This window comes from Microcaecilia unicolor, chromosome 11 (assembly GCF_901765095.1).
Source record: "Microcaecilia unicolor chromosome 11, aMicUni1.1, whole genome shotgun sequence".
NCBI classification, from domain to species: Eukaryota; Metazoa; Chordata; class Amphibia; order Gymnophiona; family Siphonopidae; genus Microcaecilia; species Microcaecilia unicolor.
This window is the reverse complement of record NC_044041.1, coordinates 64,462,228-64,750,585: the sequence shown is the minus strand read 5'-3', so window position 1 is coordinate 64,750,585 and position 288,358 is coordinate 64,462,228. Positions and strand designations below refer to the sequence as shown.

The 288,358-nt window shown below is 45.3% G+C and overlaps 6 protein-coding genes across 6 annotated transcripts in view; 3 read left to right on the top strand and 3 right to left on the bottom strand.

Moving 5' to 3' along the window:
* The window catches only part of MSI1 (musashi RNA binding protein 1), a 91,314-nt gene extending 11,068 nt beyond the window's left edge, over positions 1 to 80,246 (bottom strand). The window contains exons 1-13 of the mRNA XM_030219842.1: positions 80,171 to 80,246; positions 79,542 to 79,582; positions 75,708 to 75,789; positions 75,287 to 75,371; positions 63,926 to 63,967; positions 59,750 to 59,842; positions 46,239 to 46,287; positions 45,155 to 45,237; positions 43,094 to 43,211; positions 37,050 to 37,130; positions 24,493 to 24,549; positions 24,194 to 24,348; positions 19,197 to 19,253 (exon numbers count right to left, since the gene is read on the bottom strand). Coding sequence (XP_030075702.1) covers positions 19,212 to 19,253; positions 24,194 to 24,348; positions 24,493 to 24,549; positions 37,050 to 37,130; positions 43,094 to 43,211; positions 45,155 to 45,237; positions 46,239 to 46,287; positions 59,750 to 59,842; positions 63,926 to 63,967; positions 75,287 to 75,371; positions 75,708 to 75,789; positions 79,542 to 79,582; positions 80,171 to 80,229 — 987 coding nt within the window. The 5' untranslated portion in view covers positions 80,230 to 80,246 and the 3' untranslated portion in view covers positions 19,197 to 19,211. The remainder of the gene's footprint in view (positions 1 to 19,196; positions 19,254 to 24,193; positions 24,349 to 24,492; positions 24,550 to 37,049; positions 37,131 to 43,093; positions 43,212 to 45,154; positions 45,238 to 46,238; positions 46,288 to 59,749; positions 59,843 to 63,925; positions 63,968 to 75,286; positions 75,372 to 75,707; positions 75,790 to 79,541; positions 79,583 to 80,170) is intronic.
* Positions 80,247 to 93,491: 13,245 nt separating this feature from the next.
* On the top strand, positions 93,492 to 105,942 carry LOC115479969 (cytochrome c oxidase subunit 6A1, mitochondrial). The gene is made up of 3 exons (XM_030218332.1): positions 93,492 to 93,642; positions 94,690 to 94,832; positions 105,696 to 105,942. The coding sequence occupies exons 1-3, from the start codon at positions 93,546 to 93,548 to the stop codon at positions 105,783 to 105,785; spliced, it is 330 nt and encodes a 109-aa protein (XP_030074192.1). The 5' UTR covers positions 93,492 to 93,545; the 3' UTR covers positions 105,786 to 105,942.
* Positions 105,943 to 116,896: 10,954 nt separating this feature from the next.
* TRIAP1 (TP53 regulated inhibitor of apoptosis 1) lies at positions 116,897 to 118,858 on the bottom strand. Its single transcript, XM_030218138.1, has 2 exons — positions 118,638 to 118,858; positions 116,897 to 118,553 (listed from the first exon to the last, which is right to left on the bottom strand). The coding sequence occupies exons 1-2, from the start codon at positions 118,782 to 118,784 to the stop codon at positions 118,470 to 118,472; spliced, it is 231 nt and encodes a 76-aa protein (XP_030073998.1). The 5' UTR covers positions 118,785 to 118,858; the 3' UTR covers positions 116,897 to 118,469.
* Positions 118,859 to 118,860: 2 nt separating this feature from the next.
* Positions 118,861 to 196,131, top strand: GATC (glutamyl-tRNA amidotransferase subunit C). The gene is made up of 5 exons (XM_030218137.1): positions 118,861 to 119,016; positions 131,306 to 131,356; positions 172,327 to 172,496; positions 172,901 to 173,004; positions 195,988 to 196,131. The coding sequence occupies exons 1-5, from the start codon at positions 118,903 to 118,905 to the stop codon at positions 196,029 to 196,031; spliced, it is 483 nt and encodes a 160-aa protein (XP_030073997.1). The 5' UTR covers positions 118,861 to 118,902; the 3' UTR covers positions 196,032 to 196,131.
* Positions 196,132 to 212,751: 16,620 nt separating this feature from the next.
* Positions 212,752 to 233,780, bottom strand: SRSF9 (serine and arginine rich splicing factor 9). Its single transcript, XM_030219909.1, has 4 exons — positions 233,431 to 233,780; positions 226,993 to 227,159; positions 223,131 to 223,303; positions 212,752 to 213,374 (listed from the first exon to the last, which is right to left on the bottom strand). The coding sequence occupies exons 1-4, from the start codon at positions 233,778 to 233,780 to the stop codon at positions 213,231 to 213,233; spliced, it is 834 nt and encodes a 277-aa protein (XP_030075769.1). The 3' UTR covers positions 212,752 to 213,230.
* A 48,359-nt stretch (positions 233,781 to 282,139) lies between these two features.
* DYNLL1 (dynein light chain LC8-type 1) overlaps positions 282,140 to 288,358 on the top strand; it is a 10,011-nt gene continuing 3,792 nt past the window's right edge. The window contains exons 1-2 of the mRNA XM_030219351.1: positions 282,140 to 282,249; positions 285,514 to 285,651. Coding sequence (XP_030075211.1) covers positions 285,520 to 285,651 — 132 coding nt within the window. The 5' untranslated portion in view covers positions 282,140 to 282,249; positions 285,514 to 285,519. The remainder of the gene's footprint in view (positions 282,250 to 285,513; positions 285,652 to 288,358) is intronic.

Genomic DNA, 288,358 nt, shown 5'->3' with positions numbered 1-288,358 from the left:
GCGCAGCTGTGCGGGTTAATGGTATACTGACAAGCCCTTTTCCCCTGCATAGAGGAACGAGACAGGGCTGCGCACTATCGCCCCTATTATTTGCTCTAGTAATGGAGCCACTGGCAATAAAGATACGAGCCCATCATCAAATACGGGGTCTAGTGGGAGGGGGCATTGAGACAAAGATACTGCTTTTTGCAGACGATATTTTGCTTCTTTTGAAGGATCCCCTGACTGCGTTCCCAGTACTGGAGGATGAAATTCAGACATATGGAGAGCTATCGGGCTTCAAGATTAATTTCGAGAAGTCTGAGGCACTTGATATAAATCTATCTAAAACCTCCTTAGATATACTAAAGAAACAATATCCATATAGATGGGCAACCAAGTATGTTAGATACCTCGGGGTCAACATACCACGCCAAATGGAAGAAATATTTGAGTATAATTATCCGAATAAGGTGCGGGAACTTTTCAGGGAACTGGAACGGTGGGAGGGATTAACTATATCCTGGGTAGGAAGAGTGAATGCAATTAAGATGATAATTCTCCCGAAATTGCTCTACCTACTTACGGCCCTCCCAATCGAGATACCGGACTCCTTTTTCAGGGGTCTGCAGGGCAGAATATTCTCATTCATCTGGAAAAAAAGGCCACCCCGAGTAAGGCGGGAAATGATGTACCAACCCCGAGATAGGGGGGGCATGGGGGTTCCATCCTTTCAGGACTATTATAGGGCAGCACACCTACGAATCCTAGCACTTTGGTCCCAAAACACAGGGAAATTATGGACAGATATAGAACAAAGCTGGCTAGAACCATATCCATTGAAAGCTATACCATGGCTACCGAGGCACACTCTGCGAGACCTGATCAAGAGAAGCCCCCCTTTGCTACAGGGGCCACTGAAGACATGGGACAGGGTTAGAGAACAGTTTTTCCCCGAACGCAAATACTTTAAACACACATATCTCAGATATGCACCCCAATTTGGCCCAGGAACTACAAACAGTGTATATAAAGACTGGGAAGAAATGGGACTGTATGCGTTAGGACAGATGTGCGAGGAGGGAGAGGTCCCCTCTTATTCACACTTATGCCAGGAACATGGACTATCCCACATACAGGCCTTCCATTACCATCAAGTGCAGAACTTTATTAAATGTAAAGCGAAAGAAGAACTTGAGCTGACTGAGACACAACTTGAAAAAGGCATGACCAGGGGGGGGAATAAGGGAGGTATATCTAGAATCTACAAAGCACTCATAGCCCGAGAAAATCCGGTAGAGAGGTATACACATAAGTGGGAGATGGCAATAGGTGTTATGTTTGAACCAGCACAATGGAAAAGGGCGATCAAATCCTTACTTAGAGTATCAATCTCTAGCACCATGATTGAAAATGGGCATAAAATATTATATGGCTGGTACCAAACCCCAAGTCGCTTAGTTAAGATGTTTGGGTCAGGCTCCTCCCAATGTTGGAGGGGATGTGGATGTGAGGGCGATATGTATCATGTGTGGTGGTCTTGTGCACATGCACAGAGGTATTGGAGGACTATTGTGGACTACATAAATCTAGTGACGGCCACACACTTTGAACAAAAGGTAGAATATTGCTTGCTTCATTTTAAACCACCAGCGGTCCAGCCACATGTGCATCGGTTTGCTACGCAAGTATTTGTGGCGGGTAAATTGGTACTGGCGGCGGAATGGAAAAAGCCCAGCCTGCCGGACATCTCAAGGGTTCAAGAAAAATTGAAATATATCCACTTGATGTCCAAGCTCACGGCTTTGAATAACGGACGAATGGCCCAACACCACAAGATTTGGGAAGCTTATCTCAGTTGGTCGGAACCACCAGTGAACATGCAAGAGGATAAAGACTGCGGGTAGGGAATGGGAGGGGGAGGGAGAGGGGAGGGGAGGGGAGGAGGGAAATGGGGGATAAGCTTAAGGATGCTTAAAGTGGAAATGATGACACATTGTAATAAGCAATCATCCCAAATGTTATGTACTTTGCAGAAGCAAAAATGTTTAATGTTGATAGTTATGAAAAACCATAAATAAAGAATTAAAAAAAAAAAAAGAAAGAACCCGTTTTATAAAGCGATGAATAAAACTGAACAAATTCGCGCTTAATAGCATCCATCCCGGAATGTGAGACCCCTTTTGCATCCCTAATGCTACTGTGATTTTTTTGCAGTCCTCTGCCTTACCAAAGAAGCAAGCAGCTTGCCAGTCTTGTTGCCCCACTGGTGTAAACGGTACTTATAAAGTTTAGCACTGTAAAGCGCCCTGGCGTCCAATACCGCCTGCAGCTGCTTCCTTGTCTCAAAGTATTCCTTATGGGAGGTTTCAGAAGGAGAAAGAATAAAGAGTCTCCAGACTTCTTTCAACTTAATCATAAGATCCTTGATTTCCTGCTCTCGACGCCACTAGGAGTGGCCTAGTGGTTAGGGTGGTGGACTTTGGTCCTGGGGAACTGAGGAACTGAGTTCAATTCCTACTTCAGGCACAGGCAGCTCCTTGTGACTCTGGGCAAGTCACTTAACCCTTGTAAGGAGGAGGTAGAGGGAAAGCAGAGAAGAGCTGACAGGGGCAGTAAGCCAAGAAAGGAAGAGCACTCTCTGCCGGGAAAAGGGGGTAGGAGACTTGCAAGAAAGGAAGAGAACTACAGAACCCAGCAGCACTTGCAAGGGAGGAGGGAACATGAGAGACAGCACTCCAACTCCCAGCAGGCAGAAAAGTCAGGAGGTGATTGGGAGATGGAAGATAATCAAGTGGAGGAGCAGCACCTGGGAGAGAGGGTGGGGGAAGACTCCATGGAGTGGGAGGAGATTGAGCTCGAGAAGAACAGTGAAAATGTCATGAAGGAGACTGAGCAAGGGCAAATGGAGTTCTTCTGCTCAGGACAAAGGGTAATTACCTGAAGAAGGTCAGTCTGGACATTTTTGTGGGAGGTTGTCAGAGTGTTGGTGTTTGACAAGCGAGGGTGGAGAAAATGCCTCTATCTCCTAGGCAGTAGGAGAAAGTGAGTAGAGGAATTGACTGATTCAAAGGTTTATTTCAAGTTGTTTTGGAGTTCCAAGACTGAACTGTTCGGAACTGTTGGGGAGTGTTGGGTGGGGGAAGAAGGGAAGCAAAGTGCACAGAGACCAGCAGCTGTAGTACAGCGCCCATACTATTTTCCTGCTGGTTGTGCTCTGGAATAAAGTACTCTGCAGAATAATTGTACTGTGAATTACTTTTTGCAAGTGAGCAGGAACAGTTCCGCTTAGGAGATGGATTAGCTCCAATTGTGTGGGCGAAGAAGGACAGCTCGGAGAGGTGCTAAGTTGTGCGCAGACCACACGGAGAGGTGTTGAGCGGAGAGCGGACAGCACGGAGAGGTGTCGAAACAAGAGCGGACAGCACGGAGGGGTGCTTGCTGACACCCTCCATTGCCCCAGGTACAAATAAGTACCTGTATACAGTATGTAAGCCGCCATGAGTGGGAAAGTGCGGGGTACAAATGTAACAAAAATAAATAATCTTACCGCGGAGCAAGGCTTTGGCAGCTTCCCAATAGGTTCTGGCACTTACTGACTGGGCATCGTTCTCAGCTACATAATCAAGCCATCCCTGCCGCAAATGCATGTGGAAAGCTCGGTCCTGATACAAGACAGGGTTCATTCGCCAGCAAAAGGTTCCAGCCCTCTCCCCCCACCTCAAAGTGGCCCATACAGGTGCATGGTCCGAGATGACAGGCTCCCCTATCCCGGTGCGATCAGTCACTTGGGCCAGAGAGTGGGACAAAAGAATATAGTCTAAGTGTGCATGAACATCATGTCAGTGGGGGGGGGGGGGGGGGGGGGGGGGGGGGGGGGGGGGGGGGGGGGGGGGGGGGGGGGGGGGGGAGTGTAATCATGCTCATCTATGTGCTGCAATTCACCCCCCCCCCTTCATGATATTTACCTGGCTGTTTTGGAGATCGACAATCTATCAAAGGGTCACTAGTGATGATAAAATCGCCCCCTAAGATTAATGGATATTCATCAAACGTCACCAGTTTAGCTTCGAAGAGAGTAAAACATTTCTGTGAGTAATTGTTAGGCGCATATATACTGCACAAAACCACCTTGACCCCCTGCAGGAGCCCCGCAACAATCACGTAGCGGCCTTATGGATCTTGATAAAGCCTACGCATCTGAAACACTAATGACTTCTTTATTAATAAAGCCACTCCCCGCTGCCTGCTATTGTAAGTGGCAAAATATAGGTCTCCCACCCAATCCCGCTTTAATTTAAGGTGCTCTTGTAGGAGTGGAACACCGGATAATACCCGAATACTATTGCCTACCAGAACAACCTCATGTTTTGTGCCTATTGATGGACTTATACTTATGTATTCTACCTCTGCTTTTGGCTTTTAGCCATACTTTATCACTGCACTGGACCATTGTGCCTTACTCAGTTTTATTGTTTACTAATGTAAGACAGAATGCAGGGCTATTAGACATATAGCTTGTAACTGTAACTGTAGTAGCAAGGCGTATACGAGATCAGCTTGCACGTAGATGCCCCATGAATAGGTGGCCTTGGAGGGTGCTAACACCCCCGCCCTGCATCTCTGAGCCGACGAGTCTTATCTCCTGTGCTAGAAAGGAGCATTGTGTGTATGTAGAATAAGCTGCTAAGTTTCGTTTCTCTTGCCAGTATCTTTTCAGTATTATGACGTGTGTATGTACTGAGAACTACAATTATGCACTGTATGAACTACAACTGTTTACTGCGCATGCCAATGTGACGTGTAAGGGGCCTAGTGCGCAGGCCCAGTAGGGAAGTATAAATGTAAGTGTCAGGTGATTTGCGACACACAGTGTCCTGAGACTACTCGGTACTGTTCACTTGCTAGCAATAAAGTTGCCTTGTTTGGAACCAAATTTGGCCTTTTGTCTTCTGATTTACTAGCCTGTTTCATTGGCGAGCCAGCCAGGAGTGTTATCAAAAGGGAAATCGGATTATATTCTTCCCCTCCCCCACTGCGGTCGGATCGGGTCATCGATCCCCTTCCGAGAAGGTGGTGAGTGGCCACCGCTGATTTCAGCGTCCATCTCCCGGAAGAGGGCCGATCAACTCCGCCCGACTGTAGAGGGGGCTGTGTGGTTCCGGCAAGGCACCTTTTTCTATTTCAGAGAGAAGCGTACAACGGCGCGGCCTGCGACCCCGGCGGACAGGTGAGTATACTCTACGTAGTGACCGGCCCAGTAAGGACCGAAGAAGAGGCGTGATCACCCTCTTTTAGCCAGTGACTAATACGGACTATTGGTATAAGACTAGGTCCCGAAACTCACTAGGCTCCGACGACGAAACCGAGCGGCGAACGGGAGGGTTTCTTGTGGCGTATGAAAGTGTGTGAATGGGCTTGCAGTTCCAGGCCGGGCGACCGCGATCTGGTCAGGCCGAGTGTTGAACCTTTTGTGTCTGGTGGAACGAGACCCCTTACTCCTCCACCACCCCTTTCCCCCTTTGTCCGTCACCTGTCCTTTGGCACTCAGGTTAGGATGGGCGGGGGTGGGTCCACACCGTTAGATTTAATGACGAAACACTTTAGCGAAGTGTTCGATCAAGATAAATGTAGCAGGGCCGGGATGATACAGCGATGTCAATTTATGTGGCCAGGGCTAGGGATTGCTGAATGGCCCCCGGGAGGGTCATTTGAGTATGAAAAGGTGGCGGCGGTCATGAATATTGTCATAGTTGAAGGGAACCCAGGCTGCCCCGAGGACATTCCATACATCCAAGCGTGGTTGGATGTGGTCCGGGATCCGCCGGCTTGGGCCCAACGGAAGGTAGAGAAAGCCGCCCTTATGGTGGTGAAGCAGAGGAAGGGCCGGAAAACTAAACTTAAAGCCCTGCCGACCTATGCCTTCGCTCTCCAAAGCCCGGCAACCGCTGCCGTTCAGAAGGCCGCAGGGACCGCCCCTATACGGCCGACCGCCCCTAGCGTAGAGGCCACTGAGACCACGCCCCCTGCTACCATTGTTAAGGCAGAAACCACGCCCAGTACTACCAACACACTTTCTAGAATGAAAACCCCGAAGGAAACCCGAGGGAAAGTTCAGGGTCTGCCCAAAAAGAAGCCCAAGCCCCCAAAGGCCCCGATACTTGCTACGACGGAAGCATACGAAGACGATATTGCGCCACCGCCATATGCCCCTATGTACCCCGGCTTCGCGGGCCTAGCAGAGGGCCCGGATAACGCCGGAGCCTCCGGGTCAGAGTCGGAGGCCGAAGAGATTCCTTGACCAGCCTCACCTGAACCAACGGGCCACGCGACTACCCGGAAGAGTACACGGGGGGTGAAGAACATTACCCGGTTTCCCCAATTAAGTCCACAGAAGGCCATCCCTCCCGGCCGTAAAGGGGGGCCCATCAATATATACCCAGTCCGACTATCTACCACTTTTACCCCAAACCCGGCAGAAGAAGGGGGTCAGCCCATTGAATCAACAGTTTATAGCCACGTTCCCTTCTCCAGTGCCGACTTGTACAATTGGAAATTGCATGGGCCATCTTACGACCAGAAGCCCGAGCAGTTGGTAGAATTAGTGGAAGGCATTATATACAGCTATAATCCTACGTGGGGAGACCTTAGACAATTAAGCGCCCATATTCTGACCACGGAAGAACGCCGTCTCTTACAACAGAATATGGAGCAAGCTGTTCGGGATGCAAACCCGACTCATGCTAACTTACAGAATCTAATAGAAACGGAGGCGCCCCTCGCTGCCCCTGCGTGGGATTACCGGACCGTTGAAGGCCAGGCCTTTATCCGCCGGTATCAGCAGGCGTACCTGGCAGCCTTGAAGAAGGGGAAGCAGAAGGTTACCAATATGGGGAAAATCCATAGTGTAGTCCAACTGAAGGAAGAGAGCCCGGGGGACTTCCTTGAACGACTTATGGAGGCATTCAGAAGGCACAGTCCAATAAACCCTGAAGATCCCAAGAACCTCCCAACCGTGGTTATGAGTTTTGTTAGTCAGTCAGCACCAGATATACGAAGAAAGCTGCAGAGAACGGAGGGGTTTGAAGGGATGAGCATCAGCCAACTAAAAGCTATAGCTGATCGCGTATTCGGATATCGCGACCAAGAAGAGAAGACGGAGGCCCGGAAGGAATCGACCAGACGGATGAGGGAGAAGGCGGATGTGTTGGCCACGGTACTGGAAGAGCGCCTGAGGTCTAGACCAAAGGGGAGGGGCAAAAGGACAAGAGGAACACGGTCCCCCATAGGACGTAACCAGTGTGCAAATTGTCGGCAAGAAGGGCACTGGTGGGCTGACTGCCCAGAGGAGATACGGGACCGCCCGAGAGAGGAGGAACTATGGGACCGCCCGAGAGAGGAGGGGACTAACGACCGCACAGGGGGCCCCAGACGAGGCCGGGGCCGAGGAGGTCGAGGAGGGGATGACCAGAGGGAATGGCAGATGGCTGTTGACGCTACCCGGGACAGTACCGCATGAAGAGACCGGGAGGGCAGAGTCCCCACTGACCCTCTGGTGGAAATTCGGGTGGGGACGCAGTTAATGAGAGCTTTACTAGACACGGGGGCCCAACGATCTGTAATCACCACTGCCATAGCCCCGGCCACAAAAGAAACCATACCAATTGTGGGGGCCTCCGGGAAGTCCCTTGCGGCGCCCCTCCTCAAGGAACGCCAAGTTCAGATCGGAGGGACGATGGTGTCTCATCAGTTCATACACATCCCCGGATGCCCAGTCCCCTTGATTGGTCGAGACCTACTCTGTAAGCTCCAGGCCACCTTGAAGTTCAAGACCACGGGGGAGGTGGAAGCTAGCTTTGAAGATCGGCCAGTAACACTTGTCTGCCCAGTGAGAGAAGAATGGAGGCTACACGCCCTCCCAACTGTAGGGGCCGGCGACTGTCGGTATGACCAGAACACCCCTTTTGCCCAGCAGAGGCGGGCCCTAATGGATGAAGTGCCTAATGTATGGGCAGAAGTGAACTCAGGCGGACTGGCCGTAAATGCTATCCCCATATGGATTGAACTCAAACCAAATGCCCAAGTCGTCAACCAAGGACAATACCATATCCCTTATGCAGCCCGGCATAGTATGCAAATTCACTTACACAAACTTCTTCAACAGGGGGTCCTTAAACCGATCAGATCCGCGTGGAACACCCCATTACTGCCCGTTAAGAAGCCAGGCACATCAGAATACAGACCCGTCCAGGACCTGAGGAAAGTCAACAACCAGGTAGCCGACATAGTTGCCCTCGTACCGAACCCTTACTCCATTCTAGCCCAAGTGCCAGCCCACAGCAAGTGGTATAGTGTCATTGATCTGAAGGACGCCTTCTTCTCCATCCCCCTTGCTGCCGACAGCCAGAAGTTGTTTGCCTTCACGTGGGAAGACTTACAGACGGGAAATAAACAGCAACTCACATGGACCCGGCTCCCCCAGGGGTTCAAGAATTCACCCACCCTCTTCGGCGACCAACTCGCTCAGGACCTGAAGACGTATCAGGACGAGTATGGGCCGGTCGTCCAATACGTGGATGACCTGTTGGTGGCCCGTGAAACGTACACGGACTGTGCAGAAGCTACCCTTTACCTCTTGAAAACCCTGGAAGCCCAGGGGTACCGGGCCAGTCGCAAGAAGACACAGATATGCGAGATCGAAGTCGACTATCTGGGGTTTCGCCTCCGAGAAGGAACCCGGAGGCTCGGAACACCCCGTACCCAAGCTATCCGCAACCAACCCACCCCTGCGAATAAGAAGGAATTGCGGGCACTCCTCGGAGCCGCTGGATACTGCCGGCTCTGGGTCATCAACTTCGCTGTCCTGACCCAAGACCTGTACGCCAAACTGAAAGGACCTGAACTCGAGGGCCAAAATCTCCAGTGGGAGAAACACGAACTGAAAGCCCTTCAGGACCTCAAGGAGGCCCTTGTGGCCCCACCAGCGCTCGGACTGCCAGATGTGACTAAGCCGTTCCACTTGTTCATCGACGAAAAGAAGGGATTGGCACTTGGAGTCCTCACCCAACTGGTCGGCACCTGGCAACGCCCTGTAGCATACCTCTCCAAGGGCATGGACAACGTGGCACGAGGATGGCCGGGCTGCCTCCGAAGCATTGCGGCGGCCTGTCTGTTGATACACGAGGCCAATAAACTCACGTTTGGCCAGACACTCTTTGTGACCACACCCCACGCCATCCGCGGCCTACTCGAGAGTCACGGACCCAGATGGATGACCAACTCCCGATTGGTTAAATACCAAGCCCTCCTGTGCGAAAATCCGGAGGTGCGGATCCTGGACACAACTAACCTCAATCCCGCCACTCTCCTTCCGGCCCCTGAACCACCATTCCACGACTGTGAGGAGGTAATGGCCACTGTGCATTCTAGCAGACCTGACCTCAAGGACCAACCCTGGCAAGGGGGCATTACCCTGTTCACCGATGGAAGCAGCCAAGTAATAGAGGGAAGTCGAAGAGCTGGCTATGCTGTTGTATCTGAGGATCACGTGATCGAGGCTATGGCCCTGCCGCCCGGAACGTCAGCCCAGAAGGCGGAGCTGATCGCCCTCACCAAAGCCCTCCTGTGGGCTGAAGGAAAAGTTGTTAATATCTACACCGACTCCAAATACGCCTTCCTCACCCTCCAGGTGCATGGAGCCCTGTATAAGGAGAGGGGATTTCTGACAGCTGAGGGAAAAGGACTCGCAAATGCCACCGAGATTTGCCAACTACTCGAGTCAGTCTGGAAGCCAAAGAAAGTAGCTGTGATGCATTGTAGGGCCCACACCGGCCGGACGGACCCTATCGCCCGTGGTAACCAACGGGCGGATGATGCCGCAAAAAGGGCAAGTCAGCTCCCTTACTCATCTCATCCTTCTGACCCCGTACTCGTCGTCCAGCTCCCCGCAGAGACCCCTATCTACACCCCCCAAGAAACGGAGTGGGCCCGACAAGAGGGCCTGGAGTCACGCAATGGATGGTGGATACTACAGGACGGGCGCATATGGATACCCGAAGCCCTGGCCTGGGCAGTGACCAAAGAGGCTCATGATCGCACCCACCTGGGCAGGGACGCTCTGGGGCGCCTACTTGAGAAGACCTACTACATCAACAAACTGTCTCTGTGGACCAAAAACGCTTCCAGTCAATGTGTAACTTGTGCCCGGAATAACCCCCGAACAGGACCCAGTCCTGCGCCAGGACACGTGCTCCGGGGCACTAGCCCTTTTCACGTTTGCCAGATTGACTTCACGCATATGCCCCCGGCCCGGGGCTACAAAGCCATCCTAGTCGCAGTGTGTACGTACACCGGATGGATTGAAGCCCAGCCCACTAGAACGGAAATGGCTAAAGAAGTCACCTCCCTACTGATTCATCATATCCTACCCAGATACGGTCTCCCCAAGCAGATAAACTCCGACAACGGGCCAGCCTTTGCCAGTGAAGTAACTCAACAGCTCAGTACAAGACTGGGCCTCGATTGGAAGTTGCATTGTGCCTGGAGACCCCAGAGCAGTGGAATAGTGGAGAGAGCTAACCGATCCTTGAAGAACCAGCTAGCCAAGCTATGTCAAGAAGCCAAAGCCAAATGGCCCGACCTGCTTCCACTGGCCTTGCTACATCTCAGGTGTACCCCCAAGGCTACCGGCCTTACCCCTTACGAGATGATGTACGCTAGGCCACCGCCACTACCCTCTTTCCCCGACTCCCTGCAGATACAGGGCGAGAATTCCTTAGTGAGACAGATGAAAGCCTTACACGAGGTAGTGCAGAACATCCAGCAATACACTGAGAGAGTAGCTCCCCTGGTTTTTACCAGTCCTATACACCGGTTCAGGGTAGGCGAGGAGGTGTGGGTGAAAGAGTGGGATGACTCTGACTGTCTGAAACCCAAATGGAAAGGGCCCTCCCTTGTTCTCCTAACGACCCCAACCGCTGTTAAAATTGCAGGAAACCCAGTGTGGATACATTGGACCCGATTGAAGCCTGCTGCTCCTACTAGCAGCGCCCCGAAGCGTTGGACTGCGCATCAACATCCTGACGCTCCACTACGGCTGACTCTAAGAAAGACGTGAACCGACAGATTCATGCCTGCCTCGCAACAGGAGCTCAGCTTTTGGACCCACTGCGTCTTTGGCTCTGTGTTCATTGCAGCCTTCATCGTGGGCCTCATTGTCTTCTTGCTGAGCCTACTCCTCCTCCTTTGCTCAGTCCCGAGCTATCCTACCACCCTGAGCCAGAATTGCACTGAATGCTTGCGCCTGGTGCGCCATCGTATAGAGGGAGGATATCACCTAGTTACCACCCTCATCCACCAGACGCAGCCCCCGGAAGGTAATTGCAAGCTCCTTCCGGCGTGCGCCATCGTCACCCCGGATGGCCTCCAACAGTTCCACAGATGTCTCCAAGGCAACCTCACTGTCTGCCATAGTCCCACCAAGCCAAGATACTACAATGTCACCCTCAGTGTAGGACTCCCTGCGTATGTGGCCGGGCCCCCGGGAGTTGAAGGTGATGGCATTCTGTATTACGTAAATTCCACTCGCATCCTTGCTGGCGGTATCCCAACTGTGGCTACACTCACCTTCGACGTTTGCGCCGCCATGGACAAACACCCTTGGTCCCGTAAGTGTGGAAGCCAAAGTTGGCGTCAGGCATATGTGAACGACCACAAGTATGTCTGCCCCTTCAGTCCAGATATGAGATGCTGCTCCCCTTGGGTTTGGCTCCCCTGTGCCGGCGACACTCGAGCCTCGGGCTGGGAACGAGTATGCGCTTATACGGGAGGAGGATATGCCGGATGCACCGGCCTGGGCGAATTTCGTCGAGGTTCCGGTAACTATGTGTCCCTGGACTGGCCCATCCGAGGCCACGACATGCCCTGGAGAGGAACGTGGGGCCTTGGCATTGACGGCGGAGGGATGGATCCGTTGACGTATATTACCATATACCAAAGCCTTGAAACAAAGCCTCCCACGCACTACCAGACTACTGTCGTTGGGTACCAAGAGGTATTCGATGAAATCGCTCGCGCTGAAGAGGCAGCGACTAAGTTCCCCATCTCCACAGAAGCGCGGAATATGTTCCTCAACCTGGCCGAAAACATCGCCTTCTCCCTGGGAATTACCAACTGTTTCGTCTGTGGAGGCACGGACATGGGTGAGCAATGGCCTTGGGAAGCGAAGGAGGTCCGACAGCAAACATGGGATGCGCTCAACACTACTAACATTACCTTTCCCCAGCGCCCGAAGCCGTACGAATGGGCCCTGAGAACCAATATCATCGGTACCCTCTGCGCTAGTCGAGCGCCATCGAAGCGTTATTCTGTACCCGTGGGAGATTCCGCTTGCACGGGGGTCCTTCAGTTTAACAGCAGTCGACATACCTGGTGGCAGACGGACCGCCTGCCCGCCCCGGAGCCCATCTGGACTGAACCCACCTTGAACGCAACGTGGACACACGGAGGGAATGCCTCCCTTAAATGGGTAGCCCCGGAGGGCTACTACTATATTTGCGGGCGCAGGGCCTATGAACAGCTCCCGGCCCGCTGGTACGGTACCTGTCTCTTAGGCACCGTCCGACCTAGTTTCTTCCTTCTGCCCCTGCGAGTCGGCGAGACGTTAGGCATCCCCCTGTACGTGGAAAAGGGGCCTGATAGCATTGCCAAACGCAAACGGTCTTTTCTAAGCACCAAACCTAAAGTCCAAATTGGAGACTGGAAAGACAACGAGTGGCCGCCTGAACGTATCATTCATTACTATGGACCGGCCACCTGGGCTGAAGATGGCACATACGGGTACCGTACTCCTATCTACATGCTGAATCGCATTATCCGCTTGCAGGCAGTGCTCGAGATCCTTACCAACGATTCGGCACTTGCCCTCAACATTTTAGCCCGACAGAACACTAAGCTCATTACCGCAGTTTACCAAAATCGCTTGGCTCTCGACTACCTCTTAGCCCAGGAAGGCGGGGTGTGTGGCAAGTTTAACCTCAGTAATTGCTGCTTACAGATTGATGACCAAAGCCAAGTCATCAGCGACATAACTGACCGTATGGTCAAATTAGCCCACGTCCCCGTCCAAACCTGGAACAGCGCTTGGGATTGGACTTCCTCCCTTACCAGCTGGTTGCCAACTTCCGGGAGCCTGCAAGGCCTCCTGGTCATGGGTGGCCTATTTCTGCTGTCCTGCTTACTAATTCCTTTGTCTCTTCCCTTAGTTTTCAGGTGTCTCCGCTCCACCATGGAAAGTATCGCTGACCGCCGGGCTGCTGCCCAACTTATGGCTCTCCAGGTGTATTCCCCCATTCCCCAGGCTGACGAAGAAGAACCTTGTGGCTGACGCGGACTTCTGTCCTCCCGAATCAGTTTATGAGCCAATACCCTTGTGCCAGCATAAGACCGGCTACAAAGGGGGGGGGGATTCCACTAGGGGCCCTCCGTCTCAACCCCGGCGAAGTAACCAGCGGCTGCACAAAGGCTTAGGGCTCCTTGTGACCTCCTTGCTAATACTTCTTGTCTCTCCTTTCTGTTTAGGGTTCTGGAAATGATACTCTCCATCAGAATGACTGTCTAGTATCAAAAGGGGGGAATTGTAGGAGTGGAACACCGGATAATACCCGAATACTATTGCCTACCAGAACAACCTCATGTTTTGTGCCTATTGATGGACTTATACTTATGTATTCTACCTCTGCTTTTGGCTTTTAGCCATACTTTATCACTGCACTGGACCATTGTGCCTTACTCAGTTTTATTGTTTACTAATGTAAGACAGAATGCAGGGCTATTAGACATATAGCTTGTAACTGTAACTGTAGTAGCAAGGCGTATACGAGATCAGCTTGCACGTAGATGCCCCATGAATAGGTGGCCTTGGAGGGTGCTAACACCCCCGCCCTGCATCTCTGAGCCGACGAGTCTTATCTCCTGTGCTAGAAAGGAGCATTGTGTGTATGTAGAATAAGCTGCTAAGTTTCGTTTCTCTTGCCAGTATCTTTTCAGTATTATGACGTGTGTACGTACTGAGAACTACAATTATGCACTGTATGAACTACAACTGTTTACTGCGCATGCCAATGTGACGTGTAAGGGGCCTAGTGCGCAGGCCCAGTAGGGAAGTATAAATGTAAGTGTCAGGTGATTTGCGACACACAGTGTCCTGAGACTACTCGGTACTGTTCACTTGCTAGCAATAAAGTTGCCTTGTTTGGAACCAAATTTGGCCTTTTGTCTTCTGATTTACTAGCCTGTTTCACTCTGACTTCCCTAAGTGTGTCTTTTGGAGCATTGCTATATCAGCATGCTGCCTTTTGAGTGCCTGCAACACCCTGGTCCTTTTTATGGGGGAATGGATGCCATCAACACTGAGGGAAACGATCTTGAGGCTAGCCATACGGAAGCAATGATAATAAGGTTCTAAACAAGCTGATTACAGACTTTGAATTGCCCAGAGGGTCTCCCAGCTGGACCCTCCCGACATTGCTATAACTATCAGGGTAGATCAGTAAGAAAAGTGCTAATCCTGACACAGTAAGGTGCAGTTCCCTTTGTGAACAATTTGTATATCCGGACAAGGAGATACTGAACAGTCCCTCCCAACTTCCCCACTCCCTCACTCCCCTCAGAAGAAACATACCACTCATGTTCCTCCTCCCTCCCATTATTAACTATAACAACCTTAAACAGCCCCAGCCACACATACAGCCATATCACAACATTCATCCTCCCTTGCTCACCACCCCACCCCCCAAATCATACATAACACTCCATAAGGAAAATTCCCCACCCCCTATCGCCTCTGCTCCCCCCACATCTGCTTTATAGTATCTAAGTGATAAAACTGTAAATCAAATTTTAAATATTTCCAGACCGACTGGATAGCCACCGATCAACCTAGATCCAACAATGACACTGCTGTAGCAAACAGGCAAAGTTGGTTCTGCAGGGTTGCTTCTGGTCACAAGGTGTAAGTTGTCATGCCTTGCCTCAGAGGCCTCTTGGGAGCTGTTCTTCCTCACCAGCTACTGATTTTAAGGCTTTAGTTCTCCAGAAAGATCTCAGGGTTCGAACACCTCCCCAAGACCTCTAGTCTTCCAAACTCCACGGTGGCAGTAAACTAGCAATGAGTACACAAACTCAGCAACTGGCAAACAAACTAACATTAGGCCGCAGACCATTTGGTAGCATTTACAACTTCCACCAAGGCTGCTCCAGCAACAGTGGGAATATCCGTGGGGCCGCTGTAGTCTATCCACAAAAGCCCCAAGGTCCTTGGGATCAGTAGTGCTTTGTTATCCTGTAGAACTCACACTTTATCTGGATACAACACTGCAAAACGTACTCCTTTATCGAAGAGGTGTTTGCAGTGGCACCCCATCTGCTTTCTTTGGTCTGAGACCAGCGTCGAGTAGTCCTGGAAGAGCAGAATCTTGCTGCCCTCGTATTCCACCTGTTTCTTTCCTCTGAATGCTTGTGATATTTTGTCCTTGTCTGCGTAATTCAGAATCTTGGCCAGCACTGGCCGTGGCCGCGTTTCACCTTCACGCAGCACTCCCACTCTGTGGACTCTTTCAATCCGCAACGCGCTTTCTGGGAACTGCAGGCCTAATTGATCCGGCAGCCACCACTCGACCAGCTGTCAGAGGTCTTTGTCCTTCACTCTTTCCGGGACCCCTATAATTCTAAGGTTATTCCTTCTGCTTTGTTGATCATCGACCTGCTTCATTAACTGTGCACACTTCTGCTCCAATCCCGCGATCCTCACATCCGCCGCTTCCGTTCGGTCTTCCTGGCGCGAGTTGCGGTCCTCAGCCTGCTGCAAGCGCACACCTTGCCTCTCCACTGACTCTCGGATCTGGTCCACTGAAGCCTGGAGCTTAGACAATTTCTCCTCCACTATTGTGGAAATCTGTTGGATCAGCTCCTGGATGGCCTCTGCCGGCAGGCCTGCTGCCCGAGTGCCCTCCTGTGTCGCTGCCATTTTGAATCGTGAGTCCTGTGTGTGGGGCTCCTTGGTGCGCGGAGTCTTCGCGGGCATAACAATCTTCCACAACACTCAAAGCCGCCCAGATTTGGCGGAAAAACCCACGTTCCCCTTGCTTCTCGTTCGTGTGGCTATGGAGTCTCCCCAGGAGTTTTTTGCAGGCAAATTTTAAAGATTTCGGGGGTGGAAGGAGCGGAGCCGGGAATAGAGACGTCCGCTCAGCTACAGAGCATCACGTGACCCCCCCCAAAACATTTATTTTGCATAAACATCTAGGTCCCCATTTTATAATGCCAGGATATGCATGTGAACAATAAACATGCAAGCAAATGGCATGGGAGCATGGTCTGGGTATGTTTTGAGCGGGACTAGGGCATGCCTAGAAGATACCCATTGATTCCTCATTTCAGAAGGGGAATAACTGTTGTCCTAACAGATTGACATCGGGATTTACAACTGTTACCAAGCATATTTAGGTTTTTCAGACTTCTCCAATTGAGCAGTACTCCCCTGGAGGGATAAGAGGAGGCTGCCCCCTTAATCCCCCAGTGGACTCCCCCCTTAACCAAACTAGCAAAAGGCTACTGGTCTCTGTGATAGCATTAGGAACGTACACGTGTATATTTTTTAAATGATAAACATGTATGTGCCGGCAAATACATGTTTATTTTACTATTCTGCAACAACAATGTATGTGATGGCTCATATATGTTTATGTGCTGGTTTTCAAACCATTAATATTTTTGATGTTTATTTTTCTAAAACGGATGTTTATATGCCACATGTACATGCTGCATAAATGTCCATTTTTCTCCTGTATTTCAGAACGGAATCTACATCAGCAGGCTTCTACCTCATTTCTAAAATGGGAGGTATTGACTTATAAGCGCATAGACAATCAGGACAGCTCTGAGGAGCTAGTAGGACATAAAAAACATGGCCATTGTTTGTGATGCAGCAGCACTATGGAAGAATTGAACTGATACCACCTGGTGACTGGTTACAGATTGACAGCCAGAATAAACACCTCTTGTGATTTTGATCATGTTATTTATTTGATACAATACCCTTGCAATAAAATTTATATTGGGAGAACATCGAGGCCAATTAAATTGAGTGAACATATTCAGAATGAGATTGTTATGGCCCCTCTTGTGGCCCACTGGAAAGACAAAAAAACATGGTGGATGATATGTGGTGGCGAGCTCACATTACGATGGGGTGGGAAGGAGGTGACAGGAATGGTCTATTAAATTATAAAGAACAGAGATGGATTTTCAAGTTTAGCCCCACAGCGCCTGAGGGGCTCAACTTGGAAATCGATTGGAGTTCCCCGATTTAATAACCAGATGATAAATAATACATTGATTGGAGGATGGGGTCACGTGATTCAGTACATAGTGGCGTGCCATTTTGACTAAGAATGAGGTGACTGTGCAGCTAGTGATGTAGTCTGAAGGTAAAACATTAATAAAGTTTAATATATATTGGGGATACTATAGATGGTAGCATGAATATTGATTATTATATCTTATTATTGTAGGACCATGCCCTGAAGCAGCATTCAGTGGAGCAAACATGGCCCATGTCGGCAACGGTCCTTTTAAGATAAGTTAACTGAGTTCTTATATATTAGCCCATAGAGGCTCTCAACGAGGGTATTTTGGTAAAAAATAACAATCAATGAAACCAGTGACGATTTTGGTGAACCACAAGGCTGTGATTCCTTGTGTGAAATAAGTCACCTCCTGAGGGTTCTGAAAATTAGGATGTAAATGGAAGCATTTGACTGTACGAGAGAAATTTAAGTGTATTGTGAAATTTGTTGGAAAAGTGTTGGGATATTGATGATACTTTGACATTAACTCCCGTTTGAAAAGTTAGACTTTATTAAATGTTGCATATTAAGAAATACCCAGTAACTACAGGACAGTTAGCTTAGTTTTGGTAAAAATTTGAGGGTCCCTTTTACAAAGGCATGTAGGCACCTACATGCGTCAAATTGGCACTACCGCCTGGCTACCGCATGCCCTGGGCAGTAATTCCATTTTTGGTGCGTGCCCAAAACATGTGGTAGAAAATAATTTTCTATTTTCTACCGTGGAGCAGTAGGCACACACTATGCACTTACCGCCCGGTTAGCGCATGAGACCTTACTGCTAAGTCAATGGCTGGCGTTAAGGTCTCAGGCTGAAAATGGACACGCGCTGGTTTTCATTTTGCCGCACGTCAATTTTCCGGCACATTAAGAAAATCCCCCCTTTTCCAGGCGTACCTTAGTAAAAGGGCCCCTGAGTTACTTTGTTTTGGCTTTTCACGGCAGCGTGGTGCTGAAAATCACTGCTATCCACCCTGATTCTGCTCCCGGACTTACCGGGCAGTATCCGGATAGTACCACTATACATCTTTACAGACCACCGCTGCACTATCTGGATAGTTCCTCTCAATGTCTTTCTCAGCAGCACTTCTCCAGGTAAATGCGTCTGAATATCAACCCCTATATCGCTAAAATATAATTGTGCATACTAAAACAACCAAAAAAAAGAAACAAAGATTTCCTGTAACATATCACCCCAAAAATGCCTGACTCTGTCTGTCTTCAGGCTTCAGCTTTGTTGACTCTTCTAATTATGATGTAGTAACCCCCTTGCTCCAGTTCTGTCTTGTCAAAATTGCAAAATACTAGTTTTGTGCTACTAATATTACAGCTTCCCTATTATATTAACAAATAGAAAATTCAATAAGATCAGAGGGCACTTCAGAGCTGCCTAAATAGTGCAAGTTAAATGCTGCACAAACACATGTGTGCCAGGGCAAGTATATATCTACTTGACAGCATCAGTGCAAGGATACATAGAGGACAGCCAGGGAGTGCTAGGGTGAAAGCAAGAATGAATGAGAGTACAACAGAATATATATGTATACAAGGAGACAGAATGTGCAAGAAATTCTGTGAATGTAAGTATAATCATGCAAAGGTCAATCTACATGAGTGTGAGAGTGACTGTGCAAGCCTGCATGCATGCCAAAGTAAAACATGCACAAGTATGAATATGCAAATGTGTGAGAATGAAAGTAAATGTGAGAAGGTATCCATGTGTAAATTAGAGATGGAGTCTGTGCAAGTGTGTCTCTATGGGGTGAGAGGTTGATTCTGTAAGTGCTTCTGACTTCTCTTTTGAGCACTTACCTCCTGCTCGTGTCTTCAGTGGTAACCATTGGTGAAAGCTGCAGCAATCAAAGGACCCTGAATTATCCAAAACAGAAATTAATCAGAAGCTGCAAGAAAATGGATTTGTATAAATCCTCCTTATGCATAAATCCTCCCTCCTGTGTTCACCTTCTGTACTAAGAGTTGCACAGGGTTAGAAATTTCACCCATTCACACCCATCCCCACTGGAATCTCCTCCATCTCCGCCCGTCCCCTGTATTAAAATAACCCGACTTGTGGCTCTTATGTAATCCGCTAAGAACTTTGTGTTAGGTGGAATAAACATTTTTGAATAAACAAAATAAATAACCCAACAGTAGCCCATGTTGATAACTTCCCCTCTCAATGCTTGTGGGGGATTTCAGTGCTATCATCCATATCTATTCATTTTTTTTTTTTTTAGTACTATTATAATTGTTAAGCTAGCTTAGAAACACAAGGAAAAGATAGGTAGGCTGGCCTGGCACTACACTTCTGCTGGAACCCCGCAGGACTTGCGTCCATTCCCTTGGGATTCCCACGGGAATCCCGTGGACCTCTGTTTTCTGTACTCCAATGTTCCCATTACCTTCCTGTATTCACTCCAGCTACTCCTCCCTCCTGTATTCACTTTCTTTAATCCATTGTAGCCATCACTTTCCAGTGTACATTCTATCTCCTCTACTCTCCTGGATCCTCCCTCCTGTGTTCACCTTTGTACCCCATTGTATCTATTACTTTTTCAGTATTCACTATGGCTCTTCCTCCCTCCTATGCTTGTTCATTACATTCAGCTTCTTAAATCCTTCTCGCAGTGCTGTGCTGCATCCACCTCCTCCTTTTAGTATCCACCTGCCTCCTGAACCTTCCATCTTCCAATACTAACACCATATCCTCATCCTTTTGTGCCCAGCTACATCCACCTTCTTTTTATGCTCATCTGATAACCTCCTCCATCCTATTCTTCACTGCAACCATGTCTTTCCCATGCAGCTGCCACTTCCCCTACTTTCTCCCTACTTGCAGGGAAAGTAGAAGTTGCACTATATCTCTGCTTAGACCGAGAAGACAAAGGGCCTCCTAATCCCCAGGGAAGGATCTTCAACATTCTCTGCCTCTGATAGAAAGTGAGATAGGACAGTGTGTCTGGGAGCTTTTTTACCTGCTGTGATAAAAAGGGCCCTGGTGTGCAGGAAAAACGGCCCCTGCCACTAGTGCAGGGCCATTTTTCCCGCAGCTTGGTAAAAGGACCCCTATGTGCACCATTTTGCACTTTTCCACATTAAATTTTATGTGGATGCCCAGTTTTTCATTCTTGCAAGGTCTTCCTCCAAATCCTCACAATCAAATGCAGTTTAACAATTTTTGAATAATTTTTTTTATCATCTGCAAATTTGATCACTTGTTTGTTCCCATTTCCGGATCATCCTACTATATAAATGAAGAGTGACCGATGTGCCGCACATGCGCGGCATGTCACAGATCTATCCCGAGTCCCGACATTGTTACAGGCAGTAACAGCGGCACGTAGAGGCAGGACCAGCGGATCAACGGCGGTCTGTAACAAACGCCCAACCCGCTGCCCGGTCCGTCATTGCCACCCAGCGATTCTCCTCTCTCCCATGCCCCTCCCTCCAGGCACCCACTGAGTCTCCGTCACTCCTTTGAAAGCCCTCGAAGGGAAGGCTACAGATGGGCAGGTCTTTCAAAGGAGTGACGGAGACTCGGTGGGTGCCTGGAGTGGGGGCAGGGGAGAGAGGAGACTCGCTGGGTGGCTGGAGAGGGGGGGCACACACTCTCTGTCTCTCAACTCACTCTCACACTCTCTTTCACACAGATGCACACACACACACTTTCTCTGTCTCTCACACACTCACACATATACACACTCTCTCTCAACTCACTCTCACACTCTCTCTTTCGCAGACGCACACACTTTCTCTCTCTCACACACATATACACACTCTCACTCTCTCAGTCTCTCTCTCTCACACACTCTCAATCTCTCTCTTAACTCACTCTCACACTCTCTTTCGCAGACGCACACACACACACTTTCTCTGTCTCTCTCACACACGTTCTCTGTCTCTCTCTCTCTCACACACATATATAAATATACACACTTTCACTCTCTCTCTTTACATTTCAGAAATAAAACATATTGCCCATTTGGCTATTTCATTACATTACGCACAACAGAAATGTTGCCCGTTGTAACGGGCTTTAAGGCTTATTGTAAATAAGCTAAAAAGTATCTGTTGCAATACAGATCCCTGGGGCTTACCAGAGTGGCGCTATATGTTAGAAATAATATTAAAGTGTAAGAAAGCAGAAATGGGACACACCCTCCACAGACGTCAAAGAGGAACAACACAGGAGCAGATGCCAACAAACTAACTTCCAGCCTGGTAGGAGATATTCTGAAGTTCTTTATTTGAAAAGCACCAGTGGAATGACCTGTCATTCCACTGGTATCTTTTCTACCTGTTTAGAGCTGATATATGTGCGAACACCTATGGCTGGCGTGTGAGCGCCTAAACATTAGGCATGTCAAATTGGGTTACGCTAGTCAGTGCCGTAGCGAGGGCGGCTGACACCCGTGGCGGGTCGCCGCTGCGCACCCCCCTGGGTGCAGCACGGCGCCCCCCCGAAGCGCCCCCCCCCGAAGCGCATTGTTACTACTAGAAGCAAGGGGCGGGCGGGAGGGCCGATCCGCCCCCGAGTCCACGTCGCTGGGAGTTGCGTCGGCTCCATTGGTTCCTTGCTCTCTCTGCCCCGGAACAGGAAGTAACCTGTTCTGGGGCAGAGGGAGCAAGGAACCAACGGAGATGACACCCCCCCAGTGGCGTGCACCCGGGGCGGACTGCCCCACTGCCCCCCCTTCCTACGCCACTGACGCTAGTATTCTATAACGGAACCTAGATGCCTGGATTCCATTATAGAATAGGCTACCTTAGGGGTCACAAGAAATACTCTATTTATTTATGATATTTATACCCCACATTATCCCAAACTGGCTCCGGTTCAGTGTGGCTTACAAGCAATAAACAGCATTGACTAACAATAAAAGGTTAAGTTAACAGTAAGCAAAGCTTAAGGTCATAACTCATGCTCATAACTGCAAATTAGTGCCAGTTAAGACCAATTATTGACAGTTATCACCAATTAAGTAATTAAATTATGCATGCACCACACAGTTCTTATATATATATTGTTACGGGGGACTTGTAGTGAAATGGGTGTCAGTCCTTAGCAACAGTGCTAGATTCCAGCCTTTTCCTTTTCCATTCAAAAATCCCTGTTGAAACCACAAATGAAGGCAACAATTAGATCAGTGGGGACTGTTTTGGACTTTATCCCCACTGATCTAATTGTTGCCGTCAGTTGTGGTTTCAACAGGAATGTTTGAAAGGAAAAGACTGGAATCCAGCACTGTCAATAAGGACTGACAACTGTTCACTACAAGTCCCTGTGAGAATATTGTTTTGTGATTATATAATCTTCTCTTAGATTTCCCCACTTGGTTCTCCTTTTGAAGAACTGTTATTTCTGAAGTGTTAATTGTTGAGGGTATTTTTTCCTCGATTTATTTTGTTCTTCTGGCTTCTTATGCAAAGATTGTCTTTGTACTACTCACTTAAAATTAATAAATATAAAATTAACAAATTTATGCATGTAAGTTGTTCTATTCTGTAACTTCGGGCGTAACTGTGCAAGCCCTTTATAGAATTTGATAACGTTTTTCCTCTGGGAACCCCAGTGCCTGACTCCATTTTCTCCATAGCTGACTATAATCTCATGGGAGTCCTATTTTATTGAGCTAAGAATTTAAATATTTTGATTTAAATGACTCTTAAGATTATTTTGCTCAGTAGTGACACCTAGAGGGCAGTATTCAAATTGTCCACATTGGTACAAGGTTTCCAGCTTTTTTTTTTTCTACAGATTTTGCACCAGTATTCAAAATCAAACATTCAAGAGCCAATGGCTCACTAACACAATTCTCGTTACAATGAAGAGGCCCCCCCTAGGAACGCCACTGGTGTCATATCTTATCTTAAGGTGGCCAAACAGGTAGATGGACTTTTAGCCTGGATTTGAATAGAGCCAGAAACAGAGCTTGGCATACTGACTCAGGAAGTCTATTCCAGGTGTATGGCGCTGGTGGAGGAGAAGGGTACAAATAAGAGTGACTTACATGATGAAATGCAGTTCCAGGGAAGGATAGGGCGAGATTAGAGTGTTGAGATACTGAGAAGCTGCAGAATGAATGCACAGTAAAAGGAATTTGAACTATATACAGCAGGGGCGTATCTGGACTCTGGCAGTAGGGGGGGCCAGAGCCAGAGGGAGGGGGCACATTTTAGCCCCCCCCCCCCCGGCGCCACCGAGCCCCCCCCCGCCATTTCCGGACCCCCCCGCCACTTCCAGACCCCCCCTCGCCACCAATGACACTCTCCACCCCCTCCCGCCGCCGCCAACCCTCCCCCGCTGCTGTCACTTACCTTTGCTGGCGGGGGACCCCAACCCCCCGCCAGCCGAGGTCCTCTCTTCCATGCAGGCTGCAAGTTGCAATGCTTCCTGTTCTTCTCAGTCTGATGTCCTGCACGTACAACGCGCAGGACGTCAGACTGAGTTCCAAATTCTGAGTCTGACGTCCTGCACGTTGTACGTGCGTGCAGTACATCAGACTCAGAAGAACAGGAAGCGAAGCGTTGCAACTTGCATCCTGCACGGAAGAGAGGACTTCGGCTGGCGGGGGCTTGGGGTCCCCCGCCAGCAAAGATCGGCAACAGGTTGGTGGCGGGCGGGAGGGAGGGGGATAGGGTCGATGGTAGGGGGGTCCAGGGTGAAATCTGTGGGGGCCCAGGCCCCTGTGGCCCCACGCAGATACGCCCCTGATATACAGGAATGGCCAGGGAGCCAATAAAGCAACAGAGGGGTTATGTGAGCACAGACACCATTCCTATAGCACAATACTGATTCTGACACTCACCCCCAAGCTGTGGCCAAACGCAGTGCTCGGAGCTGGACTTGCAGCACTGATGTAACTGCTGACAGCGGAATCCTGATTAGCTGCTCCATAAAGTTCAGCCATTGGCCCTGGACTGCTGGTTCCTAGAAAGCCTCCACTACGAGTCGGAGTGGAACCTAATCAAAGAAGTAGAGTTTAGTAGTAAGAGATACAAACTGCTGTTCCTAAATAAGTGCTGGGTCACTGTGCAGGAGGCAAATATGGACATATCCTACTTCCAGTTTCCAGTGTTCAAGTATCAGCATATTTAGATAACATACCTCGCACTACAGCTGCCGCTGCTGCTGCCATAGGTCCATATGCAGTAAGAGGAATTGCTAAAACAGAACAAACAACATTTCAGATAGCAAAACTGGCAACTAAGGGTACACTTATGCCATAACCAGTTAACAATCCAAGTTGTTATAATTATTTACCAGGGATTAAAACATAAGTTACTCCAGTACTCTGCAGAGCAGTAAGAGCAGCATCACCAGTCTGTAGGATGAGTTTCAGGATCACCAATCTGCAGGGTAATGAAGTTACTTCAGTACTTTGCAGCACAGGGACACCAGTCTGTAGGGTAGAGGAGTCTAAGGTTACTCCAGTACTCTGCAGCACAGGATCACAAGTCTGTAAAGTGGAGTGGCCAAACGGTTAGTGCAGCAGGCTTTGATCCTGGCAACCTGGGTTCAATTCCCACTGCAACTCCTTGTGACCTTGGACAAGTCACTTAACCCTCCATTGCCCCAGGCTACAAAAATGTAGATTGTGAGCCCTCTAGGGATAGAAAAAGTACCTGCATATAATGTGTACAGCACTGCGTAGGTCTAGTAGTGCTATAGAAATGATTACTAGTAGGTACAGGAGTCTGAGGTTACTCCAGTATCCTGCAGCAAAAGGTCACTAGTTTTCAGGGTAAAGAGTGTCTATGGTTACTCCAGTAATTCTGCAGCACAGGGACACTAGTCTGTAAGGTAATAATAGTCTGAGGTTACTCCAGTATTCTGCATCAAAGGGACACAAGTCTGCAGGGTAATGAGTGCCTAAGGTAACTCCAGTACTCTGAAGCACAGGGTCACCAGTCTGCAAGATGATGAGTGTCTCAGATTACTCAGGTACTCTGCAATATGGAATTAACATTTGCAGAATAATGAATGTCTGAAGTTACTCCACTACCCTGCAGCACAGGATCATTAGTCTGCTGGGATTCACCACTGAGGAAAAGGATTTAGGTGTCATCATGGACAATACAATGAAATCTTCTTCTCAGTGTGTGATGGCAGCCAAAATAGCAAACAGAATGATAGGAATGATTCCTTATCATCTGCTCCAGACTAGTGGGTTATATGCTGCCCTACCAGCAGAGTGAGACCGAGAACTACTGACTAGTGACACCTGTTTAAGGGATTGTGCAACCCTGACCTGCTCAGTATTTCTTAGTATCCCAGCAGAGGTAGGTGAGTCTCTTTTTGGATGCGCTGTTTTTGGCCCCATTTAGATTAATGCTAAATTAGTAAAGATTGAATAGCTCCTGGCTCTATTGCGGGTGTTTCTTTTTTTTTTTTTATTTGTATGAAGTCTTTATTAACAAATGATACAGTCTTCCAGCAGATCAAACAAAAGTGTCTTTACAGCCAGAACAGTATGTGATATCAGAAGTCGTAAGTTACATTTTGGGCCTCTCCAAGCATAACTAAAATCTCAATACTCTCGTAGGAAATCCATATCCGTCACCAAGTATTGCGGGTGTTTCTAAGACAAAAAGAAAAACAAGAAGAGCAGAAATCTTAAGGCTCTTGGGTCTCGAGCATTGGCCCTTACGTCGTGTTGGGGGTACACACTCCGGACTCCAGGTTTCACCCCCCTGCCCTCCTCGTTTGGCAAGTGCTGCACCTCGGCCTCCTCCTCCACTTTGCCTGAGAGGAGTTTCTTGAGGAGGCCCGGGAATGGCAGTGAGCACAGTTACAAAAAAAAAAAAAAAAGAAGTTAATAATGACAGAATTGGAGCTGTAAGAAGCAGGGAGTCCAGTAGCACTTTAAACAAAAGGCCATGAGACGGGCGGAAGCGCTGATTAGTACTGTTCATTGCAGCTACCGGATTCCCTGGGGCAGGGGAGTATGTAGGCGGTGGGATGCTTCTAAACGGACACCGCTGAGGCGGCATGACTTCCCATATGCCAAGTTTCATTCCATTCTGTTAATTTTTTGGAATTATTTTGCCCTCAGACAGCTGGGGGGAGGAGGAGGGAAAGAGGGGACATTGTCGGGGGCTATTTATTTTTGATTTAAAAAAAAAGTTATGTAGGCCAGGTACGATATTCAGCCAGGGCCTCATAACTCTTATCCAGCCTCAGCTGAATATCGGCCAGACCTGCATAAGCTCCAGGTGGCCAGGTCACCCAAAATTATCACCGATATTCAGTGCTGGTGTCTGGATATGGCCCGGCACTGAATATCGGGGGATAATTTGGCTGGTGATGATCAGTGTTTAAAAAAGTAGTGACTGCAGCCGGCTGAATATGGGGGGGATTAGGTTCAAAATAAGCCAAATCAGACCATAATTTAAGCTACCCAAAACATAGCTCAATGCATTCATACAGGAGACGTTTGAGCTTCTGCAACATAAAAACTTCCATATAGTGAGACAGAGCAGTTAGGGAATTTCTTCTTTCAAACTGCCTCTCCCAGTCCCCCAAACTACACCCACAACTGCCCCATACACCCATGCAAACTTATTTCACCCCCCCCCCCCAAACTACCTCCAGCAACTGCCCTACCACCCCACAAACTACCCCCACTTCCAAAAACTACCCCAACTGCCTTCAAACTGACCCAACACCTAAAAATCTCCCCCTGGGATTTAAGTTGTTTAGATTATATATATATATATATATATATATATATATATATAATCTAAACAACTTAAATCCCAGGGGGATATGGAGTGGAGGAGTAGCCTAGTGGTTAATGCAGTGGACTTTGAACCTGGGGAACTGGGTTTAACTCCCACTGCAGCTCCTTGTGACTCTGGGCAAGTCACTTAACCCTCCATTACCCCAGGTACAAATAAGTACCTGTATATACTATGTAAACCACTTTGAATGTAGTTGCTAAAATCACAGAAAGGCGATATATCAAGTCCCATTCCCATATATATAATTTCATTTTCTTATTTTATTCTGAATCTTTCTGTATGAATTGTACTGCTTTCTTATTAGCTGGAACTACACACAGTAACTAATATCTGTTACCATGGGCAGAACAAGATTAAGGCACGGGCAAACTAGGGCCCAAAGTTTAGGTAAACCCTATCAGATGTGCTCAGGATCAGGAAAAGACTGGCAACTGCCTAGCTTTTTCAGGATTTTTAATATTGAAAAAACTTTTATTGGTGAAAAACAAAGAAACAGAAACCATACAATATTGAGCACACTTATAGTACAACAAGAAAAACACAATCCAGCCTTTGTAGCGCACACCAACCGGTTAAAGATCAATTAAATCACCAAAACTTTTTATAACAATCCCCCACCCCATCTTCCCCACAAAAAAAAAATCAAAACACCCTCCCCCCATCATTGTACTATCTACAATTCCAAGAGATCTGGTTCTTATAGTCTCCTAGAGGATTAAAAAGACACACGCAAAATACCCCCCTCGCCCAACTCCTCCCAGGCCTCCACAACACCCAGAACCAGAAAGTTGGCCACAATGTTAAACACCCACTTCTTCCATCCCCCGAGATCCCAATTTGTTCAAGAAAAGACTGCAACCGAAAGAATATAAGATATTAAGATAAGAATCCCAAATTTGTAAAAAAAAAAAAAACACTGAGCGCACTTAGGGAAAACTGTGGAATCCCTAGCCTCCCAAATAGCCAATGTGTGCAGCTGATTCCTCCAACTCCAATATGATGGAGAATCCGCAGACACGCAAGCCTGCATAATACATTTAAGACCTACCAGCCTGAACTTCTGAAATAAAAAAATATTTTCCCTCTATTGAAGGGTAGTATACTGAGAAACTAAAACATAAACCTAGTTCTCTGTCATCCTGGATGGATGAGATACAAGTTCCCAGACTCAGTCCAACATCCAACAGTTGCCCCAACTCAGATCTTATAATAACCCAAACGTGTAATCAAAACCCATGAGGCTTCTGGAAAGTAATATAATAACTTACTTCCAACCCAGCTACTCCACTGCTTTTAGGGGTCCTTTTATCAAGCTGCAGGAACAAGGGCCTTGCGCCAGCAGCAGGGACCATTTTTCCTGCATGCCATGGCCCTTTTTACCGCAGAGGGTAAAAAGACCCCAGGCACACATGGTCATGCGCTAAGAGAATTCTTACCGCATGGCCATGCGACAGGGAGCCCTTACCGCCACCCACTGAAGTGGCAATATGGGCTCCCATGCTAACCCGGTGGTAACTGGGCAACACACAGCAATGCCCGATTACCACCAGGTTACCGCCATGCAAGCCATTTCCGGGGGTTTTCTTTTTCTGGAAGAGTGAGCGGTAAGCTCTCGTTGGGCTTACCGCCACTCTGTAAAAAGGCCCCTTAATTCCCTAAGTCATGTTGCCCCGTGGCCTTTGGTGTTCCTAGGTCATGGCTATGGGTTAAGAAACAATGCTGCTGAGAAAACGCTGCTGAGAAAAACTGGGAATGTAGGAGGTTCGAGGTTTTGCCTCCAAACCTGCATCATTCCTACTGGTATTATTGCCGACAGAAGCTGAAATTGCAAGAGCATTCCTGTCCTATTGCATACAATGCCTCATGCTGGTGACAGTGGGACAGCAGAACTGTAATTTCCCCCACACCAGAGCTCCAGCATCATTTTTTATAGTACCTCCTTCTGGAAAAAGTTAGAACTGCAGAACAGCAAGTTCCCTCAAGCCAGTGCTTTTGACTGATTCCCTATAGCACACCTGCTGAAATACTAGGCCTACAAGATCAGTAACTTCTTCTATGCCAGTGTTTTTGAACTAGCCCCTACAATACCTCCTGTTAGGAGAGACTAGGATTCCCCCTCACCCAGTGTTCCTGCACCATTCACAGTCATCTCTTTGATTCTGTGAGGAGACAGGTGGGTCACTGTAGGTCAACTGTGGAAGTCAGTGGGTGAGTGTCTGCAATCAAATTAATGAGGAATATCACTGTGTATATGGATAATGAGTTGAAAAGCAAAACAGCAGCAAATTTAAACTAAAATGTATTGGTTTTCTAAGTCTAAATGGTTCATATCTCCCCCACCCAAACAGACACCTGCTCATGATAAAGCAAGGCAGCTTCTGGCCCCCTCTCCTTCCCAAGAGTTTTGGGGAACTGCTTAGACTGACCTGTCAGCTCGGGGAGGACAGGGGCACTCGCCAAAGGGGTCCGCTCTACACAGAATTCTAAAATGAAATGGAAAAAATGTAGGAACCTTTTACAGCTGCAGTTCTAAGAAATATCTAATTATTCAGCTGGCATTTAAGGCACACAAAATTTCATATCCTTTTTCTTTCTGATCTATATACCACTCCTTCAAAGATAATGAATCCTATTTTTTTGCCTGGCCATTTGCTCAACCAGAACCAGCATTCTTTGAGCTAAAGCACTATCAGCCTTCATTCTTAAGAACCCAGGATTTGTCCCCTATTCCATAACTATCACCTCACCCAGTCATTGCAGTGATGGTTCATGGCCAAAGCTACACATTTGTGCTCTTTCTGAGACACAGGATGTGTGCATTCTGTCTCTAGCCACTAGGTGTCACCATAGCAGAAGGTCTGAGACTCCCTCTATTCACCCAGGGACCGTAAAAAAATATATTGAAGCTGAATATTCTGACAAATCAGACCAGTATAGGCTGCCACTGGTTTGCTGATCCTTTAGGTATGATGACTAAAGCACACAGCTGTGGACCAGACTAAGGGAAAAAGCTGTTTAAACATAGGATGTTTCACTGTTTCAAACTCTAAAGAAAATGTAAAAATGAAAACAAGTTATACTAGACCATAAAAAAATAACCCCCCTAAGAATAAGACTAAAAGAGAAAGCAAAAAAGACAAGAAAAAGACATGCAGGGAAAAGATAGGAACATCTATCAGAGATCCTAAGGGTAGATTAAACAAGCAGAGGTCTCTTTTTTTTTTTTTTTTAATTCAATCCCACTCCTGATCTATATAAACACAGCACTACAGGACACCATCCTTAATATATGCATGGTTCTGCGCATATGCAATCTATTACACACACAGCCTGCATTGCCCACACCAGCCCCATACCCGTTCAGGAGGCAATTTCTATAACAGAGCACCATCATTTAAATGCCAAAACTAACCTAAGTTTGAATCAATGAGCATACATTTAGATGCAGGTACTAACATTTATGACATCTATGGCTGATATAAATCTTAGTGCTTAAATGCGACATTTGCAAGTGTAATTCACTGTACTCTGTAAATTAAGCATGTAAATGTCAGCCCCACCCATGATCCTCCCCATGAATGCCCCCTCACAATTACACACTAAGGGGCCCTTTTACTAAGTGGCGGTAAGCCCACCACAGACTTATCGCGCACCGATCTGGAGCTACTGCTGGCCCAATGTGGTTGCTGGCAGTCGTTCCACCTCAGTGGGTGGCGGTAAGTGGCCCCCCCTCCACATGGCCATGCAGTAAGAGCAATCTTACTGCATGGCCATGTCTTTTTTTCAGCCTTTTTACCCACTGTGGTAAAAAAGGCCTCTGCGTGTGGCAAAAATGGTCCCCACCGCTACAGCGAGGCCCTTTTTACCGCAGCTTAATTAAAAGGGCCCCTAAGCCATTGTAGCATGTAATTATAGAATACTGGTTAGGCGCATTACTACCATTTATGTGCATAAATGGCAGAATTTTATAAATTTAAGTACAAAAATGGCATTTAAATTTAGGCAACCTGATGAAGGGGATACAGTGCCAATCTTCATGCACAGACAGTGTTGTGTAACACTCGCAGTCATGTCCCATGTGCATAGACATTACAATACATTACATTTTACACTTCTATACTGCAATGACTCCTAGCAGTTCTATGTGGAGACAAACACAATATTTATTTCTATTTCTACTTCTGTACTGCTGTCCTCCCAAGAAAAGGGAATCCAAGAGAGTTCGTATCATAAAGCAATAAAAAACATCATAAGAACAAGAACAGTAATATAGTAAACATTAAAAGCCCTAATGCAAACCTGCCCTGTGCCCACTCACACTAGGGAAGGCAACAGACTGCATCTTATAACTAAAAATACTCCCTCCCAAATATCAGAATCACATTGTATACACAAACAAAATAGAACCCATAACAAGAAGAAAATATATAATACAACATATACAGTGCTGTGTGCACACACACTATCTTCCATATGTATACACAGCTCTTAATGCAAACCCTATCTTCCATACACATTCAGCAGTGTGTACACATTCTATACTATACGGAAATGTACATATACAAACTATCCCCATATACACACAGTAGTTGTTTTACAATTACTGTCCTCCATATGCATGCGCACACATACGCACAGCATTGAATGTTCACACACAATTCTCTATAAACACATAGCACTGTCTGCTCACATACCATACTTTATAAACACACAGCACTGCATGCACAAATACACCATCTTCCATAGGTACATACAGCACTGAGGATTTTTTTTTGACAAAGGCACGCTAGTGTTTTTAGCGCGCGTTAAACGCTAGAGACACCCACAGGAATATAAGGGCATCTCTAGTGTTTAGCACATGCTTATTTTTAGCGCGTGCTAAAAACGCTAGTGTGCCTTTGTAAAAAGACTCCTGAGTACACATGGCTAGTGTGTGTACATGGAGGACAGAGTTTGTGCAATCTATCCTCCTTGTATACACACTAGCCATGTGACACTTGCTATCCTCCAAGAACACACATAGCACTGTATACACACAGACCATCTTCACTAGACACATACAGCACTGTGTGTAAACACTATCTTGAAGTGAGGTAGGAGCTTGATGTTAGTAATGCTGCTACAGATTATATCAGTGGTTCTCAACCCAGTCCCTGGGACTCATGTATATTTATTATGCAAAACCTGTCTAGTTGGGGGTGCTCTGAGCAGGGCCGCCGAAGGGGGGCAGAGGGGCAAAATTCCCCAGGCCTGGGCCGGGGTCTCTCTCTCTCTTGCTCCTGATGTGACCCGGGTAATCATGTCCCGACAGGAGCAGGAGAGAGAAAACTCCGGCACCGGGCCCCTCTTGGATGCTCCCCTTGGAGGCTGGACATCGGGCCAGGCCTCTGATTTGGCTGGCAGGGGTCCCCCCCCAGCAGAAGAGGTCCTCCAGTGCTGCTCTTCTTCACTCTTGCCTGCCAAATGGCAGCTTTTCCCCTCAGGCCATGCATGCTCAGTTTTGAAACCAAGCATGTGCGACGACATGTGAGAAAAAGCAGCCACAGGGACAGGCCATGCGGCAGAGTGAAGAACAGCAGTGCTGGAGGAAGAGCTCTTCTGCTGGCGGGGCCTTGGGATCCCCACCAGACAAGGTAGTTGCAGACTGCAGATGCAGGGGGGGGGGGGGGGCGGTGGCAGTGATCCTTGGGGGTGTGGCAGCCCTGCCCTGGGCCTGGCTCAATTTCTTTGTGGCTCTGGCTCTGAGGACTAGATTGAGGACCTCTGGATTATATTAAGGATTTCAGTAATAGTCTGTGTTTTGGGAAATTGACAAGAAGGCAATATGTTTGTGATGTACGGTTCTGTTGGAACATAAAACAACAAGGCAGACCTTGTAAAAAATGCAGTTTTTATTAATAGATTAAAAGTTCCCAGAAATTTAACATATCAGGAGAGATATGATCTGAAAATATAAAAATTAATTTTTCTAAAGGATGGCTTCCAACACAGTGATCCATACCTTGACAGCACCATTTTTGAAGCTATACAGTGCTGTGTGTTGGAAGTCATCCTGTTGAGAAATTAATAAAAGTATTTTCATTGTGAGCAATTGTCTGCATTATTTATCCACAAAGCTTGTTTGATAGCGAAACACTCCATTTTGTTACAACGGATAGATGACCAGCCTCCAATGCTGATGTTATGAGGGAACGGACACCCTTCTTGGACATGTTGACCATGAGAGATCAAACTGCCCTGCTGAACGATTTAGAAGTTTAAGAGGGCAGGATGGGAAATGATGGAAGGGGTGTTGAGAGTTTATATAAAAAATAACTTTGACATTTTGCATTTTGTGCTATTGAATGTTTTATTGATGTTCTTGTGCAATTTTAGCTTGGACGCTACATTATTATTTTTGCTTTAATAAAAAGATATTTCACCTAAAAGTATTTTCATACTTATACACTCTGAAATCTCCCCTGAAGCATAGTTGGCAAAATGAGACTCTCGTCGTACCTTCTGATTAAAAATTAATTTAAGTAAATAATTGTTATTGAATTACAGATTTTAGACTATATTAATAAGGTTTTTTTTTCTGATTCATTATTGAACTAGAGCAGTTAAGACTGTGTGAGCTATCACATGTGAAGTTCTAAGATTTTAAGGAAAAGGATGTAGGCATCATCAAATATGACACTTTAAAATCCTCTGCTCAGTGTGCGGCAGTGGCCAAAAAAGTAAATAGTATGTTAGAAGTTATTAAGAATGGAATAGTCTCTATTTTATTTTCTATCACAGTGCATCTGTATCACTTCATGGTACAACCACACCTTGTGTGCAATTCTGATCATCGACTATCAAAACCAAGACACAGTGGAACTAAAAAAAGGTACAGAGAAGGGAGACCAATATGTGACCATCTTTAGGAAAAGGTGACTAAAGTAGCAGATCCAAAATGTTGAGAATGGCTGATTTTTTCATGTCATGGGTCCATAAACAGTCTGTAAAAGTTACATGTTTGAATTTCTGTAACTTTTTTTCCTTCACATAAAAGAATAGGGTTTGAACAGTTGTGTTACATACTATTTGCTCTAACAGAATTTATTAAAACTTCATTTTTTTTGTTTCTGGAGACTTTAGGTCACCTTTTCCCTGATATGGTCACATATGATAAAGAGGTTGGAATGACTCTCTAAAGACTAAAGAGATCAGGGCTCTTCAGATTGGAGAAGAGATAGCTGGAGGGAGATATGATAGAGGTCTATAAAATCATGAGTAGAATTGAACAGGTAAACATTGTTTACTGAAGTGCAAAAACTATGGGGCACACATGGAAGTTACACAGCAGTATATTTAAAACATGTAGGAGAATTCTTTATTTATTTTATACTCAACGCATAGTTAAACTCTACAATTCATTGTCAGAAAATGTGGTAAAAAGATAAAAGCATAGATGGGTTTAAAAATGGTTGACATGCTCCTAGAGGAAATGTCCATATACCCTTATTAAGGTAGACTTGGGGAAAGCCACTGAGCAGGATGATATCTAGCTACTTTTTGGGATCCTGTCAGGTACTTGCAGTGCATTTTTTTCTATCAAAAAAAGTGCCAGTACTCAAATGCTAGGCCACCCTTTAGGGGTGGGGTGATCACTGAGGGACTCACCCCACAATAGCCAGGCCCCCTGCAACCAGTCACAGAATCTAGGACAAGGCAGAATTGGTGTGTAGAGCCTGAGCTCTTTCATTAAAACTTGGGGTCCATGGGTCAGTTTTAGCAGACAATGGAAAAGGTGCCGGTACTCAGTACCCCCAAGTACCCCCTCAAAAAAAGCCCTGGGTACTTGTGACTTAGCTTAGCCATTGTTGGAAAAGCGGCCTTGATGGAATTTTGATCTGACCCAATATGGCAGTTCTTCTGTTATTATTCCAGTGTTTTGCTGCATGTTTTGAAAAGGAAAAGTCACTGCTGAGTGCCTAAGGGAGCTAATATAGAGAGAACTGGGCTGGGACAACATACACACACACACACATACACTATCCTTCATTTATGTAAACAGCGCTGCATAATCTCACACCATCCTCCATGTATACATAATGCTATGTGAATACACATAGTCCTCCTGAAGGAAATCATAGGTCTATGTTTTCTGTTATTATAAATTGTGCAGTCGGTCAGTGTAACATAAAGAGGCATTTGAAAGAGTGTAGTAGCAAGTATTCAGTGATTCATACTGAAAACCATTGCAGGCATACAGAAGGGGGTCTGTGCAGAAACGAAATGAGATGGTCACGTACAAGTTATTGGGGATGTGTCTTATATAAAATACCTGGCACATAGTATAGCCCTATCATACAGGTATAAACTGGTTTTGGGCAGAATTTGCTTTCTTCAAAAGTGTGTGAAAGGTCAGGTATTGACCTCCTCAAGCTACCCCTTGACCAACTTTTGCAAACTACACATGTCTCGCTGTATCACCTTCTGACAAAATAGGTAGTGCTAAAGAACATCACTTATTAGTGAGAGACAGTTAGCAAGATTAGCAAGTGTTATGTTACCAATCAGTATTATATGTATGCAATAGCTAGTCATATATGTATTATCCTGGGTTGTACTTATGGAAATCACAGTATTGTAACACTATATAAGCTACTGCTCAAAGCTTTGTAGTTCAGAGAACCTGATTGCTGAATCCCTGTCTCTCAGCACTGATACAATAAACACTTTCTTATAATGCTATGAGAACTGGTCATTTAATTCTTTACCAGTCTTGGTGGATGGGAATCTGGAGACTTTGAATTGGACTGTTTCAAGTTGCCCAGAGATACCGGTTACCACCTGGCACCAGGTAAGAAGTTTATCCTTACTGTATACAGTGTTGTCTATGGTTGGGTTTTATCTCTGGTCCCTTCAATGCCTTTTGATCTCTCACTTTTTTTTTTCATCCTGCTAGTACAAAGCCAATATAGCATTATAGGAACTTTAAAGGTGGTTTATTTAACTGAATAATTTGGCCAAATACGTATCTGCTTGCCCTTTTATAATGTCTATCTCACAGCTGGGAATTTCTCTGTTTAATCTCAGGGTTTCACTCTCAGGGTTGGTTTCAGGGATATCATTCTTTCCAGTTTTAGGGATCTATATCCACAGTTTTGCATGCACACACACCATCCTCCATCTATACAGAGTACTGTATGACATGTGCTATGCTCCATACCCACTTACGGCACTGTGTGAACTTAAAGATCATTCACATACACTGTGGTAACGTGAGCAAGGGTAGGGCTGGGAGCCTAGAAAATCACACCCATACAGAGAGTTAAATGTAAAAACACAATGTATTTATATGCAGCAAATTGGATGACCTGTTTCTTTCACAGGTCCAAAGAAAATAAACACCAAGAATCAGTTTTAAGTTCAAAATTTCTCTCCTGTGGTCTGCTCCTGCAGGGCCACAGCATGCAATACTCTGTGTTCAAAAGGCAGCACAACTTATATCTGGCCTGGAGTCGCAGAATTAAAATCCTTTTAGGTTGCAGCACACTTGGGCCAGGCTTGGTCCTGAATTGTAAAGCTACAATTTCCAACAGGGTTCCAGTGCTCTGTGATACACACCGTTCTCCACACACACACAACATCCCCTTCCATCCACAGTACCACATGCACACATCCCTTTCCTGAAAAGACATAGGACGCTTTTGAGAGGAACCTACTCTGTTTCACTTGTGGTATGCCATCCCGTTTTCTACTCCTGTGACACCAGGCTTGAGGTAACAATAAGTTCCAGCTTTCTTGGAAACATCCAGCAGCTTCCTCCAGTTCCTCACTAACCCTCAGCTCCCTACCAACTCAGTTCATACGAGATTCAACAAACACCTTTTGGTCATGTCATATGTCAGTGGTGGAGGCTGGGGGTGAAGGAACTCAGATTAAACTTACCAGGGAACTGATACGTGTAGCCTGGGGCAATGCCAGTGTAATTGCGGCTGGTATAAGTGGTAGCCTGGAAACCCGGGTAACCTGCAAGATACAGTAATAGCACATTTGAGAATTACTTGCACCAACTTCCACTTCAACAAGACAGGACTGAAGGAAGAATCACAGAAACAATGTAAGAATATTTATACATTTGAATTATTATGCATGTCACTAAGTTAACCACTTAGGGGCCCTTTTACCAAGCAACGTAGGTGCCTACGCGCGCCCAATGCGCGTCAATTTTCAGTTACCACCTGGCTACCTCATGGACATTGCGGTAATTTCATTTTTGACATGCGTCCGCTATGCACACCAGAAAATAATTTTTATTTTCTGGCACGCGGCAAAAAACGGGCAGCAATCATCATTCGACGCGCACAGATGATTACTGCGCGAGAGCTCACCACTAAGTCAATGGCTGGTGGTAAGGTCTCTCAGACCCAAAATGGGCGTGCACCAATTTTTATTTTGACACACGTCTATTTTTGGCAAAAATTTAAAAAAGGCCTTTTTTACAGGCACGCTGAAAAATGGATTTGTATGCACCCAGAACACACACCTACACTAGTGCAGCCCATTTTTTGGCGCACCTTAGTAAAAGGGCTCCTTAGATAAGTAATGATACATATTCTATAAATATAATAAATGAAAATGAACACAAGTTCAAAATTCTAACTTCAATCTTATGCTGTAAAGACAGAATCTTTTTATCAATGCCACCTTGGTCTTTTGCATGGCACTAACTCTTGACCATTATCCTGAATTTTAACTTGTTGGTCACTGACCAAACTTTCCATGATGTTTCAGTGTTCTTCCAAGAAACTCAAACCATCTACCACTACGGCAACTCTGGTACTTAGTTTTCTCCAAAGCAACTAGTGTTATCCATATTGACTCCAAGACCATGGCTGGGCTGGGCTGGGCTAGTCTAGTCAAAACAGATAGCATTACAGCAACAGGAGTACTCACAGGACTAGAATGAACAATACCAGCTCTGTCTCACCATGAGTTATTCCCCTCCCTTGCTATAGTTCCCCAAATTGAGGGCTGCCACTACTTCTGAGGACAGGAGATATCCTCATCTGCTAATCCAAGTCTTCCCCTGCAGCATGGTCTTTCCCAGCACAAAAAGGGGCATGTGGCATTTGGGGCTCAATGATGCCACAAGCCAGGACAGAACTCCTCTCTCCTTTCCCAGCAGCAAGATCTGCTCCCAAATTCTCTGTTCCCCTCAGCTTCACTGCAGACTGAGTCAAGGTAGTCTGAGTCACAGCAGGGGGACCTGGGCAGTCTTCTTCTTCTTGACCATCTTTTCAGCCAGGAAACAATAAAGGAACACAAATAAAACCTCCATTTAGAGAAGCTGAAGTTCAGTGTCATACCTAGTGGATGCCATCTTAAATCTCCCCTTCTAGCTTTTCTCTGGTACTTGGTCCATTGTTCCAGCTGGCTTTTTGACCACAGCACCTGTCTCTCCTCCCTTCTCTGGGTTCTCCATACCACGCACTATCCTTAGCTTTCTTGCTCTCCCAAATTTCTCACAACCCTTAGTTACCTTCAGCCATGCTTCTCAGCTCATAGACTACTTGCCAGCACTAATGCTCCCCTCTATTACTCTGCCTACCGGGCCTTATTTTTGAACCACCATGAGTTGCTGTATCAGGGTGACTCTTTATTTTTTATGCTGTTCTTTCTGGCTGCAACTGTCGCTCCTCCAGGCCTACACCACTTGTTCAACATTTACCAGCTATTATTGTCCCTTAGGACACTGCTTTGCTGTCTGCTTTAAGAACTCATTTCACCCAGTTGCAGACACTATCCTGGCCTTGGTTATTTCGTGCCTAGACTACTGTCATTATTTATACAATGGGCTTCCACTCACTACACTAAAACATCTTCAACTCATTCAATCCACAGCACTAAAGCTACTTTACAATGCTCACCATCATGACTACATTTCTCCTTTTCTTCAGTCCAAACACTGGCTTTCAATATTGGCCAAACTGAAATTTAAAATTCTTTGGCCTTTTGCAGACCTGCTTCTCCCTTACAACCATCCACATTCATTATAATCATCTCAACAATCCCTTTCATTTGTTTTACTCCTCCCTCTTTATAGTGTTGTCTCTTTTTTTCCCCACCCATCTTTATCTACTAGCCTTTTAAATAATGTTCACTGTAATTTCTATTTAGGAAACAGGTGAAAACTTGGCTCTTTAACCAGGCCTATAATGGAAGAAGTAACTAACTTGTTAGTTGCACACACACAAGGAATAACAATGGCTGCACATACTGTTGCAGGACATGCATATCCACTCTTACTCTAGCTGAGATTATATTCATGCACCAAACTGACTTCATGTGCAACTTTCTTTAAATTAGTTCCCTTATTTTCTAACTCCTGTTATTCTATCTTATCTATCTATGGGGTCCTTTTACTAAGCTGCGGTAAAAGGGGGCCTGCGCTAGCATCAACGCGTGTTTTTGACACATGTTGAGGAGGCTCCGTTTTACTGCTGGGGTAAAAGACTGTCTTTTTTTTCTCAAAAAGAAATGGCCGTGCAGTAAGTAAACCACTTGCTGTGTGGCCATTTGGGGGGGGGAGGGGAACAGCACTTACCGCCACCGGCGATAAGGGCTCTCACGCTAACCTGGCGGTAACCGGGCAGCACACGGCACTGACTAATTACCACTGGGTAAGCACTGGTGCTACAGAAATAGAAAATATTTATCTCGCGCCGGAAATGGCGCATGCTGGAGGTGGGAACTGCCGCCAGGCTCCTGCGCTAGTTCCATATTGGCGCACGCCAACCCTTTAGTAAAAAGAGCCCCTATATGTTCCATCTTTGCTTACACCCTATGCTGTCTATTAAAATGTTTTACTGCGCATTGTGTTGACATTGTAATGAAGCTTATTATACCATAACTTGTACTGTTTGAATATTTTTACTGCTGTAATTGCCTATTGCCCATGTTTGACTTATTCTTCCTGTACAACCACTTCCATCAATTTCTTCAAAAAGGCAGTAAATAAATTCCAATAATAAATAAAATATTTATTTTCCTTCTTTGTAATTTTTGTATTGTAAACTGCACAGTAATGCCATTCACACAATGGGTGGTATATTAAGCCCCTAGAAATAAATAAAATGCATTTTCTATTCCTCAATTTATAACTTTGGACAAGAAGGATTTGTGGAGTCTCAAAGCAGTGCATCCATCTTTGTCAGCAGCTCTCTAGCACCTGTAACCATTATTTTATACATTTATATATAATTGACATTATTTAGGGGACTATATTCATAATCCCTATGATATGTGCAGTCCTGCAAGCTAATATTCAAAGGAAAATGTCTCACAGAATTTCCTTTGTATTTTTTAGTGCTGGGGGCGTGTTTGGGGGAGGGGGCTGTGCCCAGTGCTAATCAGTTAGCGTAGTTATATTGCCGTACACCAACCGATGAGTGCATGATTAATGCGTGAGCCCTTTCTGCCTAATAAATGAGGGTCAGTAAGGGCTCATGCACTAATGACCACATGCTAATTGGGAAATTAGCGTCTGGCCATTAATAGGAAAAATGGAAATGCTCCATTTTACAGCCGCGCTAAAAGTGGCCTGTCATAGTGCAGGTCACTGTTTAGCGCAGCTTAGTAAAAGGGCCCCACTGGTAGCACTTATTATCAGCACTACCTTCACAAACTAAAAACACACTCTGGGATCACTTCCACCACTGCCTCCTTGTACTTGGCTATATTGGTTTGGGATCTTGCCAGGTACTTGTGTCCTGGATTGGCCACTGTTGGAAACAGGATACTGGGCTTGATGGACCTTCAGTCTGTCCCAGTATGGCAACACTTACGTACTTATGTAGTCTAGACTAGGCCTGGTTTTAAGATTGTAAAGAACTTGGAAGCCAAAAATCAATCAACACTTTTGAAACTGCCATACTAGATGGGCCTCAAGGTCTTTATCTATCATTGATTCTACATAACAGAGCAATATAATAAAATGAAGCACATAAAAACAAAATAGCACGTTAGTTGCCCATCAAGATGTCTAGGTCTGTATTTGCCATTTTGTGAAGGTTACCACCTTCTCTCTCTTTGTGTCACTGTGTTTAGGGTTGTAACGGTCATGCCATGCAGGTAACATAAGAACTTTAAAAAAAAAAACAAGCTGAGTCAGAGAGAGGTCCATCGAGCATAAAACTATATCTCTGACAGTGGCCAATCTAGGTTGCAAATACCTGGCAGATCCCAAAAAAAAAATCTCTTACCCACAGTTAACTTTCAGGGATGAACAATGGCTCTTCCAAGTCTACCTGGCTAATAATTTTTTATGGACTTTTACTCCATAAATTTGTCCAATCCAATTTTGATTCCCACTATGTTAGTCACCTTAACCACGTCCTCCAGCAACACATTCCACAGTTTAATTATACCCTGCATGAAAAACAAAAAACACTTTTTATCATTTGTTTTCTGTCTGTTGGTCTTTAATTTTAATGGTGTGTCCTTTTGTTTCAGTGTTTGAAAGATTAAACTACTGTTCCCTATTTAACCATTCCACACCACTCATAATCTTATAAACTTCCCACATATCTCTTCAGTTGTCTTTTCTCTAAACTGAAGAGCCCTAACCTGTTTAGCCTCTCTTTGTAAGGGAGGCGTTCCATCCCTTTTATCATTTTTGTCACCCTTCTCTGAATCTTTTCTAGTTCCACTACATCTTTTCAAGGTGTGGTCGTACCAGGGACCTATACAGAGGTATAATGATAGGATTGCTTTCCATACCTTTTTGGACAATCCCTATTTGATATATTAGCAGCCACCGCACACTGGGCTGAAATGTCAATGTATTATTCACAATGACTCCATGATCTTTGTCCTGAATGATGACCCTCAGAACCCAGCATCTTGTACCTATAGTATTTTTCCCTATGTGCATTACTGTGCACTTGCCCACGTTAAACTTCATCTGTCATTTAGATGCCCAATTTCCTGATTTCACAAGATTGTTCTACAAGTTCTTATAAGCCACTGCTGTTTTAACAATTTTGAATTTCACACTAATCTTTTTTAGTTAAAAAGGGCTGAAGTTCCTATAACCTATTCTTATCAATAAACTAAGCTGGATGTTACAATTCACTCTACCAGAAAGACATGGAGGTGTATTTTCAAAACACTTAGGCTTACAATACTTAGACTTAAATACCTCAGTGGCGTCAATATACAGGAGGTGAGCCTTTTTCAACTGAAGGAAAACTCTGGAATGAGGGGGCATACGATGAAGTTAAGAGGAAACAGACTTAGGAGGAATCTAAGAAAATACTCTTTCACCGAAAGAATGGTGGATGCGTGGAATGGCCTCCCTGTGGAGGTTGTGGAGACGAGGACTGTGTCAGAATTTAAGAAAGCTTGTGACAGACATGTGGGATCCCTTAGGAAAGGAAGAGTTAGTGGTTCCTGAAGATGGGCAGACTGGATGAGCCATTTGGCCCTTGTCTGCCGTCATGTTCTCTGTTTCTATTCTTGCACTCAAAACAACCCAAACATAGACTGCACACATACACTGCACAAAAACTGGTACACACTGCCATGCAATTACACAACTATTGTGTCATTACAGCACACACCAACCAGCTATAAGTATGCACATGCCACCCACCTATATATAACGATGCAGAGTGGATTTGATAAACTGCCTTTCTGTAGTACAAACAAAGCACATACAATGCCTCCTTCTGACTGCATAAGTGCACTTGGCCATCACTGCACACTGTACACTCACATTCTAGCATAGATCCTGTTCTATTATTTATACATGCATGCAGTGCACCAATCATAAAACATTCTAGTATGTTTTGGGGTGAAGCAGCTTTTGAACTTTGGCTATGTAATCTGATAGCTACAACACAGCACCATGTCAGCATTGCCTTTCAATTGGTGACCTTCAATAGCAGTCAACTTTAAGAAGGCTCTATACAAATATCAGCAATATTCACCCAGCATGCCAATGCCTAGCATGAATGCATCCATCCCATAAGGCATCACTCGTGAACGCCCCTGTGCAGAACCAGTGGGTGACATCACTTCCTTTGGTTGGGCTTTCTTACATTCCACCTGCACAAAGAAACAAAAAAGTTAGCCTGGAGTTTTGCTTCATTTTGCTGCTTCCCAGGGCCGCTGAGAGCCAGAGCCGGGCCCGGGACAAGGCCGCCGCCGGGCCCCCCCACCCACCCCACCCGAGGTCATCGTTGCCACGGGGCCCCCCCTCCACCCGCTACCGGGCCCTGAACTAACCTTAAATGCCTCCTTCCTTTCCTTTCACCACCTTCGGGGCAAGCAGCAGCAGGGCAGACCTCTCCTTCCTTCCGTGCTCCGCCCTCGCGGACGTTACGTCAGGCGAGGGCGGGACACGGAAGGAAGAAGTGGCCTGCCCTGCTGCTGCTTGCCGCAAAGGTGGTGAAAGAAAAGGAAGGAGGCATTTAAGATTAGTTAGTTCGGGAGCGACGGCGGGCGGGCCTGACTGCGGTGGCACCGGGCCCCCTCCGGAGGCCCAGGCCCGGGGACTTTTGTCCCCCCTGTCCCCCCCTCTTGGCAGCCCTGCTGCTTCCCCATTTGTCCTGCCCTCAACCATGTGTCTTTCTTGCAATACACTGACTACTGCAATGACTTTAGGTAGACCCTGTTTTCTTCTCAACCATTTCTCCCATTCACTTTCAGCCAACATCATGAACCTGAGTGTATCCTGTCTGCCTCTTCCTCTGTACCTTGTATATTCCTGCACACAAGTATCCTCAACCCTATACAATATAGACCCAATATAATGTGTTCAAGGGCTGGAATTGGTAATTTTTTGTTGTTGATGTTACTACATATCGTAGTATAAACTCAACATAATGCAGATTCGCCTATAATGCAGCCAAATATCTTAGACCTCAACATCTGCGTAATCCCCCTAATTCTATATATAGAGCTCAAAACTGCGCATACAAATTTAAGTGTGTGCAGAAATTGTGCATACAATTTAATTGCTTAACGAGTCAATTAGCGCCAATAATTGGGCACTAACAATTGGCGCTAATTGGTCATAATTGGAATTTGCGCACAACTTTATAGTCACTATTCTATAAATATGTATGTATAAATTTTTCCACGTAGATCCAAAAAGGGGGGCATGGGTGGGTCAAGGGCATTTCTAGGATTTGAACACAGTGTTATAGAATTCAGGGGATCCACACCAGAGTTCAGTTAGTGTAAATCCTTGTGCCCAAAATTTGGCACAGATTCCAGCGCTAAGGGCCAGATTCTATACATGGCACCTAGAAAATCAGCGTGGAAAACATTTTCTCCTAAGTGTATTCTACAAGCGGCGCTTAGATTTAGGTGTGGTATTTAGAATACACTTAGTTGATATCCCAGCACCTAACACTACGCGCCTCCATTTACACCAATGAAAATGTGGCATAAATCCCGGCACATAGATTTAGGTGCAGAGGGCCATATTCTATAACAATGCGCATAAATTTTGGAATGCCAATGAAACGCCCATTTCCCCACCCATAACCATGCCTGCACACATTTAAGCACAGTGTGTTACAGAATACATGTAGGGAGTTGTGCGCATAAATTCTAATTATTGCCAATTAGTGCTCATTATTGCTTGTTAAGTGCTGTTAATGCTGATTGGCTTGTTAAGCCAATTAAGTTACATGCGTTGTTAAAGAATATGCTTGGATTTTGGTGCAGAATGCTAGGCGTGCTATATAAAATCCTGGGGTAAGTGCTATTCTATAAACAGTGCCCAACTTGGAGCGCCGTTTCTAGAATACCACTTAGTGTGCATTTTTTTGGCACCCAAATTTGGACGCCATTTACAGAACTGAGTCCTATATGCAGTCTGCAGTGTATTTCTAAATTTTTGCGTATCCCTTATCCCTACCTGCCCATCTTCCTTCTCCTGGGCACTTCCAATCCAATCAACGTTTCCCTTTTTCCTTGTTCTATGTGCCTGCCTTCCAACCTATCCTTCTTGTCCACTCTCTTTTTATGTATTAACTTACCATTTTGTTGTTAATTTCATGGAAGTGTATTTCACAGACTTTCTCAACAACATCTTCATTCTCAAATGTCACAAAACCAAACCCTTCAAAAAAATAAAAGTGACAAAATCAAATGCTAAATTTGCAGCCCAGGAAGAAGAGAGGTATAAACTATTGCCAATAAGGAGGAGGGAAAAGGGTGCTAATGCCACCGAAGATGGAGAGAGATGTGGAGCTACTCTCAGCAAGGAATAGAAAGGTATGGGGAATGAGAAGGAGGAGGGAGCTCGTGCCACCAAGGGTGAGGAAAAAGCTGAGCTCCTCTCAATGAGAAAAGAGTAGAAAGGAGATGAGGAGGAGAAGAAAGAGGGAAGATACTCCCAGTGAGGAGGTAGAAGACAGAGCTATGGTCACCAAAACAGCAGAGAAATTACTAACACTGAAGAGAGGAAGGGGAGAAGGATGAGGAACAGCTACCGCTGTGGGATTTTCTGTCAGGGAGGGGTTGGGGAGTGGGATTAGAAATCGATGTTAACATTCCATGGTGACCTGGGGTCATAAGAGTCCACACAACGGGTCACCTTAGTTATAATTCAAAGGTAATGGTTATGGTAAGGTGGGACCAAGACCACAAAAGAGTTTTTGAATATTTTTTTATTTGATATCTTTGCCTAATTATTTATCAGTTTGGCGATCTGATCTTACTTAGAGAGATTACAAAAATCTTGACGTAAGGTAGATATGATGGGTTGGGGGGGAGGTGGGGGGTTTGGGATGGAAATTTAAACTTTTTAAAATTATTGAACAACATGTGTTTTTGTTTGAATTCATGTATCTTTATTAATTTGTTCAATAACAATTGTTTACAGTTAGGGGAATGGGTATGAAAAGGAGCTACTCCATGGAGGAGGGGCCAGGGAGGAGTGATGAGATGCTGTTGCTGCTGAAGAAAGGAGGGCTCAGGTGGTCAGATGGAGCTATTGCCATCAAGGAATAAAGAAATAATAGCACATACATTTGTACTAAAGAGGGGAGTAGCATGAAATCATGGTAAATCGTGGCACGTGTACCCCTAACATTGCAGCCAAACCACAATCCTGCTCACCTCTGTGCCGGTTTGTAGTTTTGTCAAACATTAACATTGTATCATCCACCTGCAATAGAGAAATCAACACATCAAACTAGCACAAAAACCAGAATAATAAACGGCAAAGACACAGAGAGAAAGGGGCATCACAGCTAAGTAAGGATGGGCATTGTGCCCAGAAATAACACAGTAAGGGGTATAGTAATATTGCCTGGTACAAGTGGTCACCAGGCCAAGAATAACATTATAGAGGGGTAGAGTAACACAGTGAGGTGAGGATGGGCACTGCATTCTGTGGCTGCCTCCATATGGGTTTTAAACTGTCAGCCTTCCTACTGATGCTCATTTGCTCTTTTGGAAAAATGCAAGCACAAAGCTGAGCTGCTTTAGCATTGTCTCAGTGTCTGTCATACTGCATGTGTGAAGGACCACAGGAACTCTATCTTCCCATCTGATATTGGCAAGTCTATAGAGGCAGCTTACTACTACTACTTAACATTTCTAAAGCGCTACTAGGGTTACGCAGCGCTGTACTATTTAATATAGAGGGATAGTCCCTGCTCAAAGAGCTTACAATCTAAAAGACAAGTGAATGGTCAGTCCGATAGGGGCAGTCAAATTGGGGCCGTCTGGATTTACTGAACGGTAGGAGTTAAGTGCCGAACGCAGCATTGAAGAGGTGAGTTTTAAGCAAAGACTTGAAGATGGGCAGGGAGGGGGCTTGGCGTATGGGCTCAGGAAGGTTGTTCCAAGTGATCATTTATAGAACGGAGATGAACAGGGATATAAGGGATTGATAATTTTGAGAGATAATTGGATAGTCCAGTACAGACTGCCTTAAATGCTAGCATGAATTATTTTAAACTGAATCCTATGCTTTACTGGGAGCCACTGCAATTTTCAAAAGAGCAGGGTGATATGATCACCTTTTCTAGCATGACATGGTACGAGTACCATGGTGTTTTGGAAGGTTTTAAGCTGTTTGCCTCATTTAGGCATGTGCGCTTACATCTGCCATAGACCTGGAGTAACTGGGCTCCCGAGGAAAAGAAAAAAAAAAAAAAAAAGGGACACAACCAATCAAATTCCAACTCAAGGGTAACTAGATGGAACCGATCAAGAATCAGGATGTGGTAACATTATAAAGTCCAGGATTCAAATCCACAAAGTAGAATGGTGAGGACAATTATTATTATTATTAGCATTTGTATAGCGCTACCAGACATACGCAGCGCTGAACACCTGATACAAAGAGACAATCCCTGCTCAAAAGAGCTTACCAATTGCATGGTAGTCTGCCAGCTTTGTGATCGTTCACACCCCATGCTCATTCTACTGGTGCCATCTCAAGGGTCCAAATGCAAAGCTTGTCTTGGCCAGTTTGGCACTAGGCAACAAGCTGTCAAGACAACAGAACTTGTCAACAGCTGTTAACTGGTGTTTTCCACATGCACTGCTGGTACAGAGGGATTTGAGATTGGAAAGGACTGATGTATAACTTCAGTTATTTGTTTTTGGAGTTGTTTTTTTTTTAAATCTTGTAGTTAATCCAAACTACAAAGAGAATAACAGAACAGTTAAACAGCTGTTGAACACCATGCAGCAACTGTGTTACCAATACACAGTCATCTGTAAAAGGAAGTTCATGGATTGTTGTATGTTTCACTTGCAGCCACCTAAGGTCAAAGATGTTACCATCAGTGCAAAATGAAATAGGAATGCCCAGATTACAATATTTATATTTAAATCTGTTTATTGACAAACTTTTCAAGCAATATACTTGCACACTATTGCCATCATAAAAAAAACAGAAGATGCTAATACATCAAATAACTGCCCATCATCCTTTTGTCTTCAAATAGTTTTCTGCTTTTACCCCCCCCCCCCAGAGTCTAAACAACAAACCATCTTATCTCACAACTGTTGTATCAACAAGAAAAGTTATCATTAGTCCCTTATACCAGTAGCAAAGAGGTGGGAAAATGTGGGATACAAATGCAATAAATTAACCCCCCCCCCCCCCTATCTATTCTTCCCCCCCTCTTCCGTTTCACCCTCCCCCCCCTCAGAGTTCAGGGCTTGGGATCTGGTGCCACTTCTTCAAACGGTTAAAAGGTACCGATTACAATATTTAAAGAAAACAAGCAATATTATTGAAAAATAAATATCGAACAGAAGTACAGACAGGACATGATCCTATTTTGTTCCACTGGACACAAGAAAACATCCTTATCTTTTAACCTCCATTCAAAATATAAGCCCTCATGCCTTCAAGAAAGAAGTGAATAAAATTTGTGTATTTGCTCAGGCAATCAGAGTCTAAGGTCCTCCCAGAATGCATTCCTACTGACAGAATCAAAGACTTTTATTAGATCCATGAACACTACTTAGAAGTCTTGGTGTTTGTCAGGACTTTTGTCCTGTCATTTTCTGACTGTAGGAAATAGGTTGAAAAATCAGGTAAGAAGCATAGGTGGTAAGGGGAAGTGGTGTTGGGATGTGTATGGGTGTTGCATGATTAACTAACCAAAGTGGAATAAACTCAACTAGATAGACTGGATGGGTCAATTTGCTCCTTTTATTATGAGACGTGTTTCCTGTTTGACATTTGGGGAGAATTTTATAAAGTATTCTCCATGTGAAAAGTTGTTTGGGTTTTTATTCCGTTTTTAACATATGGAAATGGATCTTATAAAATTGTATGGACAAATATGCACATATAAGAATGTGCACCAGCAAGATGGTGCATACTTCTGTAATCCCTGGTTAAATTGAGATTACTAAAAGAGTAAACCCTGGTAGAAAGTCACTGGGGGGAGTGACTGGGAGGTCCCTGGGTAGAAGGAGGCCAAGCCCATGGGGAGTGTGTATGGAATAAAATGCAGAAAGATAGTGCCTATGTTGGGGTGAGTGACATTTCTTGGAGGAGATAAAAGAGAAGAAATAGAGTGGGAAAGTGTCTTTTGGTGTACTTTTCTTCTGGTGAGTCCTATAGAATTCTCTCTGAACTCTCTCCGCCAGCTGAAAGGAGAAATTCTCCTCCAGAGAACCTTTCATTCCCTTCTTTTGTTAAGGAAATGGCTGATGCTATTCTTTTTCCATCCTTTGGAACTGGAGGCCAAGCCCAGGGCCAAGATGCTCAAGGTCCTGGATTACACATCTCTTCCTAGGGAGGCTCCCTCTTCATGAGGCACTTCTGGAAGTCCTCGTTAGGAACTGGGAGTCCCCTCTGTCGGTCCCGGTCATGACCAAAAAGATCAATATCCAGTATTGGATCCACAGTGCACCTGGTTTTGATAAGCTTCAATTGCCTCACAATTCCATGGTGGTGGAATCCGCTCTCCACAGAGCCAAGAGTTCCAAGGACTATGCCTTGGTGCCACCAGGTAGAGAAGCTAGAACTCAGGATTCTTTTGGGAGGAAGATGTATCAGGCTTCAATGCTCATCTCCCAAATACAATCATACCAGCTCTTCACAAGCATTCACTTGTGAAATTTGGTGCACAAGTTGTCGGACTTGGCTGAGTCGCTCCCTCTGGAGCAGACTGAGTCACTTCGACAGTTGGTCAAGCACCAGAAGGCATGTCGAAAGTTCTTGGCCAGGGGCACTTACGACACTTTTGATGTGGCATCCAGGATCTCTGCTCAGAGTAGCAATATGCAGACTCTCATGGCTATGTGTTTGACTTGGAACATTCTGTTCAGCAGAGATTGGCAGATGCATATACTCACGATGCGATACTTCCAGCCCATCGGAAGTATCTTCGATTTCAGCTGAAAACACATCACTTTCAGTACTGCTTGTTGCCTTTTGGCCTCGCATCAGCTCCCAGGGTCTTCACCAAATGTCTAGCGGTAGTTGCAGCATTGCTATGCAGACTGGAAGTCCATGTGTTCCCATATCTCGATGACTGGCTGGTGAAGAGCACCTCTTCCAATGGAGCTCAGGAGTCTATGCAAATGACTATTTGGGTGCTCAAGCTACTAGGGTTCGTTTTAAACTACCCCAAGTCCCATCTTCATCCTGTCCAGCGATTGGAACCCTGCTCAATACAAAGAAGTTCCAAGCCTCCCAGAGACGAGAGCGAACACTCTTGTTGCACTCGCTTCCATTATTCGAGCCTCTCATCAGGCCACAGCTTGGCAGATGTTGAGATTTTTGTGTCACACGGCTTCCACAGTATAAGTTACACCCATGACACACCTTCACATGAGATCAGCCCAATGGAACCTGGCTTCTCAGTGGTATCAAGCCACTGGTGTTCCCAGAGCTTGTACGCTCTCTTCAGTGGTGGACCATTCCATCCAATTTGACTCTGGGACTTACATTCCAAATTCTTCAGCCATAAAAAGTGCTGATGATAGATGCATCTCTCCTGGGATGGGGGGCTCATGTAGATGGAGCAGACCAGGCCCCACAGAAAGTCTGTCCAACTTTTTGTTTCTTTTGATCTCAAAAGGACGGGAGTCGCCATCAGAAAACACATCATTTCTAATTGGCTGGCAGATTGCATTTCCTTCACTTATGCCCAAGCTGGGCTGGCCCTAGAGGGTCATGTCATGGCTCACAAATGTCAGAGCCATGGCTGCGTCGGTAGGTAACTTGAGGTCAGCCTCCATTGAAGAAATTTACAAGGCTGCGACGTGGTCTTCAGTCCACATATTCACACTACTGCCTTGAGCAGGATACCCAGTGAGACAGTTGGTTCAGATAGAGAGTGTTGCAGAATCTGTTTGGGATCTAGAATCCAACTCCACTAGGCCCGTTTTATTCTGTTCCAGGCTACACTCTCATTCAGATTGTATATAGTTTCACGTTAATCTGTTTTATGTCCTCACTGTTGCGAGGCCCATTTGACCAATGTTTATGTTGTTTTTGGTGAGCCTGGATGCTAGGGATTCCCCACTTGTGAGAATATATAAGCTTGCTTGTCCTTGGAGAAAGCGAAGATACTTACCTATAGTAGGTATTCTCCGAGGACAGCAGGCTTTATAGTCTCACAGTCCCTCCCACCTCCTCTTGGAGTTGTCTCCTCTATTATTTTTACTGTAGTATTCAACTGAGACTGCGTTTGTGCGGAGGCAGGAAAGCATGCGCACATGCGTAGTGGAGCATGTCTCGCACTCCTCAAAGCTGTACTTATACTTTTTTTTTTTGTTACATTTGTACCCCGCGCTTTCCCACTCATGGCAGGCTCAATGCGGCTTACATATACAGATACTTATTTGTACCTGGGGCAATGGAGGGTTAAGTGACTTGCCCAGAGTCACAAGGAGCTGCCCATGCCTGAAGTGGGAATTGAACAGTTCCCCAGGATCAGAGTCCACCACCCTAACCACTAGGCCACTCCTCCACTTTTTATAAGTCTCAGACTGGGCAATGCAGGTCGGCATCACCCCACTTGTGAGAATATAAAGCTTGCTGTCCTCAGAAAATACCTGCTACAGATAAGTATCTTCGCCTTACTGCAAGATGCAGTTTTTGTGCATATTCTATTGTGAGTAAAATCTAAAAGTAATACCACGTCAGACTGATTGGGCTATTTATACTGACCTTGCTGTTTGATGTATGTGGGAAGCATGAAACTAATTAAAGTCTGACTGCAGCTCCTTGTGACTCTGGGCAAGTCACTTAACCCTCCATTGCCCCTGGTACAAAATAAGTACCTGAATATATGTAAACTGCTTTGAATGTAGTTGCAAAAACCTCAGAAAGGCGGTATATAAAGTCCCATTTCCCTTTGCATGTCAAATAAGAACTGGTAATAAACAAGTACCTATGATGCGCCATTGCAAAAATTGTAATCATCAGTTCAGTGATTTACAGTAGCAAATCACTGAACAAGGTTATGATCGTTTGGCTTGTTTAACATTTTCTGAACAATTCTGGTTTTATATCCTTCAGACAGTGTAACCCAATGGTTTGATTTGGATATTGTGTGGCACACTTTGTTGTGATTGGTTGTTTTGCATTTTTTTTCTGCGCAACGATGTAATCCATTTGCTTGTGTTTAAAAAACCAGAAGAGTGGAGAGAAATTGAAACCTTACGTTCATTCTCTGCAGTTGTTCTATTAAGAACAGTCTAAATATTCATTTTAAGTTGGAGAATATGGAAAATTTACATAAAAACGAGTCTGTGGAAAATTAAGAAATCGTATTGCTTTTGGCAGAAAATTTTACTCAGATGCTACCAATTCATTTATTACAGAAAGATCTCCAGCGTTATAATCAGTTGATCTCTTGTTTTTGTTGGGCATGAAGGAAACTAATATTTGATACGTAATTGGACTCAAAGGGAGTGGGGGGTTTGGGGTTACCCAACTTGAAACTGTATAATTTGGCCTGTTTGTTGCGGCATATTCGAGATTGGCTTTCCTGTCAACATCACTTTACAGCATTCTGGCCGGAGGAGACCTTTTATACGCCCTACCAGATTACCTCCCTGTTACAGAATGGGAGAAGGTTGCTCCTTTCCTATATATGGCGCAGTGTTCTTCTGTGCCCGTTGCGATACACATGGGGTGTGCTCGTGTGCAACTTGGGAGGAGACCCAGCAGTCACTGATTAGTTGTCCATTAGAGGTAATTTAGTGTTTGGGTCAGGTTTAGAGAACCCTATTTTTTTGCAATGGGAGTTGCAGGGCCCCCAGCTGTTGGAGCAGGTTTTGGATGACAGAGGTTGCCTCTTCCCTCTGGAGGTAGTGTGTAAGGAACAGAGCTTTTGGTGGGGTGACGGATTCAGCTACTGCCAATTAAAACATTATGTGCACTCCTTGAATCCTGCCTTGCTGGGTCACCAAACAGAAAAAAAGCTCAGGATCTTCTTTTATAACATTTCTGAGTTCACCACATCCATCTCTGGAATCTGCAAGTCCTTACGCAGGTTGGATGTGGTGGTGGTAAAGCAGAGATGGGAACAGGACCTATGGCAAACATTGGTTCAGTGGGATCTGGTTAGTAATTTTAAGAACCTCCCCAGGTTGACTGCCCATGCAGGTTATAGAGAATGCTATTTTTAGTTCTGCTTCGGGCATATTACACTCAGGTACAATTGCTTAAGGCTCATAGGGTACCATCTGCGCTCTGTGGCAAATACCATCAAGCTGACAACACCTTCTGTCACTCTTTATGGGCTTGTGCTGTGATTCAGCAGTTTTGGAGAAAGGTAATTGCCTACATGCCCTTATTCTGGAGTGTAGGATAGAGGGGTTGCCAGAACAATTGGTCCTAGATAAACCAGGCTCCTTTAGGGGGAACACTAAGGAGGTTACCACACTATTTCATAAATTGTGTCTTTTAGCAAGGAAATGCATTCTGCAATCATGGACTTTGAAGGAACCTCCTGTGTACTGGGTGTAGCAAAAACAATTACACCAGCTGCTAAGTTGGGAGGAATAGGAGGCTCATGGGTGTCAAACGCAAGACTCGTTTTTTAAAGATCTGGACTCTATACTTGCAGTCTCTGCCACAGAGGGGTAGAAGCTTAATTCTGAACACCTTGTGACTGTATATTCTCTGTGCATTCTATTATGTCATATAGGAAGACTTGGGAGTTTGTAGGGTTTGGTTTTTATTTTGATGAGGGGGGGGGCGGGTTCTTTGAGGGGTAGGGGGATGTGGTAAGTCAGGGGGGCATAAGAATCTAGACCTTTTGGTTACTGGTTATCTTTGCACTATTTTCTGGGTGTGAGGGATGTAGGGTGGGAGTGGATCTGGAGAACGAGAATATAATTTTGTTTGTACTTGATGTCTTGTATCATTTCCCCTTTGGGGTTATGTTCTAGTTGAAAACACAATAAAAGCCGTTTCAAGTTATTTCTTTACATTTATAATTGGAAGGGAGAAGCGAGATATCCAGAGGTGTAAGAGTCCAGCCTCTGGATTTCTATTTTACATATAATCTCAGGTGGGAATGGGGGATTTTGGGGGAGGGGTTTCTTCTAAATATAAACTGTAACATTCTCATTCTGTTATATGCAACTTGATATGTCAAATCAGTTATGTTTATTTTGTTTCTTGAGGCTGTTTTTTAATTTGAATAAAATATACTGAAACATAAGATCATAAATTAGGCTCATAATTCTAGGCTAACAAACAGCAGTCCTAAATGTATGAGTATAACTTTTAAGCTCCTAAATAAAGTTGACTTTCAGCTGAAAAGTTATGCTCCTAAATTTGGCTGCAAATAAGGGACAAATTTAGGAGCTCAGCGTTTTTTGAATATTGGGCCCACAGAATGTAATTTTTGTTCTGATTAGTTAAGAGTATAGAAAGAAGTTGTGCATTGTGCAAGATTTTCCTGCACTGTGAGAGCAACTCTTAGCTTCTCCTCCAGCTCCTGTTAGCTGTCTCTGTAAGACCTTCACAGACAGCAGCTCAGTCTCAAATAATTCTGCAGATCCTGTTAGCTATCTCTGTAAGACTTTTACAGACAGCAGCTCTCAACTATGCCTGCAGCTTCTGTTAGCTGTCTCTTGGAGACCCCTCCCCCTCAAAAAGTTTCAATACAACTATGTTTCAACAATAAAACTGAGGTTATTTTTAGTGCCATTTACCCAGGTAATTTTATATATTTAAGTTAAGTTGACCTGACAATCATCCTCCTAAGGTTGGCTAGAAGATTTGCTTGAGGATCACAGCTTGCTACTTTTAGTTGCATTAAAAATGGGATCCCCAGTGAGGGAGCTGTTTAAGTCAAGGGAACTTTCCAGATCTGTGTGTCTATCATCCTCTGTTTCCTGCGCCCACAGTAAAAAGAAGTACAAAACCTAAAGGCACTTTTTTCACCAGATACACACAGAAACAAATAAGAAAACAAACAAACCCCTAAAACAATAAATGTGAATGTTTCTCTTTGAAGACTGCCTGCCAAATACATAGGTACAGAACTCCCCGCACACTTTTTACCCAGCCAGGCAACTTAAAAGTGCATTCTATATTAACAGGATCGTTGCAAAAGTAACCAAACTTGGCAAAACAGAAAAAAAAAAAAAAAAAAAACTAAAATCTGTAAAAATGATGGGAAAAGATTTGTTTTCTATTCAGTTCAGTCTGAGACCAAAAAGACAAAAGTACTGAGGCCTTTCACCATGCCAGACAAGTTCTTGCCTGCAAATTAAAAATGTCCTTCAGAGTTAGTTGTTTCCAGGGAAACCTTTTGGGCATGGCAGGGATTAACAGCAGGTAGTCTGGGGACACTTGCAGCAGCCAAGTGCTAAATCTGACTGACAGCCATTTCAATTGGACTTTTCCCTCCTTTCATTGATTCTTGGGTTCTCTGAAGCATTTCCCTCCTGACTGAGCCCCTACTATGTGTATGTGTCTCTCTCTCTCTTCTGGCCTATTCTTGTGCTCTTTTCTTCACTGGGGCCGCTTCACCATGCCAACGCCAATTTAAACCTGAACAAAAGAGCCTGCCGCTGACTGCTTTTCTTGGTTCCCGCTGTCATGGCAACCCTGGCCCCAGGGGCAGGACGCCTCCAATCCCAGCCACTGCATCAGATTAGTGTGAGCTCTAATGCCCCTCTTAACTGCTAAACACAAAGACATCCTGCTACACTATGAATTCCGTTTTCCCAAGGCTGATACTAAAACCAAGAACTTGAAGTGTTAAACGTACTAAAATTTTTATGGCAATTGTACATCGCTTTGAGCAACCTTTAAATGAAGATCAGGAAAGTAGTTTATAAGTTTCTGAAGAAGTGTTGCCCAACTCTCTATCCAAGCCCTTACCCCTAACAACTACTTTACTGCTGACTCTGCACATCTCACCTCCCCCATTCAATATATGTTCCCAGAGTCTACTATATGTGTTTCATTTATCTTACCCACTACTGCTCCCATGTCTTCCCTAGTCACATGTCTCTTCAGTGCTTCTTCCCCCATGTCTCTTTACCTCCTCTTGTATATCAGCCCTCAATATATAATCCCAGCACATTTATGCGTTTTCTTTTCCTCAGTGAAGAAACTAAATTTGTTTTTATGCTGAATTATTTATGTTTGTTTGGTTTTGATTTGATATACTATACAAAGCGGTATACATAAAATGAATGCAAAAATAATATAAGCTTAGAAACACAAAAATAAGCACACAATAAACAATAAAAATAAGTCAGGAACCATATGACATTCAGTAAGAAGGCTCACCTAACTATGAGACAAATCTTGTGAAAACAACCAGGACTTGCTCCCAAAAGGTAGGCAGAACTGTAATATTAAGGATAGCCTATGGCTATTTATTCCATAACAGGAACAACATAAATAAAAGCAGTCCTCCTGGTGGATGTTAAGTCTAGGTGATGCTACTGAAGGCAGTGCAACAAGTACCTCCTGGGAAAAGCATAACACACAAGTTGGATTATAAGCCAATAACAAATTATACAGGTAGCCTGGACACATTTGGTAGCAATATTTAATGGTCATATCAATTTTAAAATGTTTGTGCCATTCACCCAGAAGCCAAGGACTTCCAGTACTGGACTGATGTGATCAGTTATCTTCACCCTGAAATCAATCTTGCCACAGTATTTTGAAGAAGTTGTGTCTAATACTCCCTTGAAAGAGAGTCCCTGATACAACAAAAGAGGAGGAGTGAGAAAAGGGGTTTTGGATTTAGCTCATGCCTTTTTCAATTGTAACTCAATGTGAGTTACATTCAGAAGCAGTAGGCAGGGCCGTGCTAACACGGTAAGCGAGGTAAGCGCCGCAGGGGGGCGCCTGCCTTCAAGGGCGCCGCGCTTACCCCGCTTACCATGTTAGCACTAGACTCCCGACGAAATCTGCCGCCGCCGCCGCTGCTGTTGACCTATGCTGATCCACTGCTGCCGCCGGCGCCGCTTCTTCCCACAGCCAGCAAAAGAAGAAAAAGAAGCGCGGGGCCCCAGCAGCCTTCAGACATGCGCTGTCGGCTCTGCCGGTTCTCTGCCCCCTGACGTCAATTTCCTGTTTCGGAGCAGAGGATCGGCAGAGCCGACAGCGCATGTCTGAAGGCTGCTGCGGCCCCGCGCTGCTTTTTCTTCTTATGCTAGCGCCTTCCTCTGCCAGGTAGTGCCCCTCTGACACGATTTCCAGAGATTTGGACCAGCTACCGTAAAACACAAGGGTCTGGTGGTGTCAGGTAAATCAGTTTTTGCAGTGTAAAATGTATTGTTTCATTTGTTTAGCATTTAGGTTCCATTAGTGGTAATTCCTAACAGAATCATTGCAATGGACAGCGATTAAAGGAAGGTGGGAGTGGTGACTGATGGATGTTGTAACTGATTTTGAAGGTTTTGAATGAGAACTGCAGTGAAAAAAAATGCTTGCTGCTGGTAATGGATGAGTGGAGCTCAACCTTACAGAAGGATGGAACTGTCAGAAGTCCTTGGGCAGCAGACTGCAGGGCCCTTGCAGGAGAAAGGGAACCAACAGACTAGCTAAGAAAGAGGGCAGGCCCGAAGATTAAGAGAATATTAAGTTTAAAAGAGATCCTATAAGATATTGGGAGCATATGTTCTGAAATCAAAAGAGGGGTAACGTGATCAAATTTCCTACAGGCATGTAGAAGCTTAACTACAGTGTATTGGATTTGCAAAATGCTGGAAGGAGGGGGCAGAATGAGGGAAGATGCTGGTAGGGAGGGAAAGAGGATAGACACTGGAAGGATGGGGTGAGAGAGACATGCTGAATGGAAAAGGGTTAAGATAGAGGGAGACAATGGACGGAAGGATTGGGAGAGGGTAGTGGGTGGAAGGATGGAGAGAGAAAGAGGGATGACACTGGATGGAAGGGTAGGAGAGAAACAGGGACGGTGCTGGACATGGATGGAGGGGAGGGAAGTATATGCACATGGATGGAGGGAAGTGAGGAGAAATGCTGGATATGGATGGAGGGAAAACTGCTGAATTTAAGAGCTGGATCGGGACAATGAAGGATAGGGACAGGGCTACAGATGGTAGGCAGTACGCATAAGGACACAGGAGGATGATGGACATGGTGAGAGAAAAAATATCAAATGGAAAGAAGACACTGCATAAAACAGAAGACACTGGGACCAAAGCGAATAGAAAAACTAAATAATCAGACAACAAAGGTAGAAAAAAGTATTTTATTCAGAATTTATTAATTGGAATATGTCAGCTTTTGGAAATGTGCATCTGTGATATTTTGCATGTAAGTTTCAATTTTTCTAGTATTGCTGCATGCTGAGTCTGTATTTTGCGTTCATATCTGTTGTGTCATGTGTTTTTCATGTGCGATCAAGGTGCAGTATTCTGCTAGCGTGTAGCATTTTCAGCCCTTTTTGGTGTTGGTTTTTTTTTTTTTGTTGTTTCACTAGGTTGTGTACTCGTTTTAGAGCCCGGTGTAATTACAGTTCTGCCTTTTCACGCATAAGGTTGTAGCTCGTCCTATCCTTGGAATTAGTGCTGTTATGGTTTGGTGAGGTTATGAGTGCGTTTTTGCACAAGTTTGTGTATAGTGTTTTGCAGGGGGGCGCCAACTGATAGTCTGCAGGGGGGCGCCAGAGACCCTAGGCACGGCCCTGGCAGTAGGTATTTTCCTGTCCCCAGAGGGCTTCTGATATCAGTTTGTACTTGAGGCAATGGAAGACTGCCCAAGACCAGAAGGAGCAGCAGTGGGATTTGATTATGGCTTTCCTGGTTCTGTAATCATTAACCTACCCCTCACTTCACAAGTTGCAATAATTTAAATGGCTAGTGAATATGGCATGCACAATTGTTCTCAAATCAGCAGATGATATTAATGGCTTCAGCTATCTAATTTGCTGTAAGTAGAAGAATGAAGCCTTAATGCATTTTCACTATCCTTCACAGTTGCTTTGCTCTAGTCAGTGATAGTTGTGTGAATTTATTTCATCTAAGATAACATGGCAAAATTCTACCCGGTCTAAGGTATATGCTATTACTAGCCCATTGGTTTAGAATCAACTTCCACTAAATATTTGTAGTTTAACTGACCTGATGAATTTCCATAAGACTCCACTACCTACTCCAGCTAGTGTTTCTGGGAAAACTTTAATGTTGGTTACTTTAGCTTTGTAGTTTATCAATAGAAATCAAACAAAATAAAACATGGAAAAGAAAATAAGATGATACCTTTTTTATTGGACATAACTTAATACATTTCTTGATTATTGATGTCCAATAAAAAAAGTATCATCTTATTTTCTTTTCCATGTTTTATTTTGTTTGATTTCTATTGATAACCTTTAAGAGTGGACTAACACGGCTACCACACCTCTCTACTTTAGCGTTGTAAGAATTGTGTTTTATGTACATTTATTGTTATATATTGTTTAACAAATTTGCTTGTGGTTTGTTTTATATTGATTTTCTTGTTTTTGATTGTACTCTAGTCAGTGTTGATTAAGGGTTGTCTGGTTATAAGAGAATAAATGAAATTAAGACTCACAGGTGCTCCTTACACTGTCTTTATTTATCCTCACTTAGGTATTCAAATATAGACCATTCCAGAGAATTTGAAAGAATAACATTTTCCTTCACCCAGACTACATTTTAGCAGTTCCTACCTTCCCAAATTGTTCAAAGTATTGCTTCACATCTTCCATGGTTGTGTTTACAGACAAACCACCTACAAATATCTTCTTTGTCCTTGTCACCATCTGAAAATCAAAAAATTATTAAGTTTAGAATTAACATAAAACCGAAGCCTGGAATGTACTCATTCTCAAAGCAGGATGCTTTTCTGTCATCAAAACCCAACATTTCAATTATTTTACATAATTTTGCTCTAGTGATACCAGAATTCAATGTCTATATCCATATATTTGAGTCCCTACAGTGATCCACTTGCTCCAGGTCAAGGAGACTTTGGCAGGGGCAGATGCAATGGAGAATCTAAAACTGGCAACATTCATTCTGCTAAACAGTTCCTCATCTGTATTCCTAAGGAGCACATGTTCTGGATTAGCCTAATGAATGATCACATAATCGGAAACAAGCCCATTTTGAGGAAGGAGCTTGTCTCAAAACTACCACACCATCTATTACTGAACTCCTTTGTGCAATTAACCTCCATACTACCATGTGTTTCTCAGCTGAATGACACTGGCTACTAACATATAGTTGCAAGTCTCTGCTTTCTTGTTTTTTATACTTTGTCCTCCTAGAGTATCACATAAGAATAGTCATACTGGGTTAGACCAATGGTCCAACCAGCCCAGTATCCTGCATCCAACAGTGGCCAATCCAGGTCACAAGCACCTGGCAGAAACCCAAATAATAGTAACATTCCAGGGCAAGCAGTGGCTTCCCCCATGTCTATCTCAATAAGAGACTATGGACTTTTCCTCCAGGAACTTGTCCAAACATTTTTTTTTTTACCAAACAGCAAACCATTGTTACCACATCCTCTGGCAAACAGGTTCTAGAGCTTATTCTATGAGAGAAAATAATATTTCCTCCTACATATTTTAAGTATTTGCATATAATTTCATTGCGTGTCCCCTGGTCTTTGTACTTTTTGGAACAGTGAAAAATCAATTCACTTTTACCCTTTCTACACCACTCAGGATTTTGCAGGCCTCAATCATATCCCCCCTCAGCTGTCTCTTTTCCGAGCTGAAGAGCCCTAATCTCTTTAGTCTTTCCTCATATGAAAGGAGTTCCATCCTCTTTATCATTTTGGTCATATCATTCTTTGCCCTCTCACCTGTTCAGCACTCTATCCTTCCCTTTTCTTTCATGTTAACTGTTCCAGTAACATTTCTCTACTGGAGTCTTTTGGGGAGCAGAGGTCTGACAGTCAGTTTTTTTGTATTTCCTTAGCGAATCATCAGTAATAAATGATAATTAGTTCAGTTGCCCTTTAGTGCAATGTATTTTCCCTCTTTCCCTTTGATGATATGAGATGGACTAACAAGCGAGGCTGGAGTAGAGAGTTCATTGCCAGAATTAATTCTGACTATGTGAGGACACAGATTGTACAACAGAAGTCATGGCTGCAAACGTGACCATATTGAGGTCAGAAAGGAAACTATGGGGGTCTTTTTACAAAGCATCACAAAGCCCCATGTGGGCTTACCAAACGCTAAATCGTGACTACCACTGGCCCTACGCAGCAACCGGTGGTAGTTCCGCCCCGAGCGAGCGCCATTTCCAGGAAAAAAGAAAACTCCCGGAAATGGCTTGTGCGGTGGTAACCTAGCAGTAATCGGTAATGGGTGGAGGTAAGGGCTCCCCACCACATGGCCAAGCTGTAAGAGTTCTCTTACCGCATGGCCATGTTTATCTGGGGGGGGTTTACCCACTATGGTAAAAAGGGCCCTGGCACATGGGAAAACACCCCCCACCCACTAGTACAGGATCCTTTTTCCCACAGCTTGGTAAAAGGACACCTATAAGAGCGGGTTATACATTATGGAGGCAGTCACCAAGCAAATGTATTTATTATTATTTTTTATTTAATTATATTCAGAATTGTCATAGGCACATAGGGTATTACACAAATTCAAATATCAACAGAATACAGAATCAATACAATTAACATAAAAAGGAAAGAGCTGGGAAATGGCAATACGTACTATATTAGTTAACAAGCTGATAGCTTTCATAACAGAGATCATATTCCAAAGGCTTAGGAGATTAAAAGCTCCATAGCCAGATGATAACTGCACCCTCTGCTTTAGAATGCTTCATAAATAAGTATATAAGTATTGCTATACTGGGACAGAACGAAGGTCCATCAAGCCCAGCATCCTGTTTCCAACAGTGGCCAATCCAGGTCACAAGTACCTGGCAAGATCCCAAAACAGTACAATACATTTTATGCTGCTTAACCTAGAAATAAGCAGTGGATTTTCCCCAAGTCCATCCTAATAATGGCTTATGGACTTTTCTTTTAGGAAGCTACCCAAACCTTTTTAAACCCCGTTAAGCTAACTGCTTTTACCATATTCTCTGGCAACAAATTCCAGAGTTTAATTACACATTGAATGAAGAAATATTTTCTCTGATTCGTTTTAAATTTACTACTTTGTAGCTTCATCGCTTGCCCCCTAGTCCTAGTATTTTTGGAAAGAGTAAACAAGTGATTCACGTCTACCCATTCCATTCCACTCATTATTTTATAGACCTCCGTCATATCTCCCCTTAGTAGTCTCTTCTCCAAGCTGAAGAGCCCTAGCCGCTTTAGCCTTTCCTCATAGGGAAGTCGTCCCATCCCCTTTATCATTGCCCTTCTCTGTACCTTTTCTAATTCCACTATATCTTTTTTGAGATGTGGTGACCAGAATTTAACACAATATTTGAGGTGTGTTCACACCATGGAGTGATACAAAGGCATTATAACGTCCTCATTTTGGTTTTCCATTCCTTTCCTAATGATACCTAAAGGTTTTGTGCTGCATGTAAATCTGCAGTAGGTAGGATGGATTGCACCAGATAACATCTGACATTTCTGCCCTTCTGAGGAGCCTAACATATTCCTTGAGTGAAACTGGCCAGTCTTTCCTCTAGTTAAAGCTGCCTTGTTCCTGATGAATTAAGGCACTGATCTACAATGTTCTTCTCCTGGGTATGGGCTATTATACTTATTTCTTTAGAAGTCCTTGTTGCTTAGATTAGTAGTTCTGGGGATAATCTTTGAACAACTTTGCATGATCACCACCTTGAGATAATTTGTAAAATAGCAGAGATAGAAATAAAAATTGGTAAAATAGCAGAGATAGAAATAAAAATTGGATTTAGTTTTTGTCTCTGACTTTTTTTCATCGCCTGCAGTATAAAGCACAGTACAATCTGAAGCAGCAGAAAAAAAAAAAAACAGACTCAAGCAGATCATCCTTTTACGGATACGGGGCTTGACTGGGCAGCTTCTTTCACCAGACCCACCCTATATAAGTAAATGAATCAAATATGCATCTGACCTGTGCTAGAGTAAAATAAGAGAACACAATATACTGACATCCTAAGCACAGAAAAGAACTCCGAAAAGCTGATGTCACCAGAAAAAGGTTACATGGGGTTCATGGATTTTTCAGTATCACCCCTCAAAATCCCTGATCTCTAAACTTATTTTATCAACTTCTTATTTCAAACCTTTAAAGTTTGTAGCTATCAGCAATACTAATTCCTTTTTCAGGGCCAGACTAAGGATATCTGACATCCTAGGTGAGCCTTCAGCCACGTGCCCCTCCCCCACCGAGAAATGGCTCAATGCCCTCCGCCACCATGTCCAGCCATCACCCTTTCCACACATTTCAGCCACTATGTTATCGAAAAGACAAATTGTCACTGAGCTATGGAAATCACTAGCTTTAAAGCTGTAAGAAGTAAATTTAAAAGCAACATCAGGAAATACTTGTTCACAGAAAGGCTGGTAGATGCCTGGTGGAAGTGATGGGTATAAAAATGATGACAGAATTCAAAAAGGTTTGGAATAAATGCAAAGGATCCCTATATAACAAACGGGTGGAATCAAAGCAAAACTTTAATGACTTTCACATTTCAAGAAAAGACATGAAAGAGGTATAACCTACATAAAACAGCAGGTACAATCCTAAACAAATGCACAGAGAGGTATAACCTCCACAGAGCAGTAGGTACAACCTTAAACAAAAGCTTAGAGGGGGTAACCTACATACTCTGCACACTCTGGCTAGTTACAGCTCTAGCCACCTTATTGGGCCATGCTAGTCTTTATCTTCAGCCTGTTACTATGTTAACGGATGCTGGTAGCCACATACCTTGGGCTGTGCTCGCCGAGGAAATGCCACTTTTGGATCAATCTGCAAGAAAAGGCACACAATAGAGAAATCACTGTTAAGATTATAAATTGTGCCTGGCCCTTGAAGATGCAGTCATTTGCACAGATGTCTACAACCCTGTGTGCAAAGCAAAAATGGTAGCCATGCAGATAATATTGTGAATTGCTTTCTTTGCAGGTACAATATCACCCTCCCATTATCCAAGTACTGAGCCAGAGTCAGCAGAATACAACACTGAGGAAGCATTAGCCAGATCCACAATCCACATCTAGCCTAGATGCCTTGAGATATCCCAGAATATTCAGTCAGGACACATCTTCTGGAGGAGTTAGACCTGCATACTACGGCTAATCTGTCCGGCGCTGTTATGTTTTCAAAATGGGAGCCAAGACTTCCCACAGTAGTCTTGTGGGTCTCAACAGTCTTGCAAGACTGCCACAGGGAGTCTCGGCAGCCATTTTGAAAACACGATGGTGCAATGCCAAGCAGAATAGTGGCAGCGGGCAAGAAAGAGTATTGTTCCCCGCACAGGCCACTAGACCATCAGGGCCCTTCAAGTTAGGACCAGGAAGGGCCCACTGATACTCAGGGGACTGTAGTGTGTGGCAACGGTGGGGTAGAGCCTCTACCCTCGGGCACTGTCCGGTTCCCAAGTGGTCAGTTCGCCCCGGCACTGCTCATTAGTTTTATAAGTCTTACATTATGGCCACATGGCCTTTATCTGCTGTTTCAAGGTTTTTGGCTATTTTGGTCATACAATACTGGATTCTCTATAGGTCACCCAAAGTTATGCATGCAAATCTTGGCACAGATCGTCGCATAAACTAATTAGCTAATTTGACGCTAACAATGAAAAATGAGTGTTAAGAAGCACTTACTTGGTAGTAATTAGGACTTATGCCCTACGCCCTATTCTATAACATATGTGCCTAAATTTCATAGTGTGCAATTCCAAAAGGGGTGTGGTCATAGGCGGGACATAAGCAAGAGCAAACCAAGGAGTGGGAATGACCAGAGTGATGAGTCAAGAAAAGCTGATTAGTCTTTATTGTATACATTCACTTGGAGTCAGCACAATCAAAGCAACAGACAAACATTCACTGAAGCGTGGACTCTACGCGGTCTTTGTTTCGGCCTATGCCTTCGTCAGGAGTTCAGGCATATAGCCAAAACTGGGAAAAAGCAGTGAATCTTGGCACAAAGCCAATAAAATTGTAGTGCCGTCCAAGTTTTGAGAACATCTATCTTCCAGGGCACACAGAGTGTTGGCGAAAAAACATGAGCATGAGCCGGTCAGGGGCATTCCCAGAAATTAGGCATGACGTTATAGCATAGGTGCAATTGCATGCCTAACTGCCATCAGAGAGGCGCGACCATGTATACCAGCCTTGGCAGGCGTAAATGCTCATGCCCGAAGGTAGGTGTGAAATGTGTGCTAAATAGTATTCTGTAAAACTAGTTCCGCACAGAGTTCAGAATACTAGCTTAGCAGGCATCATTTCTGCACCTATCTTTGGGTATCAGTTACAGATCTAGCCCTAAAAAGGCTTCTTTTGTATTCTAATCTACTCTTTACCTTTTTTTGTCATTTTTTAATGGGGGTATTATTCAGTCTGTGGCAGTAAGTGACTTGTAAGCTACTCATACCAGCAGGTAGAGAATGGCATGGGGACAGGAAGCCGCAGTACATCTGCGGTAAAACGAAAAAAATTGGCCCGTTTACCGCGGGTGCAGGAGCAAATTTTTTACCGCCCCACAGGAACAGTAAAAAGTTTTGCTTCCATGGTAACAAAAAAAACTGCAGGCGATCTCCACAGGCCTGCTCCGGGGCCTTCTCTGTGTCCAATCCTGCCTTCTAATACAACTTCTTGTTTAGCAAAAACAGGAAGTTGCATCTTGTGACCAATCAGAAGAGGCTGGGCAGGAGGTAGGGGGAAAGTCAAGCTTTTCTTTTTTCTGCTTTCTTCTTCTTTATTTGGAGACGGAGGGTGCTAAACCTGGGAGTGCTGCAGTGTGATGGAGGACGGGCGAGTGCTAGCACAGCCAAGGAGGTTGGCTTGAGCACAGCCTTACAAAAACACAGCATGCAGCTAAGATCCTGAAAGAGACAGAGAAGAAAATGGTGCTGAAGTGCAGTGAGAGCCGTAGCCTACACCTTAAATGTTTGGTTTCATCGCATTTGTACTTCTTTGTAGGTGAGCCCTTATGTGGTTGTGGCAGTTGACAAATTTGTTGGCTGAGAGATGATTGTTGACCAGGAAACTGGTACTTAAGCTTGAAATAATAATAATAAGTTTTCAAAAGGGAGAATAGGGGGTGTTGGGGATTCTGGGGACTGAGGCACTGCGTGAGCTGGAATAATCTTTTTTTTCCCGCCCAAAGACCACTACCAGGCCATGCCTTCTTCAGCTTCCAGCAGGCTTAGGGCTGTCTCTGGCCACGGGGCAGTTGTTCTAGTTGCACTCCCCTAACACCATCCCTGGCGTGTGTGATCTTTATATTTTCCACGATATAGGAGGAAATGCATCTTTCTATTTCTTTGGTGTTGCTCCTTGGGATTTTGGTTTAATTTATATTTAACAATTTTGGTCAGCTGTTATGTATTTGGCATTTGTGTTCTGTGTGTGTGACCGAGGTATTCTATTAGCATAAATTTCCTATGTAGCATTCTGTAGTAATTTGGGTGTTAAATTTTTCTGATAGTGGAGGGGATATTTGTGAGAGGAGACAGGGGTTTGGTTGATCCTTGTTCTGTATTGTTTGTGATTTAGAAAAGAACAGATGTACAGAATATTGGTTATTTTAATATGATTTAAATATAAAATCATAACTGTTCAAGACTTGTGCGTATAGGATCCAACAGAACTCGCAGGGACGAGGACAGAGTTTGCGGGGATGGGGCGGGGACAAACTTTGTACCCGCATCATTCTCTACCTGCAGGCTGAATTAACCCCAACTATTCAATGCTGGAGCACTGAATAGCCAGGTGTGTGTGGGAACCTGGAAGTTAACTGGGCACTTGCCAATATTTAGACCAGTACCCAGTAGCTCAGCGGATAAAGTTTGGTTAGAGCTGTTACTTAGCCTGTTAGCAGTTATTCAGTTCTCCAACCAGCTAAGTTGTCCTAGCTCCACCCCAAACCGTCTCTAACCTAGCCAGTTAGGGAATAGCCGATTAGCAGCGATATTCAATGGCATTACCTGGTTAAGTGCTGCTAAATATCAATGACCAGCCAGTTCAGTGGGGTTTAACACAGTGGTCAATATTTAAAGGGGTTTAACCGGTTAAACTCCTTTGAATACTGGCCCCCATCTTTTGTTTGAAATATGTTAATTGTTTTATTTCTATTCTACTATGTATGGATTTTTTTATGTTCTATGTTTGCTTTGCCAACAAAACAAAACAAAACAAAAAGAGAGAAAGCCAAACAGTCCCTCAATTATCAAAGTGTGAAAAGGAAAGGGTGGGAATGACCAATGCAGTAAGTCAGGTTAACAGGGCTAATCCTTACATATACTAGCATTTGACTGAAGACAGCACATAAAAGAGAAGTATTAAGCTTCACTCAGCAGTGAACTCAACACGGTCTGTATTTCAGCCTATGCCTTCATCAGGAGTCCAAAGCTAGGATCAATGTGAAATTGTGTGAAGAAAAGCAAGCAATGCTAGAGACTAATTCTGGAGTTATCAGCAATGCATGCATTGAGATATGTAGTTACATTGAAGACACGGGAAATGGCTTGCTTGTTTTTCTTCAGCACAATCTCACATTGATCCTAGCTTTGGATTTCTGATGAAGGCATAGGCCGAAACATGGACGGTGCTGAGTCCTCTGACAAGTGAAGCTTGTTGCTTCTCTTTTATGTACTGTCTTCAAGCAAATGCTGATATCTATATAAATAAAACCCACCTCGAACGTTCTGAAGCTCACTCCGTGGCAGTAAAGCACTGAACTCCTGCACTCTTGGTAGGACTCTTGTTAGGCTAGGGTATCAGGAACACTCACCCTTACTCATAGCTCCGCCCTCAGCCACGCCCCATCTGTACATAAAACGCACCCTCAACGTTCTAAGGCACACTTTGTGGCTTCAGGGTTCGTAAGTTCGAAGCTCTGTAACCACTTTTAAAGTGCCCCGCCCTCACGTCAAAACGCGGTGACGTCGTGCCTGCCCACAGTCAGCTTCACAACGTTCAGGTCGTCTCCTACACAGACTACAACGCACTGACGTCTGTCACAGCTGATTCCAAAGGTTTCCCTACTCCTCTTCCTGTCTCGACATCAGCTGTCACTGCACCGGAGCAAGTGTCAGGGAGCCGCCAAACACAGACACACACACCCCCCACTAGCCACATCAACACACCAAACTCCCCACCCTACGAACATCCACATCCCCTGTCCCCTCACGGCCCTGCCACTGACTTCCTGGCTGACACTTGCCTCCATTTTCAAAACCTCCGCCCTGCATGTTACGGCCTCCTGTACCCCCCTTCCGCGACCCTGTCCAACAGTTATCTTCCATAGCCCACCCTGCACCCTGTGCCATACACCTTTCACCTATACCCGTCAATAACGGACAACTCCCCGCCCTCAGCTCCATTCCTGACTCTAAAGATAGCCAATAAGAACGGACCTCTTCAACTCTAGGCCACTCCCCAGTCCTCGCATCAGCCAATAACAGTGCAGCTCCGCCTCAATTTCTTTTATCAGCCAATAACAGTAACGTTTTTAAACACCCCTCTACCTATGTTCCTTTTACATCATTCTAGAACAGAGCCTGCCAGTTCCCTCCCGCTCCGCTATTGAAGTTGTGGAGCGAGGCTTCTCTCTGGCGACGAGGTGGGCGCGTTGCAGCTTTACATGGTGCAGCTCCGGTAAGGGGGTTTGACTGAGCTCTGCACCGGTTGCCACTTATTTTCCTATTGCTTTATGGAAGTCCTTCCGGTTTTGGAGAGGGGGGGGGGAGGCGCGATGGCACCCTGTCGGGGGGGGGGGGGAGAGAGATCAGCGGTTGCGACTTTGGCAGGGGCGTGGCGGTAGGTGTCGGACCTCAGACTACTGAGGTGTAAGGGGTCCTCAGGCCACAGGGGAGGGGGTCCTCACACCACACAGGAGGGGGAAAATAAACATGAGAGGGAGGGGGCATAGGGAGGATGAGGTACAGAACGGGTCTTCATACCACAGATGGGGGGGGAGGGGGTCCTGAGAGCAAAGACGAAGGGCGGATCAAGACACCTGACAGGAGGGGTGGAGGGAGACCTGTGAGGAGGGCGGGAGACACACCACACAGCACGGGGGAGGGGTCCTGCGACCACACAGCGGAAGAGGCAGGGGGAGCGGGTCTACCCAACACAGAGAGGCAGGGGGGAGGTATCTCTGTCACACACACAATCTCACTCACTCACAGTCAGTGTCTCTCTCACTCTCATACACTGTCTACAACACACGCTATGTCTCACACTGTATCACATTCACTCTCTCTGTCACACAGTCACTCTCAAACACTCTCAATCTCATACACTCGATCTCACAGACAGTATGTGTATCGTACACATACTCTCTCACACTCTGTCTCACACACATAGTCTCTCAAACACTGTATCTGTGTGAAACACTCTCTCACACTCACTGTGCCTCACATACGCACTCGCACACACTCTCAATATCACACACACATACTCTGTAACAGACACACTCTCATTCACACAGACACTCTAACACACACTCTATGAAACATACACACTCCCAGGAAAACCTTGCTAGCGCCCGTTTCATTTGTGTCAGAAACGGGCCTTTTTTACTAGTATGTATATATATATATATATATATATATATATATATATATATATATATATATATATATATATATATATATAAAGTCTATTTGAATAAATAAAGATTCAGCAGTGAAATCTTCAACTATCTGCGCATGAGAAAAGCAGGACAGGCTGAGACTGTAGTATTTCAGGCGGTGACTAAAAGTTCTCTATCTTAAAGATAAACTCTCCGCCATCTTCAGGGCACTAGGACATTGTGAATACAGAGCTTTTCAGCCTTAAGATCTTAAACTGGGAGTCTCCCTTTGCGACACTGGATACTGTTCTTTATGCCCAAGGGAGAACCCTAAAGGTGATCTGGAGACCAGTACCTTGCCGTGGGCGGCCAAATCAGTATAATCGAAAGCCGATTTTGGTCGTCTTCAACTGCACTCCGTCGCGAGAATGAATAAAGTTGACGGGGGGGGGGGGGGGTCGGAGGCGTGGTGAAGGCGGGACTGGGGCGTGGTTATCGGCCGAGCAGAGATGGGCGCGCTCGGCCGATAATGGAAAAAAGAAAGGCGTTTTTAGCGAGAATTTAGGACAATTTTTTTGGAACCCTTTTTTCTCACGAACAGGTCCTAAAAAGTGCCCTAAATGACCAGATGACCACCGGAGGGAATCAGGAATCACCTCCCCTGACTCCCCCAGTGGTCACTAACCCCCTCCCACCAAAAAAAACCCACTTGCAAACACCTTATTTACCAGCCTCTATGCCACCCTCAAATTCCGTACCCACCTCCATGACAGCAGAATGTGTTCGATCCTCTCACAGCCTTTCCCTGGGTCAGATGTGGCTCTCGGGTGCACTGCAGGGTCACATCAGCATTGCATTATGGTGGGTGTAGGGTATTGGGCTCTGTGATTTCACTAGCTTGTGTTACAGTCTCACGATGTTGTTAGTTGGTAGGCTCTTCTCCCATGGTGCTTTTCCATCTGCTTACTGGGTCAGAGTGTGCCCTGTTTTGTTTCCGATAGTCCACGAGGTAGTGGCCATTTTTGTAAGTCCGTTTTAGATCCCTTTCGTGTGTTAGCCACGTTACAGAACTTAGTTCTTACCCTGAATGTTGCTGAAAGAGGGCATTGTACACCATTCTGCCAGCTCTGACCTACTGCTAATCTCAGTACCAGCGAGACTCGTTGCCAGTGGGGCACAACCTCTGATCTGCAGTTAACTGTGAGTAAACGTGGTTACTGAAATAAAGGACGTTTTCAGCGAGATTAATCTTACGGTGTGAACTGCTGTGCCAAGGTTATACAGCAGAAACAAGTCCTGTCCCTGGAGCAGTTTTAGTGGGTAATGCAGTGCACTTCAGGCAGGCGGACCCAGGCCCATCCCCCCCTACCTGTACCACTTGTAGTGGTAAATGGGAGCCCTCTAACCCCCCCCCCAAAAAAAAACCCACTGTACCCACATGTAGGTGCCCCCCTTCACCATTAAGTGCTATGGTAATGGTGTTGAGTTGTGGGGAGTGGGTTTGGGGGGGGGATTTGGGGGTCTCAGCACCCAAGGTAAAGGAGCTATGCACCTGGGAGGTAATTTAATGTTTTGTCCTATTTTTTAAAAGTGCCCCCTAGGGTGCCCGGTTGGTGTCCTGGCATGTAAGGGGGACCAGTGCACTACGAATCCTGGCCCCTCCCACGACCCAAAGCCTTGGATTTAGTCGTTTTTGAGCTGGGATGCTTCGGTTTCGATTATCGCTGAAAAACGAAAATGCCCAGCTCAAACAAACGCCCACATCCAATGCATTTGCCTGGCACAAACCGTATTTGCGAAACTAAAGATAAACGTCCATCTTTTTCGAAAATACGATTCGCCCCACCCCTTCACGGACCCATTCTCGGGGATGGACGTTCTTACACATGGGTGTTTGCGTTCGATTATGCCCCTCCATATCACCTAATTCTAAAAAAGGTTGAAGCGGTTCACAAAAAAACAAAAATGTAAAAGTCAGAAAAGGAACACCATCAATTTAAAAGAAAAGATAAAGAGAACTATGCACAAAAACAGTAGTGGTCCTTGGTCACCTGTTAAACAGTTTACACTCTTTCTGGGATCAATTCTTTATCCCGCAGGGCGGAGGGGGCTGGGGATTTGGGGGGCATATATTAGAGGTGGGGGGGGGGTTATGTTAAAGAAATATACAGGTATGCTATATGTGTTTATCTCATTGGTAGTTCTAATTTGTATTGTGGTGTTGTATTGTGGTGGTACATTTGCTTGCTGTTGAGTGCCCACCCCTCATTTTCTTTCTTCAATAAAGCATAAAAGATTTAAAATTTAAAAAAAAAAAAAGGTAATTCAAATCAGATCATATCACAAGAGCCTTTTTTAAAACAATAGTAATATACTAAATGAACTCTCACACAACTATTCCTCTGGTCTTAGTAATAATTTATAGTTAGATAATTTTCTTCACATTGCAAATATGTCTGGGAAAGATTGATTTCAAAGTTATTTAAAAAAGGGTGTTAATGTTGTCTAAAACTTATGCCGCCCTAGGCCAAGATGTATTATTTATCACAAAAGGCCTTGGTCTTCACTCTCAGTTCTCAAGGGCCACCAATGGGTCAGGTTATCCCTAATGAATATGTATCTAAATACTACAAGTAACTACTAAAAATGTTTTATCAAGTACTATTTATTTTACAAATCTTTATTCATTACGTTTCAAAAAAAACCTAATATGCAATGTATTCTTTTAAAACATCATCTCTCATCTCACATTACTCAGGTTTTCAGGTTATCCCTAATGAATATGCATGAGAAAGAGTTGCATACGATGGAAATAGTAGGCAAGCAAACCTCTGTCATGCATATTCATTAGGGATAACCTGAAAACCTGGCCCACTGTCGGCTCTTGAGAACTGAGCATGAAGACCAAGGCCAACAAGTTTCTACACTGGTTTCCTTTGATAAAATGGTGACTAAGAGTAGGGGAAAGGGAAATGGGACTTGATATACCGCCTTTCTGAGGTTTTTGCAACTACATTCAAAGCGGTTTACATATATTCAGGTACTTATTTTGTACCAGGGGCAACATCCTTCCTGACTCCATTACATTTGCAGTCACTGCCAGACAAAGCTGCTCTTAGCACCCAGTCCAGATTGTGTCTTCAGTTTATTCATTCATTTACTAAACCAACTTTAATCCAAAGGCTTCAGAATGGCTTAAAGATGAAAAGAAAGTACATAAATATATAAAAAATGGGAAAAATAAACCCGCTAATATATATACATAGATACAAAATTCTGAATTCTATGAAACGATTTTGGACCAAGTGATTAAAGGATTTGGATGTTGCTAGAACAGCTTGGTTCCACTAGAAACCAGTTTTGTTAGATCTCAATCTGGAGGCACATTTTTATTTAAACAACTCTGGTAAGGGCTAAATACTCTGTGAACAAAAAGTATCTTTTTTTCTACAATGCAGACCATCTTGGTTCTCACAGGGACAGTATCTGTCATCTCTCTACAGGATAAGGTTTCAGACTCCTTTCTTTCTTTGCTACTTTGTATTCTCAGGTATTGATATGATGAGTTAAACTGATAGATGGTGCTTAGCACTGGGATCCCAGCCAGCCTGCTGGTTTAAAAAGATGTGTTCCTTCTTAAGAGAGCTGAGAAGAATTATTATCAGCCCCTTTTCCCTATTTGGTTTCCCCTCCTTTTGTAAGCTTATTTGTTTATACTGAAAGATTACAATGTATAGGATTAGAATTATTTATTAGTTATTTTCCTTTAAGTTTATGAACAAAATATATGTAACAATTAAAGTTAAAAGAAGTGCACCAGATTTTTATAAACAGAGCTGTAAGAAGAAACCATATCCTGTTTCATGAGAGACATGACCTTCCTTAACCCTTTCAGGTACACTCTAGATTTTTACGCTGCTACAGGAACCTGCAGCCAGCATATGCCTGTGATTTTCCAAGAGCCCTCATACAGTATATATAGAAGCCCAGTGACCACACCAGTCTGACTCTTTGGGGTATGTCTACTAAAAGGGTGCTAAGCCCTAACATATGCTTAGCGCACATGAAAATGATAACCGCAGAGTGTGTTAAAGCATTTTGTGGTGAGTAACCTTTTCGCATACACTACGCACATGTTATTTATTTTGTTGTATTTATTTTTTGGAGGGGGTATGTCAGGCGGAAAATGAGAATGGACGCGTTATACAAGCCAGCGCATCAACATTAAGTGCTCATGCAATTTTTTTTTTTTTTTTTTTGGGGGGGGGGGGGGGTTACATGAATTAATATGAATATTTGCATACAATCTGAAAAAGAATTACTTGAAGATGGCCTGTTTCCTGAAAAGTCCCATGTTAGCAGGTGCTAAGCCCATTTCCTAGTGTGCTTTAGCAGACATATCCCTTTGTGTAGACACTTAACCAACTCTGAATCTATTCCATCCTACTGCTGCTCTGCCTAGGACGGCATTCTCAGATTTTACCTACTCTGCCCTCCCCACTTCTTTAAAATAACCATTAAACCTTTTGAGGGGGAAAAAAACATCCACTTTTCAGTAGATCTCAACTCCCACAAAGAGTACAGGGACTGGAAAAAAAGAAGACTAATTAAAACAATCCATGTTTGAAAGATCAGTGTGTCATTAAGGCAATGCCAAAACTATGTTCTAAGGCATGATGAACTAACCTAGACTTAGGGAAAATCCACTGCTTATTTCTAGGATAAGCAGCATAAAATGTATTGTACTTTTTGGGGATCTTGCCAGGTACTTGTGACCTGGATTGGCCACTGTTGGAAACAGGATTGTGGGCTTCATGGACTTTCAGTCTGTCCCAGTATGGCAATGCTTATGTACTTATGACCTGGTAATTATTCTAATCCTGAGCCACCGAGTAGCCAGTCCCGCTTCTGCACCCTAGGCTACAGAGCACAGAGAGCAACTTCACAAGCCAAACCAGAAATAGCTACGAGGGGATGAACACAGAAAGGGAAGAGTTCAGATAAAATATAAAAACTGCATCTTATCTTCTTGTTTTATCAACATCACTACCCCGTTCCTTGCTCTGGCTTGTCACCAGCACAGCACACTAACTTGATAACCCACCCAATACCCACTTCACTACCATAACTGACATAAGTCATCCCATCACACTGCTGACACACAATCCAATAAAGAGCAATACTAATGCTAAACCCTGGGATATGATACAATGATAAAGACTGAACATATAATCATTGTATCATTCACGTTCAATAATCAGGCAGGTTAAAATACTTATGATGCATTAAAGACATTGTATGTAATATCTATTACTCAGAATCATTTATGCCTGTGGAATTCACTTCCAGTCCACAGGAGTTTTCAGGATACCCCTAATGAATATACATGAGAGAGATCTGCATGGTTACTATCGCCAAAGCTAACTCATACAAATTAATTAGGAGTATCCTTAAAACATGATCTGTTTGTGGTCCTCAAGGACAGTCATTGAATAAAATTGACCACATTCTGTTCCTATTTTCTTCTTAATCATTGAAGGTCCTCACCGTCTTGGAATCCAACTCATGTCTGGATTGGGCCAGAACTTTGTCCACACCAGCTTGGTCCATGAAGGTGATGAATCCAAACCCCCTGATATCCAGTTCCAGTGGAGAGGAGGAAAGAGGGGTGGGGGGAATTAAAAGAAAGAGCGTAGGTTAAAACTAGAAACAAAGCAGCACCAAAGCTCTGAACTAATGCTAAAGGAGTAGTTTAGTGGTTGGAGCAGAAGGCTAAGAGGCAGGGAACTCCCATTCGCATGCCTTGTAAGCTTGACAAGTCAATTCACCCTCCATTCCCTCAGATACTACTTGGATTGTAAGCTCTCTGGGGCAGGGCAATATCTACAATATCTGAATTGTAACTCACCTTGAAAGTGGATTTGGAAAGCCAAGTATTTAAGTCTAAAATTCATATCCTCTGCCTTACCTAGATCTCTTGGTGAGTGGATCCCGCATCACCAGGCACTCCTTCACTTCTCCAAACTGACTGAAGTATTCCCGGAGACCCTCTGCAACCAGGAAACAGCCCTAAGTACTGATTAAAACTCAATGTCTACTGACTACACTTACTAATCCATGATATTCACAGGACAGTCAATATTCAGCAAGTGGCAGTCAGCATTTCTTTTTAAATGACGACTATTGTGGGCAGAATTAGGTCCTGGTATTCAATGCTGGGCCATGTTCAGACACTGACATTGAATATCTGGGGCCACGCCAGCATTTGCTAGCCAACAGAACAAGATACTTATGCGCACCCCAGCTGAATATCGTTGAAGATCTACAAAAGGGGAAAAGGGTGCCATCACCCATTCTGAGTCCCCCCTACCTCCCCCCCAAAGACAACAAGCCCTTGACCAGGTCCCTCTTTCCCCCACCCCCTGTAGGTCCCCCCAGGCCTACCTTTTCTAGACCTGGTGGTCTAGAGGGTCTTAAGGGCAGGAGTGATGACCACTTGCACCTGCCCATTGCAGTTCAAACCTCAAAATGGCCACCAAAACCTCTAGCAGCACCACAAAGCTGCTGCTAGAGGTCACAGCAGCCATTTTGAGACTGGGACCGCAGCAGGCAGGAGAAATGAGCATCATTTAAAAAGGCATGGGATGAAGGGGGAACTATCCTACATTGTGGGGTTGACGTTGAGAGAGAAAGGGGATGGGGGGGTGGTTTGGGGAATGGTTGGCATGTTGAATTATGATGTTGAATGTTGATTGAAATTCTTCAATAAAGTTCAGAAAATTGGGGGAAAAAAGGCGTTGGATGAACACAGAGGATTTCTATGTATTTATTTATTGCATTTGTATGCCACATTTTCCCACCTATTTGTAGATTCAATGTGGCTTACATGGTTCCAGAGATATGGGAGCATATTCTGCAGTAAATGGATTCAGAGAGCATAGTGAAGTTGAATAAAGCATTTTAGGTATAACCCTGTACCAATTGCACAGGGTTAGGATAGGGTGGTGGAAGGTTTGTACTTTTGTCCATTATCGTGATTAATTAGATCATGATTATGGAGGTATAGGCAATTAAGTTGGTTCTGTAGGGCTGGAATTCCTGAAAAGGTGGGTCTTCAAATTTTTCGGGAAGTTTAGGTAATTGTCCATGAATTTCAGGTCTTTTGGCAATTTGTTCGATAGCTGGGTGCATATATAGGAGAAGCTGGAGGAGTATATTGATTTCTATTTCAGACCTTTACAATTTGGGAAGTGAAGGGTGAGGTATGATCTCGCTGTTTTAACTGTGTTTCTAATACGTAAATCGATCAAGGGCTGGGCTGTGGATTATATTGTGTGTCAAAGTAGAGATCTTGAAGGCAATACAAGCTTTGATTGGTAGCCAGTGTAGTTTTTGAAGGAGGGGTTTCGCACTTTCATATCATGTTTTTCCGTAGGTGACCGGCTGCTGTATTCTGTGCAGTTTGCAGAAAAGAAATGATATGAGAAACAAAACTTAAAGGGTTGCATATGTTTTTGCATGTCAAATGCTTAGATGGCGACTCTGGTGCATCAACTAAGGCCAGTGCTGGGCTGGCTTGTACAGTCTGTCCCGCATATGGTGATCCAGTTTAGGGTAGACTGGAGAGAGCTTTGACAGAAACGCCAGTGGTTTGGAACATGAGGACAATGCCGGGAAGACTTTTACGGTCTTTGTCCCACAAATCCGAATTTGAATACGCTGGAGTGGGCTTTGATAACAACTCCAGTAGTTGGAACACAAGGACAGAGCCAGGTGGACTTCTATGGTCTATGTACCAGAAACACCAAAGAAAGACCATAATCAAGTAAATAATATCACATTCATTGTTGATTTAAATCTTGACTTGATAATGAATGTGACTGTTGGACAGACTGGATGGACCATTCAGGTCTTTAGCTGCCATCACTTACTATGTTGCTATGTCACTCCTGACCTTTTGACCCCCTAGATCACCAGGGCTAGAAAGGTTAGGCCTGGGGGGCCTACAGGGGGTGGGGGGTGAGAGAGGGGACACCAGGAATCCCTCAGGCCGCTATCTGGGTATTAACTGAGCGCTGGCCGATATTCAGACTGGTGTCGACTTAACTCCACGAATAAAGTTAGGAAATCCTTTTTGCTGTCCTAACTTACTTAACTGGTTAGTGGTCTGAAATTTGTGGCTTACCAGTTAAGTACCAGCTCCACCCAAGTTCCGCCCATGGACTGCCCCTGCACTAACCGGACAGTGGAAGGGTAATTAGTGTTGATATTCAGTGACATTATCCAGTTAAGTGCCACTGAAAATCAGCAGATAGCCCCATACAAGCTATTTAACCAGTAGGAGCCTCTCTTGCCCAGTTAAATTAACAATACAAATCATGTTACATTCCTCTGTACGTATACAAACCCACATCTTGGGAGACTAGTGTGAATTATTATAAGAAAAATAATAAATGAAGCAAACAAGGAGAAGCAACCCCAGCCCTAATTAATGTACCTCTAAAAATGGTATAACCTATCCTATTTACTTAACAAAGGAAAAACAAATCACAATCACCAGGAGTGCTCTGTAAGACTTTTTTTTTAATGGATAGAGTTGATAGAGGCATAGTTCTACCCCTAAACAGAAACCACTTCTTAATATATTTATATGAACTTTCCCCCAAGTCCTTTTAAGAGCACTGCCAAACTGATGAACCAGCCCATGCCCCAACCATCTTTCTTTTCTCAAACCTATACCTAATAAAAGAGACACTCAAAGGAGTAAGAGTCTAGGAGACAAAAGTAAGATTTTGGAGTTGGAGCCCCTCTCAGTCACAGGAGCCATCTCTGTGGGTGCTCGAGCACCCCCACTATGGAGCAAACTCCTTGACAGTGTCCAGTAATTTCAATTCAGTTTAGCACCTCTAATCACTTTGCAAGTTGGCTCCTATGCTCCCAGCAACACAGAAAGGATGTGAAAGGAGTACCCAAGAGTCAATAATGTTTCTTAAAGGAATGGAAAGAGGAGTGTATCTCTTCCACTAGAGATATAGAGAAGGTGAAGAGAACAGGAACCCTAAGGGGACTGGACTAAAAGGGGCTCCCAAATGGTAAAGACCAAAAAAAAAAATCTGTATAAAAATATTTGTGTGACTAGAACACCTCACAACATCCTCCAAAGTGTCCTTGGAAGCCTAGTTCACTTTAATCTTCTATAGAAAACCCCAAAGGGTCAAAAGCAGCATGGCATCCTGGCGCCTCCACGGACTGCAAAATCCTGCCCTATGCCCCACAGGAGTTTAGCAAATCCAAACAATCACATTATCCACTAAAGCTCCAGAGGGCAAGAGTGGCATCCCTGACAGTCCCCACAGGGCCCCACATCATCCTAAGAAGCCCAACAAAGTTCCAAAGAGCTCCAAGCATCCCTGGGAGCTCTACAAGATGACACAGGGTCTACCACATGAACTGAACAAAAAAAAAAAAGTAACAAAAGTAATTTTCCAGATGGAACCCTGGAAATGTCTGTGACAAATTCATTCACTTTACTGTCCCAAGAGAACATTAGTTACATATCTCCTCTATCCCTCTACCCACTAATAGATCCCTAAACACATCAGCTTTCCAGTTCCCTCTCTAAAAACATGTTCCACTAATCCCACCTCCAAACCCCTTCTCCATCAATTGTATTCGCAACACAAATGATCCCACACCATAAACCAGCATATTACGACCCAAAACAGCTTTGCACTTCTTGTCCCCATCCCCCCAAAGCATGTCTCTGCTCTCTGCATGCCTGTGCCTCTAGCCAGGTACTCACCCTGGGTTGTTTGCCAGCTCAGTCCTCCGATGAACATTTTGCTGTCCGATAGAAAAGTAAATGGAAGAAAGTGAGAATCAAAAACAGCTAAGGAGCAGCCAGCAGGGACGAAAGAGTGCAGGATAGGAGACAAAGCGTGTCTCGAGTGTATGGGGGAGGGGGGCTTTTCCTAGAGATGCGAGCAGTATGTAGATAATCTCTGCTCCTTGGGGTGCTGTGGGAATGTATGCGGGTTCTCTACCCAGCAAGGGAGTGCGTGCATTTATCCCTAGCAATGTACACACTTTTACTGTAAGGTGTATAGAGGCTTACTCCCTTGGGATCTGATTGAGGGGGGGGAGGGGGAGAGAACTTTGCAAGGGTATGTGGTCGGGGGTCTCTCACTAGATATGTGAAGTCTGACCCTAGTTAACTAGAGTGTGTCCCAGGAGTAAGGAGAATTGCTTGTCATGGATGTATGGACGAGGTTTCTTTAGGAGATAGGTATGGATGGGGGTGAGGGGGGGGGGCGGCCGGAATCCACTTGTCAAGGGATATGTGTGCATCTCTTTCTTTTGAAGTATCAAGGGCACAGGCAGAGCTTCTTGTGCCGATCGGCCATACCTGCAGCCCGGCGTGTGTCCGCTTACCAGGGATCGTGCGCCGAGTCCGGGGATAAGAGTCCGGCCTGAGGCGCCTCTGTCTCCATTCGGACTCTGCTGTGGCTCGGCGGCGCTCAGAGGGCGAAGTGAGGAGGAGGAGGAGGAGGCAGCGCGGCGAGGATCCCTGCCCACTCCTCCTGTCCCGTCCAACTCTCCTCCCACTGTCCCGACCCTCTCTCCACTCCCATAGAGGTCTGTCCCACCTTCCCCCGCCCTCTCCCCACACCCATAGGGGCTAGTTCAACCGTCCCTGCTCTCCCCACTGGTCCCATTCTCTCCCGCCCTCACAGGATTGTCCCCTTCAACTCCCCTCAGACCCTCCTCTCCTCATTCCCATAGGAGCTAGTCCCGTCCTCCCCCCACCCTTCCAACTACTCTCTAACATATCCCCACCCTCTGACACTGTCTCCAACTCTCCACCTCCTCAGGGGTTAGGCCCATCCTCCCCACTCCCACTGGGATTGTCCCTTCCAATGCCTCTCTGTCCCACGACCTCCCACAGAGACAAGTCCCATCCTCTGATACATTACTCTCCTGACCCCCACAGGTCAGTCCCACCCTCTGACCCTCCCCTGACCCTATCTCCACCCACACAGGGCTTGTGAACTCTAACTCCCCTCCTACCCACCCCACAGGGGCCAGTCCCACCCTGACACTTTCCCAACATCGATAGAGGCTAACCCCATCTTCCCCTGTCCTCTCCCACCCCCTCAGGGGCTCTTCACATCCAACTCACCCCCACAGAGGCCAGTCTGATCTTCTCACCCTCTCCCCACCTGCACAGGGGCCAGCCTCATCCTACCCTGCCCTCTCCCAACCCCCTCAGTATCTTGTCCCATCCAACTCACCTTCCACTGAACCCCTCAGGGGCCAGTCCAATCCTCTGACCCTCTCCCCACTTCCACAGGGGCCAGTCTAATCCCCTCCCCTTAGCCATCTTCCTATCCACACATTAGCCAGGCCTATTCTCCCATTCAAAGTATCTCCCCATCCCTTCTCCAGTCCCATCCTACTCCCTTACCATCCCACCCCCTTTCCCACCGGGATCTGTCTCCTCATCTTGTCCTATCAAACTCCCTCCCACCCCCAATAGGTTAGCCACATGGTTCTTTCCTATCCCCAACCCTTTCCCCACTCCCACAGGGGCTTGCCCCCTTCACCTGTCCTGTTCAACTCCCCTCCCACACATACCCAAGCCCTCTCCCCGCCTTCACAGATACCTGCCGTTCTCCTATCCCATCCAACTCCTCTCCCTACCTCCACAGGGGCAGGCCCCATTTCCTTCTCTCCCCTACAGGGGCCTACCCCATTTTCCTCCCAATTCTCTGCACACCCCTACAAAGGCTTGCCCTCTTTTGTTCTCTTATTCAATTCCCTCCCCACAGGGGCCTGCACCATCCTTATAGCCCACCCTCCTTCCCTCTCCATGGGACTTCTCATCCCCTAAGAGCCCTTCCCATCTTATCCCATACTTCTTCCCACCCCTTCCTCTCCCATTCAATCTGTTCTGTCCTTCTATCCACTTCCTCACACATATAATCCATCCTATCCTCCTATCTAACCCTTCTTCCTGCTCCCCCTGGGACTATCCTATCCTTGTATCTCATTCTCTCTCCTATGCCCAGACCTGTATCATGTTTCTGTCTGCCCCTTCCATCACAATTTCCTCCCTGCACTGGCCTATCTCCCCGCAGATATACCCCATCCTCCCTGCCCTACTTATTCCCTGTCAGGCCTGCCTTCTCTGGCTGTCCATGCCCTCTTCCCAGCTTTGTCCAGAGACTTGTCCTGTCCCTTCCACCTCTGGGCCTTTCCCACCTTCCTATGATCTTCTTCCACCTCATTTCATCCCATCTTTTCTATCCAACTCTCCCAGGTCTGCACCATCCTTCTATTTCATCTTTCTCCTTTCCCCTCCCTCCCCCAGGCCTGCCTCATCCTTCAGTTGCAGCTTCCCTTCAGCTCCCCCTATATGTCCCGTTTGCCCTGGGCTTGTCCCATCCTCCTATCACAAACCTCTTTCCTTCAACCCTATCACTTCTACCCAGAGAGTGTCCCATCACCCCCCCCCCCCATTTCTTTCCCATCCCTCCTCAGGCCTATCTTCCAGCTTTCCCTCATTCTCCTATTCCATGCTCCACCCCACCTCATTCATCACTCATCTCCCCCCCCCCCACCATGCACTAGATCTGCCAGTTCCCTCAGGATTGTCCATCCTTCTGTCCCAGCCCTGTCCCCAACTGTTCCCTGGACCTGCCCTGTCCTCCTATCACATCCTTCTAATTACTCACCTTCCTTTAGTCTGCTCTACCCTTCTATTCCTTCTACCAACCCCCTGATTGTAGGTCCCTTATCGTTGCATTGCTGCAGCCAGGAATATGTGATATTTATGTATTATTTTTATTAGAATTTATGTACTGCTTTTTTTAATAAGTTCACCCAAGGTGGTGTAAAGCAAGAATAAGATAAACATAGGCAATAGTCAATTACAGCAGTAAACCTATTCAAATAACAGTATATATGATGGCAAAATATCAGCACAATACAGCTGCCTTTAAATTATCATGAGTCACTAAACTGTGGTACTGAGATAGCACAGGTTAATAACTCTGGCATATAGGTCTAAATTCAGTAAATGATGCCCAAATTTGAGCACCAAAAAAAAAAAAAATAAGCACTTATCGCTATTCTGAGTTGGGTGCCATTTACAGAACAGCACTTAGAGTTGGGATCTGTGCCCAATTTTGGGTGCAAGGATTTACACCAAGGATCCCCCTGAGTCTATAATACTGTGTGCATCTTTAGTGAATGCCCCTGACTCACCCATGCCCCTCTCATGACCACACCCCCTTTTCAGTTGCACACTACAAAATTTACACCCACCTCTGTGGAGTGGAAGAGTAGCCTAGTGGTTAGTGCAGTGGACTTTGATCCTGGGGAACTGGGTTCAATTACCACTGTAGCTCCCTGTGACGCTGGGCAATCTGCCAACCCTCCATTGCCCCTGGTACAAATAAGTACCTGTATATACTATGTAAACTGCTTTGAATGTAGTTGCAAAAACCACAGGAAGGCAGTATATGAAGTCCTATTCCCTTTATAAAATACCACCTAGCAAGATGCATGGGTAAATTCAAATTATTGCCAATTAGCACTGATAATTGATTAGCACCCAATTATTGGTGCTAATTTTATTTATTTATTTATTTGTAACATTTGTATCCCACATTTTCCCACCCATTAGCAGGCTCAATGTGGCTTACATAATACCGTAAAGGTGATTGCCAGTCCAGTAGACGTTAAACAAATACAGTATAAAATAATGGTAAGGTTAGGGTATACAAGTACAATAAGGGTCAAGGAAATAAGGAATATATAATGTCCAATACGATGTAAGGTTTTGATACATTGCAGAGTTGAGGCATTTAAGTTGGGTCATTAGGGTAGACCTTGCAAAACAGATAGGTCTTTAATGATCGCCTGTTAATGATCGCCTGAAGTTTAAATGGCCATGGATCATTTTCACAATCTTTGGTAGTGCATTCCACAATTGTGTACCTAAGTAGGAGAAATTGGATGTATAGGTTGATTTGTATCTCAGTCCAATGCAGTTTGGATAGTGGAGGTTCAATTAGGTACGTGACGCTCTGGTTCTGGTCGGAAGATCTATCAAGTCAGCCATGTATCCTGGGGTTTCACCGTAGATAATCTTGTGGACTAAAGAGCAAATTTTAAAGGTAATGCGTTCCTTGATTGGGAGCCAGTGCAGTTTTAATTGACTCATAATCCAATTAAATTGCATGCACAAATTGGGCATGCACACAAGCTATGAACAATTTTGAGCACCATTTATAGAATTTGGTGGATAATGACTATTTTGGGACTGGACTTTATTAAAGCATAATACTTTATGATTACACCTCATTACAGGACCCTTTTATTAAGCTGTACTAACCACACACTAATCAGCGTGCGGTGAAGTAGCTGTGCTAATTGATCAGCACAGAGCATGCCTGCTCTCCACCCCAGAAATGCCCCAGTGCTAAAAGATAAATTATACTTTTTAGCGCGTAGGTAGCGCACGCCAATCCCAAAACTTCTGTAGGACGCATGAGCGTGCCTTGCAGTAGTGTTTTTTAACCTGCGGTAAACACACATTAGTGCTCACTGCAGCATAGTAAAAGGACCCCTATATATTTTTTGTTTTATTAAATCTGAGGAAATTCTTTTCTTTATATTGTTTTCATCTGAGTGTTTATTTTTTTACCAGGATCTTTATTATTATTTTAAATGTATCATTCCCTGGTATATATTTCCCATTATTTATTTGTTTGTACTTTAAAACATACACATGCTTGTCCACTTAACATGTTCATATCTAGGTACATTATATTTCATTAAAAAAATCACAAGTAATAATTATATATCATAATACATGTACATATAAAACAAAGGTCATATTAAACAAAATCTCATAATAGCATATAAACACTAGGGTAAAAAGGGAAAATAATTTTACATCATACTGCAGCTTGAATAAAAAGAAAATCACCTTTTTTCTACAACATAAATATTCCTGTTCATACATCCAAAGGTAAAGCATTCCTTAAATTAGCCCCATAATAATCCAGAGCTAGATTCTGCGTAGGCATAGAAACATAGGGCCCTGTTTACTAAGGCATGCTAGCATTTTTAACACATGCTAAAAATTAGCACACACTAACCCATCTTTTCCTATGGGTGTCTCTAGTGTTAGCTAAAACAGTTAGCATGCCTACAGCATGGCTTAGTAAACAGGGCCCATAGAAACATGATGGCAGATAAAGGCCAAATGGCCCATCTAGTCTGCCCATCCTAGTAACATAGTAACATAGTAGATGATGGCAGAAAAAGACCTGCACGGTCCATCCAGTCTGCCCAACAAGATAACTCATATTTGCTGCTTTTTGTGTATACCCTACTTTAATTTGTACCTGTGCTCTTCAGGGCACAGACCGTATAAGTCTGCCCAGCACTATCCCCGCCTCCCAACCACCAGCCCCTCCTCCCAACCACCGGCTCTGGCACAGACCGTATAAGTCTGCCCAGCACTATCCCTGCCTCCCAACCACCAGTCCCTCCTCCCAACCACCGGCTCTGGCACAGACCATATAAGTCTGCCCAGCACTATCCCCGCCTTCCAACCACCAGTCCCGCTTTCCACCACCGGCTCTGGCACAGACCGTATAAGTCTGTCCAGCACTATCCCCGCCTCCCAACCACCAGTCCCGCTTTCCACCACCGGCTCTGGCACAGACCGTATAAGTCTGCCCAGCACTATCCCCGCCTCCCAACCACCAGCCCCGCCTCCCGATCTTGACTAAACTCCTGAGGATCCATTCCTTTGGCATAGGATTCCTTTATGCTTATCCCACACATGTTTGAATTCCGTTACCGTTTTCATTTCCACCACCTCCCGCGGGAGGGCATTCCAAGCATCCACTACTCTCTCCGTGAAAAAATACTTCCTGACATTTTTCTTGAGTCTGCCCCCCTTCAATCTCATTTCATGTCCTCTTGTTCTACCATCTTCCCATCTCCGGAAAAGGTTCTAACCCCTAACTCCTCCTAATCTCACACAATGCTGGGACCCGCAACAGTGAGTGATCCTGAGATCTCAATGACTACCCAGGGAACATAATCCTCAATAAAAGATGCTAAATATGATGGTTCCTTAAAGTGTAATCATCACAACTTTAATTGGGAAACAGTAAAGATCAGATAAAATAGATGCTCCTGAGATGGATTAACAAGATGAGCTGGTTAATGCTTGCAAATTAGCTACATTTTGTTGGTTACATTAGATTTCTATGAATTAACAATATTTGAAAGATTGGGAAGAATAATCAGATTATGGGGTCTTTTTACTAAACTGCAGTAAACATTAACGCATGCTTATCACAGGTTAAAAAACACTACTGCGGGGATGCACTCAGGCATCCTACTGTAGTTTTGGAATCGGCATGCGCTAAAAAATAACATGAGCCCTTATTGCCTATATAATAGGTGGCAGTATGGGTTCACGCGCTAATGGGAAAATTAGCGCATGGTCATTGACAGGAATCATTTTAGCACTGTTTCATAAAAGGGCCCCTGCAACTTATTTGAAATGTTTAAGACCGTTGATGTGAAGTTAAAAGAACAGCAGCAAAGTTTTCACTTTTAGCTGTTCTACCTCTAAAGTCTTTTTACTCCATGTAATACATCTGCAAGCTGGATAAGTTTATATGATCCTACCTTAATATTATCAGTAGTTTTGAGTCTGTAACATTGATGGACTCAAAATGAATGTTAATCTTAAACTAGAAAGGATTTCATTCACTTACATTTAGGATATGAAAATATTAACCAGCATAGGATTAAAAATAACACCCGTCAATAACAGCCCAGCATTAGTAAAGGTTAAAACATTAATTTTCAGCAATATAACCCCATACATCTAATTTCACCAGATAGTAAAAAATAATACACTGGCAAAAGAGGATGCCCACTTAAATAGTGCTGGTTTTTGGATAGCATGCACACTTTATTACAGCTTCTTCATTCATCATTGTTCCATTTCAGATAGTTAAATCATGCACATGTACAATAAAGAAGAAAGCTTCCAGAGGGGTAGCCATGTTAGGGGCCCTTTTACTAAGCAGCGTAAGGCTCTATGCATGCCCAATGTGTGCCATGATGGAGTTAACACCCGACTACTGTGTGGCTCTTGCAGTAATTTTGTTTTGGCGCACATCCGATACACGCGGCCAAAATATAATTTTTTTCGGACGCGCGTATTGGACACGCACCAAGTGGTATTTGGCCTACGTAGATCATTAGTGCCCAGTTACTGCGTGAGACTTTACTGCTAGGTCAATGGCTGGCAGTAAGGTCGCAGGCCCAAAATGGACGCGTGGCAATTTTGATTTTGCTGCACGTCCATTTTCGGCAAAAAACTTTTAAAGGCATTTTTTACAGGTGCGCTAAAAAATAATTCTGAGCGCACCCAAAGCCCGCACCTATACTACCGCAAGCCATTTTTCAGTGCACCTTAGTAAAAGGACCCCTTAATCTTTAGCAGCAAAAATGATAAAGACCAGCTCAGAGATGTTCTGTTAAAAGTCAATGAAGTTTGTATTTATTTGAAGACAGGAGAGGATCCTCTTCACAAAAGTGGTAATGGAGAAGTGGGGAAACTGCAGGCTGCTAAGCTTTACTTTGGTGGTGGGATAAGTAATATAGATGCTGCTGAGGGGAAGGATAGTGACAGTCCAGTGGATTGTAAGATCCCATCATGTCAAATGACTCTGATTAATTTATTTGATTGAATGACTAGAGATCTAGATCAAGGGCACATGCTAGATATGGTCTACTTGGATTTCAGCAAAGCCTTTGATACTGTATCTCATAGGAGGCTCATGAGGAAACTGAGCAGCTTGAGAATAGATGCCAAAATGGTGAGCTGGATTAGAAATTGGTTGGTTGGTTGGTTGACTGACTAACAACAGTGGGTCGAGGTAAATGGAATTCACTCTGAACAGAGGAAAAATTAGTTGTGAAATGCTTCAGGGATTATTCCTTGTATTTTCTGCCTTTTTGCAGATGTCATGAAGGTTTGCAACAGAGTGGACAGTGAAGGCAACAGACAACATGAGAAGTAATGTACAAAAATTAGAAGAGGTGGGCTAATGAGTGGCAGTTAAACTTTAATGTGAAGAAACACAGAGTGATCCATTCTGGGTGTAGAAATCCAAAGGAGCTATCCTCCAAATTCTATAAAGCTCACCCAAATTTGGGCACGATCCTGAGATACACATGCAAATTAATTAGTTAGAGACATTAACAAGAAATAATTGGATATTAATTATTGATGTTAATTAGCATTAATTAGAATTTACGTGCACATCTGACTGCCCATTGTTTTGTAACACTGGGTGCCTAAATCCCATAGCACGCAACCCAGAAGGGGATGTGACTAGGGGAGAGGCATGGGCAGGTCAGGAGTATTTGAAAATGTGGATGCAGTGTTATAGAGTACCAGAGCAGGGGCGTAGCCAGACCGTGGCAGGAAGTCACTTAGGGGTCCTTTTACTAAGCTGTGGAAAAAGAGGGCCTGTACTAGCATCAGCATATGCTTTTGACGTGCGCTGAGGCCTCCTATTACTGCAGTGGGAAAAAGGCTGGCTATTTTGGGGGAAAAGAAATGGCTGTGCGGTAAGACAGCCCTTACCACCACCCATTGAGCACTGCCCGATTACCGCCAGTTAAGTTCTGGTGCTACAAAAATCTAAAAAAATTACTGTAGCACCGGAAATGGCGTGCACTGGGGATGGGAACTACCTCTGGGCTCCTGTGGTAGCCCAGTGGTAGTTAGGGCCCCTTAGTGCTAAGCAACCTTTATAGAATAGTGCTTAGTGCGGATTCCTACACCCAACTTTGGCCATGAGGACTTACACTTGCTGAAAACTTAATGCAAATCCTCACACCCAACCGCTAGCAGTTGGGCACATAAATCAAAGTATTCTATATCACACCTAATTTCTGGGAAATTTCCTAACCCACTCATGTCCCTCCCATGACCATGACCCCTTTCAGTTATGCACTGTGAAATGTAAGCACATATGTTAAATAGGGCAGAGGACAGATGCATGCATAGCTCCTGATTACTGTCAATTAAGTGCCAATTAACTCCAGTAATTGATTTTTAGTGCCGAATTGACTAATTAGTTTACGCACACATCTGGGATCTGTGCCCAACTTTGGGCAGCCTATATAGAATCCAGGGGGTAAATGGTCAAAGTATACAATAGAAATAATTTACAAAATAGTAACAGCAATAAAAAAAATTTAAAGGTACAGAAAGTGAAACTAAAATCACTGTGAAATGGATTAAATATTTTTCTCTCTATCTACTTTATCAGCTGGACTGCAGTAGCTTAGCCACCACTGAGCAAACCCAGCAAAGAGCCAGCAGCCAGCTGTTGGAAGGTCTGCACAACTAATGCTGAGTGGCAGCACAACAGTGATGATACACTGGGAGTTTGGTAGGCAGATACTGTACTTCCCTCCGCCAATGTTGCTGTGCTGCCTCTGATCCAGTTCTTCAAGCCTTGATTTAGAGGCAAGTGAAGTGCTTAAGCTTGAAGAACTGGATCAGAGGCAGCACAGCAACACTGGCAGAGGTAAGTATAGCTATAGGCGCCAATTATTCCAAATGACTGGGAGCGCTAAATATAACACAAAATTACCCTTCTCTGGACACAGTAAAGGAACTTGCTCAATATTGGGGATGCTCAACACTCACAAACCTGACATGTAAGTACAGCATTTGGAGCTCATCTCCTCCCAGTGCCCCAGCTTAAATGCTTTATCTGCCAGTAGAAGTTGGGAAGGGTAGAAATGGATAAGAGACTGTTCCTCTGAACCCTCCACTTCACCTCTGACGCTCTCCCTGGGCATCCACCTCAAACACTCTACCTTGGTACAGTTGCCACAGACCCCCAACCAACTCATACCCTGCCTCCCTCTACTACTACTTATCATTTCTATAGTTCTACTAGGCATATGCAGCACTGTACACTGAACATGTAAGTCTCTGCTCGATAGAGTTTACAATCTAATCAAGACAGACAAACAGGACCAATAAGGGATAAGGGAATTACATAAGGTGGGAATTATAAAACAGACATGTGTATTGAACAAATGAATGTGAGTTAGGAGTTAAAAGCAGCTCCCAAAAGGTGGGCTTTTAGCCTAGATTTGAAGATGGTCAGAGCTGGAGCTTGATGTACCCATTCAGGAAGTCTATTCAGGCATATTGTGCAGCAAGGTAAAAGGAACAGAGTCTGGAGTTCGCAGTGGAAGAGAAGGGTGCAGATAAGAGAGACTTACCCGATGGAGTTACCGGGGAGTAGGGTTATCATATGTCCGGATTTACCCGGACATGTCCTCTTTTTGAGGACATGTCCGGGCAACCGGGCGGGTTTTGCCAATCTGCCCGTTTGTCCGGATTTCTGGACAAACGAACGGGCGGACAGGCCGTCCTATGCTAGCCTCCCGGCCCTCCCCTCCCCTTACTTACTACTCTACTGCCCTGGTGGTCTGGTGACCTCTTCCACCTTCGGGGCAGGAAAGAGAACCCCTCTTTTCTGCCTGGAGCGCTGTCCTGCATCCTGTTGCTGATCTCAGCGCTGATTCAAAATGGCTGCCGAGAGTTGAAACAACCATTTTTGCTTTAGGAGTGTAACTTGAATAATATCGCTTATGGATAGCAGCACTCGTCCCTGAGGAAGCCACTTAAAGGTGAAACAGTGGCGCCATTGGACTTAAGTTAAGTGTTGCTCTGTTTTCACTGGCGCTTTCATTCAGCCTTTTGAGGTTTTACTTTGAATGCTCATTATTTTGAATCACAGCATCGAGCACCTTAAATTACAAAAAAAGAAGGAGAGTTAAGTTAATCCCCATGATAGAAACTTAGCAATGGCTTTTCATTGGACTGGTTGCAAGCCTGGGACTTTCCAGTCCGTCAGGTTTTTGAGGGATCCTCTCCTTAAAAAAAAAACAAACATCAGTGGTCTAGCCTGTTCCAGTGTACTATATTTGATTTGTATTTTATTTACCTCACCTATACACTAGATCTACTGCACTTCTTTATAGTAGGGGCTCTTTCCTGCCCCGAAGAGGTCACTAGACCACCAGGGCAGCAGAGTAAGGGAAGGGAAGGGGGGTGACGGGGAGGGGAGTGGAGGGGGGGGGTGACGGGGTGTGTGATAGGGGGGAGGGGAATATGTGAAAGGGGGCGGAGCGAGGGTGTGAAATGGGGTGGGGTGGGGTATAAAAGGGGGCAGGTGGGGTGTGGTGGGTTTGGGGCATGTGTCCTCTTTTTTGGGGGGGACCAAATATGGTAACCCTACTGGGGAGGAGTATAAGGAGAGATGAGAGTGGAGAGGTACTGAAGAGCTGCAGAGTGAATGCATTTGTAAGTCAATAAGAGAAATGTGAATTGTATGTGGAAACAGATAGGGAGCCACTGAAGTGACTTGAGGAAAGGGCTAACATGAGCATAGTGACACTGACGGAAAATAAGTCATGCAGCAGAGTTTTGAACAGACTGAAGGTGAGAGAGATGGCTTAGTGGGAGACCTGTGAGAAGCAAGTGCAGTAGTCTAAGCAAGAGGTGATGAGTATGGACAAGGGTTTTGGTAATGTGCTCAGAAAGGAAGGGACAAATGTTGGTGATGCTATAGACAAAGAAACAATGGGTTTTAGCAGTCTGTTGGATATGTACAGAGAAAGAGAGAGAGAAGTCAAAGATGACCCCCAACGTAACGAGCTGATGAAACAAGGAGGATGAGAGTGTTATCCACAGAGACAGAGCATGGGGGAAGAGGAGAGGTGGGTTTAGGGAGAAAGATAAGAAGCTCAGTCTTGGCCATGTTTAGTTTCAGATGGTGGTAAGACATCCAGGCAGCAATGTCAGACAGGCAGGCTGAGACTTGGGCCTGGATTCCTGCTAAAATGTCTGTTGTGGAGAGGTAGATCTGGGAGTCATCAGCATAAAGGTGATACTGAAAACCATGGGATGAGATCAGACCAGACCACCAAGGGAAGAAGTATAGATGGAAAAAAAGAAGAGGTCCCAAGACAGAGCCCTGAGGTACAACAACTGATAGTGGAATAGAAATGGAGGAGGATCCACCAGAGCATACACTAAAAGCACGATGGGAGAGATAAGAAGAAAACCAAGAAAGAACAGAGCCCTGAAATCCAAATGAGGACAGCATATCAAGGAGTAGGTGGTGATCAGCAGTGTCAAAAGCAGTCGATAGATTGAGAAGGATGAGGACAGAATAGAGATATTTGGATCTGGCCAGGAACAGTTCATTGGAGACTTCAGCAAGGGCTGTTTCAGTTGAATGACGAGGGCGAAAGCCAGATTGAGGTGGATCAAGCATTGCTTGAGATGAAAGTCAAGACAACGGCGATAAACAGCACGTTAAAATATCTTGGCTAGGAAAGAGAGGAGGAAATGGGGCAATACTTGGAAGGGGAGGTAGGGTCCAATTAATTTTTTTTGAGGAGTGGTGTAACTAAGGCATGTTTGAAGGCATCAGGAACAGTTGCAGTGGAAAAGTGAAAGATATCTATATGACAGATAGAAGGGATGACAGTAAGAGTGATAGTACTAAGTAGATGGGTGGAAATAGGATCAGTTTGGAGGAGGACAGAAAATATGCAGTTTCTTCTTCGGTGATTTAAAAAAAGGAATAAAAGGAGGCAGGGGTCGAAGGAGGGTTGACAGAATGGACTGGGAGAAGGAGAGGTGGAGGTGACTTGGTTGAGAACTCAAGGTTAATCTTACGGATCTTATCATGAAAGCACTCAGCCTTAGTCTGAGGAGAAAGCGAATGAGGGGTTGGAGGCGAAAGCACTTTAAGGATAGAGTTCAGCTTGGCAAAGAAATGTTGAGGGTTTGAGCCTAGAGAGTTTGTCAAGTGGATGTCCTGTTTGGCAAGTGAAAGAGCAGACTGGAAGGAGGTCAGCAAGAATTTGAAATCTATGAAGTCAGAATGGGCATGGGATTTCAGCCAAAGGAGTTCAGCAGATTAGGCACAGGGTTGTCAAATAATAGACCCAGATTCACCAGGCAGGGGTGATCCACTCCTGGCCTTATCCCAATGCATTTAGTGACTTGTAGCCTAGCTTTTGTTAGGAATCCAATGGGGAAATCAAAGCCATGTATGCAATGGGGTAAGCTCAGGACTGGATCAACCTTATCGGGTGAATCAGAATTAGTTGACAACTCTATCCCTACGTCAAGCTCTGAACGACAACATGATGTTATAATGATCTATTTAAACCCCACTACACCATTCTGCAATCGAATGTCGTCTGTCCTCGTTTCCTCTCTCCAACGAACTACCCTGAATGCCTCCTAGCGATGAGAGATCAAAACAGCATATAACCTCTCGACATCAGGGAGAGCGCCCTTCAGTTTCCTTTCAACCTATCAAATGAGTCAGTCACAAATTGTGACTCACAATAACCAGCTGATAGGAAGCTGCTGGTACTGAACCTCCTTGTTGGAGCTATATTGGATTTGGGCAAGAAATGCTTCCCCTTTAATGAAGGTGGCATGTGAAAAAGTAAAGCAAAACTGTGTTTTCTAGAGTCATATACTCCTCCACCTCGCTGCCGCCGCACTGTTTGTGTGCAGAATTTCCGTGATCCAGCACGTGACGTCCTACTTTCACTTGCGTCACTTCCGGTGCTGCGCTCCTCCTTGCCACTTTCGTCTATAGCGGTTCCGGCCTCAGAGTGAGACGGGAGCAATATCTAGAAGATGGCGATGCTAAGTAGGGCTTCCTGGGTACTGAGTCGCAGTCTTCGGACCGGCGGCCGGTGCTTTTCAGCAGCAGCGCAACATGATGCCCAGTCGTGTAAGATGAGAGTCGCTACTGTTCTTTCCTGTTATGCTCTTTGGTCTTAGTGTTGTACTTTTTCCTAGCCCAAGGGCAAAGAAGGGCGAGGGTTAGACCAGACATTGGGTTGAGATACAGGGAACCACCAGTAGGAGGCATACTCTAATAATCAGGGCAGCTGTGCTGGCAGCACTAAGAGTGAGTGAATGTTGAGCAGCTCTCCTCTCAGGTTTTAACTCTACACTTGGCAGCTGGGAAAAATGACGACAGACTGGCCATCCATACTATCTTCTAGTCTCTATAACCCATCTTTTCCCTCGGGCATCCTCTCTGTACATAAAAGCAGAGAAAACGAAGGCAGATAGGGAGCAGACGGCATGTCCTGTCACACGATGTGATACCTGCAAGCTAGCCTGGCTTTTCCGGAGTAGCCCCTACACTCTGGAATCCACTCCCTGAAAGGCGCCGCTTAATACTAGACTTACTAGCGCTACTTCAGGAAGCAGGTGAAAGCTTGGCTCCTCAACTAGGCCTTTAATGGATGAAGTACCTAACTTGTTAGAGTCGCTTACACACGCAAGGAGTGACACAGGCTGCACCTACTGCAGCAGGACATGTTTATCCACTCCTTCACTAACTGAGATAATATCTCTCTGACTTGTCTTGTGCACCTTTCTTTAAATTAGTCACCTTATTTTTTTAACTCCTCTTACTCTCTTACCTATCTGTATTCCATCTTTGCTTATACCCAACACTGTCAATTAAAATGTTCTCTTAAGTATTGTGTTGACTTTGTAAGTAGTATACTATGCCATACTTTGTATTTTTATTTTAATATTTTTACTGCTGTAATTGTCTAGGGCTCATGTTTGATTTATTCGTACTGTACACCGCCTTGAGTGAATTCCTTCAAAAAGGCGGTAAATAAATCCTAATAAATATCCAAACTTAACCTCTAGGGTGTGATCACTGTCCCAGGACCTAAGTGCAGAGAAGTCCTGGAACTACATTACCATCCTTGAGTTGATTCTTGTTTGTTTGTTTTTTTTTTCTCCTATTTGACAGCTCGGACTTGGAAGATCCTGACGTTTGTGGTGGCACTGCCTGGGGTTGGGGTTTGCATGTTAAATGCATACCTGAAGTCACAGCATCATTCACATGAGCGTCCTGAGTTCATACCCTACACTCACTTGCGTATTCGGACCAAGGTATGTCCCAAATAGTGACTTGTCTCAGCCCAGGAACCTAAAGGAGTCCTGAAAGATGTGTGAAGGGGGTAGTATTTGTATTTATTGATTTGATATACCACCGTTTGTAAACACACCGGTGATGAGATGGGTTGGTTTTGTGTAGACTTGCTGGGGAAGAGGGACTTGTGGTGAGTAGATATCTCCAGAGATTGCTGCCTTCACAAAAAAAAAAAAAAAAGCAGTATTAACAGCCATTTAAAAAAGAAAAGAGAGAAAAAGGCAAACCGGCCTGGAAGGATACCCCGTGCCTGGATAGCTCTGGGGAGCTAGGGGTGCCATTTGGGCTCCTGCTGGGACTGGAGCACCAGCCTCTCTGGGGTGAGTTTTATTTTTTGACCATGTGGTCTGTGCTGGCTGGCGGTGTTATGGCAGTGGAAACAGGCAAATGCTGTTCTCGCTGCGGGAAGAGACGCTCTGGGCTTTTGCAGTGCCGGGTGTGCGGATAGTGTGGGAGCTGAGGGCGCTCCTGATTGGGGTGGAGATTTCTGGCATGGCAACCATTTTTCCTGCAGCCACGAATGCGGTTTCTTCCACCTCTCAGCTGATCCCTCGTGCCTGGAATGCTCGTCCAGCGGCAGCTCCGGTGAGGTAGCAGCGGCCTCGGGGGAAGGGTTCCCGGCAGGGGCAACGGGATCTGGGATGTCTAGGGAACTTTTCTCCCCAGAGTTTGTCCTTATTGCACTAGGCTTATTTGCTGAAGAGGTCTTGCCTTCAGTCACAGCCCCCTCTGGTGCCAGAGGTCATGCAGATGCTTTCTGGGGAACTTGTCCAGCTACCTAGGAGCATAGTGGAGGATTCCGCTTAGAAGCACAGTCATATGGCCCCCCCTCCCATGTCTGAGGTGGGGTCGTTGGGACCCCATTCCCCTCCCCCTTCTGTGATGGCAGGCTCGGGGGAATCTTCCCAGCCCTGTAGGCTACAGGAGGTGGAGGAGGGCAAACTCCTCCAGGAAGAACAGGATGACCCCATAGCCGTCGGGATTTTTCATCGGGACGAGCTGTCATCTCTCATTTTGGGCACTTTGGAGGTGTTGAATACTTCTGACTCTGAGGTGCAGGGGGCAGCTTTGGTCAGTCCAAAGATGGCTAGCACATGGAGGCCATCTAAGATGTTTCTGGTGTTTGAGTCTATTCAGGAACTGATTTCGGTGCAGTGGTCCGATCCTGATGGGGGCTTTAAGGTGGCAAGAGCTATGGCTCGCCTCTACCCTGTTGATAAATTTTCTCTCCCTAAAGTGGATGCTCTGGTGACAGCACACCAAGAAGACCATTCTGCTGGTGGAAGGGCAGGATGGCACTAAAGGATATGCAGGACCAGTGGCTGGAGGCCACTTTGAAGCATGTGTTTGAGGTTTGGACACTAGCATTGCAGGCGCCAATTTGTAGCTTGAATGCTGCCAGAGTGTGTCTTAGTTGGCTGCAGCAGGTGCTGGAACAAGATCAGGAGTCACCCGATGCCTTGGCAATTGTGGCTCCCTGTATGGAGTCTGGTCTGGCTTATTTGGCTGATGCTTTGTATGAATTAGTGCGGGCACTGGCAAGCAGATGGCTCTGGAGGTGACTTTGTGATGATTATTATGGCTGCGCCATTGAGCAGCAGACATGGTGTCGAAGCAGCATCTTACTAAGCTACCCTTTCAGGGAAGTTTCTCTTTGAGGAAGATCTGTAGAAGGTTATTAAGGATTTGTGGGATTCCAAATCCAGCACCTTCCTGTGGACAAGCCTAAACCGCCTGTGAGAATGGGTGAGTCACTGCCTCGGTTTCATGATGCCCAACGGTACCACCCAGGTTGGCCTTCTGGAACTTTTTTAGCATGCCAGATTCCAGCAATGGCCTCACTTTTGCAGTGACAAGCGATCTGCAGGAGCAGCGGGCTGACAGGGAGCTCCTAGGCATGCCACACAATGATGGGGCACCCGTCCACTTTTCTGTGACTTGGACAGGGGGTCGTCTGATCCTTTTCTACGAAGATTGGTCCAAGTTCACATCAGACCAGTGGGTTCTCAAGCTTAACAGAGACTGGTACAGATTAGAGTTCTCCGTGCCCATCAGATTCCTTTTTGGAGTCTCGGTGCGCCACTGCCACCAAGCAGGCGGCGATCGACGATATGGTGAGGGCCTTGCTTGAGATGGGAGCGGTGGAACTGGTACTACCATCCGAGGTACGCACAGGTTGATACTCCATTTACTTTGTGGTGCCTTGGAAAGGAGGTTCCTTCCATCCAGTGCTTGATCTCCGGAAGGTCACCAAATTCCTGCGTACGCCATTTTCGCATGGAAACCTTGCGGTTAGTGGTAGCTGCGGTGCAGCCAGGAGAGTTTGACAGCACTAGATCTGAAGGAAGCCTATTTGCACATTCATATTTAGCCTTCCCATCAGCGGTTTCTATGTTTTGCGTTCCTGGGGCGTCATTTTCAGTCTCATGCCCTGCCCTTTGGACTGGGTATGGCTCCTCGCATGTTTTCCAAGGTCATGGTGGTGGCGGCAGCATTGCTGCGACGGGAAGAAAGTCAGAGTGCACTCTTATCTTGACAATTGGCTGATTCAAGCAGAGTCAGAACAGGAGAGTCGCCTGGTCACCGACTGGGTCCTGGCGCTCTTACAAGCTCTAGGATGGGTGGTCAACTTTTTGAAGAGTCATCTCATTCCTTCTCAAATGCTGGACTATCTGGGAGTGCACTTCAGCACGGCACAGGGGTGTGTTTTCTTGCTGGAGGGCAGGAGGCTGAAGCTTCTTTCTCAGGTTGCGGTCAGTTGCGGGTTCCAAGATCTTGAGCCTGGGATTATGTTCAGGTTCTGGGATCCATGAAGGCCACTCTGGAGGTGGTGCCATGGGCGAGGTTGCACACGTGCCCACTGCAATACTCGCTGCTTTGCAGATGGTCGCTGTTGCCCCAGGAATACCAGTGCCACCTTCTGTGGCTTCCACAAGCAAGGCACAGCATGAATTGGTGGCTTTGCACTGAAAACTTTCAGCGGGGGGGGGGGTGCCGTTGGCAGCTGTGCAGTGGTTGCTGGTGTCATGAATGCCAGCCTCATGGGGTGGGGTGCTCATTGTCTCCACCGGTATGCGCAAGGGCATTGGTCAATTACAGAGGCAGTGTGGCCCATCAATCAGTTGGAACTGTGAGAGGAGATGTATGCACTGCGGGCTTTTCAGAAGATTTTGGAAGGGCAGGTACTACGTGTCTTCTCAGACACCACGATGGCAGTGGCATAAATCAACCATTGAGGAGATACACAGAGCATCTTGTTGGCCTTGGAAGCATGTGGACTGCTGCAGTGGGCAGAGACACGTGTTCTCTGCTTGTTGGCAGCGCACATCGCAGGTCAGAGCAATGTTCAGGCAGACTTTCTCAGTTGTCATCGCCTAGATTTGTCAGAATGGAGTTGGCATCTGAGGCGTTCCTCCAGATCTTCCAGAAGTGGGGCAGTCTGGAGATCAACCTGATGGCGTCCAGGGTAAATGCCAAGGTGACCAAGTTCTTCAGCAGAAGGAAGAATCTTGGGTCCACTGGGTTGGATGCCCTTCTGCAGCTGTGGCCAGTGTCGGTACTGCTGTACATATTCCCTCTGTGGCTGATGATTGTTAGAGTCCTGCTTGGTGGCTCCGAATTGGTTGTGCCATCCTTGGTATGCAGACTTGATACGGCTCTCGTGGACGAGCCCGTTCGGATTCCAGTGGTGCCGGGTCTCATGCATCGGGGTCCGCTCCTCATAGAGGATCCCTTCTTCTTTGGCTTTTGACAGGTTGAGATTGAGGAAGAAGGGCTATTCTGACACGGTGATAGCCACTTTGCTTTGTGCTTGGAAGGGCTCGAAGGGTGTGGCGGATGTTTGAGGGATGGTGTGCGGATCGTGCTTGTTGCCTTTGTGGGCATCAATAACACAAATATTGGTTTTTCTGCAGGATGGGTTGCAGAAGGGTCTGGCTTACAACTTGCTCTGGGCTCAGGTTGCTGCATTGGCCTGTTTCTGGGGTTGAATTTCGCCTTGTTTGTTGGCAGTGCATTCTGATGTGGCGCGTTTTTTATGAGGTGCACTTCACCTCAGGCCGCCTGTCCAGCATCTGTGCCTGAGCTGGAACTTGAACTTGGTGCCAGGGGTGCTGCAGAAGGCATTGTTTGAGCCTTGGCGTCTGGCTTTTGCCAAAGATCTTACCCTGAAGATGGTGTTTTTAGTGGCTATGGCTTCGGATCGTTGGGTGTTGAAGATCCAGGTGTTGTTGTGTGGAGATCCTTTCCTGCAGATTTCGGAGTCTGGAGTGTTGGTGCAGACGTGCCATCCTTTTTACCGAAGGTTGTTTCAGCATTTCAAATAGAGAGGCTGATTTATGTGAAATGCTGAAACAGCCACTTTTTCTTCCCTTATTTTGAAGAGAGGATTTACCTTAGGAATTTGCTCAACTGAGGATGCTGGATGTTCATAGAGTTCTCTGTTACTTGAAGATGTCTAATACTTCCGGTGTTTCGATCATCTCTTTGTGCTTCTTTCTCTCCTAGACGGGGCTATGCTGCTTAGCTCAATGGCTGAAGGAGGTGATCGCTTCTGCGTATCTCGTGGCGAGTCGATCTCTGCCTGTAAAGTTGCGGACTCAATCCATTCGGGCTCAGTCTGCTTCTTGGGCAGAGACCGGTGTGCTGTCCTTGGAGGACATTTGTTGGGCAGCCACTTAAGGCTTCACAACATTCTTTTTCAAAGCGTTATAGAATCAATGTGGCCACACGGGGTGATAACACAGTTTGGAGCAGCAGTTTATCACGGGGAGCGGTGGCTTCTCACCCTCTATAGGGGATTGCTTTGGTATATCCCACCAGTTTCTGGATTCATTTGCTGCTGATGCTATGGAAGGAAATTTTTTATGTGTTATCTGATAATTTTCTTTCCTTTAGTCGCAGCAGATGAATCTAGGATCCCTCCCCGATCGTTCGGCCAGGCTCTACTTCATGTTCCCATCCAGAGGAGTTCTTTCAGGTGCAATGTTTCACATTTAAAAAATAAAAAATTGACATGTGGCACATTACGGTTGATGTTCAGTTTGTGAGGAAGGTTGGCAGAATGTTTATCTCATGTTCTTCTTTGTGATGCAACATATGCTGAAGGAATAAGGGTCTGGACGTCCAGGATCACTGCCTTCTTTCAGTGTTCTCTATATTCACCTGCTGGTAGATGGATACAACCCACCAGTTTCTGGGTTTATCTGCTGCGACTAAAAGAAATAAAATTTTCAGGTAAGACATAATTTTTCCATAGTGATTAGGGAGATGCTTAGGCAGGCGTTTTCAGTGCAGTTCATGGCCTTACTACAATGCTCGCACTTTCTCCAAGGTCACAGTGATGGTGGTACACCTCCACAAGCAGGAGATCTGGTCTCGCCCTTACCTGGATAATTGGCTGATTTGGGCTGACTTGTTGCTTCTTTGGAATCTGCCTCTGACAGTAGTAATTCACAGACTGGAGCGCCTTGGCTGGATGGTACTGAAAATCATACCAAGAGCCGGGCAGGGGACCATGTTCCTGCTGATGGAACAGATGATAAAAGCTACAGTCCCAGAAGACGGCTGTTAGTGTGTAGGAGGCCCTTCTGCCCTGGTACTACCTCCAGTTCATCGGGTCCATGGCACCAACTCTGAAAGTGGTACAGTGAATGAGAGCTCACATATATCCTCTACAGTCCCCTCACTCCCAAGTTTGATGTTTGTTTGATTGACTGTCTCTTTCTTGGGCCCTGTGGCAGAGCCTGGATTGGTCGGACAAGCCCAGTTGACGCCCTCCCCCCCCGTGATTGGGTAGTAGTGGCCACCAATATGAGTCTCACAGAGTGGAGAGCCGATTGTCTTGACTAGCTTGGTCAGGGTTGGTGGATTCACTTGGAAGTGACTTGGTCCATCAACCACCCAGAGACAAGGGCCATTTGTTTAATGCTGCAATGGGCTAAAACATTGAAGCTGGGCAAGTCATTTTCACCCTCCATTGCCTCTAGGACAAACCAGACGTGATGAGGGTGAACAGCCACAAAGAGAGATTGAGGGCAATGCGTCTGAGATATAAATTTACAAAGTTTACATGTGAGAAAAGCTTAACATATGGAAGAAAGAAAGATATTTAGCTTTCTTTGGTGCTTTTGAAAGGATACAGACAGAATGGAATCAGTATTAGGACAGTTTTCAAAGGAATTTGCCTAGGAAAATAAATAGCTGGGTAAATTCCCAAGGCTAAAAACTTCCTTACTTAGTATGAACAAATTTGAGCTGATATCTAAGGGGCTATATATATTAGGTCAGATATGGGAAGAAGGGGAAATTCTTTCTTTTCCAGAGCTTGGGGAAGAATATGGCTGGCCTGTCCACCACGTCTTTCATTGGTATATTTGGGTTTAAAAACAGTTTGGACAAGTTCCTGGAGGAAAAGTTCATAGTCTGTTATTGAGCTGGACTGCTTTCACTGGGATTGGTAGCATGGAATGTTGCTACTGTCTGGGTTTTTGCCAGGTACTTGTAACCTGGATTGGCCATTGTTGGAAGTAGAATACTGGGCTAGATAGACCAGTATGGCTATTCTTATGTGTACAGTTACATTTGTAACAGTGGCCTTCCCCACTCCAGCTCAAATTTTCAAGTGGAAGCTCTATTTGTATGAGACCATTACGACTAGAGACAGAGAAACATACATACAGGTATGAACTTCTCCAGGCAGTGTTCCCTATTAGGTATGTGGAGGAACTGAAAGAAATCTCTGTGAACCTGAAAGATGTACCGAGCCAAATTGACAACTTAAAGAGTAGTAAATCACCTGGACTGGATAACATACATCCAAGGGTACTCAAAGAACTCGAGCATGAAATTGCTGATCTGCTGTTAGTAATATGTAACCTGTTATTGAAATCGTCTGTAGTACACCGATTTTTTTTTTTAAGGGTTCTAGGGGTGATCTGGGAAATTACAGACCGGTAAGCCTGATGTCGGTGCTAGGCAAAATAGTGGAAACTATGATAAAGAATAAAATTACAGAACACGTAGACAAACATGGTTTGATGGACAGTCAGCATGGGTTCAGCCTCACCAGCTTGCTTCATTTCTTTGAAGGCATGAATAAACATGGATAAAGGTTGGCTGGTTGATGTAGTGTATCTAGATTTTCAGAAAGCTTTGATAAAGTTCCTCATGAGAGACTCCTGAGAAAATGAAAGAGTCATGAGATAGGAGGATAGGTTCTGGTGTGGATTAGGAATTGGTTGTTGGACAGAAAACAGGGTAGGGTTAAATGGTCATTTCTCTCAATGGAGGAGGGTGAACAGTGGAGTGCTGCAGGGATCTTTATTGGGTCCGGTTCTATTTAACATATTTATAAATGATATGGAAATCTGAATGACGAGTGAGGTGATTAAATTTGCAGATGATACAAAACTATTCAAGGTTGTTGTTGTGTGGACTGTGAAATATTGCAGGAAAACCTTAGGAAATTGGAAGACTGGACATCCAAATGGCAGATGAAATTTAATGTGGACAAATGCAAGGTGATGCACATTGGAAAGAATAATCTGAACCATAGTTACCTGATGCGGGGGTTAGCACTCAAGAAAAAGATCTAGGTGTTGTAGATATTACACTGAAATTTTCTGCTCAGTGTATGGCGGTGGCCAAAAAAGTAAACATGATGTTAGGAATTATTAGGAAAGGAATGGTGAATAAGACCAAAAATACTATAATGCCTTTGTATCGCTCCATGGTGCGACGCACCTGGAGTATTGCGTTCAGTTCTGGTCGCCGTATCTCAAAAAAGATATAGTGGAATTAGAAAAGGCTCAAAGAAGAGTGACCAAAATGATAAAGGGGCTGGAACTCCTCTCGTGTGAGGAAAGGCTAAAGAGATTAGGGTTCTTCACCATGCAAAAGAGATGGATGAGGGGAGATCTGACTGAGGTCTACAAAATCCTGAGTGGTGTAGAACGAGTAGAAGTAAATAGATATTTTTACTCGTTCCAAAAGTACAAAGACTAGGGGACACTCGAGAAAGTTACATGGAAATACTTTTAAAACCAATAGGAGGAAATATTTTCACTCAACGAATAGTGAAGCTCTGTAACTCTTTGCCGGAGGATGTGGTAACAGCGGTTAGCGTATCTAGGTTTCAAAAAGGTTTGGACAAGTTCCTGAAGGAAAAGTCTGTAGTCTGCTATTGAAACAGACATGGGAAGCAACTGCTTGCCCCGGGATTGGTAGCATGGAATGTTTCTGCTAATTGGGTTTCTGCCAGGTACTTGTGACCTGGCTTGGCTACTGTTTAAAAAACAGGATACTGGGCTAGCTGGACCATTGGTCTGACTCAGTGTGGCTATTCTTATGTTATGCCCAGAATCAAGTGGTGTGGGTCAGAGCCCACCCACAATTAGTGTTCCTTTAGCGTGGCTGGTGGGGATCCCTAAGTCCCATCAGCTGAAGACCTCCTGACTGTAACACTTGCAACCTGGGAAGCCAGTGGCAGCATCCTGGAGATGTATGCTCCCCCTCCCATCCCACATTCTGAATTTCGTGTATGTGTGGGGACTGGTGGCCGCTCAAGGATACTGCTGCCCAGGTTGCAAGTGTTCCAGCCAGGCTGATAGGGCTTGGAAGTCCCCCATCAGCTCAGTTTTTAGTTTTGTGGGGTGTTAGAGGGTGACAAGGTGGGTGGGCAATTTTGGGCCCACCCACTTTGGGCTCAGGCTCACTCTAAATCAGCAATCTAGGTATGCCAGTGCCACCATCGGATACAATTATTGATTTTGCTGCTAGTTGTTTTCCCTCAGTTGCAGCAAGGCTGAGCCTCCACCTCTTCCAGCTACTCCAGCATTAGCAGCTCAACCCTTCCTTCGTGTAACTAGAACGGCCTTCCCATTGGCTGGATCCTACCACAGTCTCTTCTCTAGTAGAAGGAGGATTGAAGAGCTACAGAGGGCTGAAGTCTTAAACATATACAGACACTCAGGGGATTCATCGAGGGGCGTTACAGCCTTAATGTGCATTAAGGGAATTAGCACATACTAAATGCTGGCCAATTCTATACCTATAAGTTTTTAGCATTTAACAAACCCTAATCCCTTGATGAATTCCTCACATAATCTACAAATTAGTAGAATCCTGAAAAAATCCAAACAGTTGGCAATTCCTCAGCACATCTGACAGAGCTCCTCTAAACCTTTGAGTCCTAGACATATGCCTAGTTTGCCTGTGCCATATCCAACTCTGCAAAACACCTGCATAAAACTTAACACAAAAAAAAAAAGTTAATGTTGTTTTTTCGGGAGGGAGTGGGGTGGGATACCTCATCCTTATTGTCTCCTCTATTTTTCTCACTGACATTGGAAACCAATTTGACACCTTATGTTGAGTGATTTGTACATGTTCTTATATTGAAAAAAGTAACTTATCTCTTTATTAGCAAACCAGAAAAACAAATTTACAAATCCATAGAACATCAACAGACAATTTGAAAAAATTCAATACAAAGTTTATAAACAACATTTTGAACTGATTTTATTTTTAACACAATGTAAACATGAAAAACATAGGAACTAAGAGTAAATAGCCCTTAAATGCCTATAAGTCTAAAGCCCTTTTGGAAGGAGATGCTTGGTGGAGTGGAGGAGAGGAGACAAGACAAGACTGAAGTGCTGAAGGTAGTAGTTGTTGGTATTGATTTTGTGTGCTCAACTGTGGATGACTTAGAGCTTAGGGGACACAGTTGTTTATTTGCTTGGGAAGGGGTGGGGGGTGTTGGGAACACTGAGAGCAGGGGAATGATGAAGTAAAGCTTTAACTCCAGGCCAATGCCAAGAACTCCTATGCTAAAGTCAACAGTACACATCACATACCACCGGAACAGTGCAGAATACTAGTTTGCTAATTCTCAAAGGAAATAGTATTCAAGTTATATGTGTGCTGTAAAGCGAAAGCAAGGGGGAGAACAAGCTTGGTGCATGCACAGAAGATTTTGTGATAAGCACAGCTCTTGTGCGTATGTGCCAGGCAAATTCTGAAAGTGAAGCACACATTGGTACCTCTCTCTGCACCTTTAAATAAGCGTTTCAACATTTTTTTACTTGGAAGGCTTATATTTAAGCGCAGAAAACAGGTGCCAGTGTGTGCTTTCACTTTTGGATTTGCTTGAACTCGTGCGCATTTCTTTCTCAGTACCGATGCTTATAGGCTTGCATGTTCTTCCACTTCCAAAAGAAATCAAAACTGGCAGATTAATACTTAAAATCAAAAGAAATGCTCTCTTCAAACTCCCCCAATACCAACTTTGAGCTGGCAGTAAGAGCAGGGTTTGTGTGCTGTTCTCTGAAGCATTGGGAGGGCATAGGCAAATGACCTCATTGACATCTATTTGATTAATTTAAATACAGTTTGTTGCCATCTGTGGCATGTAAGTTGTTTCCTGTGTTAGAGCTTTCTGAGCATTCTGCGCAGATAATATGCGCACTATTCTAGCACTAACTGGCCTTAATGATGGCGGTAGGTTTTTGAGAATCAGCCCCCTCATTTAGCCCCACACAGCACTGAGCTCAGAGATTATAGTGCCAATGTGGGGAGTGGAAGGCATGCTCTGCTAAGATTTTCTATAACATTTCAGAATTTGGAATTTTGCCCACTGCATTTTCTGACATCCAGGCAATGCAGCCTTTAGATTAAATGCATCTTTTCTTTCAGGAAAATAGAAAATGGTGTTTCACAGTCTATTATCAGGGCGTCTTGATGCTCTTTAGAAACCAGCTGCTGTTCCATTTATATGCCTTGTTTTATCTAAGATTTGTATATATATTTTTTTTCTTCCATAGCCTTTCCCCTGGGGCAATGGAGACAAGACTCTGTTTCACAACCCACATGTGAATCCTCTCCCTTCTGGCTACGAGGACAGTGAACATTAACTTGGTAGATGGGACCACAAGCTTCTGGGAGCCCTCAGCTGACCATGGCCAGATTTGCTGTTTATTCCTCCTGCATTAAATGTTTTGAAATGTTTTTCTGACTTCTGGTGGTGTCCTTTTGTAACAGAAGTCACTTAAATAAAGGCATTGTAAATTAGTTATTGGGTGTGTTGTGTCTGGCTTGCAAAACGTTTTCTTATTTTCACCGGATTCTGTTGCCCCTTTGTTCTGCAGACATACTTTTTCAAGTTAACAAAAAAGAATCTGCTCTGATCCAAAATCTCCCTCCCGTCATTTTTTTTTTAGTTTCTAAACCTCTCTGACCAATAATGTTACATACGTATTCATTGGGAATTAGTTGAAGGCTTAAGGCTCCAAAACGGTTTTAAGCCACTGGGACTGGTATTAGTAGGGAGGAGGGAAGGCAGGTGGACAGAGCCACAGCAGTTACCATTCCATTTATTTCTTAGAAACTGCATCCCCAGCCTCAAGGCTGCTCGATAGACATGGAGGGATTCTTCAAATTTTAGTGCTGCCCTTCTGCCCTCATCTGTGGCCTGCAGAAATGTCTACTTCAAATTTTGGGATGAGCTTTGCCTTTTTATCATGAGATTGTGTCTTCAGGTCTTGCTTTCTTAGCTGTGGTTTGATATGAAGAGAGGCTAATCAGCTTGTTCTGATGTGGGCCAGCTGCCTGCCCTCACCCTCCTCCCCTACAAATAACTTTTGAACAGCAGCTGCACTATGCTCAACCAACCCCGATGTAGGAGGACATTAAACTGTTGTGTGCTCAGTGGTGGTGAAGCTGCAGTACTTACTGTAGAAAAGGCATTGAGACACAGCTGATGTCAATATAGTGCTATGGAGGATTTTGAAGTAAAATGGTTGGAAACTGAGTGACACTTGAGTGTTTTGGGCTGTGGAGCTGAAATTTAACATAGCCTCAAGGTTTAGAATCATCCCAGTGATCAGGTAGAGATGAAATGGCACTTTGCATCACACTGTCTGGCTTTGTCTATCAGTATTATGCCCATAACCCATTCCTCATCTATCAGTCTCCCACACACTCTGTGCACCATTTCCTCTTTCCTGTACCCTAGAACTTGGCCTCTGCAATCCAGCTGCACATTCTCCTTTTCTGGAAAGCTATCTTCTTCATATCAATTAACTCAGCAAGAAGAGTGAGTGAACTTCAGGTCTTGGTGCATTACCCACCATACACACAATTCTTTCACAATAGGGTACTTCTTCGCACTCACCCGGTTCCTACCCAAGGTTGTATCACCGTTTCACTTAAACCAGACTAGTATTACCATCCTTCTTTCCTCCACCTAATTCATCTCCAGCAGAGGCTTCGTTACATTCGCTGGACTGTAGAATATTGCTGTATTACCTGCATTACACCAAAGACTTTCGCAAGACTTCACAGCTTTTTTTCTTATAATCGACTCTGAAATCTTCAACTATCAGGGCGAGTAGGTCCTCACCAACTTCGTGCGAAGGCCGCCTCCATAGCAAATTTTAGAGCAGCATCCATTACAGATATGGTAAAATTATGTATCATACCTGATAATTTTCTTTCCATTAATCATAGCTGATCAATCCATAGACTGGTGGGTTGTGTCCATCTACCAGCAGGTGGAGATAGAGAGCAATCCTTTTGCCTCCCTATATGTGGTCATGTGCTGCCGGAAACTCCTCAGTATGTCGATATCCAAGCTCCATCCGCAGGACTCAGCACTTAGAGAATTACACCCACAAAGGGACACTCTGCCCAGCTCACCACCGCCGAAACGGGGGAGGGGAATTAACCCAGCTCATCCCCACACAAGTGGGGGAGGGGAATCCGTCCAGCTCATCCCCGCGGAGCGGGGGAGGGACACCACCCCGCCGATGCGGGGAGATCTGGCTTATCCTGCAACCGCGGGAGGAGCTGACTGACCCTAACACCGCCGAAGCGGGAGGGGTACAAAGCTGCCCTACAGCCGCACGAAGCGTGAGGGAGTGCCGGCAGAATTTTTGTCTCAATCCAGCCCCATAAAACGGAGGGGAGAGGAATGCAGCAGCTACTGTAACACAAACTCGTCTCAACTCTTGAAGAATCCAATTGAAAAAACTTGAACACGAAGTCCTCCTGAACAGGAACTGAAGACTAAACTTGAATCTGAAATGCAACCAGAATATAAACAGTACAGATATCTGGGAGGGGCTATGGATTGATCAGCTATGATTAATGGAAAGAAAATTATCAGGTATGATACATAATTTTACCTTCCATATCATCATGCTGATCAATCCATAGACTGGTGGGATGTACCGAAGCAGTACTCACCCAGGGCGGGACATTGAAATCCCTGACCGCAATACTGAAGCTCCAAACCGGGCCTCCGCCCGAGCAGCCACAGTCAAGCGGTAATGCCTGGAGAAGGTATGGGCCGATGCCCAAGTTGCCGCCTTGCATATCTCTGCCAAGGAGACGGACCCGGCCTCTGCCATCGAGGCCGCCTGAGCTCTAGTGGAGTGAGCCTTCAGCTGAATAGGCGGCACTTTCCCCGCGGCCACATAAGCTGCTGCAATGGCTTCCTTGACCCATCTTGCCACTGTAGGCTTAGCAGCCTGCAGACCCTTACGAGGACCTGCAAACAGGACAAACAGATGATCCGATTTCCGGAAATCATTGGTCACTTCCAAGTATCTGATGATGACTCGTCTCACATCCAGATATTTGAGAGCAGAGTATTCCTCTGCGTAGTCTTCCCTACGAAAGGAAGGGAGACAGAGCTGCTGATTCACATGGAAGCGAGAAACAATCTTGGGCAGGAAGGAAGGCACTGTGCGAATAGTCACTCCTGCCTCAGTGAACTGCAGAAAAGGCTCTCGACATGAGAGCGCCTGGAGCTCGGAAACTCTTCTGGCTGAAGTGATCGCCACCAAAAAGACTGCTTTCAACGTCAGGTCTTTCAGAGATGCCCTCGACAAGGGTTCAAAAGGTGGCTTCTGCAAGGCTCTTAGCACCAGGTTGAGATTCCACGCAGGCACCACTGAGTGCAGAGGAGGGCGCAGGTGATTAACTTCCCTTGAGGAAAACGTACCACATCTGGCTGCGAAGCCAGGGAAGCACCCTTCAGGCGGCCCCTGAAGCAAGCCAGAGCCGCTACCCTGGACTTTAAGGGAAACTGAGCGACAGGCCTTTCTCCAGACCTTCTTGCAGGAACGCCAGCACTGAAGAAATTGAAGCAGTGAAGGGAGAAAGTGAGCCTGCTTCACACCACGCTGCAAAGGTACGCCAAACCCTGGCGTAAGCAGTAGAAGTAGAGCGCTTCCTCGCTCTCAGCATAGTGGCGATGACCTTGTCTGAGAAGCCCTTCTTCCTCAGACGCTGCCGCTCAATAGCCAGGCCGTAAGACCAAAGGGGGAGGGATCCTCCATCACCACGGGACCCTGATGCAACAGGCCCTGCTCCACTGGCAGCCGCAGAGGGTCGTCCACTGAGAGCCTGATCAAATCCGCATACCAGGGACGTCTTGGTCCAGTCCGGACCCACCAGGATTATCCGGCCCGGATGCTTTGCCACCCGGTCTAGTACCCTGCCCAACATGGGCCAGGGCGGGAACACATAGAGAAGCTCTTGTGTCGGCCACTGTTGGAGAAGAGCATCTACTCCCAGAGATTGAGGGTCCCGTCCTCTGCTGAAAAAGCGCGGCACTTGGCAATTGGCCGATGACACCATCAGATCTAGGCTCGGCTGGCCCCAGCGCTTCGTGATGTCCAAGAACGCCTGAGCCGATAACTGCCACTCTCCGGGATCCAAGGTATGGCGACTGAGAAAGTCCGCCTTGACATTCATGACTCCGGCAATGTGGGCAGCTGACAGCTGTTCCAGATTCGCTTCCGCCCACTGGCATAGATTCATGGCTTCCTTGGCTAGAGGGGCGCTCTTGGTACCTCCCTGGCGGTTGACATAGGCCACAGCCGTGGCATTGTCCGACAGGACCCGTACTGGCTTCAACGTCAGTACGGGGAGGAACTCCAAAAGCGCCAACCGAATGGCTCTGAGTTCCAGGAGGTTGATAGACCACTTTGCCTCCGCAGGAGACCAGAGCCCCTGCGCTGTCCTTCCCAAGCAGTGGGCTCCCCAGCCCGTCAAAGAGGCGTCCGTCATGACAACAATCCACTCCGGGGTCACAAGAGGCATCCGTGCAGACAACTTGTCTGTCTTCATCCACCAGCTCAGCGCCTTGTGCACTGCTGGGTCCAAGGGAAGGCGCACAGCATAATCCTCCGACACCGGAGTCCAGCGCTGCAGCAGAGAGTGTTGTAGTGGTCTCATATGAGCCCTGGCCCAGGGCACTACTTCCATCGTGGCCGTCATAGAGCCCAACAGCTGCACATAGTCCCAAGCCCGAAGCGGAGAGGCTACTAGGAACTGGTCCACCTGAGCCTGAAGTTTGACAATCCGATTGTCCGGCAGGAACACTCTGCCCACTTGGGTGTCGAATCGAACTCCCAGATACTCCAGGGACTGAGTCGGGCGCAGCTGGCTTTTCTCCCAGTTGATGATCCACCCCAGGGAGCTCAAAAGAGCAATCACCCGGTCCACAGCTTTGCCGCACTCTGCATAAGAGGGGGCTCGGATCAACCAGTCGTCCAGATAAGGATGGACTTGTACTCCTTCCTTTCGCAGGAAGGCCGCGATGACCACCATTACTTTGGAGAAGGTCCGCGGAGCAGTAGCCAACCCGAACGGGAGGGCTCTGAACTGGAAGTGTCGGCCCAGGACTGCAAAACGCAGAAAGCGTTGATGAGGAGGCCAGATGGGAATATGCAAGTACGCTTCCTTGATGTCCAAGGATGCCAGGAACTCCCCTGCCTTCACTGCCGCTATAACAGAGCGGAGAGTCTCCATGCGAAAGTGCCGAACTTTCAAGGCCCGATTGACCCCTTTGAGGTCGAGGATAGGCCGTACAGAACCTCCTTTCTTTGGTACCACAAAGTAAATGGAGTAACGTCCCTTGCCAAGCTGATTTTCTGGCACCGGAATGACCGCACCCAGGCGGATCAGATTGTCCAAGGTCTGCTGCACTGCCACAGCTTTGACCGGAGACTTGCAGGGAGAGAGTACAAACCCGTCTCTTAATGGTCGGCAGAAATCTAGCTTGTAGCTGTCTCTGATGACTTCCAGCACCCAAGCGTCTGAAGTTACTCTGGTCCACTCGCCCAGAAACGAGGACAGGTGTCCTCCAATCTGCACTGGGCCATGGACCAGGACCCCGTCATTGGGTACGAGACCCTGGGGGAGGACCGGAGGGCGCACCTCCGGGACGGCGGTCTCTGCGAAAGGAATGCTGCTTGGGGGAGAAGTTCCTCTTGAAGGAAGAGGGGGCAGAGGAGCCCGACTTGCCCGGGCGGTACCGACGGGCTTCCTGAAACCGTCCTCTGGAGATACCGGGGCGAGCACTGGCCCGAGCCCTGACCTCTGGTAACCTCTTGCCCTTAGACGTGCCGAGATCGGTCACGATTTTGTCCAGCTCGACCCCAAAGATCAGCTTGCCTTTAAAAGGCAACTTAGCCAGGCGGGACTTAGAGGCGTGGTCAGCAGACCAATGTTTCAGCCAAAGCCAGCACCGCGCAGAGACTGTCTGAGCCATACCTTTAGCCGAGGCTCTCAAGACATCATACAGTAAGTCTGCCAAATAAGCCAAGCCCGATTCCAGGGCCGGCCAATCAGCCCTCAAGGAAGGATCCGAGGGGGAAGCCCGCTGCACAATCGTCAGGCACGCCCTGGCCACATAGGAGCCGCAAACTGAGGCCTGCAAACTTAAAGCAGCCGCCTTGGACGACCTTAAGGCCGCCTCCAATCTTCTGTCTTGGGCGTCCTTTAGGGCCGTGCCACCTTCCACCGGCAACGCCGTTTTCTTAGTCACCGCAGTGATTAAAGAATCCACGGTAGGCCAAAAAAGGCCTCCCGTTCACTTTCAGGCAAAGGATAGAGGCGGGACATAGCCCTAGCCACTTTGAGGCTCGCTTCTGGGACATCCCATTGAGCCGAAATTAAGGTGTGCATGGCATCATGCACGTGGAAGGTTCTAGGCGGGCGCTTCGTCCCCAGCATAATGGCGGAGCCAACAGGGGCTGAGGGAGAGACGTCCTCTGGAGAGGAAATCTTCAAAATGCTCATGGCCTGCACTAACAGGTTGGGCAAATCCTCTGAGCGAAAGATCCGCGCTGCAGAGGGGTCATCCGCTCCATCCGAGCGGGAATCCGTCTCCTCCAAGGAATCCCCAAAGGACCGTTGGGAGAACTCAGATACGCTGCCCTCATCTACATCAGAGGAAAACAGCGTCCTCTAAGGCCTGGAATCCACCCGAGGGCGTTTACTTCCGGGGGCCTCAACCCCTTTATCGGACAAGGGAGAAGGGGCAGCGTTTTGCATAAGGAAGGCCTGATGCAGCAGCAAAATAAACTCGGGGGAGAAACCCCCCAGACTGTGCAATTCAGCAGCCTGGGCCACAGCCCTAGACGCACCCTCAACCGGCGCTCGCAAGAGTGGGGGAGAACCATGCTGCACATCCAAGATGGCGTCCGGCGCGACACTCCGCGAAGGAGCCGCGCGGGGAAGAACGGCGCTTAACTTTAGCCGCTTTTTTGCCGTCGCCCAAATCAAGGGCGGCCATGGCATTAACGTCTCCCAGCTCAAGGGCGGCCCAGAAGAAGCCGGCCGAGCAGAGTGGCCGGCCAAGGATGGCGGAGGCGAGTAGCGGGGGATGGGCGTTTATGGCGGGAAAAACCGCCGCACCGGAGAAAGACCCGGGACACTGACCGGCCTCCGAACTGACACCCAACAAGGGCGAATCAGACTTTAAGACCCCCGCTAGAAGCGCACACGCGGTCCGGGGAGCGATTCTTCGCGCCCTCGCCCTCCGACGCCATAGGCCACGTGGAGATCGATCGGGGAACCCCCTGCCCGCTATAAAAAGGTAAAAATTACCTGCTTCTCGCTCCGAGCTGTAACGACCTGGTGTCCCAGTGAGTAGCTGCAATAAACGTTTAAATAAACGTCGAAATAAATGCCTTTAAGAACGTCCAAAAAAATTTTTTTTTTTAACGGAGCCAGCGGGAGGGGGGAGAAAAGGAGGGACCTGGCGCCACCAGGTTTGCACTTGCTCAAGAAGAGCCCTCAACCCCAGGTACTCAACAAAACCTAAAAATTAGGCTTGGAGGACCTAGCAAGAGCTGCTGCTGTGTGTGACCACCACCTGCTGAGATAGAGAACATACTGAGGAGTTTCCGGCAGCACATGACCACATATAGGGAGGCAAAAGGATTGCTCTCTATCTCCACCTGCTGGTAGATGGACACAACCCACCAGTCTATGGATTGATCAGCATGATGATATGGAATGCAAAGCAGCCACATGGGAATTCATACCTTCACCAAACATTACTGTCTGGATCATTGCTCATTACAACATGCAGTTTTTGGAAAAGCAGTTCTTCATAACTATTTGCATAGTGCAAAAAAAACAAGCACAAAGAGTATTGCTGTATATGCCTCCACCCATTTAAAATCTATGGGCCACAAGTTGACAAATACTATTTGTGAATGGCCCTCAGCTTGGGACTCACCTCTGAGTGTGCCTGCATAGTTGCTTACCTGAAACAGGGGTTCTCTGTAGATGACAGGGAAATGCAGCCACGCTCTCCCTGCCCATTATCCCCTCAGCACTACAGACCTTGCTACTTTTAGCTTTGTGATAGACTGAGGCAGCGCAGGCACTCTCACACATGCACAGAGATGTCAACTTCAGAATTTCTAAGTTTAAGAATCACTCCAGCACCTGAGGCTCTGTCAGATGACATCACCTCTTAGTGTGCCTAAATCCTCTGAGTGTGGCTGCATTTCCCTGTGGTCTACAGAGAACCCTTTACAGGTAAGTAACTTTGCTTTATTGGATTGTTGGCCAGTAGTCCCTCGGTATTTGACCTAGGCCCACTAGGAGAAGTATTGAGCCCTCAGCCTTGGCCATTTTCCCAGCTGCTGAACCTGATCAGTCCAGATGCCAACATGTGCTGGAGATAAATACTGACCACATTCTCAGCTGTACGAGTCTTACAGGAAAATGGAGTTTGAATGTTTTTTTCCATCTTCACATGATGGCAGCAGGCCACAACCCACGCTTTTTATCTGGTCTGATAGCGATAAAGAATAGACTTTTTGATCAGGTAGAATTTTAATGGGAAATGTGTAATTTGAAAGGCTGATATACATGGGTTATTTTTTAATCTCATCCAACATACTCCCCTGGGAATGCGTCCCCTAAATAGGGGAGGGGGGTGTCTCTTTTCACCATTTACCCATGCAAATAGCTTTTTAAGCATCTTAACTTTTGCTTTGCTTAAATGTCTGTGAATAATATCAGCCCTGAAGCAGTAATACAACTATAGAATTTTGCCACCACTTTCATCTTGCCAGTAAATGGACCAGGCAGAGGGATGATTGGTAGACACTGCTTATCGAGGCCACATCTGGCTTATGTCACTCCTTTCCTTGCAGAAGTTGATTTCTTCTTTGTCTTACAACTGAAAAGTCAGACGAGAAATTTCCTAACTTAAATAACATTTCTAATATCTTAACATTTAATTCCACTCAAGCATTACCATAACAAGCAGATATTATAAACTTGAGACAAACTGCTTCCATTTTCAAAGATGGCAGTAGTGAGAAAGAAAGATGTCAAGCCTCTCTGGGACCCTATTATTCACGGGAAGGAAGGAGTGTCAGAGGTTTGGACTTTCTAGTGGATGAACTCTAGGCCATTTTGTTTTTTAAACTTAAAATTGTACTTCTTTACTACAGATCCAGGTTTCAGTTCACCTCTGATGTGGTTTCAACACTAATTTTAGGGCTGTTTGCGCCTTCAGAAAGAAGTACATTCCAAATGCAGCTTAATATGTATTTACATGCTAATTGTGCTAAGAGTAGTGCAGTGGTTCACTTTGTATTTATTTTTAGGAAGTAAACTGCCATGCTGAGTGGGGCCTTTATATCAAGACAATCTCAAACAAAATTACAACAAGAAAACAATTATATTATCAGAAATTGTATTTGCTTAGTTTTACATTTCCACTGATTGTATTTGCTTAGTTTTACATTTCCATTAATTTCTTAGAAATTCTGATATATAAAATTAAAGATCAACAAATAGTCTAGTACAAAGGCTCATTTGCAGACTAAACACATTTATGACTTGCTTTCAAGGGCAGTGCCCCTTTCATATGAATGCAGAATTTTAGGAAATAAGACAGTCAATGCCCCCCCCCCCCCCTTTTTGACATCATTATATAAATTACAGAATATGATTACAGCACATTCCTCTAAGTCTTCTTTTTAAGGCATTTTCAGGTGATACTCTTTTATACCAAAACTTCTCTGAAAATATAAATTACTTGATCTTCCAAATCTGAGCTAAAGGTGAGTTAAAATAGAGGCACAGTTGGATAAGTTCCTTCCTCAGATGGTTTATAATGTCTACCTGAGACAAGGGTGTTGCTCCAAATCACACACAAAAAAAAAAATAAAAAAAAAGGCAGGGCTGGTGTTACTATTAGGTGAATTCATGGTTGCGCAATTTTACATATAACGCACAAAGTTGCACACGTAAGTTATAGTGTTAGTTATATGCACAACTTCAATAATGAGCTGCTAATTGGTGTTAATTAGCACTAATTTGCAGTTACACAAGTAACTGCCTTAGTAAATTGAGTGTGCAAAATCCATAGCATGCAAGTGCAAGGGGGCATGGATCTGGGAGGAGCTTGGTTAACACTTACAAGTGCAGGTTACAGACTACTATCAGTTACACACCTAACAGCAGTTAGCTGAAGAAAAGCAGAACAGAAACAGCACAAAGCAGAGATGGCCGGGGGGGGGGGGGGGGGGGGGGGGATAATGACACTGGAGCCACACTCATTAATTTTATTGTTGACCTAATAGTCGTGCTTTGGTGAGTGTCTGCACCAGGGGTCCTAGTATTTAAATAACCTATATATATATATGTGTGTGTGCTAGTATAAGAATTCTCTATGCAGGGTTGACATCTAGATATATATACTCACACACCCCTGTTAGAACTTCTTTAAGTAGACATACATATATATATATATATATATCAAGTATGCTTCTTAATTCTTCTAGAAGTTTTTCTTATGTTTGGATTATGATGTTTTTATATTTAAATGTATGAATAATGCTTTGAAGCTCTTTGCCTGAGTCAGGGGTTAGTGAAGGTCTCACAAAACAGCTTCCCATGATGGCTGAGAAGTTATAATTCAAATCCTAGGATAAACTTTCAGTCTGTGCACCTTTGATGTGCTTCTACCCCAGCAAAGCTACATTTCTTCTTCAGCAAAGGCAAGCTCTACTGCAAGCTTCTTAAAGACAGTCCTAGGGGTGTATGGAGCACAGCGTCTGCACATCCTCTGCCTGGCATCGCAAGCTGTACAAATGCTGGAGAAAAGTGCACAGACTGAAAGTTTATCCCAGGATTTGAATTATAACTGTTCAATCATGGGAAGTTGCTTTGTGAGATCTTTACTAACCCCTGATGCAAGCGAGAATGACAAAACACAGGCTGTGTTGGGTCCTTTCACCTCCAGCTGTTGTTGCAACTGAGGGACCCCTTCATTGTTTGATTTGTTGCACTGTGTGTTGCTGATTCCCTCTGATCTGCTGATATTGAAGCTCTTTGCAACAACTTATATTAATGTATATGTATTTATCTAATGTATATTATTTTAATGCTAGGACCCCTGACACAGGCAGTTGCCAAAACATGTATGGGCCGGGTCCACAATAAAATTAATAACCTGAGTGTGGCTCCAGTGACAGCAGTTAGGCACAAGCATTTACACCACCTGTTAGCTAGCATAAGTGCTCATACGTAAAGTTGGGCACATAACTAGAGACATGCTATAATGGCAATTATGTGGATAATCGTTAATACAGAATTCACACTTAGCACACATCATCCCAGCACCTAAATTTAGTCGAACTGTAGAGAATTAATTACCCTCTCAGAGCACCAGATTTTTTTTTTTTTTGGGGGGGGGGGGGGGGGGGAAGGGGGGTGTGAGTGTGGCAAGAGAATAAATTTCAGGTGAAAGTGAGGCTGTGGGGATTCTTGGGCCCCACAAACTGAAAAGGCAGTGGAGCAGCATGGCTAGCAGGCATCCCCAGGCCTTGCTATAGGAAGAATCAGTCATAGCTCCCCAGTGCTCTACCTGTTCTTCAATACTGGCATCACAAATATGAAAGCTGGTGGGCCAGCATGCTAATCTTGTGGTGCACGAGATTAGCATTAGGCTTTGCTGGTCCATGAGCAAGTGTTCTGAATGTGCATGCGGTGCTGGCAGTGAAGAGCAGGCAGGAATGGGAAGCCATGCCATATGTTCTGGCCACTCAATTAAACCAAGGGACCTGGAGAAATGGTAGGCACTAGATGCTGGTGGAGGGAGGGCAACATTACAAGAGAACAGAGAAGGAACGGTAGAGGCTCATGCCAGCCTGCCAGGGGAAAGAAAAAGGCAGAGTCAGGGGCAGGTATTGAGGGACAAAGGATGAAATAAATACTGGTAGGGACAATTGCAGGATGGGGAGGGAACATGAGACCACCGTAGATCCTGCCCATTGCTTTTTCCTTTGTTCCCTCAAGACTAGGGGGAGAAACAAGAGGCATGGATGCTATGGCAGGAAGCAGAAGAGTGGGGGACGGGGGAAACATGGTGGGTTGGTTGTGGTTATATGTGAGCAACAGTGGTCTTCTTGGGTTATGTACAGAACGGATGAGGAAACAGAGACAAAGAGGTGGTGGACAGTGCATGAAAGTGAGTGTGCAGTGCTGGGCAAGGAGCAGGATCAAAGGAAAAGACTGAGGAGGTGGTGAGAGGAACGATGCAATACAGGAGTTACCACTATTTAAGGAGAGAGGACTATAGCAGAGGTGCCACAGCCAATGGGAAGGTACTAAAGCTGCTGCTAGTAAGTAGGTCAAGGAGTGGGTTGGAATCGGAAGGAATAAGCAGAGCTCCCTTCCTACAGTGGTGAAAAAAACCCTTGCAGCAATCCCAGAAGTAGGATCCGAACCTTGACTTCTGTAGAGAAGGGAGCCATGTCTTTTTATTTTTACCTCTAATATCGGTTTTAGCTGTAGTCCCTGTCCTTATTTCAACTATCTACTTCTGCTTATATAAAGAAACAGGATAACAAACAGACTACGCCTCCCAACAAGTTTATTCATAGGGGGGAAACAAAATCTGAAGTACAGAACTGTGAACGTTCAAATTATTATAGTAGACAAAAAAAAACAAGGGTTAATTATCTACTATAAACATACTCTCAACGGCAATATTTAAAAATCGCTGCGATCCCCCCTCACATCGCCTCCTGGCTCTGCGTATACAACTGCAGCTTCCCGTCCAACTTATTCCATACCGGCTTTCAACACAATAACAAAAGTGTAACCAAGTTGATAAAGATCTCCAAGCAAAGACCAGAGACAAGCTCTGCACGGACAGAAACGTTTCCCTGAATAGTAGCAGCCAGCATTCATTACACTGTCGAGCGGCAAAAAGTCATGGAAGGAAGGGCAGCAAAGGCAGCCCACGACCTGCAGCTGTCCTGCGCCTCTCAGGAACAGTTCTCAGCCTTTTCTTTACTAGAGCCCATGAATTCGAGACCCTCGATGGGTATGTCCTTCTCCTTTATGGCCTTCTGAAAGAGAGCAAAGAGAGCGTAGTGAGTTTGAGACGCAAGCGGCCAGCTCTCCCCTGGCCCAGCCGCCTCCCCGGGCCGGACCTGCACGCAGAGCTGGTATTTGCGGAAGAGCTCGCCGCATGGATCTCCGGAAGCGTTTCCCTTCAGAAACTTGTCTGCGAACCAGCGGTTGAAGCACTGGTCGTACTCGCGCTTCATCTCCGTGCACTCCTCACCCACGCTGTTCATGACTACCCTGCCGGGCCTGTGGCACCGAGTCTGCGCTGCGTCTCTCGCGCACGTCGCGTCAGAAGTCGTGCGTCTGTAGAACCCGGAAGCAACGTGACGGTATGGATGCAGATGTAGGATGTGGACGCTGAGCTGCGCTGCTCGGCTCAGGCCTTACGCGATACTCAGGCGGTCGCTGACGACGAGTTCTGGGAGCGAAAGACAAGGCGCGAGCCCCGGCCGTACCTGCACAGTACGTGAAGCTCACTCCCGAGGGCCCATCGGGGGGGGGGAGAGATATATACCAAAAACAACAAAAATGCTGCCCAGGGCAAGGTTTCTGGTTTACCTATATAAATTCTGTAGACTATTGCGAGAGTGAACAGTTTGGGGGATTTTTTGATGCTTTATTATTATTAGTGTGGACTCGGAGTACACTGTTCCTAAAACATGCTCGTGGGCCTAGGGTTACCATATGGCTCCAGAAAAAGGGCCAGTAACATAGTAGATGACGGCAGAAAAAGACCTATACGGTCCAGCCAGTCTGGCCAACAAGATAACTCATATGTGCTACTTTTTGTGTATACCTTACCTTGATTTGTATCTGTCATTTTCAGGGCACAGACCGTTTAAGTCTGCCCAACACTATACCTGCCTCACAACCAGTACTACTTCTTGTTGCTAATCTAGTGGTGCAAGAGTTTGGTATCAAGCTGTGCTGGCCTGTGAACACCGTGTTTGGCGTATGTGACTGTGTAATGCAAAAAAAATTACTTTGCCCCTTTTTGGAGAAATCAGAAAGATTTTTAAGGCCGTGCGGTTCCAAGTTTTCCCCGAAACCCTTTCTGCACTTTACGATTCTAGCAATAACGAATAGGTAAGGGGTGTCATTATACAGTTTTCACATTCTACTATCTTAAAATAGAAATCACAAAGGCGTTTATTTCACCGACCTATACAACTTTCAAACAGAAGCAGTGGAACACCATTATGGTTGATGGGACCCTTTTACTAAGCTGCGTAGGTGCCTATGCACGCCTAACGCACATCAATTTTCAGTTACTACCTGACTACTGAGTGGCCCTTGCGGTAACTGCATTTTTGACGCGCGTCTGCTATGTGCGCTGGAAAATAATTTTTATTTTCTGGTGCGCGGCAGAAACTGGGCTGTAATTGTCATTCTATGCACGTAGGCAATTACTGCACAGTTAATGTGTGAGACTTTACCACAAAGTCAATGGCTGGCAGTAAGGTCTCAGAGCCTAAATTGACACGCGCCAATTTTTATTTTGCTGCATGTCCATTTTCGGCAAAAATTTTTAAAAAGGCCTTTTTTACAGGCGTGCTGAAAAATGTATCTGTGTGCACCCAAAACACACACCTACAGTAGTGCAGCCCATTTTTTGGTGCACCTTAGTTAAAGAGCCCCTAAATAAACCAATCTCCAGAACCACCCCCAGGCTCTCTAATTGTTGATACTGTACTACATTGAGCAAAATATCAGTAGGACCATTGCCAACCCCATTACACTGCCATTCAATAAATAAGAAAATGAAAACAAAAAGTCTTACTTCCCCTCCCCAAACACAGAACTGCCAAATTCCAGGAGGGATACTTTTTGGCCAATCCTGGTTTTAAAACATATCTCAAAGCAGTATGGCGTTTGCTGTCCCTTACTCTATCCATTTAAATCAGTGCTGGATGAGGTTGGCAGAAATCCAGGACTAGCCTTAAATGTCCCTCCTGGAACTGGGTAACGTGGAAGCTCTGCCAATACACAACCCCTTGACTTAAGACCTGATGAAATCCCCTTTTGAAGCATATATTTAGCCGATTTCTTTTTGGGTAAGCTGTATTCAGAGGTGCAGAAGGTATTTTCCTGTCCCTGGAGGGCTTACAATCTAACCACCTTCTTTGAGAAATCACAAAGATTTTTAAGGGATCTGAGGAAGCTAGAAGAATGGTCTAAGGTTTGGCAATTAAAATTCAATGCCAAGAAATGCAAAGTGATGCACTTAGGGATTAGAAATCCATGGGAGACGTATGTGTTAGGCGGGGAGAGTCTGATAGGTACGGGTGGAGAGAGGGATCTTGGGGTGATAGTATCTGAGGATTTGAAGGCGATGAAACAGTGTGACAAGGCGGTGGCCGTAGCTAGAAGGTTGTTAGGCTGTATAGAGAGGTGTGACCAGCAGAAGAAAAGGGGTGTTGATGCCCCTGTATAAGTCGTTGGTGAGGCCCCACCTGGAGTATTGTGTTCAGTTTTAGAGGCCGTATCTTATTATTTATTTATTGCATTTGTATCCCACATTTTCCCACCTCTTTGCGGGCTCAGTGTGGCTTACAATAAGATATGAATAGTAGAAATACATTTGTAACAACTTGAATATGGAATACATTGTGCAGAGTTGTGTGAGACATTCGATTATCATTAGGAATATAACAATGGGACATCAACATCAACATAGAAACATTGGGAGGAGACAGTGGGACAATTGATTACCGGATGAGGGATCTGAAGTGGATGTATGTTGCATTGATGAACAGTGAGTATGGACTCTATGTGTTTTGGTTCTTTCCGTAAGTTTGTTCAAACAGGTACGTCTTCAGTAGTTTTCGTAAGGAAGCTTGTTCGTTAATCATTCTTAGGTTGCGCGGTAGTGTATTCCAGGCCTGCATGCTCATGTGGGAAAAGGTTGACGCGTGTAGCGTCTTGTATTTCAGGCCCTTGCAAGTGGGGAAGTGGAGGTTGAGGTATGTTCGGGATGACCTTTTAGCGTTTCTGGGTGGTAGGTCTATTAGATCAGACATGTACGCTGGGGCTTCGCCGTAGATGATCTTATGGACTAGTGTGCAAACTTTGAAAGTAACGCGTTCCTTAAGTGGAAGCCAATGTAATTTCTCTCGTAGTGGTTTCGCCCTTTCGTATCTTGGTTTTCCGAGGATGAGCCTGGCTGCTGTGTTCTGGGCTGTTTGAAGTTTCCTCATTATTTGCTCTTTGCAGCCCGCGTATAGTGAGTTGCAGTAATCCAGGTGGCTGAGGACGAGGGATTGCACTAGGCTGCGGAAGACGAATCTTGGGAAGAATGGTCTTATCCTTTTCAATTTCCACATGCCGTGGAACATCTTCTTGGTTGTATTGTTTGCGTGGGTTTCGAGTGTTAGGTGGCGGTCGATGGTGACTCCAAGGATTTTTAGTGTTTCTGAGATTGGGAGGTTTAGGGTTGGTGTGTTTATAGCGCTGAATTCATTTGTGTTGTATTGGGAGGTGAGTATCAGGCATCGGGTTTTTTCTGCGTTTAATTTCAGGCGGAATGCGTCTGCCCATGTGTTCATGACGTGTAGACTTTGATTGATTTCGTTGGAGATTTCTTTGGTGTCTTGTTTGAATGGGATGTATATTGTTACATCATCGGCGTATATATACGGGTTGAGCTTATGGTTTGATAAGAGTTTTGCTAAAGGGATCATCATTAGGTTGAAAATGGTTGGTGAAAGAGGTGATCCTTGTGGGACTCCACATACAGGTGTCCATGCCTTGGACGTGGTTGAATTAGATGTGACTTGATACGAACGTAGGGTTAAGAACCCCTTGAACCAGTTCAGGACATTTCCTCTTATGCCAAAATGTTCGAGTATGTGTAGCAGGATTCCATGATCTACCATGTCGAAGGCGCTTGACATGTCAAATTGTAGGAGGAGTATATTGTTGCCAGTTGCGATGATTTGTTTGAATTTGGTCATAAGGGTGATTAATACTGTTTCTGTGCTATGATTCGATCGGAATCCTGATTGGGCGTCATGCAGTATTGAGTGTTTATCTAGGTATTTTGTGAGTTGTTTAGTTACCATACCTTCAGTTAACTTGGTTATTAGTGGTATAGATGCTATTGGCCTGTAGTTGGTTATTTCGCTCGTGTTTTTCTTTGTATCTTTAGGAATAGGGGTGAGCAAGATTTTTCCTTTTTCTTTTGGGAAGAGTCCATTTTGTAGCATGTAGTTTATGTGGTTTGTTAGGTCTATTATGAATTTCTGGGGAGCGGATTTCATGAGGCTGTTTGGACATATGTCTAGTTTGCAGTTGGATTTAGCATATCTTTTAAGAGTTTTAGAGATGAGGTCTTCTGGCAGTTGTTCAAATTCGGTCCAGGTTCTGTCTGCTGGGAATATTCCTTCTTCTGGATCTAGGCAGTCTAGAAGAGTGGTGTATTCTGTAGGGCTGGTGGGTATCTTGTGCCGTAGTAGTATAATTTTCTCCTTGAAGTATGTCGCTAGGTTGTCGACACTTGGTGTATCTTTGTCATTGGTTGTAACTGGTGAGGTGTCTAATAGTTTGTTCACGAGGTTGAAGAGTTTATGTGTGTCTTTGTAGTTTGGTCCTATTAATGTTTTGTAGTGAAGTCTTTTTGTCTGTTTTATGGTATATTTGTATTTTCTCCGAAGTAGTTTCCAGTCATTTAGTGTTTGTTCGTCTCTCTTTTTGTTCCAGGCTCGTTCTAGTCTCCTGACTTGTGTTTTTAGTTTTTTCAGCTCTTCGGTGAACCATGGATTTGCGTTTTTCCTGTGTGTTGTTCTGGTTTGGACTGGGGCGATTTTGTCTAATGTTGTTGTGCTTATGTCATCCCATTCTTGGAGGAATTGGATGGTGTCAGCGTTTGTAGTCCATTCGTTCTGGTAGATCTGTTGCCAGAATGTTGAGGGGTCTATTTTCCCTCTCGTTGTGTAGGTTGTTCGCTCATGTTTATTATTCGTGTTTAGTTGTGTTTTTTGCCAGCAGAGAGTGACATTTGCTCTATGGTGGTCTGACCATGGTATTGGTGTCCATCTTGTATTAGCGAGTATGATAGTTGAGTCCGGTTCTAATCTATTCGTTATGATATCTAGTGTGTGTCCTTTTTCGTGAGTTGGTTGTATGTTGGGTGTTTGCAGATCCCAGAGTTTTAGGAATTCTTTGAATTCTCTTGTACTTGGTAAGGTGTCATCTTCTAGGTGTAGGTTGATGTCGCCTAGTATGAGGATGTTTGAGGCTGATACGCAGGAATTCGAAATGAAATCCAAGAGTTGTGTTTGGGCGTCTTGCCATTTACCTGGTGGCCTGTAGAATAGGATTGTGTTGAGGTGTCCTATTAGGCTTGAATGGTTGATTCTAGTCGATGCAATTTCAAGTTGTGGTGAGATGGATTCGCCCGTGATTGTGATAGTGTATTCAGGTTTGTATATGATAGCTATTCCGCCTCCTCTTTTTTTTCCATTTCTTGTCCAGTGCGTGATTTTGTATTTTGGTGGGCACGTTTGGAGGATTGCGGGGTCTGTGGGACTATGGAACCAGGTTTCTGTGATGAATAGGAGGTCTAGTTTGTCTGTGATGATCCAGTCTAGTAAGTCTGCTGAGTTGCTTACTGCTGATCTTGCATTGATGTATCCTAGTTGGATTGAGTGGTAGGGTTCCAAAGTGGGGTGTGATGTGTTTATTTTTATTAGTTGTCTGTTTCTTCGGTAGTTGGGTTTGTTGTTGACGTTGTTTTCCTCATTTTGTTGGTGGTGTTCATATCCGGTGATTATTCCAGTTGGATGGTTGTTGTGTCTTTGATTTGGTAGGTTGCTTAAAGGTTGTGCATAGGATAGGTGAGGTGTAGTTGGGTTGTTATGGTTCTTGTTTTGGGCGTGCATTATGTATATGTGAGTATTATGTGATTTGTGAGTAGTGGGGTGGTTATTGTCAAGGTTGTGGGTTGTGTTTGCGTGTATGAGTATAATGAGACACTGGATGGTGAGGAGTGTGTTGCTGGTGATCATGTCTATGTATTGGGCACTGTGGCAAATATGCTTCTGGTGTAAGTTTAAGTGAGGTACAAAAGTTACAATTGCATTTGAGCTTAGCTACAATTCAAGCGAGGTTAAGGATGTAAAAAGAATTGAAGCGGTGCAAAGAAAAGCTACGAGAATGGTATGGGATTTGCGTTACAAGACGTATGAGGAGAGACTTGCTGAACTGAACATGTATACTCTGGAGGAAAGGAGAAACAGGGGTGATATGATACAGACGTTCAAATATTTGAAAGGTATTAATCCGCAAACGAACCTTTTCTGGAGATGGGAAGGTGGTAGAACGAGAGAACATGAAATGAGATTGAAGAGGGGCAGACTCAAGAAAAATGTCAGGAAGTATTTTTTCATGGAGAGAGTAGTGGATGCTTGGAATGCCCTCCCGCGGGAGGTGGTGGAAATGAAAACGGTAACGGAATTCAAACGCGTGGGATAAGCATAAAGGAATCCTGTGCCGAAGGAATGGATCCTCAGGAGCTTAGTCAAGATTGGGAGGCGGGGCTGGTGGTTGGGAGGCGGGGATAGTGCTGGGCAGACTTATATGGTCTGTGCCAGAGCCGGTGGTTGGGAGGCAGGGCTGGTGGTTGGGAGGTGAGGATAGTGCTGGGCAGACTTATACGGTCTGTGCCCTGAAGAGCACAGGTACAAATCAAAGTAGGGTATACACAAAAAGTAGCAAATATGAGTTATCTTGTTGGGCAGACTGGATGGACTGTGCAGGTCTTTTTCTGCCGTCATCTACACCTCTTTTACAAAGTGGCGTGGTAATGCCGACATAGCCCATTCAAATTGAATGGGCTGTGTTGGCATGCATTATTAGGCAAATTTAATATACCATCTTAAACTAATGGGTAGATCTAGGTGGTGTACAATAAAAACCAAAAAGGAAAAGGACTACAATATATTGATAAGTATCCACATTCATTACACAAAGCTAGGATTGGGGGGGGGGGGGGAGGCATTACCGAGCTGCTTTGTAAAAGGTGGGGGTACATTTGTATCTGAGACAATGGAAATTGAAATACATTTTCCAATATCATAAGAAGCAACAGTGGATTTCAAGCCAGGCTGCCCTTATTGTCAGTTTGGTGCTGTAACTGTGTCAGGTTCTCAGGTTCAGAGCCCGCGGGGCTGGGCTCTGGAGCAAACGTGAGCCCTTGGGCTGCTGACGAGGAGCGCCAGCAGCAGGCAAAACCCACCAACCAACGCTGGGCAAGCACACCGACAGCGGCAGGGACTGCAGGCACCGCCCAGCGAGCCGAAACACATGGACTGGAACACTGGACTGGAACCCCCCGGACTGGAGGACACAGGACTGGAACACTGGACTGGAATTCCCCGGACTGGAGCACACTGGACTGGTCTGAACAGCTTCACCTGCACTTAGCTACTAAGCCCCCCAGGAGTTGAGCTCCTGGGTTCGAGTAGCCGGCAGGACTTACTGGATACCGGATGACACAGGGACCAGGACTGGAAACAGAAGTGCTCCTAAACCTAAACTGATCTACATGCTCCCAAGCCCTAAACCTGCAGGAGTGTTCCTAACAGTAAACTGACAAAAGGACTTCCTAAGCCCTATACTAAACAGGAGCTCCTAAGCCCTGCTCAAGAAAGGGACATTCTAAGCCCTAAACTAACAGAGCAGGGAACTAAACACAAAGCTAACACAGGTGCTACTAAGCACCAAGCTACAAGCAGAGCTCTACACTAAAAAGCTAAACACAAAACTAACAAGCTACTTAAGCACTGCTCTAGCCAGCTAGATACAAAACTAACAAGGTGCTTCCTAAGTACTACTCTGGCAAGCAACCAGAAGAGCTCCTAGCACTAAAAGGGAAGACAGGGGAGCCACAAGGAAAAAGCAGGGAAGCTAACACATAAGCCAAAAGTGATTCTAAATCACCAAACACCAACATCAAAGACTGCAATGCTCCCAATAGCACAAACACCAGAAGTACTTCTAACAGCAAACTCTGCAGGGTTCCTAACAACACCAAACCCTGAAGTACTTCTATCAACAACAGAGCTTCCAAAGCCCTACACACAGCAATGCTTCCAAAACCAAGAGGGAAAAGCAGGGGAACCAAAAGGGAAAAGCAGGAAAGCTAAACAGACAGTCACCAGTGCACACTGCACTAACACTAACCTGGCCCTTAGCAAAAGCAAGCAGGGAAACTAGACACAAAGTCAGAAGTGCACACTGCACCACCCTACCTAAAGCAAACACCACTGTTGCAAAGGCCCTGAAGGAAACACCACCACTTCCTTATCAAGGCCCTCCCTGATGATGTCACACTCCCTAGACCTAGGCAAAAGCACACTGACCCAGAGAGGCCCAACCCACACCAATGCAACACCGTGAAGCACTTGAAGCCAGTACACCCAAAGAGAGGTAGAGCTAACTCAGTCCACCCATACTGCTGTAGTAAAGTAAAACAATTAACCCCATGCTGCTGTAAGCTGCCAGCACAGAGAGACAGAGCCAACTCAGAAAGGACAGACAAAAGAAACAGAAGCCAGCTAAGAAACTGACCCCCAGGAAAGAGGTAAGTTTGAGAGGGGTTCTGACCCCAATCATAACAAACTGCTAAGGTACTCCTCCACTTGTGCAAAGGTGGTAGATGGAGTTCAGCAGGATGGTGCTATTTTTTGCCCATTCTTCTTGGCAGAATAGCTGAATCTCTTTCACGTTGACTGGGATCATCTGTGGGCTTTAATCTTCCAAGCTGTGCCACTGATTTCCCATTGGATTTAGGACTTGACTTTGACTAGGCCACTCAAGGTCATTCACTTTGTTTCTTGCTGAACCACTCCATGGTTACTTTTGTTTTGTATTTTGATCATTATCCTTCTAAGATGTGAAACTTCTCCTTGTATATCAAATATGCAGTGGGAAATGGACCAATGACTCCAGGGAGACGGGACTATGGTAATAAAGGAAACAGCTTTATTCACAGACTCGACACAGTACTGTGTTCCTGTGACAACTGAATTCCTGGAGCTAAGTTACTTAAGGACACACCCACCATGGGTTCCAAATTTGGATTATAAAAAGGATTTTGGGGGGACAGTTATTTTTCTCTTGAGGGATAGAAGTTTTTTGCACTGTCCCTTTTTTTTTTTCTTAAAAGAGAAACCAATGATAGGACCAATGCTTCCTAAAAGATAGCATTTATTCATTTCAATTTACACTACCTGAAGCTTTGAGGTTTCTGTTATTTATTGAGTTATATCCTTAGAATACATTGTGAGTGTATGTTCCTAGATTTTTAGCAAACTTGTAGGTTGTAGTATAGATTGAGTTTAGTTTGCTTCTCTGTTTTGTTTTGTTTTTTGTTTATTGTATAAATATATAAGGATATTCACATATATATATTATATTACCGTAAATACTTATAACTTGCACATACTTAAAATTAGTTCAGCGTTGCTCACAAAATAAGAAAGATAGGGCATAACCTAGAATGAACATAATTACAGAAACATAAAACTAATCATAGAATTCAACACAACAAAACTTGGAATAACCGTGTTTTCAACAGTTGTTTTTTAAGTTATATGATTAAGTTACATATTTATTACCATAAAGGTCTTTTTCAAGACCCACCTTTTATGACATAAGATTGAAAAGGCACAATATTGGACATTTTTAATCTACTTATTATCTCAAGACTCCTGAAGCAGGCCTCAGGCTGAAACACGGCACCATGTCAAGTGTTTGATTAATAAACCTTTTAAAGCATCAAGTTTGTTTCCCTCATCTGGAATTGAAGTGTTTGATTAATAAACTTTTTAAAGCATCAAGTTTGTTTCCCTCATTTCTGGAGTACTTGGTCTATTTCCTACCTTTTTCTGCCTCTACTTTACCCCTTGGGATTTCAGAGTTCTCCACCAGGGTGGATTTCTATTGGATACAGTTTTTGGTAGCATATTCCACCACTTCACAGCCTGGTAGGGAAAAGTTAAGGAAAATTCCTTCTTATAAGTTATTCATGAGGGAGAAGGATACTGAAGAGTCAAATAATGTATAGAAGTAATGTCATAATTTTTGTTAAACAGAGGAACAAATTTAATCATTTACAGCAGTCCTTGGCCATGCAAAACAACATAACTTAAAAACTGAGTGTGCCTCTACCAGAAGCCAGTGGCGCTTACAGAGCAATGGTGTAGCACTTTCAAGTTTGGAGGATTTACAAATTAATCGAGCAGCAGTGTTCTGTAATGTTTGACGTTTACAACAAGCTGATGAATGGTACCCTACGTAAACAATGTTACAGTAATCTAAATGTGCTAATATTAATGTCTCTACCAAAAGATGAAGTACCCTGGCTTGAAAATAAGATCTAATTCATCTTCCACTATAATTTGAACATCTTTGTTGTGACTTCTTGAACATGAGATTAAAAAGTGAGAAAATTATCTAAAATCTCTCCTAAGATTTTCAGTTGTGATTCTAATTTATATTTTATACCATCAAGGACAACATTTTTAATTAAACATGCCTTACGAGGATGACATTAATAAGAACTTAGTTTTATTGGCATTCAACTTTAATTTGAAAGCCATAGCCCAAGACTCAAGGCAATTTATCCCTTGCCTAATCTTGGGTAGAATATCTTGAACCACCCCGTATAATGGGATATAAATAGTTACATCGTCTGCGTAAATAAAAAGATGCAGGCCTAATGCCTGCAACTTTATGCCTAAAGGGGCCATAAACCTGTAAAATAACATTGGAGACCTTGGGAACCCTGAGGTCTGCATTTAGGTATCCATTCTAAAGATAATTCACCTAACATTTTCACTCGGTAGGATCTCTTATTAAGGAAGCCTCTAAACCAATGCAATACTTTTCTGTTACACCATAAAAACTTATCAAATTCAGCAGAATTTCGTGGTCTACCACGTCGAATGCTGTCGACATGTCAAATGTAACACCAGAACTCACTTTTCCAAACTGATTTCCCCTCCAATTTCAGAGGCTAGCGTACTCAATACCATTTCCATACTAAACCCGCTTCTAGAATCTGATTGAGGTAGTGAAGAATGTGTTACTTGTCACATTTTGATACAAGCAGAGCTCGATTGTAAACCTAGAATCTCTGATGACTAGCGGATTGCAATCGCCAGAGGCTCTAGAGCTATATTAAAAAGAAGGGCATCCCTGTCTGGTGCTTCTGGTGAGTGCAAAAGGAGCAGCCATTTTACCATTGGTAAACAAATGAGCACAAAGATTGCTGTACAACACATGGACCATTTGAAGAAAATGGGAACCAACACCAATCCATTGAAGCAGAGCAAAAGAATAGCCCACTCCACCCTGTCAAAAGCTTTCTCAGAAAGCTGGTATGTCTAGAGTCTGTGCTGCAGGTAAAGGATGACAAAACATTCTAGTTCTGGCAGAGGAGTGATGACATAAATCAGGTTACCAATGACAGATTACAATCTGGAGATCTTGAAGTCGTAATTTATTAGAGTTTTTGATGTGCAGAGGATCTCTACCAGGCTTTTTCAACATTATATTGCTAGCCTGGTTATCTGTGGAATGTCCATCTCTGTCTGCTTGGCGAACTCAATTGCTGAGTATGATGAGATTAGAGAGACTGGGGGTCGACAACATTTCTTCAGTAGAAGGTTTAAAATTTCAACTCAGATGGGAGCCCCTTTGGAAGACATTAACACCAGCTGCGAGAGGATATCTACTAAACATATGAGAGTAAGGCAGCAGGAGGGCCAAGTCATTAAGAACTGGTGAAGGAACAGGTTTTTTTTTTTTTTTTGGGGGGGGGGAGGTCGAGTTATAAAACTATTGGATTGCTTACAGATTGGTTTTTCTATTTGGTACTGCTCAATAAAACTGTTTGAAACATAATCCATGCCTCAGCAAAAGTGTCATGCATCTCCCCAGTGGATATAAAGTGTTGTTCCATAGTGTCCCCAGATCAATCCAGAGATGTAGGTTATCTCCTTCCACCAGCAGATGGAGATAGAGAGAGAACTTCAGAGATAGCTGTATGTGGTCATGCACAGCCAGCTTCTCAGTATTCTCTCTCTCTCTAGCAGGTGGAGGGTCATAAGTGCAGCTTTGGACTGGATAGGGGTTGAGGTGCTGGCATTGGATTCAATTGGGGGTGCACACCTGGTAGTGCCAGGTCCCTCTCTCCCCTTCCCCCAACGGTCCCTGTTTTTTTTTCCTGCATCTTAGTCTCAGCTTCTCCTGCCCAGAAAAAAAAAAAAAAGCCGGAGCTTCTGGAAACTGAGGTAAGCACTGCTAGGCAGTTTTTAGCAAGGGACCTGGACAGAAGAATGCATACTGCGCGTGGGTGCTCTGGTTCAAGGGGCAATTTCTTGGTTTTCAGTGCCACAATGTCAGTGGTCCAGGCCTGGTGCTAAGGAGCTATCCTCCCGCTCATCTGCATGACATCACTAGAACCCCCTTACAGAAATATTTTTTAATGCTTGTTTCACACTGAAATTACAGAGTATGCATTTTGAATTTTATTTTTTAGATAGAATCTGAAAACTGTTAGGGGTTGGATGCCTTTTGCAAGGTATTATAACAAGCCTTATTCTAAAGGGCTTACCTTCTGAGGCAATGGGAGATAGTTGGGGAATGAAACTGAACCTTGAATCTTAGTTCATTGTTAAAAAAAAAGCATTATGCCACCAGATACTGAATATTTTTTAATGTCTCTTTTTGTATCCACCATCCCCAGGTACCCCAGATTCCAACATGGCAACCTGCACAAGAGAGTCAGCTCTTCAAGGTACAGCAAGAAAAGTAAAAAATATTTAAAAATGAATAAATGTCCTCAAAAAGGATTCTGTTGCCTCTGCTAAAGCCAAAACAGGTCTGAAGTCACTTTCTGGTGTGTTGTAAGACTCCAGTAAGGAATATGCATTGTTTCTATCACATAACCTACTCCTCACTGGCCTCCCACTTTGCCATCTATCCCCCCTTCAGTCCATTCAGAACTCTGCTGCACGTCTTATCTTCCATCTGGACCGATACACTCATATTACCCCTCTCCTCAAGTCACTTTACTGGCTTCCGATCAGGTACCGCATACAGTTCGAGCTTCTCCTATTAACCTACAAATGCACTCGATCTACAGCCCCTCCTTACCTCTCTACCCTCATCTCCCCTTACGTTCCTACCCGTAACCTCTGCTCTCAAGACAAATCCTTCCTTTCAGTACCCTTCTCCACCACCGCCAACTCCAGGCTCCGCCCTTTCTGCCTTGCCTCACCCCATGCCTGGAATAAACTCCCTGAGCCCATACGCCAGGCCCCCTCCCTGCCCATCTTCAAATCCTTGCTCAAAGCCCACCTCTTCAATGTCGCCTTTGGCACCTAACCACCGTTCCTTTATTCAGGAAATCTAGACTGCCCCAACTTGACATTTCGCCCATTAGATTGTAAGCTCCTTTGAGCAGGGACTGTCCTTTTTGTTAAACTGTACAGCGCTGCGTAACCCTAGTAGCGCTCTAGAAATGTTAAGTAGTAGTAGTAGTATAAGGCTCCAAGGAGCATCAGTAGGGACAGGCTATCTGTTGACACCTCTCAGGATTTCTTTAACAGTCCATCTCGTTCTCTCTTCCCCTTCCCTTTGGGCTTGTGTTTCTTTTCGGTTGTGTGATCCCCTCTTATGTCCGCTCTTTAACTCTGTGTGCATCATTTTTTTTCTTTCTTTCTTTTGCTCACCTCTATGTACATATCAGAACTAAGATGTTTCTCCTTACTACTTACCATACATAAAATATTCACATTCTGTCAGGAACTTTGTGAAATAACACAAGCCTTGCAAAAAAATTAAAATGTCACCACTGTAATCTTATGATTTTCTTATCTTCATTTCTGGTCTCAAGTTCACAGAGGTAGTGGGTTGTAGCAAAATAATACACAGATATGATTGGGAAAAATTAAAGATACTTTAAAAGATCTAGAAGATAGGTTTTATAAATGCACAACTGTTAGCACAGATCTGCCCCTATGGGTGTGTGTGTGTTGGTGTGGGTGTGTGCATGCTGAGTAGATGCAAGTTCCTGTCTTTGTTTCTTTCTGTGTTTTTATACATGAAGGAATTAGTCTTTTTGTCGACATTTATTTATTTATTTATGGTTCATTTCTACCCCACATCTGCAATATTTTCTAGTAGGTGTACATTTCTTTGAATACCCAGGAGCCTGTATGTTTAGGCTCTAGGACATTTTGTTATTCTATATAATGGTCCTATAACTTGTAAAATAGACCAAATGGATTGGAGACGTGGAGGGGCATAATCGAACTGGGACGCCCATCTCTAAGGGCGTCCCAGCGATGGGGCGGGGAAACTTGTATTATCGAAACAAGATGGGCGTCCATCTTTCGTTTTGATACTACAGTCAGGGACGCCCAAATCTCAACATTTAGGTCGACCTTAGAGGTGGTCGTCCCCGGTTTTCAGCCATAATGGAAACCGAGGACGCCCATCTCAAAAACGACCAAATCCAAGCCCTTTGGTTGTGGGAGGAGCCAGCATTCGTAGTGCACTGGTCCTCCTCACATGCCAGGACACCAACCGGGCACCCTAGGGGACACTGCAGTGGACTTCACAAATTGCTCCCAGGTACATAGCTCCCTTACCTTGGGTGCTGAGCCCCCCCAAACCCACTCCCCACAACTGTACATCACTACCATAGCCTTAAGGAGTGAAGGGGGGCACCTACATGTGGGTACAATAGGTTTCGGGTGGGTTTTGAAGGGCTCACATTTACCACCACAAGTGTAACAGGTGGGGGGGGGGGGGTGGGCCTGGGTCCGCCTGCCTGAAGTGCACTGCACCCACTAAAAACTGCTCCAGGGACCTGCATACTGCTGTGATGGAGCTGGGTATGACATTTAAGGCTGGCAAAAAATGTTTTTAAATTTTTTTTTTTTGGGTGGGAGGGGGTTGGTGACCACTGGGTGAGTAAGGGGAGGTCATCCTGATTCCCTCCGGTGGTCATCTGATCAGTTTGGGCACCTTTTCGAGGCTTGGTCGTGGAAAAAAATGGACCAAGTAAAGTCGGCCAAATGCTCGTCAGGGAAGTCCTTCTTTTTTCCATTATCGGCCGAGGACGCCCATCTCTTAATCACGCCCCAGTCCCGCCTTCAGTACGGTGCTGACACGCCCCCATGAACTTTGGTCGTCCCTGCGACGGAAAGCAGTTGAGGGCGCCCAAACTCGGCTTTCGATTATGCCGATTTGGGTGACCCTGAAAGAAGGACGCCCATCTCCCGATTTGTGTCGGAAGATGGGCGCCCTTCTCTTTCGAAAATTCCCCTGATACTGGCCACCTACACTGATATCACTAGAGATCAGGACCATAGTACTTCCAGTCAGGCTAACTTTCTGGGTAGGCCGAGACAGAGCATGATTAAAGCATAGGCAGACTAGGCACGTACCGAGGCCAGGTGTGATGCCTTAATCTAGCCTTGCTTAAAAAAAAACATTTTCTGCATCTCAGAATTGTGTACACTGATGACCACAGCTTCTTTCTCCTCCTGTGGTCCTGATATCTCTTCCCCAGTTCTGGCCTCTCTTACGCCCCCCCTCTCCTGGCAGTCCCAGCGTCTCTTCTTCTTAGTTCTCACCCCCTAGGAAGTCCTTTACACTTTGCAGCTGGCAGTCGTAGCACTATACACATGCTGTCTTTAGTCAGTCTGAGGCCTTCTCTAAGACACATCAGAAGAAACATCAGGGAAGGCCCCGGATTGACTAGAGACAGCATGTATGCAGTGCTGCTGCTGCTTCTGCTGGCTGCAAAAAAGTGTAAAGAACCACCCTGGGGGAAAGGACTGAGAGGAATAGATGCTGAGACAATGGTGGTGGTGGGGGGGGGGGGGCAAAAGATGCTGGGACCTGTAGAGGGAAAGGGAAGAGATGCAGGACCCATGGGGTGGGGGAAGAGAGAGGGATACATGTTGGACTCCTGGGGAGGGGGGAACAGGAGGGAGGGAAGAGAGAGAGGGAGAGATGCTGGACCCTGAGAAGGGGAACAGGAAAGAGGAAAGAGAGAGGGAGAGATGGTGACACTGGGGGAGAAGGATAGGAAAGAAGAGAGATGGAGAGATGCTGGCCTCTGGGGGGGCATGTAGGAGGAAAGGAAGAGTGAGGGGTGATAAGGACACAGAGAGATGATACTGGACACTTGGGTGGGGGGGGTAGGAACAGAGCGGCCATGCTGGATTTGTGGGAGGGGGGATAGGAACATAGAAGGGTGATGCTGGGCACGTGGGAGGGGATAAGGATATAGAGGGGTGGTTATTGGACAGAGGTGGATGGATATGGGTTGGGGATGACAAATAAGGCAAGAATAGGGACACAGAGAGGGGAGATGATGGACAGAGTGGATAGGGATGCAGAAGATGGATGGTGGATATGGAAAGAGAAAAGTGCCAGATGGACAGGCAAGAGAATTAAGAGAAAACAGGGGAAAGGAGAAACCAGAGACTGGGACCAATACAAAAAGAAAAATAAAATGACTGAATAACAAAGGAAGAAAAAAAGAATTTTATTTTCTGTTTATGAATTAAATTATGTCAGTTTTTTTGGAATGGACATCTACCAGAACTGGTGTTAAAATTAGCTGGGGTTCATGAGAAAACCTCACCTGTTGGTCTTCAATCTCACTCATTTTGGTGGTAAATCTTACTCTTTGGGATGTGCCACCCTTGACATCTGCAACAGCTACTTTCTTTATTCCCCGATGCAACATATTTAGCAGTTCCTACCTTGTTAAGGTAAGTTATGTGCACTTGATGATGTCACATTATAGATATGTTGATAGCCTGATCCAGCACTGTGACCTCTCCAAAGTGCGCATGTTGATGAGGTCACATTGGGGGTCATTTTCAAAGCACTTGTAGTGATCCGTAGGTTACTATAGAACTTAAGTCTAAGTGCTTTGAAAATCTGCCTCATTGTGTCAGGCTGTCAGCTTTGCTACAATATGACATCATCAAATGCATGCATAGCTTTCTCTACACAAGATGGCAACCATTGGAGCTTGCATAGGGCATGAGGTAGGTAGCTGTTCCTCTAGTCTAGCTAATATTTCTTCATTCATAGTCACCAGGGCAGGGGTTATGTTCTGTAATATTTTCTGTGCTTCACTTCTTCTGCCCACTCAGGACAAAGAGCTAGCTAGTAAGAAACAAGGTTTGTGAGCTTCATTCTAAGGGAGATGCTGAACTGAAGGGGGGAGGGGAAGGGAGTGAAGAGAAAAGGGAAATGCTGGACCTGGGGTGTGGGGGTAGGGAGCCTACTGAAATGTTAATCCTGCCCTATCCATATGTACACTTTGTAAGAAAGGTGGGAAAGGGGAGATATGGTAGAGATGTTTAAATACCTTGTGGCATAAATGCACAGGAAGCGAGTCTGTTTCTTTCAGTTGAAAGGAGGCCCTGGAATGATGGGGCTTACAGTGACGGTAAACAGACTCGGGAGCAACCTAAGGAAGTACTTCTTTATGGAAAGGTTGGTGAATGCGTGGAATGGCTTCCCAGTGGAGGTAGTGGAGACAAAGACTGTATCTGAACTCAAGAAAACTTGGGACAAATACATAGGATCTCTAAGGGAGAGGAAGGGAATAGTAGATGATATGTATAGGCAGACTGGATAGGCCATATACTCTTCATCTGCCCTAATTTTCCTATGTTTTTATGTTTCAATCGGAGCTTTTTTACAGCCCCTGGATCCTGGTGTCCAATACAAAAAGCAACATTAGTTTTGGTACAGAAGGCTATACCAATACCATTATTTCCAGCATTTTTATCCTAGAAGAAGGTATTGGCCTTATGCCGAACCACAGGTTAAGCACCAGCCTTTGCAAATGTATCCTCAGAAACAATTTTCTAGAGGCTGGAAGCTTCCTGCTGTCTCAGCAGCTGCAACTGCCAAATTCTCATCTGCCTTTTGACTCTCCTAGTGGGCTTTTCCATTTTTATAGTCATTGGCAAGCAATCATAACAGATTGTTGGGTGCTCAATATCTTTTCCCAGGGTTACACATTAAATTTCCTCAACGAACCCTCTTGACAAGTCCATTGAACAACCCACTCTGTTCTGCACAGCATATTAACATATTGACAGAGATCAGGTCTCTTGAAGAAAATGTAATCAAAGCAATTTCTCCTCATCTCCAAAATCGGTGGTTCTATTCAAAATTCTTCCTTATTCTAAAAAAAAAAAAAAAAAAAAAAGGAGGCATGTGACCCATTGTAGATCTCTGCACGCTAAACTGATATATCAAAAGGGAGATGTTCAAAATGAATTCACTCGCCATCATCTTACCATTCCTGAATTAAAATGATTGGCTTGCTGCCCTCAACCTCAAGGATGCCTACACCCACATTCCAATTCATCCCCGTTATTTTCAATGCAAAGTACTTTCTTCGGGCATTCATCTGCACCACTTGTCTTCACAAAATGCCTAGCAGTTGCTACAGCAGATCTTTAAAAATGAGGCCATTATGTCGTTCCTTATCTCATTTCTGCCCCATCACAGTCCACTGCACTGCAAAAATAAATGCCACCATCAGCATTCTACAAACTCAGGGATTTGTGATTAACCTGGAAAAACCAACACTGACCCCATGAACACTCTGCAGTTCATTGGGACGTGCTTAGATCCTGCAGTGGCAAAAGCCTTCTTACCAGAGGACAGTCTGAAATCTCTATAGTTCCTGGCAGACAAAATTTCGATCATATGCTCCACTTGACCTTGTGCTATTCTTCAACTGCTAGGTCACAAGGTGGCAACTCTTCATGTTGTCCTATTGGCCAGAATGTATATGTGCCATCTTCAGTGGCATCTAAAAATGCACTGGAATCAACATTATCAGCCCCTTAGCAAAAGGATAAAAGGTAAGGGTAATGCATTTGATATACCGCCTTTCTGTGGTACAATCAAAGCAGTTTACATATTATTATGTACAGGTACTGTCTTTGTCCCCCTAGTGGGCTTACAATGTAAGTTTTTTGTACCTGGGGCAGTGGAGGGTTAAATGGTTTGCCCAGGATCACAAGGAGCCACAGTGGGAATCAAACCTGGTTTATCTGGTTCTCAGCTTATTGTACTAACTATTAGGTTACTCCTCCACTTCTCCATTACAAATATCGAACATGATACAACTTTCATTACGATGGCTCTATCATGCAAGCCTCAGCATGGGTTGCCCTTTTCAACTACAGCTATTGAGTTTAGCTCTTACGATAGATGTATCCACCTTGGGTTTATTTATTTATTGGTATGTATTGACCAACTTTATGAAGAGATTCACCCAAGGCGGTGTACAGTAGGTAGAGTTTAACATCAAACTTACAATTTTGTTAACAGCATAACAATAATAATATGAACAAGTATAGACATAGACAGAATGAAAGAGGAAAACTTGAAAGTAGCAAATTGAGACCTAATAATAGGAACACCATAAAATAGGATAAAAAATATACACATTTAACAGCACTGAAATTCAAATAACAGAGATATAATATGATGTAAACATAATAGTGATAGAATATCTAATAAGCACACAATTAGAACATTCAAATAACATTGATATGATACTAATGCTTTTCTACAATACAGCTTACCATATAGTTGAGGGGCCAAGTGCAGATATATAGATGGAGACAAGATGTGTGGTCTAGAGTCAGTTGGGATAAATAAATGGGTGGCTAAACTAAAGGCAAGTCCGTTGTACAGTAAATCAACATATAAGGAACTGGTCTAAAGTTATAGTGGGTGTAGCAAGCTAGTCCAGGTGCAGAATGGGTGTATAGTCAATCACTCTATGTGTTAAAGGCTTGGGAAAAGAGCCAGGTTTTATCTGCTTCCTGAAGTAGAGGTAGTCTCGAGTTAATACACAGCCCCTCTGGGAGTAAATTCCAGAGGGTGGGGGCTACTCCTGAAAAGGCTCGCTGGTGGGTATCACATTGTACAATTTCCTGTGATGAGGGGACAGATAGTAATGATCCTTGAGAAGATCTTAGAGATCTTAGAGATCTTAGAGATCTCAAAGGTGTGTAAAGAGCTAACTTAGTCATTAAGTACTCTGGTCCATTTTGTCTGAGGGCCTTGAAAATCAAACATATAAAATTTAGCCCTGTAAGGCACTGGTAGCCAGTGTAGTTTTTGCAGGAAGGGTGTGATGTGGTCACGCCGTTTGCAGCCTTCTATCAGTTGTGCTGAGCATTCTGAATTAGTTGGAGCTGATACAAACTCTTTTTGGTTTGACCAGTGTACAGGGCATTACAATAATCCAGTTGTGATGTTATCATGTGGTTAGACTTGTCTTTTCAATATATGAAGAGAGATTTAGTAGCTGCTTTAGGTGATAGAGACAATTTTTAAAGGTACTTTGAATTTGCGGAATCAGAGTGAGTGATGAGTCTAGCAATATCCCAAGATCCCTGTTGAGCTCACTTTCTTCACTGGAAGACACAAGGACTTCTGGAGCCCTTACAACAATCTCTACACATGAATCTACTGGAGCTCACATAGGATAACCAAGTAGCCATATTCTATGTAAATAGGGTGGTTCAGGGTCCTTTTCTCTTTGTCGAGATGCTTTAAAAATCTGGAATCCACAGTCTAACTAAAAGTTATTTGATAGGTGGGCTATCTCTCACAAGAATGGTCCCTATTCCGCAACATACACCGACGAATGGACAACAAATACAGACTCACCCCAATTTCTACAAGAATGGGACAACAGATGCAGAACAGTTCTAGACAAGATAGCACCTCTCCAAACTAGACCCTCACATAGGAAAAGCTCAATCCCTTGGTTCAACAAAGAACAGGAAGAACTAAAAACACAGGTTAGAAGACTAGAAAGAGCTTGGAGAAAAAAAAAAACCGAACACACACTCAAAGAGTGGAAACAGTCGCAAAGAAAATACAAAGTCAAATAAACCAAAAGAACGCACTACAGAACTATAATAGGACCAAATTACAAGGACACGCATAAACTCTTTTCACTTGTAAACAATCTCCTAAATACCACACAAGTCACTTCAAATTGTACAGAAACCCCTTCGGCAACTAACCTAGTGAACTATTTCAAGGAAAAAATCATAAAGCTCCGACGCATGATACCAAGCAATACCACTGAATACACAAACATCCTTGAATACTTAGACCCGAAACCTGGGGAATATCCAGCCGATCGATCATGGAACAACTTTGACTTGATTTCAGTAGACGAACTCACACACTGTTTCGGAAAATACGCCAAATCCCAATGCAAACTCGACATCTGCCCTACTAGCCTATTAAAAGCCGCCCCCAAACAATTCAAAAATGACCTCACGAACCAGGTAAATTACAGACTCCTAAATGGTCTCTTCCCCACGGATAAAGGAAATATCATTCTCACTCCTCTGCCAAAAGATGCCAAGAAAAGCACAATGGACCTAATAAACTACCGACCAGTTGCTTCCATCCCGCTCATAACAAAACTGATGGTGGGCATAGTGACGAAACAACTCACTGAATACCTAACCAAACACTCAATTCTACATGAGTCTCAATCAGGATTTAGATCACATCATAGTACTGAAACTGTACTTGTGTCTGCAATGAATTCATTCAAAAAAACAATTGCAACCGGTAAGAACATACTCATAAGTACATAAGTAATGCCATACTGGGAAAAGACCAAGGGTCCATCGAGCCCAGCATCCTGTCCACAACAGCGGCCAATCCAGGCCAAGGGCACCTGGCAAGCTTCCCAAACGTACAAACATTCTATACATGTTATTCCTGGAGTTGTGGATGTTTCCCAAGTCCATTTAGTAGCGGTTTATGGACTTGCCCTTTAGGAAACCGTCAACCCCTTTTTAAACTCTGCTAAGCTAACCGACTTCACCACTTTGTCCGGCAACGAATTCCAGAGTTTAATTATACGTTGGGTGAAGAAAAATTTTCTCAGATTTGTTTTAAATTTACTACACTGTAGTTTCATCGCATGCCCCTAGTCCTAGTATTTTTGGAAAGCGTGAACAGACGCTTCACATCCTCCTGTTCCACTCTACTCATTATTTTATATACCTCTATCATGTCTCCCCTCAGCCGTCTCTTCTCCAAGCTGAATAGCCCTAGCCTCCTTAATCTTTCTTCATAGGGAAGTCGTCCCATCCCCGCTATCTTTTTAGTCGCCCTTCGCTGCACCTTTTCCAATTCTACTATATCTTTCTTGAGATGCGGCGACCAGAATTGAACACAATACTCAAGGTGCGGTCGCACCATGGAATGATACAACGGCATTATAACATCCTCACACCTGGTTTCCATACCTTTCCTAATAATACCCAACATTCTATTCGCTTTCCTAGTCGCAGCAGCACACTGAGCAGAAGGTTTCAGCGTATTATCGACGACGACACCCAGATCCCTTTCTTGGTCCGTAACTCCTAACGTGGAACCTTGCATGACGTAGCTATAATTCAGGTTCTTTTTTCCCACATGCATCACCTTGCACTTGCTCACATTAAACGTCATCTGCCATTTAGCCGCCCAGTCTCCCAGTCTTATAAGGTCCTCTTGTAATTTTTCACAATCCTGTCGCGATTTAACAACTTTGAATAACTTTGTGTCATCAGCAAATTTAATTACCTCGCTAGTTACTCCCATCTCTAAATCATTTATAAATATATTAAAAGCAGCGGTCCTAGCACAGACCCCTGAGGAACCCCACTAACTACCCTTCTCCATTGTGAATACTGACCATTTAACCCCACTCTCTGTTTCCTATCCTTCAACCAGTTTTTAATCCACAATAGGACATTTCCTCCTATCCCATGACCCTCCAATTTCCTCTGTAGCCTTTCATGAGGTACCTTGTCAAACGCCTTTTGAAAATCCAGATACACAATATCAACCGGTTCCCCTTTGTCCACATGTTTGTTTACTCCTTCAAAGAATTGAAGTAATTGGTCAGGCAAGATTTCCCCACACAAAAGCCGTGCTGACTTGGTCTCAGTAATCCAATTTGACATGTCCAGTGCTTTTGACATGGTAGACCATGGAATATTACTACACCTGTTAGAATACTTTGGAATCGGAGGCCCAGTTCTCAAATGGTTCAAAGGATTCCTCACCACCAGATCCTACCAAGTAACAACGAACAATGACAGATCACCACCCTGGACACCGGAATGTGGAGTTCCTCAGGGATCCCCCCCCCCCTTTCACCAACTATTTTCAACCTGATGATGATACCACTAGCCAAACTACTAGCCAATCAGAACCTTAACCCCTACATATATGCGGACGATGTCACGATCCACATCCCGTTCAAAAGCAACCTAAACGAAATAACCAACGAGATCAATCAGAGCGTCCAAATCATGCACTCTTGTGCGGACTCATTCCAGTTAAAACTGAACGCGGAAAAAACTCAATGTCTAGTTCTCACTTCCCAATACAACACAATCAACTACCCTACCATAACCACACCTTACTGCACACTCCCTATCTCAGAAAATCTGAAAATTCTTGGAGTCACTATTGATCGAAACCTCACACTTGATACCCACGTGAAGAACACAACAAAACAAATGTCCTACTCGGTGTGGAAACTCAAAAGAATAAAACCTTTTTTCCCAAGAAATATCTTCCGCACCCTAGTACAGTCACTAGTGATAAGTCACCTGGACTACTGCAACGCCCTGTACGCAGGTTGTAAAGAAAATACCATCAAAAAACTCCAAACAGTCCAGAATACCGCAGCCCGACTCATCTTTGGAAAAACCAAATATGAAAGTGCGAAGCCCCTAAGAGAAAAACTGCACTGGCTCCCGCTCAAGGAACGAATTGAGTTCAAGATCTGCATGACCGTACACAAAATCATTCACGCAGATGCCCCACTCTACATGCTAAACTTAGTGGACTTACCGCCCAGAAACGCCAGAAGAACAGCCTGCAAATTCTTCCATTTGAACTTCCCCAGCTGTAAAGGAATTAAATACAAACAGGCATTCGCTACTACCTTTGCGTACAAAAGCACACAGATATGGAACACACTCCCCATGGCCCTGAAAACCATGGACAACTTAACTAGTTTTCGCAAATCTTTGAAGACACATCTCTTCAACAAGGCCTACAAAAGACATCTTTAATGAATCAAATCACTCCTTAAATTGCCCCAGTGTTTTAAAACACCTCTCACACGACCTTACCTAACACCTTTCCATCTAAATCCTCATTTACCCTCAACTTATTACCGACTGTATCTAAGACTATGTAATGACTATATCATATTAACACCCTGTAAGCCACATTGAGCCTGCAAAAAGGTGGGATAATGTGGGGTACAAATGCAATAAATAAATAAATAAACCTTTGGGGAACACCAAACATGGACCTTTTTGCATCACAGGAAAATGCTCAATGTGCACAATTTTGCTTCCTACGACCAAGTCCGCACAGCTGTGTCAGATGTATTCACCATTCCTTGGAATCCACAATCTTCTGTATACTTTTCCTCCATTTCCACTAACCTCAAGAGTTTTTCACAAAGTTCACACAGACAAAGCTCAGCTCTTTCCTATACAGCAGCTACATATTGGTCAAGGCAGGTTTGATTCCCATGTCTGGTGAGTATGTCCATAGCTGAGCCAGTAATACCTCTGGACCATCTCCTGGCCCTTTTTATTCAAGATTGAGGACTGATTTTACACCTTAATCTTGTCAGCTTGTAACTGACAACCTGGAGATTGAGTGGGATGTAGAAGAATCAAAGTACTCATAGTTTCCAGGAAACCAACAACTCAAAAATTATACGTTTCTAAGTGGTGTCATTTTTCTGTATGGGCCTGTGACAACAGTGGGATTGTAAACTTCTAAGTATTATTTCTTGAATTGTATTTCTGTAGTTTGGCCAGCAGGTGTTGTATGTTTATGTTTAAAGCTGTTACTTAGAAATGATTGTTCTCTCTTTAGTTAACACAGATAAGAGGTAACCTGCAGTGATATGTCCAGCTATTTTTAAAACTTGTTGTTATGGGCTCGGATCGGCCCAGGAGCTCAAATTCATCTAGGAAGTGCTGGATTTTTCTCCAGTCTCAGCTTAGAAGTTGAGAGAGACCTCTTTACTGAGACCATGTGAGCAGTTATATTCTGTAACATGTGAGCAGCTATATTTCCTGTACTTCCCAGGCACTATTCAGGTAGTGAACAAATGTTTAGATAGTTTTAAAATTAATCCATATTCAGTTACCTGTTATTATGTGCTGTTTTTGTTTCATCTGTTTTTATGGTTCACTGTTCAATATTTTTCATGACAATAAACACTTTTAGTTTATTGCCTCTGCTTCTCTGGCCTGACTAAGAATCTTGGTGATTTGTGTGTTGGGTCTATGGGTGCTTTTTAGGAACTTTGAGACCACTGGGAGTATGGCCCCAGTAACTTAGAAATCACTGGGGAACACCTTAAGAGCAGGAGACTCGCCGAGAGGTGGTTGAGACCCAGTCAGTGGGAGGAGGATACTACTGTAGAGCACAAGCGGCAGGCGGACCTGAGCTGTGCTGGGGATAGACCCTCTAAGTGGCTGCGGGGTAGCCCCAGGTGGTGGCTAGATGTTTCATGACTGGGCCAATCTGTCAACGTGTCCTTTGATAATCCTCTCATATTTGCTTTCAGTCCAAAGTTTCAAGACCTTATCAGTTCGACTCCACCTGCTGCTATATTGGCTTTTCATTCTTTCATTCAGGGTAAATCACTTTTCATTTGCCCATTGTCTCCTGCTTTATGAAAGGCCTTCACTGACAGTAGAGGATTCACTTCAGTATAAGGGGAGGTTTACTACTCTTGAAGTAGCTTGCAATGGTGATCCTGTGATACATACTCAGCAAACTTCTGACTAGATGTCACGTAATGAACTTGCGGAACTATTGTTAGTAATATGTAATTTTTCTTTAAAATTGAGCATGGTACCAGAAGATTGGAGGGTAGCCAATGTAATGCCGATTTTTAAAAAAGATTACAGAGGAGGTCCGGGAAATTATAGACCGGTGAGCCTGACGTCGGTGCCAGGCAAAATGGTAGAGACTATTATAAAGAACACTATTACTAAGCATATTCAAAAGCATGGATTAATGAGACAAAGCCAACATGGATTTAGTGAAGGGAAATCTTGCCTCACCAATCTATTACATCTCTTTGAAGGGGTGAACAAACATGTGGATAAAGGTGAACTGGTTGATATTGTGTATCAGGATTTTCTAAAGGCGTTTGACAGAGTACCTCATGAAAGACTCCAGAGGAAATTGGAAAGTCATGGGATAGGAGGTAGTGTCCTATTGCAGATTAAAAACTGGTTAAAAGATAGAAAATAGAGAGTAGGGTTAAATGGTCAGTATTCTCAATGGAGAAGGGTAGGTAGTGGGGTTCCCATTGCTGGGACTGTTGCTTTTTAACATATTTATAAATGATCTAGAGATGGGAGTAACTAGTGAGGTAATTAAATTTGCTGATGACACAAAGTTATTCAAAGTTGTTAAATCGCAAGAGGATTGTGAAATATTACAGGAGGACCTTAAGAGACTGGGAGACTGGGCATCTAAATGGCAGATGACGTTTAATGTGAGCAACTGCAAAGTGATGCATGTGGGAAAGAGGAACCCAAATTATAGCTATGTAATGCAAGGTTCCACGTTAGGAGTCACCGACCAGGAAAGGGATCTAGGCATCACCATTGAAACCCTCTGCTCAGTGTGCGGTGGCGGCTAAGAAAGCAAATATAATGTTAGGTATTATTAGAAAAGGAATGGAAAACAAAAATGAGGAAGTTATAATGCCTTTGAATCGCTCCATGGTGCGACCGCACCTTGAATATTATGTTCAATTCTGGTCGCCGCATCTCAAAAAAGATATAGTGGAATTAGAAAAGATACAGAGGATGAGGGGGAAGTGACGTCACCAACCTAGATGGACGCTTGAAAGACTAGCTCCGGTTCCCCCGCGGCGACAACAGCGAAATCAGCGCGATTAAACGAAGCTGGAGAGCTAAAAATACAATTCGCCAGGCAGAGAGCAGGTTGTGACTCCGCATATGCAATCGCCGTCCTCGGGAGTGGATTTATCCCGGTTTGCGTTTGAAAGAACAGGACCGCAATATATAAACAAAATGGCGGACGGGAAAAAAACGAAGAGCCCCACGGAGGCGGGAAGCGCCCAGATCCAGGGCAGCCAGCCGGGGAAACAAGCGGCAGCTGAGACATCGGAGATAGATCAATTAAGCCTGCAACAGTGGCTACAAAATATCAGCTCTGATCTCAAAGCCCTACGGGCGGAGGTGGCGACACTGGGGGCTGATTTGAGAGGAGAGATCAGGGAACTGGGCGCACGCCTGGAAGAGACAGAAACGCAAGTGGAGGCACAAGGTGAGGCTCTGGGGTCATTGGACCAGCAAGTGGTGGGGCTGCAGAATGATCAGCAACAGCTGCTGGATAAAGTGGAGGACTTAGAAAACAGGGGGCGCCGCAGCAATCTTAGATTCCGGGGTCTCCCAGAAACTCCGACTTACCAGGACTGCGAGAAGGTGGTGCAGGAAATAGTGCGGGATCTGTACGCGGCGAATGGCGAAACGGTGGAATCTGAGTCTATCCAAATAGATAGAGCTCACAGGGCACTAGGAGCAATGCGCAACAATAAACCAAAAGACATTATTGCATGTTTCACCAACTTTAAGCAAAAAGAAAAAGTGTTGAAATTTGCCCGCCAAACACAGGAATTTAAATGGGACTCATATAGTATCGAAATATACCAAGATCTGGCAGCGGCGACACTAAAGAGAAGAGGGGACTTGAAACCATTCACACGACATCTCCGAGATCTCAAGATCCAATATAGATGGAGGCACCCCTTTGCATTGGTGTTCTACAAAGAAGGGAAGCAGCATCAAATCAGATCCCTGATGGAAGCACAAGAACTTTTCCCAGAGACAACAACCACAGACACGGGGCCGGAAAGGAACAACAGACCGCGGCCTGGATCTCTTCAACCCACACCGAAATGGCAACGGGCTGGAAAGGGACCGAGAAGACTGCAGCGCCAACAATCTGCAACTAAAATTACCTGAAGACATAAGGACGTTATTGTTGGTAAAGTTATAAAATGTTAAAGTACGAATTGTGTTGGAGGTTAACTATGTGAGCTGATAATCAGCTCGGGACTATAGGAGAAAATTGGGAAGCTGTTGTGGCGGGGGGGGGGACTGGATTGAAACAGGTTGATCCTTCCTCCTAGAATAGGCATCACCTGAGTGTAAGGGATGCCTAAATTTGACAGATGGGAAGGGAGAGGGAATTGGGGGGGGGGGGGGGGGGGGGGGGGGAAGAAACTATTTAGCATGGCATGGGATGCAGGCTGATCATAAGGTGAGGGATCATCGGGCGGGTGAGGTTAAAGAAAGGATGTATGTATACTAAAAGAGATGGGGGACATTAAATGTTTGGTGCTCAATGTAAGGGGGCTAAATATACCCAGGAAAAGACAGCTGTTATTCCGGGAACTGCAACGGCATGAGGCGGACATAGGGTTGATACAGGAGACCCACCTAAAAACTAAATATGAGCGATTATGCACACATAGGGCATACCCAATCATACATTTTGCCTCGAGCACAGATAACACGAAAAGCAAGGGGGTTCTTATAGCATTCAGTAGACGGAAGCCATGGGAGATTAAAAAAGTCATCAAGGATAAAGGGGGGCGATATTTGCTGATAGTCTTTGCTTTGGTGGGGAGAACCTACACTTTAGTGAATATATATGGCCCAAACTCACAACATGGGGAATTTTTCAAAACGCTAGACCAAATACTTACCAGATATGTTGAAGGCTCCCTATTGATTGGAGGGGACTTTAATCTCACCTTGAATCCACATTTAGACAACACGGTGAGAAGGATAAACTATGCAAAAAATGATAGAAAGCAACTCCAGGAATTTATAAACCACTGGCAATTACAGGATTACTGGCGGAGAGACAATCCTAACCAGAGGGCATACACATACTTTTCCACAGTACATCAATCTGCATCCCGAATTGATATGTGGTTGGGGGATTCATCCTTGTTAGGAGCAATAGGAGAACACTGTATTCTGCCACGGACGTGGTCGGACCACTCCCCGGTGCTTTTGCGGCTCCGGGGGGTGGGCCCGCAGAGGCCAAGAAGGCAGTGGCGTTTGGACAACGCCCTGCTGTCAGACCCAGCAAACATAGCACAGATAGAGCAGCATATCAGGGAATACATTCAATTTAATGTCACGGAGGAGTTATCTCCGACCATGATATGGGAGGGATTTAAAGCAGTGATCCGAGGTCAATTGATAGCGCTGCGTTCTAAATGCTGGAAGGAAAGATGCGCAAAAGATAAAGACTTGCGTTCAAGGTTAACACTAGTAGAGAAGCAACTGCAAGAGGGGACAGCCCAGAACCCATTACATTTAAGGGGACAGGCATATGAACTGCGTACTCAGTTACAGGAGCTAGAGTTAGCAGAACTAGCTGAAAAATTAAAGAGAGTACGACAAATGCACTTTGAATTTGGTGATAAACCAAGTAGGCTTTTAGCCCATAAATTAACACAACACTCCAATAGGAATATGATAGGGGGACTTAGAGATGAGGGGGGGGGGATACACTCGGAACCAGAGTTCCTGGAATCGTCATTCAGAAGCTATTATAAAAATTTATATAGGGCAGAGGGGGGAAGGGGAGAAGAGGAAATTCGGGAATACTTGGAGAGTATAGACCTCCCGAAATTACCGGAACAGGCTGCGCAAACCCTGGGCGCTCCCATTACATTAGAGGAGGTGGAGCAGACAATCCGAGCACTCTCCCCAGAGAAGGCTCCAGGACCAGATGGGTTCACTCCCAAATTTTATAAAATTTACGTAAAGCTGCTTGCCCCATTGTTAATGCAAGTGTTTAATTCGTTGGATAAAAATACGAGCTTGCCCCCGACATGGAATATGGCCACAATCACGGTTTTACATAAACCAGGTAAAGACCCCCAATTATGCAGCTCATATCGACCCATCTCTTTATTAGGGGTGGATTACAAAATATTTACAAAAATCATGGCCACACGACTTCAGCAAATTCTACCACAGATAATACATGAGGACCAGACGGGTTTTATCCACTCCCGCCAGACGTTTGATAACATTAGGAGAACACTACAAGTTCTCCAAGGGGCTCATATACTGAACTCCCAATTGTGTATACTATCTCTGGACGCGGAAAAGGCCTTTGATAGAGTAAGCTGGCCCTTTCTCTTTGGGGTGCTCGAAAAGATGGGAATAGAAGGACAATTCTTAGAATGGGTACATCTCATCTATAAGGCCCCAGAAGCAGCAGTACGTGTCAATGGGACGCTGACACGCCCGTTCTCACTACAGAGAGGCACCAGACAGGGGTGCGCACTGTCACCCTTACTATTTGCATTGGTGATGGAGCCGTTGGCTATTAAAATTCGTGGGAATAGAGAGATTAGGGGCCTATGGGGTGGAGGTATAGAAACTAAGATACTTCTCTTTGCTGATGACATTTTACTGACCCTGAAAGAACCTCGGGTGGCTTTACCGGTGGTGGGAAAGGAGATACACAAATATGGAGAGCTGTCGGGCTTTAAAATTAACTTTGACAAATCTGAAGCACTCGACATAAATATACCAAACCCTACTCTCACCTTTTTGAAAAGAAGATTTCCTTACAAATGGGCTAATAAATATATCAGGTATCTGGGGATAAACATACCTCGTCGGATAGAAGACTTATTTGAATACAATTTCCCTGGGAAGGTGCGAGAACTATTTCAGGAGATGGAACGGTGGGAGGGATTGACAATATCATGGATAGGCAGAATCAATGCCATTAAGATGGTCATACTTCCGAAAATGCTCTATCTGTTTATGGCGTTACCAATAGAGATACCAGATAGCTTCTTTCGTGGCTTACAGGGTAGAGTCTTTTCCTATATCTGGAGAAAGAGACCACCGAGGGTGAGGAGGGATACAATGTACCAACCTCGAGATAAAGGAGGGATGGGAGTCCCGTCATTTTACGAATATTATTGCGCGGCGCACCTTAGACTACTAGCTAATTGGTACCAGAGTACAGAGAAATTATGGGTTAGCATAGAACAACATTGGTTGAGGGCATATCCACTCAAAGCGATTCTATGGTTGCCTAAAGGTACACTTAGGAAGGTGATTGAAGGAAGCCCCTCTCTCATACGGTGGCCTTTGACTGGAGCAAAATCAGGGAACAGTTCTTTCCAGAACGCATCTATTTTCAACACACTTACCTTAGATTTGCTCCTCAATTTGATCGGGGCAGATATAATAGAATATATAAAGATTGGGAGGAATTGGGATTGTGTGAACTGGGACAAATGTGTAATGAGGAGATGATCCCCACATATCAGGAGTTGTGTCAGGATTATGGGCTCTCCCCGCTACAGGCCTTTCACTACCATAGAGTGCAAATTTTTCTCAAACGAACCGCGGGGGAGGAATTGGAGTTAACAGAAACACAGCTGGAGAAGGGGATGACGGGTGGGGGAGGTCGAGGGAGTATTACTAGAATTTATGGAGCCCTGTTGGCAAAGGAGAATCCAGTGGAGCATTATACAAGAAAATGGGAAGTAGAAATAGGAACAACATATGACCCACCACAATGGACGCAGATGTTTAAATCCTTACTTCGGGTATCGGTGTCCAGCAAGATGGTGGAAAATGGACACAAAATATTATATAGCTGGTACTATACACCCGCCCGTTTGGCTAAAATGTTTAGATTAAATTCGGCAAGTTGTTGGCGAGAATGTGGGGAGGATGGGGATATGTTTCATGTTTGGTGGTCATGTACATATGCACAAAGATATTGGGCAAGTATTATAGACTTTATTAGTTCAGTGACTGCCACACGATATCAACAGAAAATGGAATATTGTCTGTTACATCTCCGACCGCCCAAGGTACCACGGCATATACATCAATTTGCCACCCAGACATTTGTGGCGGGTAAATTGGTACTAGCAGCAGCATGGAAAAAGCTGAGACTGCCGGATATATCTACTGTGCTGGAAAAATTGGACTATATTCACTTAATGTCTAAACTCACAGCTATAAGGACAGGATGTATGGTGAGGTACCTAAAGACTTGGGACTCATACATAGCCTGGAAAGAAAGCTCTGCGAAATCCTAATGCCACATGCTTAGCAAGAGGGGGAGGGGGGGGGGGGGGGGGGAGGGGGGGGAGGGCGGGGTGAAAAGTTGGAGAACAGCTGATAGGTAACACAGTGGAACAGGAGATTATATATGTGTATTAGAATGTTATATTTTGGAGAAAAGTGATGTTTTAAAATGGTTTTGTAAGATTTTGCAAAATATATAAATAAAAATTTAAAAAAAAAAGAAAAGATACAGAGAAGGGCGACGAAAATGATAAAGGGGATGGGAAGATTTCCCTATGAGGAAAGGCTGAAGTGGCTAGGGCTCTTCAGTTTGGAAAAAAAGATGGCTGACGAGAGACATGAGTAGAGTTGATTGGGTAGATGTGAATCGCTTGTTTACTCTTTCCAAAAATACTAGGATTAGGGGGCATGTGATGAAGCTACAAAGTATTAAATTTAAAACCAATCAGAGAAAATATTTCTTCACTCAACGTGTAATTAAACTCTGAATTCGTTGCCAGAGAATGTAACCTGGAGAAAAGGCGGCTGAGGGGTGATATGATAGAGGTCTACAACATTTTGAGTGGGGTAGAGCGGACAGATGTGAAGCATTTGTTTACGCTTTCTAACAATAATAGAACTAGGGGAAACAAGATGAAATTAGAATGTGGTAGGTTTAAAACAAATTGGAGAAAGTTTTTCTTTACTCAGCGCGTGGTTAGACTCTGGAACTCATTGCCGGAGAAGGTAGTGACGGCAGCTGGCCTTGCTGAGTTTAAAGGGGGTCTGGACAGATTCCTGAAGGAAAAGTCCATTGATCGTTATTAAATTTTGGGATTTTGCCAGGTTCTTGGGGCCTGGATTGGCCGCTGTCAGAGACGGAGTGCTGGGCTTGATGGACCTTTGGTCTTTTCCCAGCGTGGCAGTGCTTATGTACTTATGCACTTATGTAGTAAAAGCAGTTAGCTTAGCGGTGTTTAAAAAAGGTTTGGATGGCTTCCTAAAGGAAAGGTCCATAGACCATTATTAAAATGGGCTTGGGGAAAATCCACTGCTTATTTCTAGGATAAGCAGCATAAAATGTATTGTACTTTTTTGGGATCTTGCCAGAAACTTGTTACCTGAATTGGCCACTGTTAGAAACAGGATGCTGGGCTTGACGGACCTTCGGTCTGGCCCAGTATGGCAATACTTATGTACTTAAGATGATATCCAGCTTTGTTATCAAGAGACACCAGTCCTAGTTTTGCTGATGTATCAAAAGTGGGATGGACTCAGTATTCTGAAGTGAATATGGATTTGGGTTTTGAAATTATCTACCATCATGAATGCTACTAGCCTGGCGGACCCTTGTCCAGTTTGTATTTTGAAAGGCATAGGTATTCTCATCATGAATGAACTTAACAATTATTTATTTATTTATCTATCTATCTCCACAAGAGTGTTTTCTCCCTCAGATATTGAGGGGGAGCAGTCATTGAACCACTTTTAAAGGCTTGTGGCGATAACTCAGAAGTGTCCAAAAACCATCCAATTTCTGATATTCCATTGGTGGGAAAGATGGTGTATCAGCAGTATATGACTTCACATCATTTGTTTTGTGAACTATTTGGCTTTAGATGCAGATACATCATTGAGACATTACTTGTCTCTTAGTTGGTTGTTGGCCTTGAAGAGACTATGAGGCCTATTTTCAAAGCACTTAGTGCTTTGAAAATGAGCCCCAGTCTAGCAGTCATTGCAATGTTTCTAGATGTATCTGCTGCTTTTGACAGCATTAATGGTGACATTTGGATCCATAGGTTACAATTTTTTGGGATTTAGAGGTAATGTGTTGTGTACAAATCCTACTTGACTAACCATCAGCTTTGTGTTCAAATTGGAGGAGACACCTCAAGCTAGTCCACAGTTGTTAGGGGTGTGCCTCAGGGATCATATTTTTTGACCACATTTTAAAACTTTGAGTAAGGGCATAAATTATCATTTCTGTGCTGGTGACATTATGTTGTACAAGATCTTGTACTGGATTTAAAGATGGAAGCTGAGAAAATACGGTTGGTGGCCAGTGGTTTAAGTTCAGATTAAGCCAGATGTTGATTTCTTTCCAGACATAAGAATGTTGCTGTAGCCACAGTGTCGGGAGTGAATGAGTCCAGATAGAAAAAGAGGTGATGTGTTTGGGTGTAATGAGGGGTTGACTTTCCGTTCTCATGTATACCATGTTGTGAAGGGAGTTTTTTTTATTACCTATAATTTATAGGTTTATTACGGAAATTGAAATTATATCTTAATGAGAATGCATTCATCAATTATTGCAATTCAGGTTGCCAGGTTTAGAACTCTACTGCATGGCTGATTACTAGTATGCCTCTTAGGGAGTGGGATCACCTCATCTCTTCAACTATTCTCTAAAAGCTTGAGACTTGCCTTAAACAAGCTGTTCAAACTAGATGGGACAGCATCTATAAAATGCTAGTATCAATATGTAAAAACTTAACACATCTTAGACAACTGGCAACTGAATTCAGTGATAAAAAAACTGCAGAAGCTGCTTTTGGATTTAAATGAAGCACTGTTAAATGACATCACTTGTGTCTTGTCTGCCTTTGATGTGATAACAAGAGTCTTGTCTGCTGATCAAACTCCTATCATCTGCAACGTCTTTCCATCATGCCCAAGCATCTTACTATTACTGCAACAGATTAATCCATTGTTACTGGCATCAAGGAGCCAGTGGCATCAATGACACTTATTTTCCTGTTCATCCACTACACAGTGTTGGTTCTCGTGTACACCCATGTCTGAAAGACAATCCAATTATCTTCTCAGATGATGTAAGAACATGGGCAACCAAATCTTTGAGAAGGCTGTACCAAAACCAGGTCGAAATGGAAGACTTGAGTCCATCAACACCAACAACTTAAGATCCTCCACAATCCACATTCCCAGAAAGTGTCACATCTATGGAAGACTGCCATCCAAAAAAATGAAAATGGATGTTAGCAGTTTTATGAGCGACTTTTATGGAACAATGCCTCCTTTGAAGGCTATTGTTCAAGTTCAGTTGATCTTGTTAATGAATTGGACAGTTATTTATGCTTGAGCGATGAAGACAATGATGTTTTCTTAGCCTCTGCAGCAGATGAATCCAGAAACTGGTAGGTTGTGTCCATCTACTAGCAGGTGGAGATAGAGAATACTGTACTGAAGACAGTGATACCGTATGGCAGGCCCTCAATCAGTCAGTATATTTCTTATCACCAGCAGGAGGTGGACAGCTTCTCACCAGCTCCTGGATTCCTCGTGTTTTGGGGAGTTCCTGGGTTAGACTCTAGCCAGTTGAGCCAGGGGGTGTTTGGCAAAGCAGAGCCACCCTTGGAGGCATACGTGGTTGTCCAGGTCCCTGCCTCACCCCGGGTTTTCCCTCCCATATCCACAGACCTGGTTTGGCTATAGCCTTCCTCACAAAAAAAAACAAAAAAACAATACCTTACAGCTGGTAAACCAGTGCAAAAAGAAAATGAAACCCCTGTGTCTGAGAACGGATTTTGTTGCTGTGGAGCCTGGTGAGCTGGTTGGGTGGCAGACTCCGACCTGGAGGAACCGCTGATTGAAGGAGACCTGCATTGACTTTTTCGTCTGTGGTAAGTGGCTCCTTTAAATTCTTTGCCATCAGGTGCGTCGCCATGTGCAGCATGGCTGTGGAGACAGTAAAAAGATGCTCCTGATTCAGTAAAAGGTGGTCAGTGATGGGAATCTGTACAGCGGGATGCTCGGAGAGCCTGATGGGGGACGGCATTACTCTGTCCTCTGACGTGCTTGTTTCCCGCACTGAGGTGCCAGGCATGCATGCCATCTTGATCTCTCCTGCTGATGCAGTTCCTGCTGGGCAGTCTGCAGACTCTGAGCCCTCACGATCCAGGGTACTTCCGGAGTTTGGCACTGGCGGTTCCAGTTCTGGAGTTCCCTTCCTTGGTAGCAGCTCGGCTGTTTCTGCGGGCACTATGGGCTCTGGGGACCTTTTTTCTCCAGACTTCGTTTTGCACCAAGTCTATTTATTAAAAAGGGTCTTGATGCAGTCTCAGCCAACTTCAGTAGTTCTGGCCCTGGGAGGTTCCTTGGGGGACTCGGGACAGCTTTTGCAACCCTCATCGGAGGAACTGGTGCAAAAGTGGAGGCGGCGAACATAGCAGGACAGTGCAACATGCAGGCGGACGTTCTCAGTCGTAATCTGCTGGATTCAGCGGAATGGGAGCTGTCCGCAGAGGTGTTTTTCCAGATACAACAGAAGTGGGGGTCCCAGAGCTTGATCTCATGGTGACACAATCAAATGCCAAGGTGGCAAGGTTGTTCAGAAGAAAGGAGGTAGGGTCCGCAGGGTTGGATGCCCTACTGCAGCCCTGGCTGGGGTAAGTTCTTCTCTACATATTCCCACCGTGGCCCTTGATAGGGCGTGTTCTGCACAGGATAGGAAGTCATCGAGGGATAGACAAGTTGGTGGCTCTGGATTAGACGCGGCGTCCTTGGTATGTGGATTTGGTCCATCTTCTGGTGAATGCACCCTTTCTGCTTTCAGTCTCTCCCAGCCTGCTGCATCAGGGTCCGGATCAGATGGAGGATCCCTCCCACTTTGGTCTTATGGCCTGGCTCTTGAGAGGTCGAGACTGAAGAGGAAAGGATATCGGGACACAGTCATAGCTACTGTTCTTTGGGCCAGAAAAAGGTTTACTATGACGGCGTATGCCAGGGTGTGGTGTATCTTTGAGGAGTGGTGCGCGTTGTGATAAAGTCACATCCAGGATAGTTGGGTTAAGGCAGTTTCAGTCTGAACTACAAGTCCCAGAAGGCATTGCAGGCAAGGAGCCAGGGGGTGAGATGAGGAACCCAGACTGGATTTCTAGCTGCAATAGGGGAAGACAAGGGAATAAGCTGACAGGATGTGTAGATTGGCTGCCCCTAGGGGGAAAGAGAGCTAGGAAACCCTGTGTGCAGGAGCTCCTCATTAGGCTAATGCTCAACTCAGTTGGTATGGGGGGAAAGAGAGCTAGGAAACCCTGTGTGCAGGAGCTCCTCATTAGACTCATGCTCAACTTAGCAGGTATGGGTGTGTAGAGAAGCTAATGAGTGGAGAATGATTGGTTGTGAAGGCAGAAGCCAGGGATTGATTAGGCAGGTGGGAAGGAGTCTCAGCAGTTCAGTTCAGGGAGAGCAGCAAGGAAGGCAAGAAGCAGTTGCAGGCTGAAAACCCTTAGGCAGGGAGGTCCCTAAAGTACTGAAGTCTGAGAAGCAGTTGCAGGCTGAAAACCCTTGGGCAGGGAGGTCTCTAAAGTACTGAAGTCTTGGAAGTATTTGCAGGCTGAAAATCCTTGGGGTAAGAAGAAGTCCCTAAAGTATTGACCTTACTAGTGAAGCTGTTGCAGGGGGAATCCCTTGGGTGTGAGAAGTCCCTAAAATATGGAGCTCATTATGAGGGTGAAGAGAATAGAAGTATAACTGCTGCTTTGTGAGTTAACTATGATGATGAATTGAATGGACTGCTGCTGTTTGGAATTGAACTAATGTTTATGGTGCACTGGATAAAGAGCCTAGACTGAAGCCGACTGTAGCCTATATTGAATCCTGACATGTGCTAAGAGCCTTCTGCCTAAAGGGGACTACTGGCCACACACTTTCAGGTGGCTTATAGGTGCTTAGGATTGAAGGTGAATGCTGCTGTTGGAACTGTGTACTAGAAACCTGCATGGAATAAAGTCCTTGAGTTTGAAGTTACTGGTGGATATCTATTTCTTCATTGTACCGGGAGCCTGTGGCTAGAGGAGATTGTTCTATCCCTGGCTGCACAAGAGAGGCGCCTGGTTACAGTGTCCATGCATGGTCGCTGTTGCTGGAGTCTATGCAGCAGCTGTTAGCCTTCTTGCAGGACTGTTTGGTGTATAATTCTCTGTGGGTTCAGGTGGCAGCTCTTGCTGTTACCAGGGGTGCATGTCAGGTTCATCTCTGGCAGCTCATCCGGATGTGGTGCATTTTTTATGGGGGGGCAGGGTTCTCCACATTTGACCTCCGCTTCATCAGCCTGGAGCCTGAATCTGGTGCTCCAAACTCTGGCTTCAGACAAGGATCTTACTCTGTTAACTATATTTTTTGTGGCTATGGCATTGGCGCATTGAGCCTCAGAGATCCAAGTGTTGTCGTGTCGGGATCCATTTATTCAGTTTTCAGTCTGGAGTTGCCTTATGTACAGTCCTGACCTTGTATACCAAAGGTCATCTGGGCTTTCAACTTTCATTTTGGAGGGAGGACTATCCAGTGGATTTTGCAAGGCTTTGGCTCTTGGATGTTCAGCAGGTAATCCTCCATTATATGCAGATGTCTAATGAGTTCAGATGTTCAGATCATTTGTTAGTGCTCCTATGTGGGCCCTGGTGGGGCAATGCAGCAAGGTGACTGTCGCTCATTGGATCAAGGAAGCGGTTTCTTTGGCATATATTTTGGAGGGCCAGTCACCAACAGAGGCATTGCGGGCCCATTCAATGCGGACACAAGAGGCCTCGTGGACAGAAATGTGTGTGCTGTCTTGGGAGAACATCTGTTGGGCAGCTACTTGGGCCTCACTGCATACATTTTCGAAGCATTATAGATTGGATGTGGCCAAGCGGGCGGATGCTTGTTTTGGAGTAGTGGTTCTGTCTCGGGGAGCGGCAGCTTCCCACCCTCTTTAGGGATTGCTTTGATACATCCCACCAATTTCTGGATTCATGTGCTGCAGAGGCTAAGAAAGGTAAAATTGTGACTTATAATTTTCTTTCCTCTGGTCGCAGCAGATGAATCCAGGATAGTAGCATAGTAAATGACAGCAGATAAAGACCTGTATGGTCCATCCAGTCTGTCCAAGAAGATAAAATTATTTTACATGGTATGTCATACTTTATATCTGAGTTTGATTTGTCCTTGCCATTCTCAGGGCACAGACCGTTGAAGTCTGCCCAGCACTGTTCTTGTACTAAGTTTTGAAGCTAACGTCGAAACCCCTTAAGATTTACACTCCAGCCCACCCATATGTATTCAGTCATGATCAGGAAGTAGACCGTAGAAGTCTGCCTAGCACCGGTTTTGCTTCCTAATTACCGGCGTCATCACCTAATCTCTGCTAAGATTCCGTGGATCCATTCCTTCTAAACAGGATTCCTTTGTGTTTATCCCACGCATGTTTGAATTCCATTACCGTTTTCATCTCTACCAACTCCCACGGGAGGGCATTCCACATATCCACCACCCTCTCTGTGAAAAAATACTTCCTGACATTTCTCCTGAGTCTGCCCCCCTTCAACCTCAATTCATGCCCTCTAGTTCTACTGCCTTCCCGCCTCTGAAAAAGGTCCGTAATTATATTTAAAAATATCAATTTTTCCATTAAGTATGTATGTGGTTGTGTTGATGCAGGGCAGCTGTTGGGCAGACTGCTTAGAAATCCAACATCAAGTGCATTCTAAGGCATTATTTTGTAGTATCACAAGAAGCACTACTCATATCTATATACACAGTGCCCACTCATATTAGCTCTGGGCCAACCCAAAATCTCAGGTCTGGCTACGCCACTGTTTAGAGCAGACCACAGACAGCATATTATCACAACTGCTACTGCTAGGGACCAACAGAAGACCATTTTTAAGGTAGGCTGATGTGCGGGGGGGGGGGGGGGGGGGGTGATGTTTAATCCTGGTTGGAGGGAAAGATGCTGGATCATGCTGAGGACAGGGGTCAAGAGGGGAAGAGACGTTTATGTTTAAATCTGTTTATTGACGTATTATATAAAACATCTATACATGATATCCAGCAAATAACCTTACTAATACAACAGACAACTTGTAATCCGTCCACATACATCAAATCATTTTCTTCTTTTATCCCTGGACACCCCCTCCCCCCTCCCTTTTAGTTTAAGGTTCAACAGTTTTTATTGATGACAATTCAAAGAAAACACCGTTAACCTGGTGCATATACAGAAATTCAGAGTATATAAACAAGCTCTGTTTAAACCGTATGATACAGCTCGTTATCAAACTTTTAACATATTATCTCTACCCCTCCCCCCCCCCCTCTAAGTGTTGGTCGATATGTGCATGCTTTGACTTTCCATATTGGACTAGCTCCCTCCCGTCCCGGAGGTGGTCCTGGGTCCTATACTCTGATGACCCCCTCCCCCGTTCTGGAAGGTGACACTCTTATTGTGCAGACTTAGTCTACTATACCAAGCTACCAAGTGCTATGATTTGTTCTGTTAACCATGTTTGTATCTTAGGCGTAGCTTCTAATCCACCTTAACAGCTCTCCCATACACTTTGAAATTTAATAACCCCACCTTCTCCCTTTGCCCACTCACTCCCCCCAACCTAATATTCAAAGAAAGAATGAAAGAGAGAAAAGAGAAAAAAAAAACACACAGGATATGGCCGCTTCATAGTCGGTTCAGAATAAAACTTCTCGCCCTGGGCGCCAGGGACTGGATATAAGGTTCCCAGATCCTCAGGAATGCCCTCTTTCCTTTTGGGGAGGATCCCACCTCTCTCCTCTCCATCATCAGCAGTTCATATAAACTATTTCTCCAATGCCAATACTCCGGCGGTTCGGAATGTACCCAAGCCTGTAAAATCAGTTTCTTACCTACTAAACTGGCTTTCCTGATGAACTGTCGGGCTCCCCCCGTGTGCAAAACAAATAACTCATACTGATCTAAAAGGAGACCCTGCGGAGTAAGCGGAATCTTGCTCTTTAGTATCAACTCTAGAAATCCCACAATTTGCCTCCAATAGTTCTGGATCTTATAACATTCCCAAAGGTAGTGATATAATGTGCCTTCCCTCTGCCCACACTTAGAGCATAAAGGATCAATTCCTCCTCCAAATTTGGATACTTGATACTTTGACATGTATGCCCTATATAAAATCCTGTATTGACATTCCCTCATGGCAGCGTTTCTCGATAGGGTGGGAATCCTAGTCGATAACTTCTGAAAGTCTAGCTTCAGGTTTGGACGCTTTAGATCATGAGCCCATTTCCCTAAAATATGGTCTGTATCTCTATCCCTGCTCATCTCCCCCAACGCTTTTTGTAATCCAGAAACCGATGAACGCCTCCCTTGCATGGAACTAAAGAATGCCCTTATTTGGCGCCCATGTCCACTACTCAATTTCCCTTGCTCTAAAGATCTGACATAATGTGCTATCTGATAATACGCAAATTGATGATTTTGAGTAATACCTATCCCCAGAGCTCCAAGCTCCAATAATCGTCCCTTAGACGATGTTCCAGTCTGGTGATCCCCATCGTTGCCCACCTACAAAGTACTTTATTCTCCGTACCTGGTGAAAACTGTGGGTTGCCCTGCAAAGGCAGAAGATCTGTTACGTCCGCCGCTAGCCCCCAGATCTCATTTAACTCTCTCCACATTTGTCTCAAAGGTCTTACCAATATGCTATTGCTTACCCGTGACGGGAGTTGTCGGCTCGGGCATTGTAACAAGAAATATAAGTGGTATGGTTTGAAACACTCCTGCTCCAAGCTGCGGGGGGTGTAATCTTGCCTATCTAATAACCAATCACCCAGGTGCCGGAGTAGACTAGCCTGATTGTAGCGGCGGAGGTTTGGTAATCCAATGCCTCCCTCTCTCCATGACCCCATCATTAACTTCAAAGGGAGTTTTGGCTTTGACCCTCTCCAAATAAATTTCCTGACATATTTGAAGATTTGATTTATATCTTTAGCCCGTAATCGTATGGGGAGTACCTGAAATAAGTATAACCATCGTGGAAATTCCACCATACGAAACAGATGTACTCTCCCATGCAGATTAAGTGGCAGGACTCCCCATCCGTCTAATCGGTCCTTCAAAGCTGCAATCCTATTACCGATATTCATCAAATGTATTTCCGATGTTTTTTTGGGAATCTGTACTCCTAAGTATTGGAGGGACTCTGATGCCCATCGTAGTGGGAACTCTGCTCCCCACATCTGCCTCACGCTATTATCTGTGGCTAGCGCTAATGATTTTGAATAGTTTATTTTAAAACTGGCGAAATCCCCATATTCCCTAAAAAGTTCTAATAAGGCCTCCAACGAACTTTTTGGTTGTGTTAGACGGACCAATAAATCATCTGCAAAAGCAGAAATCTTAAACCCTTCAGGTCCCCAATTTACCCCCTCTATTTCTGGGTGGTCCAGAATTTCCCTGATCAATGGGTCTAATACCAAGACGAATAGTAGGGGCGAGAGAGGACACCCCTGTCTCATACCCCTCCTGATCGGGAATAAAGGTGACTGTTCCCCGTTGATCCATAATTATGCCTGAGGATTTACATATAGTGCTCCTATCGCATCCTGGAAAGCCCCTTCAATGCCCATCTTAGTCAGTACCGCAAATAGAAAGCCCCACACCACCCTATCAAAGGCCTTCTCTGCGTCAAAACTGACAACCAGAGAAGGCCTTTTCTGTCTTTCCACTGTCTCCAAGGATGCCAATAGAGCCCTCACATTCTTTGCCACTGCTCTCCCTTGCACAAACCCAACTTGAGGGGATGCTATTAATCAAGGCAAAAGCTTTGCCAGTCGATTAGCCAGGATCTTCGCATATAATTTAAGATCACTATTTAATAGGGAGATTGGTCTGTAGGAACTAACTTCAGTGTCATCCTTCCCAGGTTTTCGTAATAATATAATTTTTGCTATGTTAAGGGAGTCTGGCATTGTCCCAGTTGAGATCATGTGGTTATATAAATCTAACAGAGGAGGTGTGACCTGCTCTTGTAAGATCTTATAGAATGCTATATTGAATCCGTCTGGCCCTGGCGCCTTATGCAAGTCACTTTGCTGTAAGGCCAGCATCAATTCCCCTTCCTCAATAGGATTGTTCAGAGTCTCTCTTTGCTCCTCAGTGATCTTGGGCAAATTTTGGTTTATTAAATATAGGTTACTGTCTTCTACAATATCGGTAGGTTTTGCATACAGGGCCATAAAAAATTCCCTAAATCTCCGGTTTCCCTTATGAGGTTCCCTCCTCCATCCTTCACTTGTAGGATCCTTGAGGGCCCCTTCTTCCCTTGCACTAACCTGCCCAATAGTGCGCCTGCTTTATTTCCATATTGAAATAGTTGGTATTTATAATACATTTGCGTTTTTTGTGCTCTTTGATGGAGGAGCTCGTTTAGGTTTTTCTGAGTTATGAGCAACTCCTTCTTGTTCTCGTCCGTTACTTCCTCCCCTAACCTCTTCCTTCTCACCCGAGCCTCTCTTTCCAAGCGTAGGATCTCTTTATCCCTCATTCTCCTGGCTCTAGCTCTGTAGGCTATCACCTCCCCCCTCATTACTGCTTTGGCTGTTTCCCAGTATAGTACCACCTCATGTCTGTGACCTCCATTAAATTGCTGAAATTCCTGCCATTTTTCACTGATAAAGGACTTAAAATTTGGGTCTCTATACAGTTCAAACAGGAATCTCCACCCTCCCTTCCCAAGCCCTCTTCCAGTAACCTGTAGTTCAAACCATACCATCGCATGGTCCGAAATCTCGCATGGGCCTATCTCTGCTTTTGGCACTTGAGAAAACAGTGCTGGGGATATGAGAAAATAATCTATACTGGACTGAGTCAAGTGCGCTCTGGAGGTGTGTGTATAGTCCCTCTGCGAAGGATGCAATACTCTCCACACATCTATCAGGTTGAGGGCTGAGCAGAGGAAAGGCACCCCTCTTGATTGAAATCTATGCTGTAGACCCAATTTGCCACATCTATCTATCTCAGGGTCTATCACCATATTGAAATCCCCTCCGAGTATAACATTGCCCCCCTGGTAGGAGCCCAGCAGTTCCAATAATTTGTTGTAGAATTTCTTGTCATACACATTGGGTGCATATATATTGCACAGAATATATGAAGATGTGCCTATTTCTACTTCCATTATCACTATCCTGCCTCCCTCATCTCGTTTTATTGTTTTAGTTCGCATCTGCAGGCCCCTCCGAATTAATATCAACACTCCTCCCTTTTTTCCCTGTGCTGGCGAGCCTACTGCCAGTTCCACCCAACCCTTCTGAAATTTACTGTGCTCGTTATTGGAGAGATGGGTCTCCTGGAGGAATGCTATGTCAGCTTTCTGTCTCTGCAAAGCCTGCAGGACTTTAGTACGTTTCACAAGCGAGGAGATCCCCCCCCCACATTCCAGGATATCAACCTAATTGAGTTCAGCCTCTTGTTTTATAACCATAACAGTGTCTGATAACTTTCGCACTCTGAAGAGCGCCCCCTAGCCCCTGGGCACCCTCCTTTCTTTGACCTGCAGTTGAGAGCCATATGAAACTATCAAAACAAACAGGGAAGAAATAAAGAGAAGAAGAAGAAAAAAAAAAAACCCCTCCCTCCCGTAACTCTTTTCCATAGTTCCCCTTCCCCCCTCCCCTCCCTTCTCCTTTCCCCCCCTTTCACCACCTCTAAACTCCTTCCTTTCCTGTCCTGTGGTTCTCGCTAGAGAACGAGTCACGCCCCCCCCTTTTCCCCCCAGCGCTGACCTCTAGATTTTTATGTTTCACCCCCTATTAATTATGAACTTCTAACATTATACAGTCCTGCTTCCTAGTATATATAGTATTGGCCTTAAATTTACATCTGTTATACTTAAACTTAGACACAGCCTTTGATACAGGAAACTTTGGTGTAAATCCCTCCATGGGCCGAGAAAATACCTGCATGTATTCAAGGATTCTATATTTATTTACAGTCCTTACTGTACAGTCCTGCCAGCATTGTATGTGTTCAATGTCCACTCTATCTTCCTCTGCTTTCATGTCTCCTTGTTTTCTCTGGGCTTACTCCAGTCAAGCCTTTATCACCTCCTTATCACTGATCTGGTGGGCTGCTGATCCTTGTGGCCTCGCTCCCATCCTCCGGTCTCTGCTCCATTTTATTAGCAAAGTGCAAGGCCTCCACATGTGAGCTGAAAAAGTGTTGTTTGCCCTTGTATTGAATTCTTAGTTTGGCTGGAAACATCAGAGCGAAGTTAGCTCTTTTTTCATACAGGCTCTTGCACACTTCCACAAATTGCCTGCGCTGGGCTGCCACTGCAGTTGAAAAGTCTTGAAAACAAAGGACAGTGCGGGTCTCATACTGCACCTTGCCTCTCGCTCTCCATGCTCGCAATATTTCTTGCTTGTGGGTGTAGTTGAGAATTTTACATATTATCACACGAGGTCTTTCTAAGTCCTGTCCAGCACGGCCCAACCGGTGTGCTCGCTCGATTTTTAACTCCTTCTCCAACCCAGGTAAGTTTAGTGTCTTGGGCAGCCATGTTTCAAGGAAGTCCCGCAGCTCTACCTCGCGTATTGACTCCGGAAGCCCCACCAGCCTTAAATTATTCCGGCGTGATCTATTTTCAAGATCTTCTACTTTAGCTTCCAGTTTGTTCAATTGCTCCTTCATTTGTTCTTGCTTGCTTTCACTTTGCTGGCACTGATCTTCCACGTCCGACAGTCTCTGCTGAAACCCAGTCAAATCTGTGCGTAAGCTTTCTAGTTTGCCGTCCATTTGCACTATTTGATCTGAGATTTTCTGTAATTTTTTGTTGACGGATGCCTCTAATAAAGCGGAGACCTCCGCGGCTATCTCTGCTGCCCAGGCGGAACTCACCGATTCGCTAGACGCGCCAATCTCCGCCATTTTGTTTTCGCCCGTGCGGCTCCGTGCGCTGTCTTTCCGGCTGATTTTTGTGGCCATTCCGACCCGAATCACAGCTCGCCAGCCGTTGCTCACACCGGGGAAGTTTCCCGTGCCTTTCTAGCTCAATTTCGTGGGTTCTCTGCAGATGCGTGCAGCGCTAGGGGAAGTTGTTCTACGAGGGGTCTCTGAGCTCTATCAAGCGGCGACCTTCCCTTCGCCTAGCATCACATGACTCCTCGGGAAGAGACGTTTAGAGGAGGCAGGAGATGCTGCAGTGCAATCAAATTGTTTAATCACGATTTTTTTTTAATCGGTTAGCGATTAATACATTGATTGCATAGTTAACTGCAATTAACTTGCAGCCTTACTTATTAATCATCCACAGATTAAAAAATCATAACAGTGCTTCATAGGGCATATTCCCCCCCCCCCCCCCCCCCCGCCTAGGGCATACAAAGTGGGTTCTATTTTGTTCCTCTGGACATTTTAACAAGGTGGATTAGGTTTTCTTGGGTAGTAGAAGTCAGATATTGTTGGAGGTAGGAAGGGTAGAGGGTGGTGGTGGGGAGGTTATTTCAGTTGCTTGTTGTTGCTTTCTGTTTGTGATTTACAAACAATAGTTGTACAGAATATTGTTTCCTTTTATATTTTAATAAAAAGATTTAAATATAAAATCATGTGTTTGAAGCTTGTGAAGATGAGGACCGGGGGACAGGGCCTGTGGGGATGAGGCATCATTCTTTAATCCTAGTCATCTACAGGTGCTGAAATTACTGTTTCACATGCAGCTAATCTACACGTGTAAATTCCACTGTTTTATAAGCATATATGCTTCTAAAATGAGTGTCAAAGGCAGAAGTTTTTGAAGTGCTCTTGGAGTCAGGGGTGTAGCCAGACCTTACGGTGGGAGGGGGCCAGAGCCTGAGGTTGGGGGCACATTTTGAGTGACGCCTTGCTGCCGCCACCCCCCCCTCCCCCTCCCCCCGCCTGCCTCGCAAATACCTTTGCTGGCAGGGTCCCCAACCCCCGCTTGCTGAAGCCTCCTTCATTGCCGGTCTCCGGCACAGCTGCGTTCACTGCCCTGCTTTTCTTTCTTCTTGCTCCTCCTGTGCACGCGGATGCTCCTTCTTAGTTTCACGTAAAGGAGCATTAGCGTGCACAGGAGCAGCAAGAAGAAAGAAGAGCAGGGCAGTGAACGCGGCTGCGTCGGAGACCGGCGCAGAAGAAGGCTTTAGCTGGCAGGGGTTGGGGACCCCTGCCAGCCAAACCAGGGGCCCAGACAAAATTTGAGGGCCCAGGCCCCCGTGGTCCTCCATAGCTATGCCCCTGTCTGGAGTGCAGTCACACCTATACAGTGATTTAGAAACAAATTAATGTGATTTTCTTAGTACCAAGGTAGGGTATGTTGTCATTTAGGCAGAATTTGTTGAGATTCTTTAAGCCTTTTCCAGAAAATCGTAATTTTTGTCTTTAATTGTAGATCCACCTTTGGGTCTAACTTGCAATGAGTGTATAATAAATCATGTGACTACAGAGAAAGGTGTCTACCTTGCTGCAGATTATTTTGCAAATGGGGTTGTCAGAGCATAATATAATTAGATCTGCTTTGAAAGCGAATGATACATACCTGTAGCAGGTGTTCTCCGAGGACAGCAGGCTGATTGTTCTCATGACTGGGTTGACGTCCACGGCAGCCCCCACCAACCGGAACAAAAACTTCGCAGGCGGTCCCGCACGCAGGGCACGCCCACCGCGCATGCGCGGCCGTCTTCCCGCTCGTGCGCGACCGTTCCCGCTCAGTTGAATGACAAGCAAGAGGAAAAAAACGCAACTCCAAAGGGGAGGAGGGAGGGTAGGTGAGAACAATCAGCCTGCTGTCCTCGGAGAACACCTGCTACAGGTATGTATCATTCGCTTTCTCTGAGGACAAGCAGGCTGCTTGTTCTCACGACTGGGGTATCCCTAGCTCTCAGGCTCACTCAAAACAAGAACCCAGGTCAATTGAACCTCGCAACAGCGAGGGTATAACAGAAATTGACCTACGAAGAACAACTAACTGAGAGTGCAGCCTGAACAGAACAAATCGGGTCCTGGAGGGTGGAGTTGGATTCAAACCCCAAACAGATTCTGCAGCACCGACTGCCCGAACCGACTGTCGCGTCGGGTATCCTGCTGGAGGCAGTAATGTGATGTGAATGTGTGGACAGATGACCACGTCGCAGCCTTGCAAATTTCTTCAATAGTGGCTGACTTCAAGTGGGCCACTGACGCTGCCATGGCTCTAACACTATGAGCTGTGACATGACCCTCAAGAGCCAGCCCAGCCTGGGCGTAAGTGAAGGAAATGCAATCTGCTAGCCAATTGGAGATGGTGCGTTTCCCGACAGCGACCCCTTTCCTATTGGGGTCGAAAGAAACAAACAATTGGGCGGACTGTCTGTGGGGCTGTGTCCGCTCCAGATAGAAGGCCAACGCTCGCTTGCAGTCCAATGTGTGCAACTGACGTTCAGCAGGGCGGGTATGAGGTCTGGGAAAGAATGTTGGCAAGACAATTGACTGGTTAAGATGGAACTCCGACACCACCTTTGGCAGGAACGTAGGGTGAGTGCAGAGTACTACTCTGTTATGATGAAATTTGGTATACGGAGCATGAGCTACCAGGGCCTGGAGCTCACTGACTCTGCGAGCTGAAGTAACTGCCACCAAGAAAAAATGACCTTCCAGGTCAAATACTTCAGATGGCAGGAATTCAGTGACTCAAAAGGAGGTTTCATCAGCTGGGTGAGGACGACGTTGAGATCCCATGACACTGCAGGAGGCTTGACAGGGGGCCTTGACAAAAGCAAGCCTCTCATGAATCGAACGACTAAAGGCTCTCCAGAGATGGCTTTACCCTCTACACGATAATGGTAAGCACTAATCGCACTAAGGTGATTCCTTACTGAGTTGGTCTTGAGGCCAGACTCTGATAAGTGCAGAAGGTATTCAAGCAGGTTCTGTGCAGGACAAGAACGAGGTTCTAGGGCCTTGCTCTCACACCAAACGACAAACCTCCTCCACTTGAAAAAGTAACTCTTTTTAGTGGAATCCTTTCTAGAAGCAAGGAAGACACGGGAGACACCCTCAGACAGACCCAACGAAGCAAAGTCTATGCCCTCAACATCCAGGCCGTGAGAGCCAGAGACTGAAGGTTGGGGTGCAGAAGAGCTCGGTCGTACTGCGAAATGAGAGTCGGAAAACACTCCACTCTCCACGGTTCTTCAGAGGACAACTCCAGAAGTAGAGGGAACCAGATCTGACGGGGCCAAAAAGGCGCTATCAGAATCATGGTGCCGTGGTCTTGCTTGAGCTTCAGTAAGGTCTTCCCCACCAAAGGTATGGGAGGATAAAGCATACAGGAGGCCGGTCCCCCAATGGAGGAGAAAGGCATCCGACGCTAGTCTGCCGTGTGCCTGTAGTCTGGAACAGAACAGAGGCAGCTTGTGGTTGGTCTGAGAGGTGAAAGGTCCACCGGAGTGCCCCACTCTCGGAAGATCTTGCGTACCACTCTGGAATGGAGCGACCACTCGTGCGGTTGCATGACTCTGCTCAGTCTGTCGGCCAGACTGTTGTTTACGCCTGCCAGGTATGTGGCTTGGAGAAGCATGCCGAATTGGCAGGCCCAACGCCACATCCCGACGGCTTCCTGACACAGGGGGCGAGATCCGGTGCCCCCCTGCTTGTTGACGTAATACATTGCAACCTGATTGTCTGTCCGAATTTGGATGATTTGGTAGGACAGCCAATCTCAGAAGGCCTTCAGTGCGTTCCAGACCGCTCGGAGCTCCAGGAGGTTGATCTTCAGATCCTGTTCCTGGAGGGATCACAGTCCCTGGGTGTGGAGCCCATCGACATGAGCTCCCCACCCCAGGCGAGATGCATCCGTTGTCAGCACCTTCGTGGGCTGCGGAATTTGGAATGGACGTCCCAGGGTCAAATTGGTCTGAAATGTCCACCAGTGCAGCGAATTGCGGCAACTGAGGGACAGGTGGATGACATCTTCTAGATTCCCGGTGGCCTGGCACCACTGGGAAGCTAGGGTCCATTGAGCAGATATCATGTGAAGACGAGCCATGGGAGTCACATGAACTGTAGAGGCCATATGACCCAGGAGTCTCAACATCTGCCGAGCTGTGACCTGCTGAGACGCTCTGGTCTGGGAAGCGAGGGACAGGAGGTTATGGGCCCTCGCCTCGGGAAGAAAGGCCTGAGCCGTCTGTGAATTCAGCAGAGCTCCTATGAATTCCAGAGATTGGACTGGCTGGAGATGGGACTTTGGGTAATTTATCACAAACCCCAGCAGCTCCAGGAGGTGAATAGTGCACTGCATGGACCGGAGAGCCCCTGCCTCCGAGGTGTTCTTGACCAGCCAATCGTCGAGATACGGGAACACGTGCACTCCCAGCTTGCGTAGATACGCCATGACCACCACGAGGCACTTCGTGAACACCCGTGGGGCAGAGGCAAGCCCAAAAGGCAGCACACAATACTGAAAGTGCCGTGTCCCCAGGCGGAATCTGAGATACTGTCTGTGAGCTGGCAGTATCGGGATGTGAGTGTAAGCGTCCTTTAAATCCAGGGAACATAGCCAATCGTCTTTCTGAATCATTGGTAGAAGGGTGGCCAAGGAAAGCATCCTGAACTTCTCTTTGACCAGGTATTTGTTCAGGCCTCTCAGGTCTAGGATGGGGCGCATCCCCCCTGTTTTCTTTTCCACAAGGAAGTACCTGGAATAGAATCCCTGCCCTTCCTGCCCTGGTGGCACAGGCTCGACCGCATTGGCGCTGAGAAGGGCGGAGAGTTCCTCTGCAAGTACCTGCCTGTGATGGGAGCTGAAGGATTGGGCTCCCGGTGGGCAATTTGGTGGAGTGGAGGCCAAATTCAGGGCGTATCCGCACCGCACTATTTGGAGAACCCACTGGTCGGAGGTTATCAGAGGCCACCTTTGGTGAAAAACTTTCAACCTCCCCCGACCGGCAGGTCGTCCGGTACGGACACTTTGATGGCAGCTATGTTCCCATGGATCCAGTCAAAAGCCCGTCCCCGGCTTTTGCTGTGGAGGCGCAGGGGGCTGCTTAGGTGCACGCTGTTGGCGGGAACGAGCGCGCTGGGACTGTCCCTGTGCCTGAGGAGGCCTTCGGGCCAGCTGGGTGTACCTACGCTTGTTGTAGGCGTAGGGCGCAGCCTGCCTGGCCCGGGAAAAACGTCCACCTGTAGAGGTGGATGCTGAAGCCCGGTGGGAGAGCTTGTCGAGGGCGGTTTCCCGCTGGTGTAGTTGGTCCACCAACTGCTCGACCTTCTCGCCAAAGATATTATCCCCCCGGCAAGGGACATCCGCCAGTCGTTGCTGGGTGCGGTTGTCCAGGTCAGAGGCACGCAGCCAGGAGAGTCTGCGCATCATTATACCTTGGGCCGCAGCTCGAGATGCCACATCACAGGTGTCATGTATACCCCTGGACAGGAACTTTCTACACGCCTTCAGCTGCCTGACCACCTCCTGAAAAGGCCTGGACTGCTCCGGAGGGAGCTTATCGACCAGGTCCGCCAGTTGCTTCACATTGTTCCACATGTGAATGCTCGTGTAGAGCTGGTACGACTGGATGCGGGTCACGAGCATGGAAGATTGGTAGGCCTTCCTCCCAAACGAGTCCAGAGTGCGAGACTCCCGCCCCGGGGACGCCGAGGCGGTATCCCTCGAACTCCGTGCCCTCTTGAGAGCAGAGTCCACGACCGCCGAGTCATGAGGCAATTGGGGCCGCATCAACTCTGGGTCAGAGTGGATCCTGTATTGGGACTCCGCTTTCTTGGGAATGGTGGGGTTAGATAATGGCTTCAGCTAGTTCCGAAGCAGTGTCTCTTTGAGGACATTGTGCAACGGTACCGTGGAAGACTCTCTAGGTGGTGATGGATAGTCGAGGACCTCGAGCATCTCAGCCCTCGGCTCATCCACAGAGACCACGGGGAAGGGAATGCATATAGACATATCCCTGACGAAGGAGGAAAAGGAGAGGCTCTCAGGGGGCGAGAGCTTCCTCTCCAGTGAAGGAGTGGGGTCGGAGGGAAGGCCCTCAGACTCCTCTGAGGAGAAATATCTGGGGTCCTCCTCCTCCCCCCACGAGGCCTCTTCCTCGGTGTCGGACATGAGCTCTTGCAGCTCAGACCTGAACCGGGCCCGTCTCGAATGCGAGGAACCACGTCCTCGATGATGGCGTCGAGCGGTGGACTCCCGTGCCGGCGGGGATGAAGCTCCCTCCATCAACATCGACGGGGATTCCACCTGCGTGGCAGTCGACACCAGTACCGCAAGCGGCGTCGGTGTCGGAGGCCTCGACATCGGGCTAGAGCACGCCGGCGCCTCCATCAACGGCGCCGCCAGCAAGGCCTGGCGCATCAGCCCTTCCAGAATCCCCGGAAGGATGGCTCGGAGGCACTCGTCAAGGCCCGCTGTCGGGAAAGGAAGAGGGGCCGGTGCGGGTGCCGATGCTGGAAGCTGCTCGGGTCCAGGAGATGGTACCGAAGCACCCATGGACGGACGCAGCGACACCTCTTCGACCGAGGGGGAACGCTCCTCTCGGCACTGCCGCTTCCTCGGCGTTGAGTCATCTCTGGAGGCGCCGGAACTAGTAGTCCCGTGAGCCGTGGGCGACCGATGACGATGTTTCTTGGTCTTCTTTCGGTGCCCATTATCGGCACTCGGTGGCAGAGATGAAGAGGAGGTAGAACCCCCCCCCCCGGCCTCGAGGGATCGGGTCTGACAGGGTTCGGTCCCGATGGCCCTGGGTAGAGGGAGTGGCCGGGGCCGACTGCCCGCGCGGCCGCTCACCCCCGCCGTTGCCGGTGGGCCAATGGTACCTGTGCTCCTGGGGTCGATGCCATCGTCGGTGTCGATTTCGTCGACATCGGTACCGGTACCGAAGATCCGGCTGTCGACACCGATGCCATCGATGTCGACATCGAAGGGCTGGCGCAAGTTCCAAAAAGTTGGTCCCGACGAACTTGCCTCGCCACCTGTGTCCGCTTCCGTAAGCCGAGACACAAGGTGCACGTCTTGGTATTATGCTCCGGGCCAAGGCACTGGAGGCACCAAGCGTGGGTATCGGTTTGCGAGATCTGCCGGCCGCACCGACCACACTTTTTGAATCCACTCAGGTCCTTCGAGGACATCGACAGAAAAATCGCGTCGGCAAAGTCAAAGTCGTCAATGGTGGCGGTGAAAAGCACACCCGAAAAAGAAACGACCGCGCCGCCACAAGGCCACAACGAGGCGCCCTCGCGGCTAAGACGACGAGAGGACAAACCAACTTCTTTTTTTTTTTTTTAAACACAGAAAATAAAGAAAAGAAGCGCGAACGCGCACGATAAAAGGAGAGAAAATTCGCGGCTAGGCCGCGATCCGGTTTCCGGGCCTGACCGCGAGAGACGGTAACACGTCTCTCTCTAGTGCGGAATCGAAAAAAACTGAGCGGGAACAGTCGCGCACGGGCGGGAAAACGGCCGCGCGTGCGCGGTGGGCGTGCCCTGCATGCGGGACCGCCCGCGAAGTGTTTGTTCCAGTTGGTGGGGGCTGCCGTGGACGTCAACCCAGTTGTGAGAACAAGCAGCCTGCTTGTCCTCGGAGAACTATATCTTTACCATTAAGTACTAATGCACATTTGATCTGGTATAAGTTCTCTCTTGCTCTGTATATAGCTGTGCATATCTCTTTCTTGCTGACCTTCTTCCATGCTGTGTGTTGAAATTTGTCTACCTGCATCTTTTAACCATATTTCTATGATTTTATTGTAGAAAACCACAGTAACCATGGAGATGATTGATCATTTGGAGCATCTGGCATTAGTTGATTTTCGGAATCAGGAGGGTGTGCAACGTCTAGGGAAAGCAATCCAATTTGCTGATGAGCTTCATGGTGTTGACACCACGGGGGTAGAACCACTGGTCTCGGTACTGGAGGACAGGTAACAGGGTTTTGGTCAGCAGTATGGGGCTCTTTAAACCCCAACACATCAAAAAAGTTGGGAAGCCTGGATATTCTTAAAATAGGATTGCCTTCTCCTAGAAATAAGATGGACACCACCATGCTTAAACATTAGAGAATGACGTTTGTTGTGGGCTGTGCTAAAAGTCACCACTGGAGCTGGGGTTTGGGCTGACTAGAGGAGCCACTACTGAGAAACAGGGAAAAAAGCTGGGTAAGAAAGAAATAGCAAAACCAAATGATGTATTAAGTTAAATAGTACAATAATTTCAAGAGCCAGGGTGAAAAAGATTTTAGGCGGCATCCAAGTTTTGTAACTATGCTTCTACTTCTAAGGGTCCTTGGAACCAGAGGATAGAAATCTTTGTTACCTCTGTATTGCAGGTGTCTGTGTCTCCAAGATGATGAAGTAGTAAGGGGCAGCTATGCTGAATTGCTGCTTGCAAATGCCCAACAGAAGATTGAGGAGTATTTTGTGGCACCTCCAGGTAATGCTAAAGTATAAATTTCATCCTTTCAAATAAAATGAAGACTTAAACATTCCCAGAAACCACCCAATCTAGCTTTAGACTGGCTTCTATAAGGAAAGGGAATGGATTTTGGATTTAACTCACTTTTGTAGTTGTAGGCTAAGGCAAGTTACATTCTGGTACAATGTATAATTTCCTGTCCCTGGAGAGCATCTAAAGGGCTCTTTTACTAAAGCTTAGCACGCACTAAATTCTAAGAAGCCCTTTTTATGCCCATGGGCTTCTTAGCAGTTAGGGGCACTTTTACTAAACCTTAGCACACGCTATATTTGTTCCTCAGGCAGTGAAGGAGAAATTAGGTCTTACCTGCTAACTTGCTTTCCTTTAGTCCCTCCGGATCAGCCCAGATCATGACTGATGGGTTGTGCACGCCTTCCAGCAGGTGGAGACTGAGAATTCTGACTGTGAGCCAATAAGAGCCCTTGCTAGGCACAGAAAGACAGGGCCGCCGAGAGACTGAACTGGGCCTGGGGCAAGGCCGCCCCCGGAGGCCACCCACCTGATGCCACCGCTGCCTCAGGCCCCCCCCCCCCCCCATCTCCACTCAGGCCGCTGGCACCACAGTCCCCAGTCTCCACCTGCCAACCCCCCAGCCCCGTCGACAGCCCCTCTCCGTCCACCACCGGGCCCCCTGCATTCAAAGCGGCAGCACCTCACCTCCGTGTGAAAGCGCAGCGCAGATCGCCTCCCTTCAGGCCTTCCCTCCCTGTGTTCTGCCCTCGCGGAAACAGGAAGTTACATCAGATGAGGGCGGGACACAGGGAGGGAAGGCCCGAAGGGAGGCGATCTGCCGCTGCGCTTTCACATGGAGGTGAGGCACTGCCGATTTGAATGCACGAGGCCTGGTGGCAGATGGAGAGGGGCTGTCGATGGAGCTGAGGGCGAGTGGGTGAGACTGTGGACTGCGGCGCCGGGCCCCCCTTGGAGGCCCGGGCCTGGAGAATTTTGTCCCCCCTGCCCCCCCCCCCCCCCCTCGGCAGGCCTGGAGAAAGATCCAGTAAACCGTAACAAAGCAGGCGAAGAAAGGAACAAGTTCTGGGAACCTGAGCAGCCACCAGCAACAGACATACAAGAAGCCTGTGCTACATGCTTTCTGTGCCTTTTGTTCTATAGACACAAAGCGCATCTCAGGAAAACCTGCGTTTCTTTTCTTTTTTTTTTTGCCAATTGTAAACGAACAACACAGCTCTCCCGAAACAACACTAAGAAACTACCTTTCCAAATGGAACCAACAGACAGCAAATAATGGGAGGGTTCTGGGCCGGTCCGGAGGGACTAAGGGAAAGCAAATTAGCAGGTAAGACCTAATTTCTTCTTCCTTAGCTTCCCTTCGGACTGGCCAAGATGAGAAGTAACAAAGCAGTAAAACTAATGGCGGGACCCCAGCAAACCCGCTGTGAGAACCTGCGCCTCAAAGACTGCATCCTGACAAGTCTGTACATCCAATCTGTAATGTTTAGAAAAAGAATGCAGCAAGGACCAAGTCTCCGCACTACAAATCTCCAGAAAACGCTCAGCCCAAGAAGCTGCCTGCCCCCTAGTAGAATGAGCCTTCAGTCCTTTGGGAACTGGTTTTCTTGCCAGGAGGTAGGCTGAGAATATCATTTCCTTAAGCCATCGTGAAAGAGTGGGTTTAGAGGCTGTGAACCCCTTCTGAGAACCTCCAATCAACACAGACGATCCGTCTGACGGAACTCCTCTGTAACCATCAAATAACGCTTGAGACACTTCAAGCGACACTGTTCTCTGACCCGGAAGAAGAGCCCAGAACAGGCAAAACCATGGAGTGAGATAGATGAAAGCAAGATAAAACCTTGGGAAGAAAGGAAGGAATTGGACACAAAACTTACCCGATCCTTAGCAAACTCCAAAAACGGAGAACGGTGACAAAGAGCCTGCAACTCCGACACTCTGCGAACTGAAGCAATGGCCACCAGAAAAACTACCTTGAGAGTCAGATCTTTCAAAGTGCAGGCCGATAAAGGCTGAAAGGGAGATTGAGAGAGCACAGAGCGGACCAGGTTAAGATCCCACAAGGGAAATATTGTCCACAAAGGAGGCCGCAAAATACTTGCTCCCCCCTTAAAAACCTGACCACATCTGGATGACAAGCAAGAGACTTTCCTTGGATACGCCCTCTGAAACAGCATAAGACCGCCACCTGAACTTTCACTGAAGAGAGCACCAGACCTTTCTCCAAGCCCCGTTGCAAAAATTCTAGAATTTGCGCCACCGAGACCCAAAAAGGAGAAACACGACATCATACCACACCTCAAACACTCTCCAGGTCCTGATATAATTAAGAGAAGTGGAGCGACGTCGGGACCAAAGCATGGTGGAAATGACACTCGCAGAATAACCTCGCTTAGTCAAATGTGCCCGCTTAGTCAAATGCGCTGCTGAGAGGGCCTCCAGGTGTGTCTCCTCCCAGGTCATTAGCTGAGCTGCTTCCTGTTCCAAGTGCAAACTTCTTGCTCCTTGCCGATTCACATAGGCCGTGGCTGTGGTGTTCTCCAATATGATGTGGACAGATGTGCCTTCTAGCAGAGGAGAGATCGACTGGAGCGCCAGACGAATTGCTCTGGTTGCCAGTAGATTGATCGAGTAAGAGGACTTCTCCAGCGACCAACGCCCCTGGGCATACTGCCCCTGGCAGTGGGCTCCCTAGCTCGAGAGGCTGGCGTCATTGTCACTACTACCGACTGCGGGGTCTCCACAGGCATCCCTTTGGCCATTGGATGATCGGAGCCACCAGTGCAGATGTCTCCTCTCCTGTGCTGGAAGAGGTCACTTCTGCAGGAGAGAGCCCATCTGCGGTGACCACCTGGAGAGAAGGGACCTTTGCAAAGACCTCATGTGTGCTCTGGCCCATGGCACTGCCTCTATTGCTGCCGCCAAGGAACCCAAGACTTTAAGGTAATCCCGGGCGCACAGAGGACGTGCAAACTCTAAGGCATACCCTTCTCGAATAACCTCCAGATCTCACTGGTCAGTGATGATCTGGGCCCACCTCCAGAGAACTGGAGGCTGGGCCCGGACACCCTCATTGTGAAGGACAGGCAGTGGACTAGAAAGAAGCCCCCGAGTCCCTGCCCCCTCTGCAAGCTCTCCGAAAGGACTGATTCCTCTGGAAAAAAACGGGGATCGCTGAACTGGAGCCGTCTTACTAGATCTAAAATGGCGAAAGTCATGGCCCCGGCCTCGACCCAAAAACAGACAGTGGCCAGAAGCTTTCGGTCTTCCAGAAGATTCGGGACCTTCGTCTCCACTAAACTGCGGACTAGCTTATCTAAGTCTTCTCCAAACAACAAGGAACCCCTAAGGGGAAACTTACTGAGCTTAGACTTAGAGACTGTATCCGCAGCCCAGCCTCTAAGCCAAAGCGACTTCCTAGCCCAAGGACCATCGACTTGGCGGAAGCCCACAGGAAATCATACAGAGCGTTAGCTAGAAATGCCAAATCCATTTCGAGCTTCGCCACCTCAGCATCAATGGCCGATAAATTGTCCGAAGATCTATCAAGCACTCTCTCCAACCATCTAAAGCAGGCTCGAGCCATTAAGGAACTGCAGATGGCCGCCTGCACCGCCAAGGCAGAGACATCGAAGCTGCTCTTCAACAACGACGGTCATGTACAACGTTCAACGCTGTACCCTCCATCTACTGGCACCGTATTCCTTTTAGTGACAACCGATACCACCGCATCCACTATAGGTGGTTTCAAGAGGGATTTGTCAGCCTCAAGGACCAGATAGAGACTGATCATGGACTTAGCAGGTCTAAAGGCCGAGTCAGGAACGTCCCACTGAGCCTGAATGACATCCCTGATGTCTTGGTGCAAAGGAAAGGTCCTACCTGGCTTATGGACCCTTTTTATCAAGAGATCAACCTTATGAGGTTCTGCTGCAGGGGATTCATCGTCCTCAAAGCGTAAGGTGGGGGAGACGAAAGTGATTAACTCCTGTAAATCCTCCTTATGGAAGATCCTAAGGACAGATGGATCTTCCCCAGGTACAAAAGGATCCGTTGCTGAAGCCCCCTGAGCAGAATCCTCCTCTAAATTGTCTGCCTGGGAAAAATCCTGCTCCTCTAATGCCGGCATCCCCAGATCTGGATCAGACAGACCTTCCTCCATGGTCCAGGAATTCCTGGACCTTTTAGCAGCCACCAGCTGTCCTTCTGAAAGCCTTTTCCCCGATGCTACAGGAGATGGCTTAGCCTGCTGCAACATGAATGCCTTATATATTTACAGCAAGAATTCCGGAGGGAACCATCCAGCCAACCCCGAAGGCACCAGGGAAAGACTGGTCAGAAAGAGGCGGCAAAGAAGAGGGCTGCTCCACCAGTCCAGCCGGAGCAGACAAAATGGCGGCGGTTCCCGCCGAAATTGGGACTGCTGATTTCTCCTTGGACTGTGGCATCTTTGCTCCCCGCTGCCTTAGCCGGTGAAATAGCAAGCGTGATACCTGCCTTTGATGAGCCATTGATGGCCGTGCAGTATTTGCAACAGCCGCTTGCTCCCAAACCGCAGTGCTGGTAGACTTGACATCGGCGAAGTTTGTCAGCCATCTCAGCTAAAGGGAAACAGCGGCACAGTTTTTTTTTTGTTTTGTTTTTTTTTTACACAGAGAACGCCGGAGGAATAAGGAGAAGGCATCTAACACACTACAGCAGGAGAGCTGGTATGCTCACTTACACAGTGCTCTTAAAGGAGCCACACAGCTTTCTCTTTCCTTTACAGCTGTTTTTTTTTTTTTTTTTAATAGGCTGCCTCTCCATGCCTAGACACTGTTCCCTTGAAGAGGCTAAGGCAACACAGAGAACAGCAGACCAAATGCTGTCTCAGGGAGGATTGGGGATTGGAGGGGGAGGGATCCAGCCACCCGGGTGTGACACCCCCCCGAGGCTGGACACAGATCCCCATGGACCACAGCCTCCACAGAAACAGTTTCAAGAGCCCCAGGAGCACAGAAGGGAATAAACCCCTGAAAAAGTTTAAGAAATAGAAGAAAGATTGAGAGAGACTGAAGGGCTCACCACCTTCTACCTGCTGGAGACTGAGATTACTGGATCTTTCTCTGCCTAGTGAGGGCTCTTATTGGCTCACTCTGTAGAGTCAGAATTCTTAGTCTCTACCTGCTGGAAGGCGTGCACAACTAATCAGTCATGCTCTGGACCGGTCCGGGGGGACGCTAAGGAAACCCTTTCTACATTGTTATCCTGCAGTAATCATATGGGACGCTTTCTACATACACCCCTTTAGATGGTAAGCCCTCTAGGAAGAGAAAAATACCATTTTAACTCACCTTGAGCCACTACTGAAAAAGTGTGAGGTAAAGCCAAATAAAAAAGTAAAATAAAACTGAAAAAGATGTGAGCTAAATCCACCATCTCTGCCCTTCAGTTCTAGGTCCAGGAGCCAGTAGTGGCCCCCTGATTCTTCTCCCATATACATACGCCTTCCACTTTGTCCTGAGACTTGCTGCTGGTGTTACAGCCATATGTTGTTCTCATTTCTACTTATGCTGTGTGGCTTTCTGTAAGTCTGAACCAAACTCCAATGCTTTTCTCAAGAGCAGTGAAGAAAACAGAGCACCATGCAGTAACTCACAGAAGCCACACAGTGCTGGAAGAAAATGAAATAGCTGTTTCAGAAGCCCACAAGCTTTTGCAGAAAATAAAGGGAGGATTAAAAAACCGATGTGAGAGCCAGCTTGAAGGGGTTGAGGATAGAGACAGGATGGTGAAGGCTGACTGGTTAGAATGGGAACTGAGACTGGTTGGGATGAAGAAGTGTATACAGTAGCGATGATCTAGGGACAACATGGGGGGAGGCAATGGGCTGGAATCCATGGAAAATGAAATGTGGTGGAAGGAAGGGAATATGTACTTAGGAAAAGAGTGATGGGGGAGTAGACTCTTAGTTACAGAAGTCATTCTAAATGTGTGTTAAGCTGACCACATCATCAGAGGGGGAAGGCACCAGGGTTGGAAGGGAATTCTACCCTCCCAGTGGCGTAGCCAGAAGGTAATTTTTGGGTGGGCACTAGAGAAACACCTGCCACCTGATGCACCCATGCCCTGCTCACGCCCCTACCCCTACCATCCCGCTCCCAATAACTTTAATGGGAGTAGCAGTTCTGGCCTCAGTGGCTGCAGGCCACATTGAGAGCTAGGGGAAATACAAGAGAGTGCACCTTTCATCCTCCACAGTCCTCCAACACACATATGCTTCCCACAATTATGCCCTAAATATTACAATGGGGCCCTAAAATATCAATATATTTAATCAAGAAAACTGAACTCATGCTAACAGAATACTTTGGTCACACACACAGAACACAAATGCCAAATACAGAATAAGTGACCACAAACCATAAACAAATTAAATTGAAATCCCAAGAGGCCAGACCTTGCATGTAGCACAGCACAGAGAAAGGGAAATGAGACTTGATATACCGCCTTTCTGAGGTTTTTGCAACTACATTCAAAGCGGTCTACATATATTCAGGTACTTACTTTGTACCAGGGGCAATGGAAGATTAAGTGACTTGCCCAGAGTCACAAGGAGCTGCGGTGGGAATTGAACTCAGGGGGAGATGCACTAAAGACTCGTTAAAGCCCTTCCCTTACCAATTCCCTTAGCGAATCGGTAAGGAACGAGCATGCATCAAGGAAAAGGAATGCAAATGAGCTGCTCATTGTAGCTCACTTGCATTCTCTATTCCATCGGTAAACAGTCGGCCAGTTGAGCTGCTCTGTGCATGCCAAATACGCCTCTGTGCTGCCCGAAAGGAAGACTCCGTGCTGCTCACCCCCTCCACGGCCTGCTTCAGGAAGGCTCCGATGCAGCTTGATCCTAGCAGGAGAGTGCAGTTGAGGACGTCCACCATAAAGACGTCCTTTTTGAACGTCCTCCCCCCCACCCCCCCCCCCCATAATAAAAATTTCCTTTTTGGACGTGCTTCACTCAGCTGAGAGACCTGGAAGTCTCTGAGCCAATCACAACGCGTTTTTATTATTGCGGGGGGGGGGGGAGGACTTCCAAAAATTACGTCTTTTTTGAAGCAGAGCGCTAAACACTATTTGCCTTTGGTGTCTCTAGAAATCATGATAACTCCATTTTATTATCTGGCGGAAACATGCAGAGAACAAAAAAAGTAGCCCGGATTAAAAATCAAACAATTTGGGCTCCGGTACTTCCTCCTGGACCATCTCTCGCTGCCCATTAGTATCTATGGGAACACAATTTTTAATGCAACAGTATTAAACAAGACAAATAATAACCAGCTCTAAGGCTTAAAGGTGGGTTTTTGGTTTTTTTTTTGAGTGAAGGACGTCCATAAAGGACATCCCTGACGAGCACTTGGACGTTTTTTTCCCCGATTTGTTTATTTGTTACATTTATAGACGTTTTTCAATCCCCCGCCGCCCCAACGAGAGGTACAGACCTCTCGTTAGATTTTCCATGGTTAGGCAATCGGAAAACGGTAGTGCATCTCATTACAATACGGTTTCTACACATTATAATACTAATTTGCTCATCTGCATTCCGTTTTCGTTAGCTGCTACCGTGATCGCAAAATGGCTTGGAGAAGCCTTTAGTGCATGCCAGGGTTTACTGCTTGCTCGTTAAGTTTAGTGCATCTGGCCCTCAGTTCCCCAGGATCAAAGTCCACTGCACTAACCACTAGGCTACTCCTCCACTCAGAGATGCATTTTCTCTTAAACTGTGCAAAATATAACGGTAGCACATGTGCAAGAGATGGTACAACTATGGCAACTGCATTTGGCCCCCTAGCCAGAGAGAACCCCAGGCCAGCTGGAAGGAAGGTACAGCCTGTTAGTAAGTTTGCTATACCTAGCACCAGTGTGCATCCTGTTAGTAAGCTTACCAAATCTAACACCAGCTCTGGTAGGATGTACATTTCAAATCTGACATATTCTAATCACAAAATAGAAAAATAAAATTATTTTTTCTACCTTTTTGTTTGGTCATTTTATTTTTCAAATAAAGTTGGTCCCAGTCTCTGGTTTCTACATCCATCTTTCTTCTCTTAACTTGCTCACCAGGGTCTCTGACCCATTTGTTATTTCTATTCTCTCCATGTCCACTATCCATCTTCTTCCATCTCTGTACCTCTATCTTCCTCCATGTTCAGTATCTCCTTTTCTGTGTCTCAATATTTCCCTGTCCAGCTTCTCCCATCTGTCCCAATATATCAATATCTTCTCTGACCCTACCCCATCCATCTTCTCTCCCTTCCCTTTCCAGCAACTGGTTTGCTTTATTGATTCCTTCCCTGCCTGCCTGCCCACCAGCCCTCCCTTCCTCCCACTGTAGGTTCAGTATTTGATCCCCTTTTCCTTCATCTCCTTGGTCTGGTATCATCTGTTTCCGTTCCCTCCCTCCTTGTGTTGTTCCAGCAGTATTCTCCCTTCCCTTCAGCTCCCTTCCACATGTCCAGCACTCTCCCTTCCGTCCAGATCCCCTCTGCCCACATCCAGCAGCTCTCACCCTTCTGTCCAGCCCCCTCCTCTTCCTCCCACGTCCAGCAGCTGTCTCCCTTCCATCCAGGTCCCCTCCTCTTCCTCCCACTTCCAGCAGCACTCTCCCTTCCCTCCACCCCTTCCTCCTATGTCCAGCAGCTCTGTTCCTCCCAGCAGCTCTCTCCCTTCCCTCCAGCCCCTTCCATATCCAGCAGCTTTCTCCCTTCCATCCAGATCCCCTCCTCCTAAGTCCAGCAGCTCTCTCCCTTCCTCCCATGTCCAGCAGCTTTCTCCCTTCCATCCAGATCCCCTCCTCCCATGTCCAGCAGCTCTCTTCCTTCCCTCCAGCCCTCTCATGTCTAGCAGCTCTCTCCCTTCCATCCAGATCCCCTCTTCCTCCCACAAGCCCAGCAGCACTGTCCCTTCCCTGCAGCCCCCTCCTCTCCCCACAAGTCCAGCACTTCTGCCTGCCCCAATCCAACATCCCTCGCTGCCTTTCCTCCTGCAGGTCTGGCCATCTGAGAGCATTGCCTGCCTCTTTCTGCTCCTCCCTGCCACTGCCACTATGCCTGCAGTTTTTTTTTTTAATGGGCTGTCACTGCTGCTGTGCCTGCAGCTTTTTTTGGGGGGGGGGGAGGGGGGGCGGCCATCACGTAGTGATTCACACAGGCATTTCCCCCTGCTGCATCCATCCAGCCCTCGCATAAACAGGAAGTTGCATGAGAGGACTGGACGCAAATGCCTGTGTGAATCGCTGCCAGCGACGGCCCAAGAAAGCTGCAGGCACCGGCAGGGAGGAGCAGGAAGAGGCAGGTAACTATCCTGTACGATTGGACCAGCAGGAGGAAAGGCAGCAACGGATGTTAAGATTGGGGATAGTCCATGCGTGAAAATACGAGCTTTTTGGAAAACGATTCGCAGTAGGTTGCAGAGGTGGCTGGGAAGCCCGATCCCATGGAACCCTGCCTTTTTTCTATTTTCTGCAAAAGCGGCGGGCTTTTCCTCCACTCAGCAAACTTTGCTGCGGTATGCCACGTGCGCAGCCAGAGTTGTAATAGCATCCTGTTGGAAACAGCCATCAACCCCACCGATAGCAAGATGCCTTCACAAGTTGAGGCATGTTTGCGAGATGGAGAGGCTATTAGCGGAGCGGCACAATCAGATGAACAGGTAGCGTTCTATCTGGGAACCTTTTACCCTTCATGTAGAACTTAAATGATGCCAAAGGTCAAAACAGTGTGAGCCCTGATGGGGGGGGGGGGGTTAAGGAGAAGGGAGATCGGGGAGGGGGATATGGAAAACAAAATAAGTTTATAAAATATTGAAGTTCCAGAATGTTTACAGTGAGCGGTTAAAAATGCAATACAGTGAATTCTGTTGCGATGGACTGGACCGTAATGTGCGGTTCACTTTGTTTTATGTGTCTTGATACTTGTATTAACTGTCAATAAAGACTTCATGCAAATAAAAAAAAAAGATTGGGGGTAGTTAGGGTGGGCTTGGGCCCACCTGTGGCTACACCCCTGCACCCTCCCCCATGCCTAGTGTGCTGTTCAGTTTAACTGATGATAGTCTTCACTCTCACACTGTGACTTTTGTCTAAAGTGCCCCCCACTAGAAAAAGAGTGAAGATTACCCAGTCATCATCTCATTCTATGCCTGAATGGGAGATCCCAGTTTCCTCTGCATTATCACACAATTTACTTTGTCATTACTTGCATCTTACCCTTTCCTTACCTGTATCCATATGAGTCTAATGTTGCAGTCTGGCAGGGATTTTGTTACTGCTACCTTAGCTGATTGCTAGGTCTGGCATCGCCAAGAAAAAAAATTTCCTCTGAGCCTGTTACTTTGATATCAATGCTCGTCTGCTTTATACTACATATGCTACCTTTAGCTTGGAAAAGTGATAGTGCTGTGCTATACACTGCCATGTGGAAGGGCACCAATTCAGTTCTTGAGGCAAATCTTCAGTTTCCTGGGTGGGCTGGGACTGTTCTGAAGGCTGCATTCCTAGTTTGTCTCACTATTAAAGCAGGGAGGAGAGAGGAAGTTAAACAGTGATCATAGCCCAGGACAAGTTTCAGGGGAGGTTGGGAGGTGGGAAGAACACCTGAGGAATGGGGTATCATATTTTTAAAATACTAGGATGCTTGTGTCTCTGCCCAACTGTTGACATTTATATAGGATGTACATCACACCACACCACACCACACTACAACAGCTGTTCTGTTGCTAGTAGAAGGGGGATGGTAAATGTTGGAAAGGTTGAGGACAGGAGGGCTGTTTTTTTATCATCTGTGATGGTGATGTAAGAAGTGGGGAAGGAGAAATTAGATTTTACCTGCTAATTTGCTTTCCTTTAGTCCCTCCGGACCGGACCAGGATTGGACTGATGGGTTGTGCTCGCCTACCAGCAGGTGGAGACTGAGAAAAAACTCTGACTCTAGAGAGCCAATAGGAGCCCTGGCCATGTGACCTTAGCCTCAGTATTTGAATAACAAAGCAGAAAAGAAAGGAAGACCTTCTGTGCCGTATGGAATCCTAGCAGCCACAAAGCACTTGGCAATGCCAAGTATCAGAGCTCACCAGCAACTCTCACCAGAGAAGTGGTATGGCTCACTTGTACTATAGCTCACCAGCAACTCTCACCAGAGAAGCGATATGGCTCACATGTAAAATAGCTCACCAGCAACTCTCCCCAGAGAAGTGGTATGGTTCACGTATAATATAGCTCACCAGCAACTCTCCCCAGAGAAGTGGTATGGCTCACTTGTCTTATAGCTCACCAGCAACTCTCACCAGAGAAGTGGTATGGCCAACTTAAGATTTTATATATATTCCATCAACTGAGCTTACCAGCAACTCTCACCAGAAAAGTGGTAAATCATATTTAAGGTTTTATAGATATTCCAGCAACTGAGCTCAGCCACAACTCTCACCAGAGAAGTGGTATGGCGTATTTAAGGTTTTATAGATAGATTCCAGCAATTGAGCTCACCAGCAACCACCAGAGAAGTGGTATAGACCACGTAAAGTTCTGTATATATATAGTATTGTTCCACAAAACGTAAAGGAATGAATACACTTCCTACTTAATAAAAGAAGCTAAAGAGTACAGAGAACATGGGAGGGGCCTGGTCCGGTCCAGAGGGACTAAAGGAAAGCAAATTAGCAGGTAAAATCTAATTTCTCCTTCCTTAGCGTCCCTCCGGACTGGACCAGGATTGGACTGATGGGAAGTACCAAAGCAGTAATCTGAAGGGAGGGACCCTATGAAAACTGCAGAGAAATGTTCATGCTGCATAGGCCACCTGGCGACAACTAACATGTAGTGTGTCCCAATGAGCAAAATAAAATGAAACTAGGACTAAGTTGCCAACTTACCAATGTGCACCGAGAGCACCAAAAATCGCTGTAGTAAGAATAGAGCCCGCTTCTGAAGTTGTGGAAGATGTTGAAATACGCTGTGGAACTGCCCTCTCAGCGAGAAGAAAAATAGACATTCTCATTTCCTTGATCCTTCGAGATATAGCGGGTTAGAAACAATGAAAAACTTTTACGCCTACTGGCTAGAAGGACAAAACCAATAAGAAAAAACCAATTGGGAAAGGTGAAAACTTTAAACTACAGCAGACCGAAAAGAAGTTACCAACCGTAGAAGTATTCCACACATAGATCTACTTGCTGCAATGGCTACTAGGAAACACTGCTTGAAGAGGAAAACTTTATAGAAAAAGTTATGGCTACTAGAAAACAGAACTTTAAGAGTCTGTTCACGTAGTTCACCTAGCTGGTGAACGAAGCGGGGGGTACAGGTGCAGGACTCCTTTAAGAAAACCGCCTTGACAGTGGATGCTGCATAAGCGTGCAGTTGTCAACAGTATCATGCATCACTGATAGAGCTGCCAAATGAACTCTAATGGATGAGTAAGACAGACCAGATTTCGCAAGATGCAGAAGATATTCCAAAACATGCAAAATGGATACTGTTTGTGGAATGAAGTGGCGAGAGGAGCACCACAGAGTGAACCGTCGCCCCTTTGATTGATAGGACTTTAATGTAAATTTCTGTCTGGAAGCAATTAAAACTTGAAGTACTTCCTGCGAAAATATCAAAGACGTTGCGGACCCAGTAACCACGCCATAAGTTTGAGTGACTGGGGGTCCGGATGTAGAAAGGTGCCTTGGTTCTGCGTGAACACCTAGTGGGATGACGGAAGAAACGCATATAGAAGGTTGAAAAACCCCTGCTGGACGTTGGCATCTGTCCCTGTCTCCGTCAAGACTGTTGCTGAACGGAAGAAGCAAGAAACGTTCGTGAGCCTGAAGGCAAAAAGAGATAGCCCTGAAGTGTCGCAGTGAGGAAGTAAGGCTGAAAAAATGAGAGTCCATTCACCTAAATGCAGGGTGAGACAACTAAGAAAAAATGACTACAAACTCAAGAGTATACTCTTAACTCCTCCTTGGCGGATGACATAATCCATTGCCATGGCAAGGACCAACATAGCTCTCTGTGCCTTGTTTGTCAGTAGGGAAAACAAAATTCACCCGAAGGTAAAACGAATTGCTGAGGTCCCCCAGAAAAAAATATATACAAACAAGCTTCTGCCAAAAAGTGTACTGCACGAAGCATCCCAATGACAGAACTAAGGTTCTTGAGATAACTAGATGACACTTAAATAGCGCGATTGATGACCCTGAGATTCGCAATAGGATGAAGGAAAATTCCTTCTTGGGCATTAGAAAGTAAAATTGCATTCTGCAGAATAGAGCGAGGAAATGGCCGAAGGCCCAAGGTCACCAAGAAAAATATAAACTGGGATGTTTGCAGAGGAGACAAAAGACTGTGCGCCCACCTGACTAAACAAAGAGAAAATCAGAGATATCTGATGAGAGATCAAATGAGAGGCCTGGCTACAATCACCACCCAACCTAGAGACTGTAAGAAATGCAACACCCGGTGCGTGACCTGAGAACTCTGCTGATAAGACTTTCTCCAATTAGGCAGTCGTCTAGGTAAGAATGAAATGACCCTAAGAGCGCAATGAACATCCTCTTAGATCTATAAAAGAACGGAAGAGAGAGTACTGCTGAAAATGTCCGGTTAATGCATAAGCAAAAAACTAGCCAATCTCTGGATCCTGAGGAGAAGAGGAAGGGTGACCAAGGACACCAGTTAAATAGGGCTACAAACTCCAACCCTATCTCTATGGCGTTCCATAGTTGGGTAAGTTCTGAATATAGAAAGTTCTGAATATAGGAGTCCACCAGCTATGGTAGTACGCTCCAGACAGAAAAAAATTGTCCCAGTATGAACGTCTGATTCACCGGCCTGTAATTTCTTGGATCTCCCTAATCCACATACCACGGTCATGCGTCCTCCCTCACTGAGATGTAGATTGTACGCTCCTTTGAGCAGGGAACGTCCTTCTTTGTTAATTTGTACAGCGCTGCGTAACCCTAGTAGCGCTCTAGAAATGTTAAGTAGTAGTAGTAGTAGTACCAGACTCACACCCAATAGATATGAATGTTGAGCTTGTTTCAGGTTAAAACACCGAACCTAGGCCCAGGGTCCCCGGTGTTCCTAGTGGTGAACAGCCATGGCAAATATTGTATGCGTTAGTTTGCAGAATTACTGCAAAGCCTTGCTTTTGGAGCAGAGATTTCTGTTCGATACTCTCGTGAGAGGTTTCTTTTTTTTTTTTTTCTTTTTTCTGCTGTTCTGGTTGTAGAAAGGTGGACATTTGAGCTTTCCCAGAATGGCAAAACTTATGTACCTATGCCCATTAGATATGAATGCTGGACTTGATGGACTTTAGGCCTTACCCAGCATAACCATACTTATGTACCTATGGCAAAAATACACAGGAAGTGAGTGAATCCCCTTCCAATTGAAAGAACACTCTGGAGTGAAGGCGCATAGAATGAAAATGAAAAAGGACAAACTTGGCAAATACCTGTAACGAAAAAAGTGAAGTTGTGCCACAGCCACTTGGTGAAGGCAGTGTAGACAAGACTGTATCTGAATTCAAGAAAGCTTGATATAACATCAGGTCTCTAAGGAAGAGGAAGAGATAGCAGATGGTATGTATAGGCATACTGGACCAAACCAGGATGTTTATAATCTGCCAATGCTGAACTGATAGAGTAGAGACAAACACGAGTAGATGGTTTGAGGACCTTCCACTATCTTTAAGTGGGAAATATGCAAAATGAAAGGATGACTTTATTCTCTAAGTGACCATATGTCCTGTAAAACCCAGAAGAAAGCTAAAATGAAATACGAGAGGCTTCAAGGCAGTTGGAAAAGAAGGGAAGACATGAATAAAGCATGCCTGCTAAGGCAGCTGAGTGATTGGGAGCTTGGTAGACAGGACTGCCCCTCAGAGAATATGAAAGAGCTGATATATCCCCATGGCATCTGAACAATCCACTGTATGTCTCTAGAGAAGGCTTCTTAAAGTCTGAAAAAGAAAACACTGTATAACACTACAGCCATTGAGAGTGTGTCTGTTAAGTTCTTAAAACCCTATATAACATCATAGGCATGGAGTAAAATGCTTGAAAGGAACTAAGATATTATGGTCAGAATTGCAAAGTACCAATCAATTGACTCTTAGGCAATGTAGTCCTATTCACCAGGGAATGAGAAAGACAGAAATTTACTCTATGCCTATAGAGAAAGTTTCTAAAGTTCTTAAAACACTGTATAATACTACAGCTATTGAGGAAAATGCTTGAAATGAATTATGATATTATGATAAGATGTAGATTTTCCACCAGGCAATGAAAAATGACTGAGCACCAGAAAAAACTAGTGTTAACAGCCCCGTGATACATAGAAATTTAAAACAAGAAAAGCTTGTTATATATCCGTATACGAAAGGAGCCCCCTTTCAACCAAATATTGCCTGCTGATGTGAAGAGCATTTTAGAATACGCCGTTCAGCACAAGAGCATTTTAGAATACGCCGTTCAGCACATACAAAAGTGTACACATCTTGGAGCCGAACTGCTCTATGAACTGCAGCCTTACCTTCAGCAGAGAGATCCCCGACTGATAAGACGGAGGGAGAAACAAAATGGCCGCCGTTCGCGCCACTGGCCCCGTGGCGATCGTCGACAGCGCGCCCGACACCTCCGAACAAGCGGAGCCCTGTGGAACGGCGAAGAAACAACAGCCGGCGAAAAAGGCCCCGAAAAAACCGGAGGCAGCACCGGACCCGAAGAAACCTTGAAGGGAGAGCAAAATTTACACGTTCCGGCTGCGTGAACTGCGCGACGCTGACCGACAGCAGCTGTTTGAACTTTTAAGCCATATCGGAAAAAACAGGTGGCCGCGCTTACGCGGTTCGCACCTTTCTTTTTTCTTTTCATTTGTTTAAACTGCCGCCACCAAAGCGCAAGAAAATGGAGGAAATTAAATCTGACGAGAAAAATCGCTGTTTAAAGTCACAGACACTGAATTATTTTCTTCTATTTGTTTTTTTTTTTTTTTATAACCCCTCAATCATAATAAAACACTGGAGCTGCCTGCTCGTTAGAAGTCTGGGGAAAGAAAGGCTGCTTCTTTGAATTTCCTTTTATTTGATCTAATTCTTTTAAAGCAGCTGCCTGTTAAAAGTGGCTGCCTCTCCCAAAGACGGTACACCTTTCCAGAGAAAGGGACGGCCCTTCCCTGCTAAGCCAGGGAGATGGGGAGGAAGGGGGGTGGACTCAAGACACTCGAGTTTAACACCCCCGAGGCTGTCAAAGAAAGAAGAGAAAGGAAACCCTGTCAAGCCTCTAAATAAGATTCCAGGCACAGAAGAATTATCACAAATATCTGTAATATCTAAAGAGAAAAGGAGAGAGACTAATGGGCTCACTTCCTACCTGCTGGGAGACTGAGAAAATACTGAGGCTAAGGTCACATGTCCAGGGCTCCTATTGGCTCTCTAGAGTCAGAGTTTTTTCTCAGTCTCCACCTGCTGGTAGGCGAGCACAACCCATCAGTCCAATCCTGGTCCGGTCCGGAGGGACGCTAAGGAAGTTAATTTTGGAAATAATGGGGAAGTATTGTGAAGATGAGGCTATTGTGAAGATGAAGCTCACACCTCAGGATCCCAGGTCCCTCTTTCACTCAGGGTGAGCTGGTTCTCAGTATGCAGATTTTATGCAAATTAGTCTACTACCCCTTTCTGCTCAGAGTGACCTGCTTCTCAAAAGGCAAACACAGTCAGGTCTCACCAACAGGATATGTCTCATACAAAGCTTTTCTACTACTACTACTACTATTTAGCATTTCTATAGCGCTACAAGCGTACGCAGCGCTGCACAAACATAGAAGAAAGACAGTCCCTGCTCAAAGAGCTTTCAATCTAATAGACAAAAAATAAAGTAAGCAAATCAAATCAATTAATGTGAACGGGAAGGAAGAGAGGAGGGTGGGTGGAGGCGAGTGGTTACAAGTGGTTACGAGTCAAAAGCAATGTTAAAGAGGTGGGCTTTCAGTCTAGATTTAAAGGTGGCCAAGGATGTGGCAAGACGTAGGGGCTCAGGAAGTTTATTCCAGGCGTAGGGTGCAGCGAGACAGAAGGCGCAAAGTCTACTACTATTGGAGATTCTAGATGGAATGTTGCTACTACTACTACTATTCAGCATTTCCACAGCGCTACAAGGCATACGCAGCGCTGCACAAACATAGAAGAAAGACAGTCCCTGCTCAAAGAGCTATGTAATAAAAGTGAGCCAAGTATAGGACAATCAAGCCATTGTGACATCACTGATGAGGTTGGCTCTTATTGGTGGCCTGAGGCATTATGACATCACAATATTAGCTCTGGTTACAAGAGACTACTACTACTACTATTTAGCATTTCTATAGCGCTACAAAGCATACACAGCGTTGCACAAACATAGAAGAAAGATAGTCCCTGCTCAAAGAGCTTACAATCTAGTAGACAAAAAATAAAGCAAACAAATCGATTAATGTGTAGAGGAAAGAGGAGATGAGGGTAGGTGGAGACGAGTGGTTACAAGTCAAAAGCAATGTTAAAGAGGTGGTTTACAGAGCAGAAAAATAATACAATAAATAATGATACATGATCTACGCAAATAGCAAATACACAATTTGGTATGGAATTCTGTATTACTATTACAAAAATCACTGCCTGATTTTCTGACCTGGACATTAAGAATAATTTATATTAAATTTATCACAAACGTTTTTCATTGAAAACTACTCGCACCCACCTCTAAGACATGAATGATGCAGCTCTGATACAGTAGTAGTAGCCCCGAAATAGATTCTCCTAGGTGAGACTTCTGGGAATTATAAAACAGCCTGTCGTAGTAAACTTCATCAAGAAAATAAACATACTCCAGTTGTAGACTTCAGCAGAGATGTATCATTTCTTTAAATACATGTGGATGATTGACAGTAACCTCGTTTCCCTTGCCTGTCTGATCTGAATTCTGGGGTTCAAATGATAGCTTTTACCCCCCCCCCCCCCCCCAAGGATAAATTCTAGGTCAGGGCCAGATTTATGTATCAGCTACACAAGTGATATAGCCAGAGAGAGCTAATTTTGGGTGGGCCTGAGCCCAAAGTGGAAGGGCACAAAATTCTCATCACCCTCATACTCCCCACCCCCAACCAAGGGCAAAATATAAATACTTGAGCAGGTGGGAATCCCCAAACTGCCACCAGCTGAAGTCTTCCCCCTTCCTGGGGCACACTTCTTCCAGCTTAAACACTTAAACAGTTCTTCCAGCTTAAACATTTCTTCCTACTCAGTTCAATCTTCCAGCTTAAGCACCTGGACACTCAGTCCTTCCTTGTAACATGGACACCCAGTCCTTCCTTGTAACCCGGACACACAGTCCTTCCTTGTAACACACAGTTCTTATACCTGACAATCTAGGGCCTTCTTACCCCAGCCAGCTTCCTTGCTTTGCACACAGTTCACCACCAGTCCAAAGGGCTCAGCCAGTACTTCTCATGGGGATCCTCCTGCTTCAGCTACCAGCTCTCTTCTTCAGCTGCTAGCTCTCCTCCTCCCTCACACTCAGGTGGGGTATTAAGTGGTTAATGACCAAACAGGACCCAGCCCATAACCTGCTGCACCTGTTTCTATCCCCAGGACTCTCCTCGGTCCTAGCGACCTCCTACTATACACCCCTTACTGGCTCCCTTTAGTGACTCACCCAGCCCTTCTCCCTAGACATTTTAGGGAAACAGCGCCCTCTAGGGGCCTAACCAGGGTAGGACAGCCTCTTCCTTCTCACAGTATATAGATGTTACTCCGACAGTTTTGTTTAATCAATATTCAAGTGAAAGGTAAGACCTCTAGGTTAGAGCTTCCTGAATGGTCAGAACCTCAAATGGGACCAGAAAACCTGCCTCTGGGGTTATGACCCAGGTGGGCTCTCCATATGTAAATCATTATTTTGCACTTTCGGGGGGGGGGGGGGGGGGGTCACACACTTAGATTTGGCAGCAGTCATGAGGTCACAGCCACAAAAAGAATGTGAAGCACTGCTCTAGGTTTATCGTTGTATCTACTCGCTACTAAGAGTTACATACCCCATGGCTGGAAACAGTCTTGTGCCCACAAAGTATGAAATGATAAATAAGATACTGGACATTTGCATAGTGGAATGTACTGCTGCATATTGGGACCATACTCTTCAAGCTCATCAAGCATTTTGGGACACAGATGGTGATAGTAATGAACAGGGTACTCTGTAACATCATTTTTGTGGATTGCAAAACTCAGGGCAGGGTAAATTGCCTGTCTTTTGTGTGAGGGAGGAAGGGGAACAGTTCTTGGGGGATAGAGTGGGGGGGGGGTCAGGTGTTTGATTTTGTCACCGTTTTCTTTTTCTTGGTTGTAATTTTAAAAGTCAATAAAATATTGTTAAAAAAGGAGAAATTAAATCTTACCTGCTAATTTGCTTTCCTTAGCGTCCCTCCGGACCGGACCAGGATTGGACTGTTGGGTTGTGCCCGCCTACCAGCAGGTGGAGACTGAGAAAAACTCTGACTCTAGAGAGCCAATAGGAGCCCTGGCCATGTGACCTTAGCCCCAGTATTTTCTCAGTCTCTCAGCAGGTAGGAAGTGAGCCCATTAGTCTCTCTCTCTCTCTTTTTCTCTATAAGATATTACAGATATATTTATAATACTTCTTCTGTGCCTGGAATCATAATTAGAGGCTTGACAGGGTTTCTTTTCTTTCTTTGACAGCCTCTGGGGTGTTAAACTCGGGTGTCTCGATTCCACCCCCCTTCCTCCCCATCTCCCTGGCTTAGCAGGGAAGGGCCGTCCCTTTCTCTGGAAAGGTGTACCATCTTTGGGAGAGGCAGCCACTTTTAATAGGCAGCTGTTTTTAAAGAATTAAATCAAGTAAAAGAAAATTAAAAGAATTAATTCAAATGAAAGGAATTTAAAGGAAGTAGTTTTTGCTTTCCCCAGGCTTATAACGAGCTATTTAAAAAAAAAAAAAAAGTGAAAAGTCAGCATCTGTGACTTTAATCGGCGGTTTTTTGTTATCTTCATTATTTTTCCTCTGCTATCCGGCGTTGTTAGCGGCGGTAGTTGTAAAAAAAAAAAAAAAAAAAAAAGAGGCGCGAACTGTTAAGCGCGTGCTCGCTCTTGGACGGGTCTGTATAGCTTGGGAGCTGTATTGACGGTTCCTGTTCGGGCCAGAGGCTAAACCATGTTTTGTGCGGCCTCGGAGGCTATCTGTTTTTCGGCGGCACGGATTTCCTGCTTCTTCGTCGGTCCAGTTAGTGGTTTTCTCCCCCGAACTTTATTCTTCTCATTTTGGCGTGCTTGGCCGCCATTGTTTTGCATGCAGCTGCAATTTCCCTTGACGTGGCAGCGTTTTTGTGCTTTTACTGTGTTTGGCTGTTTGTGCAATGGAAAGGAGATATTGTTTCTCTGGTAGTTGGGGCAATTGGTAGTATATTTTCCCTGAAATTAATTTTTACATGTATTTTTCTAGCTATTAAAAAAAAAAAAAAAAAAAAAAAAAAAGAAATGCTACGATGCGAATGGCGCTCATTTTGTTTTTCCCTCTGTTTTTTCTCCGTCGTGGACTTTTTGGTTGCTAGCAATGTTGTGAATTAAAGTGCAGCTCAGTTGGCGATTTCTTTGTTCTTGGCAAGACTCCGATTCAAAGTGCAGCTCAGTCGGGAATTCTCTGTTTTAGACAATGGGGCGAATTAAATTGTATCTCAGCTCCAAAATAACCATTTTCCTATTCCTTTCCCTTGTGCGTGATGTTTGGAGGAAAGGTCTTTGCTATTGTCTAGCACAGTTTTTATGGGGGTCCAGTGTACGTCACTCTGTGTCTTTCTCATTTCCTGGTGAATAGGACTACATTGTCTAATAGTCAATTGATTAGTACTTTACAAATCTGGCCATAATATCTTAGTTCCTTTCAAGCATTTCCCTTCTTGGCTATGATGTTATACAGTGTTTTTAAGAACTTAACAAACATGATCTACGCAAATACACAATTTGGTATGGAATTCTGTATTACTATTACAAAAATCACTGCCTGATTTTCTGACCTGGACATTAAGAATAATTTATATTAAATTTATCACAAACGTTTTTCATTGAAAACTACTCGCACCCACCTCTAAGACATGAATGATGCAGCTCTGATACAGTAGTAGTAGCCCCGAAATAGATTCTCCTAGGTGAGACTTCTGGGAATTATAAAACAGCCTGTCGTAGTAAACTTCATCAAGAAAATAAACATACTCCAGTTGTAGACTTCAGCAGAGATGTATCATTTCTTTAAATACATGTGGATGATTGACAGTAACCTCGTTTCCCTTGCCTGTCTGATCTGAATTCTGGGGTTCAAATGATAGCTTTTACCCCCCCCCCCCCCCCCCCCAAGGACAAATTCTAGGTCAGGGCCAGATTTATGTATCAGCTACACAAGTGATATAGCCAGAGAGAGCTAATTTTGGGTGGGCCTGAGCCCAAAGTGGAAGGGCACAAAATTCTCATCACCCTCATACTCCCCACCCCCAACCAAGGGCAAAATATAAATACTTGAGCAGGTGGGAATCCCCAAACTGCCACCAGCTGAAGTCTTCCCCCTTCCTGGGGCACACTTCTTCCAGCTTAAACACTTAAACAGTTCTTCCAGCTTAAACATTTCTTCCTACTCAGTTCAATCTTCCAGCTTAAGCACCTGGACACTCAGTCCTTCCTTGTAACATGGACACCCAGTCCTTCCTTGTAACCCGGACACACAGTCCTTCCTTGTAACACACAGTTCTTATACCTGACAATCTAGGGCCTTCTTACCCCAGCCAGCTTCCTTGCTTTGCACACAGTTCACCACCAGTCCAAAGGGCTCAGCCAGTACTTCTCATGGGGATCCTCCTGCTTCAGCTACCAGCTCTCTTCTTCAGCTGCTAGCTCTCCTCCTCCCTCACACTCAGGTGGGGTATTAAGTGGTTAATGACCAAACAGGACCCAGCCCATAACCTGCTGCACCTGTTTCTATCCCCAGGACTCTCCTCGGTCCTAGCGACCTCCTACTATACACCCCTTACTGGCTCCCTTTAGTGACTCACCCAGCCCTTCTCCCTAGACATTTTAGGGAAACAGCGCCCTCTAGGGGCCTAACCAGGGTAGGACAGCCTCTTCCTTCTCACAGTATATAGATGTTACTCCGACAGTTTTGTTTAATCAATATTCAAGTGAAAGGTAAGACCTCTAGGTTAGAGCTTCCTGAATGGTCAGAACCTCAAATGGGACCAGAAAACCTGCCTCTGGGGTTATGACCCAGGTGGGCTCTCCATATGTAAATCATTATTTTGCACTTTCGGGGGGGGGGGGGGGGGGGGGGTCACACACTTAGATTTGGCAGCAGTCATGAGGTCACAGCCACAAAAAGAATGTGAAGCACTGCTCTAGGTTTATCGTTGTATCTACTCGCTACTAAGAGTTACATACCCCATGGCTGGAAACAGTCTTGTGCCCACAAAGTATGAAATGATAAATAAGATACTGGACATTTGCGTAGTGGAATGTACTGCTGCATATTGGGACCATACTCTTCAAGCTCATCAAGCATTTTGGGACACAGATGGTGATAGTAATGAACAGGGTACTCTGTAACATCATTTTTGTGGATTGCAAAACTCAGGGCAGGGTAAATTGCCTGTCTTTTGTGTGAGGGAGGAAGGGGAACAGTTCTTGGGGGATAGAGTGGGGGGGGTCAGGTGTTTGATTTTGTCACCGTTTTCTTTTTCTTGGTTGTAATTTTAAAAGTCAATAAAATATTGTTAAAAAAGTGATCATTAAAGGTGACACCTAGTAAAACTTTTTACCTTAACCTGTGTACATTTGTACAGGTACTTTCTCCAATGTTATTCATGTTTGTGCATGTTATCACTTTAATAGCCACTCAATCTTTTTTTTTTTTTTCAACTAGGTAACATTGCTTTAGCAAAGGTCAATGGGTACAAGTTTTCCTGAGAGCTCTGTCTACTATCGCCTGGAGGATTCATGATGCCACTAGTCTTCAGTTATGCACTGCTTGAAAAATCACTGAATAAAATACCATTATATAAGTGTCTGTTATGAAGTTTTGCTGTAAATACAAAAGATCATGAGGAAAAAATGGTGGCAGCTATAGTTAGGTTACTGGGCATATGGCTAGACATGACTTCATGGGACAGAACTAGTAGAGATTTAGAGAAGTTCTTGAAGGTGCAATTAAACAAGGATAAGGTTAACTACTTGATATATGGGACCTAGTCTTTCAGAAGATATTTTTGGACCCAGCAGTGCTCTCCAATTGCAACTGATGGGCCAAAATGTAATGTATCTAGGCATTATTCCCATACAATATACCTGTGCCCCTGTTGCCCTCCAACCACCATCAATGAAAGACCTTTGCTCAAGAGTGTAAAGGACAAGGAGCTCTTGCAAAAATAATTTCTATGCTAATCAGCAGTGGATGAGTATCACATCTTTCTCATTGTCCCTCCAAAGTGGTTTATGCTCTTCTACCAGGAAATGGAGACTGAGAAGCACTGTATTGATAATCTCATGATATAAAAAGCCTGCACAATCCATCTGTAGCCAGTATTTCAGGAAAAACTGATGTAGTCTGAGCTCTTGCTAGTATCGCTGCGGAGAAGCCTGAGTCTAGTTTGTGCCCAGTATCTCTTTAACGCTCTCAGTCTAGGTTAGCTCCTGTGAGTTTTATTTTTTTGAGGGGGGGGGGGGGGGGGGTGATGCCAGTTGCACCTTTGTCTTCCTCCCCTACATTTGGAAGGGAGGCATGAGTTCTGTGAGAGCCAAGGTAGTGTCTGTTCACAAGGAGAGGCTTTGCTCGATATTACTGAGGTGAGGCAAGGTAGACTGAGTGCAGCAAGTGCTACATGGCAGCCACTGCACATCAATCAATACAGAGGAACGCCATACTGATCTGATCAGTTTTGGCGTACACATTTTGGAAGGTACCCGAGTGTAGGATGGTACATGCTGCAGTAGGGTTGGTAATGAGAAGCCATGTTTGGCAGGAATAGCCACCATTCTGTCTGCCCTTGACAGAAAATCAAAACACCTTGTGGCTGAGCCTCTTGTAGTATGCCCTTTAGGGCTCAGGGAGCAAAAGCAGAAGGTGCCTCTAGTGCTTGGCTTTGTATTATTGCAATCAGGTTTCCTACCAACTTTGTGCTGCTGCTGCTGCTGCTGCTGCTGCTGCTACACCCAATAAGTGTTCTGCTTAAAGAAGAGGGCTGATAAAGAAATGTCTGGATGGGGGTTATTTCTCCCACCAGGCAAGCCCTTGAGGGGCAATCAGTAAGAAGCCCCAGAAGAAGAAGATGGCCTCCCTGGCGCTACACGAATTGCTTCAGCAGCTAGAAGATCCTTCCACAGAGCAGACAACCCCAGCAAGGAGGTACTACGGTAGATCCCAGCAGGAAAATTGCCTCCATAGTCTCCATTTTCACACACATATTAGTTGTCTTGATAATGTGTCAGGGCTATAAGCACCCAAGTTCTGAGGAGTGTCCTTTGGAGTCTACAGGTTAAGGAAGACCCAATATTCTTTAGCCATATAATCAATATAAGACACAACTGCAAGAGTGGGAACATCCCACTGCTATCCAAAAGTGGGCAAGGCCAAGGCCAGCTTCTACACCAGTCGCCCTGGCGATGCATTTAGCCAGAGTGGATAGGTCCACTGTAAGAAAGGGAGACCACCATCCTAGTCAAATTTGGAATGGCATTGAAAGATCTGCAGAGTTGGCAGATGGAGGCTGCTGCTGAAGCAAACTTTTGAGGCATCAGCACTGCACTTGCAAGCAGCTTGCAAGTTACACATCAAGGGCTGGTTTGTTAGCCCAGTTGTTCTCAAACCTGGTCCTAGAGGCACCTCAGCCAGTCAGGTTTTCAGGATACCCACAATGAATATTCATGAGATAGATATGCATGCAAATCTCTCATGAATATTCATTGTGGGTATCCTGAAAACCTGACTGACTGGGGTGCCTCCAGGACCAGGTTTGGGACCCACTGAGTTAGCCTAATCAGCTTCCTGCAAGATTCTTGGCAAAGCCTCAGAGTGTGTGTTAGAAGTGGTTCACTGGTGGGCAGGGTCCCCAGCGAACAGGTCCTTGCCTATCAGAAAAAGGTCAGTTTCAGTAAAATAGAGTCCATTCCAGGGTTCTGTACTTTTTAGGCAATAAGAATGGAAGTCCTGGAGGTGCCCAAAGGTAGGTAAAAATAATGAGTGTCTATTCTGCACCACAACTGGCGATGGACCCATAGCACCTCAGCCCCGAGGGTCCTTGAGCTCATCTGAGATGGCTATGCTCTCAGACTAGTTTGGCCCTTTTTGACATCTTTGAGGTTCATTGGGAGCAGTCCGAGAGACCCAATGAGCGTCTTAATTGTGGAAGTCAGCACTTCAGTTCCAGAGGAGAGATGTCTTGGAAGGTACAGTACTGTTTATTTTGTAGTCCCAATGGAAGAGGGGACATTCCTCTTTGCTAAGACTTACCCCTCAACTTACCATGTTGATTGATGCATCCCCTGTCCCTTACCCTGCCTAGTTCACGCTGTTAGTTTCTCCCCTCCTACTTGCTTCTTTTATGCTTGCCTAAGCGTTTAAGTTTGTACTCTTATTTAATTCTCTGTAAGCCACATTGCGCCTGCATGAGTGGGAAAATGTGGGATATAAGTAACACACAAATATTTTGTTTGAGGGCCCAGCTATGGCTGCTGCAGAGGTCACTTTGTCATAGTGGTTGGCTCAAGTACAGGTCTTTTGCATGTATGCACCTCCTGTTTGGGGGAGGGGGGAGATGGAGAGGAGGAAGTGAAGCCTAGACAGGTGCCTGAAGGAGACGAATCTTTCACTCAATGTGGCTTTAGAGACTAAGGAGGTCTTACATTACCCTAAATGTGAGCCTGAATGATCAGGGAACCTATTGCCTGAGTGAGGTGGTTCAGGGGCATAGGAAAGTGTTTGGAGATGAAGAGAAATTAGGTCATACCTACTAATTTGCTTTCATTTAGTCCCTCCAGACCAGAATAACTGTTTAGTTGTGCATATGTACCAGGAGGTATAGACTAATAACGGATTTTGAGGCAGACAATAAGAGCCCTGCTCAGGCCCCTAGAAACCTCACTATTCACAGACCGAAGCAATAGGAAAGATAGAAACCAGACATCTGTGCACCAATCAGTGCCCATAGCCAAGGAGACCCTGCTGGCCACTGTAAAACGTTTGACTGGGCTGTTTGTACATTTCATTTTATCTGATGTTTTAAATCAAAAGGGCTCCCCACTGAGCCAAGAGCAAAAGGAACATAACCAGAAACCACCTAGCAGCTGAACCAAAGAAATCAGATACCAAATAGGGAGGGATGTAGGCTGGGCCGGAGGGACTAAAGGAAAGCAAAGTAGCAGGTAAGGTAAGACCTAATTTCTCCTTCGTTAGCGGCCCTCCCGAACAGCCTAGAATGACTGTTGGGAAGTAGCAGAGCAGTAAAGCACGGAGGTACCAAAATAGAACCCCCCTGAATGAAAATCAAGGTTCAGGCAATTGGACATCTATTCAATAATACCAAACAATCAAAGATGCCTAAAGATACCCAAGCGCTACAATACTTCGCACTAGAAACATCAAAATTCTGAGACAAGACAACCAAAGGACCTTTCAATTTGCCAAAAGGGCCCCCGTGATACCTCCAAACCTCGATCCCTCTCCCTCCGTCGTGTAGCCGCAGCTACCACATAGTCTGCACTGTCAACTCAAGAAATGAAGTTTCTGGAGACCCCAGAAGTGCCTAGAAATGAAGTTTCTGGAGACCCCAGAAGTGCCTAGAACAAGGACCATGGACTGGAAATATGAAATGACCAGACTTTCTGAAGAAAGAAACCGATGCACCTTACCTCAGCATGAGCCCCTCACACAGACAGCAGGAGAGCCTTGAGAGAGTGAGCAAGAGACCCCCCCCCCCCCCACTAGGGCCCCCAACTCGCTGCGGACAAGGCCTGAAATCCAAAACAAGATACAGTGGGCATTGGAAAGGCCACTAGAGAGAGAGAAAGGAAAAAAAAAAAAAAAAAAAAAGGAGTAAAGTACTTACAGTAGCCGTAAGATGAACCCATGCAGAAATCTTATACCTTCAGAAAGATTCACCATGAGCCATGCAAGGGGTACCCAGAATCAATCTAGGCCCAGGAAACCCAACCTAAAAAGAGCCTCTCCATCCACCCAAAAAAACCCCTGCCTAACTAAGGCGAGGAATGGCAAACACAGGAAGCTCTCTAGCTCACGAGGAAGGCCCACAGCCCCGAGACAGCTGCCCTCCAAACATCATCAGGCAACTGATCCTGCTGCTCCAACAGATGAAAATAGACACACAGCTACCTCATTGACAAGCACCACTGCAAAAAGCTTGTCGACAGACCACTGCAACCCAGGAACCTGAACCATCATCCCAGATGAGGCAAGAGCAGATTCCCCAAGCCAACTGACTGGCATCAGAGAGATCGCTGACCACAAATTGGGCTGCAGCAGTGCCCACTGGAACTGTAAAACCAAGTAGGAAAGATCAGAAGCACAGCAGTCTAAGGAAGACATCGTGAGAGGAAAGACTACAAGTGAGTAGGCAGAAACCCCTCAGTCCCGACAATCTCTATGCAGCGAAAGACACTGAAGAAAAGTAGCCGAATTCCCAAGGGGAAAAGTAATTCCTCAACTCCCAACTCTTGGGAAAAGAAAAAGATGCAGGAAGTCAACTGGACTCTAGAGACCAAGAAAATTACATACAAATCCAACATTAGGAAAGTTGCAGAAGTCTCAAACACCTTTTGCTGAGGTTTCAAATAATTTAGAAGCCACTAGAACTTTGTAGCAAAAAACGTGACCAACTGAGGGAGCAAGAGATCAAATGGTTTCTTCTGCTGTGCCATTCCCAAGCAGTAGGTTCTGCTCTAGGCAGGCTTAAATCGATTAGGGGAAAGCTACAGATAGCTTTGCCTCACAAGTCAGACCCATGCAAGATACAATAACCATCATAGGGGACCGGGGACACACAATATCATGCTGAAAGAAACCCTGTCAAGCCTTCGTATAATTTAGACTGGAGGATCTCGAAGAGAAAGAACAAGGTGGCAGCAAGCTTCTCTAAATGCTGAAAGTAGTAAGGTCACAAAAGAGGAAGGAAATCCTGAAAAGATGGCAAGGAGAGAATGTTATAGCTATGAATCTTCTGCAAATGTCAGTGTATGACAAGCTGTCTCATGCCTGAAATGGAGAAGGGGAAAAAGAAAAAAAGCCTAAAGACATCACGATTCTCCATCTGGACCTGATGTACATACTGTTGTAATGCATATAACTAAACACCTGTCCAGTGTTAACATGCTGCATTTTTCTGTAGTAAAGGCCAAAAATAAGTATATTGAAAAAGTATTCCTATCTTTAGAAGCCGATAAACCATTTACACTAGATCTGAGAAAAGAAAGCCCTGTGAAATTAGGATACCAACAGACAATTATTCTATGGCAAGACACCTTGAGGACTGGTGGAAAGCCACCAAAATCCCTTCTATTGACCTTACAGGGTTATTGGTGCAAAAAAAAAAAAAAAAAAAGTTGCCTTAACCAAGCAAATATACCATATAAATTCCTTCACAGCCTAGGCACCCTGTTATCAAATAACCCTCTCAATATGTTTGAATTCAGCTTTACCTCTTCCTGTCCTCCCCCGATACAGAGTCCAGCTGCCTCCAGGTGGAAATAGCAAAGGAAAAGCCGTCACTACCTCATTTCTGTGGTTCAAGAACTTTGACTTATCCTTTAGAAAAGGATGGTGACCCGTTTCTAATTAGATTGTTTGTAGCAGACAAACGCTGAACCAATAGAATTTCTCCCCCCCCCCCCCCCCCCCGAATTATGACTAAAGGAGAGGGAAATGCAGAGTTTAAATGGAATCCACCTAGGTGCCTTTATACAATAGCCTTTCTGGAAAGCTGGTGCAGTGGCAGGTACAAATGGTCACCCTAACTGTATGTGCCTGGTTACAAAAGTATCCTGCACTCTGTATTGTTACATCACTGACCACCCTTTGTAAAGCTCTGAGCCACTCCCTTCATAAAGTGGCACCAGAAAGATCTTTGTTAAGCATAACAGTAAAGAGAGGAGATGAGAACTCTTGTATATGAATGCAAGACACACTAAGCACTGTATGTAGCAAACCATAAAACTGAAGGAAGGATCATCCTATGTTTCTATTTTTTATTCAAATCATGCAGACAGTGCTCTGGTACACCATCACCTGAGCAAAGGTGGAAGCATGTGATGAACCATCAGGCAGTACCAGTGCAGTCACTGGACCCAAACCTGAAATTCAGGAGCAAACTGTCAGAACCAATGGGTGAATGCTAACACAGTCCCAGAATTTTCAGGGCTAGCACATGGCAAGGTCCCTTAGAAGACTAGAGAGAACCTAGTGCAGCAACTAGAAAGGTAAAACAGACCCTTAATGAAGAATTAAGACTGTTGAAGCCAGCACTCAAAAGGCTGTAAATACCAGTTCTTGACAAAATATCTCTATATATAAAAGGCACCACCAACGTTCTATGAAGCCTCCAGCCGGAAGTGTGAAGGAGGAGAGATATCCGGTTTCCCCATGAGTGTCTGCCCCGCCCTCTCTGTAACACAAATGAAGCACGAAATCAAATCGCTCTCTCTGCTGTAACAGTGAAGGACTCAGAGGGGGGAGGGGAGAGAGGGCAGAGGGCAGGGACACACACACTCCCACATGCACACAGAAGAAAACCTTGCTAGCCCCCGTTTCATTTGCATCAGAAACGGGGCTTTTTTACTAGTAAGTACATAAGTAATGCTGGGAAAAGACCAAGGGTCCATCGAGCCCAGCATCCTGTCCACGACAGCGGCCAATCCAGGCCAAGGGCACCTGGCAAGCTTCCCAAACGTACAAACATTCTATACGTTATTCCTGGAATTTTGGATTTTTCCAAGTCCGTTTAGTAGCGGTTTATGGACTTGTCCTTTAGGAAACCGTCCAACCCCTTTTTAAACTCTGCTAAGCTAACCGCCTTCACCACTTTCTCCGGCAACAAATTCCAGAGTTTAATTACACGTTGGGTGAAGAAAAATTTTCTCCGATTTGTTTTAAATTTACTACACTGTAGTTTCATCGCATGCCCCCTAGTCCTAGTATTTTTGGAAAGCGTGAACAGACGCTTCACATCCACCTGTTCCACTCCACTCATTATTTTATATACCTGTATCATGTCTCCCCTCAGCCGTCTCTTCTCCAAGCTGAATAGCCCTAGCCTCCTTAGTCTTTCTTCATAGGGAAGTCGTCCCATCCCCGCTATCATTTTAGTCGCCCTTCGCTGCACCTTTTCCAATTCTACTATATCTTTCTTGAGATGCGGTAAGCAAACAATAACCAACTAGAGGAAAAAAAAAAAAAAGAATACAGTTTGACCTTGCATTAATAAAAATTTTGCAGATTCTGGTAGTCAGACACAATCAGAAAGGAGAAATTAGATCTTACCTGCTAATTTGCTTTCCTTTAGTCCCTCCGGACCGGACCAGGATTGGACTGATGGGTTGTGCTCGCCTACCAGCAGGTGGAGACTGAGAAAAAACTCTGACTCTAGAGAGCCAATAGGAGCCCTGGCCATGTGACCTTAGCCTCAGTATTTGAATAACAAAGCAGGAAAGAAAGAAAGACCTTCTGTGCCGTATGGAATCCTAGCAGCCACAAAGCACTCGGCAATGCCAAGTATCAGAGCTCACCAGCAACTCTCACCAGAGAAGTGGTATGGCCCGATATGTATTACAGCTCACCAGCAACTCTCACCAGAGAAGCGATATGGCTCACGTATAATATAGCTCACCAGCAACTCTCCCCAGAGAAGTGGTATGGCTCACGTATAATATAGCTCACCAGCAACTCTCACCAGAGAAGTGGTATGGCCCACTTAAGATTTTATAAATATTCCATCAACTGAGCTTACCAGCAACTCTCACCAGAAAAGTGGTAAATCATATTTAAGGTTTTATAGATATTCCAGCAACTGAGCTCAGCCACAACTCTCACCAGAGAAGTGGTATGGCATATTTAAGGTTTTATAGATAGATTCCAGCAATTGAGCTCACCAGCAACCACCAGAGAAGTGGTATAGACCACGTAAAGTTCTGTATATATATAGTATTGTTCCACAAATCGTAAAGGAATGAATACACTTCCTACTTAATAAAAGAAGCTAAAGAGTAGAGAGAACATGGGAGGGGCCTGGTCCGGTCCGGAGGGACTAAAGGAAAGCAAATTAGCAGGTAAGATCTAATTTCTCCTTCCTTAGCGTCCCTCCGGACCGGACCAGGATTGGACTGATGGGAAGTACCAAAGCAGTAATCTGAAGGGACCCTATGAAAACTGCAGAGAAATGTTCATGCTGCATAGGCCACCTGGCGACAACTAACATGTAGTGTGTCCCAATGAGCAAAATAAAATGAAACTAGGACTAAGTTGCCAACTTACCAATGTGCACCGAGAGCACCAAAAATCGCTGTAGTAAGAATAGAGCCCGCTTCTGAACTTGTGGAATATGTTGTAATACGCTGTGGAACTGCCCTCTCAGCGAGAAGAGAAATAGACATTCTCATTTCCTTGATCCTTCGAGATATAGCAGGTTAGAAACAATGAAAAACTTTTACGCCTACTGGCTAGAAGGACAAAACCAATAAGAAAAATCCGATTGGGAAAGGTGAAAACTTTAAACTACAGCAGACCGAAAAGAAGTTACCAACCGTAGAAGTATTCCACACAGAGATCTACTTGCTGCAATGGCTACTAGGAAACACTGCTTGAAGAGGAAAACTTTATAGAAAAAGTTATGGCTACTAGAAAACAGAACTTTAAGAGTCTGTTCACGTAGTTCACCTAGCTGGTGGACGAAGCGGGGGGTACAGGTGCAGGACTCCTTTAAGAAAACCGCTTTGACAGTGGATGCTACATAAGCGTGCGGTTGTCAACAGTATCATGCATCACTGATAGAGCTGCCAAATGAACTCTAATGGATGAGTAAGACAGACCAGATTTCGCAAGATGCAGAAGATATTCCAAAACATGCGAAATGGATACTGTTTGTGGAATGAAGTGGCGAGAGGAGCACCACAGAGTGAACCGTCGCCCCTTTGATTCATAGGACTTTAATGTAGATTTCTGTCTGGAAGCAATTAAAACTTGAAGTACTTCCTGCGAAAATATCAAAGACGTTGCGGACCCAGTAACCACGCCATAAGTTTGAGTGACTGGGGGACCGGATGTAGAAAGGTGCCTTGGTTCTGCGTGAACACCTAGTGAGATGACGGAAGAAACGCATATAGAAGGTTGAAAAACCCCTGCTGGACGTTGGCATCTGTCCCTGTCTCCGTCAAGACTGTTGCTGAACGGAAGAAGCAAGAAATGTTCGTGAGCCTGAAGGCAAAAAGAGATAGCCCTGAAGTGTCGCAGTGAGGAAGTAAGGCTGAAAAAAATGAGAGTCCATTCACCTAAATGCAGGGTGAGACAACTAAGAAAAAATGACTACAAACTCAAGAGTATACTCTTAACTCCTCCTTGGCGGATGACATAACCCATTGCCATGGCAAGGACCAACATAGCTCTCTCCGCCTTGTTTGACAGTAGGGAAAACAAAATTCACCCGAAGGTAAAATTGCTGTGGTCCCCCAGAAAAAAATATATACAAACAGGCTTCTGCCAAAAAGTGTACTGCACGAAGCATCCCTATGACGGAACTAAGGTTCTTGAGATAACTAGATGACACTTAAATAGCGCGATTGATGACCCTGAGATTCGCAATAGGATGAAGGAAAATTCCTTCTTGGGCATTAGAAAGTAAAATTGCATTCTGCAGAATAGAGCGAGGAAATGGCCGAAGGCCCAAGGTCACCAAGAAAAATATAAACTGGGATGTTTGCAGAGGAGACAAAAGACTGTGCGCCCACCTGACTAAACAAAGAGAAAATCAGAGATATCTGATGAGAGATCAAATGAGAGGCCTGGCTACAATCACCACCCAACCTAGAGACTGTAAGAAATGCAACACCCGGTGCGTGACCTGAGAACTCTGCTGATAAGACTTTCTCCAATTAGGCAGTCGTCTAGGTAAGAATGAAATGACCCTAAGAGCGCAATGAACATCCTCTTAGATCTATAAAAGAACGGAAGAGAGAGTACTGCTGAAAATGTCCGGTTAATGCATAAGCAAAAAACTAGCCAATCTCTGGATCCTGAGGAGAAGAGGAAGGGTGACCAAGGACACCAGTTAAATAGGGCTACAAACTCCAACCCTATCTCTATGGCGTTCCATAGTTGGGTAAGTTCTGAATATAGGAGTCCACCATACGCTCCGGACAGAAAAAAATTGTCCCAGTATGAACGTCTGATTCACCGGCCTGTAATTTCTTGGATCTCCCTAATCCACATACCACTAATCCACGTACCACGGTCATGCGTCCTCCCTCACTGAGATGTAAGCTCCTTTGAGCAGGGAACGTCCTTCTTTGTTAATTTGTACAGCGCTGCGTAACCCTAGTAGCGCTCTAGAAATGTTAAGTAGTAGTAGTAGTAGTACCAGACTCACACCCAATAGATATGAACGTTGAGCTTGTTTCAGGTTAAAACACTGAACCTAGGCCCGGGGTCCCCGGTGTTCCTAGTGGTGAACAGCCATGGCAAATATTGTATGCGTTAGTTTGCAGAATTACTGCAAAACCTTGCTTTTGGAGCAGAGATTACTGTTCGATACGCTCGTGAGAGGTGTTTTTTTTTTTTTTTAATGCTGTTCTGGTTGTAGAAAGGTGGACATTTGAGCTTTCCCAGAATGGCAAAACTTATGTACCTATGCCCATTAGATATGAATGCTGGACTTGATGGACTTTAGGCCTTACCCAGCATAACCATACTTATGTACCTATGGCATAAATACACAGGAAGTGAGTGAATCCCCTTCCAATTGAAAGAACACTCTGGAGTGAAGGGGCATAGAATGAAAATGAAAAAGGACAAACTTGGCAAATACCTGTAACGAAAAAAGTGAAGTTGTGCCACAGCCACTTGGTGAAGGCAGTGTAGACAAGACTGTATCTGAATTCAAGAAAGCTTGATATAACATCAGGTCTCTAAGGAAGAGGAAGAGATAGCAGATGGTATGTATAGGCATACTGGACCAAACCAGGATGTTTATAATCTGCCAATGCTGAACTGATAGAGTACAGACAAACACGAGTAGATGGTTTGAGGACCTTCCACTATCTTTAAGTGGGAAATATGCAAAATGAAAGGATGACTTTATTCTCTAAGTGACCATATGTCCTGTAAAACCCAGAAGAAAGCTAAAATGAAATATGAGAGGCTTCAAGGCAGTTGGAAAAGAAGGGAAGACATGAATAAAGCATGCCAGCTAAGACAGCTGAGTGATTAGGAGCTTGGTAGACAGGACTGTCCCTCAGAGAATATGAAAGAGCTGATATATCCCCATGGCATCTGAACAATCTACTGTATGCCTCTAGAGAAGGCTTCTTAAAGTCTGAAAAGGAAAACACTGTATAACACTACAGCCATTGAGAGTTGATTGTCTGTTAAGTTCTTAAAACACTATATAACATCATAGGCATGGAGTAAAATGCTTGAAAGGAACTAAGATATTATGGTCAGAATTGCAAAGTACCAATCAATTGACTCTTAGACAATGTAGTCCTATTCACCAGGGAATGAGAGACAGAAATTTACTCTATGCCTATAGAGAAAGTTTCTAAAGTTCTTAAAACACTGTATAATACTACAGCTATTGAGGAAAATGCTTGAAATGAATTATGATATTATGATAAGATGTAGATTTTCCACCAGGCAATGAAAAATGACTGAGCACCAGAAAAAACTAGTGTTAACAGCCCCGTGATACAGAGAAATTTAAAACAAGAAAAGCTTGTTATATATCCATATATGAAAGGAGCCCCCTTTCAACCAAATATTGCCTGCTGATGTGAAGAGCATTTTAGAATACGCGGTTCAGCACATACAAAAGTGTACACATCTTGGAGCCGAACTGCTCTATGAACTGCAGCCTTACCTTCAGCAGAGAGATCCCCAACTGATAAGACGGAGGGAGAAACAAAATGGCCGCTGTTCGCGCCACTGGCCCCGTGGCGATCGTCGACAGCGCGCCCGACACCTCCGAACAAGCGGAGCCCAGTGGAACGGCGAAGAAACAACAGCCGGCGAAAAAGGCCCCGAAAAAACTGGAGGCAGCACCGGACCCGAAGAAACCTTGAAGGGAGAGCAAAATTTACACGTTCCGGCTGCGTGAACTGCGCGACGCTGACCGACAGCAGCTGTTTGAACTTTTAAGCCATATTGTAAAAAACAGGTGGCCGCGCTTACGCGGTTCGCACCTTTCTTTTTTTTTTTTTCCCATTTGTTTAAACTGCCACCGCCAAAACGCAAGAAAATGGAGGAAATTAAATCTGACGAGAAAAATCGCTGTTTAAAGTCACAGACACTGAATTATTTTCTTCTGTTTTTTTTTTAATAACCCCTCAATCATAATAAAACACTGGAGCTGCCTGCTCGTTAGAAGTCTGGGGAAAGAAAGGCTGCTTCTTTGAATTTCCTTTTATTTGATTTAATTCTTTTAAAGCAGCTGCCTGTTAAAAGTGGCTGCCTCTCCCAAAGACGGTACACCTATCCAGAGAAAGGGAAGGCCCTTCCCTGCTAAACCAGGGAGATGGGGAGGAAGGGGGGTGGACTCGAGACACCCGAGTTTAACACCCCCCGAGGCTGTCAAAGAAAGAAGAGAAAGGAAACCCTGTCAAGCCTCTAAATAAGATTCCAGGCACAGAAGAATTATCACAAATATCTGTAATATCTAAAGAGAAAAGGAGAGAGACTAATGGGCTCACTTCCTACCTGCTGGGAGACTGAGAAAATACTGAGGCTAAGGTCACATGGCCAGGGCTCCTATTGGCTCTCTAGAGTCAGAGTTTTTTCTCAATCTCCACCTGCTGGTAGGCGAGCACAACCCATCAGTCCAATCCTGGTCCGGTCAAGGATAGGATGGGGGGGGAGGGACCCAACCACCCAAGTTTAGCACCCGAGAACCCCCGCGGGCCTCAGCCTCTGCCAACAAACTAACCAAAATGACACACAGATGTAGGAGAGAGAAAAGGGAGGGGAACCCTCACCCCCCGCCACACACCTTTAAAACTTCCCACCATGAGTAAAAGAAATCTACTGCTAGTGGAGCTTCTAGAAATTAGAAATAAAACAGAAAACGTTTGAGCCCATGAGGCTAACCACATCTAGCACCTGCTGGCGCCTGAGAATACGGAGGTTTCCCGGGGGGGGGGGGGGGGGGGAGGCGGGCAAAGCAGGGCTCTTATTGGCTGGCTCAAAATCATTCTGGGCCAGGCCGTTGGGACACTAAGGGAGGGCTGGTTGCTTGGCTCCAAGAGTTATTCTGCCACTGGTCCAATACAAGGTGGTTCAGGTTCTGTATCTCAACTGTCAAGGTGGCATTCAAAGCAGACAGACAGTGGAGGAAATGAGCGGGCCACAAAAAAATGTGGTAGCACTAACAGTGGTTGGGATTGTAAATGCTCAGGCTACTTATGTAAACAGGAATACCTTGGAACCCAGAGAAGCACACTCCATGTTTAGACATGTTGTACAATGCTAGGGGCCTTTAATTGTTGGACTTTGGCTAACCCCACACTTGCCCAGATTTTTCAGTCACAGGAAAGGGTAGTAAATAAAGGCCCCTATCCTGCAGTAGTTTGGAGGCTACTGTATGTATTCCTCTGTGGTTGCTGTTGGGTAGGGTAGCTCTGGGAGATATTGGGGGGGGGGGGGGGGGAGAGGAGAAGAGAGAAAAATCAGTTATTCGGCAATGCAGGGTTATCCATTTCAGGACCTGCTTCTAATACCAGACATTTCCTGTCTGTTTTAGAGTCTGGCTCAAAGAGAGCAAGGTTAGGGAAAAGAGCTTGTTCCAGTCAAGTAACTGACTGTTGCAGTCCAGAAAGTCATCCATCTTACTAGGATACATGTTGAGTATAGAATACTTTTGAGGCACAGGGTTGGTATCATAGATTGCAACCCCTTGGAGCAACCTTGTAGAATATCTTACTGTTTTTGCAAGATGGCCTCAAAGTCTTGGATTTGAACATTACCAGTTCAAGTGGTGGACAGTAGATGTTGCATAAGACCCAACCAAGGCTGTCCCTTGTTCATGTGCCTAGATGCTGGGTATTTCTAGGGCCTCAAATATTTGCATCCTGTGGCACGTAGTTATACCCTTTACTGTCTTAACTTCATCCTTTCCTCCTTGCTTAGGGTTCGCTTTGAGCCACGGCAGGAGTATTCTCTCAAAGATGTAATGTTGAAGGCAGTGGTTTAGGTGAGATATGCTCAGATGATGTATGTTACAAGAGCTTTGTCAGGAGCCATTCTTTGCAACTTGGCCAGTTCCTTCATTTTGAGCCAAGATAGTATCATCTTTTCCCACTCAGTGAGTTGTCATACTTCCACAGTGTTTCAAAAGACAAGAGACTTGACAGCTTAGGCAAGTTGCATCATTTAGACATGCATAGAACCCTACAAATATAATTGCAGAATTCCTTAGTTATCCTCAAGTCAAATCTGTCCCTGTTTGCAGGGCTGATGAGGGGAGATGCCGCTTTGCAGACGATACTAACAATATGAAGCTTTTCGTGTTGCTGACCGTATAGAGTCCTTCTTCTTCAGAAAGCAGCGGTATTAGGTAATCGTGTAATATTGGGGACATGGGTGGGAGAAGATGAGCCTTCCTACTGGACCTGGAGAAATAGGCTGAATACACTAATACTATTAGAACAAAATCAAGCCCAGGGTTTCCCTAAAAGAAAGAAAATGTTTTTGGCTATCTGGGAACTATATATTCAGTCACTCCCGCCTAGGGCTAGAAGTTTGATTTTGAATACTTTTAGGTAGAGGTTCAGTACATTTGGCAAGGGAGATGATCCTTGCTGTCTGTGCCAGGTTGCCCCCCTCCTCCCTTTACTCTTTATCCCCACCTTTTTTTTTTTTTTTTTTGGGGGGGGGGGTTATTTTGTAACTGGAATGTTATAGAAGGTATGGGAGGGGGTGGGTAACAGGAGTTGCTACCTATTTCTATGGTTCTATCTTAGTTTGTAAAGTTTGATGCAGACTTTAATTAACTAACCTGTTGATTTATAACTGGGAAGTGGAAAGGGGTATAGGAAGAGGTTTTATCAGTTAAAACTTGATGGCATTTTGAAATGTATGAGAATGCTCACTGTGGTGCTATTGGAACATGTTCTGCACATTGTTGGAAGGTTGTGCACTTTCTATGTTCTGATCAGTCATCAATAAAAACCGTTGAACTATGAAGCCGATACTAACTAGATAGATTAAGATGTTGTATCAACGGTCATTGCTCAGAGTTGTATTGTACCACTTGCCCTTTAGGTGTATTCTACCAAGACACAGGCTTCAGCAACAGGCTGAGCATAGTTTAGTGCTGCCACAGGATGTTTAGAGGGCAGCCATCTTGTCTCTGCTTTCCTTTACCCAGAGCTGTTGGTTTATATTCAAGTGAGACAGGACACAGCCTTTGCCTTAAATCTCTTTACTCCAGAACCCAGGCCTAGAATGTTTGTATCCTGTAGTTTAGGGATCACAGGTAAAGAACATAGGTAAGAGAAGTAGCAGAACTTCAAATGTAATATTTGTTCCTTCCCTTCTCTGCGGGTCAATGGCTTGTCCACTTTACAGTTCTTCTAATAACCTATTGAAAGTTTTTTTTTTTTGTTGGTAGCTGCTTTGTTGTTGACTAGGAGTAGCCTACATTGTCATCTGTATTGCTGTTGCTTGGTTACATTATAATGCACACCATCTCATGATGGAGCATACGTCCACACAGCTGGACTGATGTGTAGGATCCTAGGAAAAAATTTGCAGATAAGCCCCAATTTCTCCTTTACCAAGCATATTACATTGTTTAATCCAAAACAGACCAGGGGTAAGTTAACTTGCAGGCTAAATACAGACTGAATTTTACGTGGCCGGTAAGACCATGTGAAGAATGCCCAGAAAAAAAGTCATTAACCAGACTGATTTTTAAATAATGTATTTTGCAAATATTTTCAGAATAGCCATTCTGTTTCCATCATTTTTACTTACTTGGTACAGGCCAGCTACAGAACACGAGTGTAGCTCCAGTGCCAACTTTGAAATGTTGCAGCCATTAGGGACAATGTCATCTGTACACAGAGGTTGCTTAGGCCTGTTGTAGGCTATGAAAACTTACAGACCAGAGTCTACGTCATCAGATGTATTATTTAAACCACTTTTCACCACAGAGACCCAACCATGCACTGCCCTCAAACTGTTCTGCTTTTGAATTCCAATAAGGTTTTTTACATGCCATATTCAGTATTTATCAGGGAATCTGCTTCTCTTGGTCCCTTTCAGGACATGATGTAATATGTTACTGCACAAGCTGAAAGTCTTATCCATGCTCTCAAGTACCTGGCTAGCAGAAACTGCAGGTTAAGCTCACTAGTTTCTGCAATACCAGTTTGAATTCAGTACAAAGCATTCAGTGTAATATGTCCACAGAAGACTACAAGCAAAGAGGTAAAACAAAAACTTTATAGGAATAAAAAAATGGAGTTGTACTACAAAATGCATCAGTGTTATGACAACCACAATGCTTCCAACATCAGAGGGAGTAATGCAAGAATAAACGGATTCTATAGTAACGTTTATCTACCCCACTGCAGATGGAGCAGTTATCCAACCATAAAAAGTATACAATACCCTATAAAACCTGCCGACTGAGCCCAGAACCTCCCTTCCTATAGTAGCTGGTTTTATTCTGACAAAAACTGCCCCATCTCAAATCAGCACTAGAAGTCACAAGGGTCCTTCTCATTCTATAGAGCAAAGAAAAATACCATAGGTTCAAAACAGGTTATTTTCAGCATTTCCATAAGTGAAACTAATTAAAAAAGATTTTTATTTTATTGAGAAGGAAAGATAGGTTCCACTGGTTCTGGAATGTAATTCTGAGGAGGTGTGCTTGTGTCAGAATTAAAAGTTCAGCAGGATCAGTACAACCTGAAGGGAGAAGAATAACGCGGTGAACTCCTGATTTGGTATGGAGAATCACGCCCTCTTGAGCCAGAGCGTGAACGGGAGTAGCCATAGCTGGTACTTCTCTCTGGGCAGACACGAATGTAAGATGTTTCACCCTGAAATTCAGGACAAAAAAAAAAAAGGTCAGCTACTAGCTTTATATTCCAGCCATACATCAATAAAACCTTCAGCCACGGTCATGGGTAGCATAAAACCCAGATAGAAATGGCCTATGTATACAGATACAAAAACGAAGCAGCAGCTTATGTATAGTAATACACAGAGGGAGTAGAAAGACAAGTGCATGGCTTTTAGCTCAATCCCTGCTTATAAATGTACAAATTATGTGAATATTTAAAGTAGTGTGTCCAACCTCAGCCCTCACCAGGTCTGTTTTTCAGGATTTCTCCAATGAATATGCATGAGATTTGCCTACAATGGAGACGGTGTATGCAAACAGATCTCGAATATATATTAGAAAAATCCTGAAAACCAAACTGGATTGTAGCCCTCAAGGATCGAGGTTGCACAACCCTGATTTAAAGGCTGCAGATGACATCACTTACTTAGGCAAGAACAGCAGGCAACTTTAACAAAGCAGTTAAACAAAAAATCCTAATAAAACCATGATATTTAGCACCACTACCCCCCGATAGCTCCAGTATTCAAACCACTATCCAGAGATAAAACAGAAAAATTACTATCCTAACTTTATCGGACTAGCAGCTTTGAATATTACTGTTACCTAACTTTTGCCTCTGCCCAGTGCTATCCAGATAATGCCAAAGATCAAAATTATCTAGAGAATAGGAGCTGAACTCCAGTCCAGTGTATGTCTACTGGGTCCAGTCTATTCAACTGCAGCAGCTAAATTCTATTTGTGCAGTATTTTGGTCTGTTCCTTACTAGTTTTTATCCTAAAAATTTATCCTATTTAAAAGCTCTTCTTCAAAACATTAGGGTTCCATTTTTCATGTTATTTTTATGTTCATAATCTACACCTGCTGAACCTTCCATCTCAGCCACCTGTAGTTTAAGCTCCTTTACTTCCCTTCAGTATTAGAATTTTTTTCCTTTTAAGCTGTTTTCTCACAGATAAAACTAAGGGTAAACAATTAAAATTTTATTTTTTACAAATGGAGGAGTCAAGGCTTAGGTTTACCTGCCACCTCATTGGACTTTACTAAATTAAGTTTAAGCGTATTACTACTACTACTACTACTTAACATTTCTAGAGCGCTACTAGGGTTACGCAGCGCTGTACAATTTAACAAAGAGACAGTCCCTGCTCAAAGAGCTTACAATCTAATAGACAAGTGAACGGTCGGTCCGATAGGGGCAGTCAAATTGGGGCAGTCTGGATTCACTGAACGGTAAGGGTTAGGTGCCGAACGCAGCATTGAAGAGGTGGGCTTTAAGCAAAGACTTGAAGACGGGCAGGGAGGGGGCTTGGCGTAAGGGTTCAGGAAGGTTGTTCCAAGCATAGGGTGAGGCGAGGCAGAATGAGCGGAGCCTGGAGTTGGCGGTGGTGGAGAAGGGTACTGAGAGGAGGGATTTATCCTGTGAACGGAGGTTACGGGCGGGAACATAAGGGGAAATGAGGGTAGAGAGGTAGTGAGGGGCAGCAGACTGAGTGCATTTGTAGGTAAGAAGGAGAAGCTTGAATTGAATGCGGTATCCGATCGGAAGCCAGTGAAGTGACCTGAGGAGAGGGGTGATATGAGTATATCGGTTCTGGCGGAATATGAGACGTGCCTGAAATATCGGTGAATGCCGAATTAATGGAATGTTAGTTTCACATATTGCGTGGGGCCCATTTTATGCAGGAACAAGTATTTAAAAATCGGTGGCGTGAAGACTCCGGTTTGTCAGAAATGTAATCAGTGTCGCAACTCTTCATGCTTTCTAGGGTTGCCAGAAGATTTAAAAAAAAAAAAAAAAAATGGCTCTCCAAAAGAGCTTTATCTTGAGAGCCTTTTTTTTTTTTTTTTTTGTTACATTTGTACCCCACGCTTTCCCACTCATGGCAGGCTCAATGCGGCTTACATATTGTATACAGGTACTTATTTGTACCTGGGGCAATGGAGGATTAAGTGAAGCCCAGAGTCACAAGGAGCTGCCTGTGCCTGAAGTGGGAATCGAACTCAGTTCCTCAGTTCCCCAGGACCAAAGTCCACCACCCTAACCACTAGGCCACTCCTCCACTCTGCCATTCACGCCAGCAGGGTTGATTTTAGACAAATATGAAGCCTTTCGTATTCCTAATCGTTTTCATGTCTTCTTCGTAAGGCAGGAGCACTGGGCAAACGAGTTATTTTAGAGGTGTGGATAGGTGATGTGGTCCCCTCTGTCTGGGCCTGGAGAAAAATCGCATGTATGAGTGGAGGAGTGGCCTAGTGGTTAGGGTGGTGGACTTTGGTCCTGGGGAACTGAGTTTGATTCCCACTTCAGGCACAGGTAGCTCCTTGTGACTCTGGGCAAGTCACTTAACCCTCCATTGCCCCATGTAAGCTGCATTGAGCCTGCCATGAGTAGGAAAGCGCGGGGTACAAATGTAACAAAAATAAAAAAATTAGTGAAAAAAAAAAAGTATGAAAAGTTTCTTGCAGTCTGGGATGTATATATTCAATCTCACAAAGAACTAGGTGCATGATTTTAAATACTTTTTTTTTTTTTTTTTTTTTAACAAAGAGGAGCAGGAGATGGGAGGGGAAATTTCCTCATCTTTTTCTTCCCTTTGTTTTCAATGGTTTTTCGGCATATCTTTTCCTCCTCCTTGTTTGGAAAAGAGTCCCAATGCCGCACACACCTTGGATTTGTATATATACTTTTTTTGTGTCTGAATATTTATCAGTTGTCTTTAGGATCTTTTAGACACTGCTTGAAGGGATACGAGTACACCCATTCTTTGATCAAAAGGTCTTTGCCCTACTGGTCCAAATGCATCTGGAAAAAAACTAATACGTCTTATTTTTTGGCATTAAGCTACACTATTAAAAAAAACAAACAAAACTACAAATCATACAGAACACAGCAGCAAGATTAATTTACAAACTAGATAGATACAAGTCATATCTAACTAAACTGCATCGGTTACTCACAGCTGAAAGAATTAGATTTAAAGTCGCCTGTCTAGTATTTCAGATTCTGCAAGACACTACCTCTGAACAATTCAACATCTCGTCTGTTTGCATCGTCCACTCAGACTGAAAATTGATTTTATGCCCACTTTTCTACAAGGGAATTTGAATACAGATGATTTTTTAACTCATTCTTCCCGGTTTCAGGAATCTGATTATGGAACTCACTCTTTCTGGCTATGAGATTACAGACTGCCACTAAGTGCTTGGCCATCCGCCCGGGGTTAGCCCATTGCCACTTATGAGGGTCTATCCCCAGCACCGCTCAGGTCCGTCTATGCCTGCCACTTGTGCTGTACACTAGCACCCTCCTCCCACCAACTGGGCGAGTCTCCCCTCTCAATTTATCCCCAATGATTTCTAGGTTACTGGAGCCACACTCCCAGTGGTCCCATAGTTCTCAGAAAGCACTCACAGACCCAACACACAAACCACCAAGATTCTAATCAGTCCAGACAGGCAGAATGTGCAAACAATTGTGTTTATTCTTGGAACAGTGAACAAAAATGTGCAACTGGCAAATAGTAACAGGTAACTGAAATATGGATCAATTATAACACTAGACACTTGTATACTGTCTAAGAAGTACCTGGGAAGGTCAGGGCATATAATTCACCAAGCCTCAGGAAAAAAAAATAGATCTGTCTTTTTCCTTCCTGGCTGAAACTAAACTCAAAACCAGTAAAGTCCAAATGAGATGAGCTCCTGGGCCAGAGCACAGTCAACAAGACTTAAAATATATACTGCTTCCTGCTTTTGTAAAACTAAAGAAAAAAGCCAGTTCTCTAAATAGCATGCACCATCTGCTGGCCAAACAGGAGAAATATACTTCAGAACATAATCTATGCAGGAAAATATCCAATAAATTTTTCAGGCTTAAAAAGGTGAAATTAGGCCTTACCTGCTAATTTTCTTTCCTCTAGATCCTCCAGACCATTCAAAACACTTGGGTTATGCACTTCTACCAGCAGAGGGAGACTGAGAACACTAAAACGTCTTATACAAGTAGCCTGTGCAGACCTTCTACTAACCAGTAAAACAGTAACAAAGCAGAGGAACAAAACACCTTAAGACAGGGGAATTCAACTACAGATGGGCACAAACGATACCACAAACTGCCCTTAGTAAAACTCCAGGACCCAAATCACAGGAGCTACTAGAAATATCAGCAACTGTGAAGTCTAAAGAAATCATCATACTGAACTGTCCGATACACTGGGTGGGCTCTTGAACAGTCTGGAGGATCTAGAGGAAAGAAAATTAGCAGGTAAGGCCTAATTTCACCTTCCTCAGCAATCCTCTAGACCGTTCAAGACGCTTGGGATGTACCAAAGCAGTAAACATCTAAGGGTGGGACCCACGAAGCCCAAAGGACAGGACTGCAGCTCCAAAACTGGCATCCTCCCTTGCCTGTACACCCACTCTGTAATGTTTGACCAAAGAATGCATGGAGGACCACACCGCTGCTCTACAAATGTCCACCGGTGGAACAAAGCTACTCTCTGCCCAAGAAGCCGCCATCCCACTAGTGGAATGTGCCTTGAGCTCCACGGGCACCGTATGGCCATGCAATATGTAAGCCGAAGGGATGGCATCCTTCAACCACAGAGCTATAGATGCCTTAGAAGCAGCCACTCCCTTCTTGGGCCCCCCCCCCCCCCATGCAGGACAAATAACCTGTCCGAATACTTGAATTCCTCCGACCTGCGCAAGTAAACCTTCCACACTCTGCGCACATCCAATTTCGCCAAACGACGCTGAGAAGCATCCCCCGTCTGGTCCCCCAAGACCGGCAACGAAATCACCTGATTGACATGAAAGGAGGATACCACCTTAGGCAAAAACAAAGGCACTGGACGCAGCAAAACCTTTTCCTTAGAAAATCACAGAAACGGAAGCCTACATGAAAGAGCCTGACGTTCCGAAATCCTGCAAGCCGACGATATAGCTACCAAAAAGACCACCTTCATAGTAAGGTCTTTTATCGAACAAGACTCCAAGGGCTCAAAAGGAGAACCCGCCAAAGCGTCAAGAACGATATTAAGATCCCACTGAGGAACTACCGGCCGCTGAGGATGAAGAAGCAACTTCACCCCCTTCAAAAAACGGACCACATCCGGGGAAGACGCAACCGACTTGCCCTGCACCTTACCCCGAAAACACGCCAAAGCATCCAGCTGCACCTTCAAAGATGACAATGAAAGGCCCTTCTCAAAACCATCCTGCAAGAAATCTAAAATGCACGACACAGAAGCTGTCAAAGGGACACACGCCCGGTCCCCACACCAATCTTCAAATATGCGCCACACACGCACATAGGCCAAAGACGTCAAATGTTTGCGAGACTGCAGCATTGTCTGAATCACCTGAGGGAAAAACCCCTTCTCAACAGTTCTCTCAAGGGCCACACCGTAAGAGAGAACAGAGCCGGATCCAGCATGACAATTGGACCCTGACACAACAGCACTGAGCCCCCTAGCCGCAGAGGCTCACCTTCTAACAAGCGCATCAGATCCCCGAACCACGGCCGACGCAGCCAATTCAGAGCCACCAACACCACCGGACCCACATGACATTCTACCCTCTGTAGGACTCAACCTATCAAGGGCCATGGGGGAAACACATACAGCAACACCCGCTGAGGCCACGGAAGGACCAATGCATCGATCCCTTCCGCTCGCGGATCCCGACGCCATAAGATCCACTATTGGCATTCCCCACTTTAGAAATATCTGGTCAAACACCTGGAGCAGAGACCATTCTCTGGGGTCCAACATGTGTCTGCTTAGAAAATCCGCGTTCACGTTGTCCACCCTGGCCACGTGCGCCACTGAAATCTGCACTAGGTGCCTTTCCGCCCAACTCAAGAGCAGAGCCGTCTCAATTGCCAACCGCGGACTCTTTGTACCGCCCTGCCGGTTGACATACGCTACCGCTGTCGCATTGTCGAACATGACTCTTACCGCCTTTCCGACCACACTTGAGCGAAACGCCAACAGAGCTAGCCGAATCGCCCTCGTCTCCAACCGGCTGATAGACCACTGAGCTTCCTCCGTCGACCACCGCCCCTGCACGGACCAACCGAGACACTGAGCTCCCCAGCCCAGTAGACTGGCATCAGTTACCAGAATCACCCACTGAGGAGGTTCCAACGGTATGCCCTTTTTCAGATGGGCCGAGCACAGCCACCACTGGAGACTGTGCCGAGGAGCCCCCTCAATGGCAACCGCAACTCCAAACTGTGTACCTGGGGAGACCACCGGGACAACAGAGCCGCTTGAAGCTGACGCATATGCGCCCTGGCCCATGGTATTACCTCTATTGTCGCTGCCATGAGGCCCAGAACCCGAAGGTACATTCGAACCATCGGACTCTGAACGGACATTAACAGCCGGACCTGCTGCTGAAGAGAGGCGATCCGAGAATCCGGCAGAAAAACACGACCCACTGCTGTGTCAAACCGCACTCCCAAGTACTCCAGACTCTGCGATGAGATCAACTGACTTTTGACTACATTCACTACCCATCCAAGCGATTCCACAAACGCGACCACCTGAGCCGTCGCCACAACACTGAGCCCGAGACTTCGCCCGGATCAACCAGTCGTCCAGATATGGATGCACCAGTATTCTTTGCCTCCGCAAAGCCGCTGCTACCAACACCATTATCTTGGAGAAGGTGCATAGAGCCATTGCCAGACCAAAAGGCAGAGCACAGAACTGAAAGTGCCTCCCTAAAACAGCAAAACGAAGGAAACGCTGATGGGCCTCTCAAATCGGCACATCCAGATACGCTTCCGTGAGATCCAGTGACGTGAGAAATTCTCCCTGATGAACAGCCACTATGACCGAGAGCAGAGCCTCCATGCGGAAGGATGGCACCTTTAGCACCCCATTGACCCTCTTCAGGTCTAAAATGGGTCTAAACTGGTCCTCCTTCTTTGGCACCACAAAGTAAATGGAACAACCACCCATTCCCTGCTCGTGCCGAGGAACGGGTACCACAGCTCCCAACTGGATTAAGCGACCCAGAGTATCTTGAATAGCCCTTTGACTCGAGAGTGACAAGGAGAGGGAAGAAACAGATCCAGCAACGGGTGCTCGAACTCGAGCGCATAACCGTCACGAACGACCTCCAGCACCCACTGATCTGAAGTAATTTGGGTCCACCCCTGATAAAACAGACGAAGTCGTGCCCCGACCTTCACACCTTCATAAGGAGGACTTACCATTTCCGGCACCTCCGGAGTCCCGAACTCCTCGACGACCCCCTCAAAAGGACTGCGTCCGCTGGAAAAAACGGCTTTTAGAAGGAGATACAAATCTGCCCGGCCTGTACCGCCTCGCGTCCTTAAACCGACCTCTAGCCGAACCACCTCGACTAGCCGCCTTAGGCCGTAACTCCGGCAACCGTTGAGACCTTGGTATCCCCAAGACCACTCGTTTATCCAAGTCCTCTCCAAACATAGAACCTTTGAAAGGTAGAGAACACAACTTTGCTTTAGATGCCGCATCTGCCACTCAGCCCCTAAGCCAAAGAGCCCTGCGAGCCGCCACTGCCAGAGCCATATTCTTAGCCGAAGCCCTTAGCAAATCATAAAGGGTGTCTGCCAAAAACGAAGACCCCCATCTCCAATTTGGCCAGAACCTGAACCAAACCAGTCCTATCTAACGCAGGCTTATCCAAGAGCTACTCCGCCCAACGGAAACAAGCTCTGGCTACCAAGCCCCCACACACAGAAAGGACTCTAGCTTCCTATCCTGAGGATCCCGTAAGGCTATACCGCCATCCACCGGAATGGCCGTAGCCTTAGTAACCGCCGTATCCACAGAAGGTGGTTTCAGCAGGGCCAAATCTTCTGGAGGCAAGGGATACAGCCGCGCCATAGCCCTAGACACCTTACAAGCAGCCTCCGGCACAGACCATTCCTGAAAAACCATGTCTCTAATGTCTGAATTCATGGGAAAGGAACGGGAGACTCTCCGAATCCCCTTAACCAAGGGATCTACCTGGGGTCCCTCCGCAGAGGGAGTGGCCGCCGGAGCAAACAAAGTAGAGATCACCTGATCAATGAGCTCTAACTCCTCCTCCTTATGAAAAATGCGAACCACTGAATCTTCCCCAGGCCTTAGCCCATCCTGATCCTCAGACACATCTAAGAGATCCTCCTCTCCTGGGTCACTCCAAACCTCCGAACCAGGCAGAGAAAGTATCTCCATAGGCTCCGAAATATCCACCCGTGGGCGCTTAACTCCCACTGAGCTAGCAGCCTCCCGGGAACAAACAGCCTGAGAGGGGCCAGCTCTCCAGGCATTATACAGAGACCAAACTCAGTGGGGAAACCAGACCCTCCCCCCCCCGACGCTGCTGAAGCCCCAACACGTCCTGCAGTCTCCGCAACGGACCCCCCCCCCTCGCTCCCGAGGCGGTAGGTCCATCGCGTGATCCGCAGCTAACTAGACGCGCTTCCACACAGGTCCCCCGGCGCCGGTACGGAATACACGGCCTTTCCCGCCGTTGCCGGCCCGGAATGTGCGGTCAAATCGCCGCCCAACACCTCCGCTGACTCAGGGGAAAGCACAGGGGGCAAGAGCGCTGACAACGTAGGCTCCCCACAAAATTTACATTGGCCACCTTTCACTTCAACACCGCGCTTCGCGCAAAATCGACACCTCGCCGGCTTAGACATAATGGCCGCGAACACAATAAAAACAGTTGCTTTGTGCTCTGACAGACTAATAGGCAAAAAAGCCCTTGAAGATGTTTTATCTCTGGACTGCAACAAGAACAGCCAAAATAGCCGCCTTTTAAAAACATTTTTTTTTTTAACCTCGTTACTGATGCCTAAACGCCTCAAGGGTACAGAACGAGGACTGTAGCAGAGGTCAAGCAGTCCTCCAGAGGAAGAGCACAGGGGGAGGGAGCCGGCCACCCGGGTGTGACACCCCACAGGGAATAAGAAGCCCCCAAGGACTTGCACCCTGTAATAGAGATCCAAGTGTGGATTCTCTAACATTTACAACCCAACCTAGAAACCCCAAACGGGCCTACCAGACTGAGTACACTGCACAGGCTGCACACATCTACCCTCTGCTGAGACTGAGAAAATACTGGTTAGTAGAAGGTCTGCACAGGCTACTTGTATAAGAAGTTTTAGTGTTCTCAGTCTCCCTCTGCTGGTAGGAGTGCATAACCCAAGCGTCTTGAACGGTCTGGAGGATTGCTGAGGAACAGCAGAATACAAGTGCTGTTTTCAATTAACCAGCACTCTAATGGTAGGACCTTAACTTTGGAATATATCAAAAAATTACTTGAAGCATACTGCAACACCCCCTCACAGTACCATCTTAAAAATTCTGAACTTTGCACTACTGCTCCTGGAAGACATTTAAGTAGTCCCATAACACCACAAAAAAATGAATTTGTCAGGGCACAAATTTAGAGTTATTTGTACTAACATGAATTTTAACCCAAGAAAAAAATTTTGGTATGAAGCTCCAGAAGCCATACAGGACTGTGAGCACAGTATCAGAACCTGCTCAGTCCTGAGAAGTGTCAGCACTTTCCAAGGCTGGAGTCAAAAAGTAGAACAGAATCAAATGAGTGTTTTGACACATTTCCCAAAATATTCTTAGAAATTAAAAAAAAAAAAAAGCAGCCTTTCACAAAACTGTAACCTAATATACCTAGCAATCCCAACACTTTTCTCACAAAGCAAGCAATAGAACTGACCTCATGAGATCGAAATTTGGTGTCATCTAGTTTACGCAAGGCGTAGTCCATATCTTCCTTGCGAAGAAATTCTACCACTCCCATTCCATCCTTTTGCACATCTGCATAGCAGACATCACCAGCTTCACGCATATGGTCCTTCAAATCCTGCCAGCTCCCTGAAGGAGGAAGCCCTGAGGAAAGGCAAAATATTACAAAGAGAAAAACATGAGAAACCTAGGAAGTGATACAAGAAACTTTCAGGGCATAGGAATGGCCTAGTATCAAAATGTAAGCATGCACATTCAAACCCTTCTGCTAAGTGCACCTTTGCCTAGTCTCCTCCATTGAGTCCAACTGTATAATGGCATGGGTCAGATTCCCTGGCTCAGGTCAAATCAGGGCTAGTAATGCCAGAGGTACACAGTACTACACATAGACCCTTCATTATCTGTTTAAAACCATTACCACCTTTGCAAAGATCTTGGCATTTACACTAGTTTTCACCCAAATTGTGGGCCATTTAATTTCACCCTCTGAAATCAATCTCAAAATCCCTCCACAACAGTATTTCATTATACCCACTACAGGACATATGGAAAGATTTAGCTAGGTTTTGGGATGTTGTCTCTGAAATCTCAGATCTAGTGCCTGAGGTGATTTACAATTCTTGCCAGGGAATATCAGGACATTTTGGGTTTGAGCTAGATTAGGAACATGTCTTACAAAGCGATGGTAAGTGTTAAATCTGGGAGCTTTGGGGGTTGGAATAAGTATAGGAAACATTTTTGCCTATAACCAATTACATCACTATGTTGCAACCTTAAATGGGGAAGCTTTTGGGGGCTAGACAGTCATGTTTGGGAATTTGTTGCAAAAGCCCAAGGAGATTGTCTTAGTGTCTGAGCTCTATAAGATGTTATTTTATTTTTGTTACATTTGTACCCCACGCTTTCCCACTCATGGCAGGCTCAATGCGGCTTACATGGGGCAATGGAGGGTTAAGTGACTTGCCTAGAATCACAAGGAGCTGCCTGTGCCTGAAGTGGGAATTGAACTCAGTTCCTCAGTTCCCCAGGGCCAAAGTCCACCACCCTAACCACTATGCCACTCCTCTGAAAAATGTGGAGGTTCTCGCAGCTTGTTTGGGCTCAAGATCTGGGGAGGAACAACTCTATTGACATTCTCAAGTTGGCTTCAAGTACACCAGAGGTAACAGTGAGAGCAGGAGTTATGGGAATGTCAATTGCTAGTGTTATATAGACCTTATTTGACCCACATGCAGGTTTTTCAGATTGGGGGGGGGGGGGGGGGCATAGAGACTCAACTCTGCCCAAAAGTGAAACCTAGAGATCAATTCATTTTTTCATGTATTCTGGGACTGTCAGAAAACAATATTACAGTATTAGAAAACCCTCCTGGGTTCTAGGATACCATTTTCAGCAATAAATTTTAACTTTTTGCATTACAGGGAAGAGGTGGCTGTCAGCTGCTTCGTAAAGCCTGTGTCATTGGGGGGAAAAAAAAAAAGTTATACCAAGTGTTTGGATCAGCCCAATAGCCCCCCCCCCCCCCCCCCCAAATTTTAGAACTAGCGTAACAGGTTTCATACCTTAATGCTCATGGAAATGGGGCTCGTACATCCCACAAACAAAAACATTTTTTTTTCTTTCAATCTTGAAGTCTTACATTCAGTCCCTATCTCCCAAAGCTCGTAGTTTAGTTGTTAATTCCATCTGATGGGGATATGAAATGCAGTGTATAAAAACAGGATGATGGCATAGACTTTTTTTTTTTTTTTTGTGGGGGGGGGGGGGGGAGAAGGAAGGAGGGATGAATAAGTGATGGCAAAAGGTAACAGGCTAATATTAATCTATTATTATTCTCTAATAAAAAAAGAAATTAGAACCTTAGGAGGTAGGAGGCGCTAAGAGCCCAAGCCTCTCGCTTGGCTCATCAGTTTGACTATGGGAGGATATATAAATTCATGATTGATATGTCCTTATTTTTCTTCCGATTATGACCTACTTTATGATTTCTGTGATTATCTTGATATAGTTTGATATTTCACATGTGTTGCCTTAATAAAACAGATTTAAATTAATGTTTCTTGAAACTCTCACATCACATCTCTAACTCCTACCCTCTCTGGCTGTTCTAGGTGGAAGAGAAATGAAGCAGGTTATGTAGAACTGTAGTGCCGTCTACCCTCTTCTCCATGTGATTCACTAAGTTTGAGCCTTGCAACACTCTTATCTCATACTGTTTGAGACACAAGGGAGTGACCAGCACTTCACACTGCAAAACAGAGCAGCCAGGAGAATCAGACTGGTAGAAAGCAAAGAATGAGGGCTGTGGTTAATAGAGAAAGTTAAAGTGCACTAGAAGAGCTGGGAAAGAGGGGAATAAGCAAGGCCAACTCCCCCTCCCATTTACTAAGCTGCATGGCAATGCCAACACAGCCTATTCAAAATGAACGGGCTGTGTAGACATTAGCACACTATCAGCCACTACAGTGGCTTAATAAAACGGGGGGGGGGGGGGGGGGGGGGGGGGGGGGTTTAGTGTATGCACTTTTTAATACTATCCTGGCTATTGTTCACCAAACACTGATTCACCAAGAAAAGCAACTTTTCACCAATAATTTTCTCCCTTTGAAATATGATTTGCACAGATCCACTCAGGATTCCATGTTCTCTTCTGTGTTCACTACTGGCAGAGTTTCTGTGGACTTCCTTTGTGGGAGGTCTTATTCTGTCAGCTTTTGGAAATATTTTCCTCTTTCTTTATATTTAGCATAGCAATTTAGGTGCTACACTTGTTTTTATAGTGTTGCATTGCATGTAGTCTGGCTATGAGCTTTCTAGTTTTTGGGTTTTTATTTAAAAAAATGACTACAGAAGTAGCAATAAACCACCAGTTCAGTTTTTGTATGCATATTTCCATTATTGGTCCCTTATTCTGAATTTGGCAAGGGTCTGTGTTTTTATGTTCTTAATTTCTTACCTTTGTTACACGGCAGAATAGCCATACTGGGGCAGACAGTATCTTGCTTCCAACAGTGGCCAATCCAGATCACAAGTACCTGGCAGAATTCTAAATAGTAGCAAGATTCTATACTACCAACCTCTGGGACAATAAAGGTTTTCCACGTTTCTATCTCAATAGTAGACTATGGACTTTTCCTCCAGGAACTTGTCCAAGCCTTTTTTATACTAGCCACTGCAGATTCTGTGTAAAGATCAACAGCAGTCTGACATTTTGTTTTCTAATCTGCAACTCCCAATAGGTAGTGCTAGTGTTCTAGATATCTAAACCCCAGCCAGTCCGTTTGTCAATATATATACAATGGAGAAATCTGAATGCAATCTCATGCAGGTTTGTTGCAGATGTTCAGAAATCTGACTGCCTAGGGTCCCCTACATCTAGTTTGGAAAAAAAATGTTCCAATACTTATATATTTGAAGTGTTTCCCTGCCATACATAAAATTCTTATTGTTAACACCTAGGAATTTGTGCCCTTGTGGTACAACAGATTTACTATACTTTTTAAGATGATCTTTTGTCATTGTTACAGAAGTTGTCATAGAATTTGTATATTCTTATATGTATGACAATAGCTTCCACATTCTCTTCTGTGTTCACTACTGGTACAGTTTCTGTGGACCTGGGAACTTTTTCCTTTCAGGACCCATCTCTTCCTCCTCAGTCAGCCCTACCTTCCCTTCGTTCTTCAGTGCCTCTTCCCTCTGTTGTATCAGCTTCCATATAAGCAGTTGTTCCCCTTTTGCAGGTACTAAATGTTTCTAACTATGCAAATCTTGGAGCCTACAACACAGAGTACTAGGGCATAGACATTACTGTAACTCATGCATGAGCATACCTGAGACAAGAACTCTGAATTCAGATCGACGTGAAGGGGGTCCATTTCTCCCACGGGGTCCTCCAAACCCTCCTCCACGACCACGGGATGATCGTGGAAATTCAACACGCAGGCGGCAGTGACCATAGTCATAACCATTCCTCCCATAAACCGCATCCTCTGCATCTCTGTGCAAGATTTAAGAAAAAAAAGAAAAAAGAAAAAAACATGAGAATAATAATTTATGATTCTTTTATACACATTTTGTGAGAATGTGTCATTTGCTTTTCCTTCCTCTGAGGTTCTCTAGACACAACTATTTGACTAATACTAAGATAATAGAGGCCAATGTTAAAGCACCCTGCCATAATAATACTCCCACAGTTTTTAGTTTTAGTATCCTTACTATATCCTGCAATAAACAAAGAAAGGTCAAAAGGGTACAAGGTGGATACTTTATGGGGTGCAAGAGGACTCTGATAAACTAAAAGACTTGTTACTGGAGAACTACATCCAGTTAAATATATATATATATATATGCAAATTGATCAAACTATGAATTAATGTGTACAATGTATATTCAAACAATTTTGCATTCAATAAATTTAAGGCATGCTAATGAACACACATCTATAGCAGGTGCACAATAATCTAAGTATTTTTTTTTTTTTACTACCCCTAAAATGTTAGGCAAGTTTGAACTTGATGGATTTTTGGTTAAGTCTGAAGCTCTCCAGGCAGTGCCCCTCCTACTTTTGGCTTTCTTTGGAATTACTCCAGGATGTGTCCAACACCAATCCTTATCCCTGGGGCCCCATGTATAATTAAAAAACAAAAGCCAGTTCTTAACTACTCCTCACTTTCCCTTCTCATTCCTCTACAAAGAGCCCCCCCCTCCCCCATCTATCCCCTCCATCCCATGATGCTAACCCACTGCATCTCTCCCCTATGCCAGGTCAACTGAACAAGCTAATCTAGTCCTCAATTCATAAGAACATAAAGTGTTGCCATACTGGGACAGACAAGGTCCATCAAGCCCAGTATCCCCCCCCCCCCCCCCCCCCCAACAGTGGCCGTCCAGGTCACAAGTACCTGGCAAGATCTCAAAAGAGTAAAACAGGTTTTAGGCTATTATCCTAGAAATAAGCAGTGGATTTTCCCAAGTCCATCTTAACGGTTTATGGACTTTTCTTTTAGGAAATTATCCAAACCTTTTTAAAACCCTGCTAAGCTGTTTTTACAGCATTTTCAGGCAACAAATTCCAGAGTTTAATTACACATTGAATGAAAAAAATATTTTCTTCGATTTGTTTTACAATTTACTACTTATTAGCTTCATTGCATGCCCCCTAGTCCAAAAGTATAAATATGCCATTCGCATCTACTCATTCCACTCCACTCATTATTATATAGACCTCCATCATCTCCTCAGCCATCTCTTCTCCAAGCAGAAGAGCCCTAGCCTCTAACTTTTCCTCATAAGGACGTCACCCCATCCCTTTTTATCATTTTTTTGGTCACTTCTCTGTACCTTTTCTAATTCCACTATATATTTTTTTGAGATGCGGTGGCCAGAATTGTACATAATATTCAAGGTGCGAGTAATACAAGGGATTATAAACAGTCTCAATTTGTTTTTCATTCTTTTCCTAACATTCAATTTGCTTTCTTAGCTGCTGCTGCTGCAAACTGAGCGGTATCAATGACAAGACCTAGATCCTTTTCCTGGGTGGTGACTCAATGTGGAACCTTGCATCACAGTTATAATTTGGGTTCCTCTTTCCCACATTCATCCACCTCAGGAGATGCATGTACCCTACTATCATTTCTCTCTCCCACCAAAAAGTAGCTATTCATTCACTTTACCCATCCCTTACATCTGCCCTTCTCTTAATCTCCTAGAGGTACTTTACTATTCCTCCCCCTCAGAGTACATTCAGCAAAGGCCAAAATTGCCATCCAGTTGAAAGTCTTCCACCTTGAGTAGATCACCACAATTTATAATACTGTTCCTACATTTCCTTGTTTTTACTGTGTTCTTTACCATGTAAGATGCTTTTTACTATGTAAGCCGCACTGGACCTGCTGTATGTGGGAAAGAGCGGGGTACAAATGTAATAAATAAATGAACACAAACTGCCACATCCAGGCCAACACCAACTCCTTTCCACCCCATCTTCTATGTGACCCTCAATTCTTTTTCTACCACTGCTCTTAATATTTGTCCCTTGCAAGACCCCAAATCTGTTCAAGTGCTGCTCTTCATCACTTCCACTAATACATTTCAAGCATTGCCATCTAACTTTGATTCTTTCAATATTAGTACTTAATCCAACAGCTAGGATCCCAGCCATACCATATTACTGAAACAGTCACCAAAATCAATGAGGCTGTTATCCAAAATATCTGGCCTCCCTATGCTCACTGAAAGTTGACATTTAACTATAGCTCATCCATTCAGATTACATCAGTCTTCTTAGAAACCTAATGTAGCTGTAATATTGCAATTTTGGGGTACTGCCATACTATACCGGTTATCCCAGTACTTTTTTACATAAAGGATCTCATGCTTAAACCACAGGCTCAAAGGAAACTGGGAAGGGAGACCCACTAGCAATATCCACCAGACTTTTGACTCTGAACCAATTGGTTTCTGTGGAGGTGTGGCTTGCCAATGCTACCCTTGCTACCTTACAGCCAGAAGTATTGCTAGATTGTGCTGTTATCACCTGTCTATGCTCAAGTGAGTGAAGGGTAGATTGTCTGCAATTCAGTGATCTCCCAACACCATGGAATATGACAGCAAATAAAGATCAATTTAGTCCACCAACATAACTCCAGCCAAACTAATTTCTTGAGTCAGTGGGCAACCCTGGCCATTTATGATAGAACAGGTATCAAGTTTTTTTTTGTTTTTTAAGACTTGTATTCAGACTCCAGAGGAAGAACAGCAAGGGTCATCTGCTCTAACCTCTCCCTTCCAGGCAACTTGTACCTCTGCCCCCCCACCCTTAGTAAATCTAGAGTACCCCGCCTGTTCTAAAGGAAACATGAGTGCATGAGCATGAAGCAGACACTGTAAAACAGACAAAAAGGGGTTAAATTACTTTGAAACTTGTGAGCAGTAACCTAGGAATCAGGTAGGAAAGCTTTGAGTCTTCTCGGATACTGCTCCTACCTCCCTATGCAGCCTATTAGCTGGCTGAGTATCTGACCAATAAGATGCCGGAGAGCAGAGAGCAGCAGCAGTATAATAGAAAAGACTTGAGACCTAGAGAAAGGGAGAGGAGGTAACAAAAGGAATGGGAAGCAGATAAGGGGGCACAGGACATAAGGGGAGGGTGTTGGCAGAGGAGCTCAAAAGAGGAGATAGCTGTAAAAAAGAGGAATACTGGCTAGGAAATTTATCGCTTGAGGGTGCGAGAGAGGAGCTGAAAGGAGGAATCCTGGTTACAAGGGAAGAACAGGGATGGAGAGAGGGGCTGACAGTAGGGCTATGGGTTAGCAAGAACCACAGATATAGGCTTGAGAGAATGAGGCACTGCAAGAGGGAAATAGAGACACATGAATAGAAGCTTAGAGAAAAGGGGCCATGGGCTATAAAGAGATGTGGGTGAGAGGTTAAGCAAAGGAGATTTTAAGAGGGAGAATGATGAGAAGCAAAGACTGGGAGATAGGCTAGTTGAGACAGAAAAGAGGGAGCCGATGTGGGTGACAAGCTGAGAAAAGGTCACAAGAGGGGAACATAGTAACAGAGGCCTGAAGAGGTAATTAAAGGGATGGAAGTGGTAGGAAACAATGACGAAAGGTAATAAGCTGTGGAGAGAGCCTGCATACAGCAGCAATCCCCAAGCTGCCAGGGCTCAGGGTAGGCAGGTGGAGGAGATAGTCCCCAATTCATAATCAGTAGCATAGAATCCATGAGTACAAAAGTTCTACGAACATTGGGAGGCACAGGCATCCACGAGTACTAAAGTTCTATGAAGACCGGGAGGCAGAGAGAGGCAAGAGAGGTCCCAGGGATGTACCTGGGCTCAGAGAGGACAAATCTGGGAAATGATCCAAACCTACGTAGGACAGAGAATCAAACCAAGAGGTGGGACGAGCTTACCAGTTTAGAAAAGTCTCACTTTCTGAGAAATAGGTGAGCCAAACCTGCAAAGAAGCTGGCTGGAAAAGGGGGAATTGGTAGGTGTCAACAATAAGCAGAACAGGTTAAAGGGGGTGTAGAGAGTCGAACAGGTAGAAAATGCAAACAATGCACTTCTAAATATTAAAACACATACCATGCCCATGCAGGCAGGAAAGAATTTAAAAGTTCAGAAAGTAAGAAGAGAAGGAAGCAGCTTAAGGAATACGAGAAAAATAGCAAGTTTTCAAAAGAGTACTTGGACAAGCTGAAGGGGGGGGAGAAAGTGGTATGAAAGGGTTTGGGGGAAGGAATATGGTTGTCAGCAGGTGATGGGCGAGAAAATGGTGGGTATATCCTGAGGTTGGGGAAAAGAATCCCTGGTGGACCAAGTACTCACCTAGCTTTTGATTGGCAGCATAAGGTTCATACAAACTGATATGAGTTTTCCCCATATCCACATTATCTGCTCCAGTCTTAATAGATATGATATAGCTAGTCATATGTTCTCATACACATACGTACGACTTTGGAGGGGTGTAACGTGTTGATTTCTTAAGATTCATAAATTCAGAACCCACAATCCTTTTTCAAAAGTTGGCTTCCGTGAATAGTAGCGCCATGGTGTCTTCAAAACTGGTCTTGACTGACATTACTGCTCACAAGCTTCAACCTTGTATTAATTCAACCTGTGTGAATGCAAGACCTTACATTTTTGGCAATCCATGACAATCCCACCATTTTTTTTCCTGGGCCTCAAGGAAACCAAGAACTGGTAGTGTAAATCAGTTCTGGTTTCTCTGTAGAAATGGTGCAGAACTGCTGGCAGAGAAAGATCACTTCTAGTTTACCAGCCCCTAGAGTAAGCACAGCAGGGCCAAGAGTGCTAAACAATGTAACCAGAGACAAGAACAAGCAAATGGACTTGATTCTTGCAAAATTCCTGCATACAACTGAAGAAGCCATGAGGAAGAACAAAGCCACTACTGCTATGTCAACTTTCTGTCCCTACCACTTCTGCTGCAGGTGACCCACTGGGAGAGGGAGATGTGAAGGGATTGGAGGGAGAAGATGAAGACTGAGAGAACAAAAGGAGCTGCTGGTTATATTCGACATAAGGGTGAGAATATAATAGAGTGAGGGACAGATGCAAGTAAGAATCAAAAAGGGGGTAGAACAGACTGCAAGATGGGAAGGGTTAGGATAGGTGAAGGAAGAGAAGATTGATAATATAAAGTGCAGCTTCCCCCACTACTCAAAATTTAAAAAGCAGACTATGCTTTTGACCAGGATTCCAACCATCAGAAGAGGCTGTGGAAAGTGGGCAATGTAACCAACCAATGAACAGAACCAACTGATTAGAGAAGTTGTCTCTGGAGGGAATTAGTGATCCAGGGGAGAGTTGAAGACCAGCATAGATTAGAGAGTTTAAAACTGAGGGTGCTAGGACTACTGGAGAATCAGGGTTACCATGGCACAGAGAACAAAAAGGAAGCAGCAAAGGCCACATCTACTCTAACCTCCTCCTCACATCAAGGATCCTCCATCCATAGCCCACTGGCCTTAGAGTTACTGGGCCACAGATGGGCTTTCTTCCCTGCTTCAGACCCACTTCATTTTTTGTTCACAAGCTCTGCCTACCTGCACACACATACATCTCAGCCATCTATCTCTGGCACTAACAGGGATTCTCTCTCCATTTTTTTCTTCAGGAATTTTTACTAACATTTTTTGCCTCCACCACATTCACTGGCAGGATATGCCATACATCCACCAAGACCTTTTCCAACAGACTCTGCCATTCCCCCCACCCCTTCATTAGAAGATGCCCTCTCTTTCCCACCCACCCCCCTCATTTCTCTATCAGGGTGCACGTTCTCCTTCTTATTCCCTTTCAGTATCACTGGCCTACACCCCCACGTCTCTGTTTCCTCAATAAAATAATCCCACCCCCTGTTGCCTCTAGTCTCCTCAAGATATACTCCTTCCTCGTTCCCAAGTTATTCCCTTTTTCCTTCAGCAACCTCAATAGGAAATACCCCCCCTTCCTCACTGCCCCCCTCTCCAAGTATTACTCCCTCACGACTTCACTGATCCCAAAATAAAATGCCTCTTCTCAGGAAATGCCCCATCTTGTTTTCCCCCTACAGGAAGTGTCCCCTCTCTCCCTCATTACTCCCCCCCCCCCCCCAGGAAATGTCCCCTTCTCTCCCTTGTTGCCCCCCCCCCCAAAGGAAATGTTCTCTTCCTTCTTCATTTTTTTCTTATTTTTCCTCCTCCTCCGCAGGAGGCGCCCTTTCTTTCCCCCTGCCCCTCCCCCACCCTCAGACCTGGGATCCTCGAAGCACACGAAGGCGAAGGGCACGAGTCCCTGCCGGTTCTTGAGCTCGATGTCGCGGATACGGCCATACTTATAGAATAGATCCTCTAAGTCCTTCTCACGCACGTCAGCCGGCAGATTTCCAACATAAATGCGCCCCTCAGTCGCATTCTCCCTACCCCAGCCGGGTCTAGACATGGCTCCGTCCGTCTCGTACAGGCCACAACCAACAGCGCGCCACTCTCCACCCGCACCAGCGCAATGTCGGAGGGTAAAAAGAGGCGGTGTCTTAAAGGAGCAGTTCGGTAACGTGCGCGCCCCTGCTGCCTCGGGCGCGCGCATGCCCCTGCCTCCCGCCATTTTACTAGAGTAGGTGGGGGAGGGGGCTTGCTCGTACAATTGGCGCTTCGGAACTTACAGCTCTTTTCTTTTTTTTTTTTTAAGTTGGTTGGCAGTTTTGTCCTGCTTATTTTCTCATCAATATATTATGAACCAGCCTGGGATCCAGCTCAGATGGCTTAATTTCCCCTGTCCGGAATTGTTATACCCTATAATACAGTTCCTTCCTACCCGCCCCTTCCCCCACCCCCATCAACAACATACTGATACTATAGTGCGTTAGGACAATTACTCACATTGGGCCTCTTTTGTGAAGCCATGCGGCAAAGCCGATAAAAATTCAAAGCGTGGGCTTTGTTGGCATTATCGCACTAGGGACCACTAGCGTGGTTTGATAAAAGAAGGCCATTATTTGCCCCATAAAAAGCAATAATGTGCAGTATGGGCCCCCATTTATAAAGTGCTGGTACCCGTACTGCTGTTTTGCCGCACGTCATTTCGGCACTACCGCGCGCTGACCCACTGCGGGAGCTGATGGTAGTGCTGCCCCCACCACGCACCATTTCCAGCATGACTGATTTTTTTTTGTGTGTGTGTGTTTTTGGTGGCAGGGGCTTACAGGTGGTATTCGCTGCCAGGTTACCACCGGGCTAGTGCTCCTCAGAAATGGCTGCACAAGTGTATAGTTACCATACAGCCATTTCCTTTTTTTTTTTTTTTTTTTAACCTTTTACCCGTTGCGGTACAAGGGGCCTCGGTGTGTGGCAAATCCCCATTTACCCTTGCTTGGGCACTAAAGTTTAAATCATTCACCCTGGGATGTGTTATAATGAGATGCAATACTTGCAAAATGTCTCATTATTATGTTAATTTAATAATGGAGCTTGCAGAAAACTCCACAAGCAGTTATTCCTGGAAAAAATAGCAACAGCTTAAAGCTGACATTTTTCTTCCCTGGAACATACTTAAAAGGACTGGGGTAAGTAATCATATCCCCACACCTCACACCCCACCGAGCCAACCCACCCCTGCTATTGGACTCCCATCCCCATTCTCCTTTTAGAAAAGTGCTCCACCCCCTGCTATCAAACTCTCATCCCCAAAGCATTATTTATCCTCCCTTTCTTCCCCCCCCCCCCCCCCCCAGTTTCCCTGATGTCTACTACTACTACTATTTAACATTTCTAAAGCGCTACTAGGGTTACGCAGCGCTGTACAATTTAACATAGAAGGACAGTCCCTGCTCAAAGAGCTTACAATCTAATGGACAAATGTACAGTCAGTCAAGTAGGGGCAATCAAATTGGGGCAGTCTAGATTTCCTGAAAGGTATAAGGTTAGGTACCGAAAGCAACATTGAAGAGGTGGGCTTTGAGCAAGGATTTGAAGATGGGTAGGGAGGGGGCTTGGCGTAGGGGCTCAGGAAGTTTATTCCACGCATAGGGAGAGGTGAGGCAGAATGGGCGGAGCCTGGAGTTGGCGGTGGTGGAGAAGGGTACTGAGAGGAGGGATTTGTCCTGTGAGTGGAGATTTCGGGCGAGAACGTAAGGGGAGATGAGGGTAGAGAGGTAATGAGGGGCTGCAGACTGAGTGCATTTGTAGGTAAGAAGGAGAAGCTTGAACTGTATGCGGTATCTGATCGGAAGCCAGTGAAGCGACCTGAGGAGAGGGGTGATATGAGTATACCGGTTCAGGCGGAATATAAAACGTGCAGCAGAGTTCTGAACGGATTGAAGGGGGGATAGATGGCTAAGTGGGAGGCCAGTGAGGAGTAGGTTGCAGTAGTCATGGCGAGAGGTAATGAGAGCGTGGATGAGAGTTCGGGTGGTGTGCTCAGAGAGGAAAGAGCGAATTTTGCTGATGTTAAAGAGGAAGAAGCGACAGGTCTTGGCTGTCTGCTGGATATGCGCAGAGAAGGAGAGGAAGGAGTCGAAGATGACTCCGAGGTTGCGGGCAAATGAGACGGGGAGGATGAGGGTGTTATCAACTGAGATCGAGAGTGGAGGAAGAGGAGAAGTGGGTTTTGGTGGAAAGACGATAAGCTCGGTCTTGGCCATGTTCAGTTTCAGGTGGCGGTTGGACATCCATGCAGCAATGTCGGATAAGCAGGCCGATACCTTTGCCTGGGTCTCCACGGTGATGTCTGGTGTGGAGAGATACAGCTCGGTGTCATCAGCATAAAGATGATACTGGAAACCATGAGATGAGATCAGTGAGCCCAGGGAAGAGGTGTAGATTGAAAAAAGAAGGGGTCCAAGGACAGATCCCTGGGGAACTCCAACAGAGAGTGGGATGGGGGTGGAGGAAGATCCATGAGAGTGTTGGAGAGGGTTGAAGAGTGAAGAGGAGGAGGTGGCTTGGTAGTAAATTCAAGGTTGATCTTTTGCACCTTGTCGCGGAAGTAGTCAGCCAGTGCTTGAGGAGAGAGTGAGGGGGGGTGGGAGCGGAGGCAGAGGCGTAGCCAGGTTTTCCTCTCAGGGGGAGCAGACTTTTATAAAATAGGCGCTGGTTGGTATCAGCTAGACAACAGTGTCTGTGTTGTTGCTCAGGGGCTGAAGCAGGCACGGATTAATACAGGCTGTCTCCGTTGCATCCTGCCTACAAGGGAAACAGCATCAGGAGGCAGGATGCAGAAGAGGTCACTGGACTGGCCAGAGCAAGCAACCTGTCTTCTTAACTACAAAGTAAAAATATTCAAATCGTGACCATCACCTCAGGAATAGCACACACATTCCTTCCACTGCTAGACACCTTGTTTAAATCAAATGGGCTTTTGTTTGTGAGGTGACTCTACAGGAAGCAAAGAACACTAGTCTTGAGCATTTTTATTTTGGGTGACAAAGGCCACCAATGGTGGCCCTTGCCCCACAGCCTACATTCAAATAGGGCAAGACACTTTGTGAAATAACACAAACCCCTGCAAAAAGACACCCAACCTATACTGAAAACTTACCACACCATAACAGCCTTAACCTACATATGAAAAGATGGTGTTATAAATATTACAGTGGGACCAAGAGAAGTGTTTCCCTAGGTGGTCCTGGAGCACCCTCTTGCCAATCAGGTTTTCAGGCTATCCACAATGAATCTGCATGAAAAATATTTGCATGTAATGGAGGCAGTATATGCAAATCAATGTCATGCATATTTATTGTGGATAGCCTGAAAACCTGACTGGCAAGGGGGTACTCTAGAACCAATTTGGGAAACACTGCCCTAGAACACAAAACTCACCACACCATAACAGCCCTAACCTACCTATGAAAAGACAGTACCATATGTATTACACTGGGCTTTGGAGCACCAATATACCTACTATTGGGAAACTGGAACAAGCTGCACTGTTACACAGACACTACATGCTAGCAAAATCCTTCACTTCAGTCACACATGCAGAACATGGACAGACCCTCATCTATATAACATGAGTAGCCATACTGGGTCAGACCAATGGTCCATCTAGCCCAGTATCCTGTTTCCAACAGTAGCCAACCCAGGTCACAAGCACCTGGCAAGAAACCCAAATTATGACAACATTCCATGCTCCCAATCTAATACAGAATAGAGAGCAACAACAACAAAAATTGAAATAGAGACCCCCCCCTCCTCTCTGCCCAAGGAAGCCAGACTCTATAAACAGTGCAATACTAGTTAAAAAAAAGAAAAGAAATGCATTTTCTCCTGTACTTTGCAAAATAAAAATAGAAAAAAAATGTACCTTTTACAAAGCAGGTACATCTCAGTCCTTACAAAGTATTAAATAAAAATAATTTTCTTCTACCTTTGTTGTCTGGGAATTTGGCTGGTCCCAGTCTTTTTTTCCATGTTTCACGAGTCAGCCATACAAATTCTTTTCCAGGTTGGCTTTTCCATTTCTTCTCTCTCCTCTTGTCTTCTTCTTTTCCTTCTCTACATCTGTTGGCAGTGTCCCCTTCTCTACATCGTTTTATGTCTCCACTATGAAATAGCTGTGCATAGAGCTGCCAAGTGATCGAGCTCCAGAAGGGAGATTTTTCAACCAGTCCTAGTGTGAACTGACATCCCAAATTCATGTGGGATTTGCAGTCCCTTATTCTACCCATCAAAATCTGTGCACTCGGACCCCTGCAGGGTTGCTAATTTGAAGACATCGGAGATGTGCATTTTAAAATACTGTCATATTCCTAAAATCAAATTCAAAATAAAATACCTTTTTCTACTGTTTAAACAATTTATTTTCTCATTTGCTTTGCTCCCATTGTCTCTTTTCTGTTTTTCGCTGTTTCTTCTTATCTGTTCCCTTCTCCACTACTGCCAACTCCAGACCGCGCCTTCTGTCTCGCTGCACCCTATGCCTGGAATAAACTTCCTGAGCCCCTACGTCTTGCCCCATCCTTGGCCACCTTTAAATCTAGACTGAAAGCCCACCTCTTTAACATTGCTTTTGACTCGTAACCACTTGTAACCACACGCCTCCACCAACCCTCCTCTCCTCCTTCCTGTACACATTAATTGATTTGATTTGCTTACTTTATTTTTTGTCTATTAGATTGTAAGCTCTTTGAGCGGGGACTGTCTTTCTTCTATGTTTGTGCAGCGCTGCGTACGCCTTGTAGCGCTATAGAAATGCTAAATAGTAGTAGTAGTAGTAGTAGTTCTTCTGTCTTTACAGGGTCTCTTGCCCATTTCACATTTCTTCTGTCGCCAAGTGCACCAGCCTTCTTTCCTCTGCACCACTATTTGTCCTGTCTAGTATCTCCCTTCTGTGTCCTTTGTCCCTATCCTACCCCCAAGTTCAGCATCTGCCCTTTCTTTGTCCCCATCTCCCCTCTTTTTCAGCACAAGCCTACCTGGTCTCCTCATCTCCCCCTTTTCTAATATCTGCCCTCCTGATGTCTCCATCTCTCCCTTTTTCTAACATTGCCCTGTGTCCCTATCTTCCCCCTTTTTCCAACATTACCTCTTTCTCCCCATCTCACCCTTCTCCCCATATTCCCATTCTCCCCTTCCAGTAGTGCCTCTTTGTGTCCCTGTCTCCTTACCCCCCTTTCTAGTAGTGCCCCTGTGTCCCTATCACGGACTAGATAGGCTGAGTTCCACTCCTGTGTATTAAACCATCTTGGGCAGCTTTCTCCGTTTTCTAGCCGCCCCTCACCCCCACGTTACGTCCATGCTGATTTTCAGTGCCCTCCTGCGCGAGTCTTGCACCTACTCCGAGTCCTGTGTCTTCCGCCTGCTCTCGCCCATCCGCGTGGTCGCTCGTTTTTAAAGCCCTGAGGCGTTCTCCCTCCGACACCGGCGATTCACATAACCAGTCTTCTGCCAGCATCGGGGCCTCTCCTCAGGCGCGTCCCGCCTCCTCAATGCAACTTCCTGTCTTCTGCAGAGGTGGGACGCGTCTGAGGGAGAGGCCCCGACGCTGGCAGAAGGCTGGTTATGTGAATCGCCGGTGTCGGAGGGAGAATGCCTCAGGGCTTTAAAAATGAGTGGCCACGCGGATGGGTGAGAGCGGGCGGAACAGACAGGACTCAGAGTACGTGTAACACTCGCGCGGTAGAGGGGAGGAGGCAGAGAAAGCCATTGGCACTGCAGGCATCTTCTAAAAATCTGTTTGGGGGAGCGACCGCTCCCCCTGCACCCCACCTAGCTACGCTACTGATCTCACCGTCTATTTTTTTCCTCTTCCTTTTTCTCAGCTCTCAACCTTCAACATTTCCTTCCTTCCTTGCATTCATCCATCTCCTTTCTATCTGAGTACATCTCGCCTTCGTCACTGTCGTCATACCTCTCCTACTCTTCTCAGTACTCTCTTGCTCCTTCTCCTGCTCTCCGCTGGGGACATTAATCCCAATCCTGGTCCTCCACATCAGCTCTCCTCCTATTTGTGCAGGTCACACCGTGATATCTCCAATCTAATTTCTGTTCCTCTCCTCCCCCCCTTCTTTCCTGCCTTTCTCTTGTGCTCTGTGGAATGCCCGCTCTGTCTGTAACAAACTTTCCTACATCCATGACCTCTTTATCTCTTGTGCTCTCCATCTGCTTGCCCTAACTGAAACTTGGCTTTACCCTGAAGACTCTGCTTCAGTCGCAGCTGAGGTGGTGTCAGGCTACTACTTTCACCCTCTTGTAGATTTCATCCTCTTCTTCCACCTCAGTCTCACTGTTTGACTTCCTTTGAAGTCCACTCCATCCGTCTATTTGCTCCTCTGCCTCTCCGAGTAGCAGTAATTTATCGACCCCCTGATAAGTCCCTTTCTTCCTTTTTCACTGACTTTGATGCCTGGCTTTCCTTCTTTCTTGAACCTTCATCTCCTTCCCTCATTCTTGTGGATTTTAACATTCATGCTAATGATCCCTCTGATTCTTATGCTTCTCAGTTTCTTGCTTTAACATCCTCTTTCAATCTTCAACTGTGCTCCACTGCCCCCACTCACCAGAATGGCCACTGTCTTGATCTTATCCTCTTCTCAAACTGCTCACTCTCCAGTTTCTGTGCCTCAACTCTTCCCCTCTCTGACCATCATCTGATAACTTTCACACTTAAACACCCTCCTCCCCAGTCCCATCCAATCTTAACCAATACATTTAGGAATCTTCAGGCTATTGACCCTTCTACTCTGTCCTTCAGTGTTTCAAATCTCTTCTCTACCACTATGTTATCCAAGTCTGTCAATGAGGCTGTTTCTTCCTTTAATACTATTCCCTCCTCTGTTCTGGATACTCTCGCTCCTCCCATTCCCCGTTCTGTAAAACATACCAAACCCCAGCCTTGTCTGACCTCTAGAATCCGCTACCTATATTCCTGTGCCCACTCTGCCGAACGCCTTTGGCTGAAATTCCGTGCCCAGGCTGACTTCATACATTTCAAATTCTCGCTGACCTCCTTCCAGTCTGCTCTTTTACTTGCCAAACAGGACTATTAAATTCAGTTGACAAATTCTCTTGGCTCAAACCCTCAACGTCTCTTTGCCACACTGAACTCTCTCCTCAAAGTGCCTTCACCTCCAACTCCCCCTTCACTTTCCCCCCAGACTCTGGTTGAGTACTTTCATGATAAGGTTCACAAGATTAGACTTGAATTCTCAACCAGGTCACCTCCACCTCTCCTTCCCTTAGTTCATTCTCTCAACCCTCCAACCCCTGCTTCCTTTTCTGAAATCACTGAAGAGGAAACTACACATCTTATTTCCTCCTCAAAACTAACTACCTGTTCCTCTGATCCTATTCCCACCCATCTACTTAACACTATCTTTCCTACTGTCATCCCTTTTATCTGTCATATCCTCAATCTTTCACTTTCCACTGCGACTGTTCCTGATGCCTTCAAACATGCCATAGTCACACCACTCTTTAAAAAAAACTTAATTGGACCCTACCTGTCCTTCCAACTATCGCCCCATCTCCCTCCTCCCTTTCCTATCCAAGATACTTGAACGTGCTGTTCACCACCGTTGCCTTGACTTTCTTTCATCTCAAGCTATTCTTGATCCACTTCAATCTGGCTTTCGCCCCCATCATTAAACTGAAACAGCGCTTGCTAAAGTCTCCAATGATCTGTTCCTGGTCAGATCCAAAGGTCTCTATTCTATCTTCATCCTTCTCGATCTGTCTGCTGGTTTTAACACTGTTGATCACAGCCTACTCCTTGATACACTGTCCTCACTTGGATTTCAGGGCTCTGTTCTTTCCTGGTTTTCTTCTTATCTCTCCCAGCGTACCTTTAGTGTATGCTCTAGTGGATCCTCCTCTACTTCTATCCCACTGTCAGTTGGTGTACCTCAGGGATCTGTCCTTGGACCTCTTATTTTCTCCATCTATACTTCATCCCTTGGTACTCTGATCTCATCCCATGTTTTTCAGTATCATCTTTACGCTGATGACTCCCAGATCTATTTCTCCACACCAGAAATCTCAGCCAAAATCCAGGCCAAAGTATCAGCCTGCCTGGATGTCTCAGCGCCATCTGAAACTAAACATGACCAAGACTGAGCTTCTTATCTTTCCCCCTAAAACAACCTCTCCTCCTCCCCCATTCTCTATTTCTGTGGATAACACTCTCATCCTTCCTGTCTCATCAGCTCATAGCCTTGGGGTCATCTTCGACTCCTCCCTCTCCTTCTCTGCACATATTCAGCAGACTGCTAAAACCTGTCGTTTCTTTCTCTATAATATCACCAAAATTCACCCTTTCCTTTTTGAGCACACTACCAGAACCCTCATCCACACTCTTATCACCTCTCGCTTAGACTATTGCAACTTGCTTCTCACAGGTCTCCCACTTAGCCATCTCTCTCCTCTTCAATCTGTTCATAATTCTGCTGCACTACTAATATTCCACCAGTGTCATTATGCTCATATTAGCCCGCTCCTCAAGTCACTTCACTGGCTTCCTATCCTTTTCCGCATACAGTTCAAACTCCTCTTATTGACCTATAAGTGCATTCACTCTGCAGCTCCTCAGTACCTCTCTACTCTCATCTCTCCCTACATTTCTCCCCGGGAACTCCGTTCACTGGGTAAATCTCTCTTATCTGCACCCTTCTACTCCACTGCTAACTCCAGACTCCGTTCCTTTTATCTTACTGCAGTATATGCCTGGAATAGACTTCCTGAGCCGGTACGTCAAGCTCCATCTCTGGCTGTCTTCAAATCTAAGCTAAAAGCCTACCTTTTTTATGCCACTTTTAACTCCTAACCCTTATTCACTTGTTCAGAACCCTTATTTTATCATCCTCACTTTAATATTCCCTTATCTCTTGTTTGTCCTGTTTGTCTGTCCTAATTAGATTGTAAGCTTTGTCGAGCAGGGACTGTCTCTTCATGTTCAAGTGTACAGCGCTGCGTACGTCTAGTAGCGCTATAGAAATGATAAGTAGTAGTAGTAGTAGTCCCCGGCCTCTCGGAAAAGAGCTTGAGTTCTTATCCTATTTAGGAAATCACTAGATATTCATATGCAATCGGTCATTCAAGGACCTGAGAGACAAATTTTTTTTTTTTAATTATTTATTTATATTTTGCAATTATATTCAAGACATACAATCTTTTCAAAACACACCAATGAATGTGATATAGTAAAGAAGAAATTATAACAATGAAAACTCTAAATTACAATTGGTGATTTTAGCCCACATTATGAGGATCCAAAATTAAAGTTAAACCAAAGGGACTTGGCATAATAGGAAACAATTTCTGATAACATCTCAGGCTCTACATTTTCTATTTTCTGCTAAGACATATGGGCTTATCTAGCTGCCTTCTGGGCTTTAAGAAAATCATTCAGTTGTTTATCATCATAGAAAATATATTTCCGATCTTTAAACATTACCAAGCATTTACATGGAAAACGAAGCTGAAAACGTGCCTGTAAAGAAAGCACTTCCGTTTTCATTTCCAGAAATTTCTTTCTGCGTTGTTGAGTCCATTTTGATATGTCAGGAAATATATAAATTTTACCACCAAGAAAATCTACATTTGCTTTCTGAAAGTAATTCTTTAACAGCATTTCTTTGTCTTGCAAGAAGACAAATGTCACAAGTAATGTTGATCTCAATTTTATCTCTTCCCTGGATTGCTCCAGGAGAGCCGTTAGATCTAGCGTGGGCATTTCTCCTTTCGATTGAAGCTCTTGTAAAGTTTCTGTAGTATTTTTCACCGGTAAATAGAATACTTTTTGCAATGGAGGTAACATCTTTTCAGGATATTTTAATTGTTCCTTCAAGAGTCTGAAGAACATCTCTTTCGGCGAAATCATAGCGCACACCGGGAAATTGAGTATCCGTAAGTTCAAATTTCTCATATTATTCTCTAAGTTCTCAATTTTTCTAGAGATCAACAGTTTTTCAGCCACCAATTGCAATTGAGTAGCTTGTATTTTGGAAATATTCTGTTCATTATTCAGTTGTTTAGCGGAAAAAAGTTCCATTTTACTTTTCATGTCTTTAATCTGAGAAGAATTATTCAATGATACTGTGATTAAGGATGTACAAACCTTATGAAGGTTTTCTAGAGCAGTCCATATCGCCTCCAGCGATATTTCGGCCGGTCGTTTCAGAGGCTGAAGTGCTTCCGCGCAAAGCAGAGATTCCGCTTGCTGGTCGGCGTCGGTCTCTGGGGCCCGAATTAGCTGGCTCTCCTCCCAATTCTCTCCCATAGCTGCTGTTTCCATTGGAGCATGCCTCCCCTTCAGGGGCACTATACTTCCAGCCTCTGGAAACAATGCTCCGGTAGCTTGTGGGATTGGTGGGGTAGCAGGACCCAGCGGACTGAGCGAAAAATCGCTCTCCAAGCCAGTATTGTCCCTCGTACTGGCAGCGGATACGCCCGCAGGTGTAGATGCCAAGAAAGCTGAGATAGATGTTTGCCTCGGTCCTGGGGTCTCTGTCCGAGGGAGAGGAGGTCCCCTCGGTTTCCCCTTTCGCTTAGGCATGCTCTCTCAGAATTATGGGTAAGAAAGAAGAAGGTAACGCTGAAATTTGAAAATAGTTCAAGGGAGCAAAAAATCTCTGCTTCCTGTCTATTCGGCCATCTTGGATCCAATCCCCTGAGAGACAATTTGTGGTAGCTTAAGTGACAATCAATAAACATCCAATGGTATTATGCAATGTATATGCACTTAACATATATGACAAAGTTTTTTTTTTCTAGGTTGATGAATGTTTTATTACTGTATGCCCAACAAGATATCATTATGAGATTTTAATGTGTTTTTTTTATCCTGCTCAGGAACATTCCCACTCTACTGGAGACCAGCAAATTAACCTGTACAGAGGCCTACCTCTTTTGTGTGGTACTTTGGATCTGATGGATTTCTGGCGATTTTATCATACTGGAGAACGTGATTATACATATCTCTCACGAGTTCATGCCACACAATCGAGAATGTATTGTCTGTTGGTATCTCGCTCTTTTTTCAAACATTTATTATCCACTGAGATAGCCCCATATGGAATCTCAGACCATGCTATAATTTGGGCGCTGATTACTCTGATTCCTGAGAACGAGGGAAGGGGAAGGTGGTGGTTTTCACTGGACCTATATTGAGACTCTACATTTCACTCTTTTTTGATTGATAAATGGAAAGATTATATGTAACACAATGTGGCCCATGTGACACAACCTGCTCTTTATTGGGATGCAGCCAAAGCAGTACTCTGAGGAGAGACCATTGCTTACGTGGCTCGCCGGAAAGCTATGAGAGACAAAGAAATTTAACGATTAGAAAAACAGGTTATTAGAGAGAGAATATCATTGTGAATTAAGAAAATGCTGGAAATAAAGGAAACCCTTATGACATCACAGGCTGCTCTCAATACGCTATTACACCAGAGGGCAGTTAAATCACTAACATATTATAAATATAAGTTATACCTACATGGTACTAAAAATGGTAAAATGCTTTCTCACTTGATCACAACATGGAAAGTTCCTATTAGAGTATTGCAGATGTCAGATGCTATGGGTTGTAAGACCTCTTCTGATAGAGATATCAATGTTATATTTAAAAACTATTATGAAACATTATATGAGGCCCCCAATGACAACACATTAGATAGCTCACTCTATTTAGATAATATCCAACTACCCAGGATAACCCCATCTCAGAAAGAAATGTTAAACACACCTTTTCAGGAAGATGAGTTAACCTTAGCATTAGGGGGCAGTCCCCATAATAAGATACTCGGGACCAGATGGCTTTTGAGCTGAGTTTTACAAGATCATACAGGACTATATTAGGCCCTCTTTATTGCAGATGTTTACACAACTAATACAAAATAGTTCCATGCCGGAGTCAGTTCACATGGCACAAATAATTGTACTTTTAAAACTGGACAAAGACCCTTGTTCTCCAGCATCATATAGACTCATATCCGTGATAAATTTTGAAGCCAAATTGTTCACCAAGATGTTGGCAAATTGCTTGACTAAGATCCTTCCAGATTTGGTGGAGGATTATCAAGTGGGCTTTGTCAGAGGTAGGGCAGCCACTAAAAACCTCCGCAAGATTTTAGAATCTTTGGAGCTAACTACCGGTAATAAAATACCTTCTATTGTTAGTTTCGATGCGGAGAAGGCCTTTGACCGGGTTTACTGGTCTTTTCTGTTCAAAGCACTCCAGACATGGTATCACAGGGTTTTTTATCGTTATGTGGGGCAATGGGCTATCTTCTGATCCATTTCAAATTTATAGGGGCACATTCCAGAGATATGCCCCCTTTCTCCTCTTTTTGTTCTGGCTTTAGATTCACTTATTCGGGAAATTATAGCTCATCCAGTGTCAGATATGGTGGGTTCCTGTGCCGAGCAGTGTGCTGCTGGGTCTGAAAATACATGGACCCGGGGTTCTGCTTGTCAGCCGAGCAACCCCGAAGTTCACCTGTGGTGACCACCATTCCCTGAGGGTTGAGCCCCCAGGTGCGGGCGGCCAACAGGACTTATACTGAGAGGCCAGGAAAGGGGCACCCAGAAATACCAGCCAGAGGAGAGCAGAAGGAAGTTCAGGAGCGGGTCACAACAGAGTGGCAGGCAGTAGGCTAAGGAGTGTCTTGGGTCCAGGCAGGTATACAGGCGGGTAACTGACCCGGGAGTCACCAGGTCCAGGCAAGATATTCAGGCAGGCAGTAGACAGGAGAATAACCAGGTCCAGGCAGGATATTCAGGCAGGCAGCAGAGAGAGTAACTAGGTCCAGGCAGGATATTCAGTCAGGCAGCAGACAAGAGAGTAGCCAGGTCCAGGCAGGATATTCAGTCAGGCAGCAGACAAGAGAGTAGCCAGGTCCAGGCAGGATATTTAGGCAGGCAGCAGACAAGAGAGTAACCAGGTCCAGGCAGGATATTCAGTCAGGCAGCAGACAAGAGAGTAGCCAGGTCCAGGCAGGATATTCAGGCAGGCAAGAGACAAGAGAGTAACCAGGTCCAAGCAGGGTCTTACAGGCAGGCAGTAAACAGAAGAGTAATCCAGGTACAAGCAGGGTCTTTACAGGCAGGCAGCAAACAAACAGAAGAGTAATCCAGGTACAAGCAGGGTCTTTACAGGCATGCAGCAAACAGAAGTGTAATCCAGGTACAAGCAGGGTCTTTACAGGCAGGCAGCAAACAGAAGAGTACGTTGAAGAGAAACGCTTACCCAAGTAGAAGCCGAAGCAATGAGGCAGAGGGAAAGTGTCCCAGAAATAGTGATGTAGACAGGAACCAGCTGAAGAAGAGAGCTTCCATAGGTCAGGTAGGCAGAGAGAAAGTCAACACAGATGCGTGGTAGCAAGGCAATTAAAGAGCCTGGAAGCCAGGCAGAGAGAGCAGATCCAGGTACATGAGAGCAAGGCGATCAAGGAGCCTGCAGCCAGAGAAGAGGTACACAGACATGGCTCAAGGCTGAGCAAGTCAAGTGTGTGTGTTGCCAGGACCCTGCGCAGCCCAAGGACGCCGCTTGCGTTGAGGTAGGGCACATGAAATCCAGGGATCCAAGGAGTGAAGTTTAAATCTCTCATCTTTAAAAATTTGGCCTTCTTGGATGATCTACTAGTTAATTTAATTGGGCCACAGCGCTCACTAGAGTCTTTGCTCAAGTTATTTCAGGAGTGTGGGGACTATTCTGGCTTTCATCTCAATCTTCAAAAGTCTTTAGCACTTGCTTCTTCAGAAAACGTACGCAGAGATTGGGAGGGCTAGTTTCCTCTAAGGTGGGCATCTCATTCATTTTGTTATCTCGGGATACATCTCTCTATGAGGCCTATGGAACTATATGATCTCAATGTCTCTCATCTATTAGACTCCACTATAGGTATATTGAATGGTTGGCAAACATTGTCTTTAGGGTGAGTTCATTTGTTTCAAATGGTAGAATTTCGAAAATGGTTATATATGATGCAATTATTGCCCCTTAAACTAAGGCAGAAAGACCTTCATACTCTATATTGATGTATATCTCGATTTTGTTGGAGGAGGAAGAGATCTAGGATCCCGTTGGTTTATCTACTGGGCCCTTGGCAGGTAGGAGGAAAAGGTCTCCCAGACTTATATAAATAGAATCTGGCTTGTCATGAGAGGATTGTGAAACATTACAAGAGGACCTTACGAGACTGGCTTTTGGACCAAGAGGATTATACTCCATTTGGGGTGGAAAGGGAACTGTTTCATCCATATAATTTTAACTATCTGCTACATGCTCCCACCAATGCTTTGCCAGCTCAAGTGACGAATAATATCTTATTAAAAACCTACAAGAACTTTGGAAGATTATTTTGAAGGCTTGGGATGTCTCTCCATATACCTCCCCTCTTACCTATCCAGGGTAATATGCATTTTTTTTGCTGGATCAAGAGAATAATACTTGTTGGAAATGGACAACATTGGGTATTTTATAACTAGAGCACATACTCAACCCGGATGGATCTTTGATTCCCTTGAGAGAACTAGGAGACGAGTGTCACAGTAGTGATTGTTTCCTTGTCTGTGCTCACCTCGCCCTCTGGTGGTCTGAACCGGTGGCTGCTATGAACTGTCACGCGTTCCAGACTTCAGCCCAGTCCGGTCCAGATCCTCCAGGCTGCCAGACTTGCTTTTCTTGTTTGTGCCTGAACAGCACCCGTAGCTGCCTTGTGATTCCTGCATCTGAACTTCAGCTGCTGATGGGCTTTATTAGCCACCTGGAAACTTCTGTGTTTGCCTTTGCATCGTCTAAGGTCCCTGGTATGTGGGTGTGCTCTGTGCACTTTTGCCTAGTCCAGTTCTAGTCTGAGTTTCTTGCCTGGTTCTAGTTTGTTTGTGTGTAGTTAGCTTTGGTTTTATTGCTTAGTTCCTAGTCTTGTTTCTGGTCTGCATTTCCTTGTCTTATGTCTGTGTTCCTTTTTAGTGGCTGCTTGGCAGCTTTCATTCCTGACTCTCACCTGTCTGTGTTTCTGTCTTAGTGGCTGCCTGGCAGCTTTTAGTCCTGACTCTGTTGTGCGTTTCCTGTTGGTATCCAGTTCCTGCCCTGTCCTTTAAGTCCTGCTGGCCGCCCATCTTCCGACACAACTCCTGGGGAACAGCGGTCAAATGCAGGTGAAGTCTAGCTGTTCTTGCTCTGCCTGTCCCAGCTTGTTTGCTTCTGCTGCAACTCCAGTCCGGGGTTCCAGTTCTGTTCTGCCTTGCCTCTGGTTTTGGGGGTGGTTTTGCCTGCCACTGCTGCTCTACGGCAGTGGTCCAAGGGCTCACAAGCCCTGTGCTTCCGTGAGAAGCCTGACAATGCAAAGGCCATGAGCTCGGCAAGATCATCCTTCCAGCTGGGTTTTCTGCCCATGATTTTTTTCTCTGTTGACAATCCGGGGCTCAGCCCAGGTTCCGCTTCTAGTTCCAGTGTGGATTCCAGTCCCAACCCAGTTTCTGATCTTGATTGTTGGATGACACTCCAGAATTACCGCTATAAACTTTGTTCTGATCTAGCCTTGAAGAATACTCCTGAAGCTGCAGCTGAGAGAAAGCGTCTCTGGAGGCTTGAGTTCTTTATAAACCCGGTTTCTGTTCTTGATCCTTCTATCACACTCTTCGAGTATCGCTGCAAACTTTCCTTGGATTCAACCCTTTGGGATACTCCTGAAGCGGACGCTGAAAGAAGGCGTTGTGGAAGCCCCGAGTTTAGGGCTCGTAAGCAGGATTTGTGGAGCCTTCCGGGTCCCGCTCCAGCTCTGGTTCAGAGTTCCGCTTCTAGCCAAGCCTCTGATTCCAGCCCGAGTGGCGCTGCCAGCCAAGCTTCTGACTCCAGTCCGAGGCCCAGTCCGAGTTCCAGTTCCAGCTGAGATGCTGAGTCCACGCCGATTTCCAGTTCCAGTCAAGCTGCTGAGTCCACGCCGAGTTCCAGCTCCAGCCAAGCTGCTGAGTCCACACCAAGTTCCAGTTCCAGCCGAGATGCTAGGTCCAGGCCGAGTTCCAGTTCCAGCCAAGCTGAGTCCACGCCGAGTTCCAGCTCCAGGCGAGATGCTGAGTCCACGCCGAGTTCCAGCCAAGCTGCTGAGTCCACGCCGAGTTCCGGTTCCAGCCGAGATGCTGAGTCCAGGCCGAGTTCCAGCTCCAGCCAAGCTGCTGAGTCCACACCAAGTTCCAGTTCCAGCCGAGATGCTAGGTCCAGGCCGAGTTCCAGTTCCAGCCAAGCTGAGTCCACGCCGAGTTCCAGCTCCAGGCGAGATGCTGAGTCCACGCCGAGTTCCAGCCAAGCTGCTGAGTCCACGCCGAGTTCCGGTTCCAGCCGAGATGCTGAGTCCAGGCCGAGTTCCAGCCCTGATGCTGAGTCCACTCCGAGTTCTAGTTCCAGCCAAGATGCTGAGTCCACTTTGAGGACCAGCTCCAGCCAAGCTGCTGAGTCCACGCCGAGTTCCGGTTCCAGACGAGATGCTGGGTCCACGCCGAGTTCCGGTTCCAGACGAGATGCTGGGTCCACATCGAGTTCCAGTTCCAGCCAAGCTGCTGAGTCCACGCCGAGTTCCGGTTCCAGCCGAGATGCTGAGTCCAGGCCGAGTTCCAGCCCTGATGCTGAGTCCACTCTGAGTTCTAGTTCTAGTCAAGATGCTGTCCACTCCGAGGGCCAGTTCCAGCCAAGATGCTGAGTCCACGTCAAGTTCCAGTCCCAGCCAAGATGCTGAGTCTAAGTCAAGTTCCAGTTCCAGCCAAGATGTGGAACCCATTCTGAGTTCCAGCTCCAGCCAAGAGGCGAGGTGCAGTCCTGATGCCAGTCCGTCCTGTTCAAGCTCCAGGCCAGCTACCCCTGGTCATGTTTTGAAGCTCCTCCGTAGGTTTCACCATTGTTACCCATGGAGACCTGAATTCCCCGTGGAGGTCGGGGGGTCCTTGAGGGGGAGGTACTGTCACGGTGGTGACTGTTTCCTTGTCTGAGCTCACCTCACCCTCTGGTGGCCTGAACCAGTGGCTTCTATGAACTGTCACACGTTCCAGACTTCAGCCCAGTCCAGTCCGGATCCTCCAGGCTGCCAGACTTGCTTTTCTTGTTTGTGCCTGAACAGCACCCGTAGCTGCCTTGCGATTCCTGCAGCTGAACTTCAGCTGCTGATGGGTTTTATTAGCCACCTGGAAACTTCTGTGTTTGCCTTTGCATCGTCTAAGGTCCCTGGTATGTGGGTGTGCTCTGTACACTTCTGCCTAGTCCAGTTCTAGTCTGAGTTTCTTGCCTGGTTCTAGTTTGTTTGTGTGTAGTTAGCTTTGGTTTTATTGCTTAGTTCCTAGTCTTGTTTCTGGTCTGCATTTCCTTGTCTTGTGTCTGTGTTCCTTTTTAGTGGCTGCTTGGTAGCTTTCAGTCCTGACTCTCACCTGTCTGTGTTTCTGTCTTAGTGGCTGCCTGGCAGCTTTTAGTCCTGACTCTGTTGTGTGTTTCCTGTTGGTATCCAGTTCCTGCCCTGTCCTGTAAGTTCTGCCGGCTGCCTGCACCCAGGGGCTCAACTCCTTGGGAACAGCGGTCAAGCGCAGGTGAAGTCTAGCTGTTCCTGCTCTGCCTGTCCCAGCTTGTTTGCCTCTGCTGCAACTCCAGTCCGGGGTTCCAGTCCTGTTCTTCCTTGCTTCTGGTTTGGGGGTGGTTTTGCCTGCCACTGCCGCTCCACGGCAGTGGTCCAAGGGCTTAAAAGCCCTGTGCTTCCGTGAGAAGCCTGACAACAAGATATCAACACAACTAGCAGATATGTCTGCTTATCATCAATTAGATCATTATCAGGCTCATTTTCGAAAGAGATGGACGTCCAAAAAGTGACATATGTCAGCATTTGTACATCCATCTCACAGAAACGTCCAAACCGGTATAATCAAAACCTCATTTTGGACGTCTTTCTCTGAAGTCTGTCAGAAGGATGTCCAAATCTCAAGGGGGCTTATCGGGGGTGTCCTCAAGGCGGGACTTGGGCATTCCTAAGACTTGGACGTCTTTCAGCCATAATGGAATAAAGCAAAAATGTCCAGCACTAAAACTTAGACGTTTTGAGCTAGACCTGTTTTTCTCACGAATAAGGTACAAAAAGGTGCCCCAAATTACCAGATGACCACTGGAGGGAATCAGGGATGACCTACCCTTACTCCCCCAGTAGTCACTAACCCCCTCCCACCCCCAAAAAGTGTGTTGAAGAACATTACTTGTCAGCCTCAGATGTCATTCTCAGGTCCATGACACCTACGTCCCAATGGCTTGACTTTGGACGTTTTACACTTGGATGGGTTTTTTTTTCCCGAAAATGGACAAAAATCAAAGACGTCCAAATCGCAAAACATCAAAATCATAGGACGTCCATGGTATTTTTAAACACAAAAGATGGACGTCCATCTTTTTCGAAAATGACCTTCTTCCCGGTTCGGAATTTGGATATCTTTGTAAAACGTCCAAATTCTGACGTAGACGTTTCTTTCGAAAATGCCCCTGTATGTTCACTCTTTAGACAGAACAGCTTTGACTACAATTCATATGAATCGATTGTGCTCTTTTTTTACTTTGGAAGATAGAGACCGTCTTTCAGTATTTTCTTTGCATAAGGCTTTATTACAGCTTCTTCCCACTAATCCTAATGAGCAGATGAAAGGTAGATGGGCAGAAGATATACATAGGTCACCAGAGCCATTGGATTTGGTAGCTTTGGTAGCCCGTATCCCGTATTTAACAGCAGCAGTTGACCTATGTGAATGTCAATTTGTATTATACCATGCATATATCTCTCAGACTCACTTGTTCCACATGGGCGGCATTGACACTCCTCATTGCTTGAAATGTACATCCTAACCAAATTATTTTTTTTAATGCATTTTGGGACTGTTCTGTGGCTTGTAAATTTTGGTCTCAGATTGTCAGATATCTGGGGGAAGTATTGAAATCTGCTGTTCCCCTTTCATCAGCTGGGTTTTTATTTCAGAAGGGTGGCCAGCGGAGATTTCTTTGTAAGGCAGCACTTACTGGCAAAAAAAAAAAAAAAATCTTAAGGTATGGACCACTTCCGCTCTCCCATCTTTTTGGCGGTGGCTGAATTTACTAAATCAACATATGGGAACGCAGAGGGATAGACATGTCCCTTAGATGCAAGAAAATTTTTTTGTCCATCTGGGAGCCTTATATTTTCTCACTTGCCCCTTGGGTTTGCAGTTTTATTTTAAATACTATCAGGGGCATTTTCAAAAGAGAAGGGCGCCCATCTTCCGACACAAATCGGGAGATGGGCGTCCTTCTCTCAGGGTCGCCCATATCAGCATAATCGGAAGCCGATTTTGGGTGTGCTCAACTGCTTTCTGTCACAGGGACGACCAAAGTTCCCAGGGGGGTGTCGGCAGTGTACTGAAGGCTGGACGGGGCGTGCTTAACAGATGGGCGTCCTCGGCCGATAATGGAAAAAAGAAGGGTGTCCCTGATGAGCATTTGGCTGACTTTACTTGGTCCCTTTTTTCACGACCAAGCCTCGAAAAGGTGCCCGAACTGACCGGATGACCACCGGAGGGAATCGGGGATGACCTCCCCTTACTCCCCCACTGGTCACCAACCCCCTCCCACCCCAAAACAAAATTAAAAACATTTTTTGCCAGCCTCAAATGTCATACCCAGCTCCCTGACAGCAGTATGCAGGTCCCTGGATCAGTTTTTAGTGGGTGCAGTGCACTTCAGGCAGGTGGACCCAGGCCCATCCCCCCCCCCCCCCCCCCCGTTACACTTGTGGTGGTAAATATGAGCCCTCCAAAACCCACCTGAAACCCACTGTACCCACATGTAGGTGCCCCCCTTCACTCATAAGGGCTATGGTAGTGTTGTACAGTTGTGGGGAGTGGGTTTTGGGGTTTTTTGGGGGGCTCAGCACACAAGGAAAGGGAGCTATGGACTTGGGAGTAATTTAGGAAGTCCACTACAGTGCCTCCTAGGGTGCCCGGTTGGTGTCCTGGCATGTCAGGGGGACCAGTGCAGTACAAATTCTGGCTCCTTCCACGACCAAATGCCTTAGATGTGGTCGTTTTTGAGATGGGAGTCCTCGATTTCCATTATCGGTGAAAACCGAGGTCGCCCATCTCTAAGGTCGCCCATCTCTAAGGTCGACCTAAATGTTGAGATTTGGGCGTCCCTGACCGTATTATTGAAACGAAAGATGGACGCCCCTTCGCGGCACCGTCCTTAGAGATGGGTGCACTTAGAGATGGATGTCCCCATTTGATTATGCCCCTTTTTGTAATACATTTCCAGGACCAGTCCTGGGTCTTAAGAGGTCTCCTATAGTCCCCCCCCTTTTTTTTCCTTTTTGAGTGAGGGTGGATCTTAAAATACCGTTTGACAGCCTTTGATCTTTCATTAGGGAGAGGGCCATAAGAGTCCAGGCTGATCCCCCTAAATTGAACTTATCTCAGTGTAATTACACTAACTTATTATCTCAAGGGAGGTATGTTATTGTCACGTTTTCAAAGCTAGAAACTGGGTTTGTGAGCCCTTGGGCCACTTCCGAGGAGCGGCAGTGGCAGGCAAAACCACCCCACGCTAGAGACAGGGCAGATCTCTGACAAACAGTTAGGCTTCACCTGCACCTGGCCACTTTCTACCAAGAGTTGAGCTCAAGGCTTCAGGTGGCCAGCAGGACTTACTGGACAGGGCAGGACTGGCTAACAGCTAGGCAGCACAGGGACAGCAAGGCAGGGAAAGAATAGGCTAAAGGACAGGACTGAAAGCTGCGAGCAGCCACTGAAACAGGGAACAAACACCGCTAGACAGTAGACTGAACTGAAGGCTGCAAGCAGCCACTGCAGCAGGGAACAAACACAGATAAACCCAGAACTAGACAAAGACATACAAACAAGACACCAGACTGGGAAACAAGCAATACAGTAAACAAGCAATACCCTAAACTAAACATAGACTAACTAGAACAGGCAAGACTTCAGGCGAGAACTAGAGCAAGGAAACAAACTCAGGCTGAAGTGCAAAAGCACCAACATACCAGGGCCTTAGACGCAATGCAAAGGCAAAGCAGCCAGGTTTCAGAATGGCTAATAAGCCCAGCAGCACCTGAAGCTCAGCTGCAACAATCACCAGGAAAACACGGGTGCTGTGTAGGTTCAATCCAAGCAAGCAAGTCTGGCAGCCCGGAAGATCCGGACCGGACTGAAATCTGGAACGGGTGACGGTCCACAGCAGCCACCGGTTCTGGCCACCAGAGGGCGAGGTGAGCACATACGTAACAGTTATTTACTAACCTGTTTGATTGAAGGTTGGATAGGAAGGAACGGGGGGGGGGGGATGGGGGGGCGGGGTGAGAGGTTCTGAATAGGGGATTGATCTTAGATCTTGCAAAGTAGGGTCATTATACAGTATAGTAATTGTTGGTTTTGACCTCTTGCAAATAAATGTAATTTAGAACATACAGGGTAGAGGGAAGTTCAGGGTAGGGATGAGGGGGATATACTTATGAAAATGTTTGATGACGGAAATTTGCATCGTATATTTTTTTCTGTATCTGTTTATTATATGCTGTTTTGATTGTTCGTAATGTTAGATATTTATAGCTCTGCATAAGTCATCAATAAAAAAACTTTTGAATCATAAAACTACTCACCTCGGGCTGGGCTTCCTCCCACCCAGGGACTTCCCAGTCGCTCCCCCAGTGACTCTCCATGGGGACTTACTCTCCCAGTGTCACAGTTTTTGACTGGTGGGTGAGTGCTTTGTCGCTGGAAAGGATGTCCTGAGTCAATGACCTGAAGACTCCAACCGCTAGTAGACAGAACACCTGTACAGGCACAGAGTAGGATCACTTAAACCAGCCTATCCTGCAACGGCTAAGGAGGAGCTGGGACAGGAACAACTGAAGCACTGGAGCAGCCTTGTCCCAAGACAGGCTTCAGCTGAGACAGGAACGATAGAGCAGGAACTGGAAGGATTCCAGCCACAGCAGGAGCCAGCAACTTACAGGGAAGTGTGGAAGTTGCAAAGGCAGGAAAAAGCCGGCATAGCAGGTTTAAATCTTACTCCCCTGCCTGCCATCATCTGGCGGTGCCCTGCCCAGCGCACAGGTTACGCCTAGAATGAGTGCGTGCCTGCCTATGTCCCCTGCTGCTGAGGGAGTCCAGGAACATGCGACCCCCGCAGTTGCAAGTACCGCAACTGTTAGTGTCCAGCTCGGGCCGAAGGTGCAGTAAGTGTGGCAGTGGCCGTGACACTCAGTAATCCCTAATCTAACAGAGGATTACATACACATCATGATTTGATGTATTTTGCTGGTAGGCATGCATATTGTGATAAGGAAGAGGCTGTCCTACCCTGGTTAGGCCCCTAGAGGGCGCTGTTCCCCTAAAATGTCCAGGGAGAAGGGCTGGGTGAGTCAGTAAGGGGATGTATAGCAGGAGGTCACTAGGACCGAGGAGAGTCCTGGGGATAGAAACAGATGCAGCAGGTTATGGGCTGGGTCATGTTTGGCCATTAACCACTTAAGACCCCACCAGAGGGTGAGGGAGAGAGGAGAGCTGGCAGGCAGCTGAGGAAGAGGGCTGGTAACTGAAGCAAAGGGATCCCCATGAGAAGGACTGGCTGTGCCCTTTGGACTGAGGGTAGAACTATGTGTCCAGGGACTGAGTAAAAGACTGTGTGTCTAGAGCAGTGAAGAGGTACTGTGTGTCCCAGCTAAAAACACTGTGTGTCTAGAGCAGTGAAGAGGTACTGTGGGTCCCAGCTGAAAACACTGTGTGTCTAGGGCAGTGAAGAGGTACTGTGTGTCCCAGAGGAAAAGACTGTGTGTCTAGAACAGTGAAGAGGGACTGTGTGTCCAAGATGAAGAGACTGTGTGTCTAGAGCTGTGTGCTACAAGGAGGGACTGGGTGTCCAGGGACTGAGTTAGTACTGAGCCCAAATGCCTGTGTGAGAGGGCTCAGGGGGAAGAAATCTATGGATATTGAACTGTGCAAGAAGAAATGTTTAAAATGGAAGATTGCACTGAGTAGGAAGAAATGAAATGGTTAAGCTGGAAGAACTGTTTAAGCTTGTGAAAGTGTTTTAAGCTAAAAGAAGTGTGCCCCAGAGGCTGGAATAAAGATGTGTATGAAAATAGCCTGATTGGTGAGACCTGACTATGTTTGCCTTTTGAGAAGCAGGTCACCCTGAGCAGAAAAGGGTAGTAGATTAATTTGCATAAAATCTGCATATTGAGAACCAGCTCACCCTGAGTGAAAGAGGGATCTGGGATCCTGAGGTGGGAGCTTCATCATCACAATAGCCTCATCATCTTCACAATATAGGTAGAGTTTTGGCAAAGCATATTCAAATGCATGGATTAATGAGACAAAGCCATCATGGATTTAGTAAAGGGAAATCTTGCCTCACCAATCTTTTACATTTCTTTGAAGGGGTGAACAAACGTGGATAAAGGCGTTTGACAAAGTACCTCATGAAAGACTCCAGAGGAAATTGGAGAGTCATGGGATAGGAAGTAGTGTCCTATTGTGGATTAAAAACTGGTTAAAGGTGAAGAAAAGGCTAGACGAATTTCATATTTAATATAAACAGTTTATTTACAATTGTTCTGAATAGCTCAATGGGCTATTGCAGGAAGCATTTCTTGATAAGCAATATACAAGCCAGAATGAATGAGTAAAACAAAGCAATGTAAAGCAACGAAATCAGAATGCTATATACAGAGAGAGAAATCAGAGTGCTTAAAGCAAATCAAAAATGCTATATACAGACAAAGAAAAATTCAAAATGCTTATACCTCTTTGTTCTACCTTGCTTATATAGTTTTATGAATCCTGACATCACGTGCATGCTGCAGGCAAGCTGTACCATACCATAAATCCTTTAACTTAAAGCAGAACATATGCTGCATCTGGTTCCCATTATCCCTTTTCTTTTTCTCTTATAGACAGTCAGGCGCCTTTTACCCGTTTTGCAGCACATTCAAGACATGGGGGGGAGGTTGCATTAATCACTGTCAGCACTTCCTGCTGCTGTGAACTTCTCTTCACGTTATATTTCTTACAATCCTCCCTTGTGAGATCTGACTTGTCAGATCTCACACTTTCTTATGTGCGTGCAAGTATTCTTTTGGGTCTGGTACTGGCTTCCTTTTGTCTGCGAGATTAGAAAATAGGACATTCATATACATACCTCCTCTAATCCACCCCCTCATTATTTATGGCATGCTATGCCTGCAAGCTCTGTCTTTTCATCATCTTTACCATACGTCTTTCAATATTTTCTTCTGACATATTAAAGTTCTATTCATTCTTGATTTCAGTTACCATTATCATTTTAAAAGCATCCTGGCACATCTTTGCAAACATGCTAATACACATGTTATACAGCATTAAACAGATTCAACTGTACTAGGGTACAAAATTTATATTTCTTTTGAATACAGACAGTGAGTTTCATCAAAGGGAAGTACACTGTCATTCTTATGTTTCATATAAGAACAATTATAAGGATAATGCCCAATTGCATTAGTTAATGTGGCATTAAAAATTACACAAATTAAAAGCATAACATTCATTGAATCAGTTGTTACAACATTCTGCGTGTAAGTGCACTTTATCGGGGGAATGTGTTCAGTTGTCATACTATTAATCAGACACCAACATGATGTCTGTGGGTACTTGTCCATAAGCAAGGCTTGCTTATAAATAGTCTCATTTGTCCAATGAAGGTTTTCATCATCTCTTACACAGGTATTATTGGGATCACAGTCATGGTGCCCACTCAATTTTATCATTGTAGTCCCATACATCATAGCTGGCAAGGACAAGGATGTGGGCACATATGATACAATCAGTCAAATTCAACATCTTGGCCACTGTAACAAGTTTATTCTTATATGTGTTCATTGTCCATTAACAAACAACAACATCCCAATACCATCATGTTTAGGGACATGATGTTTGTTTATTCTTTGTCCATTTCAATATTATTAGTTCGTCGAATATCTGATAAATGTATCCAAGAAGTATGACCTTCCAAACGAGCAGAGGTCTGAGTAAGGGCCGTGATAGCAAAAGGCCCTACATACACAGGATCCTTCCATGTTTTATGTGTAAAGTTCTTTCGTAGTACTAAATCACCTACTTTAAAAGCACAAACATCATTAGTAGTCCCTGCCTGTGATGCTACATTTGTTCGGATCATATCACTTGTCAGGTTCAACATAGGTTGTAGCTTTTGCCAGTACTGAGCTGTGCTATCAGTACTTGCTGTCTGCATCGGGAAGAAATGACGTCCTGTCTGAATTTGGAATGGGGTCAATTTAGTACGCCCATTGGGTTGGGCCCGTATTGTCATTAATGCTAATGGCAATACATCAAGCCATGTATATAATTTTCCCACCATTTCTTTATTGAGAGATTTTAATAAGACTCTCAATTTTGTTTTTAAAATGCCATTGTAGCGCTCCACCAAACCATTGGAGGTGGGGCGATACACTGATACTTTTCTGTGTGTTAAACCCATAATCGTTTCCATTTCTTTCAAAACACTGTTATTAAAATGTGTCCCGTTATCAGAAATTATTCTAGACGGACACCCATGCCTTGGCATAATGTGAGTTATCAGGCATTGTACCACCTCATGTGCTGTCTCTCTTTTACATGGAAATGCTTCTATCCACCTTGAGAAAGCATCCACCCAAACTAACAAATACCTTTTTCCCTGCACTGGAACAATCATATCGGTAAAATCAATATACCATTCTTTTGCTGGGCCTTCTGGTATTGGAAGTGTCCCAGGTGATATTTTAGGACCTCGTTTAGGTATGTTAATATTGCATACCATGCAATTTTGCACAACCTGTTGAACCAAGTTATCAATTTTTAAAGTCCAAAATCTTTGCTCAAATTGTTGCCTCATTGTTTCCTTATTCCAATGCATGGTTGCATGCCACTCAGCCAATACCTTAATCGCCTGGCTCATTGGCATACAAGGTAATCCTTCTTCTGCATTAAACCATTCACTTCCCAATTTCATACATCCTCTCTTCAACCATTTTTCACTTTCCTGTCCCTCTGGCTGCCACATTTCAATCTTATCTACATTCGTAAGTGGCCCTTCCTGTGTCTGTCTAGTATTATACAAAATCTTTTCACTTTGCTTAACCACCTCCGTTGCTGCTGCATCAGCCATTGCATTACCTAGTGCTTCAAAGGTTGGCCTTTCAGTGTGGGCCGGGGTCCACACAACTGCAGTTTTTCTACCTTCACGTTCCCTTCTTGCCAAAATTTCAAACAGCAATTTCCAATATGTGTAATGTTGTAGATTTTTACCTGCACTGGTTATCATCCCCCTACGCTGCCATTTTAATATATGATACTGTAGTGAACTTGCAACGTAACCACTATCAGTATATATAGTGACATTTTGAGTCATATCAGTGTGTTGTAAGGCCGTAATAACGGCTAAAAGTTCAGCATGCTGTGCAGTCTGGTCAGGAGGGGTTTTATATTGTACTTGCATTATCTTTCTTAGATTCTCATCTACCTGCACGCAGGCAAAGCCTGCAACAGTCCTTTCACAAGCTCCATCTGTAAACCATATTAACCCATCAGATAAGGGTTCAAAAGTAAGACAGTGAAATGTAGGGATTTCTATAGTATCAATCTCACCCTCTAGATCAACAGGAAAAAGCAGATCTATCTTATTTCTCTGTTCTTTAGTTAATGGTATTATTCTTATATCTTGTCCTAAAAGTACTGCTTGATATTTTCCAAATCTAGTGGCTGTCAATGCTGTTTGGCTAGGGCTCAACAGTGTTTTAATCGTGTGGTTGGTATGTATTACAATAGGAACAAAAGGCATTTGTGCTCTCCATTTACCTACTGCAGCCACTATAGCTGTCAATAACTTTGGTATTTCTTTCATTCCCTTTTCCACATGATTAAAAGAGCCTGACAAAAAAGCTACTGGTGCATTTACTTCATTATTTTGATTAATCATAGCTGCCCAACTATTTCCCATGTCTTTTACCCATAGATGCACAGGTGATTGTATATCTATTACTGCTAAGGGTCCTGGGGATAACAAATCCCTCACAATCTTAGCCAGCACTATCTTATCCTGCTCTTCCAATACAATGAGTGTATTCTTTGGTGTAGCTGCGGGCAGTTTCAAATGTTTATAAAGTCTCATTACTTTTTGTGTATAATTTGGTATCCATTGTCTGCAGTAATTTAACATTCCCAAAACAGCACGTAACTGGGTAACTGTTTGCGGTACCGGAGTCTCATTTAAAATAGATATAACTTCCGGTATAATGACCTTATGTTCTGCTGAAACATTTTGTCCTAAAAGGTGACAGTAGACTGAGCTATAACACATTTTTCCTTGTTACATTTATATCCTAACTCTCCTAATAACAAAAATAATTTTCTAGTCCATTCTAGGCATTCTGTTTCAGTCTCAGCAGACAGTAGAATATCATCTACATAGACAAACAATGACACCGTGTCAGGCAAGTGACTCCTGAAATCCTTTAAATCCATCATTAGTTGTTTTGAGAATACCGATGGACTATCAGTAAAGCCTTGAGGCATCCTAGTCCACCTGTATGCCTCATTCTGTACTATAAATGACGTCAAATCCCTAGACTCTGGATGAAGAGGTATTGAAAAGAATGCATTAGACAAGTCAATAACAGTGTTATATGCATATATATTCTGGGTATGCAAAAGAGTAGCAGGATTTGCACAAATCGGAAATTGATTTCTTGTAACTTCATTTAGCTCTCTTAAATCATGTACTATCCTTACATTGTTTTCCCCTTTCGGGACCGGAAACAATGGGGTATTGTACGGGGATACTGAAGGTTCAATAATACCACATTTCAATAATTTACCAATGTGTTCCAGGGTTTTGGATACTAATTTAGGTCGTATGGGGTAAGGGTCTTGCTTCGGCCCCTTTGCCCCTTCTATTAATTCTATCTTATGGGGTTTTGCATTTACAGCTAGTCCATATGGTGAATCACTTGTACTCCAAATATGTTGTGGTAATTCTTCCATAACCCTTACTTTATTTTCATTATTCAACTGTTGGACCATAGTGAGCAAACTTGGTATTTCTTTATTTCCAAAATCTAAACACAATCCTAATTGAGACAATAAGTCTCTACCACACAAATTTACTGGGCAATCAGGTGCCACTAAGAAGGGTACCACAGCCTCCCTTGAACCGTGCGGTTGGCATTCCAAGCGCACCAGAGTCGGTTCCGTTAGCCTTTTTCTTTGTTCTATCCCCGTAAATCCCACTGTTGTTCTATACTGATTTGAAAGCTTAACTCCCTGCGGTTTTGCACACAACACAGAGGTACTCGCCCCTGTATCTATCAAAAATCTCACAGGAGTTCCATATTTGCCAATTGTCAATGTAATAAAGGGTTCCCTTGTGTCTAATCTGAAAATCATTCCCTCTTCCTGACACGGGTTTGCTTCCAGTCAATAGCATTGGTCTGGAATATTCTGCCAAGTTGGAAAGGCATTTACAGTGCCTTGTCTCTGTACTGCAGCCCCTGGTCCCTGTGATTGCGTCGCCGGCTGCTGTAAGGCAGTCTGCGGGGCACTCACAGGCATCCCTACTACTTGTGGCATTAATCCTTGCTGCGTCTGCATTTGTACTTGGGGCATTCCTGCATTCTGATAACATTCTGAAGCATAGTGACCATATTGCTGACAAATCATATTGTTCAGAGGTTATTAGAGATTTTAAATCACCTCTTTCACCTATTAGCCCTACACACAGAACTAGCTAGGACTGTGACTAATTCAAGCCAGATGATCTCTTAACACTGCAGGAATCTCACTTAAAAAAACAAAGTTAAATTGCAAAGACATTCCACATAGAGAACTAGAACTTATCAATCAAACAGAACAACACATATTTTAAAACAATCTTTTAAAAGGAACAAAGAAAATTTCAGTTCTTCCTGACCCTTTCTAACCTGTAGCCAAGCCAGACACCCGAGAAATCAAAAACAGATGACATTCCTCAACCTTCAGGCTGAACCAAAGGCTGATTTTCCTGTTCTCGCTGTATTTTTTCTACATCTGCATGAAAAAGATCTGCTGCTACAGAAAATAAATTCCAAATTGTAAGATGCTTCTCTAAGCTGTTCTTCTTTTTCTTATTTTCTTGTATGTATGTCAGGAGAGATAATAATTTTGGACGATCAAACGATCCATACTGAGACCAGCTCAAAACAGAATCTTTTGCATCATATTTGATCCATTTCTCATGTATTTTTTCAATCTGTTTTTTTTCTAATGGGAATAATTCTATGACATGCTGCAAAGGGGAGCATTTTTTTTGACTATCTAAATCTAAATACAAAGCATATACAGGGGGCTTTTCTTTCTTATCTGCCCCTTTCCCTTTCATTTTATTCTGACTATTACAATTTCTCCTATAGAGCCACAATCTACAAAAATATACTAATGCACTTAAACAAAGAAAATATACAAAAAAGAAAACTACAAAGCTAAACAAATATACCAGTAATAAGGCCACAGTGTAAGCTTACTCACGCGTCTTCTTATTTCTCTTTTTAGCAAGCCCAGGAGTCGTCACCTGTATGTCCACGTCAGTAGGTTGATCACGTCCACTTACGTGGTGCACAGAAATCAGGTTTAAACAACGCTTGCTTTGCTTTCAATCGTGTAAAAAACTTCATTAACAACAAACACTTAATTTGTCCTTCGTCTCGCCTTCTCTTTTCCGTGTGCGGCCTACTCCTGGCTGGTTCGCCACTTTGAAGAAAAGGCTAGACGAATTTCATATTTAATATAAACAGTTTATTTACAATTGTTCTGAATAGCTCAATGGGCTATTGCAGGAAGCATTTCTTGATAAGCAATATACAAGCCAGAATGAATGAGTAAAACAAAGCAATGTAAAGCAACGAAATCAGAATGCTATATACAGAGAGAGAAATCAGAGTGCTTAAAGCAAATCAAAAATGCTATATACAGACAAAGAAAAATTCAAAATGCTTATACCTCTTTGTTTTACCTTGCTTATATAGTTTTATGAATCCTGACATCACGTGCATGCTGCAGGCAAGCTGTACCATACCATAAATCCTTTAACTTAAAGTAGAACATATGCTGCATCTGGTTCCCATTATCCCTTTTCTTTTTCTCTTATAGACAGTCAGGCGCCTTTTACCCGTTTTGCAGCACATTCAAGACATGGGGGGGAGGTTGCATTAATCACTGTCAGCACTTCCTGCTGCTGTGAACTTCTCTTCACGTTATATTTCTTACAAAGGATAGAAAACAGAGAGTAGGGTTAAATGGTTAGTATTCTCAATGGAGAAGAGTAGATAGTGGGGTTCCTCAGGGGTTTGTGCTGATTTAGAGATGGGAGTAACTAGTGAGGTAATTAACTTTGCTGACGACACAAAGTTATTCAAAGTTGTTAAATCATGAGAGGATTGTGAAACATTACAAGAGGACCTTACGAGACTGGGAGACTGGGCGTCTAAATGGCAGATGACGTTTAATATGAGCAAGTGCAAAGTGACACTCCACTCATCTTTTTGAAATACAACCGTGGACTGTAAATAACTGCACTATCGCTCAGATAAGTTGTAATACGATATTTGACTCTGGATAGAGTAGTAATAACTTTGGCAGTATTGAGGAGGTTTTTTGCCTATGATGCGAGTGAGTACTCCGTTAAACAACTGACAGTATATCTGCAGAACTCGGAGTCACTTCACGATACTTGAGGCTTTTTCCTCCAAGAATGAAAAAAACATAATATGATTGTATGCGTTTGATCACATCCTTTAACTATACTAAGGATTTGTCAGACTTGTGAGTTATTGTACCAAGTAGAGCGCTGCTGAGCCCGGTACTCGGACCAGGTTCTGCTTGGCGGCTGGACAACCCCGGGTTTCACCTGCGCTGACCACCATTCCCCAGAGGTTGAGCCCCTAGGTAGGGGCGGCCTGCAGGACTTACGAGACGACGCTGGAAGCGGGGTGGTGAACATATCGGCCAGGCAGGCAGCAGGTCAAGAGAGTAATCCAGGCACAGGTAAAGTCAATAGGCAGGCAGCAGGTCAAGAAAGTAATCCAGGTACAGGCAAAGTCAGTAGGCAGGCAGCAGGCAAGAGAGTAATTCAGGCACAGGTAAAGTCAATAGGTAGGCAGCAGGTCAGGGGCATAGCCAGACAGCAGATTTTGGGTGGGCCTAGGCAAGAAGTGGGTGGGCACCAAGCTTTCTCCCCCTCCAACCAAAATAATATCTCAGCTGGTGGGAAAATGCTTCTCTCCACTTTGGCAGTCTGCAGTAGGCGTGTGCTGAAAACTGAGCATGCGCAGGTGCCAGTATCGTGGAGAGCAGCATTTTTGTTACCATCGGGGAAGTTTTCATCTGGCGGAGCTTGGGATCCCCACTAGCTACTGCTAAACATATGCTACTGTTGGGTGGGCCTGAGCCCTAGGTGGGTGGGCCCTGGCCCACCTAGGCCCACCTGTAGCTACGCCACTGCAGCAGGTCAAGAGAGTAATCCAGGCACAGGTAAAGTAAATAGGCAGGCAGCAGGCAAGAGAGTAATCTAGGTACAGGCAAAGTCAGCCACGAGGGACAAAGTAGAGAAGAAGCAAACTATTGAGCAAGTAACACCTACCAAAGTAGAAGCCGAAGCATGGAGTCCAGGAAGAGCTCAGCTGATAAAGTGCTGGCATCTGACATCAGCAGGGACCGGCAGGGAGAAGAAGCACAGCCATAGGACAAGAGCAGGGGAAGGAGGAATGACCAATAGGAGAGAAGCAAGGAAAGCCAGGCAGAGAGAGAGAGCAGACCCAGGTGCATGGAAGCAAAGCAATCAAGGAGCCTGCAGCCAGAGAAGAACTACACACACATGGCTCAGGGCTGTGCCAGTCAAGTGTGTGTGTCAACGGGACCCCGCACAGCCCGAGGACGCTGCTTGCGTTGAGGTAGGGACATGTCAGGACTTCAACAAACTTTGCCTGAACCCAAGTAAGACCGAGCTTCTCTGGGTCCCTAACACAAGTGGATACATACCTGCCATCAAAATCCCTTTTGGAAAGTATGAACTCCCCCTCAAATCACAAGTCAGAAACCTTGGAATACAGTTAGATTCAACATTCACACTGATTACCTAAATCCAAGCAACCTTCAAGAGCTGATTCTACTATTTGCGACAGCTACGCTGCCTCTTTCCTTACATCGAGAAGGTAAATCTTATCCCAGTTGTACATGCCATGATTACATCAAGACTGGATTACTGCAATGCTCTATACAATGGTCTGAGTGCAAAGGGCCTGCACCAGCTCCAGTTGATTCAGAATGCAGCAGCAAGACTCATAGAAGGTTGCAAGCGACGTGACCATATCACACCATTTTTGTACAAACTTAATTGTCTACCAGTACAATACAGGGCTAAATTTAAAACTCTATGTCTGGTCTTCAAGGCCCTGAAAGGAAATGGCCCTGAGTACCTACAAAATAGGATGATCCTCCACACACCGCCAAGGACACTAAGGTCCTCCCAAAGACTTTCACTCAGTGGCGTTCCTAGGGGGGCTGGCACCCGGGTGGATCGCCGATTCGCCCCGCCCCCCGGGTGCAGCGCCCCCCCCCCCCCCGATGCAGCGCGGACCCCCGGCAAAAGGACACCCCTGTGAAGGAACCCCCCCGCTGGGTGCACACCGCCGGGGGGGGGGGGGGGGGGGGGGGTGTGCCGCGCGTGCCTGTCCTCCGTTGTTCCATGCTTCTTCTCTGCCCCGGAACAGGAAGTAACCTGTTCCGGGGCAGAGAAGAAGCATGGAACAACAGAGGGCAGGCGCGTGCGGCACCCCCCCCCCCCGGCGGCATGCACCCGGGGAGGACCGCCCCCAACGCCCCCCCCTAGGAACGCCACTGCTTTCACTAAACACACCCTCTCCAAAAGACATTATACGATGTGATACCCGCAAGCGAGCCTTCTCCGGAGTAGCCCCCACACTCTGGAATGCACTGCCTGAAAGGCTGCGCTTAACACAGGACTATCTCTATTTCAGGAAGCAGGTGAAAGCTTGGCTCTTCAACCAGGCCTTTACTGGAAGAAGTAACTAACTCGTTAGTCTCACTCACACACACAAGGAGTACTCAGGCTGCATATACTGCAGCAGGACATGTTTATCCACTCCTACCCTAGCTAAGATAACATTTAACCATTTCTCTGACCTCAAGTGCAACTTTCTTTAAATCAATCACCTTACTTTCTAACTCTTCCTACTTTCTTACCCTTCTATATGTTACATCTTTGCTTTACCCTTCGCTATCACCTATAAAGTTCTATTATGTATTGTGTTGACATTGTAAATAGTATCACTCTAAATATCGAATCAGGGCTTGGATAATTCTCACAGCCAATCCACGATAAAGCTCACCAAAATATCCAATAGCTCTGTGTGTATATCCTCTTCTGGTTTACACGAGGAAAAGCCTCAAACGCTAAGGAAAGCTCCTTTGCTAGTCACCCAACATAAGGGAGCAACCTTTCATTCATCATAGGCTGAAAAACCTCATTATAAGTAGTCTTACACTTGAACCTGATTGGTATCTTAAAGGTTCTAAGGTATAGAATGCACTTATCTCAACAGCTGTAGTTGTAATTCACCGGTCACGGCCCCAGGTTCCTGTTGGATTATTTGTAGTAAATAATTAGCAGATTTTTATACACACAGCTTCAGCTTTAGAAATGTTAATTTCTTTTCTTCATCTCTCTCATACACCCCAGAATAATTCACTGCTGAGTCACTTTAAAGTTGAAGTAACAAAACATCTGTTTACTCACAGTTTGTAGTTAGATTATATTCAGACAGGCTTATATATACATAATACTATACATTTGGATTATCAGCTCTTTCCATGTGCTTAGATGGTAATGGATGCTCACACCACCATAGATGCTCAGTTTAGGAGAGATCATGAGCTCCATGTGCTGTGCCTAACCCCCACAGGAAGTTGCATGGGTGTGACCTCTAAGTAATTCACATCAGAGGTCACAGAGTAATCACAGAGAAAAAATTGGTGACAGGCAATGCATGTAAAATACAATACATTATTCCAACAAACCCCTTCTCATGCATAACTGTCATGCAATTATTAATTCACACAAAGTCCAAGCTTTATACGCAGATTCTCAAAACGTTCTCTGGGTAACGGTTTGGTCATGATGTCAGCTGTCATCTCACTGGTGTGACAATAGTGTAGACTGATGACCCCTTCTTTCGCCAACTCTCGCACGTTGTGGTATTTCGTTGCGATGTGCTTGGTGCGTGACTGAACCTTGTCATTCTGTGACAGTCGGATGCAGCTCTGATTATCTTACATTATCTGGATTGGTCTCTGTTCAGCTATTCCAAAATCCAGCAAAAGTTTTTCAATCCACATCAGTTCTCTGCATGCTTCTGATACGGCCACATATTCAGCTTCTGTAGAAGACAGACTCACAATACTTTGTTTATGACTGGCCCAAGAAATTTGTACATTTCCATACATAAACACATATCCACTTGTGGATTTATAATCAGAATGATCCCCTGCCCAATCTGAATCACAGTAACATATTAGTTTTGGATTACTATTGGCTGAAATCTTTAATTTACAATCAATGGTACCTTTTAAATACCTTACCATCCTTTTAACTGCAGTCCAATCTGATTTGGTAGGTGAGCTGACCCTTCTGCTCAAAATTCCTACTGCATTTGCTATATCAGCCCTGTATGTGGTAGTTAGATATAAAAGCTTTCCTATGGCTGATCTATATTGGATGTTATCTGGTAAAGGTTCTCTTACTGTTTCATCCTTCAGAAAATCAGTGATCATGGGAGTGCTTACAACTTGGGCATCTTGCATACCTAAACTTTCAATAAGCTCATTTATTTTCTGCTTCTGGCTTAGAAGATAAGAACCATCATTTTGTTTCTCAATTTCTATACCAAGATAGTATGACACATTACCAAGTTCTTTTATCTCAACATTCAGGTTTAAATATTTTACAATGTCCTTGTACTCTTGCTCACTTTCGCTTGCAATGAGCAGATCATCAACAAAAGCTAAATGTATGCATATTGTCCATTTCTGCACCTAGTGTACAAGCATTTATCTGCTTCACCTTGCTTAAATCCTAAATTTGTCAATATTTCATGCAATTTGTCATTCCAACATTTTGCACTTTGCTTTAATCCATAAAGACCTTTGTTTAATTTACACACTAGCTGTCTTTGTTTTGTATTTATGAAACCTGTTGGCTGTTCCATGTACAAGTCTTCAGTTATATCTCCATGAAGAAACGCTGTTTTCACATCAATGTGGTTGACTTGCATGCCTTTTGAGACTGCAATGCTCAGAAGTGTTCTAATTGTCGTGTGTTTCACTACAGGTGCAAACACTTCATCAAAATCTTCTCCATATTTTTGAAGATATCCCTTTGCGACTAATCTGGCTTTATACCTTTCCACTTTTCCTTGTGCATTCCTTTTTAACTTGAATACCCATTTGCATCCTATAGCTTTCTTGCCAGGAGGTAATTTTGTAAGAATCCAAGTATTATTTTTATGCAATGCATCAATTTCTTCTTGTGCTGCTTTATGCCATTCAGCAGCTTCTTCTGCTGGCATTTTCTCAATCTCATCCCATGTTAAGGGCTCTTGAGCTTCTGCTGACTTTGTTAGGTAAGACAGTCTTGGGGGTGGAACACCTTTGTTTTCCCTGGATGAGTGTCTGACAACAGGTTGGTCTGACCTTTCCGCATCCTCTAAATCTGAGAGTCCTTCTCCAATTGATTCCCCTTCTCCAACTGTACTGTCTCCTGCAATGATCCTTTCTGTGTCTGCTTCCTCTGCCTGTTCCTCGTTAGATACAGATGAGTTGCTTTCAGACATCTGCCTTGGTATGGCATTTATATACACTGGCATGTCTATTATGGTTCTAGTTTCATATTCTGGATGATAAGGCTCATCTGGGATAATCCAGCCTTTATCAACCCTTTTGTTTTCATCAAAATATGTAACATGTCTTATGCCAACAATGCCAGTTTTCAGATTCAAAATTCTATATCCTTTGTGTCCTGGAGCATAGCCAACTAAAATGCCCCTTTCTGTTGTGGAATCCAGCTTATGCCTTCTTTGCTTTGGTACATGAGCATATGCTGTACTTCCAAATGTTCTTATGTGTGTCAGGTTTGGCTTCCTACCATGCCATGTCTCATGTGGTGTGCGCTCAGCGCCTTTAGTTGGCATTCTGTTTTGTAGGTACACTGCTGTGAGAATGGCTTCCCCCCATAGTCTTTTAGGGAGATTGCTATCTGACAGCATACACCTGGTCATTTCCACAAGTGACCTAAATTTTCTCTCTGCAACAGAATTTTGCTCTGGTGTATAAGCTACTGTTGTGATATGCTGAATGCCTTCTTGTTCTAGAAATGTGCGCATGCTTTGTGAAGTGAACTCACCACCATTGTCGGTCTGAAGAACCTTTGGTTTTCTTTCAAATTTATTGCTCACCATGGCTACGTATTTCTTCAGCATGTCTGTGACTTGACTTTTTTCTTTCAGCAAATAGGCCACACAGTATCTAGAGAAATCATCCAAGAATATTAGCACAAATCTGTTATTTCCCAATGATGGGATATTAAACGGTCCACATAAGTCACTGTGTATTAAGTCCAGTACTTTATTACTCCTATTTCCTGTGTATGCAGGAAATGAGGGTCTCACACCTTTTTGTGTAACACAGTCTATGCATTTCTCCATTTTACCAGTATCTGCACTGATCTGAATGCCTGTGGCTAGTTGCCCATTGTGAAGATCCTGGATCACCTTAAAATCACGATGTCCCAGGCGGCGATGCCAGATTTCCAGACTACATTTACCATCATTCTTCCTTACTTGCGCCAGATGTGAGGCTTCACCTGAAATGCTCAGTTTATAAATATCATTATGCATAAAAGCTTCAGCATACACTTCATCATTTTTAGAGATTGTGCACTTACTGTTTTCAAAATGAATCACAAATCCCTTCTTATCTAATGTAGATACACTAAGCATATTGCAAACTGCTTGGGGAATATACAAGACATCACTTACAGGAATTTCTTTAACTTCATTAGACACTTTGCATTTTAAGAATCCAATGCCTTTTGCTTGGATCTTAGCAGTCCCTGCGTTTGCAGTATTAAGAATACCTTCTTCTGGACTCATTTCCTGAAAGAAATCCTTAGAATTGGTTAAATGGCATGTGCTCCCCGAATCCAAAATCCAAGTACTTTCATTTGAATTATTATTTACCATAGTCAAAGATTTTTCTGCCATTAGAAAGCCCTTATGTTTATCATTGTCTTTCATACATTTCCTGGTTGGAGAATTCTTTTGTTCCATTGGCTTAGGTGAGCTAGAGGGAGTGTTTTGTGTTTCCTTACACCATTTAGATACATGTCCCTCCTTTCCACATGAGTAGCAAATCAGCTTGCCCTTGGGTGGAGTTTTCCCATAGCTCCGCCTTCCTCTGTTCTTTGCCAAGAAATTTGTTTCATTTCTCTCTGACTGACTTTGAGAACACTTCTCCTCAGAATCATTAATTATGCATTCCTGCCTCAGTTTTGATGCTGCCTGTTCAAAAGATTGCCCTTCAATGGCTTCATTTACAGACCTAAAAACATCAAACTTCTTTGATAGTGAGGTAAAAAGAAATGCTCTTTTCAATGCATCACACATGGGAATTCCAGAAAGTTCTAGCTTTTGAAATGAAGACATAAGATGCATAATGTGATCATTACACTTACTTTTATCCCTTAATTTGGTTTCATTCAACTCTGCCAACCAAATTGGTTGCTGTTTTGCATATGTAGTTGCATACATAGTTCTCAGTTTATATAAAATGTCCTTTGGTGTATCTTTTCCCTCCACTAATATGGCTTGTTTCTCTGAGAGAGCTTCCAAAAACATGCACTTCACATAATAGTTTGCATTGTCCCATTCAGCCATATTTTCAGCTGTTCTGTTTTGGTCTAAGCATATATTTAATTTCTTTGCTTGAAGGAGACATATGAATCTTAGTTCCCACTGCTGATAATTAAATTCAGTTAATTTAGGCACCTTGAGAGAGTAGAAAAATGGTGAATTTCCTCCCTCAGCCATTTTCTTAGCCTTCTGTTTGGTGTGTGGGGGGAGAGAGAGACAGACTGAATCTTTCTTTTAAAACTTAAGAGAAAAATGTGGCTTTTTTACTGCCTGGTAATATTTCTCTTCTTCCTTTTTCAATTCCTGGCCCTGGGCCCATAACCCTTTTGTTGGATTATTTGTAGTAAATAATTAGCAGATTTTTATACACACAGCTTCAGCTTTAGAAATGTTAATTTCTTTTCTTCATCTCTCTCATACACCCCAGAATAATTCACTGCTGAGTCACTTTAAAGTTGAAGTAACAAAACATCTGTTTACTCACAGTTTGTAGTTAGATTATATTCAGACAGGCTTATATATACATAATACTATACATTTGGATTATCAGCTCTTTCCATGTGCTTAGATGGTAATGGATGCTCACACCACCATAGATGCTCAGTTTAGGAGAGATCATGAGCTCCATGTGCTGTGCCTAACCCCCACAGGAAGTTGCATGGGTGTGACCTCTCTAAGTAATTCACATCAGAGGTCACAGAGTAATCACAGAAAAAAAATTGGTGACAGGCAATGCATGTAAAATACAATACATTATTCCAACAGTTCCGTGGACCAACCAACTGTATCCAAGCTGTGGTTCATTTGGAGGAATGGAACAATCATTAAAGACTGACTATAATGCCTGGTTTAAGAAGCGCCTTAAATACAAACGGTGGTGCTTGGCGATACCCATTGAGAGATATTGCATTGCCTTGAACATCTGAGCTTTTATTTTAAACATGATGTACAGGTCTATAAGACGAGGATTGGTTTGTTTGTTTTTTTCTCTTTTCCCTATATTGTGATTGTTGCAAAATGGTTGAGTCATCTGCTACTGTTGCCTGGATTCAGAGGGATATGTGGTGGGAGGTGTTATACGTGATGGTTCCATATAGAGAGCCCCAAACAGGGTTTAGGGGGGGGGGTTAGGGTAGTGGGTGGGTTGACAGGTATGGGGTGGGGAAGGGGGGTACTAAGGGGTGGGTTCTAGGAACTTGGGTCGTAGACTCTGTTTTTTGGGGGGAGCATAATAACAAGTGTGCTTATGGGACCTTGGGTAAGAAAGATCTTGGGAAAAGAGTTTATGAGGGGGGTGTGGGCTGGATGAGAGTCAGACTTCGCTGGGGGGTGAACCCTGAGGGTGGTAACTTGGAATGTAGGGGGTATTAATTTCCTTATTAAACACTTACAAATTTTACACCACCTTCAACAACATAGAATTGACATAGCATTCTTACAGGAAATCCACCTATCTGCGTCTGAACATACTAAACTTAAAACTTGGTGGGTGGGAGCATGTTTGGCAGTGGCGGCCCAGGGGAAAAAGGGAGGAGTGGCCATTTTGTTCAGAAAGGGAGTGGTAGACAAAATTAGCCCACATTTTATAGACTGTGGTGGTAGATTTGTACTTTGCAAGGCAATAATTGAACGCCAGGAATTTGTAATGGAGAATGTATATGCCCCCAACCAATATGATCGCCGTTTTTACAAAATGATCAGTTCAAAGTTCTTGGCCAGTGAGGCGACAACAGTCATGGTGGGAGGAGACTTTAATGCAGTTTTAGACCCCATGTTAGACAAGTCCCAACTGTCACGATGGTGACTGTTTCCTTGTCTGTGCTCACCTCGCCCTCTGGTGGCCAGAACCGGTGGCTGCTATGGACTGTCACACGTTCCAGACTTCAGGCCAGTCCGGTCCGGATCTTCCGGGCTGCCAGACTTGCTTTTCTTGTTTGTGCCTGAACAGCACCCGTAGCTGCCTTGTGATTCCTGCATCTGAACTTCAGCTGCTGATGAGCTTTATTAACCACCTGGAAATTTCTGTGTTGGCCTTTGCATCGCCAAGGTCCCTGGTATGTTGGTGTGCTCTGGTGCACTTCTGGTTATTCTGTTTCTTATCTGAAATCCTTGCTTGGTTCTAGTCTAGTCTTTGTTGCTTGTTTTCTAGTCTTGTTTGTATTTCCTTATCTGGTCCCTGGTTAGTCTGTGTGTAGGTTAGCTGTTAGCTTTTTCTGCTAGTTCCCTCCTTTGTGGCTGCCTTGGCAGCTTTGTGTTCTTGCCCTCTTGTCTGTCAGCGTTTTTCCCTAGTGGCTGCTTGGCAGGTTTCAGTCCTTGCAGTTACCTGTCTTTGTACCCTTTTCAGTGGCTGCCTGGCAGCTTTCAGTTCTTGTCCTTTAGCCTGTCCACTTCCTGCCTAGTGTTGTATTGTCTGTCTGTGAGTCCTAGCCCAGTATTCTGTCTTGCTTCCAATGTATATTCCTTTCCCCTCTGACCCTCTGTCCCTGTTCAGCCTAGTTGGTATCCAGTTCCTGCCCTGTCCTGTAAGTCCTGTCAGCCGCCTGCACCCAGGGGCTCAACTCCTGGGGAATGGCAGTCAAGTGCAGGTGAAGTCTAGCTGTTCCTGTTAGAGTTCTGCCTTGTCTCTGGTATGGGGTGGTTTTGCCTGCCACTGCCGCTCCTTGGCAGTGGTCCAAAGGCTCACAAATCCAGTTTCTGCCTTGAAAGCCTAACACCAACCCGTGAGGGCAGAGGGGAAAAGGGCTGTCTAATTTTTGCAGACAGTTAGATCTAGTAGATGTCTGGCGAGTGCTTCACCCACAGGAGAGAGACTTTACACACCTATCTCGAGCGCATTCCACCCAGGCCCACATTGACTACTTACTGGTCTCAAAGCAATTTTTTGGCTCGGTATCTAAATCTGATATTGGGCCCTATGTCATATCAAATCATGCTTGGGTTTGGATGGACTGTGCTTTGACCAAGTCAAAGGGGCGGAGTTGGAGCTGGACCTTTCTGGTGGAATTATACAAAGACCATGCCTTTCAGGCAGTGCTCTCTAAATATTGGAAGGAGTTTAAATCTCATAATGCTGAACATGAGGCGGACCCGGTTCTTTATTGGAAAAACACAAAGGTAGTATTAAGAGGCGAAATTATCAGCTACACCTGCCATAGAAGGAAGGCTAGAGACAGAGATCCTACGGCTGGGCCATTTGTTGGACACAGCTTGGAGGAGATTTGGGGAATCGCACACATTGGAGGACAAACAGAAGGTGCTAGAACTTCAAGTGGCACTGAATGAGTTACTGCACCAGAGAGCCATTAAGTCACATGCCTATTATAAACACATGCTATATAGACAAGGGAACATGGGGGACGCTTGTTGGGCGTCTAGTTGCAGCTAAGAAAGGTCACTCCAGAATTCTGACTATGCAAACGAGACAGGGCTCTTTAGTCAACACCGATCAAGAGATATAGGGACTTGCTCAATCAACCGATCATGGTGTTTCGACAGAGCTCCCTATTAAAAGCTCCAGGAGTAGATGGGTACCTGTCACGCTTCTCACGGAACCTCTGGGTAGTGAGCCCTTGGACCACTGCCGAGGGCCGGCAGCGACAGGAGGAATCACCCAAACACAGACAAGGCAGAACAGACGTACCAGCAACTTCAGGACTGGAACTACCAGGCGAGGACTGCAGCCAAGGCAACGCAAGCTGGAGCAAGCAGGACAGGGAGACAGCCCAAACTTCACCTGCACTTAACCGCCGTTCCTCAGGGGTTGAGCCCCTGGGTGCAGGCGGCCAACAGGACTTACCGGACAGGGCAAGAAGGCAGAACTGCAAGAACAGCAGCCAGCAGGCGAACAGCAGGTACTTCCAGAAAACACACCGGGGTTCCAGGCAGGCAGCAAGCAGCAGACAAAACCAGAAAACAAGCCGGGTCTGGGCGGGCAGCAGACAGAAGAGAAAACCGGGAGACAAGCAGGATCAAAACCAAAATCAGGAAATAGCACTGCAGCACTGCAACAAACTCTCACCAAAGGAAACTCCTCTGAGGACCTCTGTTGCAAGGCAAACTAGAGACCTCCCCAGGTAGTTAATAAAGACAGCATAGAAGGGAGTTCATTAGGTATGGGTACTGCTTAGTTCCAAAAAACTCCCAAAACAATCTGGGAGGCTGGAAGATCCGGACCGGACCAGCATATCTTCTGGCACATGGGAAATGGGAAACCATCAGTTCAAAGCAGCTACCAGGTCTAACCACCGGGGGTGGTGAGGTGACTGAGAGAAGGAATCTGGGCACAACCGTGACAGTACCACACGGAATTTTATAAGCTTATGGGAGAAGAAATTGTGCTCCCACTGATGAACATGTTTAACTTTATGATAGAGTCTGAAAAGATACCCGAGCAGTTGAACATAGCTCGGATTATAGTCATCCCTAAACCAGGGAGAGATCCAACTCTAGCGGAATCTTATCGTCCTATTCCATTGTTAAACTATGAGGTCAAGCTGCTAGCTAAAATAATGGCAAACCATCTGGCATGTGTTCTCCTGCAGTTGGCGCATGATTCCCAAGTGGGCTTTGTGCAAGGATGAATGGTGGTTAAAAATATTCGGAAAATTATATCTTCCCTGGAATATCGGAATCAGAAGAACCTACAGTCCCTCCTTGTCAGCTTTGACAATGAGAAAGCATTCGATCGGGTGCAATGGAGCTTCCTTTTCGCTACATTGGATAAATATGGGTTTTCGGGACGATTTTTTTGTCAGCAGTGAAGGCTTTGTATTATGCCCCTGGAGCGCAAGTTTCAGTCAATGGGATGGACTCTGGGGATTTTCAGATTTTCAGGGGTACGAGGCAGGGGTGTCCCCTCTCTCCTCTCCTTTTTGTTTTGACGTTAGACTCTTTATCGAGGGGCATAATCGAATGGGGCGCCCAAGTTTTCCTGAGGGTGTCCTCGCAGGACATCCCCGCGAAGGGGCGGGGAAACCCGTATTATCGAAACAAGATGGGTGTCCATCTTTCATTTTGATAATACGGTCGGGGATGCCCAAATCTCAACATTTAGGTCGACCTTAGAGATGGTCATCCCCGATTTTCGCCGATAATGGAAACCAAGGACGCCCATCTCAGCAATGACCAAATCCAAGCCATTTGGTAGTGTACAGCATAGTGTACTGGTCCCCCTCACATGCCAGGACACCAACCGGGCACCCTAGGGGGCACTGCAGTGGACTTCAGAAAAAGCTCCCAGGTGCATAACTCCCTTACCTTGTGTGCTGACCCCCCCCCCCCCCAACAAAAAAACAAAACCCACTACCCACAACTGTACACCACTACCATAGCCCTTATGGATGAAGGGAGGCACCTAGATGTGGGTACAGTGGGTTTGTGGTGGGTTTTAGAGGGCTCACATTTACCACCACAAGTTTAACAGGTAGGGGGGGATGGGCCTGGGTCCGCCTGCCTGAAGTGCACTGCAGTACCCACTAAAAGTGCTCCAGGGACCTGCATATTGCTGTCATGGAGCTGGGTATGATAATTGAGGCTGGCATAGAGGCTGGAAAAAAAATATTTTAATTTTTTTTTTAGGGTGGGAGGGGGTTAGTGAACACTGGGGGAGTAGGGGGAGGTCATCCCCGATTCCCTCCGGTGGTTATCTGGTCATTTAGGGCACATTTTTGTGGCTTGGTCGTAAAAAAAAAAGAACCAAGTAAAGCCGGCCAAGTGTTCGTCAGGGACGGCCTTCTTTTTTCCATTATTGGCCAAGGACGCCCATGTGTTAAGCACGCCCCAGTCCTGCCTTCGCTTTGCTTCCGACACGCCCCCGTGAACTTTGGTCGTCCCCGCGACGCAGTGGCGTAGCCAGAAGTCAATATTTGGGTGGGCCAACAGGTTGGATGGGTGGGCACTAGACAGTGGTTTGCTGGTAAATGTTTAACGACAGGCTCTCTCCCCGGTCCACCTCTGCGCCCCCCCTCAAAATTGCAGAGCTGGCTATAGCCGGGGAGAGAGCCTGGGGGGGGGGGGGAGGCAATGCATTACTCTCTCCAGGAAAAAAAAATTAAATGATCCCAGGTTCCAATCTAATTCATGTTTAATGTGGGATAATATGCCATAAATAAGTAAATAAATAAATAAATAAATAAATATAAACTTTTAATGTTGAGCACCTGATTCTCAAAGTGGACATATTCCAAACACTATAATGAAAATAAAATGATTTTTTTTCTACCTTTGTTGTCTGGTGACTTTGTTTTTCTGATCATGCTGGCCCAGTATCTGATTCTGCTGCTATCTGTCCTCTTATCTCTGTTTCCAGAGCTTCCTTTCCATTTATTTCTTTACTTTTCTCCTTTCTTCTTCATTTCTTGCTCTACATCCGTAAGTAAAAGCTGGGTCCTCCGCAGACTTGACTGTCCAGTGGATCCAGCTTCTGCCTATTTTCTCCATCCATGAGCTGTTTTTCTCCTTTCTTCCTTTTCCCTCATATATCCTTCCTCTTTCTTTTCTTCCCTCCCCTCCATCCATGTCAGCATTTCTTCTCTCTCCTTTCCCTCCATCCATGTGCATCTCCTTCCTCTGTCTTCCCTGCCCTCCATCCATGTCCAGAATTTCTTCTTTCTCCCCTCCATCCATGTGCATCTCCTTCCTGTCTTCCCTTCCTTCTCCTCCATCCTTGTCCAACAATTCTCTCCCTGCCCTCCCCTCCATCCACCCATGTCCAGCAACCATCCTCTCTCCACTGCCCTTCCCTCCATCCATGTCCAGCAATGCTCTTCTACCCTCCCCTCCATCCACCTATGTCCAGCAACTCTCCTCTCCCCTGCCCCCCCTCTATCCACCCATGTCCAGCATCTCCCCTGCCCTCCATCCATCTATCCATCCATCCATATCCAGAAATTCTCCTCTCTCCCCTGCCCTCCCCTCCATGTCCAGCAATTTCTCTTCTCTCCCTGGTCCTTGTCCTCCCATCCATGTCCATCGATGCTCCTCTCTCCCCTTTGACCATCTCCCTCTCATTCCCTCTCCAGCACTCCCATTCCCCCCTCTGTCTCTCCCTTACCCAGTCTCCTAAATTCCTCCCCCATCTTTCACCCACTTCATTAGTCCCCCATTCCCCATACTCTGTACTTACTACCCCTCCCAGTCCCATCTATCTCCTGCTCCTTCCTTCTGCTCACCACCCCTCCCAGACCCATCCTTCCCTCTGCTCACCAACCCTCCCAGTCCCATCCATCTTCTGCTCCTTCCCTCAGCTCACTACCCCTCCCAGTCCCATCCTTCCCTCTGCTCACCACCCTCTGCTGAATAAAGAAGACAACGTGGATGCAGGCAGCACAGCAGCTCACTGGTTTGCTTGCTGTGCTTTAAGTGAATGGCGACAGCTGTGCAGGGGAGTAGAAAGAGATTTTAATTCAATGGCTTCCTTCTGTAGTCGCAGCAGCGAACTGGCGGGCGGCGGCACTAAAAGCATAAAGCAGCGAAGCTCTTCGATTCCGTCCTTCGCTTTCCGTTTCCTGCCCTCTCAGCGTCCCGCCTTCCTTTGATGTCATTTCCTTTTGGGCGGGCGGGACGCTGAGAGGGCAGGAAACGGAAAGCGAAGGACAGAATCAAAGAGCTTCGCTCGCTGCTTTATGCTTTTATTGCCGCCGCCCGTTAGTTCGCCGCTGCTGCCAGTCTGGAGAGATCAGCTGGGTGGGCGGGCCTGAGCTGAAATTGGGTGGGCCTGGGCCCACCCAGGCCCACCCGTAGCTACGCCCCTGCCGCGACGGAAAGCAGTTGAGGACGCTCAAAATCGGCTTTCGATTATGCTGATTTGGGCGACCCTGGGAGAAGGACGCCCATTGTCACGTCTGTGGCCGTGACCACCCTCAGACTTACCTTATTCCTGGGGGTCAGCTTCCTAGCTGGCTCCTGTTTCTTCTGTCTGTCATTTCTGAGCTAGCTCTGGCTCTCTGTGCTGGCTGCATCCAGCAGCATGACACTAATTGCCTCACTATACTGCACCTGTGGGTGTTGCCTGGGTTAGCTCTCTCTCTCTGTGTGTGCTGGCTGCTTCCAGCATGATTCTAATTGGGAGCATGGAATGTTGTCATAATTTGGGTTTCTTGCCAGGTGCTTGTGACCTGGGTTGGCTACTGTTGGAAACAGGATACTGGGCTAGATGGACCATTGGTCTGACCCAGTATGGCTACTCATGTTATATAGATGAGGGTCTGTCCATGTTCTGCATGTGTGACTGAAGTGAAGGATTTTGCTAGCATGTAGTGTCTGTGTAACAGTGCAGCTTGTTCCAGTTTCCCAATAGTAGGTATATTGGTGCTCCAGAGCCCAGTGTAATATATATGATACTGTCTTTTCATAGGTAGGTTAGGGCTGTTATGGTGTGGTGAGTTTTGTGTTCTAGGGCAGTGTTTCCCAAATTGGTTCTAGAGTACCCCCTTGCCAGTCAGGTTTTCAGGCTATCCACAATAAATATGCATGACATTGATTTGCATATACTGCCTCCATTACATGCAAATATTTTTCATGCAGATTCATTGTGGATAGCCTGAAAACCTGATTGGCAAGAGGGTGCTCCAGGACCACCTAGGGAAACACTTCTCTTGGTCCCACTGTAATATTTATAACACCATCTTTTCATATGTAGGTTAAGGCTGTTATGGTGTGGTAAGTTTTCAGTATAGGTTGGGTGTCTTTTTGCAGGGGTTTGTGTTATTTCACAAAGTGTCTTGCCCTATTTGAATGTAGGCTGTGGGGCAAGGGCCACCATTGGTGGCTTTTGTCACCCAAAATAAAAATGCTCAAGACTAGTGTTCTTCGCTTCCTGTAGAGTCACCTCACAAACAAAAGCCCATTTGATTTAAACAAGGTGTCTAGCAGTGGAAGGAATGTGTTGCTATTCCTGAGGTGATGGTCATGATTTGAATATTTTTACTTTGTAGTTAAGAAGACAGGTTGCTTGCTCTGGCCAGTCCAGGGACCTCTTCTGCATCTTGCCTCCTGATGCTGTTTCCCTTGTAGGCAGGATGCAACGGAGACAGCCTGTATTAATCCGTGCCTGCTACAGCCCCTGAGCAACAACACAGACACTGTTGTCTAGCTGATACCAACCAGCGCCTATTTTATAAAAGTCTGCTCCCCCTGAGATGAAAACCTGGCTACGCCTCTGAGATGATGAATACAAAGGGTGGACAATGTGTTCCTGCAGTGTACAGTGGTTTCAGATGGAGAAACAGATTAGGAAGGGGCAATACCAAGAAGAAAAAGTGTACTGGAGCCATAAGTAGTAACTGGGAGAAAAATAAATGTAAATGTAAAGAGAAAATGCCACTAGAGAGCCTACCCACCATTTCTGGAATTGATGGTGTTCCAAGGAGGACGTGGGTCTTTTGTAAAGAAGCAATATCAATTTTATGACAGTGAAGAGATTGTAAAAGTTTTTGTCTCTCAATTGGTGGTCACCCCCCCCCCCCCCCGACATTCCACGATGAAATTTTGAAGGGACTCATTTAAATCCTCTATATGGGACAATCCCCCAGCCCCAGGTCACCCCATCATCATTGAAGAATGGTGTTCCCAACATCTCAAGAGGTTCCCTCAGGTGGAGAAAGAAGAAAAAAAATCCACCCATCTTTCCAACCCTACCACAAATCCCACACTTCCCCCCCTGTTTACCCCTTAGTACTAGTAACTATCAACCATGCCCTTGGTGTTGAAAAATTGGGAGCTACAGCCCCCCTCTCTCTCTCTCTCTGCAAAAGTGACAACCACTAGAATCTCAAACTCCTCCCCTAATTCTCATCTTTAATGTCTAGAGTGAATCTGCATAAAACCAAAAACCTGTATAGTATACTGCATTGGGGGGCTGGGGGAACGTGGTATACAGTGTATACCACGTTCCCCCAGCCCCCCAATGCAGTCGAAGATATTCCATATGTAAATGGTCTAACATGTAATTTTCCCAACCTCCTTCTATGCCCAAAGAAAAAGTCCCTGATAGCATTAATAATAACACTGAGGACTTCACTGCCATTCCTCTCTCAGTCCTAACTCCTATCACACATTTTTAGAAACACATTGAATTTGCAGAGTTAGTGGAGCAAAACCAATTGATCAATCACCAATATGAGCTGTAAGTATGAGACAGAGATAAAGAGGAGTATTTGCCCTGGAGGGGGCGTCCTTTGGATGTGTGTGTGTGTGTTTGTTTGTTTTTTTATTTGTTCTGTCATAGTCATAGAAAACTAACAAATAGCAGGGGCATATATATACCTAAGATAAGAAAACAAGGCCTGAGAAGCCTGCCAACCACTGTTGCTATGGGGACTGATGCTAAGGCAATGCATTGTGGTTGGAAACAAAATGCAGCGGCACAATCTAGAGGAGCTATTGCCATATTACCCACTAGGAAGTGAGAAGAGGTGATAAACCAGCCAATTGGAATGTCCACTCGCGCCGGTGGGCGGGTAGTGTGAGAGTATTAAACTAGTTAGGCGGGCGGCGTCAGTTGCTTGCTTTATGCGTACTGAGAGCGGGCTTATTGGAGACGTTGTTAGGATTCAGAAGTTGGGGTAGCTGGTATTATTCTAGTTGGTGAGTATGGCGCGCTGAGCTTGTAGTAGGTTGTGGTAATAAAGATACCTTATACTATATCTCTAAAAAAGGGTTTGTAAAAATTGATGATGTGGTGGATCCGGTGCGTTTTCCTCCACTGAGGGGTCTCGGTTGTGACTTACTGGTAAGGTGGGTATGGTAAATTCATGCAGCAGCGCCCGCGACCTCTCAGGCAGTGCTACTTTGCCTAACCCAGTCACGGGGCCCCGCGCCTATTCTTGCTAAAGAACGTTCTCCTTAAAGTGGATGCGGCGTGGTAGAATTGTGTGGGTTGGGGTGGGTACAGACTGATAGCATTGTACGGAAGAAATGTATTGGGGCGATGGGGGCAGACCAGGTTGGCACGGCTTTTGACTACAGCCTTGGTATTCATTAGGGAATGATAATGGGCGTGTAGTAACCGAGTATTCTGTTAGCAAAACGGCTTGGATTCGAAGATTCTCAATCACTTTATTCTGATCTTTTGTTTTTGTTTTTGTTTTTATTAGTGAGCTGTGAGACAATTACTTAAGTAATGTCTGAAACGTTATCATCGTGAAAGTGTTAAGTACCCCTTCCTGAAGGAGGTTTTTTTTTAATAGTATGTTTAGCAATGTAAACGATATATTAGCCTATTGGTAGATTAATGGAGCTATTTTCTTTTTACTGGGCGTAGCACAAATTTCAAAATGATCCTTTTACAAAAAGCATCAAAGCTGCCGCCTTGTAAGGATGATGGTATGGAATCCGGGAGGATCCGTCTTTTACCTTTTTATGGCTTGTTATATTTAATCCGTATCAAGTTGTAGGTGTTTGTTGTTTCCCCCCCCCCCCCCTCCTCCCTCTTTGGCGCAGAGATGATTGGCTAAAACTTTGTTTCCTCTCTGTAGTTGTTACTGACTGGAAAAAAAAAATCAGCTAGCCCAGAAAAAGTTTTCCAGTACCCATGATGAATTGTAAGCCACATTGAGCCTGCAAAGAGGTGGGATAATGTGGGATACAAATGCAATAAATAAAAAAAATAATAATAATAAAAATGTCAACACATAGCCAGTCTTATACCCATTTTACACAAATTGTGATCCTATAGGGCTTTTAGACTTAAGTTTTGATTATACATTAACTTTTCCCTGCCTAGAATTTGATGGTGGATTATAAGTGTCAATTTAAATTGCATTAAATATGGGGTTGCTTTGGTGTATGGGGATTTGTAGACTGGGTGGGGAAGGATGTGATGTAAACTTGACTTAAATTTTTGTGGTATGAAAGTGTTTTTATATGAAACACATTTTAATAGGAAGATAACACACTTACCTCTTTGGTCACCTGATCACCTATCCATCTTTCTCAACCACCCCTTTTCCCCTGGAGACTGTAGAATGCTTTTGTTTCCTTTACATATCCTGATATTCTTTATGCTCGTACTGTCCTGTGCAGAAAGCTAGTTGCAAATGTTTAGTCCAGTAAAAAAAATAAAAAAAACCTTTTAATTGTGTGGTATTTCTTGTAATGAAAGAAAAAAATACTTGTTAGCTTGTAGCTTTGAGCTGCTGTAGTCTGTAGATCATGGTGTTTATTAATTGCCATCAAGTTTAATCTCTTGAGGATAAGCAGGAGTATGAATCCCATATATGTGTGACATCAGTGATAGAGCCCAGTGTGGAAAGCAGTACCCACCAATTTTCTGCCTGCCATACATAGCGCTTTCTAGAGTTGATAGAATCACTTTCCCTGGGGACAAGAAGAGTGGCAGTATTCTTAGTCATTGACTTTTCAAACTTCTTCTTTCACATTAGCTTGGCCTTTAGGATTTCAGTCTTCTGGTCTGGCTAGTTTTGGTCATTGAGACTCTGCTGTACCTATTTTTCCAGTCTTTCTCCAAAAAAGCCCCCCTCCCCCCACCCATTCAGCTTGAAGAGATGTTCCCAGTGCAACAAACCATATCTATTATGGATACCCATTCATGGTACCTGCAACGTCTGGGACCTAACATGATTCCTTTTGTACTATCTGCTCATGGATCTCTGAGGGATTTGTGGTAGAGAAGAGGCTTTGGTGATTAGACCAATGCTGATGTCACCGGACTGACCTTAATAGGTCCAAAAGCTGCATTGGCGACTGGAGGTGCTTGATGTTAAGGGTGACTTGTTCTTGATCACGCCCACTGAGCTCTACTGATGGTACTGACATCTGATTCCTGCCCCTAGAAGAGGAAGTATTGACCTTTTCATTAGTGTCAAGGGAGTGCAATGCAGGACACTGGACAGAGGCGGAGATCTCCCAGCACTGCTCTCCATTGAAGCATGACACATGGTCACCAGTGTCCTCAAAGTACCCTTGACCGTGAGGAAAACTGCATCCTCCATGCAGTTTGGACTCCAGTACTAAACAAGTGACCTGGATGTGGCCACTCCTACAATGCCCCCATTTTGGTTGCATTTGAGGAGCAGGTAAAAGCTACAGCATCATGTCAAGTACAACTGCTCTAACAACGGAGACAGGGGCAATAACCCACTAATAGGTGAGACCTATATTCTGCTTGAAACAGATGCCTTGATGCTGAGGCCTAGAGTCAAGGTTGGCTGCACCAGTGTCACTTCCAGTGTGTCGGAGAGGCAGCTTTTTACCAAGGATTAGGAATCCTCAGTGTCAATGATGTAAGAGACCTAACCATTGTGTCTGTGCAAAACAGCAAAAGCTCACTGTGAGTGAGTCAGACTGCTCTTGGGGCTCAGAGGTCCACTGGTCTCCCTTTAGATCATTCCCTGCCACATGAGACCTTGAAAGCCTACACCTGAGGAGCTCTTTAATTGAAGGACTCAAATCATTACACCTGTCCAGGAGTTGTATTTCAAACTGTTAATGGACTGGAGGCCCCACATGACAGCAACTGAATTGCCAGGGCATGGATCATATATGGCTTGGACATATATTTTCAACACTTGGACTTGCAATGTAACTTTGTAAGTCTGAGTGTTTTGAAAATGAGTCCCATAGTGTGATTTGTTCTTCTGTTGTCAAAGATGTTCTAAACTAGTACAGTTTTAGGGTAGTTGTAAAACTGTTTATAAACAGTGGTATGTGTAGTGTAGCTAAGACCTGCTGCTCATCTTATAGTATGAGAGGCCAAAGCATGGCTTTTGTGAGTCCCTCTTCTACCTTCTCCCCTGTGCGGTTAAAGCTAGGTAGGCGGGCATTCCTGTGGGTAGCAAAGTTATTCCTGACTGTTCATGATTGTTTTAAGTCTGCTTTGATTTTTCTCAGGTAATCATGTGTGAAAGAAAAGCTGTCATTAAGAATGCTGATATGTCAGAAGAAATGCAGCAGGATTCTGTGGAATGTGCGACTCAAGCTCTAGAGAAATTCAACATTGAAAAGGATATTGCAGCATACATAAAAAAGGTAAGGCTGTTTGTGGCCCCTTCCTATATGTTAACAGGTGAGCACTTAGTGAAATGGAAACTAGTCCATAAGATGCCTTTGAGGACAAGCAGGCCAAGGCTAGTTCTATTCTCGCATCTGGGTGATGTCATCCAACAGCACCCAGTGCAGATGCTGATTAGCAAGATGAATGTAGAAGTTTTGAGCAGCATTCCACTGCACATGCACTGGTGTCTTTTGGCCCAACACACAAATGCAGGTCCTGTCTGCAGAGCAGGAAGGACTAATTTTTGGGTTTGCTTCAGTCTGTTGTTTTTCCATGTTGCAGTGCCTTCCATGCAAATATGTTGTTTCCTTTAGCTTTTTAGTATTCAGCTTTTCAAGCTTCCTTTTCTTTATTTTGTTTTCATGAGTTGCTAGGCCCACTTAAGCCAGAGCGCCTACCACAATTTGAACACTGCCCCTTTTTTTTTTTTTTTTTTTTTTTTAACAGCTCACAATTGAGGAGCTTAATTTGACCAAAGATCTTTTTATGATGTCTAAAACTCCCTGTGGCTTCAAGAGGTGCGCCCAATGTAGTAGAATGATTTCTCTGTATGGACCCACACTCCTAGTGCCTTGGGCCTAACCATGAGATTAACTCTTGTTCTCGCATTTTGAAAATGCAGTTGAGGACACACAGGTGCGGCAGGTCCAGCCGGAGAAGACATTTTGGCTCCTGAAAGGCTGGTCCATTGACAGTCTGCACCAGAAGCATAAACCTTGCTTACTGGTCAGACATTGCCTACCATTGGGAGTGCACCAGCATCGAGGAGATCTCTGCCTCTGAACATTGGGCACTGAAGTAGGCCTTGGGACTGGTCAACATCAGTCCTGACAGAGGGCGCATATGGGTTTGTTATTAGTGCCAGAGGCAAGTGGGTTGTGACAATCTACCAGCAGGTGGAGATAGCGCTGAACTGAAGTGCCTTATGGGATGGAATGCGCCCTAGCCAGTCAGTATTCTCTTCTCTCCAGCAGACAGCTGTATGATTCTGTACATGCTCCTGGCCTTCTTTAGGTTCAGTATTGCTTTGGGGAGGGTGTGGCTATGGCATTGCCTTTAGAGGTATACGTGGTCACCCCTGGTCCCTCCCCCACCCTGTGCCACTCCTGTCCTTCCTACCTTTCTCCTTCCTTACAAAAAAAAAACAGGCTAATTCCATGCAATGTCTCCCCCCACCCCTTTCACTGGTCCCCCCCCCCCTTTCACTGGTCAGTGGAAGAATTATTTTATGGAATTGAGTATTGGAGAGTTCTGTTGGCACCATTGCAGCATCTCTGGGTCGGACAGAACTCAAGACAACACTTTGGGTACGTATCTTCCATAAAGATTAATTGGTTTCCTCCATTTCTAAGGCTCTCAAAGTCCTCTATTTCAGCATCTGATCAAGCTATTTTAGCTACTGCAAAGGCCAAGATGCTTTCATCCATCTGGCTCCCTCAATCCTTTACTGTTATGCCAGACGCTCTACTTGAGGGTGGCCAAACACTCTGTTGGAGCTGGACAAGCTCCATCTGCCTAAAGTGGATGCCTTGGCAGTGGTCACCAAAAAAAACTACCTTATCTCTATAGGCTGGCATTGCTTTAAAGGGTGTTCAGGATTCCTCTCTGAAGCTTTCTTTCAAGGTGTCCATTCTCTTGCTGCAGGTGGTTATCTGTGTGTTTATTTTATTTAGATTTTGCTCACAGCTTTTTCAGTAAGTTACATTCAGGTACACTGGATATTTCTCTGTCCCAGGAGGGCTCACAATCTAAGTTTGTACCTGAGGCAGTAGAAGTTTACGTGACTTGCCCAAGATCACAAGGAGCAGCAGTGGGATTTGAACCGGCCACCTCTGGATTGCGAGACCGGTGCTCTAACCACTAGGCCACTCCTCCACTCCGTTCTTATGCAGCTAGAGCTGTCGTAGCTGGGTACAGCAATTTATAGATTCCTTCCAGGGATCTGGTACAGATGCCATTAGAATTATTGGATGTGGAGACGGGGTTAGCCTGTTTGGTGGGTTAATTATATGACTTGATTTTCATGTCTGCAAAGCAGATTCTGACAGTCATTGCTTGCTGTTTATTGTGGTTGTGCCACTGGGCAGTGGAAACTGCCTCTAAGCAGTGTTTGGTGAAACTCCCCTTTAAAGGGCATGTGCTGTTTTGGGGGAGGATTCAGTCAAAGAACTGGGCAATTCCAAGATTTAGCTTCTGCCAGTAGATAAAATTATTCCTTAGGTGCAGCCTGGACACTATCGGCTGGGACGGTTGAGCCATTCCCAGTGCTCTCACTATTAGCATCGGCAGCCTTTTTGCTCTGACAAGCTATCAGCTTCCTCTACTGCTCAGCCTTCACAATGATGGGGCGCTGAGTCACACTGCTCCAACTGGCAATCAGCTGTCACCGTTCAAGTAGTGGGCTCACATAACCTTGGACCATTCGAGAAGGCTATAAATTAGATGGAAAACTGTCGCTATTCTTTGAGGAGTGGACTTACGTAACCTGGGACAATTTGAGAAGGCTACAAATTAGAATTTGCAGCTTCCTTCGCAAATTATTATTATTTTATTTTTTTTTTTAGTCTCCTTGCAGGAAGTTTGGCAAGAGGGCGGTGAGTTTGTTTCATTCTACTCAAGTTGTTACTGGCATTGGGAGCTGTAATTCCAGTTAAAAGGCAGATGGGTTCCATTTATTTTGTG

What these genes read in the sequence shown, in the direction of transcription:
- LOC115479969 (XM_030218332.1), top strand. Translation starts at nt 93,546, where the DNA reads ATGGCGATGCTAAGTAGGGCTTCCTGGGTACTGAGTCGCAGTCTTCGG. An exon ending in GCAACATGATGCCCAGTCGT is followed by an intron (nt 93,643 to 94,689) that starts GTAAGATGAGAG and finishes CCTATTTGACAG; the next exon opens with CTCGGACTTGGAAGATCCTG. An exon ending in ACTTGCGTATTCGGACCAAG is followed by an intron (nt 94,833 to 105,695) that starts GTATGTCCCAAA and finishes TTTCTTCCATAG; the next exon opens with CCTTTCCCCTGGGGCAATGG.
- TRIAP1 (XM_030218138.1), bottom strand. Translation starts at nt 118,784, where the DNA reads ATGAACAGCGTGGGTGAGGAGTGCACGGAGATGAAGCGCGAGTACGAC. An exon ending in AATACCAGCTCTGCGTGCAG is followed by an intron (nt 118,554 to 118,637) that starts GTCCGGCCCGGG and finishes GCTCTCTTTCAG; the next exon opens with AAGGCCATAAAGGAGAAGGA.
- SRSF9 (XM_030219909.1), bottom strand. Translation starts at nt 233,780, where the DNA reads ATGGCGGGAGGCAGGGGCATGCGCGCGCCCGAGGCAGCAGGGGCGCGC. An exon ending in GTGTGCTTCGAGGATCCCAG is followed by an intron (nt 227,160 to 233,430) that starts GTCTGAGGGTGG and finishes AATCTTGCACAG; the next exon opens with AGATGCAGAGGATGCGGTTT. An exon ending in CCAAATTTCGATCTCATGAG is followed by an intron (nt 213,375 to 223,130) that starts GTCAGTTCTATT and finishes CCTGAATTTCAG; the next exon opens with GGTGAAACATCTTACATTCG.
- GATC (XM_030218137.1), top strand. Translation starts at nt 118,903, where the DNA reads ATGTGGACGCTGAGCTGCGCTGCTCGGCTCAGGCCTTACGCGATACTC. An exon ending in AAGAGAGTCAGCTCTTCAAG is followed by an intron (nt 131,357 to 172,326) that starts GTACAGCAAGAA and finishes ATTTTATTGTAG; the next exon opens with AAAACCACAGTAACCATGGA. An exon ending in GTCTCGGTACTGGAGGACAG is followed by an intron (nt 172,497 to 172,900) that starts GTAACAGGGTTT and finishes TCTGTATTGCAG; the next exon opens with GTGTCTGTGTCTCCAAGATG.